The sequence below is a fragment of the Adiantum capillus-veneris genome, chromosome 16 (genome assembly GCF_014529385.1).
Source record: "Adiantum capillus-veneris isolate H3 chromosome 16, ASM1452938v2, whole genome shotgun sequence".
Lineage (NCBI taxonomy): Eukaryota > Viridiplantae > Streptophyta > Polypodiopsida > Polypodiales > Pteridaceae > Adiantum > Adiantum capillus-veneris.
In genome coordinates, this window is record NC_140946.1 from 145,234,507 (window position 1) to 145,522,864 (window position 288,358).

The 288,358-nt window shown below is 44.2% G+C and overlaps 4 protein-coding genes and 3 pseudogenes across 10 annotated transcripts in view; 2 read left to right on the forward strand and 5 right to left on the reverse strand.

Moving 5' to 3' along the window:
- Nucleotides 1–4,154: 4,154 nt before the first annotated feature.
- LOC147440011 (uncharacterized) lies at nt 4,155–4,793 on the reverse strand. The gene has a single exon (XM_086484533.1). It carries the CDS (start codon nt 4,791–4,793, stop codon nt 4,155–4,157), a length of 639 nt encoding a protein of 212 aa, XP_086340659.1.
- Nucleotides 4,794–6,844: 2,051 nt separating this feature from the next.
- Nucleotides 6,845–8,219, reverse strand: LOC147440012 (uncharacterized; annotated as a pseudogene).
- An 80,004-nt stretch (nt 8,220–88,223) lies between these two features.
- Nucleotides 88,224–89,197, reverse strand: LOC147440013 (uncharacterized; annotated as a pseudogene).
- A 1,002-nt stretch (nt 89,198–90,199) lies between these two features.
- LOC147440014 (structural maintenance of chromosomes protein 4-like) lies at nt 90,200–200,175 on the forward strand. Of its 3 annotated transcripts, none has more exons than XM_086485707.1 (20): nt 90,200–90,491; nt 90,639–90,758; nt 90,990–91,093; nt 91,170–91,238; nt 91,325–91,385; nt 91,476–91,639; nt 91,767–91,914; nt 92,028–92,162; nt 92,696–92,962; nt 93,033–93,101; nt 165,112–165,276; nt 165,384–165,589; nt 197,196–197,520; nt 197,666–198,315; nt 198,406–198,502; nt 198,571–198,800; nt 198,882–199,047; nt 199,179–199,290; nt 199,370–199,542; nt 199,623–200,175. In XM_086485707.1, the coding sequence occupies exons 1-20, from the start codon at nt 90,324–90,326 to the stop codon at nt 199,743–199,745; spliced, it is 3,552 nt and encodes a 1,183-aa protein (XP_086341833.1). In that variant the 5' UTR covers nt 90,200–90,323; the 3' UTR covers nt 199,746–200,175. The 3 variants fall into 3 exon arrangements, with proteins under 3 accessions (XP_086341833.1, XP_086341832.1, XP_086341834.1); XM_086485706.1 differs by having other exon boundaries at nt 90,201–90,491; nt 199,361–199,542; XM_086485708.1 differs by lacking the exons at nt 90,990–91,093; nt 91,170–91,238; nt 91,325–91,385; ... (1 more) ...; nt 91,767–91,914; nt 92,028–92,162 and having other exon boundaries at nt 90,202–90,491; nt 199,361–199,542; nt 199,623–200,173.
- Nucleotides 200,176–218,232: 18,057 nt separating this feature from the next.
- LOC147440015 (uncharacterized) lies at nt 218,233–218,574 on the reverse strand. Its single transcript, XM_086484446.1, has one exon. The coding sequence runs from the start codon at nt 218,449–218,451 to the stop codon at nt 218,233–218,235; it is 219 nt and encodes a 72-aa protein (XP_086340572.1). The 5' UTR covers nt 218,452–218,574.
- Nucleotides 218,575–256,349: 37,775 nt separating this feature from the next.
- The window catches only part of LOC147440016 (uncharacterized), a 97,324-nt gene continuing 65,315 nt past the window's right edge, over nt 256,350–288,358 (reverse strand). For all 5 annotated transcript variants that reach the window (XM_086485714.1, XM_086485709.1, XM_086485713.1 and 2 more), the window contains 2 exons: nt 288,285–288,358; nt 256,350–256,874 (listed from right to left, as the gene is read on the reverse strand). The exon at nt 288,285–288,358 is cut by the window's right edge and continues 61 nt beyond it. In XM_086485714.1, coding sequence (XP_086341840.1) covers nt 256,657–256,874; nt 288,285–288,358 — 292 coding nt within the window. In that variant the 3' untranslated portion in view covers nt 256,350–256,656. The remainder of the gene's footprint in view (nt 256,875–288,284) is intronic.
- On the forward strand, nt 258,373–269,141 carry LOC147440017 (uncharacterized; annotated as a pseudogene).

A 288,358-nucleotide genomic window follows, 5' to 3' on the forward strand; every position in this document is an offset into this window, starting at 1 on the left:
AGATTGTTGTGAAGTTAAATGTGAAAAGCCTACGAGGGAAGAGTTTGTGTATGTAGACTATGTAATGCATTGTATGGCCTAAAGAAAAGCTCAAGGCAATGGTACCAAAAATTTGACAAGTACATGCAGTCCCAAGGTTATGTACAGAGCCAGAAAGATCATTGCTTGTATACCCAAAAGTTGAACGATGATTTTCTTATCTTCTTGATACTTTATGTCGATGACATGATCATTGCTGGGAAGTCTAAAGATGAGATTGCTAACTTGAAGAAGTCACTTAGCACACAATTTCTTATGAAGCATTTGGGAGATGCAAGTCAGTTTCTTGATATTGGTATCAAGAGGGATAGAAAAGTGGAATATTGGAATTATCTTAGGAAATGTATATCCACAAGGTCTTGCAAGATTTTAATATGCAAGGGGGAAGTCTACATTGAGTACCCCAATGCAAGCATATGCAAAACTTAGCAAGAATGATGCTCCCAAATCCAATGTTGAGAAAGAGGAAATGACAAAGGTATTCTTCAGCAGTAGGCAGTAGTCTTATGTACCCCATGGTTGCCACCAGACAGACATTGTATTTGCAGCGGGAGTGGTTAGCAGATTTATGGAAAATCTTGGCAGGAAGCACTAGGAAGCAATGAACCACATTTATGGAAAATCTTCGCAGGAAGCACTAGGAAGCAAGGAACCACATTTTGAGATACCTTAAGGGTGTAGCAAGCAAGTGTTTATGCTTTGGGAAGAGTGATGCATCCATAGTGGGTTACACAGATGCATACTATTTGGGTTGTGTAGATAGTTGAAGATCCACATCTGGCTATGTATTCTAGTTTGCTCGCTGCTCGAGCAGCCATGTCATGGAAATCATGTCTCCAAGATTGCACTTTGTCTTGCACCATAGAGGTAGAGTAGCAATTTTTGGTGCTAGTAAGGGTTTGGGAAGAGTGATGCATCCATAGTGGGTTACACGGATGCATACTATTTGGGTTGTGTGGATAGTTGAAGATCCACATCTGGCTATGTATTCTAGTTTGCTGGAGCAGCCATGTCATGGAAATCATATCACCAAGATTGCACTTTGTCTTTCACCAGAGAGGTAGAGTAGAAATTTTTGGTGCTAGTAAGGAAGCTATATGGTTAGCTCCTCGGCTAGTGGGAGACCTTGGAATTTAGTAGACTCTAGTGCTGCATTGTGATAGTCAAAGTGCTATTGCATTAGCAAAGAACCTTGTGTTTCACTCCAAGTCAAAACACATAGAGGTCAGGTATCGTGTGCTACGGGACATACTGGGTAGCAAGCGCATTGAGATAGTCAATGTTCATATGGATGAAAACCCTGCAAATGCTTTCACAAAAAGTCTAGCCTCAGAGCGATTCGCACATTGCATTGAGATGGGGGGTGTAGGGTGAAGCCACTGCAATGCTTCACAATTGTACAAGTTGTAAATACATAGGCCACTTGGGTTACATTGGCCTTCAAGAGGGAGATTGTTGGGGTTCATGCCAATTGGTTTGACGTCCATTACTAACTCATCATTACTAACTCCTTTATTTTTTAGTTGGATATAGAATAATGAGCATGAGATGATAACTCTCATACTAAGCTCCACCTACATTGTGTGCTAGCTCTTCTTTTCCCTCGCAATCCACACGCACCGCACACTCTTCACCCTTCATCAAGTGTGGTTGTGAATGCATTGGAGAAGGGTTGTGCAGAAAGTATCCCATGAGGAAGGTAGAGGCCATAGGGCCTCTGTCCAGATGCAGTCACCTACGCGTGCGTCTCGAAGGCATGTGGCTTTAGATGCCAATATGGGCTTAGAAATTCACTATGATATTGTTGGGTTGTTGCAAAAAATTGTCATTATTGGCCATCACGTGGATAATAAACCAAAAATTGCTACACTATAGAAGTCCACATTAGGCTTACTAGGAATAATCTCACGTAGTATGACACTCGATCAAATTCCCTAGGTTGGAGCGGCAGGAAAATTTGGGGTTCAAGGGAGGACGCTGCCAACAAAGACCGACCGACGGGCGGCCAAGCAAGTGTGGGTACGTGGGCCACCACTATAAAAGTCCGTCAGTGAGGAGCAATCCTTACTTATTCATAGGGTGGGTGGAGAGATGACAACCATCCCTCTATGTTGATGCCCATTGAGGTGTTACATCTTTGTAACATTGGTATGAGAGATTGGTTTTGTTCAGGGTAGCTCAGGCGCATTAAGCGGGCCCGACATACCTTAGAACCACAAGCTTGCATTATCGGATTTGTTTTGGGGGATAACCTTTTTCTCTGTAGGAGTGGATATCATGATAAAGGTGAAGCATAGAGAGCCAAGGAAAGAACCTAGAGCACACACATGCACTCTCTCTCTCTCTCTCTCTCTCTCTCTCTCTCTCTCTCTCTCTCTCTCTCTCTCTCTCTCAAACACACACACACACACACACACACATACGCTTCCACCACCATTGTTGTCGGCAATTCCGCAAGAGGAGAGGGAGATCAAAAGAGTTCTCAACCATATGTGCATAGAAAAGAAGCTTGAAGACCTTCGCAAATTCATTCTAGAGTCCGAGCAAGAAGCAATAGCCAAAAATTGCAAAGAAGAAGAGAGTTTGAGTTGTAAGAGCTACTGGGAGACAAACCAAAAGCTCAACCAATTTTTTTGCAAGAGCCAAATCTGACTATAAAACATGAAAGCTCAAGCTTGCTAAAGGAGAGAGAAGGAGGAGATGAAGCAAGCAAGAGAAGAGGGCAAGCAGCTAGGGAAATTGCAATAGCTCTAGGGTTGCCATCGACCATCGGTGGCACCACCTTGACTTTCCAGCCCTACCACTAGGTCAAGCCCACTCCACCCCTCACTTGGAATCCACAAGCCCTTGCTACCACCCCTTTGACCTATCATCAACGTCATGGTCCCTCGCTGATCTATCTCACGCTTGTCTCTCTCTGCCCCACGATTCAAACCAGAAGATCAAAAACCAAGATAACATATTCAAGGGATTGAGGGTTCACTCTAACCACATATTCCTCATTACAATCCCTAATTCACCATGGGAGAGCATATCCTTCCCTATGTCATCATCATTGCTTTCCTCATTATGCTTGTCCTTGCCTTTGTCCTTTGTAGAGCCTCTGTCTTTGTCTTGGGATTTGCAATCTCTGGCCAAATGACCGCGCTTCACACAATTGTAACAAGGGATTTTCATCTTCTTTTTGGGATCGGAAGCTGCAATTGCTTCACCACCTATATCGGAAATGCAAACTTTGCCTTGAGGTACCAACACGGCTTCCTCTGCAATGAGAAATGACCTGAGATCATCAAATTCCAACTTTTCCTTCGTGATTTGTAGCCGTAGTATCCTAGACACCATCTCGGAAGTATGGCTCTTGGCGCATGTGTATTGACTACCGTGTGCTGAATAAGAATACCATCAAGAACAGGTTTCTTATCCCAAGGATTGATGATATTCTTGATCGCCTAGAGAGTGCGGCGATTTTCAGCAGCATAGATTCGCATTAGGCCAAAGGATGTGCATCAGATTCACATTATGCCAGAGGATGTGCATAAGACTACATTTAGAACAACCTTTGGTCTCTGAGTTCTTAGTGATGCCATTTGGTCTAAGTCCTTGCCTTTATCTACTTTTTTTGACCCCGGTGATGTATCAAGAGCCGCTTTCGTAAAGGGCTTCTTTGCTGAATTTTTCTTAGGTTGGGCCCCTTGAATGTTTCCATGGAACCCACTGTCCTCTCCCTTCAGCAAGGCAAGACTAGTGTTGGCAACTTCCATAAGCTAAGTGAGGGTGGCCACTCTGTTTTTTGTACAGTAATCCCTAAGCCCTTTTGGCAACCCGCAGTAATACTTCTGAATCTGCTCTATTAGTGGCACAAACCTGTAGGAAGTTACTGAGAGCAAAGCTTTGCAGAACTTCCAATTGTATTTCTCTAAACTCCTGCAAGTAGCCGCAGTGAGTTGGTGCCAATCTGTCATGACATCGGCTTCAAATTCATTTGATAGCCACGCAGATGCAAAAATTTTCTTGAAGTAAACCCAAGTGGTGGGGGACAACCCTTAGTTGAAACTGAATACTCCTTTGGTTGCATATTGGTTGTAGGTACAATTGGAATGGCACCAAGATGGCGGCTAGTAGATGGTTGCATGAGGGAGAAGATAACGGTTGAAATCTGCAGCAACCAGAGACGTGAATGCAACTTGATCCTTGGCCGTGGTGAGGAGGCTGATGTAAAGCTGAAGTTCGCGAGAGGTATAGGGCAGCAAATCGACAATAATGAGCCAATGACGCATTCCAGAGCTTGGACGACAGTAGTAGGAGAGCATTGTATAACTCTCAGACACGGTGACATCCCGGAAGAGAGAACTTTCCCCGGATGGCATCGACCTCAAACGCAAACCTTGCCACTTCTGTATCGATTTTGGCTTCGCTGATATCTTGACTTTGACAGATCCGGAGCGGTTTTTGGCTTCGATAACAACCTCTCCAACATTAAGCGTCCTCTTTCGGCATCTCCGACACATGCAACTCCGCTGGCGCATTCTGGAGCTCTGATGACGGATTCCAAAGATCCGATAGCATATTTGCCGCTGCTCTATTGACATAAACCTCATGGCATTTGACTCCTTGCCATCCTCTTGTTGGTCTCTTCGAAGAGTTAACTCTCGTACTGATAGAGGCCTCGACATCTCTGTTGTAAATGGTTTATGAAAGTTGAGATACACATATGACTCCGATGACGCATTATGGAGATTCACCGGCAACAACATGAGAGCATCGAATGGAAAATCCTACTGCCCTTGTTGCAATAGTTAGGGCTGATTTGATGCACCCAATGGTACAGGGCAGCAAATGGATCACCAGTGATGAGCCGACGACGCATTTCGGAGCTTGGACGACAGTAGCATGAGAGAATTGTATAACTCTCGGACACTCCAACATCCGGATAGAGAGGACTTCCCCTAGATGGCATCGACCTCAAACACAAACCTCACCACAAACACTTCCCCCAGCTCTAGTGGCGGGCCAACGGGAAGCGAAGCTTCAGTTTCACCTTGTTCCACTGCTTGCAATAAAAATAACACTGGCGTAAGCGCAAGAAAACTCTAGCACAGACGAGAGTAAGGAGCTATAGAAGGTCCACTCTCTCTCTCTCTCTCTCTCTCTCTCTCTCTCTCTCTCTCTCTCTCTCTCTCTCTCTCTCTCTCTCTCTCTCTCTCTCTCTCTCTGAGTAGGCTATCCTCATACAAGGAGGCCTTGCAAATCGGTACCTGTACCTCACCTTAAGTAGGAGGGCTTGTCACATGCACATGGCTCTGTGTGTCACGTGGACATGCTTCATCGACTGATCAGATTCATTTTTCGTGTCTATTCCTATAGATAGGTGTGTCTAGAGCCTAAGGGATTAGTACCGGCAATTTTGTGAGCCTATTCGTAGGACCTGCATGCCCGGACGAGTCGATTAGATTAGGTTTTTCAGTTTTGGAACCCTCTTGCATAAATGGTTTGTACACACGTTTTGACAGATGTTATTACACTTTGGTGGGCATCTGGCATGACGAGCATGTAGATTAGGGTTAGAGGAACCCGGCGTGCCTGTTCACGCGTCAATCGGATTCCTAAGTCGACAGATGTGCGAGTTTGCACCCAGTTTTTACCCCGTCCAACTTATTAAAATAAATCATTATTTATGAGTTATTTTGTTGGGTTGGTGGACGGATTGCCCAACCCAGACTCTAAAAAGTCCTTACGCAGTATACCCCCGATATAAAAGGAGGAGCTAGGCTCACATTTGGCATCTGCAAGTGGAGGCGCCCAAGAAGCCCAAATCTGCCCAACGTTTTCGGGAGCAGTAGGAGACCCTAGCGTTTTTGCCGGGGTCTCCCCATTGCGGTCCGGTGCGTAGGCAGCCCACCGAGCATCTCCTCGTCCATTCCTTTGGCGACATTGAGTGCCCCCATTGCTGTCCATCATCGGCAACGTCGAGATCTGCGTTTTCAGCCCTTCATTTCCTCTCACATCGAGCACGCCAATTCAGCCCATCCTCGGCCATCGGCAAACTTGAATCGAAAAAGATTCATAGGTGCATCAAATCAGCCTCGGAAGTGCTTCAACTCCGAGAAGTATTGAGGCGACAATCCCATTTGACTTGGTAGAGTTGCATTGAGTTTTGCATTTTGTGTACACTCCATTTACGTAATCAAAAGCAAATACCACATCGGCAATGGTGTGGGGGGCCCTTGAGAGGGTTAGTTGGGACCCCATCGGGTGTCATTCTCCTCTTCTCTCTCTCTCCCTACTCATTCTCTACTCATCTCTCATTCTCTCATCAAGTAGAAGTAAAGGATTTTGTGGAGGTGTGAAATCTAGATCTTGCAAAGCATTTCATTCCACTGCACCTGACATGGGTGCTAGGGAGCCTTGCCCTTATGAGCACCATTGCCACTTTCGTGATATTATATACCCACATGAAGCAGAAGTCCTCGCCCTCAAGTCCTTCCCCAAATTAGCTTCAACAACTAGCACATGAAACTACATATGACCATCGACCGTTTGGACGTGCCATGCTCAGTGTGTTTAGAAGCACTGCTTCTTAAGTTACCACGAATGTGAATATCGTATAGATAGAGGCCTTGACATCTCTATTGTAAATGGTTTATGAAAGTTGAGATACACATATGACTCCGATGACGCATTTTTGGAGCTTTGCCGGCAGTAGCTGGAGAGCATCGGATGGAGAATCCTACTATCCTTGTCACAATGCTTAGGTCTGATTTGATGCACCCAATGTGAGGGCAACTTCTCTCATTCAGCATCAACCTCAAACGCAAACCTCGCCACATATGTATTGATTTTGCCTCCGATGATATTGATTCTTGGACGTGGTGAGGCTAATGCAAAACTGAAGTTCGCAAGAGGTATAGGGCAGCAAATGGATCGCCAATGATGAGCCGATGACGCATTCCGGAGCATGGACGACAGTAGTAGGAGAGCATTGTATAACTCTCACACGGTGACATCCCAATAGAGAGAAATTTCCCCGGATGGCATCGACCTCAAACACAAACCTTGCCACTTCTGTATCGATTTTGGCTTCATTGATATCTTGACTTTGATAGATCTGGAGCGGTTTTTGGCTTCGATGACCACCTCTCCGACATTAAGCATCCTCTTTTGGAAATTCTGACACATGCGACTTCCCTGGCGCATTCTGGAGCTCTGATGGCAGTTTTCAAAGTTCCGATAATGTGTTTGTCACTGCTCTATTGACATAAACCTCATGGCATTTGACTCCTTTCCATCCTCTTGTTGGTCTCTTCGAAGAGTTAACTCCATTACAAAAAGAGGCCTCGACATCTCTGTTGTAAATGGTTTATGAAAGTTGAGATAAACATATGACTCCGATGACGCATTTCGGAGATTCACCAACAGCAACAGGAGAGCATCGAATGGAAAATCCTACTGTCCTTGTTGCAATAGTTAGGGCTGATTTGATATACCCAATGTGAGGGCAACTTCTCCCATACGGCATCAACCTCGAATGCAAACCTCGCCACATCCGTATCAATTTTGCCTCTGATGGCATCCTGACTTCAATGGATCCGGAGCGGTTTTTTGACTTCAACGAGACAACCTCTGTGATATTAGGGATCCTCCTTCGACATCTCTGACACATAGGATTCCGTTGACGCATTCTGGTACCACGCTCGAGAAGCTTGTTTCAGGCCATAGAGGGCCTTCCACAACTTGCAAACCATGTCTGGGAAATCTAGATCTAAGAACCCTGGAGGTTGTTCCACATACACCTCCTCCTCCAAGTCGTCGTTGAGAAAAGCCAAAACAACATCCATCTGAAAGACAGGCCACCCAAAGAAGGTAGCAAGGGCAAAAATTGTACGAATGGTCGCCATCCTTGCGGTCCGGACAAAGGTCTCGTCATAGTCCACACCATGTTTCTAAGAAAAGCCTTTGGCAACGAGTCGTGCCTTGTGCTTGTCCAAAGAACCATCAGATTTGTACTTGGTCTTGTAGACCCATTTGACACCAATCACCTTCCGCTTGGCAGGCCGCGGAACCAACTGATCCCAAGTGTTGTTCTTTTTTATTGAATCAAGTTCTTTCTGCATAGCCAACTTCCGCTTGGGCTGTGGAAGTGCTTCCTCAATTGTCAGAGGATCTCTGTCTTTGATCACCATAGACATCAAAGCATAGTTCACCTCTAATAAGGGCTCAGTCGTCCCAACAAGCCGAATTTGCTGAGAACGCCGAGTGGTACCGGCATCACGCCAGTCTCATGGAAAATATGAAGTCGATGCATCTCACAAGGTCTCCAAGAGCCACTTCTGTAACTTGTCTGTCTTGCCCCTTGTGGAGGGAGCAAATGGTACATTGTTAGCAGCAAGCTAACACAGACACCATTTTTCGGAGTTCTCCTTGTAAAACAATTATTATTTTGATAAATCGAAAATATCGTAATTCCTGTTTTCTTGATAAACTTGTAATTAATGAGCCAGGGCTACAAGCTTCCAGATTGTATCAGCCATTCAATTCCCAACTTTGGTAGAACTCTAGATTATGACTTTTGACCATCCAAAAACCTTGGCTAAGGTATAAAAGACAATTTTTGTAAGTTTTTTTAGAAGTTTTGGATAAGAAATAAACAGTGTGAGCTAACGCCGCTCACTTCTCTTCTTCTCGCGCTTCCTACTCCCTCTCCGGTTGTCACATTGTGAATGCGTTTGTTGCATTCCAACTGCAGGTAAGAGCTCTAGCATTGACATAAGTAGTTCACAGTATTTCGTAGCTTTTGGCGTCGTCGATCCGTGGCCTACTTTCATCATAATTAAGAATTTACACTTTTAAATCGAAAACTAAGCATAGGCGGGATATTGGGGCATCATTGCTAAGCATTTAAATGCATTCTGGGTCGAAAACGGCTAGGTCAAAAATCCACTGCTATTAATAATCGCGATTTTGGAACTTGACCTAAAGTAGGGTTTGAGGCCATAGTCATGTGTGCTTAGGTCTTATAAACTTATCCTAGAAGTTTCGTTACGTTTGGATATCATTTGATGCTGTAACGGATGTGATTTGCTTGCCGATGAGCGATTGGCTTTTGGTGATTTCAGTCACTTGAGTGTAGCTTGAGTTAGATGTTTGTTAGTTGTTTTCCAAGAGATTGACAACCTCTTGTAGCCTCTATGCACTAGTCGAGTCAGCTTCGTCCCATGGTTTGACAAATTAATCGTGGTTCTCGCTAATACTGCAATAAGATAGGATGGTGAGGTTAGACATGTGTCCCACATTTGACGCCGCTGTCGGGGAACGAATAGACCTAAAGTAGAGAAAACACGAGCATCTTGTGTAATTGTCCTTTAACTTCTTTTAGGTTCGCCTAGAGTTCAAAACTCTCTTTTAAAAACCGCATAGCTTAAAATTGTCGTCTTTTGCTGTGTAGAGGTAGCTTGGAAGTAATCGTACTTGCTGAGTACCTTTAGGACTGTAGGATTGTAGATTTAGATTAGGATTTAGAGAATGATTGGTAGACAAAACAAATCTTAAGATCAAGACTCTGAAAAACATAAAAAACACAAGAAAACGAGTGTTTGTGGACACTTTCCACAACCCCATTGCATGCGAAACTAGGAGTAGGGTAAGTAGGATCCGAGGTGGATTTCATAGCATTACTCTCTCTGAAAGAATCAAGTGTGAGTGGCTATGTAAAGTTGTATAATTTCAGGTCTACGGCTAGAAATAGCACGAAAAGACTCAAATTCACTCAATCCAACTGGGCTAAGAGTTGTTCGAACCAGTGGGTAAGCTTAAGGACACTTCGAGGTAAAAATTTCAAGAAAGTTGACCAGAACTCAGACTATTTGGTTTTTTCTTGACTTTTTTAGGCCAAATTAAGTTTTGACTTGATTCATAAGCTTAAAACGCATCATAAAAGGACTGTCCTTGAGAAAATTTCAAAAAAGTGTTCATTTCAAACCTCAAGTTAATAATCACGATTATTAACTTTTTGCTCTAAATCAGCCAAGACTCATATCATTGATTCATTGTATGTGTACAAACAACTTTTGTAAAGGCCCAAAAGATTTGGATCACTAAACTGGGTGAAAACTAAAGTTTGTACTGACTTTTGAATATTGAGTGTGAATTGAGAAAAAATTTATCCAAACTTGTTGAAAATTGATCCATAGGCTTATATTGAGGTGATAAACATGTGTATATGATCAGTTGACCAAAAACTTGCAAAAATTTGACAAAAGTAAAGAATCGCGATTATTTACATCTGCCCTGTTTTTGAACTTTTTTGACCAAGTTGGCATACCACTAGCTTTACCATGTTGTAATAAGTCCATAAACCAAATTTGGTAAGATTTAGATCATTGGGGTGAAAACTATAGCAAAAATTACAAAGTTAGTCTGCGGACAGATAATTGATGACCATTTGACCAAAAATTGTCCAAACTTGATGAAAAGTGGCTAGTGACCTTAACATAAGGTGCTTAATAGATCTGTGTCAAAGTTGGGACAAAAAATTACAAAAAATTATCAAAAGTAGATAATCGCGATTGTTTACATTTGCTTCAAAACTTGGTGATTTTGCAAATTTAAGTATACCACAAAGTCAAGTACATCAATTGGACCCCACAAATCAATTTTGGTGAAATTTGGACCACAAAAGTGAAACGTAAGCCAGATTCTCGAAATCAGAGTTTGCGGACACGGAACAGTGGGTAAACTTGATCAAATTTTGTCCAAACTTGTTGAAACTTTCCCAAGGGCTTTAACAAGTTGTATACTTGCCAACCAATCCAGAAAGTGTAAAAAAGTGACAAAAGTAAATAATCGCGATTATTTACTTTTGCTATCAAGAGACTTCAAATTTGACTTTTGGGCTTATACAATGTTAGACCAGCATAAAATAAGGCCACTGAGAAATTTTGGGTTCAATCAGATCAAGATTGGTACAGATACACTCAGTTTACAGATTGCAGATTAAACCTTTGATTTTGCTAACCTGAATCTGAAAGTCAAAATTTTGACTTCCATAGCACGAATTGAAGTGAAATACCTCTAGAGACCAATCACTGGAGTTCTCAAGAGTTCTACTGTCCTTATAGAAAAATAGCTAATTTGACAAATTTTGTATAGGAATCAGGTTGCAGATGAGGAATCGGTGGGGCTTGACAGAAAGTTGCAATTGAGTCAAGTGGAAATTGACTGCAAGTCAATCTAAGGTGAGTACTCTATCCAGGGCTTCATAAGTCTATATGAACCTTAGATCCGGTCGTGTAATAGAAAATCAAGGCCTATTTGAAGAAAACACCAGTAGAGTATCCACTGAAGAAAGCATAAATCAAGGCAATTCCTTGCACACAATTCCTGAAGAAGTCTCGGATACTTTTTCAGATTCAACATCCAAAATGTCGTCTTACTCGACTTACTCGGAAACCGGAACGACAATGCGCTACAAGCATATACTCTCTTTTTACAAGACTAATCGTCATGGAGCCCAAGTTTACTTGGATCCTAACAAAGAGTATGCTATTCGCATTGATGATCATGGTATTGAGCTCGAAGAAGAAGTTAGGACCAACAAACAAGGAAAAATGTACATGGATCGAAACGGAACTCAATATGTACAAGTTGAAAATCCTAATGTGATAGACAAATGGGGATTAGAAGTAAACACTATAATCCCTGATATGTCAGCAAAAGATGGACCACCAACTTTTGAATCCGAGGGATACGATCAAGTAGACTTGAAGCCTTTGAAACGGCTTAGTACAGATAATCCTAGGATCGGAGTCTATTGTTGGGAAGATAGAAACATAAAAGATCTTTTGTGGACTTCTCATGCTAGACCAGGACAATTAACGGCCATGAAGATCATCTATATCTTCAAAATCAAAGATAAAGGATCTGCGGACCTACCAACTTACTTATTTAGGGATTGTTATAACAACAACTTTATTATGATGACTCTTGAGGAGGTAGAAAAAACCAAATACCAGGGATATTCCATACGGGATTGGATATTGGGTCAAGGACCAATGGGTCAAGGACCAGAAACCACTCCAAGAGATGAACATCGTGAGAAATCATCTGAGAGTAATGTGAAGAAACCAGAAACCACCTCATCACGTAGAAAAATGGGTGACACTAAGACCAGCTCAGGGCTACATGAGTCACTATTTCCGACAGATTGATTTGAAGGACTCGAAACATGACCAACTGCCATAAGACCTGGAGTTGAACCAAATAGACGTGTCAGACCAGCTGATTCAAAAATGGGTTAGAAAATACAGTGGATCAGGGGATCCATATGACTACTTAGCAAGATTCAAGCAAGTGCTAAGAGCAGAGCATATATTCGATTTTCATACTTAATTCGAAGGGTTTGGAATGACATTAGAAGGAATAGCTTTGACATGGTTCCAAAACATTCCACCAAGGTCAATCATGGATTTGAATACATTAGCTCAAGGATTTGTAGCTGCTTGTTCTAAAATGGGGATTAAACAGAATACGGTAGCTCAAATCTACAGCTTTAAACAGAAACATGGTGAGTCTGTTAGGGATTGTGCAACTCGAATGAAACAATACATTGCCAGATGCCCAGAGATGGAGATACCTGCAGAGGAGCGACTTGTTTTATTGTTTCTGGAGGGATTGCTAAACAAAGAACTTCATGCTATACTCTATAGTAAAAAGCATACAACCCTAGAGGCGTGTGTGTCTAATGCTCTCGACCTAGGAGACGATTGTGAGATCTTTAATGAAGAGGATGTCCCTAAGGATAACCAAAGCGAGAAGACTGCATCCACAAAACCAGCACAAGTGGAAATGGCTGTTGTGGCACCACTCTCAGCCATAGAAGATATGTTAAAAAGGATGAATGACATGATGAACAATATGCAAAAAGCACCTACGAGAGGACCAGGACAGGGGATATCCCCACAAGTACAACCAATGAGGCCACAAAAATGGTGTGCAATCGAGGGTAAATGGACCAACCACGAGACCCACGAGTGCTACTTCAGACCAAAGTATGATGGGAATGTTCAGTACGTGCCCATGAGGCCACAAGGACAACCCATGTACAGATATCAGCCTAATATGGCTCAAGTTCAAAGACCACCAATGGGTATGGAGAGACGTCAACCTGTGTTGGGACAATAAACTCCTTATCCAGGACATAATGCGGTGTTGTAAAGTACATGCACTCAGAAGCAGTCATAGATGAACAAGCATTAGTGCTTGTTACACCCTATGCAGAGCCTAGTCCATCTACAGTAATGGTAGAGGGAGATTGGTACAGTCCACACCCACCACCAATGGAGGAAACCATGACTTATGATCCACCAAAGCTTGCACCAATGTATTATGTAGCTAATCAAGGTGTCAGACCTACTATGGGAAGACCCATGATGAAGCCCAGAACAGGAAACTGTCATAACAGCGGTGCTGATGACCATTGGAAGAACGAATGTCCAGAGCCTGACAAAAACCTCAAACCGATTGAAGCCTATTGCATACAATGTTGCAAAAAGGGAGGACACTTCTGGAAGATTTTCCTAAGAATCCTTTGAATAAGGAAAAAATTGTAGTCAACGTAGTCCAAGTGATGCCTAGTAGCTCATCAGAGAGCGAACCGATGGTTCCAATCAAGGTAATCACTAGAGCCCAAGCAAAGAAAAAGAACACAGTTCTTCTGATGATTCGAAGAATACGAAAGTTTCTTCTCAAAGAATCAAAAGGAGCAGAAGCAAAAGATATGAGATGAGAAAACAAAAACAACGGGTTGAAAACGAAGAGAAAGCAAAAATTCTAGCCCAGGACAAGTCGAAAAGAAATTGGCAGTGAATTCAAGGAAACAACCATGAAATCCGGAGGATCCATTCTGGCTGATAAAATTTTTGAACCTATCAACGCCACCTTAGAAGGCTACCAAGCAGGACTTAAAGCGGGCCAAAACATGGAAAACAAATGGAAAAACTATCCATCTCCAGACATGGAAGCAACTAAGCTGGAAGCTTACCAAAATTTGGTAAGAATCACGTAGGAAATGCTGGATAAACAAAAACCCAAGCTTGAAAGTATTGCAAAACCGGAAGAGCTTGCGATAGAAGAAACGAAAGCAAAATCCGATGTGGTGGTAGAACCCCACCTTGAAACAAATGAACTAGAGCTCCTGGTGCCAGACAATGAAGATGCTTTAGACGAAATTCCATTCATAGAAGAAGATTGGCCAGGACACTTATGGAAAAAGATAAGGGAGATCAATGATGGGAGCCTAACTTTAAAGTCAGCTCCTATAGAGGAAGTCTAGTTGGATAACCTACCATCTGATATAAACCTGGATATACAATCCTTATATGGGGATTGCAGATCAGAGGCTTCATGGATATCTAAACCAATGACATTTAAAACATTACCTTCTTACTTGGGAGATAACGAAGATGAGTCTATCATTTGCAAAACCACTCAAGCCAAAAGAGCCAAACAGACCCTAGAAGTAGACAACATTCATTCAATCATGTCTACACCTATCCAATGCACTCTTACTTTGGGGGAACTGTTGAAACTCAGGCCATACTTATGGAATGATTTATAGAAAACCCTAGAAAAGGTGGGAATAACGGGGTTAATCTCTAAGAATCAAGGAAACTTGAAAAATGAAACGGAATACAAAGAGATTTGATCAGTTCCTATGAACAACGTCGAAGAATATTATGAAGGGGAAGAAGGAAACACTACCCTCCCATTGAAATATAATGACATTGAAACCATGGCAATACTGGATAGTGGAGCTGGCATAGCCATAGCCACTAAAGCCGTATGGGAATCCTGGGGACAGCCAGCCATTAGACAAACGCGAATGAAATTGCAGTTGGCTGACGGACACATTGAAAGATCGCTAGGGCTACTAGAAAAAGTGATAGTCAACTCCTGTGGAATTGAATATCAACACACTTTTGCCATAGTAGACTTTGGAAAAAAACTCAACTATGAAATCATATTGGAAAGACCTTTCATGCGACAGGTACAGCTTATCCAAGATTGGGAGACGACTATCTGTACTTGAAGCAGGTGGGATCTATAACAAGAGTCAATCTAAAAGACCACACCTATAGAGATGTCTTGAAGACACCCATCCAAGAGTTTGATTCAGTCTCTTTGGCTGAAATTAAACTTCCATCTTGGCTAAACAAAGACACTCCTATTTGGATGTGCGGAGCTTCAGAAAATGGAATCTTAAGACGAGAGGAATGTATCCTAAAAAGGGACTATTCAGACGAAGCCTACATACCTGAACCCTTTCCAGAGCATTTATTCGAACCATTCGAGTGGACTCAAATTTTAGCGACAATGGTTGTATGTGTGAACACGTCTATGCCTACTCAATTTTGCAATGAGGATGGCTACGACATAATTCCCATCCAAATGATGTCAGTTCTTAACATTGAAATCAAGGATGAGGAAACAAAGGACTTGATGAAATCTCAACAAGTCTTTTCTGACCTCTATTATGATGCAACTGATGAGTTGGATGAACACTCAGCTACCTCCAAAGATTCGGGATCCGAAAAAGAACATACGAGAGCTCAACTACTCTTAAGGGGAAGAAAGAAAAAGTTTTTTGACTTTCCAAACCAGAAATCAAGAAGACAAAAATGGTATAGAAGAAAGAGGGACACTGAAATTGGGAAAGCACGACCTATGCCATCAGTCTCCAATAAAACACAATTTTTGATGCAGATAGATGCTCAAGATTGTGTCAAAGATAAAATAACTGGTAGATATCCTTCGAACGGAAACTCAAAAATGTCTCAGACATCGAGAAAAACAAGGAAGGGTACTCAAGAAGAACATCAAGATAGAAAACCACTCATGACCAGAGTCAAGTGGAAAAAGAAATATCAAGAGTTGAAAAAAGCTCTAAAGGAGATATACACCACCGAAATGGAAACCACGAAAGAGGATGCCAAAGGATGTAATACATGTTCCATCCCATTACAAAAAGTATACTCTCCAAGATCAAAAAATCATAATCAAACAACCTGTTAGGGAACTACGAAAACAAGGCGAGTCTTACAAAGGACCTGAAAACGCCAAAAGGGTAGACTTAGCCCAACCAGGAGAAGAGCTTAGGCTAGCTTACATTGCAAATGACCTAACAGAAGAAGAAGAAAATCTTTTGCTAAGCTTGTTAAAGGAATACCGAGATATCTTTGCTTGGTCTTACAAGGATCTCAATGGTGTTGATTCAAAAATCTGCCAACATACCATACCCATGAGAGATGATGCGAAACCAAGTAGACAGAGACCATACACTTATGACAAAACATTTTCCAGGAAGATCAAAGAAGAGATTGAAAAACTAAAGGAAGCTGAATTCATTTATGAAATTGAGCACACTGATTGGGTGTCCCCAATTGTGGTAGTAGCTAAGAAGAATGGAAAATTACGAGTGTGCGTTAACCTCAAAAAAGTAAATGCATCTACCATTAGAGACAACTTTCTTCTTTCGATAACTGAGCATGTTTTAGAACGAGTGGCAGGAAAAGAAGCTTACAGCTTCCTAGATGGCTTTTCGGGATACAATCAACTTTTGGTTGACCCAAAAGATTAGCATAAAACTGCTTTTACAACAGAATGGGGTATGTTCCAGCCACATTTCAAAGATTGATGAGCCATGCTTTCAAAGAGTATCTTCGGAAATTCTTGGAAGTATACATGGATGATTTATGTGTACATTCGTCAATCTGAGCTGATCATTTTGAACACCTCAAAAAGGTAGTCTGAAAATGTAGACTTTACAGGATTTGCTTAAACCCCAAAAAGTGCACATTCATGGAAGACAAGGGAAAATCCTTGGACACATAGTGTCTAAAAATGGCATAGCTACCGATATTGAAAAGATTCATGTCATTGCTAATTTTCCTAGACCAACAACAGTCAAAGGGGTACAAGCCTTCATAGGACATTGTGGATATTATCAAGGGTTCATCTACATGTATGTTTGCAAAACCCATGTATAGATTGAATACGCACTTTGAACGGACTGAGGCATGTGAAGAATCCTTCATAAAGCTTAAGCAAGCTCTCACCTCAGCTCCAATATGGAAAGCACCTGATTGGGATAAGGTATTTACTGCCTGTTCCGGAAGGACAAACTGGGAAATGAATCTCCATGCTGCTCTATGGGCTTATCAAGTTTCCTTCAAAACGGCTTTAAATGCTACACCCTTTAACCTTGTTTATGGTCTTGATGCCATACTGTCAATAGAATTCCTATTGCCGACTTAAGGGTAGCACAGACTCCTAGAGTGTAGACATGTAGTAGTGTTAGTGTGTATACGCGCTTCACCAGGGGCACTTTTCTCCCACTGGGTTTTTCCCCTTGGACATCTGGTGTGAAAGGACACCTTATCTCTTAGGGTCTCATGTAAGCTTTGTAGCTCTGAGTTTGTAAATACTCTATTATTCTAATACAGAGAGATAGACTACAGAGATCTCGTACACAAGCTCTGTGTCTTCTCCTTCTCCATCTTCCTCCTACTTTGAGTTGCTATCTTCCTTCTGTTTCCTGTTTCATCATCTTCAACAATTGGTATCAGAGCAAGGTGATTTCCAGAGCCTCTACGTGCGTTTTCGCGTCCGCGCACGCAATTGCAGTTTTCAGGTAGTTTTCGGAAAATTTGCTTGTGAGAGCATCCTCGACGTTCCGGGAGTATTCTCAGTAGGTGACCTGGGGTTTTACCCCCCTTTTGAAGCCGTTCGAGCCCTCAGAATTTTGTTCTGAGCAGCGTAGCAGAAGTTAATTTTCGGAGGCATTTAGATGAAGAGGGTGTGCTTTTTGACAGATTTTCTTCAGGTAAACAGTTCTTTTGGGAAGCAGTTTGTCTTAGCTTTGTGCTGAGATTTTGTGTGGAGTTTTGCTTGCATTGGAGAGGAGATTTGTGAATCTCTTGGAGGTTCTTTTGCTCTCTTGTGTGCATCCACAGTATGGCTCAATCTACGGAGAAAGAGATTTTGGTGCGTTTACATCCGAAGACAAATTGGATGGTACCAACTATTCTCTTTGGTCTTTTATGGCCAAAAATGTTTTGGTTGGTAAAGGATTGTGGGATTATGTATCTGGAGATGAAGTTCGTCTAGGTAGCATTGCACCTGCCACGCCTGGTCGTGGTGCAGCTGTTGGTGCACGACCCTCACAAGTCACTCCAGAGCCAAAGAAATGGGATACTCAAGATGCACAAGCTATGGCTGTGATTGCCTTAACCATAAAGAGGACAATCACACCACATATCAGATCTTGCAGAACTTCTGAGGATGCTTGGGACACTCTGCAAGCTATGTTTGGAGGAAGAAACGCTGCCAGAATAGAGTTTTTGAAGAAACAACTTGACAAAATACAAATGGACAAAGGTGACGATATCGTCGAGCATCTTACAAAAATCAAGGATCTTAAAGAGCAATTGCTCAGCATTGATGAAGTGATTCCAGAGAAGGACTTGGGTTCCAAAACACTCAATTCACTACCACCATCTTATTTGACTTTTCAGACTTCTTTGACTCTATCTTTGCGAGCTAATCCTGAGCCTCGTCGTTTTGAAGAGTTAGTGGCTTTGCTATTGCACGAGGATCAATCATGTAAGAACAAGTCTTTACAGGTGGATGGTATGGATCGTGCTCTTGTTGTACAAAACAAAAACAAGGGTAAAGAGAGTGCTCATCACTCCAAGTATGGTGCAGGACAGTCTTCAGAGAAGTCTAAAGGTGATTCCGACAAGTCCAAGAAGAAAGGTAAATGTCACTACTGCAAGAAACCTGGTCACTACATTAGTGAGTGTAAAAAGCGAATTGCTAAAGAAAAGAAGAAAGAGTCAAGTTTGGTTGTTTCAGCTTCTGGTGATTCTTCTATAGCTAAAGAAGCGTCTGCAAACTTTGTGCAGGATTCTTATGCTTTCTTAGTATGTTCAGATTTTTCTGCTTACAGTGTTGATGAGACACAAATGATTTGGTACTTTGATAGTGGTGCATCTAGGCATATTACTTCAAGGAAGGATTTGTTTTGTTCATTGGATGCGGCTCCAAGGTGACATGTGCAAATAATGCTTCTTATCCAATCAAAGGCGTTGGTAAGATTTTGATTACCATTTCAGATGGTTCAGATTTATTCTTGCCAGATGTCTTATATGTTCCAGGGATCAAGAAGAATTTGTTGTCTGTATCCTCTCTTGCAAAAAATGGTATTCGGGTCATTTTTTAGGATGACAAATGTGTTGTACGAGATCGAGAGAATGGTTATTCTCTTATCACTACAGGTACGCTAAAAAATGGACTATTTGTGCTAGATCGTTATGAAAAGCAGATTCAGGTATGTATTGCAGAAACAAAGACTCAAGCCATGCAGGATGCTGAGTTGTGGCATGCTAGATTTGGGCATGTTGGTTATGGCAGTTTGATGACTTTACAACGTCATAATATAGTGCATGATTTGTCTTTATTGGAGATGCCACCAAGACATGTATGTGAAGGTTGCGTTCTTGGAAAGATGCACAGATTTGCATTTTTGCAGGATGGTTCAGTTAGAGGGACACGAAAGTTGCAGCTTGTACACAGTGATGTATGTGGTCCGATGAGGACGCCATCTATGGGAAACAGCCTTTATTTTGTGACCTTCATTGATGACTTTTTCAGGTTTTGTTGGGTGTATCCACTCAAAGCAAAGTCAGATGTGTTTGCAATTTTTCAACATTATGTCGCCATGGTTGAAAATGAAGCAGGTTGCAAAGTACAGACTCTTCGTACCGATCGAGGAGGTGAATACATGTCAGGTGCATTTAAGGATTTTTTGGGAAAGAAAGGCATTAAACACCAATGCACTATGCCATACACACCACAACAGAATGGTGTTGCAGAAAGGAAGAACAGGTCTTTAATGGAGACGGCTAGATGCATGCTCAAGGCTAAGAGTTTGCCTCATAAGCTATGGATGGAGGCAGTTGCTTGTGCAGCACATGTTTTGAACAGGTGTCCTACTCGTGCCTTGAAGACCATTACTCCATATGAAGCTTGGTATGACAGAAAACCTTCAGTCAGTTATCTTCGTGTTTTTGGTTGTCTTGCTTATACTCACATCCCTCAGCAGTTACGTGGGAAGCTTGATGATAAGGCAATCAAATGTATATTTGTGGGGTACAGTAGTGGAAGTAAAGGTTATAGACTTTACAATCTTGCTACAAACAAGATTTTTGAAAGTCGTGATGTAATTTTTGCAGAAACTACTGCTCAACCTATGGTTGCTTTTGATGTACCTCATATGCAAACACATGATGTATTTGAAGGTCTGCTTCCTTCTTTTGTGGAGAATCAAGAATCACAATAGGTTGATAATCTTGATCAATCTTTTGATCAGCATGTGACACCTCATGATGTAGAGGAAATTGTGCGTGAAGAGCAAGAAGTTCTCAAGGAAGAAAGAACCTTGCCTAAATGGGTTCAAAAAACTTTGCAGGATAGCAAGTTGGATGCACCGTTGCCATGAAAAACACGTGCTGGTACTACTTTTGGCAGAGAGGAAGTAGATTTGGCTTGCTTTAGCACTCTTTGTGATGCAGATGAGCCTGATTCATTTGAACAAGCTTTAGAGTGTGTTCAGTGGAAAGATGCTATGCAGCAAGAAATTGATTCTTTTCATAAGAATCATACATGGGATCTAGTGGACTTGCCTACAAGTAAAAAGCCTATTGGTACAAAGTGGGTTTTTAAGGTAAAAAGGAAACAAGATGGTACTGTTGACAGGTACAAAGCAAGGCTTGTGGCAAAAGGCTATGTGCATCAGAAAGGCATAGATTATGATGAAACCTTTGCTCCTACTTCTCGTGCATCCACAATTAGATCACTAGTTGCAATTGCTGCTCATCATGGTTGGAAAGTGCATCAGTTGGATATCAAAACTGCTTTTTTGAATGGTGATTTGCAGGAAGAAGTTTATGTAAGTCAACCAAGTGGTTTTGTCATAAAAGTTCAAGAGCAAAAGGTATGTAGATTGCGTAAAGCTTTGTATGGTCTCAAACAGGCTCCAAGAGCATGGTATGAGAAGATACATACTTATTTGATTGGCCAGGGATTTCAGAATAGTTCAACAGAAAGTACTTTGTATGTCAAAAAGAGAGATAGAGTTCTCATTATGCTAACACTTTATGTGGATGATATGCTTCTTACATGCAATACTGCAGATGAAATTGAAGCGTTTAAAGATGCTTTGAGAAAAACCTTTGAGATGTCTAATCTTGGTTTGCTACATTATTACTTGGGTATTCAGTTTGTGCAATCAGAGGATGGCATATACATGTTGCAGGAAAAATATTTGCATAAAATTTTGGACAAGTTTGGTATGCAAAATTGTAAACCAATCTCTACACCCGTAGAAACTGGATCAAAGTTGAGCATGCACGATGCTGGAGAACCTTTTGATGTACATACTTATGCAGCAGCGGTTGGTTGCTTGATATATTTGGCAGGCAACACTCGTCCAGACATTCAATTTGGGGTTTCACAAGCAAGCAGATTTATGCACAGCCCAGGTATGCATCGTTCGCAGGATGTGAAGCGCATACTTCGTTACCTTTCAAGTACCCCTAATCTTTCCATGTTCTTTCCAAGGGGGGATATGTATGGAAAGCACAGTTCTATGCAGCTTCTTGGTTACAGCGATTCACATTAGGCTAGTGATTTTGACACACGACATTCCACAAGTGGGAATTGTTTTTTCTTGGGAAATGCATGTATATCTTTACGAAGGCGTTATCACAAGAAAAGTTTGAAGCTTTCCAAAAATCTTTGGGCTTACTCTCATACACATGATGATCTGCTACCTTATACGGATTCACACTATCACTACAGGGGGGATTTGTAGACATGTAGTAGTGTTAGTGTGTATACGCGCTTCACCAGGGGCACTTTTCTCCCACTGGGTTTTTTCCCTTGGACATCTGGTGTGAAAGGACACCTTATCTCTTAGGGTCTCATATAAGCTTTGTAGCTCTGAGTTTGTAAATACTCTATTATTCTAATACAGAGAGATAGACTACAGAGATCTCGTACGCAAGCTCTGTGTCTTCTCCTTCTCCATCTTCCTCCTACTCTGAGTTGCTATCTTCCTTCTATTTCCTGTTTCGTCATCTTCAACATTGAGTGGACTGGACATGAATTGTTAGGAAGACTTGAAGATTTGGAAAAGCTAGACGAGCAAAGGCTAACTGCTATAGCTCATATCTATGCACAAAAGAGGAAACAAAAACAATTTTTTGATTCCCACTTAATCACCAAAATTTTCAAGAAAGGGGACTTAGTTATAGTCTATTCCCTTAAGCAACACATTCCCAAGTTTAAGAAAAAGGAAAATGGACCACATATCATTGAAGATGTATCTCTAAGTGGAGCAGTAAAATTGTCAACCATAGATGGTGAACCAATGGCTGATTGAATTAGTGGATGTCGTTTAAAGAATACAATTTGCCTCTAACCAATGAATTGCTAGAGAGAATGCATGCAGCCAAACAAAGGAAGATGAAGCGACAACAGGTTACTGATGAAGCCCAAGAGGAAGCTAGACTTCGGGTGCTCAAGCGTAAAGCTACTCTCAAGAATCAACAGATATCGATTCCCATCAACACTTTGGAACTAGATGATCGACAATGGGAATTACCTAAAGATACAGTTTCAACAGATGACAACTGGTTAGATGGAATGGATCTCCGTATCAAAGTATAGCTCAACAATCATAACACCAATGCTTCAGTAGACACAGAAGCTAGAGTGAATGCAGTCAGTTATTCCACATACAAGAAAGCAAGAAGTCAAGCATTGACAGCAAGAATAACGACAATCAAAGGATGCAACAAGAACCCAACTCCAACATTGGGAGTAGTCAACTTGAACGTGGTAGTACATGGATGCTCATGTCCGCATCAGTTTGTATGCTTGCCAGATGAACACATGAATGAGACAATGACTCTTGGCATTCCTTGGATGCGTACATACAAAGCAGTACCAGATTGGGATACAAATTAGCTAAAGCTATCACTGAAGGGAGGGCAACTCATTGTTCCTATTGCACCTAGCAAAGAGGAATGGAAAAGATGCAATCAGAGTACCAATCCACAAAGTAAATCTTCTCCATCCCCTTGACAAACAAATGCTACAAGTAGCATGCAAGGAGTCAGGCAAATTTGGGTACCAAAGGTACAACTTGTGGATAAACCAAATCAGATCTGGGTGCCTAAAATTTCACCAGAGAAACAGAAGACGGTGCCAAGGATTGAAGCACATGATCGAGCATCTATGAACAAGGAACCTAACATGAAAAAGGTTTGGAAGGAAAAAGAGAACTTATCTTCTCCACACAACGTGAAACCAATCAAACAGTGGCGAGTTAAGTCTCAACAGACTCTCAAGAACCATGCACCAAGCAGACCGAGCTACCAATGGCGAGAAAAAGCTCGAAAACCGTCTAAAGTGCTCCCCACAGCTCAAGCAATCAGCGTTCTTAAACACCCTGATGGTACTATCAAACAGAGAGCACAAAGGCTACAAGATTTTCTCTTTGAAAGACATCAACAGCAAACCTCGACATCGGAAACCCTTGAGTTAATTACTCAAGACCCAACTCTTGCGCCTCATATTGAGTTGAATTGCATTGATCTTCATATCATGGTAGAGCCAATCACGGCTATGCATAGACACAATTGTTCGACCCATGTACGCAGTCGTCCCGGAGAATGCCATCTAGGAGGGGTGGAAGGGTACTACTAAATACTAAGTAATTAAGGGCAATGTTTAAAGAGGAAGGAAAAAGTTTCATGTTAACGTGTGATTTTTGGAAAACTACCTAATAATGCCCTCCGATGAGTGTAAATAGTGTATATACTATCAGAAAATCATCAAAAATGGTCCTTTTTTGTGTATTTTTCATCATTTTTGTTGAAAAGAAGGCTCTAAAAGGAGAAATCCAACAAAAAACAATAAAGCTGTTTTTTTCAAGGGATTTTCTTAATTATTAGATTTTCACTTTGCTTTTTTAGAGCATTTTTCTATTTTCTTTGATTTTTTCAAATAAAAAGGTCAAAAATTAATAATAAATAGCAGGGAACTCATATGGAAAAATGGAAGAACGATGGTGATCAGAAAGACAAGGCGAACAATCACAAAAAATTTCAACGGAATTAGAAGATGGAAGCAGGAAGGCCTAATTAGGCGGCCAAGCCTACTTTTGCAAAATTCTTGCAGAATGAGCAACAGGAATCCGATTTTGGAAAATTTTGATCCTAACGTAGATTTCACGGCCTAATTGGACTAATGGGGGAATCTGAGGAATATTGGTTCGGGAAGTCCAGATATAGATATCCAGCCTATGCTAAAACCACCTCATTTCCACTTGGAGCTTTGCAAAGAGAGCATTTCGACTTCTTTCGCACGTCATTTTTGGAGCCCACAGTTGACCTTTTTCAGCTCCGTCTCATACGAAACATGAGGGGTAAGTTTCTTACTAATCAATGATCCATTTTGTACGGCCGGTGGCTAGTCTAAAGCCCTGGAAAAAACCCTAGAAGCCGAGCAGTGCACGAAGACCTACGACCTAAAAGTGACCATAGCGGCCTGCCAACTTGACCAAATTGGATGGGATTTGAACCATAGCATGCCCTAATATAATAGAACCATTCCATACCATCAGATGATCATTTGGCTGGGGTCAAGGGGGTTCTCAATAGAGGAATTAGGGTTTTTTGGGAAAGGCCAGAATTCCGATCTAGCCCCACAGATGGCTTGCTAATGAGGCTCATATACAATGTATATGATTGGTTTGGAGAAATCCATCAAGTAAAGCCCTCGAAAAACGAAAAATGGCTCGAAGGTTTCAAAGCGTCAAATTCGACATACAAGGCCAAACTGACTCCAAATGAGCCAAAATTTGATAGGTAGCTTCACGACGAGGTGACAGACAAGTCCAAAGCCTCAAAGTTGACCGACCAACCAAACAGACAGAGTAATCACAAAAAATGGTGAATTCAGAGTCGACAGAGCACAAAGTGGTGCCGACATGACCAAAACTTGACCAAATTCAATTGAGGACTTGTATTAGGTGTATGAAACATGTTTAGGTCAAAATTTATGTGAAATGCAAAGTTTTTGTCACTGTAGTAAATAATCACGATTATTTACTTTTGCAACATTTTTGCATGGAAATTGTCAACTCACCTCACCTATTGTGTACACACCTATTACATGCCAAAAATCAAGTATGAGCTAAAATGACCACCCTTTACTTGCAAAATTGCCAAAAAAACGCAAAGAAGTCTGTGAAAGCCAAAATTTGGGTTATGAACAACTTTTCTTGATTCAAATCACCTCATAATTCATACCCAAGGTCTATACCATGCCTAGAACCAGTCTATGCCAAAAAATACCAATTTGGGATGAAAAGTTAATAATCGCGATTATTTACTTTTTGGCCAAAATGGGGCAATTTTGAAAATTTGTCATCATACATCCAAAGTACATGATGTGACAAGCCCACTAGCCAATTTTGAGTCAATTTGGATTTCAAAATCTCAACTTTCCTTTATATCTACTGTTTTAGAGACTTAAAGCCAAAATCTGGTGTCATTTTCACCCTGTACATCCAAATGAGCCCAAATTTCTCTCAGAGCATGTAATTGGCACATACTTCAAGCCTATAAAGCCAAAATTGCAAAGAACTTGAAAATTTTCCCATCTGTAAATAATCGCGATTATTTACTTTGGTTGCAAATTTTTGTTTTGACTATACAATTTTGTTCCTTGCATGATTTTATGTATCTTTGCTTGTTCAAAAATTGATTTGAAGCAATCTGGACCAGATTATTAGCATTTCAGTCTAAAAGGACATTCTGGAGAAAAATCTGACAACTCCGCTAACTTTGCACTCTATTCACTGAATAGGAGCAATGCAAGCCACGGAGAAGGCTAAGAAGAAGTAAACCAAAAGGAGAAACTGCAAGAACTGCCCCCGTATCAACTGGACCTCGAGTCAGTAAGGGCAGCAAAGGCATCTTATCTTTCTAAAGAGCAGTTAGAAGAACACCACACCACGGTCTTCACCGGGCAGATTTAAGAGTGAAGAAAGACATCCGATGGAGTTGCAGCTCTTGCCCAAAGAGGTTTATGATGTCGCAGCAAAGCCAGAAACCAAAGAGGCTAACCGCAGGTTGGGCCTCCGACACTTCTATGAACAAGAGCCCTACGGAGTAGACTTTCAGAAAGCTTACAAGCTTCTGTCCACCATCAAGGAAGACGGAACTATCCAACTCTCAGACAACCAAGGAAATAAGATAGAGGTTGTGATTACAAAGGAAATAGTGGCAGAGGCACTCAGATTGCCCACTGAAGGGATGACCATGCGGGCAAGAGATAGGAAAACAGCGGGCACGTTTACAAAGGAAACAACTGCGACTACATTTTCCGATCTCATCCACAAGCAGGTGGAAGAGCCAGCCCGTCTGTACCATCAACATTTTCATTTGCTGGCGAAAGGCCACCAAGGTACACGACACCAAATCACGCCGTGGCCACAAGTTTTACACAAGTTCTGAAGTCAACCACCAGACAACTTGTGGACCACGCGCAATATGTGAACACAACATTGAAGGCCACCAAGAAGGAGGGAAAGATAACCTACTTGGGCACACCTGAAGTCTTGACCAGAATAGCCTATCATGCCATCGGCATGGCCGACAACCTACCGCCTGCCCCGGATCAGAACACATGGATCTTGGCAACTCCACCCTCTTCAAGATCTACAAGATCTGGTAAGCGATCATTTAAATCAAGTCATCAGTCCGATAATAGTTCATCCGAGTAGCATAGCAGTGAAAGCTCTGACAACAAAGAAAAAAGAGCTAGGAGGAAAGAAATGAAGCGAAAAGTTGTGGCTGCCCACCAAGAGGAGCCAGCTCAAAAGCAAGCGAGCTTTGAAAGAGGAAAACAGGCGTATCAGCACACTAGGCAAGCGCAAGGAAAAGACCCAGAAAAGTGAGTACCCACCGCCTTGATGGCACTTCGAACGAAACATCATTCAAGAAAAGAGGCCGAGGATCCCAAGGATCATTTAGAAAGAATCTACCAAGAGGCAGAGGCATTGAAGCTGAAAGAAGCGGAAGAAGCGGCCAAGAAAGCTGAGGAAGCAGCAACTCAAGAGCAAGGCCAGGCATCTCCCCGACCCACCTCACCGCCATCGGAACAACAGGACCACTCCACCATCACACCGCCAGGCCAAGAAACCACTGAAGAAGCCGAGACTGACAAGGAAAGAGAGTCTGAGTTCACCCACCAAACGAAAGCTACACAACAAGCTGACCACGCCAAACAACATGAAGAAAAGGAAGTTGAACAAGAACCAGAACAGACAGCCAAGGAGACTCACAAGCCGGCAGATGAAACTGATAAAGAAGAAGATAAAGAAAAGGAGCAAACCACTACACATGAGGAAGAAACCGACATTGAGAAAGCAGGAAGGCCTACAACTGAAGAAACTATAAGGGTTGAGACCACACAGCTTGTCTGCACTCAGTCAGAAACTGTCGAGGTTTCAAAACCTCAGGATGGCCAGGAAGCAACCATCTCTATAGAAACACCAGCAATAACAACATAGCAAGAAGCAACACAAGAGACTGCTGACCCATCTCAACTTGCAAGACAAGAAGAATGGCAGTCCAATGATGAAGTCATTGTACAAGTGAATGAGTATGCAAGGCAGATGCAGATCATGACGGAGAAACTCCTCTCAGCAGCCTTTAACCGCAGTACTAAAGCCAAAGAATTAGAAATGGTCATCGATCCTCTTCAAGGAGAGCTCAAAGACAGAATGGCTACGATTACTAATCTCCAAAATCAGGTACAAGAGCTAAAGACTGAAGCAGAACGACATCAGATAGCCAGGGATAGCCAACAGAAGGAAATGGAGGAGTTGGCACTCAGAAATAAAAACAAAATTCATAAAATAAAAAGCCGGGTTTCGGGCTTCAGTACCGTGCCTTGCGGCACATAAAATACTTCGTTTCTTCTTCTTCCCTCTACGCGTGAACCCACCTCTCCCTCTCACTCTCTCTCTTCCCCACACACACACACTCGTAGGCGTCCGTATTGCCACCACTGATAGGCCCTGTCGGTAGTGCTCGAAAATAAAAAACTTGGCAAACCTACTTATGTGAAACAACAGAGGTAAATTGACAAAATTTGAAGGTTTTTTACAACGAATTACACTAGTTTTTCCAAAATTTCGTAGTTTTTCTCACCTTCAAATATAAAATTTCAAGGTAAAATTCAAAATTTGTAAGTGGGATTACACTAAACCTAGGTTTTTATCGAGCACTGCCCAGGTTGTCAGGTCTCTCACCCTCTCTCCCTTGTTCTCTCACTACCCACGCGAGAACCCCCTCATCTCTCTCTCTCTCTCTCTCTCTCTCTCTCTCTCTCTCTCTCTCTCTCTCTCTCTCTCTCTCTCTCTCTCTCTCTCTCTCTCTCGTCAGCGTGAACCCTCTCTCTCTTTTATTTTTGTTTTTTTCAATAGCCTGCAGTGCGCCGCCAGCCTGGCCACACTCCCTCTCTTCTGTTCTCAGCAGAACGCCAATGCCCTCGTGCTCTGCGCCATGGAATCCCTCCATGCGATGCGCGCTCTTGATTGTTCCCGAGTCCCGATTCGGCGCCATTAGTCACCTAGGGTCAACGCCCGCTAGGTAAGGACAGCCTGGCCAGGTAAGTTACAAGGTAGGTAATTTTTTTCAAAAATACAAAATCAATAAAAAATTCATTTAAAAATTTTAAAAAAAAGGAAAAATATATTAAAAAAACAAAAACAACAAAAATTCAATAAAATCGTAAAAATTCAAAACTCCACAGATAATTCAAAAACTGACCAGAAAAACTCATAAAACTTGTAAAAATTTCATAACAACTCACAAAAAATTCTTTAAAAATTAGAAAATTCAAAAAATTAGTAAAAAAACTCGCAAAAAATCAAAATAAATCAAAATATTTAAAAAAATCAAAACTTCCACAAAAAAATCGTAAAAAATCATTAAAATACTAAAATTTTAGAAAATTCAAATTTTCAATAAAAAAGAAAAAAAAAGAAAGTCGCCAAAAGTGCCAGGAAAAGACAGAAAAAACCAGAACAAACCAGAAAGCGTCAAAAAAGCAAAAGAACAGCCCGGAAAATTACAACGCGCAAAGGAAATAGTTCAACCGGAAAAAGCCAGCGGAAAGATTGACTCAAAGCCGTGAGGGGGAGACAAATTTCTAAATTTGTCAAAATCGAGCAAAAAATCGACAGATCAAAATTGTAAACTTATCGAAGCTCAGAATTTCGAGCTAAATTTTGGGATCTCCTTGGAAACTGAGATTGAATTAATTTGGCCAAGAATATTATTGTTCTAGCTAAATTTTGACAGAGTTGCCGTGATTAAATCAAGGAGCTAGAAGTGAACGTGCACGCTAGAAATTGGCAAGTGCAAGCAATTGCATTGACAATTAGCTTCTAATTGGACAAACAAGAGCACAACGCACATGCGATTGCAGATTAGGCTAGTACGAGCAGCAAAAATTCTGCTAATTAATACCAGAATCCGCCAATTGAGAGTTTTTGTGGATTGAGCCGAGATGGACTCAAATCGAGCCGAGAATTCAAGTATAGCGCGACAAGCCAATAGCAGTGGCAGCACAAGTACAACTGCAACCGACTAGATTTTTCAACTTTATGGCTACAATGGAGATAAAGTTTTATATGCAGATTCAGAAGGCCATAGATACTTGATGAGCAGTAAAAGCAACACAGGAGCCAAGATCCTATTGATCAGAGTAAAGCCAGATTCAGAGAACTCCCAAATGTTCACACACTTCAGTGGAGCCAGGTATTGCAAGCTCAAAGACGAAGTGTAGATAGAAGTGCAAAAAATCAACGAAATCTGCACAAGTCCGCAAAACATACATTTGGTGCATATGCAATCAGGATCATTGTCCATGGATTATAGTGGTCAGATCTATAGTCGAGAGCCAGAATTGCAAGATCCAACAGATCAACCAATAGAAGCCAATCTAATTGGAGAACAGAGCCAAAGACGGTACAAAGGTGAAGATGGAGCAGTCTACAGCTTGATGCTCAGTGTTCTGAAAGAAGATGCGGACAACTTGGCAAGCATAGAAACAAAATCTCCTCAGGTAGAGCTTGACATGACAGAGCCAATTGAAATACCACCAGTCATGGCATATTGCTCAAATTGTGGAAGAAAAGGTGGATATTTTGTTGAATATTGTCCAAGAAATCCAGACAACAGGGATACATCAACTGCCGAGCAAGGTACATATCAAATTGGATATGCGAATTTCGATGTAAGTGCATTTAACTCGTCACTTTTAATGCAAACAGATGATTTTGCAATACTATTAGAAGCAGCAGTAATAGCACTGCAAGTTCAAAATGAGCATAAAGATGCACAAGCACCTGAACAACTTAAAATTGAGTCTATGAACAACAAATTCTTGTGCGAATTTAGTAAAGGTGTCGAGATATCACCGAAGGTTGAAAAGATTGCTAGGTTTTCGAATGATTCTACAGCCACTGCCACAAGTGTGCAATCATTCACGAGTCTAAAGGACACATCAAACATAATGATGTTAGCTTTGTATGGCACACATCATTCATATGCACACTATGTAGACCAAAATGGAAAACTGTACAAAAAGAATCAACCTGTGTTTGAACGGCCCACATACCAGCTCATAGATGTACTTCCAGTGATAGATCAGAAAGGATGGTTCATTTCAGAAGAAAGAATCTATTATAGCCCCTCCTCTCTAGAGCTAAAGGATATTACCTGAGTGAACCTAGAAAATTGTTCAGAGCCAAACCCTCCTCCATTGGAAATCAAGCTTCGATGTTGTGACCAAGCGAACATATACTTTGACCAAAACAGTCGTAGATGTAGATGAGAGTCTAGCATCTATGATGCCTTGCGTCCTGAAACCACAAAAGCTCATATCATAGGAGACCCATGGGATAGGCAATATCAGGGCAAAGATGATGCTATCTTATCTACAACTTGACTTGGGGAATAATTTGTCATGTTTCACGGAGATACATAGGAAACTATGCAAAAGGTTTACATATGCCAAATGTCAATAATGCTAACCAAAGTGTACCTTCACAATCCCAAAAGGTGAGACTGAACCAAAGCCAAACAATTTTGAACTCTTATAATGAAGCAAGCTTTAGTGATCACCCTAGGAAGGTGGGAGTTGTAAATCCATCAAGCTTAGCTCATGTACCAGGAAATGCTACACCAGTTAGAAGCCCTAAAGATTCTAGCCTACATACCTCTTCAAAGCAAAAGCCTTGAAAGATCATATGGTTGTTGGAAGTTTCTAGTTGACCCAGATCCCCTTAGAATCTGCAGAAAAATTCTTATATGAAGATCATTAGGGACAAAACTTCAATTGATCTCCACAAATCAAAGTCAAAAGCCAACAAATCCAATAGTGTTCAAACAGTTACATGTGATCAAGCTCACATGGTAACGAATATCATCAAGATCATGACCTTGTACAAACCCCTACAAATGGCCCGATTGAAGTCAAAGACTATGTAAAGATGATGCAAAGCCTCAAGCTGCCAGAACAGGTGATAGAAAAGTCAAAGTCAATGGGAGCTAAAGTCCAGAAAGCTACACAAAGGTCATCACCAAAATCTCCTTCGAAGAGACAAATTCTGCCAGAAAGTACAATGGATCTTCTAAGATCAAAGGTTACTCAGATGCAGGAGGACAATGCTCAAAAATTGCAAAAAAGTACAGTATCACAGTCATACGAGTCAACATCAATTGAAGCAGGTGATCAAAGCAAAGAAAGTGCAGATGAAGTTGAACCAAAGGACACTGCCACAGCAAAAGCAGTCAATTTGGATAAAAATCCTGAGAATATCAAGTGCAACATCATTGGTGAGAACAAAGAAACATTGTCAAGAGAAGTAAAGCTAGATTTTCAATTAGACAAGAACCTCATGTCTTTTCGCACTTGGAAAAGATGTGGCCAACCACAACTAGAAGATGCTCCTGAATTTGTAAGCATATTAGGAAACAAACGAGTAAAAAATGTTGGGGAATCATCTCCACCACCATTGAAGTAAGTTCACAAATCATCACAGCTCAATTCCATGTGATCATAACAAAGGATATGCCAGACGACATCATAATGGTAATGCCAATGGCCCAGGAGATGCTAGAGATACAAAGTTCAAACATGACGGAGTCATCACAGACATCAAAGAATGAAGACCAAGACTCGTCACCCGCGGATGATAGTACAAAGTCCTTAAGCACATTTCAAATGGAAAATCTTATTGAAGATGATTCATCTCCATCAAACAGAATTGCACAAGAGCATAAAGCAAATCAATCAATAGCAAGTGCAGATCAAACAAAGCAAAAAGCAACCACAATATCCATGGAGCAAAGAATGCTACCAAAGCCAGAAGTTAAGAAGAACAGAGTTGCCGACAATCGGGAAGCAATAGGAAGTCCAAAGATGCAGACATTGCCAGCTAAATCAGCTGATGAAAGTCAAATTCGAAAACAGAGTCTTAAGCCACCCTCTATAGAGACACAATTAGATCAAGATGAGACCATGGAAAAATAAAAACAAATACAAAGATCTTCAATAGAGCAAGCAATGAGAATAGCTATAGTCCTCAACAGTACAAAAGGAGCAAGTGTCAGATGCAATGCTCTACTGGACAACGAAGCAAAGTGCAATATGGTTGCAGACAACATCCAGAGTATTCTAGAGATTACTCAAAGCAAGCAAGGTAACAGAGAAATCATGGGTAAGGCTATAAGTCAAGGAGAAATGGTTGCTACCCTTAGCACCCAAAATTATGAAGAGCAGGTAAAGTTTCAGGAGAAGCCTTCAAAGGAAATGCTTGCAGATGTAATCCTTGGACATCAATGGTTGGACCAACACAAGGTCTACAAAGAAGATAAATTGCTAATACTCTCTTTTCTAAGAGGTAGCCAACAACAATTACGGGTGTCGTTAATGCTGGAATCAGAGTTGCAGAAGTCACACGAATCAAAGACAAATCTTGTAGACAAAGGTAAAGCTAAAGTAGAACTTCCACCGATTAGCAAAGAAAATGTGATAGCATATGCCTCTACATCAAATAACCCTCATGAATCAACTTCTTCAAGCAAGTCAGGCTTTCAAAACTTCAAGTCAATTGCTGACCCAACTGAAACCAATAAGGAGCCACCCTGAAAGGCAAAGATATTTCAACCAAAGTACTCAAGAAAGCAAAAGATAGTCAAGCAAGTGTTTGTTGAGAGCAATTTAGTCAAAGTCAATGATCTAGTTTGGATTAAGGGTAGGAAATCAACACATGAAGAGAAACACATGGGATGGATAGCATCACAATGGAGCTTAAAGGAACAACAGTACTATAGAGGTAACAGACAGATATGTTTACCAAAATCGAAAGTAAGAGCATATGAAGTAACATCAAGTCCCTCCCAAGAAAGAAGGCCCACAAGGTATCAACCACGACAATATCCTAGGATACCTAAGAAGCAAGTATACAATAGAACATCATTGAAAGATGCTAAAGTCAATCACAAGTTTCAAGAGGATACAAAACAAAGATGGATCTCAAAAAATCTTCCTCTTGGACAAAGATTCTACACAAGTTATACAAAGATTTGGCTACCAGTCAACCACAAGCCAGTTGCAACTACACCAGACCTGCATGAAGATCTCAAGAATTCAACAAGACCTAGAGTGGAGCAAAGTCAACCAAGTAGATACAAAGGTCTTCAAGAGATTTGGATTCCTAAGTCTTCCAATGCTCCTAGTTAAGAGCCAGATGTCGACAGACAACAAAGGCCTACAACAACATCAAAGACTTCTTACAATAGGCCTAATTGGAGAATCAAACAAATAATAGAGTCTTCAGAGTCAAAGAAGGACAACCCAACCAACATGAATGCAGATTCAAAGATGATAAAACAGGTGTGGAAAAAGAAACCTTAAATGCCAACTTAGTCCTTCAGTAATCCTCTTTTTGAGGATTCAAGCTTACTTTTACCTAAAGAAATGTTTGTAGTAAGCACAAGAATGTAAAAACTCAAGTCGCCAGGGTACAAAAAACACTCTTTGGCATAGCCAGAGTCGGGCTGCTGAGCCATAAAATGAGCAAAGCATGCTTCAAGTCATATTAAACTCTATGCCAGGAGTCGTAGTTATTAGGCTTACGCTCAAGCTGGAAGAGTTGAGCATATCTAAAGTCATGTTGCTCATGCTGGATGAGATGAGCATAAGAGTCTAAGTCTATTAACTTACAATTAGTGGAGTGTCGTAGAGTCCAACACTCACGCACAGTGCACAGTAAGATTAAGAGCACATATCCTCGTCAACAAAAACCATTCTTAAAGGACTGCCAGCTTGAAAATCCATGTCCTATGCTTTTAGCTGCACCATCTTTTTGAATAACCCCTCAAAATCTTTCTTGCATAGCATATTGTTTTTGATGCAGTTTTGAGTATGCATAAATAGGATGTCCTACCATTGTACATATGCATTAGACACTCTTTTTTGCTTCCACCTATGCACCTTGAGTGGACTACAACAAGCAAACCAATGTTCCATCATGCTACACTTTCATATTTGCTGCCTTTTTATTTCCATATCTATCAGCAATTAATCCCTTGAGTACTTTATTAATATTTCCCATGCAAATAAGTACTCCAAGAATGCGCGTATCCCAAAGGCACTTTTTTCCCACTAGGTTTTTTCCCTTTGGTCATCCAGGTTATAGACCCTAATTTAGAACCTCATCATTTTACTTCCCTTGTACATACTTTTCATAAATAAACAACAGCCTCCTCATTATGCTATTATAACAGACAAATGCAACATCATCTCTCACACTTGACATATTCAGACCAATGAAGATGCTGCAACAGATTGAACCCCATCAACAAATTCAACGACAAATGAAGAAAATCAGCCCATCAACAACCAATCAAAACCTTCTCTTGCCTCCACGGACACTTTTCAACAGTGCCCGAGGACGGGCACTAAAATAGGAAGGGGGGAATCTTAACTGAGTCAATGTCAATTAACAGAAGCTGCTAAACACGAAAGACATACGGATGCACATCGAGGATGAATATGAAGAAGCAGTAAAGATTGAAATTCCACGTTTTCTCAAAATGGTCAAGTATTGTAAATTCCCGATTTATTTCAAGCCATTGTAATATTGTTAATGTGTTATGGGCTCAATGGGAGTTTCAAGTTGTAAAGAATAGGTCACTTACTGTGCCTAGGTTGCAGATTCAGTAATAAGTGGTGAGCCCTAAAGGCCTTGGACACCCGGACATTGCATATTTTAACCTAGGTATATAAGGCAGTGTGTAAAAGAAATTAGGATTCTCAAGTCATTTGTTGAGAGCACTCTTTGGTGAAAGCTCTTGAGGTGTGTGGCTATGGAGTCCTTGAGCTTCTCCTTGATCATGAGACTTGATTAACACTAATCAATGATTCATTCTCTCTCACTATGCCTCTCTCTTACTATGATGCTTAGATTAACTAGATCTTAACTAATTAGTGATTAATCCCTCTCTAATCTTGTGTGATTGTCCTCTTTTGCTTGTGTGTGCATGTAGGTTTGATTGGAGTGTGGTGCTTGATAGATCTATGTGTGTGTGCTTGCGATTAGTGTGTTGCATGATAGGATTAGTGTTGTGTGTGTATTGTAATCATAGTGTGTGTGATTGGGTTGATTAGAGGTGAAGAGAAGCGGATATGGAGATTGCCCTTCATTGCGGCTTAGCTCCTCCATAGGCCGAGAAGCTCACCTCATAGAGTTAACCATTTGTGCTGCCACGATTAGCTCACTAACCGTGTGAGTGTTTCCATGCGCTAGCCGGACAGTTCATCCCTCCGGATTGATAATTTTGTTGGTCATTGGAGCTATTGCAACGATGGGACCCCCAACAGCCAACTGCTGGTATTTGAGACCTCAAGTCCCCCAGCTACTTGTAGCAACTATGACAACAACAACAAAGAAAAAAGAAAAAAAAGAAAAGAGAAAGAAAATATCATAAACTTCCTTGTATTTTATGTTGATCGACACACTTAAGTGGTATAAGTGACAAGATCACCAGTCTTTAGACCGGAACGACCATTCCTAGGGTTAACTACTCTTTAGTCGACATTTTTTAATTAACATTGGTCAATCTAGTACTTACTTTAGTCCTATCTCTTGTGTACTTCTCTTTGAGTCAACCTAATAGACCTTAACTCAATTGCATTTTATTCAGGTACTACTCTTGTTCTAGTTGGCAATGTTACAATTCATGATTTTTTTTGCCATTTTCTTGAATATCATGTATGCATCTCACTTATTGCATACCTGCACATGCTACCTTTGAGCTGTCACAATGTTGTTTTTCTTCTGCTACATGTACTCCTATCGTGGATCCCGATGTTGCATTGTTATATTTCGAGGGCGGAATCTACATCAGGAAGGGGATCATGTTACCACCACGCGACCACCTTTTAGGTAGCCATGGACTGGGGGCTTATCGGACCAAGCGAGTAGTATATTATGTTATTGGTCGGGCTTGCCGGTCAGGTAGGAATGGTTAAGAGTGATCTTCGATGAGCGACGCACTCTAAAATTGGAACCTATAATGTTTGGGTAAGATTGGCTAAGTGTGGTCGCCCAAATGTGAACGGACAAGACCATATAAAAGTCAATCTAAACCTAAAATACCTTATTCTCTCATTTATGCAATGCAAGAAGAGTGCTCTTGCTCCATCTCCTTCTTTGTCTCCTTTGTGTACTAGTGTGTGTTGTGTGCTTGAGAGAGAGAGAGAGAGAGAGCATTGCGACAGCACGATGGCGGCGAGGGGATTGAGCGTGGCACAACCGCGGCTCCCTCTTCTTCGCGTGACAAGGCACGGCAACAAGCCTAGAGCGGTGAGTGATATACAATTGTCATCTTTGAGCTTACTAGTTTAGGCTAGTTGAGTGCTTGGATCCATATGTGGATCGCACACAGTGTCAGGCAAGTCCCTTGCTTTGATACGTGCGACAGAAGCCCACAGATGCTAAGGAGTTGGGTAGTACCATACCTCTTGTACATAAACAAGCTTTCAATAAGTCAATAAAGAGCTCTATTTCCGTGTACATGATTTTTGTTAAAGATTCTCAAAATGAACCTAATGCTTTAGCAAAACAAAATATAAACAATCAAAAGGATTTAGAGATATCCAGTTTCCTTAAGGGGTGTTAGCAACAAGCTAACACGAATACCATTTTTCGGAGTTCTCTTTGTAAAACACTTATTATTTTGATAAATCGGGAATATTGTAACTCCTATTTTCTCGGATAAACTCTGTAATTAATGAGCCGGGGCTACAAGCTTCCAGACTGTATCAACCTGTCATTACCCAGCTTTGGTAGAACTCTAGATTATTAGTTTTGGCCACCCAAAAACCTTGGCTAAAGTATAAAAGCCAATTTTTGTAAGTTTTTGGATAAGAAATACACAGCGTGAGCTAACGACGCTCACTCCTCTCCTTCTCGTGCTTCCTACTCCCTCCCCGGTTATCACATTGCAGTCGCGTTAGTTGCATTGCAATCGCAGGTAAGATCTCTACGCATTGACGTAAGCAGTTCATGGTATTTTGTAGATTTTGGCGTCGCTGACCTATGGCCTAATTTCATCATAACTAGGAATTTACACTTTCAAATAGACAACTAAGCATAGGCGGGGTATTGGAGCATCATTGCTAAGCATTTAGATGCATTCTAGGTCAAAAACGACTAGGTCAAAAATCCACTTCTGTTAATAATCACGATTTTGGAACTTCACCTAAAGTGGCGTTTGAGACCATAGGCATGTGTGCTTAGATCTTATAAACATGTTCTAGAAGTTTCGTTACGTTTGGATGTCATTTGATACTATAACGGATGTGATTTGTTTGCTGATGAGCGATTCGCTTTTGGTAATTTCAGTCACTTGAGTGTAGCTTGAGTTAGATGCGAGTTGTTAGTTGTTTTTTGAGAGATTGACACCCTCTTGTAGCCTCTATGCACTAGTCGAGTCAGCTTTATCCCATGGATTGACAAATCAATTGTGGTTCTTGCTAATACTGCAATAAGATAGGATGGTGTGGTTAGACACGCGTCCCACATTTGGCACCGTTGTCGGGGATCGAAGAGACCTAAACTAGGGAAAAACACGGGCGTCTTGTGAAGTTATCCTTTAACTTCCTCTAGGTTCACCTAGAGTTCAAAACTTTCTTTTAGAAACCGCATGACTTAAGATTGTCGTCTTTTGCTGTGTAGAGGTAGTTTGGAAGTAATCGTACTTGCTGAGTGCATTTAGGATAATAGGATTGTAAAAATAGATTAGAATTTTGAGAATGATTGGTAGACGAGACAAGTATTAAGATCAGTGCTCAAAAAAACATAAAGACAAGAAAACGAGTATTTGTGGACACTTTTCACAATCCCATTGCATGAGAATCTAAGAGTAGGGTAAGTAGGATCCGAGGTGGATTTCAGAACATTGCTCTCTCTGAAAGAATCAAGTGTGAGTTGTTAATGGAAGTTGCAGAATTTCAGGTCTACGGCTAGAAATAGCTTTGAAAGACTCGAAACCACTCAATCCGACTGGAGAGTAAGCTTAAAAGTTATATGAACCAGTTGATAAGCTCAAAGATAGTTCGAGGTAAAAATTTCAAGAGTTGGCCAAAACTCAGATTATTTACTTTTTCTTGGCATTTTAGGCCAAATTAAGTTTTGACTTGATTCATAAGCTTAGAATAGCTCATATAAAAACTGTCTTTGAAAAAATTACAAAAAAGTGTTCATTTCAAGCCTAAAGTTAATAATCGCATTATTAACTTTCTGCTCCAAATTGACCAAGACTCATTGCATGAGTACAAACAACTTTTGTAAAGGCACAAAAGATTTGGATCACCAATCTGGCAAAAAACTGGGTAAAAACTTAAGTTTTGTACTGACTTTTTGAATCTTGAGTGTAAATTGGAGAAACATTGTCCAAACTTGATGAAAGTTGATTCATAGGCTTATATTGATGTGATAAACATGTGTATATGCTCAGTTGACCAGAAAGATGCAAAAAGTTGTCAGTTGTAAATAATCATGATTATTTATATCTGCTCCATTTTTCAAGTTTTTTGACCAAGTCAGCATACCACTAGTTTTAACATGTTGTAATAAGCCCACAAACTAAATTTGGTAAGACTTGGATCACTGGATTGAAAATTGTGACCAAAGTTGCAAAGTTAATCTGTTGACAGATAATTGATGACCATTTGACAAAAAATTGTCCAAACTTGATGAAACTTGGCTAGTGACCTTAACTTGAGGTGCTTAACAGATCTATGTCAAATTTGGGACAAAAAGTTACAAAAATATAGCTGGAGTAAATAATCGCGATAACTTATATCTGCTTCAAAACTTGAGAAATTTGCACATTTGAGTATACCACAAGGTCAAGCATATCAAGTAGACCCCACAAATCAATTTTGGTAAAATTTGGATCACAAAAGTAAGACTTAAGCCAGATTCTTGAAATTAGAGTCTACGGACACAAAAGAATTGATAAACTTGATCAGATTTTGTTCAAACTTGTTGAAACTTGTCCAGGGACTTTAACAAGTTGTATACTTGCCAAAACAATAAGAAAAGTACAAAAAATTAGCAAAAGCAAATAATCGCGATTATTTACTACTGCTATCCAGAGACATCAATTTTGACTTTTGAACTTATACAATGTTAGACTAACATAATATAAAGCCACTGGGCAATTTTGGGTTCAATTGGATCAAAATGGTACATGTTCACTCAACTTCAAGGTTGCAGATTAAACCTTTGATTTTTTGCTAAAGTCGAATTTGAAAGTCAAATTTTGACTCCCATAGCTCGATTTGAAGTGATACACATAGACCAATCACGAGAGTTAGCAAAAACTCTACTGTCTCTATAGAAGAATAACTAAATTGATCAAAATTATAAAGGAATCAGGTTGCAGACGAGGAATCAGTGGCTTGACAGAAAGTTGCAATCGAATCAAGTGGAAACTGACGATAAGTCAATCCAGAGGTGAGTACTCTATCTAGGGCTTCATAAGTCCATATGAACCTTAGATCTGGTCGTGTACTAGGAAATCAGGGCATACTCGGAGAAACCTCCAGTAGAGTATCCACAAAAGAAAGCGTAAATCAAGGCAATTCCTTGCACACAATTTCTGAAGAAGTCTCAGACACTTTTTCAGATTCAACATCCGAAATGTCTTCTTACTCAACTCACTCGAAAACCGGAACGACAATGCGCTATAAGCATATACTCTCTTTTTACAAGACTAACCGTCATGGAGCCCAGGTTTACTTGGATCCTAACGAGGAGTATGCTATTCGCATTGATGACCATGGTATTGAGTTCGAAGAAGAGATTAGGGCAACCACACAAGGACAAATGTACATGGACAGAAACGGAACTCAGTATGTACAAGTCAAAAACCCCAATGTGGTAGACAAATGGGGGTTAGAAGTAAACACCATAATCCCAGATATGTTAGCAAAAGAAGGACCACAACTTTAAAATTCGAGGGATACGATCAAGTAGATTTGAAGCCTTTGAAACGGCTTAGTACGGATAATCCTAGGATCAGAGTCTATTGTTGGGAAGACAGAAACATAAAACATCTTTTGTGGACTTTGCATGCCAAACCAGAACAACTAACGGCCATGAAGATCATCTATATCTTCAAGATCAAAGATAAGGGATCAACAGACCTACCAACCTACCTGTTTAGGGATTGTTATAACAACAACTTTGTTATGATGACTCCTAAGGAGGTAGAACAAACCAAAAATATCAAGGGTATTCCATAAGGGATTGGATATTGGGACAAGGACCAGAAACAATTCCAAGAGATGAACACCGTGAGAGATCATCTGAGAGTAATGTGAAGAAACCAGAAACCACCTCAGCACGTAGAAATCCGGGTGACACTAAGGCCAGTCCAGGGTTACATGAGTCACTATTTCCAACAGACTGGTTTGAAGGACTTGGAATAGGACCAACTGCCAGGAGACCGGAAGTTGAACCAAACAGACGCGTCAGACTAGCTGATTCTCAAAAATGGGTTAGAAAATACAGTGGATCAAGGGATCCATACGACCTCTTAGCAAGCTTTAAGCAAGTGCTAAGAGCAGAACGTATATTTTATTTCCATACTTAATTCGAGGGGTTTGGAATGACATTAGAAGGAAAGCTTTGACATGGTTCCAAAACATTCCACCAAGGTCAATCATGAACTTGCACACCTTAGCTCAAGGATTTGTAGCTGCTTGTTCCAAAACGGGAATCAAACATAATACGGTAGCTCAAATCTACAGCTTTAAACAGAAACATGGTGAATCTGTTAGGGATTGTGAAACTCAAATGATACAATACATTGCCAGATGCCCGGGGCTAGAGATACCCGCAGAAGAACAACTTGGACTTCTAAACAAAGAACTTCATGCTATACTCTATAGTCAAAAGCATACAACCCTAGAAAAGTGTGTGCTAGATGCTATTGACTTAGGAGATAATTGTGATATTTTTTAACAAAGAAGATGTCCCTAAGGATAATCAAAGTGAGAAAACAATATCTACTAAACCAGCACGTGGTAACAATTGCTGCAACACCACTCTCAGCCATAGAAGATATGCTTAAAAGGATGAATGAACTGATGAACAACATGCAAAAAGCACCTATGAGGGGACCATGACAAGGGATACCTCAACAGGGACAACCAATTAGGCCACAAAAATGGTGTGCAATCAAGGATAAATGGACCAACCATGAGACCCACGAGTGTTACTTCAGACCAAAGTATTGTGGGAATGTTCACTACGTGCCCATGAGGCCACAAGGACAACCCATGTACAAATATCAGCCTAATATGGCCCAAGCTCAAAGACCACCAATGGGTATGGAAAGACCTCAACCTATGTTGGGACAACAACCTCCGTATCCAAGACATAATGCAGTGCCTGTAAAGTACATGCACTCCGAAGGAGTCATAGATGAACAAGCATTATTGCCTGTTACACCCTATGCTTAGTCTAGTCCATCTACAATAATGGTAGAAGGAGATTGGTACAATTCACATCCACCACCAATGGAAGAAACCGTGACTTATGATCCACCAGAGCTCGCACCAATGTATTATGTAGCTAATCAAGGTGTCAGACATCCCATGGTAAGACCCATGATTAAGCCAAGAACGGGAAACTGTCATAAGTGTGGTGCAGATGATCATTGGAAGAATGAATTCCCAGAGCCTGACAAAAACCTCAAACCAATTGAAGCTTATTGCGTACAATGTTGCAAAAAGGGAGGACACTTCCCAGAAGATTGTCCAAAAAATCCTTTAAACAAGGGTAAAACCGTAGTAAACATAGTCCAAGTGATATCTAGTAGCTCATCAGAGAGTGAATCGATTGTTCCAATCAAGGTAACCACTAGAGTCCAAGCCAAGAAAAAGAAACACAACTCTTTCGATGATTCAGAAAATACAAAATTTTCCTCTCAAAGAATCAAAAGGAGCAAAAGCAAAAGATATGAGATGAGAAAACAAAAACAACGAGATGAAATCGAGAAGAAAGCAAAACAGCTATCCTAGGAAAAGTTGAAAGATCCTGGGAGCGAAAACAAAGAAACAACCGTGAAATCTGGAGGATCCATTCTGGTTGATAATATTTTTGAGCCTATTAATGCTGCCTTGGAAGCTTACCAAGCAGGACTTCAAGCAGGCCAAAAAATGGAAAACAAACGGAACAACTATCCTTCTCCATACATGGAAGCAGCTAAGCTGGAAGCTTATCAAAATTTGGTAAGAATCACGCAAGAAATGCTGGAAAATAAAAACCAAGCTTGAAAGTATCGCAAAACTTGAAGAGCTTGTGGTAAGGAAAACGAAAGAAAAATCCAATGTGGTGGCATAACCCCACCTTGAAACAAAAGAACCAGAGCTAATAGTGCTTGACAACAAAGATGCTTTAGACGGAATTCCATTCGTAGAGGAAGACTGGCAAGGACACTTATGGGAAAAAGTGAGAGAGATCAATGATGGGAGCCTAACTCTAAAGTCAGTTCCTATAAAGGAAGTCTCGTTGGATAACCTACTTTCTGATGTGAACATGGATGTACAATCCTTGTACGGGGATTGCGGATCTGAAGCTTCAGTAATGTCAAAACCATTGACCTTGAAAACATTACCTTATTACTTGGGAGATAACGAAGATGAATCCATAGTGTGTAAGATCACTTAAGTAAAAAGCGCTGAACAGACCCCAGAAGTAGACAACATTCATTCAATCATGTCTACACCCATCCAATGCACTCCTACCTTGGGAGAACTGTTAAAACTCAGACCATACTTATGGAATGATCTACAAAAAACCTTAGAGAAGGTGGGGATAACGGGACTAAACTTGAAAAATTTGGAAAAATTTAAAAATGAAATGGACAACAAAGAGATTCGATCTGTTCCCATGAACAAAGTCGGAGAATATTACGAAGGTGAAGAAGGAAACACCACCCTCCCAGTGAAATATAATGACATTGAAACCATGGCAATACTGGATAGTGGAGCAGGCATAGCCATAGCCACTAAAGCAGTATGGGAATCCTTGGGACAGCCAACCATTAGACAAACTCGAAAGAAGTTGCAATTGGCTAACGGACACATTGAGAGACCATTAGGGATGCTTGAAAAAGTGATAGTTAATTCCTGTGGAATTAAATATCAACACACTTTTGCCATAGTCGACTTTGGGAAAAAACTCAACTATGAAATCATATTTGGAAGACCTTTCATGCGACAGGTACAGCTTATCCAAGATCGGGGAAACAATTACTGTACTTGAAGCAAGTGGGATCTATAACAAGAGTAAATATAAAAGATCACACTTATAGAGATGTCTTGAAAACACCCATACAAGAGTTTGATTCAGTCTCTTCTGCTGAAACTAAGCTTCCATCTTGGTTAAACAAAGACACTCCTATTTGGATGTGTGGAGCTTCAGAAAATGGAAGTTTAAAACGAGAAGAATGTACCTTAGAAAGGGATTGCACAGACGAAGCCTATGTACATGAACCCTTTCCAGAGCATTTGTTTGAGCCATTCGAATGGACTCAAATTTTAGCGACCATGGATGTACGTGTGAATGCGTCTATGCCTACTCAATTTTGCAATGAGAATGGCTACGACATAATTTCCATCCAAATGATTTCAATCCTCAACATTGAAGACGAAAATGAGGAACCCAAGGACTTAATGAAAGCTCAACAAGTCTTTTCAAACCTCTACTATGGTGCAACTGATGAGTTAGATGAACACTCAGCTACTTCAGAAGGTTCAGGGTCAGAAAAAGAACATATGAGAGCTAAGCTACTCTTAAAAGGAGGGGAGGAAAAGTTTTTTGACTTTCAAAACCAGAAATCGAGAAAACAAAAATGGTATAGACGAAAAAGAGACACCAGAATTGTGAAAACACGACCTATGCCATCAGTCTCCAGTAGAACACAATTCCTAATGCAAATAGATGCAAATGATTGTGTCAATGACAAAATCACTGGTAGATATCCCTCTAAAAAAAATTCAAAAATGTCTCAAACATCAAGAAAAACAAGGAAGCGTACTCAAGCAAACCCACAAGATAAAAAAACACTCATGACCCGAGTCGAGCGGAATAGGAAATATTAAGAGTTGAAAAAAGCATGACCGAAATGGAAACCACGGAAGAGGATGGTAAGGATGTAATGAGTGTTCCATCCCATTACAAAAAGTAACTCTCCAAGATTGAAAAATCATAGTCGAACAACCTGTTAGGGAACTACAAAAACAAGGTGAGTCTTACAAAGAGCCTGAAAGCGCTAAAAAGATAGACTTGGTTGAACTATGAGAAGAGCCTAGAACTGCTTACATTGCGAATGACCTAACATAAGAAGAAGAAGAGCTTTTGCTAAGCTTGTAAAGGAATAAAGAGATATCTTTGCTTAGTCTTACAAGGATCTCAAGGGTGTTGATCCATAAATCTATCAACACACCATACCCATGAGAGATAATGTGAAACCAAGTAGACAAAGTCCATACACGTATAATGAAACATTTGCCAGGAAGATAAAAGAAGAGATTGAAAAACTACAGGAAGCCGAATTCATTTATGAAATTGAACACACAAATTGGGTGTCTCCAATTGTGATAGTACCCAAGAAGAATGAAAAATTACGAGTGTGTGTTAATCTCGAAAAGGTGAATGCAGCTACTATTAGAGACAACTTTGCTCTTCCAATCACTGATCATGTTTTAGAACGAGTTGCAGGAAAAGAAGCTTATAGCTTCTTAGACGACTTCTCAGGATACAATCAACTTTTGGTTGACCCAAAAGATCAGCATAAAACTGCTTTTGCAACATGTATTTTTGCCTATCGGGTTATGCCGTTTGGGTTAACTAATGCTCCAGCCACATTTCAAAGGTTAATGAGCCATGCTTTTAAAGAATATCTTAGGAAATTATTAGAAGTATATATGGATGATCTTTGTGTACATTCATCAATCCGAGCTGATCATTTTGAAACCTCAAAAAGGTATTCGAAAAATGTAGACATTATAGGATTTGCTTAAATCCTGAAAAGTGCACATTCATGGGTAGACAAGGAAAACTTCTTGGACATATAGTGTCTAAAAATGGCATAGCTATTGATATTGAGAAGATTCATGTCATTGCTGATTTGCCTATATCAACAATCAAGGGGGTACAAGCCTTCACGGGGAATTGTGGATATTATCGACGGTTCATCTACATGTACACTATTATTGCAAAACCCATGTATAGCTTGATTACACACTTTGAATGGACCAAGGCATGTGAAGAATCCTTCATGAAGCTTAAGCAAGCTCTCACCTCAGCTCCAATATTGAAAGCACCATATTGGAATAAGATATTCCACATACATGTAGATGCTTTCAATTTTGCTATCGGTTGTATACTAGCTCAACAAGGAGACGGAAAATTTGACTTTCCTATTTCTTATGCTAGCCGACAATTGAACATGGTGGAAAAGAATTACACCACCACTGAAAGGGAAGGATTAGGAATGATCTATGCCGTTAAAAAGTATAGACATTACCTATTAGCCAACAAGTTTGTGCTCTTTGTGGACCACCAAGCTTTGGTGTATTTGGTCAACAAGCCATGCAGCACAGGGAGGATAGTGAGATGGTTCATCATTCTTCTCAAATTTGATTTCACTGTGGTTGTAAAAAAGGGCACTAGTGACACATCAAGAGCAGATCATTTGTGAAGGATTGTTTCAAGAGAATCATATAAAGGGGTAGACGATGATTTACCAGATGCCTATTTGTTCTCCATGGAAATGATACCTCGATGGTCGGAAAACATTGTGTCATTGATGACAATAGCCCAAGTGGATTCACAAATACCACTTTCTATTACAATCATATTAATCGAGCAATCGGCTATGTATCAATTACTAATTGGTAGGCTATACAAAAGAAATCGAGACGGGATATTGCTCTTATGCATTAATCCTGGAGGAAAAGAATAGTACCTAAGTCAAGTACATGTTACCATAGTGGGACTTCACTTTGCGGAAGACCAAACTATGCAACGAATCTTGAGACTTGGAGTATTTTGGCTGACCATGAGAAGCGATGTTCGATCTTTTGTAAAGAATTACCTTCAATGTCAAAAACAAACACCCATACCTCATGTAACATTGTTTCAAATGTCACATGTGCCTAAGTGGAGTAACTATCTAGTTACTTACTTATCAAGCCGAACATTTCCTGAGGATATGAGTAAACACCGTCAAGGAGCAATTGAAACTGAAGCAAGAGACTATGATCTTATTAAAAACCAATTGTATCGGAGAGGTAAATATCAACATTTGCGTCTTTGTGCAAATGAAGACGAGTATATTCCAATTATAGAACAAGCACATGCTGGATTAGCTGGAGGTCACTTTTCTAGTGAGACCACTGCAAGAGCAATCTTGATGGCAGGCATTTGGTGGCCAACACATTTTGCAGATGCCAAAGAATATGTTCGAAGGTGTGATGCTTGTCAAAGAGCAAAAATGCCAACATGTATAGATAACATGCCCTTAAGACCAATGACGGGGGCTAGAGCTTTTGCAAAAGGGGTATAGATTTTGTTGGACCAATACAACCGCCTGCTTATAGAACCCAAGCTCAATATATCATTGTAGCTACGGACTATTTGACCAAGTGGGCCGAGGCTAAAGCAACTCAAAAGAATGATGCCAGAACCACTGCTGCATTCTTATACGAGTATGTATTTATGGGATATGTATTGCCAATAGAAATGGTCAGTGGATCGGAGAACTCATTTCCTCAATGAGGTAATCGAGTATTTGCTTAATGAGTTTATGGTCATCCATAACAAATCAGCTCCCTATCACCCACAAGCAAACGAACAAGCTGAACATACGAATAAAATTCTTAGCTCGGTGCTGACTAAAGTGGTTAGTTCAGGAAGGACCAAACTAGAAAATGAATCTCCATGCTCCTCTATGGGCTTATCGAGTTTCATTCAAAACAGCTTTAAATGCTACACCCTTTAACCTTGTTTATGGTCTTGATGCCATACTTCCAATAGAATTTCTATTGCCGACATTAAGGGCAGCACAGAATCTTGAGTGGACTGGACATGAATTGTCAGAAAGACTTGAAGATTTGGAAAAGCTAGATGAGCAAAAACAAAAACAGTTTTTGGATTCCCACTTAATCACAAAAATATTCAAGAAAGGGGACTTAGTTTTAGTCTATTCCCTTAAGCTACACATTCCCAAGTTTAAAAAAAAGGAAAACGGACCGTTTATCATTGAAGATGTATCTCCAAGCGGGACAGTAAAATTGTTCACCCTAGATGGTGAACCAATGGCTAATTGGATTAGTGGATGTCGTTTAAACAAATACAATTTGCCGCTAACCAATGAATTGCTAGAAAGAATGCATGCAGCCAAGCAAAGAAAGATTAAACGATAGCAGGTTATTGATGAAGCCCAAGAGGAAGCTCGACTTTGGGTACTCAAAGGAAAGCTACTCTCAAGAATCAACAGATACCGATTCCCATCAACACTCGGAAAATAGATGACCGACAATGGGAATTACCTAAAGACGTAGTTTCAACAGATGATAACTGGTTAGACGGAATGGACCTGTGCATCAAAGTACAACTCAACAATCATAGCACCAATGCTTTGGTCGACACAGGAGCTAGAGTAAATGCAGTCAGTTATTCCACATACAAGAAGGCAACAAGTCAAGCATTGACAGCAGGAAGAGTGACAATTAAAGGATGCAACAAGAACCCAACCCCAACATTGGGAGTAGTCAACTTGAACGTGATAGTACATGGATGTTCATGTCCTCATCAGTTTGTATGCTTACCAGATGAACACATGAATGAGATGATGATTCTTGGAATTCCCTGGATGCGGACATACAAAGCAGTACCAGATTGGGATTCAAATCAGCTAAAGCTATCACCTAAAGGTGGGCAACTCATTGTTCCAATTGCACCAAGCAAGGAGGAATGGAAAGGAAGCAATCAACATACCAAACTACGAAGTAATCAATCTTCTCCATCCCCTTGACAGGCAAATGCTACAAGTAGCATGCAAGGAGTCATGCAAATTTGGGTACCAAAAGCACAGCTTAAGGACAAGCCGATTCAGATATGGGTGCCTAAAACTTCACCGACAAAACAAAAGAAGGTTCCAAGGGCTAAAACATAGAGACGAGCATCTCCGAGCAAGGAACCTAGCATGAAATTGGTTTGGAAGAAAAAGGAGCACTTATCTTCTCCATAAACCGTAAAATCAATTAAGCAATGGCGAGTTAAGTCTCAAAAGATTCCACCGCATCATACAACAACAAGCAGACCAAGCTACCAATGGAGGGAAAAAGCTCGACAACAAACAAAAGTGCTACCAACAGATCAAGCAATCAGCGTGCTGAAGAATCCTGATGGTACAATCAAATAGAGAGCACACAAGCTACAAGATTTTCTCTTTGGAAGACATCAGCAGCAAACCTCGACATTAGAAACCCTTGAGTTAATTACTCAAGACCTAGCTCTTGAGTTAATTACTCAAGACCTAGCTCTTGCACAACATAGTGGTTTGAATTGCATTGATCTTCAAAGCATGGTAGAGCCAACCACGGCTATGCATAGACACGATTGCTCAACCCATGCACACAGTCATCCCGGAGTACGCCATCTAGGAGGGGTGGAAGGGCACTAAGTACCAAGTAATTAAGGGCAATGTTTGAAAAGGGAGGAAAAAAGTTCGATGCTAATGTGTGATTTTTTGCAAAACTACCTAATAATGCCCTTATAATTCATCATTAAGGAAAATTCACTGATAATATCTTTTCGATGAGTGTAACTAGTGTATGTACTATCAAAAAATAGTTCTTTTTAGGTATTTTTCATCATTTCTATTGATAATGAGATTTAAAAATAGAAAAATCCAACAAAAAACAATAAAGCTATGTGTTTCAATGGATTTTCTTAATTATTGGATTTTCACTTTACTTTTTTAGAGCATTTTGCTATTTTCTTTGATTTTTTTAGATAAACAGATCAAAATTAATAATAAATAGCAGGGAATCTCAGATGGAAAAACGAAAGACACAATTGTGATCAGAAAGACAAGGCGGACAAGCACAAAAATTTTCAATGAAATCAAAAGATGGAAGTGGGAAGCCTAAATTAGGCGGCCAGGCCTACTTTTGCAAAATTCTTGCAGAATGAGCTACAGGAATCCGATCAGGGAAATTTTTGAGTCTAACATAGATTTCATGGGCTAGTAGGATTAACAGGGGAATCTGGAGAAAATTGGTTCGAAAATTTCGGGTATAGATATCCAAGGTAGGCTAAAACCACCTCATTTCCACTTGCAGCCTTTGTAGAGAGAGCTTTCGACCCCTTTTTCGGAGTCCACAATTGACCGTTTACAGCGCCGTCTCACATGAGACAGGAGGGGTAAGTTCTTTACTCATCAATGATCCATTTGGTACGGCCGGTAGCTAGTCTAAACCCCTAGAAAAAACCCTAGAAATCGAGCAATGCATGAAAACCTACAACCAAAAACTGACCATAGCGGCCTGTCGGCTCGACCAAATCAGATGGGATTTGAACTATAGCATGCCCTAACATAATAGAACGTGTCTATACCATCAGTTGACCATTTGGCAAGGGTCGAGGGGGTCCCCAGTAGAAAAGCTAGGTTTTTGGCAAATGCCAGAATTCCAAAGCCACCATAAACCTACTTGAAAAACTTTCTTTGTTGTAATGTCACCTAAAAAATGTCCACCTGCATCACCTGCATGTGCTTCATCCAAGATCAATTTCTGTTCAAACTTTTGAACACACCTTCTTAAAACCTCGTATATTCCCCTTTTATAAAGAACACCCATAATCACTGTAAATATTCTACTTCTCCATGCCAATTTTCTCCTTTTGACTACTGACAATTCTTTTGGAAAAATTCCATGCATTAAAAAATATAACATATCCTCATACCAAGAATCCTCAACATCCATAAGTCTAGTGGAAACAAATTTTCATCAAGACATTCATCTATTATTTCAGTAGGTGCTTCCCAATAGCTAACCTGCTCAAATAGTCAGTTTATCACCAATTCCTGACCTGGCTGGGTATAACCGAATAACCAAACTCGTGCATCAACATTACCCATCTAGCCAACCTTCCTGAAAGATGAGGTCTATTGACTAGATACACTAGGGCTTGATGATCCACATGAATCACTACTTTATTTTCCAACAAGTAATGTCTAAATTTTTGCAATCTAAAAATCATCCCAAGACATTCTCTCTCAATAAATGTGTAATTCTTTTCTGAATGTGCTAGCACTCTACTAGCATAGTAAATTGGTTTGAACCAACCTTTCTCCACTTCTTGCATTAGAACTACTCCCACTGGTTTAGTAGATGCATCCACAAATATATAAAAAGGCAACTTCCAATCAGCAAGTATCAGGATAGGTGCAGTCACCAACATCTTTTTCAACACGTTAAATGCAGTCTCTTGCTCTTCCTTCCACAAAAAATATGCATTCTTCTTTGTAAAATTTGTAAGTGGCAAGCAAACATGTGCTAAATACCTCAAAAATCTACTATGCCACTTAACCTTACCTATAAACCTCATCAGTTGTTTGAGGTTTTTTGGAGGTAAGGCTTTCAAGATTGCTTCCACCTTCTTTGGGTCAATGGCTATACCCGCCTTACTAATTATGTAGCCCAACAAAATTCCACTTTTGACATCAAAGGCACATTTGCAGGATTAAGGCACAATCTGGATTCCCTACACTTTTCAAAGCATAACTTCAAAGGCTTGAGATGATCCTTTTTGTCTCCTGAAACACTAAATCCAAAAACACCTTCATAAATGTGGTAAACGAAGGACCAAACACCTCCATAACCCACTTCTGAAAAGTAGGTGGTGCATTCTTCAGTCCAAAGTTCATCAATGGAGAAACATATACTCCCCATTTAGTGATGAAAGCTATTTTGTCCATGTCCTTCAAAGCCATTCTAATCTTATTGTATCCACTAAAGCCATCTAAAAAGTTTTACATCTCCTCTCCTAATACTGCATCCAGGATTGTATCACAATATGGTAGAGGAAATGGACCAGTAATTGTGGCAGCATTTAGTTTCTTGTAATCTACACAAACCTTGATTTTCCCATTTTTCTTTGGGACAACCACAATTGGTGACAACCACGTAACTTTATCTACTGGGTAGAGAAAACCAACTTCCTTTAGTTTATCGATCTCTTCCTTCACTTGTTTTGCATAATTTGGATTCATCTAGTATCCTTGTTGCTTCACTGGCACTGCATTTGTTTTCATATTTATAGTGTGTTGACATACAGTTGGATCTACTCCCTTCATATCAGTATATGACCAAGAAAATACATCCCTAAATTCCAATAGCAAACTCTTCAATGCTTTCTTGAACTCACTATCCAGTTCAGTGGATACCTTCACCATCTTTGGGTCATTTTTAGTTCCCAAAATCATATCTTCCAGTTCATCTTCTTTGACTCTTGAACCGTTAGACATTTGTTCTTCAAACATCTTCTCTGCATATTTGATTGCCTCAATTGCTTCCTTTTCCTCCTCCAATCTCTACTCTTTGGCTTTTTTACCTGTATGCTTCCCACTTTCTTTCAATTCCAATTCAGGTAATTGTTTCTATTTTTCAACTACGTCTATAATCTTGTACACATCAACCTCAAAAATTGGGACTACTGTTGTATTTCTTTGAAGTAACTCTTCTTCTTCATCTTCCTTAATAGCTTGACCCATATCGATACCTTCTGCATACAAAGGTCTGAACCCAGGTGGAATAGTCTTCTTTGGCACCATCTACATCCTCAATTTTTCCTTCTTACGTTTGATCTCAATTGTCTCTGCTCCCCATAACTGCTTTACTTTAGCTGCCCTGAGCCATGGCCTTCCCAAAATCATTCGGTAAGAGCATGTTGATTCTTCCAACTTCAGGACAACAAAATTGACCACAAAGGGTAGTTATGCTACCCTTATTGTCTAAGTTTTGAGAATCCCCAAAGGTTTTACTCACCTTTGGTCAGCCATTTTAACTTGAAAAGGTGTTGGTTCCCACTTTAGGAGATTCAACTTCTTGCAAACTAATTCAAGGAGAAATATTCACTCCTGAACCTCCATCCACCAACACATCAAAAAGGTACATCTTCCCAATGCTAATATTTATCACAAGCACTTTGTAATCCACATCTATCAGAGCTATCTCTCCACCATCAATCTGCACTAAGTCAATTAGACTGTTTTCCCCCTTCTTCTTCTCCTCCTTATCTTTGATTGATTTGACAATGACTAAAATCAGGGACTAACTTCATTAATTGCCCCACCTTCAATGAAATGGGTGCTTCCAACAAGGCATCAAAAAGATCATCTGATAGCCCCTTCTCAAGTACATCCTTGGACTTGACTGCCCCTGCTTCAAAATCTGAACTTTTGGGTTCTGACGGTCTCATGCCTAGGTTTTCCCATGTACCTGCATCTTCCGTACTGGCCATGAATTTGGAACTTCATCTGTTTTCTAATTTAACTAAATTTTTTGAGCACCCCTAACTCGATCTTGTCATGGGCCTTCCAATCATTAGGTCCTTTAGCTTCATTCCCTTGCTCTTCTTGATTTTATTTTAGCTTTCCTTTTGACTTAGTGATGACTAGGCTTTCCACTTCCAAAGGTTTCTCCAATACCAGTTCATTTTAATACATGTAGGGCAATCACATTGAAAACAATGCAAAGTATCACCTTCTATTTTTGTCAATTTTGCATGTGGTTGCTCAATATATTGCTGCAAATTTCTACCTATTTCTTGATTATCGTGATGGTCAACTGAATAAAGCATTTCTTCCAAAAGCATTGCATTCACCTAAGTTGGTGCCTTCATCCTCCCATCATTGGACGAGCTTGATCTTGCATTGGCGGGGGTGTAATTCACAATTTGAATTCCTCGCTCATTCATGTGCTTACACCAAAGTTCACATGCATGTCCCTGCCTATGTCCCAAGGTGCCACAATAAGTGCATGGCTGCATTGGATTATTTGATTGTTGGTATCTTTGCACATTTTACCATTTCCTTGTTGTAATAGCCTTGGTTGAATTGAATTCTAAAATATGGTCCTGAAGGGTTGTGGTGCCACCACATTTGCCCCTAATTCCATCTTTGCAAGAATATGTGATGGTCTTTTGAAGTTAGGGTTATAATAACAATTTTCATAATCATGTCTAGGCGTTTGGCATACCTGACAAAATGGTTGTTTTGAAGGATTTGCAAATGGTGAAGATTGAATCTCCTTCAACTTCTCCAAAAATAGTTTGTTGATACTAGTACATCATCAAAATCTGATTCACCATTCTTTTTCTTTCCTTTTCCCTTTGTCTTCTTTGAATTAGCATCCTTCTTCTTCTCTAGTCTTTTTTTCTTCTTTGCACTCCAAGTGTCCTCTTCATTCTCATCAGTGTCTAATTCTTGATCTGAATCCGAATCTTCATCTGAATTTGAATCTTCCTCTTGTGAATCTGAATCTTGCTTGGATTTCTTCTTCAGCTGCTCACTTGTCCCATACCTTCTTTCAGCCCTCAGTGCCGCCGCATCTACTAATCATGTGGTTGGGTGAGAGGTGCATGCCTTGCAACAACATTTTTTAGTTTCTTCCTCAAACCTCTACATAAGTAATCACCCAATTGCTCCCATGATGGTCTTTGATTTTCTTGCAATCTATTCATCAAGTTCCTAAAGTGTTGTGCATAATCTTCTACCAATAGATCCTTTTGCTTGATTTTCATGAATACATCTTCAGGGGTTTTTTCTGCCCTACATCTTGCCAAAAATCTTGTCTTCAAATTATCATAATATCAAAATGTTGCAATACCATAGTGCATGAACCATGTCATTGCTTTCCCCTGAAGTGTTTTTGCAAAGTGCTCTTTCTTTATTGCATCATTATAGAGCACATCATAGCCACTTGCAGGCCACCTAGTCTCAAAATGTCCCACATGGCTATCAGCATCTTGGGAATCTTTCCCACTGAATTTCGATGCCCCTACTTTAGGGTTGGGTGGTGGTTGAGCCATTATTGATGGTTGGGGTGGTGGTGGACCTCCCAAGGGATTAAACCTACTGGTGGTAACTGAAGTGGGGGTACCTGGAACCTTAATTGCCTTCTTGCTCTCAAAAACTGATGGATTGTTTGAACTCCAACCAAGTGATGGATAACCTTTTCATGAGATTTTGGGATTCTTCCCTGCCCTCTTTGCTTAGGTGAAGAACTCTCCCCTTCTTCATGTTCTTGGTCACCACTTGAAGTGTTGAAATCATGTGACTCTGTCCTCTCAATAATTGGTGGCATAAGCATGTAATCACCCCTACTTTAGGAATATCATCCCTTGAATTACCACCTGATCTCTAAATTTGAGATTCCAACCAAGAATCCCATCTTCTCCTCTGAAATCTGGTGCCATAAGTAAGGTTTCGTGGTTGCTCCCCTAAGTCACTCATACATCTCTCCTTCCTCTTCTAATTCTTCTTTGAGACCTTAGATATTGAATAACCTGACTTTTACAATAGAATGACAGGTATTCTAGAGCATTGCAGGCACCAAATGGTACCCTACTGACTCTCTACTGATGGATCCTCAATGCTAAAAAGCTTATGTCATCAAGTAATGAATCAAAGTAAGTATCCAAAAAAGCTTTGTTATATTCTTCAATCTCCTCCTCCTCAGTAACCCAATTAGAAACCTTCAGGAACTCCTCGCAATCTCCATGAGCCCCAACCAGTCCCATTACCCAATTCGCCCATTGAATACTTTCCACAATCAGCACGGATCATCAAGTGTTATTGGGGATCTCGGAGAGTACCAACACAGGCATATGCTTCTATTTTAAGTGTATCATCCATTAGGACTGACAACAAACTACTTAAAACTACCATGAGAACACAGTGCGCGGGGCTCATGTGTACAAATGGTGTCCCCATCTCCTCATTCCACATTTTCTTCCAATTGCTTGCTTTCCATTGTCGTTCCACTTGTCGGCCAATATGCATGAATCTTTGTGTAGTCCATGCCCATGGACTTCAAAAGCTTCTTAGTGTCCCCACGTGTCGAAGGCATGTCATTTCCATCTTGCAAAATTTGATCTTTCAAAAACGTGCATGCCAAGGATTTGCATCTGAAATAGCCTTAGAATCCACAACTTCATTTGCAAAATTCTACCACCACTTGTCGTACAAAGTGAGCTTATACAGCCCACGACATAAAATGCCAGATGCAACAATTTCATCACTGAAACTGAGATCATGAACTGTACATCTATCATCCACAAATTTGACAACAAGACCAAGTCTAGCAAGTCCAGATATAGACAAAAGGTTCTTTTTTATCCCAGGTACATACAAGTATGAAAGAACTTCCATTTGTAGGAGTAAGCACAATCTTTCATGCTCGCTTTATCGAATAAGAGGCATTGTTAGAACAAGTGATTGAATTCCCATGAGGGACATCCTCGAGAGACGTAAACAAGTCACGATGAATGTGATTTGTAGAACCACTATCAAAGTACCACACTTGAGCACTACAATAATTGACAAACATGTATAATGGATAGAAGCATCATAAGTGCACTTTGCACTAAAATCCCACTCTTCATCAACATCAGCATCATAGTCTCCTTTCACAGAAGACTCAACAATAGCTGCATTTTTAGTGGAACCAGCCTCTTTGGCCTTCAGCTTAGGACATTGCTTGATCAAGTGATCATTAGCTTTGCAATAATGGCAATGCATCTTCTTTTTGTCCTTATCACCAAAATTCCCATACGAATTTCTACCAGTAGAAGCATTAGGAATAGGTGATTTACCACTTGTAGAAGAACCATGAGAAGTGGCTACATTGTTGTTACCACCTTTTCTTTATGCAGCAATAAAGGCGTGTTCAATTGCATAGCATCGACGTGGCTATAGACTATAAACTTGTCAGTAAACCGCCTTATCTTATGAGTTATTCTGAAGCTGCTCAGGTGGAATGTCAGCTTGCTGACTACCTTAGCAGAGGGTATATACAACCCAATTCTTCATGTTTTAGGGCATAACTACTCCCCTGTTCATGCTCGCAAGTACAACACAGACAACATACTTATCATCCGATGACACGACTAACCTGTAGATGCACGTAGGCAATCTCGTTAGCTTGTCAGGCTGAGACCGATCTACACATACGCACTTTCATGATGCATCAATCACTAACCCTGGTAGAATGCAACCCACTCTATCCCTAAACTCTCACAACACCGTTTACACTTCCAATGAACTCAGAATTGCATCAAACTTACTAGGCACCATCCTCTCCATAGGATATACTTACCTATAAGTTTAATCTCACCAGATTTGAACCCGAGTTATCTCCATTACAGTCGCGATAGACTCACGGGTCATAATCCAAAAGTGGGCGAAACCTAAGTCTATGAATATCTATGTGTAGCTAATCTCTTTCTCTTTCCATAGAGCACTTGATTGTTGAAAACAGACACTGTTTGTGTTACTTACAAGCAAAACAAGCTCGATGAAGGATCAATCGCGAACAGCTCAAAAATATGAATGCGTGGCGTGGCCGTGTAGCTCTCGGAGAGACTACCACGATGATGTGGTCACTTCATGAATCCGGTGAGGGAGAAATGCGTAGCGAAGAGGATAAGACTCTCTCTCTCTCTCTCTCTCTCTCTCTCTCTCTCTCTCTCTCTCAGACTCGTACGACACAGGATTAATAATCAAAAAATGTTATCCTCCAAATGGTTCTAAGGTGACCTTTATACTTGAGTCACCTTAGCTCAAAAATGTACATGGGTTCTCTTCCTCATAATTACAAAGTGGGAACAAATATGGGTCCTGACTAACTGATTAATCTTTACATAACCCAAACAAGTGGATCAAAATGATAAGACGTCTTTGACATAAAAATGGGAATTTGATATGCTTTACAAGATGGGCTCATTACAATAGTTGGACAAATGGGGCTCCAACACTCCCCCCCTCCTAATTCATGTCTACCACGACATGATCGTCTTTGTCTTCAGTATCGTTGTCGTCCTTCTTGGTTGATTTGATGTAGAAACGCATCATATCGCATAGACTCGCTTGCCATTAATGGGCCAAAAATTTTGGACTTGTACATGAAGAAGCCTGTGTAAAATGCTTCTTCGAAGGTTTGGAGATGGTAGCTTGGAAGAAACATTAGCCGTCTGAAATAGGCATACAATACTGGCTCTGTAGGTGGCCCACTTAGATCGTATGACAGCTCTGAGATGCTTCTTTCGGTATTCATATACTCTGAAGTCCAGCTTTCTGAGAAGACTGTGAGACAAGCCAAAAAGGTTCGAGCTATTTTACATAGCATCTTGCAGGATAGGTCTGGAGAGCCTCCAAATTCTACGATGGCGCCCTGAAGGGTTTTCACCATGTAAGAACCGAATATTCTCTCTCCCTCTGCAGGCCCTGGCAATACTGGATAATTTAGCCATGTCGGATTTCTGCTTTGTAGTGCTTTATGTTGGCTGTAGGTGTATGTTCGGGGAGTTGGGCAAAAAGTTCTGTCATTCCTCAGCTCAGGCGGTGCGTTGACTAAGTGGATCAGGTTATTAGGGTGATCCAAAAGCCATTGACGCCTCCACTTTGGCTGGCTGTCTACTATCCTGTTTCCCGATCCTGTAATTCTCCTTCAAACACTGGCACTTGTTCTTCTTTTGCGAGCTGCCGTTGATGTATCAGAGTTTCGTATTTCAGCAGAGCATAGGGTAACATAGGGGCATTCCATTCCTCCCGTAGCTCTGCTGTTGTTTTGCCTGATCTGGAGAGCCCTTGTAGCATCTCCTTTTCTAGTTGCATTGCCTTGTACCATATCATCTCTGTTTGTTTTTCCATTTGCTCGGCCAGCCTATGCTCTTCCAATCTCGTGACTGAATCTTCGTCTATTTCTTGGTCTTTTGAGCCAGTTTGATCAGTCTGTGTATCTGGGGCCTCATGATCATCTGATTCTTCCTCGTAGTCATCTTGACCCCCATATACTTCGGCGAGTCCAGCCAAATCCATGGCTGCTTGCTCCAGGTGCACTCGTACCTGTCCTTGGTGTTGCCTTACAGTTTGGAGACTTGCGATTTGTGTAGCCATTGTTCTACTATTGATTTGGAGAGCTTGAAATTCCATTTCTTTTTGAGCTGCAGACTCCTCTAACTCTTTTACCCTGATGTGCAAATTTTCATTTTCTTCCCTAAGTGATTTGGAAACAATGCTTTCTATTTCACTGTCAAGAGCTAGTCCTTGTTGTTGTTCACTTTGTAAGTCCGAAATTTGCCTTTGTAGTTGATCCTCTGCTCTTAGTGCACTTTCGGCTATCATTAAGCAATGTTTTCTTTCCAACTCCAGCTCCCTCTTCCGTGCAGCCACTTCTTCTTGCGGGTGGACTACCGGTGTTGTTGGTAGCGACCTTTTTTGTTTCTTAGCTCGTTTTATTTCCCTTGCTTGTATATCTGTTACTGCTCTCAAATCTTTGACTTCAATTTGTAAGTCATCGATGACGACTTGCAAACTTTTGAGTGTCTCCAACGCATCTTGCTTTTCTTTTTCCAACTTATGGATGTGTTCATCTTTGTCACTGACATCTTCAAGGAATACGTTGATTGTATCTTCACAAATGGCATTGAAATCTTCAGACTCCTGTAAATTGTCTTTGAGGAGATTTACCGTGCTTTTGAGCCCCAAGATCTCAGCATCTCTGATGCTGATCAGTTTTAGAGTGTCATCTCTTTGCTCCTACAGTATCATAACTTCTTGATGGGTTTTTTTTAACTTCGTTTTGTTGGACCTGTTCTGATCAGTTAACCATTGACTGTGCAGTCTTGTTCGGTTAGTAGTGTCTCCATTGACTGCAAATCTTCAACTATAGTAGCTTCCAGCTCAATTTCTTGAGAGGAGGAAGCTTTATCTTTTGTCTGATCCACCTCCTTTTTCTTTCCTTTATCAATTTGTGATATGGTTCCAGTGTTTGGGTGACCATCTGTTCTTACTTCTTCTTCTTCTTCTTCTTCATTGGGTGGTGTATGAACTCTCTCATCACGATGTGAGTTTTCTGAATGCGAAGGAGAGTCAGCAGGTGGGGTTGATTGCCTCTCACTTGTCTCTGGCCTTGGAGATGGCGGTGGTGTTTCCTGATCTCGTGAAGGTGGCCTCAACTGATCTCTCAAAGTTTGGAGATCCTCCTCTTCTAGTAGCAATTCTGGTTCGTCCCTAGCATTTCTTTCTTGGATGTACCTCTTAGAACCAGTCCAACTCAAAAGCTGGGTTGTTTTTATTCTTCGTTCTCAGTGTGTAAGTGCTACTAGAAGGTTTCCAAGTGGCGCCTACATCGCCTCGTAGAGATCTCTCGAGAACAAATCCTTCTAGCGTTCTTTCCATTTTTGCTACCTTCTGCAACCTGGTGTTGTTTTCCATTTCCGCTTTCCGCTTCTTTAGTCGGACATCTTCCTCTTCAGTTCTTCTTTCTTCTTCCATCTTTTCTTGTGTACTTCTTGTTACTCTTTCCAGCCTGCGTCCTCCAATGGTGTTAATAGAGGCCGGTACTTTCCTTTGTGATCTGTCTTCGATATTCTCTCTTAATACCAACCAGTCGTTCTGATGAGGAGCAGGTGGCAACTGATCTGCCGCGCCTATGGCCTGGTATATTACTCTGGTTAGGACTTCTCCTCCTGCAATGTAATTTGGTATGTCCTGCCGTAGCTTTGTCACTTCTTCAAACAGATATGATGCGTGATCTATATAGAACTCATGTGTCATTCCCATAGCCCATTTCAGTGTGGTTGAGATGCTTGCGTGTGGTGTAGTGTATATTGGCGGTCTTTTGCTGTAGCTCAACAAACACTGACTGTAGATCTGTGTCAGTTCTCTTACTTCCGGGTTTCATATGAGTTTGAAAGAAGGTAGTTTGGACTTTTGCAAGTAGACTGTGAGGTTTTTCCTTCTTTCTCTCATGTTGGCTCCTTGATCAGACAATTTCAATGCCTCCTTGATGATCTCTTTGATGATCTGGATCTCCATCACTTCATTATCCATGCCTGCCAATCTGCAAGTTCCATCTTCTTGGATAGTCTCAATTAGGTATTGTACCCTCTTGAAATCTATCCCTACTGGTGGTAGTGATACAAAGTTCCACAAGCCAACATTTTTGAGCCATGACTTTTGCGGTGATCTTTTCAAGTAATTTTCTGCCGCCTTGCGGATCATCACTGTATCCACTAAATTTCTTTTGTCATCCACATATGAATCTTGATAGATCTGAAAGGCTGCTGCCAGTTGCACGTCTACAGGTATCCAGGTGGCCACTGGCTTTAGTGAATTGGGTAGAAGTGCATAGGGTATTGCACCTTCCGTTGCCAGGTTCTTGCCTTTTCTTTTTCCCGGAGAAGCATCCATGGATCCTGTATTCACAATTAACAGTTAATGTACAAACATAGTACTTCTCTTCTAAATTGATTACCACTTAATCATGCATCTAGATGAGACTTTTTTAATCCCAAGATGAGTTAAGGTAAAATGTTAGCAGATAGACAAGCTCTTCCATTGTGCGACTCTGACGGCTTCAAATTAATGTTGTTGGTGAAGGAGAACAAGTCCAAATGCCTTGAAATTTTGTGTGGTGTATATTCACAGGGTATGTAAGGTCACTCTATAATCCCAAATTGAAAATCAGTTCATTTGCAACTTTTGCCCAGTCTATCGCGATAGACTGTCCATCTTTTGACAAGGGTCCTATTTTGCAGTTGTGCCTCCACCAATTGGTTTCTCATACCTTGCACATGATCTGATCCCAATTCCACCTCAAATGAATGTCAAGTGACCCCTTTTTGGATCAACTCCCATTTTTCCCGATTCCTTCCAAGAGATGTTGGTCTATCTCCTTCATTTTGTGTTGTTTTGGGCTCAAACTTAGTGGGTAGTCTTCTTGCATCGTGCTGAAGCCAACTGTTAATTCAAATTTTTGGTTAGATGGCCTAGTATCACTCTGCTTAGTCTATCGCGATAGACTGTAACTTAGTGTCATTTTGTCATCTTTTGGATCTGCGATCCTCTGTCTGCCTTCTCCTAGTTGATGTAAGGTTGCCTGACCTCTCACATGTGAATTTTAACTGTCTGCCCTTGAGATGTCCTGTTCTGACTCTGAGTTGTCGTCATGTCTTTCTCGGCTTGCCATATGAGTCCATCCTGTCACCAAATTTGGTGTACTGCCTTCATGTGCTTCCCCAAGTCTATCTTGTGAAAATTTTGAAAAGTCTTTCCCCCAAATATTGTAGTAGCAAGTCTATCGTGATATACTAGGTTATTTGGCCAAAAGAGATCCCTTTTGCACTTTGATTTGATAATGGTGGTCAATATTCCTTGTTAGCACCCCTCATGAAGCCAAAATCAAAATTTTACTTGTCTAATTGTAATAGCAAGTCTATCGCGATAGACTGAGTACTTAGTCATTTTTACAAGTTTTTTTTATGTTAGTTGACCACAATGGTGTTAATAGGCTCTCCTAGACACACACATCAAGTTTTAATCAATTTAGAAGAGTGTACTCCCTGTTTGCAGCACTTAGCTGGTCCTGGAGTCGAAGTAGACCACTTAGGTGATGGTCGCCGTTCCTTTTGGTCATTGTATGACTCCGGCTGTCTTTTATTTCCTTTTGACCTTCCATCAAAGCAGTTAGTTGTTGTTTTGGTGTTTACATCACCAAGAACGACCATTTGGACATCTTTCTGGCCTATTGCTAGCATTTGCCCTAGTGGAAGAGCTTTTTCTTGAGTGGACACATTCCATCTCGTAGTTGACCTCTTTTGGATGTACCTTGTTAAATTTGGTGTCATTTTGTCACTTGGTCGGCCCGTTAGAGTATCGTGACGCTTTGTGCAGTTTTCGTCAGATAGGGACTTTAGGCTCCGTTTTGACGAACTTTTTCATGGTCTAACCCTTTAGTCGGTTTGTCGAGGTTATTGGCTTGCTGTCTATGAGTTTTGGCTCATTTCCGATCACCTTGGTTCAGTTGCCCTTTTGCAGGTCCTATGAAATTAGGGTTTTCTGGGCGGCTTCCTTCGCGCTTTCCGAGGTCATAGGCTTGATCCCTAAGCTATAGGCATTGTGCCTTTCAATTTTGGTTCCATTTGGTGGCCTCTAGGTCTCCCTAACAACCGGTCTATCGTATGTGTGCACAGGTTGTGATTGTGATGCTGGCGAGGTTTTGCGACTAACTGAAGTAAACAACACTTAGAGTCAGTGTTGACGAGCGTACCTCTCATATCTGATGTCGATCTGGTGACCGTGCGCGATGGATGAGCTTCTGGAAGTCTCAACTGCTGTAGGGAGCTCTCTCTCTCTCACAATGGAAAATGACTCAAATGAGAGATTTCTAGCCTAGCCTCTCTATATGTAATCGAGACTCCGACACAAAATTTTCCCATCTTTTACCTGTGGCCATAACTTTTTGCGAGATGCGGTTTAGGCTCGCAAATTTCCTGATTTGGACCTCGGTTGCTCCAGTTCTACAACTTTTGTAGATTTCTCCTGTTGGAGGTCCCTTCATGACGGTGGTCATTTTGCCCTGTCACCTTTGCAGTCCCTATTTTTTCTGTGTCTTCTTTACCTTGCTCCGATCAGGCTTCTCTTCTTTTGTGTTTCCATCTGGATTACGGATTTTTTTCTATAATTTTTGCTAGAAAATGGCTAAAATAAAGCAAATAAATCCCAAAATAACCCAAAAATAGCAATTCTAACCTATAAAAATACCAATGAAAAGCATCTTACCATATACATGTGGTAGTGATGTGTGTGAACACACTAGGACCGCCGGGGTATTTTTTCCCTCTTTAGGAGTTTTTTTCCCCCGTGCATTGTATATACGCCCATCACTCTAGGGCTATCTATCTTTCCATTGCACACTAAGTAACACACTCTCAATTGTGTGCCTTAAGCTTCCTTCATCTTCTCCAAGCTGTGTGTGTTTCTCTGCAACCCTAATTCCAACAATTGGTATCAGAGCAGGTCACGTGTTCCCGAGCTTAGTCGCCAGCTGCTCCAGCACACGCCTGCTCACTTTCTCCGATTTCAGTGAGCTTTCGCGAGCGTTTGCAGGTCGACGAATATTTTGGGATTGCTCGAAGAGCTCGGTCTGCTCAGAATTTTGATTTGGGCTCATTTCGGCCTCCGTTTCCACTACAGGCAGTACTGCACATGCTATTTCGTCACTTTGTGCAGAATTTCTGTCAGTACCGTTTTCTGCATAACATGTGCCTTATAGTCTTCTACGGTTTGTGCTATATAGAACAGGTTGTTCCCGCTCCGTTTCTCCTATTTTCGGGCAGTTTTCATATCAGGTGCAGCATTTACCATGGCAGACAACAACAACACAGATGTGTTCAAGATGTTTGCTGCTGAGGACAGGTTGGATGGGGACAACTACCCTATGTGGGCTTATATGATGCAACATGTTCTTGTGTCAAAAGGTGCCTGGAACATTGTGCAGGGCATTGATGTACGTCCTGGTTCTGAGGATGTAGGCGATGTTGAGGATGTTGCAGGTCTTGTTGCAAGGATTGCAGCTGTTAGAGTTGTTTTGCCTACAGCAGAACAAGCTCGTTGGGATGTTAAGGATGCGCAGGCTCATGCATTGATTGCGTTGTCTGTGAAGCGCACCATTGTTCCTCACATCCGTTCAGCAAAATCTGCAAAACAGGCTTGGGATATTTTAGCAGGTCTTTATGCAAGCCGCAATGAGGCTAAAATTGCTTTGCTGCGTAAAGAGCTGGAGTCGAAGATTATGCATGAGGAAGATGATATGGACACTTTCCTTGCTAGTGTCAAGGATATCAATGAGCAGCTTATTTCTGCAGGTGAAGTCATTTCAGACAGTTCCCTTGTGCAGACTGTTCTTGATGCCTTACCAGATTCCTACCAGACTTTTGCTAGTACTTGGAGACTGATGACCCAAGGAAATCCAGAAGTTGTTAAGTTTGATGCATTATGCACATTGCTGTTGCAAGAGTCACTGTCCAGAAAAAACAAGACTAGACAGCGTGCAGTTGAACAGTCTTTTATTGCTTCTCAAAGAAAGGGTGGTAACAGCAATGCAGCCACTTCTTATGGTTCTGCTGCGAGTGGCAAAAATTATGTTCCTAATGCTTCTGCTGGCAGTACTTCATCTGGCAATTCTGGTGATAAGGGCAAAAAGAAGATGCGTTGCCATTATTGTAAAGCCAATGATCACTTGATCAAGTCGTGTCCTAAGTTGAAGGCCAAAGAGGCTAAGAAGAAAGAGGGTGGTTCCACTGCAAATGCTGGTTCCACTACAAATGCAGCCATTGTTGAGTCTTCTGTGAAAGGAGACTGTAATGCTAATGTTGATGCAGAATGGGCGTTTAGCGCAGAGTGCACTTACAATCCTATTGTCCATGATGCATGCTTTTCAATTGCTGCAGATTCACATGTGTGGTATTTTGACAGTGGTGCTACAAAGCACATTACCTCACATCGTGAATTGTTTACCTCTCTCGAGTCTGTCCCTCATGGGAATTCTGTCACTTGTGCCAACAACGCCTCTTATCCAGTTCAGGGAGTTGGAAAGATTGTGCTTACTACTGCTAATGGCAGTTCTTTCACACTTGTTGATGCACTTTATGTACCTGGGATCAAGAAGAATCTCTTGTCTGTATCCGCACTTGCTAGACTTGGACTTGTAGTCAAATTTGTGGATGACAGATGTACAGTTCATGATCTCAGTTTTGGTGATGAAATTGTTGCATCTGGGCTTTTGTGCCGTGGGCTATATAAGCTCACTTTGTATGACAAGTGTGGACAAAATTTTGCAAATGCTGTTGCAGATTCAAGGGCTATTTCAGATGCAAAACTTTGGCATGCACGTTTTGGTCATCTGAATTTTGCCAGTTTGCTGCGTTTGCAGAAATCTGACATGGTTGTTTCTTTGCCACCTCTTGAAGCACCTGTCAAACATGTTTGTGAAGGCTGTATTTTGGGTAAGATGCAGCGTTCTAAGTTTCCAAAGGATGGTTCAGTTAGGGCCACATGCAAGTTGCAGCCTCTTTTCAGTGGTGGAAATACGAATGTAAGTTCCAATGAGGCAAATGTACAACCTATGGGGGTTTCTGAAAATGTTTTAGATCAGCCTATTACTGATGCAGATGTACATGATGTACTTGATGTACTTGATGAGGAAAGGGCTGAAAATGAGCAGGCTAGAGGTATGCCAAAATGCCTGGTGCACACTTTGCGTGACAGTAAATTGGATGCACCTTTGTCTAGTCGTACTCGTTCAGGCTCTCGCCATGCATCTTATGCATCAGATTGTTATGCTTTGGCTGTGTCTAGTTTACATGATGTTGAGGAGCCTCTGTCTTTTGATGAAGCACAGAATTCAGAAAATTGGATGGCTGCCATGCAATCAGAATATGATGCACTTATAGAGAATGACACATGGACTTTATGTGATTTGCCTCTTGGCAAAAAGGCCATTGGTACGAAGTGGGTTTACAAGTTGAAACGCAAGCCGGATGGTGAGATTGATCGCCATAAGGCTCGACTTGTTGCAAAGGGTTATGCACAGCAAAAAGGCATAGATTATGAAGAAACTTTTGCTCCCACTTGTCGTATGACTACTATGCGTTTTCTATGTGCATTGGCAGCTCATTTTGGTTGGGATGTACGTCAATCAGACATTGTTACTGCTTTCTTGAATGGTGACATATTTGAGGAAGTTTATGTAACGCAGCCTCGCGGTTTTGTCATAAAAGGACAAGAGGACAAAGTGTGAAAATGTAACAAGGCTTTGTATGGGTTGAAGCAATCTCCTTGTGCTTGGTATGAGAAAGCTGACACTCATTTGGTCAAAGAAGGCTTTCGTAACAGTCCAACAGAAAGCACATTGTATGTAAAGCGTGAGGGTGATGTATTTCTCATCGTGGTTCTTTATGTTGATTATTTGCTGATCATTGGACCAAATGAGAGACATATTGCTGAATTTAAGGCTGATTTGAATGCTACTTTCAAGATCAAAGATTTGGGGCTGTTGCATCATTACTTGGGTATACAGTTTAAGCAGTGTGATGGTGGTATTGCCTTGTGTCAGAAAAGTTACATAGAGACATTGCTATGTAAGTTTGGACTTGAGGATTGCAAACCTATTGCCACTCCCATGGAAACAGGTTTGAAGTTGAGTCTACATGATGCTGGCGATCCTGCTGATGTCACTCTTTACCAAACTGTTGTTGGCTGCCTCATTTATGTATGCAACACGAGGCCGGATATTCAGTTTGCAGTCTCACAAGTCAGCAGATTTATGCATAGCCCAGGTTCTAAGCATTGGCAGGCTGTCAAGAGGATTTTCCGCTACCTTAGTGGCACTTTACATCTTGGCTTGTTTTATCCCAAGGGGGGATCATTGACGCCAGACTTACATGCTTTTTCGGACTCAGATTGGGCTGGTTGTTTTGACACGCGAGTGTCCACAAGTGGTTTTTGTTTCATGCTTGGCAGTTAATGTATATCATGGTTGAGCAAGAAGCAACCTACTGTGGCTACTTCGAGTTGTGAGGCTGAGTACAGGGCAGTCTTCACAGCTACGGTTGAGTGTGTATGGCTCAGACGCCTTATGGCTGATTTGGGTGTTGGACAGGACACTGCCAACACTATCTACACTGACAATCAGAGCGCATTGGCAGTTGCGAGGAACCCAATTTTTCATGCTCGCACAAAGCACATTGAGGTGCATTACCACTATGTCAGGGAGAGGCTCTCAGCAGGAGAGATCAGCTTGGCTTATGTGCCAACACAGGACAACCTTGCAGATCTTTTCACAAAGGCATTGTCTCGTGAGAAGCTTGAAGCTTTCCGCGAATCTTTGGGCTTACTCCCCTTTGTGGACTGATCTTGTCCTCAAGGCATGGAACTTCCCATTACTCATGTGCCAGCTCTCGTTCACCGCGTCACTCCAGGGGGGATTTGTTACCATATACATGTGGTAGTGATGTGTGTGAACACACTAGGACCGCCGGGGCATTTTTTCCCTCTTTAGGAGGTTTTTTCCACCGTGCATTGTATATACGCCCATCACTCTAGGGCTATCTATCTTTCCATTGCACACTAAGTAACACACTCTCAATTGTGTGCCTTAAGCTTCCTTCGTCTTCTCCAAGCTGTGTGTGTTTCTCTGCAACCCTAATTCCAACAAAGCAAAACACTTTGTAGCTCACTTTTCTCTCGTCTATGTACATTCTCGCTCATAATCGTCAACCTTGGCCTATTTTTTGCTATTTTTAGACATTTTTTTGCCAGATTTGACTCTCTTTATAGTCTATACACATCCCTAGGGGCTCATGTATGATGATTTGGTCCCCAATTCTGATTAATTACGAGGGCATATTCTTTTTCCCAAAATCACACAATAAAACGCAAAAATGGTTGAAAAATTGCTCACAAACATTGCCCTCTAATATATGACATGAGTCCGCATTTGGAATGCCTCCTCCCCTCCTAGTTGGAGTCCTCCCGGACGACAGGGTATCGTCAAGGGTATGTGTTGTGCATGGGTGTGAACTCGTGCTAATGCAGGCCTTGTAATATAGCCCTATATGCATGTGCAGTCAATGCATGTAGAAAGAATTTATGCGGTGTAAGAGGAAGGTATAAGCGATTCGCTTATTGGCATTTGTCGTTGAGGTTTCCTGTGGTAGCTTGAGTTGGCTGTCAGATTTTCTTTACAAGAAGAAGTTGTAAATCTGCCGCTCTTTGTTTGATTGTTTTCCACTGGTTTTGAATTGGCGTATGTGGATCCTTTGAGGTCGATATTGTCGTATATTTTGTTGCATTTTCTGGTGGAACATTCTTTCTTTCCCCTTTGATGACTTGGGTCTTATAGATCCTTGTAGTTTTTGTTGTTGATTCTGCTTGTTTCATGGTGTTGTTTGCATGATGTGGCTTGACATTGACAGTTATAGATAACTGCTCGATGGTCATCTTTGGCCTCCCTACTTGTGTTGTTGGCCCGTTCTGAATTGGTAATTTTGGCCGCCATACCAATATAGTCCGTTGCGTATTCGACCGATTGACTATGGTTCTTTGAAGTTTTGTTGGCTTTTGGTGTTTTGTATGTTCTTCTGTCCCCTTTTTTATAGGAATTAGGCTGTCTTGCCTTATCCAAACTTTGTATTTCCTCTTTTGATGTAATTGTGCCTCGGTCAGATCTGTACGCCGTACCCAAACTTGCATGGTTCCCTGCATGGTTGTTGATTTTTGATAAGACGTTGTTGGACTTGTAAACTCTGTTTGTTGTTGGTCATATCCTTGCGGTTGTATTGATTCCTGTTTCCTCCTTTACATGTATTGGTTATATGATAAGAAGGGTTCTGAAAAGTTTTCATTTCGGAACAGTGCTTCATTATTATCCAAATCAATGAATACCCTGTTAGCTTTCATCCATGACACTGCTAAGATACACGGCGTTGCTGATCTACTTGGTGGTAGTACATGGAATTTTGTAGTGTACGGGTGTGCCTGCACTGTGATTGGTAATATAATAGACCACAACGTGGTCACCTCATCACCCGATGCTACTTTCAACCGGTGTGTCTCTGGGATCATCCTCATTGGTCCAAGTTTCTGAAAGAGCTCAAAGCTGATGACGCTCATTTTTGCTCCAGTGTCAAGCAATGCATAGATTTCAACTTGTTTTGTGCCTGCATAAGCTTTTATGTAAGGACTACACCACGTATTTTCCAAGTCGTCAATGATGCTATCGTCCTGAGCCCTAAAGTCTGTCATGGTCTTTTCTAATTCGTCATTTTGTATATCCGTTTCTATTGTTCGGAACGTCGGAAGAGGATATTCGTCAGTCATCATTGGGGTGACCATGTTTATTGTCCTCAGAAACTGCTTTCGTTTAGCAATGCGTTGCTTGGCTTCTTGTTGTGCCTGGTCCTGAATTCTTTGTTGTTCCTGTCTATAGGCCTTTCCATAATGCAATTGAAACAACATTTTCGGTGTTAAAGGTAGATGATATTTTTTTAAACGACATCCACTAATCCAGTTCGGCATTTCTTTTCCATCTAGAGTCGACAGTTTTACTGCTCCGCTGGACGATATTTCTTGGACTAAATAAGGCCCCATTCCCCTTTTTTTTTAGCTTTTTGGCATGCTGTTTAAGTGTGTATACTAAGACATAGTCGCCCGTTTTAAAGTCCTTGTTCTTGACATGTTTGTCAGAAACCTCTTTCTGTTGTCTTTTTTTTGCATATATGGTTGCTACAGCATTGAGTCGTAACTCATCTAATTTTTCAAGGTCCTCTAACCGTTCTGACAGTTCATGCCCTGTCCAGTCCAATTGTGTGGCTACCCTTAGTGTGGGAATCAAAAAGTGAATAGGCAATATTGCATTTAACCCATATACCATATTAAATGGTGTAGCATTGAGTGTTGTTTTATATGCAACTCGATAAGCCCACAATGCCGAATAGAGCATCTGATCCCAATCTGTTCTTGTTTCACTAACTAGTTTCGTAAGAACTGTGCACAATATTTTGTTGGTCGCTTCCGCTTGGCCATTGGCTTGTGGATGATAGGGTGCAGATTTGCGATGAATTACCATAAACTCATTTAAGAGATGTTGGATAACTTCATTTACAAAGTGTGTCCCTCTATCACTCACCAACTCGATTGGAAGGCCATAACGTGTAAACACATATTCATATAAGAATTGTGTTGTGGTTCTAGCGTCTGCTTTCGTTGTGGCTTTTGCTTCCACCCATTTGATCATGTAATCCGTGGCCACTATGATATATTGTGCTTTTGAACTATACGCTGGTGGAGTGATAGGACCAACAAAGTCCAATCCCCATTTAGCAAATGCTCGAGCACTCATCATTGGTCTTAAAGGCATTTCGTCTCTTTTAATTGGTACCTTAGTGCGTTGACATTCATCACACCTTTTTACGAATTCTGCTGCATCTTGAATCATAGTCGGCCACCATATACCTGCAACTATAATGATTTTTACAGTTCTCTCTGCTGAAAAATAACCTCCTGCTATGCCTGCATGAGCTTGTTCCAATAATGGAAAGTAGTCATTTTCATGAGGAACTAACCTCAGCTGGTCATCAGTTCCTCTTTTATACAATCGATCACTAATGAGGGTATACCTATTCTCTTCGATTTGTAAAGCCTTTTGTCTGGCTTTAGACCAGTCTCCTGGCACCTCCTTATTAGTCAAATATTCCACAATAGCATGACTCCATGCGGGTGTTTTGGTATAATGTGGCATAATCCACAGTAGTATTGGATGTGCAAAAGTTGCATTTCTTGATGTAATTAGCTACATCGCCTGCCATTCCTGGCCAATACACTCCAAGTCTTCTTAATTGTTCATACATCATTTGATTTCCTCTATGTAATCCTCGTGTTTGTGTATGGGCCTCCTCTAGATACGCTTTGTACTCCTCTAGGCCTATACACAACCTTAGAATCCCATCGTTTCCATGATGGTATATTCTTTCCGCAAGCATTGTGTAATTTCGTGCTTGTCTAACGTCTTCTACCGTGTTTTTGTCGTCAAGATTCATTCCATATGTCAGCAACGGAATAATTTGCTCTGACCATTTCGATACCATCTCTATATTAAACAGGTATGCGTCTGGGAGATCATCATCTACCCCACTAGCTTTTTCACCATGTAGTAATCGAGAAAGGTGTTCTACTCTTTGATGAGTTTTTCCTTTCTTAACTACTACCGTAAAATCAAACTCCAGCAACACAATGAACCATCTTACAATTCGTCCCGTGTTACAAGGTTTGTTTACTAAGTACAAGAGTGCCTGATGATCCACAAAGAATGTGAATTTGTTCGCGAGTAAGTAATGCTGAAATTTCTTTACCGCATATATCATACCCAATCCTTCTCTTTCAGTGGTAGTATAATTCTTTTATGCATTGTTGAGTTGTCTACTAGCATAACTAACTGGAAAGTCCGTATTACCCTCCCCTGGTTGTGCTAATATACAGCCTATTGCAAATGCCGAAGCATCTACATGTACATGGAAGATCTTTGACCAATCTGGTGCTTTTAGAATTGGTACAGATACCAGTGCATCTTTTAGTTTCTGGAATGACTTCTCACATTCATTGGTCCAAATGAAGAGCGTGATTAGACTATACAAGGGTTTTGCTATTACAGCGTACATGTAGATAAAACGTCGGTAGTATCCACAATGTCCCATAAATGATTGTACCTCTCGTACAGTGTTTGGTCTTGGCAATTCTATGATCACCTTTACCTTGTCTTCATCAGTGGTAATTCCATTAGCCGATACGATGTGGCTTAAGATTTTACCTTGTCGTACCATGAATACACACTTTTCTGGGTTGAGGCAAATCCTATACGTTCTGCATTTTTTGAATACCTTTCTAAGATGATCTATATGGTCTTGTCTCAATAGAGAATAGACACACAAGTCATCCATGTAAATATCCAAGAATATTCGCAAGTATTCTTTAAAAGCATGTGTCATTAATCTCTGAAATGTGGCTGGAGCATTGGTCAAGCCAAATGGCATTACCCTAAACGCATATATGCCCCATTCTGTTGCAAACGCTGTTTTGTATTGATCTTCTAGTTTGCAATTGGTTATAACCAGAGAATTCGTCCATAAAGCTATAGGCTTGCTTGCCTGCTACTCGTTCCAGGACGTGTTCAGTGATAGGAAGAGGGTAGTTGTCCCTTATTGTTGCTGCGTTTACCTTCTTGAGATTCACACACACTCGTAATTTCCCGTTTTTCTTGGGTACCACCACTATCGGGGACACCCAGTCCGTGTGCTCTATCTCATAAATAAATTCAGCCTCCATAAGTTTGTCTATCTCTTCTTTTATCCTTTTGGCGAATGTCTCATTATACGTGTATGGATGTTGTTTGCTTGGCTTTGCATCAGACTTCAGAGGGATTGAATGTTCACAAATGTTAGGATCCACCCCCTTCAAATCTTTGTACGACCATGCAAATACATCTCGAAATTCCTTAAGTGTTTTGATCAGTAAGTCCTCTTCTTCCCGACCTAGATCTGTGGCAATGTAAACAGGTCGAGGGCTTTCTCCTGGCTCTGCTAAGTCTATTTTCTTGGCGTTCTCTGGCCCATCGTAGGACTCGTTTGATTTAGGCTCCCTCATTGGTTGTTGAACCACCAATCTTCTTTCCTGAATGGTGTACTTACAATAGTGAGGAGGTACATCTATCTTTTTACTCCCATCACTAGCGTTCGTTCCATCGCTACTTTCCATTTCAGTTGTCCATACATTTTTAATTTTTTGTTTCAACTCATTGTATCTCGTTTTCCGTTCAATTCTCGTCATAATTGGACCACCAGAGACATTCAGTTTTTCTGTTGCAACTCTTTTTTTTGCTTTGCTGGTTTTCTTAGGTTTCAACAGTCTGGACTTAAATCCTGAGTCTTCAACAACCTTAAGAAATCTTCCTGACACTTTATCCTTAGCACAATCAACAGCATGAATGTTCATAAGGAAATGTGTCTTACCCCTAAACTTCGGCATGGGTCTCAGCCTGGTTGGTAGACTGATATGGTGTCGTTTACTCTTGTATCTTTTTTGGCGTCTCTCACTTTGGTTTGGGAAATTGTAGAAGACGTCATTGTCTTGATCTTGATTGTCGTCTCCCTCCGTATTTTTCGACTTCTCGTCATCCGCATTATCCTTGTTTTCACTTTGATTAGAAGAATCATAAAATTCTTCTCCCTCCTGCTTGATTTCTTTAGTGGGATGTCCACATAGCCCACTATCTTAATCTCAAGTTTCGTTTCTGTTTTATTGATCCTCATATTCTCAGTATCTCCATCGTTCTCGTCCTCCTCCACAATTTTGCTCAACATGTAGTATGGTATGATATCGTAGCCATTCTCATCACAAAATTTGGTGGGAGTGACTTCATTGATGCATACATCCAATGTAGCCAAAATTTGAGACCATTCTAGGGATTCGAGCTTCTCTTCAGGAAAAGGTTCTCGTATATATGCATCGTCTTCCAAGACCCTCTCTAGTGTCCTTTCATTGTGGTCAAATTCACTACATTGAGATGCCCCGCACATCCATATCTCCTTTTTCTTACAGAGCCACGCTTGGACTTCTGATCCACTAATGGTGGCTGAGTCAAATTCTTCCACAGGGGTTCTCGTGACATCATGGTAGCTATGATTTTTCATGTTTACTCGTGTAGTAGTTTCAGCATGTCTTAGATACAAATATCATACCTCCAGTCCTACACCATTTTGAGTTGCCTCATGAACGGCCTACCAAGGATAATTTCATAGTTGTTCTTCTTGCTGAAATCTACTATGGCAAAGGTATGTTCGTACTCTATGCCACAGGAAGATACCACAATTGCCTCAAGCAATCCTATAGGCCTTTCTATGTGCCCATCCGCCAGTTGCAATTTCATTCTAGTTGTTCGTATTACTGGTTTTCCCCATTTTTCCCATAGCATTTTGGTCGCAATGGCAATGCCAACTCCGCTATCAAGTATTGCCTTAGTCTCTATGCCGTTATACTCAACTGGTAGGGTTGTGTTGTCGTCTTCACCCTCACAATACTCTCCTACCTTGTTGAGTGGCATTGGTCTAGTGTTGACTTTCTTCGGTTCTGTGTCAAAGAACTTAAGAGGCGTCCTTATACCAAATTTTTCAAGACATTTGCCCACTTTCGTCCACATGCTTGGCCTAATTTCTAACAATTATGCCAATGTGATTGTACACTTGACCGGAGTGGTCAACAAGTCTGTCAGAATTTTAGTGTCCAATTGATTTGACCCGCCTATTCTTTGAGAAGGTACTCTTCGAATTTCTGACCTTGCCTCATAGTCCCCCATATATGATGGCAAAGTTCTGAGTGATGCTGGTCTGCTATCTTCGGATGCAACTAAACCATTATCCCCTTGAAATGATTTAACGTCTAAATCCCATGGAGGCTTATTCAAGTTCAACTCCGAGAAAGGCGCCGACTCGACTGTTTTTGTCTCATATTTTTCTTGAGCTTTTCTCACCGTTTCCCATAGCTCTTCAGGCCAATTTTCTTCCACAATAGGGGTATATGGTGGAAAATCTTTCAGTGATTCATCAGTGCTATTAGGCACGTCTCTTGCATCCTCTACATCCGGCAAGGATTTAACGTTTTCTATCTTGTCAGGTATCCTTTGTTCGGTTTTGTGAGGTGTTTCATTGTTTGGTGGTTTGATTACTCTATCTCCCACTTCCATAGGTGGAGGCTCCAGTAAAACTTGTGTAGTTTCAATCAGTTGTTTGCACATCTCTAGTCTCTATTTTTCTATCTCTGGATATGGATATGTCATCCACCTTTGCTCTAGAGTCTGTCTGTTCTTCAATCTTGCTTCATATGCTTGCAAGATTGCATCTAAGGGTTCATTGATCTTATCTACCAATACCGACCCTCCTGAGCTTGCACTTCTTGGTCCCTCCGTTGATTTTAGAGAGTCGGACTCTCTTTGCTGTTTAAGTTGCTCTCGAGCTATCGTTAGCTCAGCTTCTACATCTTTTTGTTTTCGCTCACGTCTAGCTTTCATTTTCGCTCTTCGTTCTTTCCAAGGATTATCACGACTGACGCTAGACTTGTCAGTCTTGATTTCTTCTTGATTTTCATCGTTACTCTTGGGCTGATTGTCATTTTTCCTTGCTTGGGCTCTCGTCAAGACCTTAACAGGAATCGGAGTTTCATTTTCTGACCCTCCACTAGAAGGCAGCGCTCCCAGCATATTCAAGGTAGTTTTTGCTCCTTTGCTCGGGTTTTTAAGGAAATCAGGGATCAAGTGAGTAATTCCACACTCGGTGCAATATGCGTTGACCCTAATGATTTCGTCATGAGGGCAGTCCCTCAGCCAATGGTCTCCACTACACTTGTAGCATGGTCCTTTAGGCTGTTGAGGTGCTCCTGGAGCTCCTCTTTGTTGGTGTGCAATTCTTTGCCCGCTCATGCCTCCGTTGGCTATGAACAATTGGCTATGAACAACAGTGTTCTTTCATCCAAGCTATATCTTCCTTCCCCCGCTGCCTGTGCAGCAATTGGTGGTCATGTATTTCCTATCATGCTCCATGGTTCTGGTGTAGAGGGTTCTTCCGGTGGATAATAGATAGAGTTCACCGCATATCCATTGGGCTCGTCGTAGTATGCATGCATAGGTACCAAAGCTTTCTCATCCGACTCAGTTACTGTGGGTGTGTATCTTATGCCGACTGGTCGTAATCCTGGTAGGGGTGGTTGTTGTTCCAACACTGGTTGTGGTCTTTCTACACCTACAGGTCCTAGTAGGTTGCGTGTCTGATATCTAGGCATCGGTGGGACTTGAGGGGATGTCGCCTGAGCTTGAGGAGCATATGGTCATTCTCTCACATATCCCTTGTTATAATAACACTCCTCCGTCCCATGGTTTGTCCATTTTTGTTCAATCGCACACCATTTTGGTTGTTTAGCTTGTGGTTTGGAATACAAGTTAATCTTTTTAAGCACTTCCTCTACAAGCTGCTCTTGGCTTACCGCTACTTCTACTTTCGGTGTTGTCTTAGCAGACTTGCTTCCGCTTTGTTGCGAGGAAGAATCATCGTCAAGATCCTTGAACTCACCCTCTTTGTAGACCGCACAATTGTCCACAAGGTATAGAGCCTCCTTGGTTAAATCATTCAACGTCGTGCTCCTTTTCATATGTAAGTCCTTCTGGAGATCTGCATTCCTTAGTCCTTGGATAAATATAAGCATAAGTCTGGACTGAGTTGGCAGTTCTTCCACGGGGCAGAACTTAACATATCTTTTTAATCGGAGGGCTGCCTTTCGCACAGACTCTCCATCTTTCTGTTTGAATTTATGGATTTGTGAGCCTGTATTATGAGCTATTCCCCTTTGTGAGAATTCTTTGATAAACTCGTCAAACACTTCCTCCATAGACTCAAAGTCTCTTCGCTCCACTGAGTCAAACCATGTAGCAGCATCATCCTCTAAGGTTAAACCAAATCCTGCAAATTGGGTAGGAAATTCTAACACCTCTTCAGCTCTAATTACACGCACAAAGGCTGCTACATGATCTCTCGGATCCCTACTTCCCGTATATTTCTTGTTTACCCATTTTTGCACTTGAGAAGGTCTAATTCTACGATGGTCTACAAATCTCATCATGGGATCTCCCCGTCCTAGTCGATATACCTCCTCTGGTCTTCTGTAGTGGCCAGGTTCCTCTCCCAATGGTGCTCCTAAGCCATAATTTCTAACAGTTCTCGTGAGAGATGGTTCATCTCTCCGAACTCGTTCTAGGGGTGGTCTTCCAGGCTCAGTTGACCCCTGAGTCTTTGGCTTACTCTCTCCTTGATACTGTGCATAGAGTGGTGGTTCTTGTAAATCCCTTAGCCCTCGTGCGGTTTGATAATCCTCTCGGGTTTGGTCTTGTTCTAATGTAGCACTCTGTCGAAGCCATGCCTGCAATGATGGCTAAGTAGCTGGTTGGTCCTGGTAGTTGGACGTCGGTTGTTGGGTAGAATGTGAGGTAGCATTATACTCTTCTAAAAAGGGATTTGTCGACTTGCTAGGGGTGTAGTTGGCTCTTGGTACTTCGTCGGGGCCATAGGTTGATGCTCCCGAAACTGTTGCCATTTCAACCTCCTCTGGGAGAATACGTTTGTATTCTCGCCCGTACCTGTCAACAAAAACAATATCCTTCCCCATAGCAGTTTCATAAGAGAACAAGAAAAGAACCTTGTCTTTGCTTAATTCATTTGGGTAGGGTTCCTTGCATCGAAAGTAAGAGATTATTCCCTCGCTTTCATGCTTATAAATCCCCGCATTCTCATTATAGGTTGGGATCCTGGTGGTTTTCTTATCATACATAAAGAGCACTCCAGGTCGATCAATGTTAGGAGGCGGTTCTTGGGTTTCTGAAACCATTTTTCCTTTTGCCACGTTATCTCCATATCTGTTGTAATCCTCAGGGTTACTAACTATCAGATAGTGGTTCCCCTTTTCGTCTCAGAATCTGTCTCCATCATCATAGACTCGAATTATCTCTAGTCTCTGAGCCGGTCTCTCTTCAATACAAATACACTTGCATCCTCGATAGTCATAATAAACTAAGGCTCCCCTCGAGTTAGTTCCTTCCAAGAAGATTATAGTGAACTTGGTTTCGTTTAAAGGATGTAGGGAGGTGCTCCCCCCTGGCATTGGTCCTTCACCGTTGAACCCTCCTAGTTGTCGACTCCCTATCATGAAGAAGGACTTTTCCGACGAAGTGTCAGTATCACTACCCTCTTCAATGATCGGTGCTAATGGGTCTCGTCTGAGTTACACTCTCTTCGGTGGACGTGGTGCTTACTTGACTTTTGACACTTTTAGCTCCTGACTTAACAAAGGCTCCTGACCTTAAATACATAAGAATGAAAGTTGGGTTGCAAACTTAAATCTTACCTAGACTCTTGTGCGGCTTTGTGATGATCTCCTTCTGGGATCTACACAAGTATGGTTAGTCTGTTCACAAGGGTTTTCCCTGAATCACCAAAAAATCTTTCAAGTATGTACATCAACCACTTAGTCAGCCTTCTGGTGGTCCAATTTCAAATATGAAATGATGGCTAGGATCGATATGGAGAGTATGTCCTAGCAGTATAGTCACAAATTGCAAAATATGTTTGAATCACTACTTTCTTAGTCTATCGCGATAGACTGACAATTTGCTCAGCACAAGTCAATTCAAAATTGTGACTTCACCCTTGAGTTCCAGTTACCCTCTATAGCCTATCCCTCAAGTTTTATGAAGTTTGGACACTTGGATTGGGTTTTGGTGTGTATGCTATATAGGCTCTGATAAAGCTCTCCCTCTGGAAAATTTGAAAGAAAAGGTCCCCAACAACAGTTTCCCTGGTCTATTGCGATAGACTTGGCATTTTCTCCATTGTTAGCATTTTTCTCAAGTTTTCTCCACAGCTGGTTCAGCCTCCCCTTGTGTAGTGCATTGACAATTTTTGGCACTGTTTGGACATTTGGTCAAAGCCTTCTTGCCCTTGTCTCTGAATTCAAACTCAAACACTAGTTTTGAAGTTTTGTGATCAAGATGGTGTTCAGTTTCACTCAATTTTATTATTATTATTTTTTTGAAGTTTTTTTTTTTTGAGTACCCTTGTGTTGATGTGTTAAACCTGTGATATAAAGGGTTTTTTTTTTCTGTTGTTAGTCAATCACCAACTTCATCAGTCTATCGCGATAGACTAGGCAGAGAGCAATGGAGATTTCATTTTTGTCTGTTTTTGGATAGTTGTGTTCCCTGTGCCCATATAAGTCTATCCCCCAAGTTTTATGAAGTTTGGACTTATTTTGACCTTAGACTCAAGCACTTCACAAATTTCACTTTTCTCTGGCAATTCACAACTCAATTGCACTTGAAGTGATCCAAATTTGATGACACTTCATCTTAAACTTGTGAACATCAGTCGTACCTCATGACACAATCAGTTTACCCTAGGCTAATGGTTATATCTCTTCTTGGCCTTGTTAGGGTCACTTAGTGTTTTCTTATGAGAATCATCTGTTTCTTTTTGTTGGTTTTGGTAGCAATTTTTATGTTTTCTCGAGTGTTGGATCATAAATTTCAATGTCTACTCTTTTCACCCCCTTCAAGGGTATATGGTGTGGGTTTTGCTTTCAAGGCAAGCAAACAGCCTTATTGTTTCTTCTTTTTGTTTGTTTTTGCGTTTTTACGGCGTTTTTCTACTCTATTTCTACACAAGTATAACAAGCACTCAAAACCAAAAACCATTACTCCACATTATCCTACTTAACTAAATCTAATTATTCATAGACCCTCGGCAAGACACAGGCTTCCTGGCTATCCACTAGACCTCGGGATACTCTATCTTGGATCTTGTTCTTAAAGTTTAAGCTCTCTCTAGTCGAAATTAAAGTAAGCTAACCATCACATGAGTGACGTAGATCTCCCTACTTAAGGTCTTGTGTCCCAGGCAGCGGCGCCAATGTTTTAGGGCATAACTACTCCCCTGGTCATGCTCGCAAGCACAACACAGACAACATACTTATCATCCGATGACACGACTAACCCATAGGTGCACGTAGGCAATCTCGTTAGCTTGTCAGGCTGAGACCGATCTACACATACGCACTTTCATGATGCATCAATCACTAACCCTGGTAGAATGCAACCCACTCTATCCATAAACTCTCACAACACCGTTTACACTTCCAATGAACTCGGAATCGCATCAAACTTACTAGGCACCATCCTCTCCATAGGATATACTTACCTATAAGTTTAATCTCACCAAATTTGAACCCGAGTTATCTCCATTACAGTCGCGATAGACTCACAGGTCATAATCCAAAAGTGGGTGAAACCTAAGTCTATGAATATCTATGTGTAGCTAATCTCTTTCTCTTTCCATAGAGCACTTGATTGTTGAAAACAGACACTGTTTGTGTTACTTACAAGCAAAACAAGCTCGATGAAGGATCAATCGCGAATAGCTCGAAAATATGAATGCGTGGAGTGGGCGTGTAGCTCTCGGAGAGACTACCGCGATGATGTGGTCACGTCGTGAATCCGGTGAGGAAGAAACGCATAGCGAAGAGGATAAGACACACTCACTCTCTCTCTCTCTCTCTCTCTCTCTCTCTCAGACTCGTACGACAGAGGATTAATAACCAAAAAATGTTATCCTCCAAATGGTTCTAAGGTGATCTTTATACTTGAGTCACCTTAGCTCAAAAATGTACATGGGTTCTCTTCCTCATAATTACAAAGTGGGAACAAATATGGGTCCTGACTGACTGATTAATCTTTACATAACCCAAACAAGTGGATCAAAATGATAAGACGTCTTTGACATAAAAATGGGAATTTGATATGCTTTACAAGATGGGCTCATTACAACAGTTGGACAAATGGGGCTCCAACACTTCACCATGGGCCTCTCCTATCCTATTAGTGAAGAAAAAAGACAGCAGTAGCGCATGTGCATAGACTACCGTGGCTTAAATGCGGTTACGGTTAAGAACAAATACCCATTGCCCCAGGTAGATGAGTTGTTTGATAAACTCACTCATGCTCGCATTTTTATGAAAATAGACTTGCGGTCAAGATATCACCAAGTCCATATTTGACTTGCCGATATACCCAAAACTGCATTCCGAACACGGTTTGGACACTACGAGTTCTTGGTGATGCCCTTTGGGTTAACCAATGCACCCGCAACATTCATGACACTTATGGATAGTGCCTTGAAGCCGTACTTGGGCAAATTTGTCATTGTTTTTCTCGATGACATTCTAATATACAGTGCTTCTGAAGAAGAACACTTACAACATCTCAGGCAGGTGTTTGAGTTGTTACAAACAAACAAATTATATGCTAAGGAATCTAAGTGTGATTTTCTAAAAGACAAAATTCACTATTTAGGGCATGTTATTTCAGCTAATGGGCTATATATTTATCAATCCAAAGTGGATACCATCTGGAAATGGCCTTCTCCTAAAAATCTGGAAGAGTTACATATTTTTTTGGGATTTGCATGTTTTTACCGAAGGTTCGTTAAAACTATGCTAATATTGTTGTTCCCATGACGGATCAACTAAAAGGCAAAGGCAAAGCTTTTCAGTAGGGATCCGCTCAACATCACAGTTTTGATACGCTCTAGGATGCATTAGCTACAGCTCCCATACTGGCTATTGTAGATCCTTTGAAACCATTCATTTTGGAAATGAATGCCAGTGACCGTGCTATTGGAGCAGTCATGTTACAAGACGGGCGGCCAATTGCATTTGAAAGCAAGAAGCTTGATGCAACACAGCAGAACTACTCTACTTATGAATGCGAACTCTATGCAATAGTGTCTGCCTTAAAAACATAGCGACATTATTTGTATGGTGCTCAGTTTGAGATTGTGTTTGACCATGAAAGAATCAAATGGTTTACACAACAAATTGATTTGAAGGGTTGGAAAGCCAAGTGGGCTGAGATTCTTCAGGAATATGATGCCAAGCTCCGGTATCGTAAAGGATGATACAATGTGGTGGCTGACGCTCTAAGTCGTATGCTGGAGATCAATTCTCTCTTGTTCACGGAACTTCGTAGTGAATTTTTGGATTCTCTAAAGGGCAAATATGAGCATGATGACACATATTTCAAAGTGTGGAGCCATGTACAAATGAGGGATCCTTCTCACTCTAATGATGGTAGTGTAGCGTTAACCTCCACACATAGTTCTCCTCTATCGAGTGATGAACTACAACGATGGAAGCTTTTCACCATCGACAATGGGTACCTACTCCATAAGGGGAGAGTTTGTGTACTGATGGACACATAAATTTGGCGCCAAATTCTTTATGAATGTCATGATAGTCCAAGTGCAAGGCACCCGGGTATTAGAAAGACTTATGCTCTCGTACGACTACAGTTTTACTGACCAGGTTTACATGGCTTTGTTCAAGCTTATGTCTTGCATTGCCAAAAATATCAAGTTAACAAAGCAGAGCGCCTGAAAGCAGGAGGACTCTTACATCCTTTGGAGATTCCCAATGGAAAATGGGAAAGTATCTCTATGGACTTTATTGTGGGGTTACCAACCACTGTACGAGGTCATGACTCGGTATGGGTGGTCGTAGACCGCCGGTTGACTAAACTATGTAAGTTTATTCCAACCAAATCAACGGTTAAGACTCCAGAACTAGCCAAGTTATTTGTGAACAACCTATACAAGTTGTATGGTTTGCCAAGTAACATTGTCAGTGATCGTGATCCCAAGTTTAATAGTCATTTTTTGAGGATTGTGTTTAAACGATTGGGTACACAACTGAACCTCAGTACAACCGATCATCCAGAAACAGATGGTCAGACTGAACGAGTTAACCAGGTGCTAGAGGATATGCTAAGAGCATATATCAACAAAAAACAGTCAGAATGGGAAGAATACTTACCAATTCTCGAGTTTGCCTACAATAGTGCTAAGCATGTCACAACTGGATTTACTCCTTTCATGCTCATGTATGGGTTTCAACCTAGGTCACCAGTTACGGTGGGGTTGGCAATCGAAAAACTCCAACAGGTTAAGGATTTTCTCCAAGACCACATGGATATGCTGAAACTCGCTCGTCAGAATGTCTGACAAGCATAGGATCGGTATAAGAAGTATGCTGATTAGAAATGTCGGCAAGTTACCTTCGAAGAAGGGGAGGAAGTATTTTCACGTGTGCCAGAACATTCAGAAAGTCTGAAAACTGGGCCAACACCTAAATTATCTCCCCGATATTGTGGGCCTTTCAAAATACTCAAGCGAGTAGGTGATCATGCCTACAAACTATTGCTACCTTCACATTATCGTATTCATCAAGTGTTTCATGTAAGCCGTTTACATAAGTGGCTACATGGGGACGACAATGTCATTGACCAACAGATTTTGGTTGATTTCATTGAACCTCCTACCTTACCACATGAACCTGAATGTGTTCTCGATTATCATGAGTTGCATACACGTCATCATGTACATCAACAAGCCTTAATCAAGTGGAAAGTCTGACCTGAGGAAGGTGCCACTTGGGAAAACATTAGTGTTCTTAAGAAGAAGTTCCCCACTTTTGTTTTCGAGGACGAAAAATCTTCTTAAGGGAGGAGTAATATCAGGACACCGGCAAGGCTGGACTAGACAAGGGCAAGGCCGGGCTAGGCAATGTGGAAAGGGAGTCCAACTAGGGCAAAGGGCCAAGGGCTATGCTATATATAGTGGGTAGTTGGGTGGTGGACTCCTAGGTTCTAATTCCCCTTGTCTAACACTATTCAACTGCATGCTCTTTAGCCCTTTTTTTTTGGGAAACTGATTCTTGCAACAACAATGTGCATGATTCATCAAACTTAACAACTTCAGGATTTCCTTGGGTCATAAGTCTCCAAGGACTAGCAAAAGTCTGGTAAGAGTCTGGAAAAGCATCAAGAACAGTCTTCACAGGGGAACTGTTAGAAATGACTTTGCCTACGAAAATAGGTTGCTCATTTATATCCTTGACACCAACAAGGAAAGTGTCCATTTTATCTTCCTCGTGCATACTCTTCGACTCTAGCTCTTTACGCAACAATGCAATTTTTGCCTCATTGCGACTTGCATAAAAACTAGCCAGAATATCCCAAGCTTGTTTTGCACATTTTGTTGAATGAATGTGAGGAGTAATAGTGCGCTTCACAGACAATATAATCAATGCATGAGCCCGCGCATCTCTTACATCCCAACAAGCTTGCTCAGCCGTAGGAAAAAAGGTTCTAACAGTAGTAATCCTTGCAGCAAAACCTGCAACATCCTCGAAATTGCCTACGTTGATGTATATCAATGCCCTGCACAATATTCCAAACACCCTTTAACACAAGAACATGTTGCATCGTATAAGCCCACATAGAGTAATTGTCCCCATCCTCAGCAGTAAACATCTTAAACACATCTGTGTTGTTGTTAGCCACGACAAATGTTGCACCTGATGTAAAAACTACCCGAAAAGAGGAAAAGCAAAGCGAGAACAACATGTGCTATATAGCACAAACTGTAGAAGATTGTAAGGGACCTGTTATGCAAAAAACAACACTGATAGAAATCCTGCACAAAATGATGAAATACCTTGCGCATTACTGCTTGTAGTGGAGATGGAGGCCAAAATGAGCGCGAATCAGAAACCTGAGTAGACCAAGCTCTATGAGCCCACCCAAAGTATTTGTTGACAAAATGATGCTTGACAAAGCTCACAAAAATCAGAGAAAGTGAGCAAGCGTGTGCTGGAGCTACTAGTGACTAAAAGCCAGGGAGGACCCAACTTGCTATGGTATCAATTGTTGGAATTAGGGTTGCAAGGAAACACACACAGCTTGGAGAGGACGAAGGAAGCTCAAGGCTCACAATAGAGAGTGTATTACTTTGAGTGTAATGGAAATATTAGATAGCCCTAGAGTGATGGGGCATATGTACAATGCATGGGGGGAAAACCTCCTAGTGAGGGAAAAAATGCCCCGACGATCCTAAGTGTGTTCACACACATCACTACCACATGTATATGGTAGCAAAGAGAACTCTTAAGGTTGGACCTCCATCTCAAGAGCTTATGGTATCTATGCCTCCTCCCATACACTGGACGGAGTCTCAACTAGATGTATTTTTACTCTCTCTCTCTCTCTCTCTCTCTCTCTCTCTATATATATATATATATATATATATATATATATATATATATATATATATATATATATATATATATATTCTATGCTTGTGAGATGGTGCTTTTTTGGAAATGGAGTTCATCATTCTCTCTTCTCTCGTTTTGAATGCATGCTTGATAAGTTGCATGGTCTGTTGAAGTATGTGAATAAAGTGCTTAATCTCTAAGCTTGATTCTTAAGTTGTCATATTGCATGCATTGAGTGTGTGCTTAGTTGAAAACTTGAGTGATTAAAGTACAAGATTAGTCGAGAAGCATCTCATTTCTTATGTGGGTGCTACATCACCATGCTCAAGGAGTGATTGAAGGTTCTACCACACTTCTCATACGTGGCATTGGTGGGATCAAATAGATAGAGGAGGAGTGATGAGTTTTGAAGGACATTGTGATGAACCAATTACTTACCATTTTCTCTTATGAAGAAGAGTGGACTTGACATAGCTATTCCTATGGTCGTGAGCCTCAGATATCAAAATCTAAGAATTTGGGTGAGATTCACTGAAGCTACACTACATTAGTGGCAACCTCCCAACGCTGAACACACTGCTTTTGAGTACCTTGTTTCATACAAGTGTGATGCTACTATGTGCCTGTAGTGCCAAATTTTGATATGGCTATCTCGTCAACTCCATTTCTCCATCTTCTTTTGTGGGGGTACACATGGATGGGGGTTGTAATTTAGAGAAAACCCTTGTAGCTTCTATGATGGTAAAAGTTGTGATTGTGTGCTCGACTTTCACGCACAAACATACCCCAAGCCCCTGAGAATGTTGTAACTATGCCCAAATGAGCAACTTTGGAGTGGCATCCACGTTAACCCTACATGTCCATGTAAAGCCTTCCCAATGCCCACACACCCTTGGAGGTCAAGTTCCCCATGTGAAAAATGTTTCTTAAATGACAATCGTTTTATCATAAACATACCATTATCATAAACATACCAATTAGCAATGCACAAGTTGAACCTATTGTTCTGCTTGACCTCGATGGCACCCTAAGCACTAAAGGACACACAACTTTAATGATTAAGAAAGTCAAAAATAGATATTGAGGGTAGCTAGTGGGTCAAAAAATGTTACATATTGAATAGCCCTCTCCATCAGTCAAATTGTTTAGTCTGTAGAGGTGTGTGCACAAAAGCAAGCCTTGATGCTAATGACCATGCATTTTTTGTGTCTCGAGTCATTGATCAAGGTGAAGGAGCGGGTGGGGAACTTGAGGTGCTTTAAGGGAAAAATAACTAACCCGCTTTGAAGTCCCCCCCCCCCCCCCCCCCCCCCCCCCCCCCCCCCAACAAAGAAAAACACTATTTGAATGCTCTCACCATGTGCTCAAAGTGGGCTTTCATGGCCCCTTAGAGGCAGGTCGCACTCGGGGTGAGTAGGGTTATGGATTACTAATTTATGACAAGGCCATTGTTTCTCCAAAAATTTAGAAGCTTTGGGTAAGTGCTGCTAGCACTTGCAAAATACTAGGGGATAAGCTATATTCACTTGGAAAAAGAATTTACTTAGTTTCAAGCCTCTCTTCTCCAATCAAATGCCAAACATGTTCTCCTTGAATTCTGCAAACCAATTCACCTCCCAATCCGTGCTTTGGGTGCAACCCTATTCAACCTTTTTCCAACCTTGCCCCTGCTCGCACTTGGTGCGACTCAGTTCTAAGGACACACCTCGATCGAATTTGGTGTTCCCATTGTTCACACCACAATCACCTCCTATATCCCACCCTCTCATGAAATAAACAAGTGATAAAATCACGAGGCCTGCCTAATGGTAATGATAATGGAGTGGTAGAGACAAAAGATAAAATTTGAAGAGCTTCAAAATATGTTGCACTTGAAATAATGTTATCTCAAAAGGTTAATCGATCACATGCATTGTGCTAGTCTTGAACTCATGACCTGCTCTATGTTTGAACAAATGATGTCTTTAAATTCTATATTGTTTGAACCAATTGACTATGATCACGGTTGTGGGCTAGTCATTGCCGTTGCCTTGCTTATAGACTTACAATAAGATGTTTGAACAAATGATGTCTTTAAACATTATATTGTTTGAACCAATTGAGTACAATCACAACTGGGTTGGTCATTGTCACTGCCTTGTTTATAGACTTACAATTAAGATGTAGATAACATCATTAGTCTCTCATATTTATGCTAAAAAGTTTACATGGCTGGTAACTCATCACTAGGAGCACCACTCTATTAATACCATTGCTTCCATCCATTGTTCTAGTTCAAATATCACACTTTTAGGTATTGCCTTCAGTTGCTTAGCTATACATTTATAGCACTTGCTCATCTGCATCAAAATTATCACAACCTTCAGGATGAATCTTGCCACCTAGGAAGTTGCTCGCAAGAGCACTATAACGTTGTAGTTTGTCAGGCCCTATCTATAAATAACCTATCTTTTTTTGGTCCATGAAATATGAACGTTGCATTGTAGTCTCCTTTAATAGACACCCTATAATCCTATTATGACATAAGTAAAGAATGCAACTTCTTATAGAACCTCTCTATGTTTAGGGAATACTCAATATTTTGTTGGACCTTTCTGGTAGCCATACACTCAACAACAGTCCCATTAGGTTCATTCTCTAGTATTTCCATCTCTACCTTTACTACATGCTAATTCCGATCTGCAATTAGCAGGTATTGCCTTCAATTGCTTAACTATATATATATATATAGCACCTGCTCGTCTGCATCAAAATCATCACAACCTTCAAGACGAATCTTGCCACCTAGGAAGTTGCTTACAAGAGCACTAGAATGTTGTAGTTTGCCAGGCCCTATCTGTAATAACCTATCTTTTTCTAGTCCATGAAACATGAATGTTTTGCGTTGTAGTCTCCTTTAATAGACACCCTTTAATCCTATTATGACATAAGAAATGAATGCAGCTTCTTAGAGAACCTCTCTATGTCTAGGGAATACTTTGTTGGACCTTTCTAGTAGCCATGCACTCAACAACAATCCCATCAGGTTTAGTCTCTAGTATTTCCGTCTCTACCTTTACTACATGCTGATTACGTTGTGCAATTAGCCATGCTTGTACAAATGCACTCTCCTACAATTTCTTTTCAATGCCCAGAGAGGGAAATCATAGAGTTCCGAGACAACACTTTGCAAAATAGTAGCATGAACATTCAAGGTAGCATCAATCTCTGCATTCACTCTCTCAGCTCTCTTGCCCTTTTTAGGTTATACATCTCACTTGCCTCTTGCATTTTGATGCTGTCAATATTAGACTTCATTTTTGCTTTATCAATTGTACTATTGATCGTTTGAATTTCCTCCTTCACATGCCCCATGAATTTTTCAAAGCATAAATGCAGTGGATTGAGTCAATCAACAATCCCTTAAGCTCATCAATGCGAGGCTACTTTCCGAAGGACGGTAATGTAACTCTTTACCTTGGAGATTGCATACCTTTAACAAGTTCACATCATCCAATGTTTCTATATCAATGTATGGTGTTGAAAATTCTCTCTAAAGAGCCGATTTCTCTGTAGGCAGAGCTTTGCTTAGTTGAGCGAGACCTCCATCATTCTTGATCAAAAGTCCGGCTGAAAATTGATAACATGCAAGGATCTTTCAAGCGATGCATCTTTCCTTACCTTACTCACAAGTTTCTCAAACTTCTTGTCAACAACATCCATCCTTAAATGGATTATATATCTAAAGGATAAAGGAGAAATTGTCTTGCAATTAGCTTCCCATTGTCAACAACTTTCCCACCTCGTCAATAACACAAGTGAGAAAGTTCCTCAGACAAGCAAAAGCTTTAAGAGTAGCTACCATAGCACATGAGGGCACTGTCAGAATAAGTTAAAGTGCCGTTAGGGTTAGTGGATCAAAGAGTATGACTATATAAACTTGAACTTCTAACAACTGATGCCATCTTCGACAACATTTCGGGTACCCATCCTTCACAAGAAGGTAGATATATCTTTGACATTCCCACCCTACGTTTGAGCAATTCAAAACCATTCTTAACCATGCGTGTATAATGTCACAATTGAAGTCTCAATTATCAAATTAATGTCAAAAAAGTCCTCATTGTGCATTAAACTCTAGGGCATACACTCTTCGATAGACTAATCCTTTTGTGCTTCTACAAATTCTTCAACAAATCTCTCTCAGAATGTATCTTCTCTTGAGAGAGAGCCTGACATCATGTCTTGTTGGGAGTACCTTCAAAGACCTCATAGCCATCTACCTTCTCCATCTACAGGCAAAAGAAGGTTGGTCCCCACTGCTCTCTCTACCTGCACACTGCCTCACATGGTTGGGTGTACACATAGCATTTAGTGTCTGGTTCATTTAGTATCTAGCACATGAGAGAGAGAGAGAGAGAGAGAGAGAGAGAGAGGGAGAGAGAGACCTTTTACCGTTTTACATATCCAAAACCTTGCTGCGGCAAACAGCTGGGCAAAGCATGCTAAGGGGAAGAGGAACAATGGTCCATGGTACTAGGTAGAGTGCACACAAAGAAAGCCACCACATAGACAATGTAGAGCTAGAGCACCGAGGATGAACTTTGTGGAATAATTATTAGGTAGAGTAGAGGCATTGTCAAAAAAATAATCTCTCCCTTCTCATTAGCAAAAAAAGGGAGGCATCACTAACCTCAACACTAAAGGGCACGGGAAATTAAATGAAGCCCAAGCGGTGGGATCTACGACAAGGGAACTAGGACGCACAGATCGAGATGCGCGCAACAGTAGGATGACCCAGAAGTAAACCAAGACACGAAAAGTAAACTTGGACAAGCAGAGAGCCTGTCCGCATTTACTTATGATGCATATCTTTCCCATCATGGATAACATATGCCTATGGGAGGCTTGGATAGGCGACAAACCTTGTATGGTTCCCTCCCCGATTCAAATCCCGCGTGTGACACTGAACGCCCATTTTTTTGAGCCCTTAAACCTCCTTGAGATTCGTGTGCACGACCCCCACCTTCGATCCCACCGCTTTTTCCCGTGGGGTTTAGTGTGGAGGCATCACCAAGGCATCACCAAGGCCTCACTCCCTTCGTTTCCAAAAAACCGTTGTTCGGGAAAACTAAGGTTGAGTTTTATGTGCTACATAGGCCTAGAACTACTGGCGTAGCAGCAGCAACTATGGCGGAGGGAGGTCAGGTGACAGCTCCAGCAGCGCAAACGCAAACGCCGTGTGTCTTTGTGAAGTATATTTCTGTTAAAGGGTTCAAAAGCTTCAAGTTGAAAGCTAAGATTGGTCCCCTCTCTCATTTCTCCTGCATCGTCGGGCCTAACGGTGCTGGAAAGAGCGTAAGTCTCCTCTTTCTTCAATCTCTCCTCATTTTGAATGCTGCATGTACTGCAAGTGCAAGCTTCCTTTGCCCCTTCGCAAGGTCCTTTTTTACTCAGTCTGCAAAACAATGGAACTGCCAGATGATGTGTCTCGAAACTTTTCAGGTTATTGGAGAAGCCCTCGCTTTTGTTCTTGGAGGCTCCGCCAAGACAATGAGAGCAAATTGCTTGTCATCTCTCCTGAATGAGGACTTAAGAAACTGTGGAGGGAAACTGTTTGCCAAGGTAATCTGTTTCGTTGGATAAGAGCGAGCTCCATTTGCTACAACCTCATAAACCAGGGGCCGTTTAAATCTTTGCCACTTGAACTGCCTGTCTTTCGTCTCTCAATTCAAAGCAACCACGGCGATTTTCTATGAGGATGTCTGATTTCTTAACATGAGTTGTCGCATGCGATTCTGTATCAAGAAAGCAGTGACTGTAGTTGAACTGACAGTCATCTTGCAAAATTCAAAGGTATCTGTTACGTTAGAGGTTTCAGAGAGTCACCAAGTCAAAGTCTCAAGAACTATCACCGGATCCACCAGCAGCTACATCTGGAGCTCAAATGGGATGAAGCGGTGAGAAGATTTTCAAGTTAGTGTTTGAACGATGAGATTGCCTTGAGTCGGAGTCCAAGAGCGGTTTCTGTTGCAGACCTGTTTCTTTTGGGGACATGAGGCAGGAACTCCTACATTTTGGAGTTGCAACAGATATCTCTGAGAGGTGTTGTGCATCTACTGTACCTGCTGGGATTCCTACCAGCTTTTGAAATTTGTAACGTGATATAAGCCTTGTTAGATTTCCTTCAGGTTTATTGTGATGCAGAGCAGACAAGCTGTCAAAGCAAAGGAACCGCTGGATCTATGTGAGGTGATGCACCTACTTTAGATGATTCTTTTTATTGAACATTCATTTGAAGAATGTCACTTAAACTGGTACCTGGACATTCCCTCCTTGTAGTACCTTGAAGTCATTTTTGGAGTTGGCCATCTTAAAGGCATGATAATGGAGACAGAGAAAGAGATCTGTGACAAGAGCAATGGAGCGATCTTGTTACAGGAAAATCTCAATGATGTACAATCAAAATTAGAGAAACTCCGGCCTGAGGTTGAGAAATGGCAGGGGTAAGTGTTGTTAATAATCAATTCACTACAGATGGCAGCTATAAAGGAAGGTCTTGTTTTTCAGTTTCGGTGGGCATCTTCAGTTGTAAGATAAACGTTCTTTTTGACATGTGTCTTATTGGAACAGCTTTGACCATCAGTGGCATGATTTTCAGTCCAGAAAGGTCTCTTACCTCCATTCCCAAGAGAATGCTTTAAAATGCAAGTTGCAACAAAATGCAGTGGAGCGAGACAAGAAGCTTGCTGCTTATCATGATGTTGTAGAGAGAAAAAATGTACTGCTATTGTAACCATCAAATTTGTTAGAATTTACTCGGCAGTATTGCTCAGTCAACCAGATGGCTGATGGGTACCAATGATTTCCTGCTTTTTTTAAAATGCAAAGTAGGCTCTTCAAAGTTTGCAAAGACAAATAAACACAGAGATTTGTACTCAGAAAGCACTCTTGCAACAGAGGACAAGGGCTTTAGCAGCACTTGAAAAGAAAATCTCAGATTTGCGGACAAGAATGGTTAAGGCACAGGTTGGCTTTTGAACCAATTTTTCGGAAAAAGAATTAAATATGAAGATGCTGTACCTACTAGTAGAGCACACCCACGTCTAGAGATACACATTGTGATAAAAATCTGGATCTCATAGTTGGAATATCTGCCTTTAAATCTGAAATTTCAATGACCCTCAATGAACATTGCTTTGTTTTGCTCTTTCATACATTAATACTTTAATAGAACAATGGAGCAGTATGCTTGCTTCTTTTTTAAGAGATATGAATCCAAAGAGTGACTAGAATCACAAGGAATTTATGAACGCTTAATTGAACTTTGAAGCAAGATTCCAATTGTTGACTAATGGCTGACGCCATGAGTCATATCTTTCCATTTTCCTCCTGTGTCCTACAAAAGACAATGATGGGAGTCTTCCACACATTACATGAGCACTTACTATCGGCCTGTTAAGAGTGCAGCTGTGTTCACAAGGTTGAATCGGACATTTGTCCTGATTTTTAGAGATAGCTAGCATATATTTATTTCTCATATAACCTCGAATGTTTAACAGGTACGGCTTGATTTAGCTAAAAGAGATGCAGAGAGTAACAGGCAAGAACATTCCAAAATGCAACAGAAGCAGGATAATTTGAGGAAAGAAGTGACAGCTTTATCTCTAAAAGTAAATGAGATGAAAGATCGAAGCTGGAAATTAAGCCAACACAGAGAAGTTTTGAAAGAAGAGAAGCCTAAAATGATTCTGCAACAAACGCTATCAGGGACCAATGGTCCCAGAGAAGGCATTGAGGAAATCTTTGACAGAATTTCAACGTCTCAGGTAGAATATTTTTCAGAGTTGCTTTTCATCGGATGCAAAGCTCTCAAAGAGTACATCTATGAACATGTAGGAAGCTTTGGCGGTGATCGAAAGTGAATTGGGAGGTCGTAAAGTGGAATTTGCAAATCTTACCAGTGAGGTAATCATTGCTGCATTAATTTGTCCCTGTAGGTGTGAGATAAGGGTGTTTTTCGAGCACTATTCTTCGTATGATGTAGAGCATTAATTTCATGAAATAATATGTACTTAAGGAAATTTAGGAAAGGTCTCTTTGACTCTCCTGGATCATGAGAACTTTGTGTGTCGGGACTTTTTTCTTTAAGTGACTATAGAGGTTAGAGTACTCGACCATGGAGGATATTGATGAGATTCGGCAGCGACCGATGAGGGATCTCATATGATGACTTGTATCTCATTTGATCCATCTTTGTGTCAGGTTTGTATCAGCTAACCCATTATATCAGCCCTCACCCCATCACCCCTCCCCACCTATTTCGTCTCAGTTTCAGTTTTTCAGTTCTCTGGACTTTTTGTACTCCGACACTGCATCAGATTCACCAACTGTAACTTTTGGTCTCATAGGTCACTTTGGCCTCTTGAAGACGTTAATATAACTTTTCATTTCATTTTCTCTCTCTCTCTCTCTCTCTCTCTCTCTCTCTCTCTCTCTCTCTCTCTCTCTCTCTCTCACCCAAGGGTGGTAGATTGGTTATGCCATTTCCCTCTTGAATAACAGATCTTGAGTTCAACTCTCCTCATTGGATAGATCTTTCAGGTCTCTTGGGTTAGTTTTCTACGACTTTAAAACTCTCTTCTTCTTCTTCTTCTCTCTCTCTCTCTCTTTCTCTCTCTCTCTCATAGGCAGCAAGACGGAGGTGCACCCAAAGAGCACTTGTAATAGAGAGTTTGTAGTACTTGCATCAATGTTTGCTTCACTTCTGTATGATTATTCTCCTCTATACAATCGATCTCGCTCTCCCTTGCTTTACGATAACATGTAGTAAGTTGGGAGCTTTTCATGTGTGCATGGAGAGATCGTCATTTATGGAGTTGTATAGTAGTTGTCTGAGCATTTTTATTGGCTCTGCTGAAGGCATTGCTAATGCATCAATTTGATTTCTTTTACAAAAATGTGGCCAACTCTAACCACACGAGAGCATCAACTTCCAACAAAAACCACCAAAGGTACATCTGCAATGAAAGTGCAGCTAAGATTAAATCTTCACATTTGAAACCTCTTCATTCTGACTACAATCTCATTTAAAGTGAATTGCTCAAAGCATTTCACGAAAGGACTGATTGAAAAAAAAAAGTAAAGGTATGTCTGTTTGGTACCATCCGTATGCACAAATAACTGTACAGTACGGATATACTATTTGAAAAAAAGATCCATCTATATGCACAAATCCAACCTTGGTGTACATTTCCAATAACGATTGTAATTTACTGGTTTACTTTTCAGATTCATTCTACTGAAGCAAGTAGAGCCCTGTAATTTGTCGAGTATTGGAAACTTGCTCTTGATGGTGATCTTATTGAAAGCCTGTCGTCTATCCAATTCTCCAAGATTTGTTCTTGTGAACAAGAAGCATTGGTGAATAGAAAGGAGATGAACTTGGTTGAATCAAACCCTTCGTCAGAATTTAATTCACATGGCTCATGATTTCTTCTGGCTGTGCTGGGCTAACTCTATAGGGAGGTAAACTCCTTGGAATCAAATTGGTGGCGTGATCTTCTGAATCCCTCTCATTACAAAGACCATGTAAGAAGAAATGTGCGACTTTATTAATTTAGAAATGGTAGACGTTGATACAAGAGGAACAAATTTCCCTTAAAATGTTACATCTTGCCGACACCTCAATATAAGTGCCTCTTGATCTCGTACTTTGCGCCACGCTTTGTAGAGCTTTGAAGACTCGTTATCTTCTTTTATCCCCATATTTGACACAAGCCGTGCATTCGTCTTTGCTTTTTTTGCCTTCCGTTGCTCAGCTGCTTTAGATGTCTTTTGGCTTATTTGCTTTATTTTTCTCCTTTGTCGGACACTTGGCTGAAATGTGGCCTTGTTCCACACACCTGTAGCAATTTTCTTGCTTGAACCATGTTATCTTCTACTTAGTTGTCAATTTTGACTCGCTACTCCTTTGACCTTGCACATGAAAGTTAGCCGATGAACACAGTGATTAGATAGTGGAGGGGATGAACCCTCAGCTAAAAGCAAAAGGGAAGATAAAGCGTCAAGCAACAAGAAGGGACACTACTGGCACGGAGGACAACACACTTTTGTGACATAATGTGTGTGATCAGTTGACTCCAATAAAGATGCAAAAGAAGGGGGGCAAAATATAGAGTTTCATACTTTTTCGAGGCCACAAGACAAGAAAAAAGTGATTACTATTATTCAACTGTTTGATACTACCTTCTTGAAGGGTAACTTCACTAAAGCCTCCGAGAACAAGAAAGCAGTGGTCAACTTTATTGGTGCATGGATGCGGATGGGATTCAGACAATGGTTTGCTTCCTTATGTTTGACACCAGAATGTGAGACATAGATTTTGACAGCTTGGAACTGTTAGAGTTTAGGCATCTTTCAATCTTGGATCTCTTCATCTTCACATATTTGTCATCAATCATAAGCTTGCGTAAACCTTGCATGCATCTCTCATCCACAAGATTGGCCAACATAATAAAGTACTACGCAAATCGAGTGGCTGACGGCTTAACCAAGTCCTTGCTAAGTTGCCGAAACAATGCCAACACAGTAGACTCTCTTGTCACAAGTGTGACAACCTTTGTTGCATCCTCAAGCACTTTTGCAACCCAAGCAATCTTGCCAATGTCCTCGAATAGGAGGTCCAAGCAATGGCAAGCACATCTGGTAAAAAAAATGTGTTTCGACTCCCTTTCAATCATCTCCCAAGGACCAACACAATTGGTTGCATTGCCCATGCATACCTGTACAACATTTGTTGGGCCAACCTCTTTGATAACTTGTTTGAGATGATTAAAAATGAATTTCGATGTCTTTGTTTCCGCAAATGTGTCTACAACTTTCAAAAACATTGCCCATGAATAGAGTTTGCAAGAAAGTTAATGATAGGCCTGCGCCTAGTATAAGACCATCCATCACACACAATAGAGCATCCATGTCTTTTCCATTTCTCGCGCACACCCATGATCTTAGTCTTTACGCATTTGATCTCCTCATTCAATTCTGTGGTGCGCAAAGCATGGTGTAGCGCGGATAGTGTGTCGTGCTCTCTACAGTGGGTGCTCCTCAATGCAATGTGCATGACAATCTCACTCGAAACAGATTGAAAACAAAGGAACAATAGATAACAACTGAGCTCACAGAGACACAACAGCAGACTAGAACATATGACTCGACTATCTCAAAGAACCGATACAGACTCTAGCATGGCAGCACACTCAGCTCCAGGCCGCCTAGGACTCACAGGTACAATGGGGGTGTCGAGGCTCAGATATGTAGGGATGGTGAAGACGTGCTGTGTGTATAGACTCGCTACTCTAGACGACGACGTGAAGATCCCGATGACCCAACCGCTACTACTCATATGTACCACCATAAAGAGCCACCAACGGCTCATAAATATCAGCCATCTAAGTCTATCTCCAGATTGAGTGAAGGTGGTGACCTGGCCACGATGTCCACTAGACCACCGTTCGTATCCCTGCCACGTGTCACTGCCTAGCCCAGAGAGTCCGTCTAGGGTGAACCATATCAAACCAACTGTACTAACTGTGTGTCCTGTGAAAGTGACAATGTAGCCTGCTACAGGTTGCTCGCCACAAGCCACTCATCGTCTCGGTGAGAGGAATACTGAAAAACTGTGAAAGAAAACCACTAGGGATTGCATCTGTACATCTTTCTTGAAGCAGGTGCTAGGCCCAACCATGACCTTACATGCCTCAAAAGTGGAGTTAAAAACACTGCACTGCTTGCAAACACCTTAAGCCATTAAATAGGCAGGAACCCAGTATGATTGCATAGTCCAAGAATCCCAATTGGCAAATCAGAATGAGGCTCTACAGCAAAGAGAAGCTCAGTTTGATTCCAACGCATCTTTATCCTCCATAACTATAGTGAGAGGAAAATGACCTAGTCCATGCTTGCAACACTTTTTGCAACAACACTCTTCTCGAAAAGAGGGATGATTGTCACAAATTGCTGACGTGTCAAAGCCCTGAAGAAGGGAGCCGACTTGCAGATGCCGGCCGAGGGGCCTAAATCCTAAGAAGAACAAGTAACAGAAGAAGAAGTCCTACCAACTTATGGGGACCTGTAACAAACTTGGACACTCCAAGTCAAGAATCAACCGCGACAGCACCAAATAACCACTTCAAAACAATTCACAGATCACAATAGATTTGCATTGGCCCGGCGGAGCTCCGTGCCTAGAGATATTGGCCCCAAAGACTGGCGCCCCTTTCGGTATTTCTTTTTGTATTAATCAATCATCAAAGTACAAGAGAGCGGTTAGGGTTTCACTCTCAGACTCTGCGTCCAGATGCCCTGAGAAGTGAGGCCCTCACCACTAATTTAAAGGTTACAAGGGATGCCCAAAAGCAGAGCCCCAAAAGCTTCAAATCAAAAGCATCAGTTCTCTCTCTCTCTTAGAGAGTCTTTTCTTTTTTTTTAATAAAAAAAAAGCAAAAGCAAAATTCGCGTCGCTCATCATTTCCCCAAATTTTTTTTTTTTAATAATCCGCCTCCGCGATTTCTGGAATTTAGGGTTTTTGGCAAAAATTAGGGTTTGCAGGAATTTTAGGGTTTCTGCTCTCCGCCACGTCATCACTTTGTGACATACCCCCCTCTTGAAAGCATTGTAATCGACCGCGATTACGCCTGCAAAACCGACAAAAGCCATAAACCGTCTTAGCAGACACTGATTGTTAGTACCTACGTACTAGGAACGCACATCTAGCACATGTACAAAATCGACAGTCACATCACACGACATCACAGGACATCACCAGACATCACATGACATTCAACATTCATTCGGATCTTAGACCATGATTTATCGGCAATGTAGCTAGCAATCACATCTAGGTCCAATCGGGACCTCATCGATGTCCGATTGACTAACCCCTATTGCAACCATGTCTATTCGAGATCAAGTAGACCAAAATGCTGCAGTCATTTCGTCTACCAGTTCCTGCACTCACAAGAAGTCAAGAACAAATCAGTATCATAATCAGGAATTCCATTTCATAAAGTCATCTAGCAGAATACTGTCAGCTCTCAGTATCCCTGAAGCTCAAAGAGACATCAGTGACTTTAGTATCAAAATCGAGGCATCTGTTGACAAAGGAGCGAAGTAACTCCCCTCTTGTGCATCCCACTGCACCAGATCTTCGGCCAAGCTGATTTTCTGGGTTCCGTTTGGAGTAGACTATGCTAAACCAAAACATCGAGATAAAGTTTCACAATCCGAGGAGTATCTGCTAGGTCCTCCTCCTCCATCCACTTCGCATCAAGTGCAGGATAATTCTTGAACTTAACCAAGAACCGCCTTCGGACTTTACCTTTCTTCGTATCATTATGTGCCAAAATCTGTTCAGGAACAAGGATCTCCTCGTTTTCTTCCACTTTGGGTTGCTCATCAGGCTCCCCATCATCAGGCACATCACCCTTAACAGGTTTCAAGAGACTCACATGCAATGCATTATGAATCCTCCAAGGATCTGGCAGTTCCAATCGGAAGGAGACATCATTTATCTTGTCAGTGATCTGGAAAGGTCCGTAGTATCACATACTAAGCTTTGGAAAAAGCCTCTCCTTTCCCTTTTTCTTTCTTAGGTGTGCCTTCTCAAAAGTAAGAGCACCCAATCATCCTCCTTCAGTTTCCAGTCGTGACGATGGTGATCCGCTGCCTTTTTCTGTCGTTCTTGAGACTTCTGTAAAGTCTCGCGAACCTTGGCAAAAGCCGTATCCAAATCTCGCAAATATTCATCCACTTCAAATTTCTAATCTTTCGTGGTTAGGAAGGATGGAACCTTCGCAGCAGTTTCAACAATCTCTCATGGCGTCTTCCCCGTCGAAGAGTGTATCGTGTTATTGTAGGCAAATTCCACCAAAGGTAAGTTCTTTTCCCATTGAGTCTTCTGATGCGAGATACAAGACTTCAATAAATCTAAAATCACTGAATTGGCAATCTCAAATTGCCCGTCAGTCTGCAAGTGGAACGATGACGAGAACTGCAACTACGTGCCAATGTTCTCCCAAATTGCCTTCCAAAACAAACTCATAAATCTGGGGTCTATGTCGGAGAGAATCGTCTCAGACGTGCCATGTAATCGGAAAATCATCGTGATCATTCTGTATTCTCGGGAGATCAAAAAAAATGAAATCCATTTCAATATTTTCTTAGGGGCGGGTGGGTATGGGTAAAGGCTGTAACAATCCCTGTGCCTTATGCCTGTCAAACTTGACCTTCTGGCATACCAAGCAACTGCGCACAAACTCTTCCACATCCTTCTTCAGTCTCCGCCAAAAGAAATCTCTCTCTACCCCTTTCATGGTGGTAGCAATGTCGCGGTGACCCGTAAAAGGTGGACAGTGGCAATCAGTCATAACCTTTTCCCTCAACGGCCGTGTAACGCACAACATAGTCTTTTTCATCAAGTAGCCTTCCCGAAGGGAGTATCCAGCTATTGTCTCCCCATCCCGTCTCCGTGTGAAAATATCTGCAAAATCTGTATCTGTGGCACACTGATCGACCATATCCTCGAAGCTCCTATGATGTATCGCGGAAATAGCCAGAACCAACGGTTTCCGAGACAAAGCATCTGCCACCACATTCTTCTGACCCTGCACATGGACAATCTGGAAGTGGAACTGTGACAAGATGTTCACCCACCACATCTGCTTTTCTGAAAGCTGCTTCTGTGACAAGAAGTAGCGCAAACTCTGATGGTCTGTAAAGACAGTAAAATCCGCTCCGAGTAGGTAATGCCGCCACTGAGTAAGAGCGTGGATAACCGCCAAAAGCTCTTTCCCATAGATCTGTGCTGTCATCTCCGGCCTAGAGAACAAACGGCTCTCGTAAGCTATGACATGGCCTTCTTGCAGCAAGACCGCACCCAAACTACGACCACAAGCATCACAATATACTTCAAATGACTTCTGCAATTTCGGCAAAGTCAAAATAGGTCTCGTAGTCAATTTCTCTTTCAATGTCCGAAAGGCAGTCACCTCTGTGGGTCCCCACGAAAAAGGTACTCCTTTCTGTGTCAAGGTATGCAACGGGGAAGCAACCTCTACAAACTTTCGTATGAACCGCCTGTAGTACGAACACAGTCCCAAGAAGCTTCTAACTTCATGGACATTCCTCAAATCGGGCCAATCACGGATAGTCTCTATCTTGGCCGGGTCCATTCGCACTCCTGCTGCTGACACAATGTGTCCCAAAAAGTGTATCTCTAGTAGGAAAAATTCACTTTTCTTTGTATTAATCACTAACGTGTGATCTCGTAATGCCTGAAAGACTTGAAGCAGATGATCTCTGTGTTCTGCCTCATTCTTGGAGAAAACAATGATGTCGTCAAAGAAAGTGCCAACAAATAGTCTGTACTCTCGAAAAATCCTGTCCATCATCCGGTTAAATGTCGCAGGAGCATTGGTTAAGCCAAAAGGCATCACCAAAAACTCAAATAACCCAAAAGTCGTCCGAAAAGCTGTCTTGTAGACATCTCCTGGTGCTATCCTGATCTGATGATATCCACTCTTCAAGTCAATCCTGCTAAAGCACGAGGATCCCTGTAACCTGTCGAGTATATCATCGATCCTAGGAATCGGAAATCTGTTCTTGATGGCGATTTCGTTGAGAGTGCTATAATCGATGCACATTCTCCAAGATCCGTCTTTCTTCAAAACCAACAACACTGGAGAGCAATACGGTGAAGTACTAGGCTGGACAAGACCCTTTTCCAAGAGGTCTTTCACTGAGTTCATAATCTTTTCATTTTGTACTCGGCTCACACGATAAGGTGGCCGATTCGGTGGCGTGCTTCTAGATATCAGATCAATGGTATGATCTTCAGGCCCTCTCAAAAGCAATCGGCATGAGCGTGCATAAAAAAAATCTTGGCGTTCTTTTCTTCAGGTCAAAACATATTCAACCTTTATCCATCGTTCAGTTCTCCCAAAAGAATGAGTAAGAAAACTGAAGTTCATCAAGTACAATCTCTAAACCCTTCATTTATCAAAGTCGCTTTCTCGGCCCGGTAGTCAACCACGGCGTAGTTCTTGTGGTACCAAGGGATCCCGAGTAGAACGTCACTCACGTGCCCTGAACACCCCTGTCATTGCAAACGAAGTTTGCCAATGCTCGGTGTAATGGCAACATCCCATCCGGGTGCCAGTCGAACTACCTCCGCCTGTGGCGTCAGTCTGTCGGGCATAGTTCCAAATCGAGCCGCCAATTCCAAGTGAAAAGAAGTTGGCCTTGGCTCCTTCAAAAGAGCTTCCTGATCCTTCGCTTTGCCCCGAAAGCGGCAAAGTTTGTACTTTCATTCATTAGATTCGGTGCAGGTTCCACGCCATGTGGTACCAGTTCTGCTTTTCTATCTGCCTTTTCTGCCACATTCCTCAACTGCTCTCGAACTCTCAGACCTGTCGTCGTTTTTATCATGCTGTTCTTTCTGTGCCGTATCAGGGCACTTCGCGGAAATATGTCCATGTTCCCCGCATCCAAAGCACTTCCCCTCTCTGATGAAGCAAGCTCTCTCCTCAGGAGTAAGCTTGGGTCGTGCATCCTTTTTTTTTTCTCTGGGTTGCTCTTTTTCATTCTACTTTCATTCCCAGAAGTCTGTTCGGCTCGTTGTGTCATGGCCTCATCTGTGGGGTAGGTCAGACTACCAGAGTGAATGGCAAAGCCCCGCTTCGCATGACTCATCAACTCCTGAATAGAAGCCGACTTCTGTTCCAAGCAGTGATCTCGGATCTCTGTAGGTAGACCCAAGGTAAACCGCTCAATCTGTTCTCTGAACGAGATCTTCTTGAATGAAGAGGCGGGTAGAAAAGAGCTCCAGAATCTTTCACAATAAGAATTCACTGTATCGCTCTTGGTCATCCGGAGATGGTTCCAAGCAGCTCGTATATCTCGCTCAAACTCTTGAGTCAACCAAGAAGAAATAAAAAGCCTCTTGAATTTCAGCCATGTAACTGGCACAGTCTTGCTTAATAGAAGCGTGGACCACCAAGTACGAGCATTCCCCTTAAAGTAAGAGGCAGCTCTCCGAATCTTGGAGTGCTCTGAATAGCGTCCTCCCGCGAAAGCGATGTCAAACTGCTGTATAAAAGACAAAGCCTTCGAAGCATCTGAGTATCCTGAAAAGTATCAAACTTGATCGAGTGGCCACCTTCCTTAAACTCTCGGACTTTCTTGCTTTTATCTTCGAGAAAGTCATACTGGTTGGCTTTGTAAAAATTCTTCTTGTTCGCATAAAACTTTCCGTCATCGGAATCTGAGCTGGCTGTAGACGAGTCCTCAGTAGAACTGTCAGTCTCTGGGCGAGATGTAGCCTTCTTTGCCTTTTTCTTGCCCTTTCCGAAGCTTTGTTCCTTGCTTCGCTTTTTGCTTTCTCTGTCTTCTTCGCTCGAATCCGAGGAGCTAGAAGAACTGTCAGAAGAAGAAGAAGAAGAACTGGGTAGGTCTTCAAACTTGACGCGCTTCTTCAATTTCTTTGCCTTGTCAAATGTCGACCGACGACCCAAATATCCCGGGAAGTCAGTGCCTTTCTTCTGCCTTTTGCCGTGCTTTTTGGCTTTCTTTTGCGTGTCAAAAAGCTGAGCAATCCGTGCATCAACCACGTTCTCCAGTTCCTTCTCCGTATATTTCTTGGAGGCAGAAGGTTTCTTGAGAGCGGGTTTCGGGAGTGATGTTGTGGTTCTCTGCCACTCCATCTGTACCTCTTCCAAAGAGGTCTGGTTCATATATTTTGCCATCTTCGGGTCCTTGGCAAAATTGAGCATCATCTTTGTTGCATCGCCAATCAACTGGCAACGCTCTATCTCTCGCCGCTCCGCCTAAGTAGGCCAAGGCGGGCCATACTCTCTGCCTGAATCTTCGTTGTGATCTGATACCACTGTAACTTACTTGGACACTCCAAGTCAAGAATCAACCGCGACAGCACCAAATAACCACTTCAAAACTATTCACAGATCACAATAGATTTGCACTGGCCTGGCGGAGTTCCGTGCCTAGAGATATTGGCCCCAAAGACTGGCGCCCCTTTCGGTATTTCTTTTTGTATTAATCAATCATCAAAGTACAAGAGAGCGGTTAGGGTTTCACTCTCAGACTCTGCGTCCAGATGCCCTGAGAAGTGAGGCCCTCACCACTAATTTAAAGGTTACAAGGGATGCCCAAAAGCAGAGCCCCAAAAGCTTCAAATCAAAAGCATCAGTTCTCTCTCTCTCTTAGAGAGTCTTTTCTTTTTTTTTTATAAAAAAAAAGCAAAAGCAAAATTCGCGTCGCTCATCATTTTCCAATTTTTTTTTTTAAAAAAATAAAAAATAATAATCCGCCTCTGCGATTTCTGGAATTTAGGGTTTTTGGCAAAAATTAGGGTTTGCAGGAATTTTAGGGTTTCTGGCAGAAATTAGGGTTTCTGCTCTCCGCCACGTCATCACTTTGTGACAGGACCCCATCCGATGGGGCCCCAAGTGACATCAAGGAATTAAAATAAAGCAAGACCCACAAAGGCTGGCAGAGCAACTGATGACGTGGCAGCTGTACGGAGATTTTCGGAAATTGTGTTGACTGTTGACGTGGCAGAACTGTACGGATTTCCACTTTTCACGTTGGCGGTGCTGACGTGGCAGGACTATACGGATTTTCGTAAATTGAGCTGGCAGCTTTTTGGCTTTGCTTTTGGACCAGATGCTTTTGAGTTTGAAGGCTTTTTACTGTAAACTGCTTTTGGGGCCTAGGGTCTTTAAATATGAGGTTAGGGCTCATTCTCTAGCATGCTTCCTGGAGAAGGTGCAGAGTGTGGAGTACCGGCTTGTACTGTGTTGATGCAATATAAAGAAATTGTGTTGATGCAATATAAAGAAATACCGAAAGGGGCGCCAAGGTTTGGGGCCAATACTCTCTGGGGTGGAATTCCGCCACTCCGTGTCGCGTGTCGTCTCTCTCTTTCAATTCAGTTGTTATTGAAGTACTAAAAGTTTATTCAGTTTGTTCTTTTCTATTGGCACGTGGTGCCCGTCTTGTGACAGTGGTATCAGAGCATCAGGCATGTGCTTTTTTGAAAGCATACCGGTCCTACAAAAGAGCAGACAGAGCTATTGGAATTTGATTTGAGGTATCTTCGGCCTCCGATCCCGTACTTATTAGCCACTCCCACCCTTCATCGTGCATCGGGCGCACTCCCGTCCACCGCTCATGTCTTACAGGGCATAAGCCATTAAGATCACTTGCAAGAGAAGGATCCAAGATTTGTTTCGAGCTGTTGTTTTTCTCAGAGAAAGTACCATGTAGATGTCTATAGCTACCAAAAGGACTTGGCAAGCTTTCAAGAAAAAAAAAAATTGTCCGAAGTTATATGGTTTCTGACATCTTTCTTCGGAGTGCAACTTCTGGTAGAGTGGGGTATCCTGAAATGTTTGCCATGAAACCCTAGCAGATTATATCTTGAAATTTCTCGACATCTCTCAGTCGATGTCTCTTCTCGAGTTGATAACCTTGGAGGTCCAGTGGATTGCTATCTTGGGACTACCATCGCCGCCAACAAAAACACTCTGTCCAAGATCTGATGAAACATGTTGTGCTCGACTACGACCTCATGGAAGGAACCTAACCCTAATTTTTGGTGCAGGTTTCAGGATGGAAAGTCAGTCGACTTTTCGAGCTCGGTTGATGTCGACATTGCCTTTTAAAAATTTGAATTTTGTCTGAGAATCTGTTTGAGAACTTGTTTGGTGATCCTGTTTGGAATTTGTTTGAAATGGATGGTATCTGTTTTGAACCTGTTTTGGTGCCGATTTGAAGATTCTTGTTTGATACTGGTTTCAATGATTGATGATTTTACTCTCGGGTGGAGAAGTGAGAAATACTGTTTTGGTATTGTTTGAACCTCGGAACGACGCAGGCCGATGCCTGCGGAGCGTTTCGTTGTATGTTTGAAAACCTCCGAACGACGCAGACTGATGTTTGGGGAGCGTTTGGTTGTATGCTTGTAAAATAATTGTTGTTGTGACTCCCGGCCCGGACCTGGATGGTTATGCGAGAGGAGTATTAAGAAGTCTGAGCAGTAGTTACTCTCAGCACCTCCAAACGACACAGGCTGCGGTCTGGGTGGCGTTTGGTTGTAAAAGGTCTCTATATCTCCCGGCCCGGACCTTTTTAGGTTATGCGGGAGGAGTGATGAGGGAGTCGAATATCTCCTGACCCGGACCTTCTTAGGTTATGCGGGAGGAGTGTTCATCGGCAACTTTATGTTTCTATGTCTTGTAACATGCATATGTAAGCATTTGTGTTGCATTGTGATGTGCCAACCACTGAATATTCCTAATTGGATGAGATTGCTTCGGTATGTAATTTTAGTGCATCAAGACACCCATGGAAGATCCGTGCGATTTGGGTGTGATGGCTAATTTTACTACACCGGAATATCAAGAGTTCCGATCTGGACGAAAGGAGAAGCTAACTCCTTGATCAAAAGAGCCGAAAGGAGAAGCTAACTCCTTGATAAAAAGAGCCGAAAGGAGAAGCTAACTCCTTAACAAAAAAGAGCAAACTGATTGTCCCTCGGAATGTCCCTCGGAATGACCCTCAGAAATTTTTGAGCTAACTTGAGTTGTTTTGCAGATATGCTGTAATCGCGGACGATTACTCTCTTTCAAGAAGGGGAGATGTCACAAATTGCTGACGTGTCAAAGCCCTGAAGAAGGGAGCCGACTTGCAGATGCTGGCCAAGGGGCCTAAACCCTAAGAAGAACAAGTAACAGAAGAAGAAGTCGTACCAACTTATGGGGACCCCGTTCGATGGGGCCCCAAGCGATATCAAGGAATTAAAATAAAGCAGGACCCACAAAGGCTGGCAGAGCAACTAATTACGTGGCAGCTGTATGGAGATTTTCGGAAATTGCGTTGATTGCTGACGTGACAGAACTATACGGATTTCCACTTTTTATGCTGGTGGTGCTGATGTGGTAGGACTGTACGGATTTTCGTAAATTGCGCTCGCAGCTTTTTGGCTTTGCTTTTGGACCAGATGCTTTTGAGTTTGAAGGCTTTTTATTGTAAACTGCTTTTGGGGCCTAGGGCCTTTAAATATGAGGTTAGGGCTAATTCTCTGGCATGCTTCCTGGAGAAGGTGCAGAGTCTAGAGTATCGGCTTGTACTGTGTTGATGCAATATAAAGAAATACGGAAAGGGGCGCCAAGGTTTGGGGCTGATACTCTCTGGGGTGGAATTCTGCCACTCCGTGTCGCGTATCGTCTCTCTCTTTCAGTTCATTTGTTATTGAAGCACTAAAAGTCTGTTTAGTCTGTTCTTTTCTATTGGCACGTGGTGCCGGTCTTGTGACAATGACCATAAGCCCGAGTAACACCGCAAATAAGGTTAAGCTCCATCATGATGGCATAACGGAAAGCCTTCACAGCAATAGGATGGCAACCAGGTGAATGCTTGAAAGCCACAAGGAAACAACCAAAAGGCTTATCAACAACCAAATCAAAAGGCGTCTGAAGTGCAGGGGAGTCGATTGAGGAATAGGAGGGGATTGGTATGATTATGCAGCTTGCTAAGGGGCTGATCAGCGGGAATGGGGAAAAACTGGCCGAGGCTGAGAGGGGTGGGGGGGGCGCATGGGTGTGATTAAAGCTCTGAGAGGGAAAAGTGCTCTGCGTACCTTGCATAGGAGGGGTTGACAATAAAGGTGGCATGTGGTGTGGATGGCCACAGGGAGAGACCATGTTGGATGCAGGTGCTAGCCCTTGTTGGAGAGAAGGACCTAGACTTTGTTGTATTTGCCGCAATCCCTTGATATAGTAGCAATCCTTGTCTTCATGCCAGACTTTTCGTAGAAGGGGCAATAAGCGCGAAGGGGACATTCCTGTGGAGGGTGTCCTGGAGAGCGACACGAGCTGCACCATACCATAGCTTTAGTCTCCCGCTGAGACCGAAGCTCTTCTAGCTCTCTTGATTTGATCCAAAGCCTCGAGATGTGGTGGTTTCTCCTATCTAAGAGAGATTGATTTCTCCTCTTGAAGAGCACGTTGTAGTTTTAGGGCTTCAAGTTCCCTACGTAAAGAAGTCAATGGATTAGCAGGACTTTCCGAAAACACAGAGGGGGTCTCTATGTGAGGGGAGTTGGTGAACAGCTTCCTAGCCCCCTCTATCCTAGTAGCAATCGCGACAAACTTCTCCAAGGTGGCATCAGGTCGGAGATTCTCTCTCAGTTTTTGCTGAGGAGTCTTTGGAAGCGCCTTCTCTACCCATTTCTTGACCATGAACTCACCTGTTGGTTGAGGAAGCTTGGCGACCAGAGACTTGGTTTTAGTCATGAGTTCTGCAAAAGTCTCCTTTGGCTGGAGCACCATGTTGGCCAACTCATCCAAAACCTTTTCCTGGTAGTCACCTTGCCTGAATGCTAAACATAACTGTTGTCTGTAAGCTGCCCAAGTTGCAAAATGGTTCTCTGCAAACTGACTGTACCATTTGTCTGCTAAGCCACCCAAGGTAGATGGAAAGAGTACCAAATAAGCATCTTCTCTATTAAGACCACGACCCCTACAGAGAGATACAAACCTCCTTGCATGGTCGTCTGCATCTTCTGAAGAGAGTCCCTTGAAGGTAGGAAACTTGATGTTTACCTTGGCCAAAACACTGGCCAACGCCTCCATGGCCTCTTGCTCAGGAGCCCGTTGCTCAATAGCCTGCTGTAACAAAACAGGAGAGCGCTTTACTGGGGAAGGTGACCTGGAAGATGTGGAACCGGATGGAGGAATGGATGATGCCGTATGTGGAGGTATGGGTGATGAGGTTGATCGACTTTTACTAGGTACCAAGGGTCGTCTTCTGTTTTAGTACTTCAGAGGACTCAATAGTGCGCTTTGACGCTCTAATGACCGCCTTGTATGTATCATGCAGCGACCACACATCCAACCAAGCTTTGGGCAAGAAGACCTTTAACTGCTTTAACTGGCTGAAGACAGGTCTAGACTCTACTAGACCAGGCAAGTGACTAGACCCGAGGCTTGACCAGGGACGAGGAGGGACTAGACCAGGGGCGAGGAAGGACTAGACCAAGGACGAGGAAGGCCTAGACCAGGACGAGAGCTGGTTGGACTAGGGCGAGAGAGGACCAGCAGACCAGCAGACTACACAGTGCAAGGCAAAGTAGGCGAAGCTAGGTAAAAACCAACTAGCTTCACGATTTGTACCTCAACAGAGAGTGAGACCTCAGTCGAGGTCCCATCGTGATCGCCAAAATGAGAGCACCTGTAGTGCGGATAGTTTGTCGTGCTCTCTACAGTGGGTGCTCCTCCTGCAATGTGCGTGACAATCTCACTCAAAACAGACTGAAAACAAAGGAACAATAGATAACAACTGAGCTCACAGAGACACAACAGCAAACCAGAACATATGACTCGACTGTCTCAAAGAACCGATACAGACTCTAGCGTGGCAGCACACTCAGCTCCAAGCCAAGGACTCACAGGTACAATGGGGGTGTCGAGGCTCAGATGTGTAGGGATGGTGAAGACGTGCTGTGTGTATAGACTCGCTACTCTAGACAACGACGTGAAGAAGACCCAGATGACCCAACCGCTACTACTCATATGTACCACCATAAAGAGCCACCAACGGCTCATAAATGTCAGCCATCTAAGTCTATCTCCAGACTGAGTGAAGGTGGTGACCTGGCCACGATGTCCACTAGACCACCGTCCGTATCCCTGCCATGTGTCACTGCCCAGCCCAGAGAGTCCGTCTAGTGTGAACCATAGCAGACCAACTGTACTAACTGTACTAACTGTGTGTCCTGTGAAAGTGACACTGTAGCCTGCTACACATGGTAAGAGGGGAAACATACAAAGGATTTGCTTGTCTTATCGCTTTCACCATATGCAAAAAGTAAGGGCTCCTTACTTTCCATGTAGGAACATCCTCAACATAAAAAAGCCTGCGCAAGGCTTGGTCTGCTTGCTTCTGTGCTTGCAAGCCAAATGCACTTGCCAAACCCCCTTGCGCAACCTTCCTCTTCTTGCTTGAGGACCCACATTGGACTTGGAAGAGCCACTTACATGATTCCTTCCCTGAGCATGCGTACTCACTGAAGCACCTCCTTGGGCTTGAGAGGCATCTCCGTCTAAATCATTGACCAATGCATCTACAAAAGCAGCTTTGTCTTCTCCCTCTGGCCTTGCATCTGCATGCAATCTTCTGACAACCTCTACAACATCGGTTGGGGCCTCAACACATGGACCTCCCACACCATGGCCAGCAATGCCCAGTATATGTGCACAGATACGCAAAGAACCACCGTCCCACGAATGTCCACAAAAAAATACATTTGCAAGTCCATTTTACGTTTGGAAGACCCTTCACTTGCTGCACATATTGCCACTCTAGGCGCTTGGTTCGGTCCATCTGCTCAATATCTTCGCTCTCGCGAGAAAGAGTCACGCCACGCAATGCTTTAGGTCAAGAGAAGCTGAAGAACCAAGGTGAGCAAGAGAGGGCGAGACCCGAGACTCGAGAGGATGGGCTTACCGTCAAATCTCACGCTCCTTGAGTCCCTGCAATGCTTGCATACAATATACAGAGAGGCGCAACCAAACTCTGTACGCTCGCGCGGCCAAAAAATTGGAGTTGACTAAATTTTGCCCCAATTTTTTTTTTTCCGCTGGTTGATTGTATGGAAAAGGATTTTGTACTCCTTCCGTACTCAGACCCGTACGGACAGGCGGCTGATGAATCGGACGCGTACGAAAAAAACTACGATCTCAACTAGCATCTCTCAATGTAAAAACCTACTTGCCGTGTTCATCTTGGTAGCTTTCCTACGTAAATTCTCTTTCCCTTCTTCTTCTTCTTCTTCTTCCATCAATGAGGTTTCCTTCTTCTTCTTCCCATCGCTCTGATAGCAGGCGTTGTCTCTCAATTTTGCACACTACATTTGAGAGTTGCAGCAACTCTGTAAGTATTCGTTCTTCGCCCTCTGTATGTTAGGTGCAGCGGAATGAATGTTTGCGCTTTGCTCAAGATGAGTGATCCATATTTGCTCAAGGTTCCTTTTAGTTCTTATGGAAGGGAGAGCCTTCCGTTCTTAATGGAGAGTGCTATGATCACAAACAAAGTGAGTGGACACTGTGCGAAGTGTATGAGACTGAGAGAAAGAGAGAAGAGAGATACGACACCAGAGACGTAAAACCCTCCTCCGAAGGCCCTACTCTCGTCAGCGAGAACGGTCTATGATTGATTGCACAAAGTGGTACAATGACGATGCATGGAAACTGATGCAACTTGAGACTATGTCGGTGACGACTTCAAGGCTGAAATTGGTAATCTTCTATCTGCTGAAAATCTGCCAATCTTGGGGCTGTTTTTGGGGCGACTGAAAAATGCTGTTTTGGCTGCGTTTCTGAGGGCTGAAAATGGGGATCTTCTGCATACATTTAGGGCTGAATCTGCAGTTTTCCTAATGGCTGAAAACGCTGGATCATCTGCTGTAATTGAGGCTGAAAATAAAAAACGCTGATGTCCTTGTAGCGTTAGTGGAAACGCTGGGTACTTGGAAGTGTTGGCGATGAGAAGAACTGAAAACGCTGGCGTATGAGAACGATGGCGATGAAGCAAAGCTGCACACGCCAGGGTCTAGGGGACAGTGGTTGATGATCAAAATGCCAAGGCTGAGTGTGGGCGATGAGGTATGACCAAAAACGCCAATGGGTGCTGAGGGGTTCTTGATGGTTCCTGCTGAGAAGGTGCCTGTTGAGCGGGGAGCTCCTGCTGCCTCTTCTGCCATTTAGTGCTAACTTGGGTTTGCTTATATATTAACTTACCCAATTTGCCCTACTCAGTTCCCAACCAAAGTCACTTAATAATAAGTGAAAAATGTCAAAAATAGGGAAAATAGGCTAGAGTCACTGGAAAAATCCCCAAACTGACTCTGATGGAATCTGATGGAAGTGCTTATGCTCATGCTGTGTGCAACCAGAGGATATGCATCTACACTAAGTAATTGGGCATGCACGGTCTACGAATAGACTCACAAAAGTGCCAGATCACTTCTAATCTAGACTGACTGGACTTGACGGAAACCCTGTTATGGTGTAGCTTGTCCACGGACACAAAGGGTTGGATGTGTTATGTGACATCCCCTTCTTTTTAAAGTGAGGTACTGATACCGAGCTCTATGGCGTCGAGGGAGATGCCAATAGCATCCGGAATCTTGGAAGGGACTCTTCACCGGCCCACTCTGATGTGTGGGTCGTGCGGTACTTGAACTTCATAAATGTTTGTAAAGCCTTCTTCTTTGGGCCGTGCCGAAAGCGACACAAAGTCTTTTGTGGTTCCTTCGATGCTTCAACTTCGTGTAGAGTCCTGCTTCTTTCGTCTTTAAGAATCTCCATGGCTGAAAATTCCTGAAACCAATTCCAACACAAAAACATGAACATACCTATTCCATGTAAAGTGACTGGAAACAATCTTGTCTTCCTAAAATACTGTGCATGCAATGTAGATGAACAAATATACGGATTGCCAAACCGTTCATCCCATACACGCAAACAATGAGATCCAATCTTCCTTTCCTGATCTAAATCAATCAAATGTGGCAATTCATAATGGAAATGCCTATGCTTGGTGCTCATACTTGTATGTGCTCTTTCTGCAACTGTGTCGTGCCAAGGAAGAGACATGGAACGTGACTTCCTGACATGCATACTTTTCAGTTTTTCATGAAAAATCTGCATACATTCGTGCTTATTCATGATGAAAACGTGCTCAACGTACAATATGTCATGCCTAAACAAAAGGGATCACATAAAGACGTCGACTAAAATACAGGAACGATCACGAATGAAACACTCGATCATTGCGTACGAATCAATCATGCGAACACATAATACTTCGTGTAAAGGTTCTTTGGACCTAGGCTCCATGGCCAAGATCGGTTCTTCCTGAATGATCGAATCGTCCTGTGGGGGTTCTTTGGACCTCGACTCTAAAGCCAAGATCGGTTCTTCGTGATTGATTGAATCTACAACGAGGTTAGCTTCGCTAGAAAAAGCATCCACTAACACATCATCCTTGTGAACAATCACATCATCTTCATGCAACTCATCATGCTCATGAGAAATCACATCTTGATCATGCAAATCATAGTCAATCAAATCTTCATGCTTGTCACAATCATGCAAATCCTGTGTGTCATGCTTTGGAGAAAAAGAGATTGAGAGAGTCTCCTTCTCATGAATCCGTTCAATCTTGTCCTGCATATTAGCAATGAGAGATGGAGAATGAACAATGTCCTCTCCCTGAATGACAATAGGAGAATCACTTTTGGCATTGAGAGTTAGTGTTAGCCTCCCAATCAATGAGAGGGTTAGCATCACGAAACCATCGAATACCCAAAATCATATCACATCCTGAAAGAGGAGAGAGAACAAATCTTCTAGTGAAGGCAGCTTTTTGAATTGCAAACAACACATCAAGGCACTCTTCCGTGATGAGAGCGTCCATACCGGGAAGAAAGCCAGAGACCTCGATAGGAGATCTCTGACTAACTTCGAGGCGGGCTCTCTCAACAAGAGAGGGGCTGATCACATCATGCATACTGCCTGGGTCAAACAATATGACAAAACGTTGCCCCGACATACGACCATAACATTTAATGAGAGAATCATCAATGGGAGGGTCGTGAGAAACTTGGGACACACTCTTATTATCACTAGTTGCATTGACAGAGGAAGTGGGTTCTGTGGATTCTTTAGATTCATTCGATTCAAGCTTAGGACATGTTCTTTTTATGTGACCCTTAATGTGACAATGAAAACAACGACCTTCTTTAGAATAAGTGCTTTGCTCTTCTGACGTGATGTATCCTCCTACAATTCCTTGTGCTACCTTTTCATATGGAGTAAGCTTAGGTTTAGCAATTGTGTTAGCCTTACCCTTAGATTCATTGGAAGAATTTTTTTCTGAGAGACTGTTGGAAGAGTGGTTAGAAGAGTTACCATTCTTACCGTTCTTACCGTTTTGAAGGTTCTGAGAAGTCTGCGAGGTACTTGTGGACGTCTTGTTCTCCTTAGGCTTCCCTTTGTTGTGCTTCATCTCTTGTGCGAGAGCAATCGCTACCGCCTTGTTGAGATCGATTGGATCGAGTACCTCGACATCGTACTTGATATACTCGTCCAATCCATAAAGGAATGCCTCTTTGTGCTCAGTATCTCACTTACGTAAGTGAGTACCTAGTTGCAAAACACGATTAGAGAAGGACATAACCGGCATACCATTTTGCTTGAGAGCGTGCCAATCGTCCTTCAATCTCGCTAGGTACTGAGGTGGCATAAACCGCGCCTTGAGCTTGTCTTGGAAATCAGCCCAACTAAAAGAGAGGGGCGTGAATTCGTCGGCTTCCTCTAGGTGCGCGGCTAGCTGTGCCTTTTGCCATGCGTGGTACCAATTTATGGCATCACCGGCAAGGTACATAGTTGCTGTCAAAACCTTGCTATTTCCTGTTTTCTTAGTTGTCGCAAAGTAAGTATTGAATTGATGCAACCAAGAATGAATAACCGTAGCATCCATCTTACCATCATACTTACTGAAAGTCAACTTCTCTGTGACCGGGTTGTTGGAATCCGTATCGTGGCTTGCGCCACTTGATGAACTCCCACGATCCTTGGGTGGTTCGGATTTTGAGGCGAGTACCTGTCGAACCAATTCTTGAGTTCGTAGTTCTCTTTGAGCCTCTCGCTCGATCTCTAAGGCCGTGCTTCGTGCTGCCGTTTCCTCCTTTCTTAGTTCTTTTCTTTCTTTCCGTGCGTCGCGTTCGCGTTCTAAAGCAAGGCGATTTTCTTCTTGTTGTGCGGCAAGTCTTACGTTTCTTCGTCGCGCTCATGGTACTTAGCTGCTTGTTCTGCGGCAAGTCTTGCGTTTCTTTCGTCGTGCTCATGGTCCTTAGCTTCTTGTTGTTCTGCTTTGCTTGCGAGTTGTGCCAATGCAACTCAATTCTTTTCTTGTTGTTGTGCCATCATGTCCAACATCGACTTGACCATTGCTTCCATAGACATGGGTCCAACTCGTGGCGTAGATGGCGAAGGGGGGGGGGTTGGAAAAATCTCCTGGTGGGGAGAATCCTTCGTCGCCTCTCTCATGCTCATCACTTGTATGCGAAGCATTCATTCCGCTTCGGGTGACGACCATGCACTATGATCTTTGGTTCTTAAGTTCACGAGGAACTTGGGGTCTTGAGGGTCTTGAGGTTCTTGAGGTTTTCTTTTGCTTGCAAATTGCGTTTGAGAAGGATCTTCTCTTCACCCGAGTTCTACTCTTTTCCGCAGGCGCACCCCTTGGCGGCCTTGCAGTCACACCAAGGTTGCTTTTTCCCACCTCACGTCGATTGGCCGGCCGCTAAGTGCACGGTCCGCTCTCAATGAGTGAAAAGAGACACAAGGGGAGGCTGGACAAGCCCTTCTTGCTTGGGATTCCTGTCACTCTTTAAAAAACACGATTAGGAATTGACACACCCAAGCGGACTTGGGTTCGTGCGGCCTCAATAAGCAAAAAAATTCTTGTGATTCTTGTGGTTCTTTCCTTGAGTGATACTGAACATTGCCAAAGCTCTGATACCAATGTTAGGTGTAGCGGAATGAATGTTTGCGCTTTGCTCAAGATGAGTGATCCATATTTGCTCAAGGTTCCTTTTAGTTCTTATGGAAGGGAGAGCCTTCCGTTCTTAATGGAGAGTGCTATGATCACAAACAAAGTGAGTGGACACTGTGCGTGCAAGTGTATGAGACTGAGAGAAAGAGAGAAGAGAGATACGACACCAGAGACGTTGTGAAACCCTCCTCCGAAGGCCCCACTCTCCTCGGCGAGAGTGGTCTATGATTGATTGCACAAAGTGGTACAATGACGATGCATGGAAACTGATGCAACTTGAGACTATGTCGGTGACGACTTCAGGGCTGAAATCGGTAATCTTCTATCTGCTGAAAATCTGCCAATCTTGGGGCTGTTTTGGGGCGACTGAAAAACGATGTTTTGGCTGCGTTTTTGAGGGCTGAAAATGGGGATCTTCTGCATACATTTAGGGCTGAATCTGCAGTTTTCCTAATGGCTGAAAACACTGGATCATCTGCTGTAATTGAGGCTGAAAATAAAAAACGCTGATGTCCTTGTAGCGTTAGTGGAAACGTTGGGTACTTGGAAGTGTTGGCGATGAGAAGAACTGAAAACGCTGGCGTGTGGGAATGATGGCGATGAAGTAAAGCTGCAAACGCGAGGGTCTGGGAGACAGTGGTTGATGATCAAAACGCAAGGCTGAGTGTGGGCGATGAGGTATGACCAAAAACGCCAAGGGGTGCTGAGGGGTTCTTGATGGTTCCTGCTGAGAAGGTGCTTGTTGAGCGGGGAGCTCCTGCTGCCTCCTCTGCCATTTAGTGCTAACTTGGGTTTGCTTATATATTAACTTACCCAATTTGCCCTACTCAGTTCCCAACCAAAGTCACTTAATAAATAAGTGAAAAATGTCAAAAATAGGGAAAATAGGCTAAAGTCACTGAAAAATCCCCAAACTGACTTTGATGGAATCTGATGGAAATGCTTATGCTCATGCTGTGTGCAACCAGAGGATATGCATCTACACTAAGTGATTGGGCATGCACGGTCTACGAATAGACTCACAAAAGTGCCAGATCACTTCTAATCTAGGCTGACTAGTGATCTAATCTAGGCTGACTGGACTTGACGGAAACCCTCTTATGGTGTAGCTTGTCCACGGACACATAGGGTTGGATGTGTCACGTGACACTGTAAGTATTCGAACTTCTACTATTTTTCTCTGCGCTTTTTACCCTCTTTAATTGCCCCCAGCTCCTCGAACCTCTCTACTCTACGCTCGCACCTACCCTCTCCCATCGCCCCTCTCCACCTCTCATCCCTATCTCCCTACCTCTCGCCCCTCTCTACCCCTTGCCCCTACCCACCCCCTCTCGCCCCTCAATACCCCCTCGCCCTCTCGCCCCTCTTTAACTAACCTCGCCCCTCCCCCTCAACCCCTCGCCCATACCTACCTACCCTCTCCTCGTCCCTCACCAACCCCCCCTCGCCCCTACCCACCCCTCCCTCTCTCGTCCCTACCCACCCTCTCCCCTCATCCCTCACCACCTCCTCGCCCCTAACCAGTCCCCTCACCCCTCGTCCCTCACCACCTCCTTGCCCCTAATCAGTCCCCTCACCCCTTGCCCCTCTTCTCCAAAAGATTACCTATCCAGCGGCCCTGCCGTTCGGCCGTCTACGGCTCCTCCTCAGCTAAGTTAGCAACTGTGTTCCAGGGCTCTGCCTCTGAAGTACTCAAGAATTTCTTCGGCTTCAACACTTCGTTCGCTTGGCAGTAATCCACAGTCATGTCTATACAGGTTTGTACAGATACACAATCACAGAATATCTACAAGGTTGTGTATGCTACTATGGAATATTCAGTTCTGTTGAATGTAAGCTTTTGAGGGTACAGTGAGCAGACGGAGTACTTGAAAGTTACACAGTTACAGAGACTCGAGTGTGACACAATGCATTTGTATCACTATGGCTGGTAGTAGATTACGAAGAAAGATCTTGCATTAGAAGCCGGCCTTGTCTGATAGATCTGGGAGTTCTGCTGAGAAAGACACTGAACACAGTAGCCATGGCCTCACAGATCTGTCTTCAAGTGATCACAGTGATGAAAGTTATAGAGTATCTCAAGAGGCCTCGGATTTAGACTCTAGCTTTGAATCAGACCCTTCTGGCGACCGGGACGAACATCCTAAAGACAAATTGAAGGCCAACACTCAGGTGCTTAGCCATCAGATCAGCAGGCGTGCAACATCGAAAAGTCAAGCCAAGTTTACCTTGAATTTTCACCTTCAACTGACTATCCCGAGATCAACTACAAACGCTAGGTCTTACGACATTGGCGGATGCAGATCTACCTATTGATGTTCCTGTGGATATGGTCCATGAGGTGCTGCAGCTTTCCCAAAGGTACGGGGTCACACACTTATTGCTACCTGCATTGGTCATGCCTTGGGAATGACAAGCTTTCCCTCTTTGAAACCGGTTACTAGAACCTACTCACAACTTTCAAAAGACGCGACCATTTAGGGATGCCAAGAGCTCCGACTATGCAAGGAATAAAAAGCTTTTGGCTATCTGCAAATATTACTTTCTGCTCACAGATGCTAAAGAATGTAAGGGAGGATGTGATGTGCCTACGATGTTCTCTCACTGCAATGGCCTCAACTGCTGATACACACTATACCATGTGGATTTCATCAAATTCTCTATATCTCCCTACAGTCTCGGGCCAAATGATTTAGAGCACATGTGCAATCTGTACAATCGAGCTTTCGGTGTTTTGCAGCTCCTATGTTGGCTTGGGCTTATAAATATACATGTTAGCCCTGTGGATGTGGATGCAGGTATGCAACGCGTGCACTCAAAATCGAAAAAGAAATCCATTGCCCATGTGGCGAATCCCACCCTAGAAAAGAAAAAGGAGAGGAAAAAAGTGGTGAAAGGCACTGTCAAGTCACTACTTTCGTTACCACTATCAAAGAGTCAACAGACTAGGGCGACGCACCTTGCACAACGCTCATTGTCGACTTCCGCTCCTTCTACGGAGCCGGTGCTCTGCTCTGGTCTTTCAGATCGCACTCTTCATATCCCAACTGCGGCTTCTCCATTGTGTGCTACTCTCCCTACCTCTCCCATCTTCACTTCTACCACAATGACTACAATCCATCATAGTCACAAGGGACGCATTCCGGGATGGGGAACGGGGGACGGGGCTCAAATGGACTTTTAGGGCATCCTACTAGTTCACCAATTGTGCCACCTGCAAGCCCTGTCCTACCAGACACCGCTCTATAGGATCCTCAGCAGTGGCGGACTCTACCTCGCTCTTTTGACTATCTGAGGAGATATTGATGGAGTTCAAACAAGCTATTGCTACCATTGAGCTTGGCGCAAAGAGATTAGCTGCTACTCACCAGCGACACTCACCCACATATGCAGCTATGGAAGGGTCTCTATGTGGTGCCAAGAGTGCAATCGCGGATAGAGATGCCACTATTTTTTCTTTGCGACACGCATTGAAAGAGAAGTCTCAAATCATTGATGACCTCTGAGCTCAGGTACAGGGATTTCGTGAAATGCGATGCTAGTACACGGAGATATGCGGGTTCAGACTCTAGACCCTCTCCGCAGACTCCCGTAGGATATGCTCAGTCTCAACAATTTCCATACCATCCTCAGGGGTTTCAACAGCAAGTGTCCATGCCACAGATGCAGCGGACACAGAGAGTTCCTTGCGATGGTTTTGTTGGTGCACACCGCCATGGCTGTGTCAGTAGGCGGCCTCGGTACACTTCAAGACATGTGTCTCTATCCGCTGAGCAGCAGGTGTGTGCTCCCTTCACAAGGAGTTTTTTGAGAGCAAAGTCCAGTAGCCTTTCGTCCAGCATTAGACTCCCACCATCGATTTGATGGCTCCCCCTCCGGAGGTAGACACTCCAGGTACAACAATGGCAACGACTCTCTCTCTTGGGTGACAGGACCCGGCTGCTCTGTTGCTCAGCTTTCTCCTGTATATATGCAGTAGTATTTCCTTTTAGCTATTTCAGTATCCGAGTGGTTTCTTTTGTAGTTCAGTGTTCCTCTCACTGCGACGGTGAGTGGTCTTGTGGCGGGGAACCTGTAGCAGGGCTACAGTGTCACTGGTTTGGGACAGACAGTTAGTTATAGTTGGATTGGAGACTAGAGTTCACACTCGACAGACTCTCGCCTGGGCAATGACACATGGCGAGGATACTGGTGATAGTCTAGCCGACACAGGGACAGTTTGGAGATAGACCTAGCTGGATTGGATATTTTGTGAGTCGTTGGTGGCTCTTTATGGTTGTATATATCCGTAGTTGTTTGGAGTCATTGGGATCATTATTTACTTTGTATGATCAAGCGTCTTGCGTTTCGAGTCTGGAGTTCATGCACAGTACGTCTGCACAATCCCTGCACATTTGAGCCTCGACACCCCATTGTACCCATGAGTTCTGGGCATGGAGCTGAGTGTGCTGCCATGCCAAAGTCTGTACAGGTTTGTTTGAGTTAGTCGAGTCCCATGTTGTTTAGGTTCTAGTGTTGAGTCGTTGTGTTGCTTTGTTATTCATTGTTTTTAGTGTTTTCATTCTGTTGGAGTGAGATTTCACGCACATTGCATTGAGGAGCACCCACTATAGAGAGCGCGACACATTATCTCCGCTACACCGATGCCGAGAGGAGAACTTGCAGACGTCGGCTGTAAACTATCTTCCGTTGCCCATATGGAGGTTCTGAGAGCATAAACGGCTTCGAAAGAGGGGTAAAACCCAAGGATGGCCAATTAAAAAACTTCTCGCACGATGAAGAAGCTGCAGCAATAACCGAAACTGAAATCCGACCTGAAATTGCGCACGCACGAACACGAATTTCAGCTCTCTCTCTCTCTCTCTCTCTCTGTCTCTCTCTGTCACACACCTACTTCACTACTGTGTGTTGGATTCAAGCTCTGAAGCTCCTTTGTTTAAGCTTTTGCACAGTTTGCAAAAGCTCTGCACAGTGTTCGATATTTGTTGTGTCCTTCACCTAAGGCTGCAAGCCTTAGCTCTTGCACGCGCGAGGAAGAAAGATACCACCATAGCTTTGATACCACTTGTAGAGGGCGCGGTGCATGCAGAGTGCGACGGAGAAGAAGAGCATACACAGAGTGTTGGTGGAGGTCAATGTGAGGATTAACCCCTCACCTCTCCTTATTGTTCTATATGATCAAAAGAGTAGATAAGGTTAGTATGATCAGTGTGATGGGTGTTTGGCCAGTTGGTCTAAATCTTAATAGATGAAAAAATAGATACTCTTTATTTGTACAACCAAAGGTTTCTTTGAGAATGGTCAACATTGAGGAGGAAATGGAGAGGGAGGTTGCCTCTTGAGTTGTAGAGGTATAGCGTAGATAGTGTCTCGTGCTCTCTACAATGGGTGCTCCTCAATGCAATGTGCGTGACATCTCACTCAAAACAGAATGAAAACATAGGAAACAACAGATAACAACAAATCAACACAGAGACATAGCAGGCTGCAGCAAACCAGAAGATATGGACTCGACTATCTCAAAGGAACCAGTACAGACTCTGGCGTGGCAGCACACTCAACTCCAGCCTAGAACTCACGGGTACAATGGGGCTGTCGAGGCTCAGATGTGCACGGATGGTGCAGACGTGCTGTGTGTATGGACTCACTACTCTAGACAACGACGTTGGACCATATATGAAGAAGATGATAATCATGACCCAACAGCTACTACTGACATGTACCACCATAAAGAGCCACCAACGGCTCATAAATGTCAGCCATCTAAGTCTATCCCCAAGATGAGTGGTGGTGGTGACCTGGCCACGATGTCCACTAGACCACCGTCCGTATCCCTTCCTTGCCATGTGTCACTGCCCAACCCAGAGAGTCAGTAAACCAGACCAATTGTACTAACTGTGTGTCCTGTGAAAGTGACACTGTAGAGGTTGCCCGCCACAAGACCTCTCACCGTCTCGGTGAGAGGAATACTGAACAACTATGAAAGAAAACCACTAGGTACTGCATTTGTACAATGGTGAGCTTCTGATTCTACGGAGTACTCAACAATTTCAGCCTCAACTGCAAAAGGGATGTAGTCACCACACCCTCGCCCTTACGTGTTCACAAATCGAATGATGAAATTACGGTAGTTATGTCCAAGGACTCAGCTCCCTTGCTCACTAATACACAGAATTCAAATTCTTTAAAGAAAAACCAAAGTGCCAAAACAGTATATTCGCAGAAACTGGAATTGGAGGAGAAAGGTCGCAATCAGCAAAGTGTATTGCAAGGTACGCAAAAGGCAGACTCCGATGGCTCAAGTGTGTAGAAAATGGAGAAAGATAAGCTTGTGCAACCGATGGAGAAGATGTTCTAAAGAGATGCACCGAGACCCCATAGCTAGGATTGTTGTTGCTCCTGCAATTGGCAATAATAAGGAGGACAAGGAGATGCTTCTTGCGAGGGTGAGGGGTGGGTAGGGGGCGAGGGCTGGTGAGGGGAAGGACTAGGGGCGAGGTGTGTGAGGGGGAGGGTAGGGGCGAGGGGTGGGTAGGGGGGGCGAGGGCTGGTGGGGGGGCGGGGGGGGGGGGGGTGGGACGAGGGTGAGGGACTATGGGCGAGGGCTGGTGAGGGGGGCGAGGGGAAGGACTAGGTGTGTGAGGGGGTGTGAGTGGGAGGGTAGGGGCGAGGGGTGGGTAGGGGGCGAGGGTGAGTGGGCAGGGGGCGGAGGGGGGACTAGGGGTGGGTAGGGGCGAGGGTGAGTGGGTAGGGGGACGAGGGGTAGGTAGGGGGGCAAGAGTGAGTGGGGTTGGGTAGGGTGAAGGGGGAGAAGGGTGGGTAGGGGAGGGGGGAAAATGGTGGTTAGGGGCGAGTGAGTGTGAGGGGGTGGGTAGAGGTACTGTGAAGGTTGTACATAGAGCATAGAGCAGTTGGTGGAGAAGCGAAAGCTGATTTTGTCCAGCTTGTGAAAGAAACACTTCTGGTGGTATACCAATGCCAGACTGAGTAGAAGAAATACCGAGTAAAAGATAGCCGTACACACATTGATCTTCCTTGAAGTTTGACACCCCGCGCTTTCAAAACCATTTGCTAAAGAGTCTAATCTTATCCGCTGTGACACAGACCGTAGCAAATGTGATTGATCACTTTGCATATGGTCTAGCAGTGCCGGTGGGGCTTCAACAACTACAAAGTTTGGTCCCTTGTAGCAGGGCTACAGTGTCACTTCACAGGACAGGCAGTTGGACAGTTAGCTACAGTTGGTCTGGTTCACACTGGACGGACCCTTTGGGCTGGGAGTGACACGTGGTAGGGTACCTACGGTGGTCTAGTGGACATCGTGGCCAAGTCACCACCACCACTCAGTTTGGAGATAGACTTAGCTGGCTGGACATTTATGGGCCGTTGGTGGCTCTTATGGTTGTACATATGAGTAGTCGTGTTTGGGGCAGTTCTATCTTATCTTGCACGTAGTCGTCTAGAGGAAGTCTTACACAGAGCACTGCTTCACCATCCCTGCACATCTGAGCCTCGACACCCCATTTGTACCTGTGAGTCTTGGGCTGGAGCTGAGTGTGCTGCCACGCCAGAGTCTGTACATGGTTCTTTGAGCTAGTCGAGTCCACATGTTCTGGTCCACTGTTGTGTCTCTGTTGTTATCCATTGTTTCTGTGTTGTTATCCGTTGTTTCTGTGTTTCATTCTGTTTGAGAGAGTTTTCATTTGTTTGAGTGAGATTGTCACGCACATTGCACTGAGGGGCACCCACACTGTAGAGAGCATGACACATTATCCGCGCTACAGGTGCTCTCATTTTGGCGATCACGGTGGGACCTCAACTGAAGTCTCACTCTGCTGAGTAGCTGGTTTCTTCGCTTCGCCTGTGCAGTCTCTCGCCTTGCTGGTCTGGTCCCCTCTCGTCCTGGTCCAACTTGCCCTCGTCTCTGGTCTAGACCCCCTCGACCCTGGTCTAGCTGGTCTAGTCACTTGTCTGGTCTAGACCCTGGTCTAGTCCTCCTCGTCCTTGGTCCAGCTGGTCTAGACACTCGTCTGGTCTAGTAGAGTCTAGACCAGTCTTCAGCTAGTTCAAGGTTTTCTTGCCCAAAGCTTGGTTGGTTTGGAGGTCACTGCATGACACATACAAGGAGGTCAGTTGAGCGTCAAAGCCCACTACTGAGCCCTCTGAAGTGCTATCACAGAAGACGACCTTTGACACCTTGTAGAAATCCTTCAACCTCATCACCTATACCTCCACATATCACATCACCCATTCCTTCATCAGGTTTCCCATCTTTCCGATCACCTTCTCCAGAAAAGCTCTCACCCGTTCCTTCGTCATCAGGTTCCCCGTCTTCGCGATCACCTTCTCCAGAAAAGCTCTCTCCTATTCTGCTACAGCAAGCTATTGTGCAACAGACTCAGCAAGGAATCATGGAGCCACTAGCTAGTGTTTTGGCCAAGGTGAACATCAAGTTCCCTACCTTCAAAGGGCTGTCTTCAGAAGATGTTGACGACCATGCAAGAAGATTTGTATCTCTCTGTAGGGGACGTGGGCTGAACAGAGAAGATGCTTACTTGGTACTATTTCCATCCACCCTGGATGGCCTAGCAGATAAATGGTACAGCCAATTTGCAGAGAACCATTTTGCAACTTGGGCAGCCTTAAGACAGCAGTTCTGTGCAGCTTTCAGGCCGGGTGACTACCAGGAGAAGGTGTTGGATGAGTTGGCCAACATGGTGCTCAAGCTTGAGGAGACTTTTGCGGAGCTTATGACGAAAACTAAGTCGCTGGTGGCCAAGCTTCCCCAACAACCCGGTGAATTCATGGTTAAAAAGTGGGTGGAGAAGGCGCTTCCCAAAACTTCTAAGCAAAAACTCCGAGAGAGTCTCCGACGCGACGCCACTCTCGACGAGTTCATCGCAGCTGCTACTAGAATAGAGGGAGCTAGGAAGCTCTTCAACAACTCTCCTCAAATAGATACTCCCTCTGTGTTCTCGGAAGGTAGTCCTACTGATCCTTTAACTTCTTTACGTAGGGAACTGGAAGCCCTAAAGCTACAACGAGCTCTTCAAGAGGAGAGGTCCTTCTCTCTTAGACAAGAGAAGCCTACACATAATGAGGCATTGGAACAGATTAAGCGCGAGTTAGAAGAGCTCAAGTGTCAGCAAGAGACTAAGGCTATGGTTTGGTGTAGCTCATGCCGCTCTCCAGGGCACCCACCACAGGAATGCCCCCTTCGGGTTTACTGCCACTTCTGTGAAAAATCTGGACATGAGGATAAGGATTGTTACTACCTCAAGGGATTGCGTCAAATACAGCAAAATCTTGGTCCTTCTCTCCAACAAGGGCTAGCACCTGCATCCAACATGGTCTCACCCTACGGCCATCAAAACCAGTTGCCTCCTCTGCTGACAACACCCCCTATGCAGCAAGGTATGCACAACAACTTTGCACCCCACAGTTTTTATCATGCCAGTACTCCCTCAGTTCCCCAAAGTTTCTACACCTCTGCCTCGAATTCCATGCAGCAACCACCTCGTCCCCCGTTTCGTCCTTCCAATCGGCCCATACTCTGCTACAGATGCGGAGAATATGGGCATTATCAGAGCAAGTGTCCTTTACCCGAGGGGTCCCCTCCTTGTCGTCATTGCCTTGATTCGAAGGATCACTACAGTAAAGATTGTCCCAAGCAAAGGGCATCCACGTCTTCAGGCTCGACTCAGAACCAGTCCGAATTCACCTTTCCGAAGATAAATTTGATTACTGTGAACACCGTGCCTCAACCTTCACATGCTACTCATGTGGTTAAGCCTCTGCAAGTGGAGGAGCCTGTTGGTGTCCTTACTCGGGCACAAAGAGCAGCTCTTGGTCTCAGTCTACCCACAGGTCCACCTCACCAGTCTCCACTTCCTCACTCTGGTCTACCTGACCCAAAGGACAAGTCCTTCCAAATTGCTCAGAGCAAACCAACTTCCTTGTTATCTGACATTGATGGAGCCTTCTTAGAAGCAGTGGCTGACTTGGAACAGATTAAGGTCACAAAAGGAGCCCAGTTCGAAGGCGCCAAGCCCATAGCAAAAGCCATCTTGAAAAATGCTTTTCAGCAGGTGTCACTATACGACATGCTAAGGCTCGATGCAACACTTAGAAGTGACACCCTGTCAGTCATTCAGTCTCTGTACCCGGGGGCTGGGCCTAGTGGCGGGCACCTCCCTGTACAGCCCTCAAAGTCCTATTTGATTTCCTATCCATTTGCTCCCCTCACCGATTATAAAAGTCCTCGCCTCATTGTATCTATTCTTGGGCACCAGATATCCGGCGTCATCGTTGATGGAGGATCTGGAATCAATTTGATGCCCGAATTCACTATGATGGCCTTAGGTCTAAAGCCTACCCGACCTGCTCCTTTCACTGTTACATTGGCTGATCAGAGAACAGTCTACCCAGTGGGCATAGTCGACAAGGTGCCTCTGAAGGTACAAGATTTCACTTTTAACTTGGATTTTGTGGTAGTTAATCTTCCCCAGGTAGAGAGAGGTTATCCCTTGCTGATTGGTAGGCCATGGCTGCGACATACGAAAGCACTTCACGACTGGGGAATCGACGCCATGTGGATACATACTCCTGGCTCTCCAATGCAACAAATTCGTCTCGAAGGAGGTATGGATCCGGTCGTTCAGCATAGCTCTTTGTCAGTAGAGTCCAACCCTGACTTGGAGCAGCCGGTCCCTCCCGATGGGTCCGATGAAGACTTACTCCAGTGGTTAGAAGCCACCTCTTCGATGCCATGCTATGTAGTCTCTCTTCAACCTTTGCCAACAGATTCACCCTCTCCCCCTGATCCTACATCTGAAGCTACACCTGAGACCAGGAAGCCCAGTCAGCCAAGTGAGCCAGAACCAAGTGGACCAGTCTCTGGTGCCCATCCTTCAGAGGGTCCCTTGATGGAAACCGTCGGCCTGGGTGAGCCTATAACCCACCATAGAAGGGGAAAAAAGTCTCCCTTGCAAGAGTTGGCCAACACCCCAGCTCCCTCCTTAGCCTCTACTCCATCTGACTCTCCACCCATGCCGGAGCACTTTGAGGTATCTGAGGATTTACCATTTGCAGAGCTTCCATCAGGTTGGTTGCAGGAAGAGTATGCTGATTTCAACATTGATCAGACGCCAGCTCATAATGTCCAAAGGCTAACAGAGGCGGCACAGTCTTCTCCCCCTGACGCAGCCTCGACCACTGCACCGCCTGACCCAATCAGAGAGGTCAACCTAGGCGGCCCTGACAACCATCAGCCCATCTTATTAGCCACTTGGTTATGGGATCACCCCGCTCTACTCGACCTGGTAATCTCCTTCGTGCGCTCTTTCAAAGATGTGTTTGCCTGGTCTTACCACGATTTAGAAGGAATCCCAGCAGAGCTAGGAGTCCACACAATTCCTCTGGTTGAGGGGGCTAAGCCGGTCAGAGGACGGGCTTAGAAACTGAATCCCAAGTATGCAGAAGCAGTCAAAATCGAGTTGGAAAAAATGCAAGAAGCAGGTATTATTGTACCAGTAGAGCACTCAGAATGGTTGTCTCCTATGGTTATTGCCCCAAAGAAGCAGTCCAACAAAATTTGAGTTTGTGTCGACTATCGGGCTCTGAATAAGGTCACAATCCTAGATGGATTTCTGACACCTTTCACTGAGAGAGTCCTCGAAGATGTCGCTGGCCATGTACTGTATAGTTTTATGGACGGGTTCAGCGGCTACAATCAGTTAGGAATACATCCTGACGACCAAATCAAAACAGCTTTTGTGACTCCCTGGGGTATTTTCATCTACACTAGAATGTCTTTTGGGCTTAAAAATTCACCGCCTTCTTTCAATCGCATAGTATATCTCATCTTTTGTCCTCTGCTTACTGATCACCTTCGCATATTCATGGATGACTTTTCCACCTTCTCGGGTGCTCAATGTTCGACCCCAGTAGAAAATCTAAAGGAGCATCTTGCTCAGCTCTCTGCAGTCTTCCTCAGGTGCAGAGAGGCACGTTTGAAGCTCAATCCGAACAAATGTCATTTTTTGGTCACAGAGGGCACACTGTTGGGCCATGTGGTGTCTGCTCAAGGTTTGGCACCTGACCCAGAGAAGATAGTGGCCATCTTGAAGTTACCTCCTCCCATAAATCCCAAAGGTGTTCAGAGCTTTGTGGGCCACACCGGCTATCATCGCAGGTTTATACGTATGTATGCACAGGTGGCTCAACCATTGACCCGGCTCACCAGTGCTGCTGTTCCCTTATGGTGGTCAACACCTTAGGCCGAAGCATTTGCATACCTCAAAAAACGTCTCACTGAAGCGCCTATTCTAGTTGCCCTGGATTGGGCCCTACCTTTTCATGTGCGTACAGATGCCAGTCTGCTGGCTGTGGGTGCTGTGCTGACTCAGCCTAGCAAAGAGTTCAACTTAGATCGCCCTGTACATTATGCAAGTCGCCTGCTCACCAAAGCAGAGCGAAACTATAGCACCACAGAGAGGGAAGGATTGGCTATAGTGTATGCTCTACACAAATTTCGTCACTATTTGCTAGGAGTCCACTTCACAGTTATCACTGATCACCATGCCTAGCGCTATCTGCTTAATAAGTCACAGGTTGCAGGTCGAGTATGGCGATGGCTCCTCCTATTCCAGGAGTTTGATTTTGATGTGGTACTCCGTCCTGGTAAGCATCATGTAATGGCTGACCACCTCTCTCGCATTTAAACAGGCGAAGAAGCTACCGGGATTGCGGATGACTTTCCAGATAGCAGTCTTTTTAAAATAGATACAACACCGGAATGGTACGGCGAGGTCCTACATTTTCTATCTACTGGGCTGTACCCAGAGAGGGCATCCCCACTGCAAAAGAGGAGATTGCTGTTGAAGTCCAGGCCTTTCACTCTGATTGGGGGCCAGCTCTACAAAGCGGGACCAGATGGTGTTCTGAAGCGTTGTGTCTCGTCTCATGAGGTGGAGCATATTTTGGAGGATGCCCACAATGGTCCCACTGGTGGCCATTACCCTGGTCACATCACTGCTCAGAAGATTCTACAGAGTGGTTTGTGGTGGCCCTACATTTTTAAGGATGCAATAGCATATTCTAAGGTTTGTGATGTGTGCCAGAGATGTGGGCCGAAGCCGAGTAAGCAATCCAACCGTCCTTTGCAGGTCTCGATGGCGTGGCTACCTTTTGAGAGATGGGGTTTGGACTTTGTGGGACCAGTATATCCCCCGGCTCAACCAGGTAATCGCAAATATCTGCTAGTGGCTACAGACTATGCAAAAAGTGGGCAGAGGTACTAGCGACAGTAGATTGCACTGGCAATACAGTGGCCAAATTTTTATATGAAAATATTTTATGCAGATTTGGATGTCCCTTAGAGATCACCAGTGATAGAGGCAGTCATTTTGTCAATGACATGATCTCAAATTTGCTGGCCAATTACAAGATTTTTCATCGCAAGTCGTGCTCTTATTACCCTAGAGCCAATGGATAGGCCGAGAGCACCAACAAGGTTCTGATCGCCCTACTGAGGAAAGCATGTCATCTCCATCCAGCATCGTGGGCTCAGGCTGTGCACGACACTCTTTGGGCATACCGCACATCTTTCAAAGCAACAACGAATCAAATGCCTTTTCAACTCGCTTTTGGTTTGGAAGCCATAGCTCCATTTGAGTTCAACTCCGGTTCCCCTAGGGTGGGCAGTCTGCGTGCAAGTTGGGGCATGGAATCTGCCTCTATCTCCCGTCTCACCTTATTGGATGAAAGCCGCCTTTTAGCTTCTCGTGCTCTGCAAGCGGAACAACTTCGTCGCAAAGCGTGGCATGATCGCCACCTCAGAAAGCCAAAAATAACGCAAGGCACATTGGTGCTACTCTATCAGGCAAAATATTTGAAAAAAGCAAAGAAGCTGGTTCCAGCTTGGCAAGGGCCCTTTAGAGTACAGGAGGTTTTGCCACAGGGGGCTGTCCAGTTAGTCACTTTGGAAGGCGTTCCTTTGCCACTGGTAAATGGCTCGAGAATCAAGTGCTATTACTCCTCTGAGTAAAGGGTCTGCAACTATCCCGCCATCTGTAGGTTCTATGTCCCATCTCTCTCCTCCCCACTATCTTTCCATCAGAACGGGTGTTCTGTTACTGTCTCAGTTATGCTCTCCTCACGACTAGCTTTCCACCAGAATGGATGCTCTGTTACTGTCTCAATTTCTGCTATGTCTGTAAGTTTCCGCCTTTCCTCTAAGATATCTTTCTCCACTAAGTCCTGGTAATTGGGTATTATCGGGAACTTCTACAATCCAGTCACTCCTCCTCTAATCAGTCACTCCTCTAATTGTTTCTATTCTCAGTGTTATTTGCAGTTAAGTATTAAGGTCCTTCTAGTTAAGCTTTCAGTCAAGCTTCTCGTCGGAGCGGTTTTGTTCAGTTTGACAAGTGGAATCTGCTTGGGGACTCTTGGGGACTCTGCTTAGATGGCAATTGGGATAATGAACAAGGTGTAATCAAGGACTTGACTTGATGAGACTCCCAATGCCATACTGTCTATGGGAAGAATATGGTAGAGTTTATGTCAAAGAACTTTGATTCCAATAGCAGCAAAAAGCTTTGGTGCCATTAAACTTTCAGCTTTGCTGTAGGAACCTTAATCTCCTAATGAGTCAAAATTACCCTCCCTTTTATTTGCTCGAAATTTGTAGCTGCTCAAAAATTAGCACTTTGTACCTTCTCTTTGCTTCTGCTATCACTTTTATCACTTTGTACCGAGTGTGATCGTTGCGCCCTACCTATCCCAACCCCAACCCCAACCCCATCGCCACTACCTACACATCCACACCCTCGCCCCTAACCTCTCCACAAACACACTCACCCCTACTCTATACCAACCCCTCGCCCCTACCCTCCCTTACTCCCCTCGCCCTTACCTGCCCTCAACCCCCTAGCCCCTACCCACTATCTCCCCCCTCGCCCCTATCCACTTATTCCCCCTCGCCCTTACCTACCCTGAACCCCCTCGCCCCTATCCACTTATTCCCCCTCGCCCCTACCCACCCTCATCACCCTCGCCCATACCCACTCTCTCCCCCCTCGCCCCTATCCACTATTTTCCCCCTCGCCTCTACCCACCCTCAACCCCCTCGCCCATACCCACTCTCTCCCCCCTCGCCCCTATCCACTATTTCCCCCTCGCCCCTACCCACCCTCTCCCCTCGCCCTTATCCTCTAAATATCCCTCGACCCTACCTCCCTTACTCCCTCGCCCCTATCCTCTACGCATCCCCTCGCCCTTAACCTACCTAAACCCCTCACCCAATTCCGCCTGCATCCATCGATTAGCAATCAGAACCCATCGTTTTTTTCAATCCATCGCGTGCTTTAAAACAGCCATAGCTTTTTTAACTCATCATCCACTGCCTCCATCGCTTTGAAAGGACAAGCTATTCGTTTCTTGCGTATTCAAGCTTTTTCAGAGTTCGCACTGCACACTGCAGATTGACACAACCAGGAAGTTCTCTTTACAATGGCTGGTACAAGCAAGCAAGTAAGGAAAAAAAAATCTCTCTCTCCAGAGAGGCCAACTGAGACATCCCAAAGTTCTGCAGAGGAAGAGGATGTGGATACATCCAGCCATGGCCTCACTGATGTGTCCTCCACTGATCATAGTGATGAAAATTACAAGGAGTCCGAATCAAGCTCTGCTTCCGACTTAGAGTCTTCGAGCAACGAGGAAGAGGAAGAGGATGAAGAAGAAGAAGCTGTAAAGAACCAAAAGAAGAGAAAAGCCATCTTGCAGGTACTGGGTCATCCAATTCCTCGGCCTCCTTCTTCCAAGACCCAAACCAAGTTCACATTGAACTTCCATCTGCAGCAGCCTCATCCGTCGCTTCGAGAAGTCCTATCAAAAGACCAGCTACACAAGCTAGGATTGTCAGCATTAGCAGACATCGATCTGCCTTCGGATATTCCCATGGATATGGTGCATGCACTCCTCAAGTTTTTTCCCAAAGTCAGAGGACACCCACTGACTGCTACACGAATAGGTAACGCCTTGGGGATGACAACTTTTCCTGCAGTGAAACCGGCTACGCGCACCTATTCCCAACTTTCGAAAGATGCGACAATCGAGGCATGCAAAGAACTACTCAGTACGAATCATGCTGACTATGCAAGGAATAAACAGCTCTGGTCCATTTTCAAGTGTTACTTTTTGGTCAGAGATCCTAAAGTCGGCAAGGGCAAGGGCAAGGCCAGATGTGACGTGCCTACTATATTCTCGCACTGCGAAGGCCTATACTGCCTCATCCACACCATCCCATGTGGCTTTCATCAAATTTTATTTACCTCTTTACAGTCTCGGGCTAAAAGATTCAGAGCTCAGGTGCAATCTGTGCAATCTAGCTTTCAATGCTTCGCAGCTCCGATGTTGGCCTGGGTGATTAATATACCTGTTAGTCCTATGGATGTGGATGCGGCGATGCAACGTAAAAGCTCTAAGGGAAAAGGGAAAGATATTGAACAAACAAAGGATCTATCTGAAAAGCCAAAGAAAAAGAGGGCAAAGGTAGTGAAGGACACAGTAGCATCTTTAGTATCCCTGCTAGTCTCCGAAAGCCAACAGCTTCGAGTGAAGCAACCAGTTCGACGTTCCTCGCATACGATCACTACTGATTCGATGGTAAGTTCAGGTGGTCCAGATCACACTATGCATGTCACAACTGTGACTTCTACAGTGTGTGTTCCTCTCTCTACTGCTGCTATTTTTACACCTACCACAGTGACTAGCTCCCATGTCCCAGTGGCAATTGCCTCCTATGCCTAGTCCTGCGGCAACCACTCCTACCATCTCTACTTCGACAGAGAGGCATGCGCCTAGTCCAGAGAGGCATGCTCCTAGTCCACCGCGAGCAGTGCCACTTGTCACACCAGTCCCACCAGCAGTCCCACCAGCTGTACCACTCTCCAGCTCTCTTCACCTTGACACTATTACAGGACCTTCTACAGGATTGGACTCTACATCATTTTTTCTGCTATCGGAGGATATATTGCAGGAGTCTAGGCAAGCCATTGCCACCATTGAGCTGGGAGCAGAGCGTTTAGCAGCCACACACCAACGTCACGCAGCTACTTACGCAGCTATGGAGGGAGCTCTGAAGGTTGCTGAGAGCGCCATCGCGGATAGGGATGCCACTATTTTCGCACTCCAGCAGGCCCTGAAGTTAAAGTCTCAAGTGATTAGTGACCTTCAGAATCAACTACAAGGATTTAGAGAATTGCTGTTACAGGAAAATAGGGCAACGCAGCCTACGATGATGGGTATGGGATATGGGTGGACTGGAGTAGGTACACCAGTGCACCATGCAGCAACGGGTCCTTCTCAACAGTTTATGGGACTTTACTCACAGAATCCAGTTCCCGTTCAGTACTACAACCAACAACAACAGTATCCTCCTCCTCAGGGGTTTCAGTCTTCACCATTGCCTCAGATGCAAAATATGACTTGTTGTGATGGAGTTGCTGGAGCACATCGGCATGGCTGTGTTACTCGACGTCCTCAGTACACTACAGGACAGGTGCTACCATCGGCTCAGCAGCAGGTGGCTGGTCATTTCTCCGGAAACACACTAACTGACAGGAGAGCTCGCATACAGCAAGGCCCCACAATCGATTTGATGGCCCCACCTCCAGAGGCTGATTCTTCGGATGCAGCAGTGGCCACCACTCTATCTCTTGGATGACAGATCCAGGAACTCACCATTGTACATACTAGTAGTTTTCTTTCAAAGTTTCAGCCTTCCTCTCACCGAGACGGTGAGCGGTCTTGTGGCGGGCAACCTGTAGCAGGGCTACAGTGTCACTTCACAGGACAGGCAGTTGGACAGCTAGCTACAGTTGGTCTGGTTCACACTGGACGGACCCTTTGGGCTGGGAGTGACACGTGGTAGGGTACCTACGGTGGTCTAGTGGACATCGTGGCGAGGTCACCACCACCACTCAGTTTGGAGATAGACTTAGCTGGCTGGACATTTATGGGCCGTTGGTGGCTCTTATGGTTGTACATATGAGTAGTCGTGTTTGGGGCAGTTCTATCTTATCTTGCACGTAGTCGTCTAGAGGAAGTCTTACACAGAGCACTGCTTCACCATCCCTGCACATCTGAGCCTCGACACCCCATTTGTACCTGTGAGTCCTGGGCTGGAGCTGAGTGTGCTGCCACGCCAGAGTCTGTACATGGTTCTTTGAGCTAGTCGAGTCCACATGTTCTGGTCCACTGTTGTGTCTCTGTTGTTATCCATTGTTTCTGTGTTGTTATCCGTTGTTTCTGTGTTTCATTCTGTTTGAGAGAGTTTTCATTTGTTTGAGTGAGATTGTCACGCACATTGCACTGAGGGGCACCCACACTGTAGAGAGCACGACACATTATCCGCGCTACATCCCTTTTATGGGGTCTTGAGTAGGCATTGCTAAAGATTGCACTGTAGGTGAAGAATTTGCAGCGTCTAGTAGTAGAAAAGAGACATCATGAGCTGGAGTGGCATCCACTTTGAAAGTGACATCTCTGTGTTGTAACTCGCCTTGAAGAAGCTTGGTGGGGGGTAGTATAGCAGACACAGAGGATAACTTTGGTTTGGTTGGAGAGTCAGACATAGACATGGATGGGGTTGAGTTTGAGGTGTGTCGGAACTCCTGTAGGTCTTCGACAATGGTTGTTGGCTTAGGCGGCTCGTCGGGCTCATCTTTATCTGAAAATGTGGAGGAGTTTGTATCCTCGGGCAAAGACAAAGGTATAGAGACTCCATAACAAGGCATAGATTTGGTAGCATCCAACCACTCCAACAGATCCTCATATGACCCGTCAGGTGGAGTAGGTTGTTCCAATTCAAGGCTGGTCGCTAGGGACAAAGAACTATGTTGCACGACGGGATCCATGCCTCCTTCTAGGCGAATGGGTTGCATCGGGGAGCGAGGAGTATGTATCCACATGGCATCGTTTCCCCAATCATGAAGTGCTTTAGTGTGTCGCAACCATGGTCTACCGATGAGCAAGGGAAATTCTCCCTCAACCTGGGGAAGACGAACCACAACAAAATCCAAGTTAAAAGTAAAGTCCTGTACCTGCAAAGGCACATTGTCCACTATGCCAACTGGGTAGACTGTCTGCTGGTCGGCCAATGTAACTGTGAAGGGAGCAGGGTGAGTCGGTTGTACACCTAGAGCTAACATTGTGAACTCGGGCATCAAGTTGATGCCAGATCCACCATCCACTATCACTCCTGAGAATTGCCGACCCAAAACGGACACTGTCAGACAAGGGCTTCTATAATCAGTGAGCGGAGCAGCGGGATTGGATATCATATAGGACTCTGATGGTCGCACTGGGAGGTGCCCGCCACTAGGACCTGCTCTGGGATAAAGGGATTGAATAACTGCAAGGGTGTCACTTCTGAAACTCGCATCTAGCTGCAGCATGTCATAGAGGGACACTTGTTGGAAGGCGTTCTTCAAGACTGTCTCTGCTGTAAGCTTTTCTTGTTCTACCAGTGGTTTCTTTGGTACCTTGATCTTCTGTAGATCGAAAATTGCTTCCAAGAAAGCTTCATCAATATCGGAGAGCAAAGATTTGGATTCTTTCTTGGCACTGGGGGATGGCTTGTCAACAGTTGAAGGCAGGGTATCCACTTTTGTGAGAATGTGTGGGGGAGTTGAACTTGCTGGAATGCTAAGACCGAGAGCGGCTCTTTGGGCCCGAGTGAGGACACCCGATGGCTCCTCTACCAACTGCAACTTATTTTGAGGGGCAACCACGTGGGTAGAAAGGGGCGGCTGAGGAACGGTGCTAACTGCTATCAGATTGAGCTTGGGAAAGGTAAACTCATTCTGGCTTTGACTTGGGTTCGAAGCCGTGGATGTACGAATTTTAGGGCAATCCTTACTGTAGTGATCCTTCGTTTCAGGGCAATGATGGCAGGGAGGGGACCACCCTTCGGGCAGAGGGCATTTGCTTTGGTAATGACTATATTCCCCGCATCTGTAGCACAAAATGGGCTGATTCAATGGGCGAGTTGAAGGGCGAGGTGGTCCTTGCTCCTCGTGCATGGAGTTGGAGGTGGAGGCATAGAAGCTTTGAGGCGATGAGGGAGCATGGGTATGATAAAAGCTCTGAGACGGAAAAGTACTTTGCATACCTTGCATAGGAGGGTCTGTCAATAAAGGTGGCATATGGTGTGGATGGCCGCAGGGAGAAACCATGTTGGATGCAGTTGCTGGCCCTTGTTGAAGAGTAGGACCAATACTTTGCTGTATTTGTCGCAATCCCTTGAGATAGTAGCAGTCCTTGTCCTCATGTCCAGACTTTTCACAGAAGTGGCGGTCAACCCGAAGGGGGCATTCATGTGGAGGGTGCCCTGGAGAGCGGCATGAGCTACACCAAATCATAGCCTTAGTCTCCTGCTGAGACTTGAGCTCTTCTAGCTCGCGCTTGATCTGTTCCAATGCCTCGTGATGTGGAGGCTTCTCTTGTCTAAGAGAGAAGGACCTCGTCTCTTGAGGAGCTTGCTGTAACTCTAGGGCTTCCAGTTCCCTGCGTAAAGAAGTTAGTGGATCAGAAGGACTTTCCGAAAACACTGAGGGGGTCTCTACCTCAGGGGAGTTGGTGAACAGCTTCCTAGCTCCCTCTATCCTAGTAGTAGCTGCGACAAACTCCTCCAGAGTGGCGTCAGGTCGGAGACTCTCTCGGAGTTTTTGTTGAGACGTTTTGGAAAGAGCCTTCTCCACCCACTTCTTAAACATAAATTCACCCGGCTGCTGAGGAAGCTTGGCCACCAGAGACTTTGTTCTGGTCATGAGCTCTGCAAAAGTCTCATTTGGCTGGAGCATCAGGCTTGCCAACTCATCCAGGACCTTCTCCTGAAAGTCCCTAGGTCTAAAAGCTTCACAAAACTGTTGTCGTAAAGTGGCCTAAGTTGCAAAGTGGTTCTCTGCAAATTGACTGTACCACTTGTCTGCTAAACCATCCAAGGTAGATGGAAAGAGTACCAAATAAGCATCTTCTCTATCAAGACCACGACCTCTACACAGAGATACAAACCTCCTTGGATGGTTGTTTGCATCTTCTGAGGAGAGTCCCTTGAAAGTAGGAAACTTGATGTTTACCTTGGCCAAAACACTGGTCAACGCCTCCATGGACTCTTGCTCAAGAGCCCGTTGCTCAATAGCTTGCTGTAACAAAATGGGAGAGAGCTTTACTGGGGAACGTGACCTGGAAGATGTAGAACCGGATGGAGGAATGGATGATGCTGTATGTGGAGGTATGGGTGATGGGGTTGGTGGACTTCTACTAGGTACCAAGGGTTGAGGCCTTCTGTGGTAGTACATCATAGGACTCAGTAGTGCGCTTTGACGCTCTAATGACCGCCTTGTATGTGTCATGCAGTAACCACAAACCCAACCAAGCTTTGGGCAAGCAGACCTTTAACTGGCTGAACACAGGTCTAGACTCTACTAGACCAGGGCAAATGACTAGACCACCTGGCTGGACCAGGGACGAGGAAGGACTAGACCAGGATGAGAGCTTGGTTGGACCAAGGCGAGACAGACAAGTAGGGCGAGAGACTAGGTCAGCGAGCGTAAGCTGTCTAGGGTGAAATTGGACCAGACCAGCAGGCTGCACTGGGAGCTCCTCGATTTGTACCTCAAGAGAGAGAGAGAGACTTGAGTTGAGGTCCCACCGGGCGTGCCAAAAATGAGAGCACCTGTAGCGTGGATAGTGTGTTGTGCTCTCTACAGTGGGTGCTCCTCAGTGCAATGTGCGTGACATCTCACTCAAAACAGAATGAAAACACAGGAAACAATAGATAACAACAAATCAACACAGAGACACAGCAACAGACCAGAACATATGCACTCGACTATCTCAAAGGAACCAGTACAGACTCTGGCATGTCAGCACACTCAGCTCCAGCCCAGAACTCACGGGTACAATGGGGGTGTCGAGGCTCAGATGTGCAGGGATGGTGCAGACGTGCTGTGTGTATGGACTCACTACTTTAGACGACGACGCTGGCATATACGAAGAAGATGATAATCATGACCCAACAGCTACTACTCACATGTACCACCATAAAGAGCCACCAACTATCTCATAAATGTCGGCCATCTAAGTCTATCCCCAATATGAGTGGTGGTGGTGACCTGGCCACGATGTCCACTAGACCACCGTCCGTATCCCTTCCTTGCCACGTGTCATTGCCAGCCCAGAGAGTCCGTCCAGTGTGAACCAGACCAGACCAACTGTACTAACTGTGTGTCCTGTGAAAGTGACTGTAGCCTGCTACAAGAGGTATTGGCTAAAGCAAAAGGTTTTCAATATATAGGGGATAACGACCCATGCACAAGATGGCTATGCTTTGCTTACAAGGTCCTTGACGCTCAAGGAGTGGTCAATGAAAAGTCCTTGGGCAAGGATCAAAAACAGGTAAAAAGAAGACGGAGAGATTTGTTAAGAGCAAGAAAAGTATTCATGAGGTTGTTTACTTTGGCTTCTCAAGCTTTGTCCACATTAACGGGATTGTGTTGTGCCTTAGACTGCTCTGCTTTGTGTCACAAAATGATAACGTGGCAGAGAGTACGGCTCTTCGCATATCGTGTTGATAGGCAGCTAATGCGGCAGTACCTTAGTGACATAAAAACGCGTTTCTGCCCTCCGAAACCCCGAAACGACGAAACGGGCGAACACTTTCAGTGAAACGAGTGATTTTTTTTTTGCTTCCTTTTGACCAGTTGACCTCAAACTACCTGTTTGGGGATGTTTCAAGCCATGTACAAAGGTTGCCTCAAAAAATTGCATGACTGAAGTCTCACATCTAGATTTTGGTATTTCACATGTCTTGACAGGTGAATTAACCTCGAAACGCACGAAACCCTGAAACGTTTTATTTCACACCGGGCTGCATTTCAGACTTCCGCAAAATGCGCTGTTGACATGGCAGATTGTATGGATTTCTGTGTATTGCGTTGGTTGCTTTTTTGGCAGTTTTTGGGATTAGTTGCTTTTGGAAGTGTTTGCTTTTGAGTTTATAAGCTTTTGGGGCTTTGCTTTTGGCATCCCTTGTAAGAATAAAAGAAGCCCAAGGGGCCTCACTCTTCAGAGCATCTGGACGCAGAGTCTGAGGCAGAGGACCCCTTCGGGAGTTGTACTTTGTTCAAGGATTAATATAAAAGAAATATCGAAAGGGGCGCCAGTCTTTGGGGCCAATCTCTTTGGGCACGAAACTACGCCGGGCCGTGCCGACCAAAATTGAATTGTGATTTTAAGTGATTTTCTCGTGTGTCGTGTTGGAGTCTCGTTTTGGAGCTGACCAAAACTGTGACAATGGTATCAGACCACGATCGATTTCTCTTCTATTGAGAATTCCAATCCTCTTACTGCGACACACATGGGTTCAAACGACGAATCCCGCAAGAATCAAACGAACTCTCTTGATATTTCTGAAATGGGAGGCGTACGGAAAATTCGAATGGATTAGCAGATCACGAATACGGGCCACCTTGGCCTACGTAGAATCAACTAATGGAGATGCAACATCAACAAATAGTTGATGAGTGCGCAAAGCAGATGCTCAAATTTGCAAAGGATCCTCAATATGCCAAATTTTTGACGCGGCATCAGATTGACGAGGTGCACACTCATTGGTAGAAAGCCATCGATTTCCCGATCAAGTTAGCCCTTAAGCAACCTCCTGTTCCACGGATGTTTAAAGGGATTGATTTCCTTGGTTACTTGGGCCAAAAATCCTCTTTTGAAAACGCCAGAAAAGAGAAGCGAAGAATTGTCCAGTTCGTTCTCATCTTCTTTTGATACCTCGAACATCTCATCTTCTTTTGACTCGAGTGATTAGGACCGAAAGGGCAAGAAACGACGGAAAGATCATATGTTTTGTGCAAAAAGGAAGCATTTTTACAGAGCCAATCAATATGATTTCCTCGACGACAAGCGCAAAAAGACCAAAGAATTCAAAGAGGGAGGACAGGCAATAAAGATTGAGTACTTTTTAGGGTTTCGAGATGCTCCCAAGGCTTCAATCTTTATCCAATAGTTTGATATAGCATTTTCTAGAGGCCGCTATACAAAGCACTCCAAGATCAGACGGGTAGCAGCTTTTCTGAAAGGCAATGCACGGACATGGTGGTCCACTCTTTTGTTATGGAAACAAGCACCGACAAAGTGGTTGAGATTTAAGAAACTCGTTATTTCTTCATGGCTCACACAAGAATATGAACGAGACGTGATTACTGACTCGAATCATATTCAGATGGTCAAGACAGAATCTTTGGATTCTTACTGTGAGAGATTTTGGGATGTCTGCGTACCTGCTTCATCCTCCAAAAAGATCAGTTTTAAGGAACAGATTGAATGGTTCTGTTGTGGACTTCCTAAAGAGATCCGAGACTTACTGTCTTGAAAAGAAGTCGGAGTCCATACAACAGTTGATGGGACATGTGGAGCGGGGATTTGCTATACATTCGGGTAACTTGACTTACCCACCAAATGAACCTTCAAAAAGTCAGAACAGAAACAGACAACAAAGAGATACACGATCTTGATTGACCGAAGAACAGAGATCGACAGAAGAACAGAGAGAGAAATATTTCAAAGCAAGAGAATATTTTGAATCTGGAGAATAAGGACATATCGTTGCACGGTGCCCCAAGAAGGCACAAGAATGAAAATGGTTGACAGATCGGAAATAGAACGGGGCGAGGAGATACTCGTTCGAGAACATCTATTAGAAAATTATGGATGAACTAGCATTATTTTGCTTTGTGAATAACATAGAACATTTTAAAGATGATTTTGATTTAAGTATGAAACTAATGTAGCATAAGGTGGGGCATGACTTGTTGATAAAAAGCGCTTGCTACTGCTGTACGTGCACCCCTCCCCCCCCCATCGCTGATTCCCCCTTCTCCCTCGCGCTTTTGCTTCCTTGCACGTTGGTGTGCCAGCTCTCGCGCGCAGGCAGCCCCCCGCCCCCAACTCGCTCAACCTCCCTCGCGCGCCAGCCCCCCTCCCCCCGCTCACTCGCCGTTTTGCACCTGCCCCCTCCCGCCCCCAGCTCGCTTCCTTCATCTTCCCCGCCCCGTTTTTCCATTGCGCAGCTCCCCCCCCCCCCTCTTTTTTTTTGCCGTTGGTTCCTCCTTGCGCCTCGACCCTAAGGGCCTGTCCTTCACAATTGAAGTTTCTCGGCAATCGTCCGACTTTTTTCATTCGCCATAGCAGTAGACACAGATGGAGGCTCATGCTTTGCCCCAGAGGGACTCTTCAGAAGCCCCTGGCCCGACCGTGCAGAGCCCACCATCCGACTTGCTCTCTCGGTGACAGAGCAAGCAATCCTAGCCGCAGAGGTGGAACGCCTCCAAGCGACTTCCATCATCTGCAAGATTATCGGCACCCGACCTAGCTGAGGAGAGGTGTGTGATCTTCTTCAGGTCCTCCTTTTAGCAGAGGTGGGCAAGATTCTCGATGTTCAGTTTCTCGGGCGTGGCTACTGCCAGATAGAGGTTGAGACTCCCGAGATGGTGTCCAAGGTCATTGTGATGAGCCCTTGGCCATCCGAGCAGTTCGGACACATTTTCGACAGTGGCGTCATGGTTTCGACCCTGCTACCGACGTTCTTGTCGAGGAGGCAGACCTGCCCATTTGAGTCTGCTTCCTCGGCCTGAGGAGGGAGTACCTTCCGTTCCTCTCCAGGATAGACTTAGAGATTGGGACTGTCCTGGAGACAACCCCGCACGACAGCCTCTGTAGCTGCCAAGGAGGCCGGCATTCCCACAATTCGTGTTTTTGTTTGGGACACCCACACTCTTCCGAAGGTCATCCTACTACCTCGGGTGAGTGGTGGTTGATTTCGTCAGAGGGTGGAGTATTCGGGCATCCCGAATAAGTGTTTTATTTGTCATCAGATGGGCCTTCTTGCAAAGGCTTGTCCTCGGAGTAGACAGAATCACAGGGTACGCAGGTAGAGCCACCCTCCGAGCCTGGGGCTCAAGCACAGGAGGGCTGGCAGTCGATTCGTGGTGGTCGGTGTCGATAGGGGCCATCACGCCAGCTTGGCACTGAGAGTGGCCCCCAAGCTCCAGTCTAGCAGCAGTGGGTTCCCATAGGGAACCGTTTCGACCCTCTTCAGCAGGAAGAGGGTTCGGCTCCACCCTCCACCTCAGCCTCCCCCCCCGACAGCCCCTCCCCCCCTCCCCCCGAGTTCCCCTCGGTCCCTCCCCCTCCCCCTCCCCCTCCCCCTCTGCCTCCTCCCCTTCTCGCCCTTCTTCCTCTACCGCTCCCCGACCCCCCACTCCTTCTCCAACTACCCCCCCTGCTTTTACCTCTCCTCCTACTCCTGCCTCGCAGCCGCCCCAGGGGACAGGACCATCCTTGGCTGCTAGGAGATCTCTTGGCAGCGCCTTTGCCACGAGTCGCTTGGCGAGAGAGGGACAACCTTTCTTGCGAACCCCCCTTTTGGTACAGACGTTCCCCTTTGCAACAGTCCCTCGTGGACTGACGAGCTTCGACATTCGTCGTCGTCGGGATTTCTTTGCCTACGACTTTACACGGTTTATCGGTGACCCCTCACCAGACTTTGAGGCAGCTTGCTTCAGAGTTCATGTACCGTTCCTTGCAGTTAGAGGGATAGAGGCCCTGGACTCAACGGTTGGCTTCTCTTTTCCCCTATGCGACAGGGACCAACCTCAGAGGACTTTAGACTCAGTGTTGGAATGGCTGCAGGCACAGGCCCTGGCTTTCTCTCATCACATGGGAGACCTAGGGGTTACAGACTTGGTTCAGACTCTGTGGCCGTTGGCCAAGTTTTCAGTGACACCTCCAGACTCAGCAGGATGTAGACACATTGTGGTTCACTTCTTTGCTGACACGCAGAGCCCGCCATGCTATGTACACATACATGAGGACTCCTGGACAGAGGAGGTTGCCTTGCGCACGGCTCGTTCTTCTTGGGCCTTTGCAGTCACGCCTATCTCGAGGACACTTGGATGTGTATTACTCCCCATTGCTGCAGCATCAGTTCTCTATCGTTTCCCATGAGGATCGTCTCATGGAGTGTGCAGGGATTAGGTGGGCCCCAGTTTTAGAGCCAAAGGGGCCGACTGCGTCAAAAGCTTCAGCGATGCCTTGTCGGAGGAGAGATTGACCTTCTTATGCTATAGGAGCATCATTTGTGTGAGAGCCGCATTGGACGCTGTGGTCAGCTTTTGGGTGGGCGGTATGAGACATTCTGGTCAGCTGCATTTGGACCTGGTGGCATCCAAGGAGGGGTATGTATGACTATTGCGGACTCTTGGCAGCAGGCCATTGTGGACAAAGGGATTATTGTGCCTGGTAGGGCTCAATGGATTACTATGTAGGTTCAGGGTTGCCTCTTAGGCTTCTTGAACATCTATGTGCCCAATGTGGCGAGTGCATGTACAGAGTTTTGATCTCACATTGTAGAGTCTCTGCCGCAGGCAGAGCAATGGTGCATTGGGGGTGACGTCAACGTGTTGGAGGACCCCTCTGACAGGATTGGAGGTAGCCATACTACTGTGCATGGAGTTGAGTTGGAAGCTTGGGAGAGGTTATGTATGACTCTGCAGGTTTCAGATGTGTGGCAACATTCTAGCTTTGTGAGGCCCCCAGACAACCTGGCCTTCTCTCGTTCGGACCGCAGAGTGAGAGGAGTGAATCTATCTTGAATAGATGGCTTCTACACTAGTGACCACTTCTGTGACTTGGGTGGGACAAGTTGCATTCTGGCTGGGACTTCTTCTTCTGACCATGCACGAGTGATCCTCATAGTGACAGATAGACAGAGGAGGGGGAGCACGATGCTTCGCATCCCTGAGAGGGTCTTGCTGGACTTTGCGCTCAGAGAGCGAGTGGTGGCTCTTTGGACAGAGGGCTTAGACATGTAGGACTCTCCTGCTATAGAGTGGCCTCTGGACTTGCTCAGGTTAGTCGGCTATTTCTTAAGGAGTCTACGGCCCGCCTGGCTGCAGCGAGAGAGGACTCAGGAGGAGCGGCGTCTCGGACGGGGCAATGCTTCCTTGCAGAGGATGCAAGAGCAACATCCAGACAGTCCCTGGTTGAAGGAGCAGTTGTAGCAGGCTCGCCAGGAGCTTGCTAGCACAGAGGAGAGGCGCCATGAGTCTGCTTTCCATCGACAAGCATCTTAGTGGACCCAGGTGGGTGACAGAGTGATAGGGCTTTCTTTGAGACAGTGGACCCCGACATGCACATGCCAGGGTCAGCTAGTTGAGGAGGCATGACGGGTTAGTTGCTTCAGAGCCAGAGGACATGCGTGCAGTTGCTACTGACTTTTAATGTGACCTGCTGTCAGCACAGACTCAGTCAGAGCGTCAGGATCATGCGAAGAGCAGGTTTGGGCACAGATGCCTTGTCTTGTGACTGAGGAGATGCGCCAGAGGCTTGTGTTGCCTCTTCAGCTAAAGGAGCTCCACGCGGCCCTCAAAGCACTTCCCCGTGGTAGCTGTCCAGGTGAGGATGGTTTGACTCCCAGCTTTTTCTTAGAGTACTGGGACTTGCTTGGCTCAGATCTCTGCCTCATCTAGCTCATTCTCGAGGAGGGTGGCTCCTTGGATGAGATTCGACAGTGGCGGCCCATCACCATCCTCAACTCAGTCTACAAAATTCTTGCCAAGGCTTTGAGTTTGAGGATTCAGCCGCTTCTAGAGAACATTATACATGGGACACAGACAGGTTTTGTCATGGAGCGTAGTATCCTTGACAACATCTTTACTTTTTGGGAGGCATTTACCCTCGCGCACCTCCGTGATGAGGATCTGGTGATACTTCTTCTCGATTTTGAGAAGGCCTAGGATAGGTTGAATGGGACTTTTTGGAGGGCACTCTATGTAGGATGGGCTTCTCAGATGCCTAGATCAGAGGTGTGTCTGCTCTTTATAGACGGGCACACAATCACGTACTTTTGGCAGGTGGTAGAGGAGCTCGTTTCATGCTCACACCTTCGGTCAGACAGGGCTGCCCTCTTGCCCCCTTCTTTCTATTCTATGTTGAGGCGATGAGCAGATTTTTGGTTTCACAGCAGGTTGGTCTACGTGGCTTAGCGCTCCCTATTTGGGGCGACGAGCTATTGGATGCTGAGTTTGCAGACGACTCAGCTTTGTACTTGGAAGGCCAGGAGGCCAACCTTCACAGGTGTGAGGAGGCTCTTGAGACCTTTTATTGTGCACCAGGCGCACTGATCAACTGGAGGAAGATAGTGGCTTTCTCGGTTGGCAGTGCCTCTACGCCTGATTGGCTGCCAGGTGAGGGTTTCAGATGGATTCCCCCAGGGATTGTAGTTCGATACTTGGGCTGTCAAGTTGGCTTGGACTTGTCTCTTGAGCAGCAGATTGCCTCCTCCTTGTGTCCATCAGGAGGATGCTGAGTTTGCAGACGACTCAGCTTTGTACTTGGAAGTCCAGGAGGCAAACCTTCACAGGTGTGAGCAGGCTCTTGAGACCTTTTGTTGTGCATCAGGCGCACTGATCAACTGGAGGAAGATAGTGGCTTTCTCGATCGGCAGTGCCCCTACGCTTGATTGGCTGCCAGGTGAGGGTCTCAGATGGATTCCCCCAGGGATTACAGTTTGATACTTGGGGTGTCAGGTTGGCTTGGACTTGTCTCTTGCGTAGCAAATCGCTTCCCTCCTCCTGTCCATCAGGAGGAAGCTGCTACATTGGAGCTCCGCACGACTTTCTTTGGCAGATAGAGTTGTAGTGGCCGACCAGGTGTTGTTGGCTATTATGTGGTACATCACTTCTTGTTGGATCTTTTCGAGTTCCTGCATCAGCCAGGTAGAGAGGCTGATTAGGAATTTCCTTTGGTCAGGGCGCGACACTCAGATAACCCGGGCCAAAGTGGCCTGGCAGGTCATCACTCTACCTTGTTCTCAAGGGGGCCTGGGGATCATAGACCCAACACAGCAGAGCAGAGCCCTCCTTGGGAAGTTTGTTGTCAGAGAATTGCTTCCAGGAGAGGAGCCCTGGAAGGAGTTTTTTGCTTCGGCGACTTAGTGCTAGAGTGCCTCAGGCTGGAGGCCCTTGGAGACCTTCGACCATATGGATTTTCACAGAGATGTGCAGAGTTGGCCTGAGCAGGAGACTGGAGGACCGCTTTGCTGTGAGTCTGCTCCGCTCTTGGGAGCAGTTGTGGAGAGGCCTTGAACAGCACCAGCCTACTTGCACGGAGGAGCGACTGAGATAGCCCCTTGTTTGGAACCCCATGGTTAGCACTTAGAGAGGTCACTTGGTTGGTAGTAGGCCTCACGTTTCTTGGGGTCCCATGGCAGAGGGTCCAACACGCACTTTAGGTGACTAGCTACAGCTCTCAGGCTTGTCAGAGGAGCTTTAAAGAATCCAGCTATAGGGCATAAGAGGGGTGTCGAGCATGTGTCAAGACATCACAAAGGGAGTACCAGCTGAGTGGCACACTCCTCTCGAGTCAGCAACGCCAAGATGGATGGGGGCCTTCACGCGGTTGGAGGTCCTCCTCACAGTCCGGGCTTGCTCAGGGACTGTACCCTCCCTGTTTTTCGAGCTACAGGGTGAGGGTCGTTTACACCGAGTTTTAGTAGAGGCTTCACAGGTTGCCGAGTGCTGTTTTCAGAGGATCCGAGTTGTGGGCATCTGTGGGAGGACTTGTGTCATAGATCTCGACCTAGCAGCTCTTGAGACTGGCCATTGGAGGCTGTGGGCTTGGGAGAGCTGCCCACTGGCACGAGTGCAGTGGGATCCTGGAGAGTGGTTTTGGAGGGACCCATTCGCCTTAGCTGACCATCCAGATGTCCCTTTTTTTCAGTACACTGTTCGATTGGGACGTCACATACTTGCAGCATGGAGAGAGGCCCGTCCTGCTGCATCACCTCATTGGCAGGAAGAGGGTCTCACAGCTGAGTTCTTGTCAGCTTTTTGGGCGAGGTTGTGGGACGCCAGACAGGCGCGGGGAGTCACTTTGTTCCAGTGGCTGGTTGCACATAGAGCTATAGCAGTGGGGAGCTGGCTTGTACATAGTGGTCTCTCGGCAGCATGCGCAACTTGTGACCATCCTGTGAAGAGTCTGCGTCATTGTCTTTGGGACTGTCCTATGGCACAGCAGGTTTGGCTTTGTGTCCTTCGGCTGATGCCAACTCTTTCCACAGCACGATAGTACACTTGGAGGACAGCTGCTTGGTCCACTCACGGGCCCGGCACTAGAGTTTGAGCTATCCTCCATCAACAGGATGATAATGATACAGGGGGGTCGACCTACACTCCAGCCTGTACAGAGCTTACTCCACAAGAGTGGTGCAGTGAGAGAGAGGCGTGTTGGGAGCTCTGACACTCTGGTGCATCTGGCGGGCCCGCTGCTTCAACATCTTTGAGGCTCGCCCTGTACCACCAGCAGAGATAGTTCAAGATCTTTGGCTAGAGTTGATCCATACTCTCAGGGGACAGTTCGAGAGACTCCAAGGAAGCTCTGACCGCATGCGGGAGCGTAGAGAGGCTTTCCTTCGACTCTGGCGCCCTGGGCCTTTCTTCACCATTGTCCAGGGTGTGCTCAGATGGCACTAAAGCCCATCTGTGTGGCTTTTCCCTCCTCCCATCTCCTGATTTAGCCTCGTTGTACATATGATGTTTTTTCATTGGGAGAGTCTCCCATTATGATTGTTGTAGCCCTCTCTAGTAGAGGTGGTTGTAGCCCTATGGGCAGTTTCATTAACTAATAGAAGGATCTTTTTCTCGGAAAAAGATCCTGTATGTACTATTGTTTTATGAAAGATCCTGCTATCTGTGAACAGATAACAGGATTAAGAATGAGACGATGATGCGTAGTTTTCGGATCGGTACCGGAACTTGCAAATAGCGTCATTGCAAGGTTCTCCCGTTGTTAAGCCTTGCAATGGGCTGAAAACAGAGAAAAAAAAAACAGCACCAAAATAGTGTCTGAAAATGCCAATATCTTGTAGATACCGAGGGTCCAAGGCAAAAGATGTGACCAAGCAATGTATTCCTGCTCTCGTAGTGCCAAAACAATGCCCGAAACCTGAAAACACTGCCCCCAAGTGCCTCTGATTTGAGAACGTTGGTGCCCTTCTTCCTTGCCAAAAGAAAATGCTGCAAATGCAGCCTTGCTACCTGCCCAAAACACAGCTTTTCTGCCCTTGGAAGGGTGGCGCCACCAAAAAAGAACACTGCCTTGAAGTCCCACTCCTCAGCGCAACCAAAACGCTAGGGTAAGGGGGGGGGGGGGGGGGGGGGGGTTGGCGCTGGAAACGCAGGTGTAGGGGAGGTAGGAAATGGCGTTAGCACAAGAAGAGGGAGTGCGGGCTGAACTTCGGCTCTGATATCGTGTGAGAGTGCACGTGTGCGAGAGAGAGAGAGAGAGAGAGAGAGAGAGAGAGAGAGAGAGAGAGAGAGAGAGAGAGAGAGAGAGAGAGAGAGAGAGAGAGAGAGAGAGAGAGAGAGAGAGAGAGAGAGAAATGTTATATTAACGTCTTCAAGAGGCCAAAGTGACCTATGAGACCGGAAAGTTACAATGTGGTGGATCTGGTACAAAGTCAGAGTAACAAGATGACAAAATGACAGAAATGACAAAATGACAAAATAAAATACTATGGAATCCTGAACTGCTAGGTGTGAACTAAGCAGCTAGACAGCTAGCTGGGATAGCTAGATCACAGGAGATCCAACATCGGTCCCTGGCGGATCTCATCAATCTCCTCCATGGTCAGTAGTCTGACCGGGCGTCGTGCATGTCGAGCAAAAGTGATCTGAATCCTCTGATGCAGCCTCCGTCGATGCTGTGTAGTCCTCCGCAGTCGTGGGCGTTTGGATCTCCCCAGCTCAGTCACATAACGTTGGAGTAGGGAAAGAGGGGGCGATCAACCCCCTTGACTACCAGAGCACGAAAGACCTGTCAATACAATGTCAGTCTATATGAAATGGGTACCCCCTAGCCCCATATATATGAGTGCGAAGGGGGGTCGAGCAACCCATTCTAGGTGGGCGGCCGGACAAGAGTGCAACCTATACATGGGTGCCCAGCCCGGAGACATACTAGCCGTCAAGTATGCCGTAGACCTCTTTGAAGCAATAGAGTGGTGTAAATTTAACAAAACCGTAGCAGATTACAACTTGAATTTTTTTGACATGTCTCAGTAGAGGTCTCTTCTTAAACCCATATCCTTGGAAGTCCAGTGTGATTGCTATATCTTGGGCCTATCATCACTGCCATAGGAACATTGTCTGTCGAGGCCTGTTTCGACTATTCAAGAGCTTATGGACCATGCTGCGGTTGGCTACAAAATTCTGGAAGAAATCTAACCCTAATTTTGGTGCAGGTTTTAGGACGGAAGCCTAGTCGACTTTCAAGTGCGACTAATGTCGAGAATGCTTTTTCAGTTTGATTGAGTAGTTTTTTGAATTTTGTTTGAGAGCTTGTTCGGTGATCTTGTTTAGAATCTTGCTTATCTCTCTTTTTTTTTTTTCCGAGAAAACGATCCTTCTATTAGTTACTGAAACTACCTATAGGGCTACAACCACCTCTTCAAGAGAGGGCTACAACAACCATGGTGGGAGACTCTCCCAATGAAAAAACCAGCATATGTACAATGGGGCTAAATCAAGAAATGGGGGGAGGGAAAAGCCACACAGGTGGTCGATAGTGCCAACGGAGTACACCCTGGACCATGGTGTAGAAAGGCCCAGGACGCCAGAGTCGAAGGAAAGCCTCTCTGCGCTCCTGCATGTGGTCGGAGCTGCCCTGTAGTCCCTCGAGCTGTCCTTTGAGAGTGTGGATCAGCTTTAGCCAAAAATCGCGAACAGTCTTTGCTGGTGGCACAGGGCGAGCCTCAAAGATGCGGAAGCAACGGGCCCGCCAGATGAACCAGAGTGTCAGGCCACTAATGAGCTCCCAACACTCCTCTCTCTCGCTGCAGCACTCTTGTGGAGTAAGCTCTGTAGCAGGCTGGAGTGTAGGTCGTCCCTCCTGCATCACTATCATCCTGCTGGTGGAAGATAGCTCAAACTTAAGTGCCTGGCCCGTGAGGGTGGACCAAGCCGTTGCTCTTCAAGTGTAATGCCGAGCCGTGGAGAGAGCAGGCATCGGCCGAAGAACTCGGAGCAACACCTGCTGGGCTGAGAGACAGTCCCAAAGACAGTGACGTTGACTCTCCACAAGATGGTCACAAGCTGCACATGCGGCCGAGAGACCACTATGCACTAGCCAGCTCCCAACTGCTGTAGCTCTGTGTGCGACCAGCCACTGAAACAAGGTGACTCGTCTCGGCTGTCTGGAGTCCCACAACCGCTCCCAAAATGCTGCCAAGAACTCAGTTGTGAGACCCTTCTCCTACCAATGAGGTGCTGCAGCGGGGCATGCCTCTCTCTGTGCTGCTAGTATATGACGTCCCAGTTGAACAGTGTACTGAAAGAACGGGACTCGTGGGTGGTCTGTAGAAGATAAGGGGTCCCTCCATAGCCACTCACCAGGATCCCACTATACTCGTGCCAGTGGACAACACTCCCAAGCCCACAACCTCCAGTGTCCAGTCTCAAGAGCTGCTGGGTCAGGATCTATGACACAAGTCCTCCTACAGATGCCCACTACTCGGATCCTCTGAAAACAGCACTCTGCCACCTGCGGGGCCTCTACTGCAACTCGCTGAAGGCGTCCCCCACCCTGAAGCTCGAAAAAAAGGGATGGAACAGACTCTGAGCAGGCCCTGACTAAGATGAGAACCTCCAGTCGTGTGAAGGCTCCCATCCACCTGGGTGCTACTGGCTCCAGAGGCGTGAGCCACTCAGTTGGAACTGACTCTGAGATGTCCTAGCACATGCTCTGCACCCCTCTCATGCCCTGTGCTGGAAACCCTGCACCTCCTCTGACAAACCTGTGAACTCTAACCAGTCACCTAAAGAGCGCGCTGGGCCCGTTGCCATGGGACCCAGGAAACATGAGGCCGACTACCAACCAAGTGGCCTCTCTGAGTGCTAACCATGGGGTTCCAGACAAGGGGCTGCCGTAGGCGCTCCTCCGTGCCGTAGCTCCCACATAGTCGCCAACAACACCTGGTTGGCCACTACTACTCTGCCAGCCAAAGAAAGTCGGGCTGAGCTCCAATGTAACAACTTCCTTCTGATAGACAGGAGAAGGGGAGCAATCTGCTGCTCGGGAGACAAGTCCAAACCAACTTGGCAACCCAAGTACCGAACTGCAGTCCGTGGGGGGATCCACCTAAAACCCTCTCCTGGCATCCAATCGGGCAGAGGAGCACTACCAACCGAGAAAGCCATTGTCTTTTCCAGTTGATCAGTGCGCTTGATGCACAACAGAAGGTCTCGAGAGCCCGCTCACACCTATGAAGGTTGGCCTCCTGGCCATCTAAGTACAAGGCTGAGTCGTCGGCAAACTCAGCGTCCAGCAGCCCATCTCCCCGAATAGGGAGTGCTAAGCCCCGTAGACCAACCTGCTGTGACACCAAAAACCTGCTCATCGCCTCCGCATAGAACAAAAAGAGGAAGGGGGCAAGAGGACAGTCCTGTCTGACCGAACGTGTGAGCATGAAGCGATCACCTCTACCTCTTGCCAAAAGCACCTGACTGTGAGCCTGCCTGTACAAAGCTGACACCCCTCTGATCCAAGCATCTGAGAAGCCCATCCTGCGTAAAGTGCCCTCTAGAAAGTCCCATTCAAGTCTATCGTATGCCTTCTCAAAATGGAGAAGAAGAATCACTAGGTACTCACCACGGAGCCGTGCTAGGGCAGAAGCCTCCCAAAAAGTAAAGATGTTGTCAAGGATATTGCGTTCCTTGACAAAACTTGTTTGAGTCCCATGTATAAGGCTCTCTAGAAGTGGTTGAATCCTCAAACTCAGAGCCTTGGCAAGAATTTTGTAAGCTGAGTTGAGGATGGTGATGGGGTGCCATTGTCGAATCTCATCCAAGGATCCACCCTCCTTGGGAATGAGGTAGATCAGGCCCTCACTCATGCTGTCAGGCATCACTCCTGTGTGCAAAATGTACTGAAAAGCACTACAGAGATCTGGGCCAAGCAGGTCCCAGTACTCCAAGAAAAAACTTGGAGTCAGCCCATCCTCACCTGGACAGCTACCACAGGGGAGGGCCCTAAGAGCCATGTGCAACTCCTCAAGCTGAAGTGGCAGCTCAAGCCTCTGACGCATCTCCTCAGTCACAAGACAAGGCATCTGTGCCCAAACCTGCTCCTTGCATGCATCCTGACGCTCTGACTGGGGCTCTGCAGCCAGTAACTCATGGTAAAAGTTAGTAGCAACTGCACGCATATCCTCGGGCTCAGAAGCAACTAATCCGTCGGGCCTCCGCAGCTGACTGACCTTGGCATGCGAATGTCGAGGTCCCATTGCCTCAAAGAAAGCACGAGTCACTCGTCTCCCACCTGGGTACACTGAGATGCCTGTCGGTGGAAAGCAAACTTATGTTGCCTCTCCTCTGTGCTAACAAGCTCCTGTCGAGCCTGCTGTAGCTGTTCCTCCAGCCAGGGACTATCTGGATGCTGCTCCTGCATCCTCTGTAACGAAGCAATGCCCCGTCTGACACTGCTCCTCGTCTCTCGCTGCAGCCCTGCGAGCCAAACACTCCTGGAGAAAGAAAAGGCTAATCTGAACTAATCCTGAGGCCGCACTGTCAGTAGGAGAGTCCTGCCTATCCAAGCTCGCTGTCCATAGAGCCTCTACTCGCTCTTTGAGTGCAGAGTCCAACAAGACTCTCTCTTGGATGCGAAGCATTGTGCTCCAACTCCTCTGTGTGTCTGCCACTGTGAGGATCATTGGTGCATGGTCTGAGAAAAAAGTCCCTGCCAGAATGCCAACTGTCCCTCCAAAGTCACTGAAGTGGTCACTAGTGTAGAAGCGATCTATCTGCGATAGATTCACTCCTCCCACTGTGCGGTCCGAACAAGAGAAGGCAAGGCTGTCTGGGAGCCTCACAAAACTAGAGTGCTGCCAAACATCCGAGACCCTCAAGAGTCGTACAAAACCTCTCCCAAGCTGCCAACTCAACTCCATGCACAGTAGCATGGATGCCACCAATCCTGTCAGAAGGGGCCTCCAACATGTTGAAGTCTCCTCCTATGCACCAGTGTTCTGCCTGCGGCAAAGACTCAACAATGTGTGACCAAAACTCTACTCGAGCACTCGCCACATTGGGGGCATAGATGTTCAGGAAGCCCACAAGGCAACCCTGAACCTGCATAGTAATCCACTGAGCCTTGCTTGGCACAATAATCCCTCTGCCCACAATGGCCTGCTGGAAAGAGTGCGCAATAGTCATACATACCCCACCTTGGATGCCTCCAGGTCCAAAAGCAGCTGACCAAAAAGTATCATATCGTCCACGCAAGAGCTGACCACAACGTCTAATGCGGCTCTCACAGAGATGGTGCTCTTGAAGCATAAGGATATGAATCTCTCCTCCCACAAGGCAGCGCTGAAGCTCCTGACGTAGTCGGCCCCGCTCACGCTGAAACTGGGGCCCACCTAGTTCTTGCACGTTCCATGAGACGATCCCGATGGGGAGCGAGAGAGAACAGATGCTGCTGTAGCAGCTAAGCGGGCTATCTTCGAGGCTGGCTTGGATGGGGAGTAATCTGCATCCGAACGTCCTCTAGATAGGCGTGACTGCAACGAGTGCCGGGCCCAAGCCCAAGCAGTGCGGGCCGTACGTAAAGCAACCTCCTCTGTCCAGGAGTCCTCATGAATGTATACATAGCATGGCAAGCACTGTGTATCGGCAAAGAAGTAAACCACAATGTGTTTACATCCTACTGTATTTGGAGGTGTCACCGCAAACTTGGCCAATGGCCACAAAGTCTGAAGCATATCTGTAACTCCTAGTTTGCCCATGTGATGAGAGAACTCTAGGACCTGTGTGTGTAGCCATCCCAACACTGAGTCGAGAGTCTACTTAGTCTGGTCTCTGCCGCAAAGGGGAAAGGAGAAGCCAACTATTGAGTCCAAGGCCTCTGTCCCCCTAGCTGCAAGGAACAGAACATGGACCCTAAAGCAGGCTGCCTCATGGTCTGCTGAGGGGTCGCCGAGAAAATGGGTAAAGTCGTAGTCGAAAAAGTCCCATCGGCGTTGGATGTCAATGCTCGTGAGACCACGAGGAAGAGCTGCAAGGGGAGACGTTTGTACCCGCAGAGGGGCCGCAAAAATGACAGGCACTCTCTCGCCAAGCGACTCATGGCAAAGGCGCTGCCAAGAGATCTCCTAGCAGCCGGAGAAGGCCCTGCCCCCTAGGTCGACTGTGGAACTGAAGCGGGAGGGGAGGGGGGGAAGGAGCAGGGGGAAGAGGTGGTGAAGAGGGGCGGGGGGGAGCAGCAAAGGTAGAAGGGCGGGGGGAAGAGGCGGCGGGAGCAGGAGGTGGGGGGGAGGATGATGAGGAGGGGGGGAACTTTGGGGGGGGGGGGGGGGGGGGGGGAGGTGCTGTTGAAGGTGAAGCTGAGGTGGGGGCTGGAGCAGGGACCTCATCCTGCTCAAGAGGACCAAACCGGTTCCTCGTGGGAACCCACTGCTGCTGAGTAAGCGCCTGAGGACCACTCTGAGTGCCAGGCTGTCGCTGTGGCCCCTGTCGTCGTCGACCACGGGCCTACTGCCATCCCTCCTCTGCTACAGCCCCAGGCTTAGAGGGTGGCTCTGCATGAGTGCGCTGTGCCTCTATCTGTGTCTGTTGGCCAGCCCTTGCCGGCTGGGGCTGAGTCTGTGGTGTAGGTCGAGGCCTCCTCCGTGGACAGGCCTTCTCTAGATGGCCCATGTGTCGACAAATGAAGCATTGGTTCGGGAGGCCCGAATACTCCACACTCTTGTCTAAACCAACCCCCACTCACCCTAGGCATAAGAATAACCTTCGGGAGCGTGTGAGTGTCTCTGACCAAAATGCGAACTGAAAGAATGCCAGCCGCCTTGGCAGCTACTGAGGCTGCCGTGCGAGGTGTCTCCAGGACCGTCCCTATGGCTGAGCCGATCCTAGACAAAAGTGGTAAGTACTCCCTCCGCAAACCCGGAAAGCAGACGGAGATGGGGATGTCTGCCTCCTCTACTAAAACATCCGAAACAGGGTCGAAACCATGTCTCCATTGTCGAAAGTGGGCTCGTGCTCCTCGGATGGTCAAAGGACTCATGGCGATGACCTTGGACGCCATCTCGGAGGTCTCAAACTCGATCGATAGTAACCTCATCCGAGTATTTGTACGTCCAAGATCTTGCCCACCTCTGCGAGAAGGCGAGCCTGGAGAAGGTCACGCAGCTCTCCTTTGCTGGGTCGGGTGCCGAGAATCTTGCAGATGACCGAGGTTGCCTGCAAACGCTCTACCTCTGCGGCTAGGCTCGCTTGCTCTGTCGGTGAAAGAGCAAGTCGAATGGTGGGCTCAGCGGAGTTGGGCGAGGGGGCTTCGGAGGAGTCCCTCTGGGGCGGAGCATGAGCCTCCATTAGTGTCTGCTGTTCTGTAGGAGAAGGGAGGACGAGAAGGCTAACGCTTGAGAGCTTGGCAAGAAGAATCCAACTGAGAATCCACTGCCAGGCAGTTCAAGCGACGCCTTCGAAGCGGGGGGGGGGGGGATGCGCAAAGGGTGGGGGTGGGGGGGGGGGGGTGTGAGGATAAGGGGGACTGGAGAGGCATGGGCAGCGAACGAAAGGGGGGCAGCGGGCGGGGATGCACGCTTCCTGGGCTGCGCGCTCAACAGCGCTCGCGGGCAGACAGCGCGTAGGCAGGCTGGGTAAGCGGGGGGCAGCGCGCAGCAGGGGCGCGAGGGCGAAGGGGGGGAGTTGAGAGCGATGGCGAGGGGGGGAGCAGGAGCAGGCGGGCCGGGGGGGGGGGAGGGGGAGCGCGGGAGCAGCAGCCACCTGTCGGATGGTATCTCTTTTAAACATGTCTTGGTGCCGATTTGAATCGTTTGACTCTGGTTTTAATATTAGTTTTAATGCTTGGTGATTTACTCCCGGGTGGAGTAGTGGAAAATGATGTTTTGGTATTGTCTGTACCTCGGAACGACGCAGACAGGACGTTTGGGCAGCGTTTTGTTCTATGTTGGAAAACCTCCGAACGACGTAACGGGATGCCTGGGGAGCGTTTGGTTGTATGCTTGAAACCTCCAAGCGACGCAAACTGCGGTCTGGGAAGCGTGTGGTTGTATCAATCCTCTGAGCTCATGGCCCAGACCTTTTTAGGTTATTTGCGGGGGGAGTGACGGGGTAGTTGTTGAGTGGCTTCATACCACAGACGGGGGAGTGCTTAGCGGCCTTGTTCGTTGTGTCTTGTAACATGCATATGTGAGCATTTGTGTTGCATTGTAATGTGCCAACCATTGAATATTCCTTATTGGATGAGATTTTCTAGGAAGCCAATGACCAAGGATATCAAGAGCTCCGATTTGGAATGAGAAAGCTGATTGTCCCTTAGAATGTCCCTCGGAATAACCCTCGGAAAATTGTGAGCTAACTCGAGTTGTTTTGTAGATGTACGGTAATTGCAGACGATTACTCTCTTTCAAGAAGGGGGGATGTCACGAACTATTGACACGTCAAGCGACTGAAGAACGGAGCCAACTTGTAGATCGCGACCAAGGGGCCTAAACCCTAGAAGCAACATAAGAACCAGAAGCAGCAAAAGAAGCAGAAGTAGGAGAATAAGTTCTACCAACTTGCAAAGTCTTGTCGAGTGGCCTATTTTTAAAGAGGAGTTCCCACCAACTTATGGGACCAGTTCGATGGGGCCCAATTGACCTAAAGACATTAAAATAAAGCAAGAACTTCACGCATAAAATTGCCTTGCGTAAAATCTGATGACGTCGTAGCTGTACGGACGTTCCATGTTTTGCGTCGACTAATGACGTGGCAGATGTACGGATTTTTGCAAATCACTTTGGCAGCTTTGGGTGTCAACTTTTAGACCAGGTGCTTTTAGGATTGTAAGATTTTCATGTAAAGTATTTTTGAAGAGCCAAGGGCCTTTAAATATGTGAAGAGGGGTCATACTCTGGCACTCTTCGGGGTGAAGGTGTAGAGTGCGAGTATCAGCATTGTACTGAGTTCAAGTAATATAAAGAAATATTGAAAGGGGCGGGGCCAGTGCTCTCTTGGGGTGGAACTCTGCCACTCCCCTTCTCGTGTGTCGTACATCTCTTTCAGTTCAATGTTATTTGAAGTGCTTGAAGGTGTTCGGTGTGTTCTTTATCCTTAATTTTTTTTTCAACTTCTTCTTGCACGTACTTGTACTCCTCTTCTTCTTAATGATTAGGAGGTTCTGATTTTATAGTCGGTTGTTGCAGATTAGCATTAGACTCTTCCAAGGAATAGTGCGACAATACCAAAACTTATGGGAAACATCAAACTTGAACTGAAAGAGAACACTTGAGGTGAGATGCAATAGGACGGAGTTGTCCACTATGAGATATTGGACAATCAAATAGGTGCTTCTTGTAGCACTTTTTATGTTATGCAAACTTTTTGTTACAACTGCTCATTGAAATTTGAGGGACAGGAGAGCAGGTTTAGGGAATGAGGGACAAGAGGTTAGGGTACTAGGTGTGAGGGGAGGGGTAGGGGTACGAGGTATAGCGATAAGGGGCGAGGGGAAGGGTTTGGGGTAATAGGATGGGGTAGGGTTACAAGAGAGAGAGGTGAGCCTTGAGGGATAGGGGTACTAGTAGGGCTTGGGATTAGTAGTCTAAAGGTTGTAGTAGTGTACCATTTCCTAAGGTCGATGTTGAACTGTTACGAACACGATAAAACAAAAGATAAAAGACTTACGACTTAAGAATGGATGAAGACCTCTAGAAGATTCAGCATACCCTGATAGTGTTGGTGAAAAGAGAGAGTACCATGGGTGGTTAGAAGAAATGAGATCATAATTAAGGCCAGGCTCATATGAGCCTGGGACGCTTGTCTTATGCCTCCGCTCTCCGTGCTCAAAAGGTGTGGAAGAAGGTCTCGATAGTTGCATCCAATTGGTAAAGATGTGTGAAGATGCTCGCCACTAGAGTATGCTCCAGAATACAAGGATTAAATGAGAGCAAGTGTATCGCTCTTGAAGGTGGAATCAAGGCAGAGCATGTCATAGAGAGAGACTTGTTGAATGTGTTCTTAAGGATTTTTAGCAATAAGCTTGTCCATCGTTGCTTTGTCTTGCATGTTGAACTCTTGTAGGTCTACCACGGCGCCTCTAAAAGGTCACCATTAATATTAGGGGCTAAAGATGGTGTGGCTACCTTGTTGATAGTACATGGCTTTGAAGGTTTTGGGTTTGGAGTAGTATCGAGGATAGATACTCCTAGAGCTTAAGATGGTGTGGCTACCTTGTTGATAGTATATGGCTTTGAAGGTTTTGGGTTTGGAGTAGTATCGAGGATAGACACGTCTAGAGCTTAAGATGGTGTGGCTACCTTGTTGATAGTATATGGCTTTGAAGGTTTTGGGTTTGGAGTAGTATCGAGGATAGACACGTCTAGAGCTTTTCTTTGGGCTCTTGTGAGGATCCCATATTGTTCTTTCACTTGTGGTAGGGTGTCGTGAAGGGAGACCACATGAGTGGAGGGTGGACGCTAAGGGTTTGAGATGACATATGTGTTGCTACCTTATTGATAGTATATGGATTTGAAGGTTTTGGGTTTGGAGTAGTATCGAGGATAGACACGTCTAGAGCTTTTCTTTGGGCTCTTGTGAGGATCCCATATTGTTCTCTCACTTGTGGCAGGGTGTCTTGAAGGGAGACTACATGAGTGGAGGGTGGAGGCTAAGGGTTTGAGATGACAGCTATCAATTTAATTGGAAAGATGAAGTCAGATTGGCTTGATGTAAAAGCATGTTCCTTGGGCAGCCCTTGAAATAAATGTTCTAATGAAGGCAATGATGACATGGAGGGGAGCCTTTGACATTGTAATGTAGAATGAGACGGTCGGCCGAAGGAGAGGGTGGAAGAGATGGTCGAGATCCGTGATCGACATTCTTGGAGATGGGAGTTGTATAAAATGCTTTGTGGTGCCATGGCAGTTTAGCATTAGCCTTGTAGAAACTCTGTGCAAATGGTAGTTGTATAGAAGCTTTGTGGTGCCATGGGCGGTTTAGCATTAGCGTTGTAGAAACTCTGTGCAGATGGAATATGTCACAAATGGGAGCGCATAGCCATATAAAATATATTTGGATAAATAGAATTTATCACTTAATACTGAAGCCAGAGGATATATAGAGAGAGCGAGAGAGATAGAGAGTGAGAAGATCGACACAGTACTGGGACCAGAAGATGGGCCGCGCCCCCCCCCCCCCCCCCTCCCCCTACTAGTATCTTTATTACCGAGGAGAAGTCTATACAAGCACTTGAACCGAACGTATTACCACGTTCGTTCTAGAATAAGACTTGATGGTTCTCGGAAGCCTCAGCTTCCATCCTTAGGGCAAAGCCCCATTCCTAGGAACTTCCATTCCTTATTATGAATCCTCGAGAATCTAAGTTCTCGCGTGTGGATCTCACCTTCTAGACTAGGGGCATGGCAGAGTCCTCTTCTTGCAGAACAACTCTGCTTTCTCGGACACGAAGTCCTTCCTTGGGAATCTCAAGTTCCTGATCTCGAGAGTCTGTCACTCTCAGATTCGTGAATCTACTTCCCAATCTTGGGCACGAAACCCTTGGGCTGATCTGGCTCTAGTTCCTCAGAGCGCTTTTCTCCTTCAGAGGCTCATGCCTTCCTCTGCTCCTTCTCCCTCGCGAAGAGGAAGTACACCTGCAAACAAACACTCAGAGATCATAACATGAAAACCTTACCTTCAAAGTCTCGACGCTCCAAACACAACTCGGTTCTCGAAAAGAAATTCCCCGGAAGAGATCTCTGCACAAAGAAACATATCTTCCAATCCTACATACAGAAGAGGTGTGTTCTCGGGTTCCTTCTCGTAAATCAGCCCCGTCAGCGTCGTTTATGGGCTGAAAACAGAGAAAAACAGCAACTTGTCGCGATAGAAACTCTCTCTGTAGGCACTTCTTCGCGAGGGAACTCGCGCATTGGGTTTTGGCGACATCCGGTACACTCGGGCAGCCATGGACAACACCGACGGCATGGTCTTTGGGGCTGAAAATCTGCAGCAGCATCTCCTTGTAGCTAGCGCTGACCTTTTTCTTCTCTAGCGCTGGCTGTTTTTCTTGCTGCGCTGGCTGCTTTTCCACTCCCCAGAGAGAGGGAGAGAAATGCGCTTTTAAAGCTCCTGGCAGCCGACAGGAATAGGGAGTTCCTCTTGCGTTTCTCAACAGGAATAGGGTAGGTGGGGCGCCTCAATCAGGGAGAGGGAGAGATCACTTTTTCTTCTGCCAGAAAGAGAGGGAAAGAGAAAGCGCTGGCTGATGTGCTGCTTTATTAGTCAGAGGCGGCCCATTTATTAAGTGGGCGGCTGGTCACTTTTAAAAAATGGTATGAACCTGCCCGAAAACTTAATAAAACCTTATAAGTTGAAAACAATGCTTATACAACACTTCCCAGGCGTCCTTGGATGCAATCACATGCACAGTTGCAATGCAGACATAGACTTCCTTGTGGGAAAGCATCTGCTTTCCTAAAAAGCAACCCGCTTTCTCAGAAATCATCCGTTTTTCCTCAAAGTTTCCTCCGAACCCATCTTCATTCAAGTGCTTGCTCATCCTTGTGCACAATTCTAACACAGTTCAGAATTTCCTTCCGACTATGGAATATTCCCTTTTCAATGCCCCCGTTACCCACCTTGTGACGCATCAGGAATACCCTCACCCAGTCCTTTCCTACCGAACTTACGGTACAATCTCCTTCAAGATGCTCTGTGTCACCCATCCTATGACGCATCAAAGATGTCCATTCCCGGATGGTCGGATACTTCTTCCCGATGCTCCCTGTCACCCATCCGATGTGACGCATCAGAAGTACCCGTTCCTGGTGGCCTTACAGATATTCCCGTTCACAGTGCTCCCGTCATTACTCTAAATGACGCACTAGAAATACTCTGTACTTAGATGTCTGTAGTGAGAAAAACCCTCTCACTTAAAATTTCAATAATTCACTTAGAATTATTTTTCTGTCAGATAAAGCCAATTTAGCAGTAGAATAGGGAGAAGAGCGAATAAGAGGATCGACACAGGATTGGGGACCAGAAGATGGGTTGGTCCCCCCTCCCCCCCTTTTTAAGAGTATTTTTGTTTATAAGGAGAATCTTATACAAGCATTAGAATCGGAGAAACGCTCCCTTCGAGGTCTTAGGCCCGATGGTACTTCCTTTTCAAGAACTCGAGAGATAGGTCTCTCTACCCAGTGATCCTCCAGTTTGATCTCAAAGCATAACCGCTTGGCAAACCGTCTTGGATTCCGTTTCGGGAATCCCTCGAGCATAGGCATAGGTCTCCTCGCTCATAACTCGAAGATAGAAAACTTGCAAAACACAAACACATTTGCAAACTTTGCAAAACGCTCATACAACACATCATCTATTGCTTCCGGTATGGAAAGCGACCTTCGAGTGAAAACTCACCTGATTCTCGCGATAGAATCTCCACGTGCTCTCACAACAGGGGCGCCTTGCAAACTGATGCAGATCTGGGGCACCGACGTGTGCTTTTATAGGCACTGGTGGCTGGCAGGAATAGGGGGACTGATTTGTGGGCACCTAGATTTGTTGGTTGCCAGAATAGAGGTTGACTTTCTTTTTGCAACTAAAAAAAGAGAGGACGATTTCCTATGCATAAATAGCAGAACAAAGGGGTGCTCAGTTTTTGATGAGTTTAAAACACAGTGACTACCCACTAATTATTTGGGCGGCTGGACACCTTTAAGAATGGTATGAACCTTCAAAACTCATAAGCTGAATTATGCTTAAGCATACACAACGCAGGCGTCCCTGGATGCAATCTCATGCACATATGCAATGCTGACATAGACTGCTTTATGGGAAAGCATCTGCTTTTCCTAAAAGCACTCAAAATGCAACTTGCTTTTTCATAAAGCAACTGCATTTCTTCAAAGCTACCCAGAACCCATCTTCATCCTCAGTCCGGATTTCCTACTCAAATCATGGAATATTCCCTTATTGATGCTCCTGTCACTCGTCATGTGACTGATTGGAAACTTCTATTACTCAATCTCTCATCCTTAGAATCTACAGAACAACTTCTTAGCGATGCTCTCTGTCACCCATCGAATGATGCATCAGAGATGCCCGTCCTTGACAGCTCATTCATTCTCATAGATCTACATTTCTAAGTTAACAGTTCTAATGTGCACAAATGCAAATATTCCTAATTTTATTAATTTGAAATTACTTGGAAAAATAAGAAATTAGCCATTTTGGCAACATCCCACTTTGAAGTACAAGGTTCTCCAACTCATCTAAAGCTTTTCTTGATAGTCTCCAAGGACAAAAGGAAGCACACAAAGCCCTCTATAGCATGTCATAGTCTGCAAAATGGTTCTTTGTGTAATGGATGTACCGCTTGTTTGCCATGGTGTCCAAGCTAGATGGGAATAGAACTAATTATGCATCTTCTTAGTTAAGACCCTGGCCTTTGCACAAGGACACCCCTATTTAGCATGTTATTGCATATAATGGAATGGATCAGAAGAATATTAAGAGCAAGGGATGAGTTTCGACAAGGGCAAGAAAGATAAACAATTCACAGAGTCTTCACTCTCAATCATTGAGAAGTATATGTTAAGAACACACATTGATCTTGCTTGTCATATGTCATGATGCACATAAGTTGGGATGGGTGCATCTTGTTCAAATGTCATCAAAGTCACCCGTGGACTCCACATGATGGTACATAATTCAGAAGGTTACCCAGATAATCTTGCTTTTCAAATTATTAACTTGGAACCAATGATACTAGTTCTCAAGAAGTTAGTTACCACACTCCCAAACATTTTTTAAGGAGAAGCTACCAAAATATTTTACTTAAATTTGAAAAGGAGCCAAAAGGTTTTTTGCCGTGAACACTACGTGCCTAACTCTTCTCTAATTACTTTCTTGAGGTATAGAACATGTGAATTGTCACAAACTGCTGACGTGTCGAAGTCTTGAAGAATGGAGCCAACTTACAGATGCCGGACGAGGGGCCTAAATCCTAAGAAGGACAAGTAACAGAAGACGAAGTCCTACCAACTTATGGGATCCCGTCCGATGGGGCCCCAAGTGCATAAAGGATTAAAATAAAGCAGGACCCACACACACAGAGATAGTAGTGTAGGAATTGATGACGTGGTGGATTTTCAAAAATTCCACCGACTGCTGACGTGGAATTGTACGGATTTTCGCTTTTCACGTTGGTAGTGCTAACATGGCAGGACTGTACGGATTTCTGTAAATTATGCTGTCAGCTTTTTGGCATTGCTTTTGGACCAGAAGCTTTTGAGTTTCAAGGCTTTTCATGTAAACTGCTTTTGGGGCCTAGGGCCTTTAAAGATGAGGCCATGGGCTCATTCTTGGGCATGCTTCTTGGAGAAGGTGCAGAGTCTGGTGTACCGGCTTGTACTGTGTTGATGCAATATAAAGAAATACCAAAAGGGGCGCCAAGGTTTGGGGCCAATACTCTTTGGGGTGGAATTCCGCCACTCTGTGTAGCGTGTCGTCTCTCTCTCTCTCTCTCTCTCTCTCAGTTCAGTTGTTATTGAAGTGCTAAAAGTCTGTGCTTTTCTATTGGCACGTGTTGCTCGTCTTGTGACAGTGGTATTAGAGCATCAGGCGTGTGCTTTTCTGAAAGCATACCGGTCCTACAAAAGAGCAGACAGAGCTATTGGAATTTGATTTGAGGTATCTTCGGCCTCCGATCCCGTACTTATTAGCCACTCCCACCCTTACTTCATTGCGCATCGGGCGCACTCCCGTCTTCACCGCTCATGTCGTACAGGGCATAAGCCATTAAGATCACTTGCAAGACAAGGATCCAAGATTTGTTTCGAGCTGTTGTTTTTCTCAGAGATAGTACCATGCAGATGTCTATAGCTACCAATCCGCACACTTCCAAGGACTTGGCAAGCTTTCAAGAAAAAAAATAATTTGTCCGAAGTTATATGGTTTCTAACATCTTCCTTCGGAGTGCAACTTCTGGTAGAGTGGGGTATCCTGAAATGCTTGCCATGGAAACCCTAGTAGATTATATCTTGAAATTTCTTGACATCTCTTAGTACATGTCTCTTCTCGAGTTGATAACCTTGGAGGCTAGGTGCGATTGCTATCTTGGGACTACCATCGCCGCCAAAGAAACACTGTCTGTCCAAGCTCTGATGGACCATACTGTGCTCGGCTACGACCTTATGGAATGAATCTAACCCTAATTTTTGGTGCAGGTTCTAGGATGGAAAGTCACCTGACTTTTTGAGCTCGGCTAATGTCGAGATTGCTTTTTAAGGTTGAATTTTGTTTGAGAACTTGTTTGGTGATCTTGTTTGAAATGGATGGTATCTGTTTTGAACCTGTTTTGGTGCCGATTTGAAATGTTTGACTTTGGTTTTAATACTGGTTTCAATGATTGGCGATTTTACTCCCGGGTGGAGGGTGAGAAATGATGTTTGAGAATGCTTGTTCATACTCATGGCCCGGACCCTTGTGGTTATTTGCGGGGGGAGTATCGAATGATTGAAAAGTGTTGTTTTTACTCATGGCCCACACCCTTGTGGTTATTTACGGGGGGAGTATTGTTGTTGTTACTCATGGCCCTGACCTGCATGGTTATTTATGGGGGGAGTATTAAGAAGTCTGAGCAGTGGTGACTCTCAGCATCTCCAAACGACGCAGGCTGCTGTCTGGGAGGCGTTTAGTTGTAAAAGGCCTCTATATCTCATGGCCCAGACCTTTTTAGGTTATTTGCGGGAGGAATGATGAGGGAGTCGTTGAACAGCTCATGGCTTGGACCTGGATGGTTATTTGCGGGGGGAGTGCGGCGGCTTTATGTTTCTATGTCTTGTAACATGCATATGTGAGCATTTGTGTTGCATTGTGATATGCCACCACTTAATATTCCTAATTGGATGAGATTGCCTGGGTATGTAATTTTGGTGCATCAAGACACCTGTGGAAGATCAGTGCGGTTTGGGTGTGATGGCTAATTTTACTACGTCGGAATATCAAGAGTTCCGATCTGGACGAAAGGAGAAGCCAACTACTTGATCAAACGAGCCGAAAGGAGAAGCTAACTCCTTAACAAAAAGAGCAAATTGATTGTCCCTCGGAATGACCCTCGGACATTTTTGAGCTAACTTGAGTTGTTTTGCAGATATGCTGTAATCGCGGATGATTACTCTTTCAAGAAGGGGAGATGTCACAAACTGTTGACGTGTCGAAGCCCTGAAGAATGGAGCCAACTTACAGATGCCGGCCGAGGGGCCTAAACCCTAAGAAGAACAAGTAACAAAAGAAGAAGTCGTAACAACTTATGGGGACCCCGTCCGATGGGGCCCCAAGTGACATAAAGGATTAAAATAAAGCAGGACCCACACACACACAGAGAAAAAAGCGTAGGAATTGATGGCATGGCAGATTTTTGGAAATTCCACTGACTGCTGACGTGGCAGAACTGTACGGATTTTCGCTTTTCATGTTGGCAGTGCTGATGTGGCAGGATTGTACGGATTTTCGTAAATTATGCTGACAGCTTTTTGGCATTGCTTTTGGACCAGAAGCTTTTGAGTTTGAAGGCTTTTCATGTAAACTGCTTTTGGGGCCTAGGGCCTTTTAATATGAGGCCATGGGCTCATTCTCGGGCATGCTTCCTGGAGAAGGTGCAGAGTCTGGAGTACCGGCTTGTACTGTGTTGATACATTATAAAGAAATACCGAAAGGGGCGCCAAGGTTTGGGGCCAATACTCTCTGGGGTGGAATTCCGCCACTCCGTGTCGCGTGTCGTCTCTCTCTCTCTCTCTCTCTCTCTCTCTCTCTCTCTCTCTCTCTCTGTCTCAGTTCGGTTGATATTGAAGTGCTAAAAGTCTCTTCTTTTCTACTGGCACGTGGTGCCCGTCTTGTGATAGAATACACACTCTTGCAAGGTGTCTGTCGCTTATACATGAATCCTATGTTTGCAGTCACGTTTGTAAAGATCGGTTGTAGAATTTTTCATTGAACGTAGAGACAAGGCCTTTCTCATTAAATGTAGAATTTTGATGAAATTAAAAATTCATTTATTCTTGATCTTTTCTCTAGTATATTATTCTTGATGCAAGTGTTTGCCTCAATCTGCTACCCTTTTATAATCTCAGCTCTTCTGTAGGTTCAATTGATGGAGAAGAATTATATTGAGACGATGGAAGCAAGAAAAAAGCAAGAATCGAAGGAGCTAGCCGTTCAAGAGGCGCTACATGCTACTCTTCAGGAATTAGAGAAAGTTTCTTCCCTTGTTCTTCCTCCTCTAAAAGAAACATTGAAGCAAAATGAGGTATGAGATTGAAGTTGACTTGTGCCACTTTTCATAACCACCCTCTAGGTTTGACATATGCTTTTCTGTTCTTTTTCTTTTCCATTTTTTGTTGTTTCTGCTGACAGTTTGAAATATACAACCTAAAGAGAAAACTTGTTCGTTTTGAAAAAAGAGCTCACAAAAATTCTAGGGAAGACAATGCGGTGGAGTTTCTGAAAGCAAAGCTGAAGGGAAAATTCTTTGGTCGTGTTATAGACCTTGCCATAATTAAAGGCAGCATGACAGTAGCAGTTAACTCCGTCATTTCTCATCTCATGAATACTTCAAAAACGTATGATTGAGACAGCGAATTTTTAAACTTCCTGCTTTTCGTAGTTCCTCTTGTTGTCAATGGAAGTTTGACGTATGAAATTGGAGGTAATACTTATTAGTTTTGGGACAAAAAGTTTCAAAAAAAGTAGAGGAGGCAGGAAAGAAAGGGCTACTTGAGAATTTGACAACAAATCTGAATGAAATGTTCTTGGTCGTGTTATAGACCTTGCCATGATTAAAGGCAGCATGGCAGTAGCAGTTAATGTTGTCAAGTATTACATAATGAATACTTTTATATGTATGATGTGCAACTACTTTTTGATATGTCCTCTGTCTCCTTGCAAAGTAGAAGCCCACCAAAATTTTATGGATACAGTATGACAAAGTCTAACCAGGTAATGAACTGTCTTTGGAAGGAGTAGCCAAATAAGTTGCATGCCACATATATTGCGCCAATTATTGTCCTTGAAGAGTAAGTTCAAACCCAGTTGTCTCTAATTGCCCTCCATCCTCGGAAGTTCATATGTGCTGAGCTTGCCAATAAGCCAGGTAGTCAATTCACAGCTGCAGCTCTTGGTCACATCTGCTTAATGGCATTTCATAGGAAAAACTAGAGGATTTCTTTGATGCACACTGGTATCAATGTATGGTTGTCCTCCTCATTGCTAATGGTACGCTGGATACGGTTGTTGTCATGAGACAATCATGTAGGGAAAGTCTGTTGTGCTCACTTGACAGTCCAAGGTGCGAGACTCCCTTTCAAATTAACAAGTATTGATTGGTTGTCACAAATCAGCCAAGTGAGGTGCATGACACAAATCAACCCTAGAAAGTGGGGTGCGCTTCTTTTTATAAGCCAAGGGATTGGACAAATGAAAAGCCAAAGCCATTTCTTGAAGACGACAAAGGCTTGAGTCTTGTGAAGATCAAGAAGGCTTTGAGCACTTGTGATGACGACTTGTATCGGCCATTCTTTTGCAATATAAACGAAATATTGCTCGTCTTTAGGGCCAACTCTTCTACAGAAGGAATTTCGCCTTCCTGTGCCACTAGATGAACTCACTCAGATACTAACAGAGACGCTCCATGATGCAGCATCAGAGGCATACCCCCACAACCAGCCTACACAGAGACGATTTGGGAGCATGCCCCAGAACAGTTGGTATGATGAGGAGTGTAGAGAGACGAGGATCAAATTACGGAGGAAGTGCTCATGGGTATTACCACACATAGACAGTCACGGATTATCTTTCGCCACCTAGTGCGACGAAAGAAAAGGGCTTATCTATCTCAGCTAGAGCGGGATCTGTATCCGCTATTTATAAGTCAGGACTTAGGTGAAGAATGGAGGCTATTCCACAAGCATTCACCACCACCAGCGGTCACCTCCACTGAGACATGGGGGGAATATGCCACATCTCTCTACACAGCATCAAGGCAACCACCTTTGCCGGACCCACTAGAGACATGCCCGGAGACATGTTCTTTCGTTACTGCCCAGAGGGTAAGGAAAGCCATTGACAGGATGAAGACAAGGAGAGCACATGATCATGATGGTCTGGTAGCAGAGCACTTTATCCATGCTAGAGATATGCTTGCAGAGCTCGTGGCTATGATGTTTAATCGAGCCATGTATGAAGGCTTCCCTGAGACTTGGAGGATGTCTACGATTGTGCCTATTTTCAAGTCAGGAGATCCCATGATTCGCGGGAATTATCACACCATTATGGTTGGTCACACATTAGCTAGGCTGTATGCATCCGTTCTTGAGCAGGAGATAAGTAGATGGGAAGAGCGAGAGGGCATAAGAGCACCAGGGCAAGCAGGTTTCAGGAGAGGTTTCTCCACTCTTGACCAGATTCTGACACTCAGAGCTATTATTGAGGAGGGTAGACACCATGGCAAGAGGATCTATTGTATCTTTGTGGATTTCCACAAAGCTTTTGACACAATGCCGAGAGCCAGACTTATACGCAGACTACAGGACATGGGTGTGCCTACATAGCTGATATGGGGTATTCTGGCTCTATACTGGACAATGATGGGGCGGGTACGCACCACTGAGGGAATGTCTGACATGGTCCACTTCACTACTGGAGTAAAGCAACGATGCCCCCTATCCCCGACTCTCTTTGGGATGTATGTGGATGAGTTTTTGGACTATGTAGAGCATCAGGGAGACGGTGGGGCTCAACTATCAGGGAAATGGATTCCGTTGTTACTATATGCTGATGATATTGTGCTGATTTCTGACTCTCCAGAGGGGATGCAGCGTGATTTGGATGCTTTGCATACATTTGCTCGTGACTGTGGATTGTCTGCTAACCTGGGGAAAACCAAGGTTATGGTGTTTAACACCACACCACAATGGGTCAGGAGGTCAGCACCCACATTTACGTATGGCCAGCAGGAGACTGTGGAGTACACAGATGCATATACTTATCTTGGGGTAGTCTTCGATGGACCGATATTTTCACTAAGGAGAGCATTAGAGACTAGACTGACGAGAGCATATGCAGCTTTGGGAGGATTGGAGAGGATGTGTTCGCAGGTTCAGTTTCAGGAACCGCGAACAAAGCTTTGCCTTTTTGACACTCTAGTGACTCCAGCTATGCTCTATGGAGTTCAGGTATGGGGACCCTCAGTAGACCACCATGGGAGATCTGGCAACACGGATGGATGGAGAGGTATGGAGAGGCCTTTGGTCTCTATGATCGCTCGGATGATTCGGGCTAAGGTCTCAGTGCCGCATGAGATTATCCGAGCCGAGCTAGCCCCCCCTGTGGTGGAGGCATTGACTAGATCAATATCCTTTATGCATGGTCTATGGGATCTTCCGAGGGACAGCTATGCTCGGCTTGCCCTGGAGTCATCTCGACAACTAGCTCTACAAGGCGATACAACATGTTGGTATGGGCAGATGACAACATGGTTTCAGTCGCATGGTTTCAACGTGGATAGATTGCCTCCGTTTCAATACTCCCTGGATACACCCTCCCTGTCTCTCACACGGACAGAGATCACCAGACTCATACGCTAGGATCTGATTCAGCTAGATACTAGGAGCACATCTGATTCAGCTAGATACTAGGAGCACATGGATACAGCCGACACAGGAGTTGGACACGAAGATGGCCTTCTACAGAGAGCATCTTCTTTAACTCACGGAGGACGGCTTTGTGACTAGGCTTGCATACATGGGTACACACTTATCTCATGGGATAAGATGCACTATCGAGCAAATACGCACATCCTCACATCAACTCAAGATCGAGACTTGCCGATTTTGAGGGGTGCCAGTAGGGGCCAGGATGTGTTACCTATGTAACTTAGAGCCAGAGACAGAGCTGGACTACACGAGTCATTGCCCGGCGTACTATGAGATACGCGGCCGCTTCCACTGCCTGTTTAGAGAAGGTTTCAGACCTTTTTCTAGAGTCATGAGAAACAAGGATCAGAGATGTCTCGGATTGTTCCTGCTAGAGCTGCGTAGACTTAGGGAGAGCTTGCTGAGGACATCAGGGGAAAGCGAGTCTCAGAGACGAATCACAGATTTCTTTACACCAGCCAGGGGAGAGCCAGAGGAGCAGTCATTACAGCAGATCTCAGAGCCCACACATACTAGAGGTACGCTACTGGACCGAGCCACTGAGCTAGGCAGATCTGTACGAGAGGGGTTGATGAGATCCGATAGCAACCGATGAGAGATTTCATCTGAAACCCCCCCCCCCGTATCTCGTCTCAATCCCGAATCAACCTCAGATTTACTTCCTTTCTCCTTAGTGTTTTAGTGTTCTAGTGTTAGTTCTTTGTACTTTGTAATTTCCGTACTCATACATGATATCAGATTCACCAATTGTAATTGTTTGGTCTCATAGGTCATTTTGGCCTTTCGAAGACATTAATACAACATTTCATTTCATTCATTTCTCTCTCTCTATTTTCAAGTAGAAGTGTTTGCTATTGTGATTCACCTTTTGTGCTTAATGTACATAAAGGTTTATCACAGCCAAGTTGATTGTTCTTTTACGAACAATCCGATCCATCCCACAGTAGCAAAGCACGATGGTTTCAGAGTCTACCTCTAACGAAAAAGATCTTGATGCGGCGATAAGGGAGTGGAAGGCAAACGAGCCACAATTTTGGCAAGGGCAACTCAAGAAAGATTGCCTGTAGCAGCAGAACGTTGAAGACAGAATGCCCGACTCAAGATGGGGTCAGACAGATTTATGAGAAGAAACTTCTTGCAGTAACTCATGCATTATCTACTTGGAAACATTACCTTCTTGGAGCTGATTTCATAGTTCATACTGATCATCAGAGTTTTAGATATTTCTTGTCACAACCGAAGCTGTCAAACAAGATGAGATGGGCAAATTTTTTGTCTCTCTTTCATTTTCAGATTGTTTATGTAGAGCAGAAGAAGAATGTGGTTGCAGATGCCTTATCTCGCAAACCACAAATTTCAGCATTCATTGCTATTTACCATCATGAGTTGGATGACATGCGACAACAATATGCTAGAGATCCCGATTTTCAGAGCATTTATGATAGCTTGGAGGATGGTGAGGCTGTTCCAAGTTATGCTCCTAAAGAAGGATTTTTTACGAAGACAACTAAGTTGTAATGTGTTACACGACAACTTAGACAGAAAGTGTTGATTGAATGTCATAGTCCACCTTTTTCAAGGCATTGTGGGATTGAGGCTACATTAAAAGTAGTAGATACTTACTTCTTTTGGCCTCAACTCTGGTAGATGTGGACACTTTTGTGCGTACATGCTTGGTATGGTAAAAAGTGACGTATGACAGACATAAAACACCAGGACTACTGCTATCTTTTCCGATTCCAGATCGAACATGGGAGAGTATTGCTATGGACTTTATTTTTTATCTTCCAAAGACACAGGGTGGGCATGATGGCATATGGGCTGTTGTAGACAGGTTCGGTAAGCAAGCTCATTTTATCCCTGTAAAGAAGACAATGAAAGCAGATATATGACAAAGTTGTTAATTACTCATATCTTTAGATACCATGGGATGCCTTCTTCTATTGTTTCAGATAAAGATCCTAGGATGACCAATCTGTTTTGGCGAGCTTTATGTGAGAATTTGGGAAGAAGTCTCAAGAAAAACATGAAAAGGCAGCCAATAAGCATCGCAGAGACATGCAGCTTAAAGAAAATGATTGGGTGCTACTCAAGTTTGAGAAAGCACGCCTCGGAAAGAAAAAGAGCAAAGAGAGGCTTTATCCAAAGCTGAGTATGAGATACTATGGTCCTTTCCAAATCAGTGAGCAAATCAATGATGTTGCTTTCAGATTGAAGCTGCCAGATCATTGGAAGATTCACAATGCTTTTCATGTGAGTCTTCTTTGTCCTTTTAAAGGACAAGTGCCAGAGGATATGACTGCTGACGAGCAATTTGAAGTTGAGGAAACATAGGAAATCCTTCAACCTGAACAGATATTGGCACACAAGGAAAGAAAGATTAAAGGAAAGCTAATCCGGAAATATTTGGTCAAGTTTTGGAATTAGCCAACCTTGGATGCCAAATGGATGGAGGAGGAGCATCCAATTATACTCATCAAATAATAAGAAATTAGAGTAAATCATTCTTGTTGCAACTTACATCAAAATACGTAGTGATGGCAGAGTGCTGTCAGCTCTACACCCTTGAAAGGATAACAACCAGTTAGTAAAAACCACTATCAATCATTTATGTTGATCTGTGACAAGAGAGTGGGGGAGCTCTCCTCTATGTAGCAGGTCCTACACCAGACTCAACGGTTGAATCATCCTGAACTCTTGGTGGCAAAGTAGGAGCCAATCCAAAATCCTGAAGGTAAAGCTCTAATAATTGAAGAGTATCTGCCAAGTTGAATGATTGCAGCATTCTATCTTGATGATGTACTAATTCATCACAACCATCCGTAAAGTTCGAGTTAGAACTGGATGTGATGATTAGTATGGATAAGTCTAGTGCATCAAAAGTTCCAAATTTTTGTTCCGAGAAAAAGATCCTTCTATTAGTTACTGAAACTGCCCATAGGGCTACAACCACCTCTTCAAGAGAGGGCTACAACAACCATGATGGGAGACTCTTCCAATGAAGAAACCAGCATATGTACAATGGGGCTAAATCAAGAAATGGGGGGAGGGAAAAGCCACACAGGTGGTCGGTAGTGCCATCAGAGTACACCCTGGACCATGGTGTAGAAAGGCCCAGGACGCCAAAGTGGAAGGAAAGCCTCCCTGCGCTCCCGCATGCGGTCGGAGCTGCCCTGTAGTCCCTCAAGCTGTCCTCTAAGAGTATGGATCAGCTCTAGCCAAAAATCGTGAACAATCTCTGGTGGTGCCACAGGGCGAGCCTCAAAGATGCGGAAGCAACGGGCCCGCCAGATGAACCAGAGTGTCAGGCCATTGATGAGCTCCCAACACTCCTCTCTCTCGCTGCACCACTCCTGTGGAGTAAGCTCTGTAGCAGGCTGGAGTGTAGGTCGCCCCTCCTGCATCACTATCATCCTGCTGGCGGAAGATAGCTCAAACTGAAGTGCCGGGCCCGTGAGGGTGGACCAAGCCGCTGCTCCCCAAGTGTATTGTCGAGCCGTGGAGAGAGCAGGCATCAGCCGAAGAACACGTAGCCACACCTGCTAGGCCGAGGGACAGACCCAAAGACAGTGACACTGACTCTCCACAAGATGGTCACAAGCTGCACATGTGGCCGAGAGACCACCATGCACTAGCTAGCTCCCAACTGCTGTAGCTCTATGTGCGACCAGCCAGTGAAATAAGGTGACTCGCCTTGGCTGTCTGGAGTCCCACAACCTCTCCTAGAAGGCTGCCAAGAACTCTGCTGTGAGACCCTCCTCCTGCCAATGAGGTGCTGCAGTGGGGCGGGCCTCTCTGTGTGCTGCTAGTATATGACGTCCCAGTCGAATAGTGTACTGAAAGAACGGGACACCTGGGTGGCCTGTAGAAGAGAAGGGGTCCCTCCAGAGCCACTCACCAGGATCCCACTGTACTCGTGCCAGTGGAAAACACTCCCAAGCCCACAACCTGCAGTGTCCAGTCTCAAGAGCTGCTTGGTCAGGATCTATGACACAAGTCCTTCCACAAATGCCCACTACTCGGATCCTCTGAAAACAACACTCTGCCACCTGCGGTAGGCGTCCCCCACCCTGAAGCTCGAAGAAAAGGGATGGAACAGACTCTGAGCAGGCCCTGACTGAGATGAGAACCTCCAGTCGTGTGAAGGCTCCCATCCACCTGGGTGCTACTGGCTCGAGAGGCGTCAGCCACTCAGTTGGAACTGCCTTTGAGATGTCCTGGCACATGCTCTGCACCCCTCTCATGCCCTGTAGCTGGAACCCCTGCATCTCCTCTGACAAGCCTGTGAACTCTTAACCAATCACCTAGAGAGCGCGCTGGACCTGCTGCCATGGGACCCCAGGAAACATGAGGCCGACTACCAACCACGTGGCCTCTCTGAGTGCTAACCATGGGGTTCCAAACAAGGGACTTCCGTAAGCGCTCCTCGGTACAAGTAGGTTGTCTCTGCTCCAGGCCTCGCCGCAAGAGCTCCGAAGATCGAAGCAAACTCATAGCGAAGCGGTCCTCCAGTCTCCTGCTCAAACCAACTCTGCGCATCTCTGTGAAGATCCATTTGGTCGAAGGTTGCTAGGGGCCTCCTGCCTGAGGCACCTTAGCATGAAGCCGTTGTAGCAAGAACTCCTTCCAGGGCTCCTCACCTGGAAGAAGTCCTCTGACGATCAACTTCCCAAGAAGGGCTCTGCTCTGCTGTGCTGGGTCAATGATCCCGAGCCCTCCCTCTGAACAAGAAAGAGTGATGACTTGAGCCACTTTGGCTCGGGCTATCTGAGTGTCACGTCCTGACCAAAGGAAGTTTCTGATCAGCCGCTCTACCTGGCTGATACAAGAACTCGAGAAGATCCAACAAGAAGTGATGTACCACATAGTCGCCAACGGGACCTGGTTGGCCACTACTACTCTGCCAGCCAAAAAAAGTCGTGCTGAGCTCCAATGTAACAGCTTTCTCCTGATAGACAGGAGAAGGGGAGCAATCTGCTGCTCGGGAGACAAGAACCAACCTGACAGCCCAAGTACCGAACTGCAGTCCCTGGGGAATCCACCTAAAACCCTTGCCTGGCATCCAATCGGGCACAGGAGCACTACCAACCGAGAAAGCCACTGTCTTTCTCCAGTTGATCAGTGCGCCGGATGCACAACAGAAGGTCTCTAGAGCCTGCTCACACCTGTGAAGGTTGGCCTCCTGGCCATCTAAGTACAAGGCTGAGTCGTCGGCAAACTCAGCGTCCAGTAGCTTATCTCCCCGGATAGTGAGTGCTAAGCCCCGTAGAACAACCTGCTGCGACACCAAAAACCTGCTCATCGCCTTCGCATAGAACAGAAAGAGGAAGGGGGCAAGAGGACAGCCCTGTCTGACCGAACGTGTGAGCATGAAGCGATCACCTCTAGCTCCTGCCAAAAGTACCTGACTGTGAGCCTATCTGTACAAGCTGACACCCCTCTGATCTAAGCATCTGAGAAGCCCATCCTGCATAGAGTCGTATGCCTTCTCAAAATCAAGAAGAAGAATCACTAGGTCCTCACCACGGAGCTCTGCTAGGGCAGAAGCCTCCCAAAAAGTAAAGATGTTGTCAAGGATACTGCGTTCCTTGACAAAACTTGTCTGAGTCCCATGTATAAGGCTCTCTAGGAGTGGTTGAATCCTCAAACTCAGAGCCTTGGCAAGAATTTTGCAGGCTGAGTTGAGGATGGTGATGGGGTGCCACTGTCGAATCTCATGCAAGGAGCCACCCTCCTTGGGAATGAGGTAGATCAGGCCCTCACTCATGCTTGTAGGCATCACTCCTGTGTGCAAAATGTACTGAAAAGCACTACAGTCATCTGGGCCAAGCAGGTCCCAGTACTCCAAGAAAAAACTTGGAGTCAGCCCATCTTCACCTGGACAGCTACCACGGGGGAGGGCCCTAAGAGCTGTGTGCAGCTCCTCAAGCTGAAGTGGTAGCTGAAGCCTCTGACGCATCTCCTCAGTCACAAGACAAGGCATCTGTGCCCAAACCTGCTCCCTGCATGCATCCTGACGCTCTGACTGGGGCTCTACAACCAGTAGCTCACGATAAAAGTCAGTAGCAACTGCACGCATATCCTCGGGGTCAGAAGCAATTGACCCGTCGGGCCTCCTCAACTGACTGACCTTGGCATGCGAATGCCGACGTCCCACTGCCTCAAAGAAAGCACCAATCACTCTGTCGCCCACTTGGGCCCACTGAGATGCCTGTGAGTGGGTGGAAAGCAAACTCATGCCGCCTCTCCGCTATGCTAACAACCTCCTGTCGAGCCTGCTGTAGCTCCTCCTCCAGCCAAGGACTCTCTGGATGCTGCTCCTGCATCCTCTATAAGGAAGCAAGGCCCCGTCTGAGACGCTACTCCTCCTCTCTCGCTGCAGCCCGGCGAGCCAGAGAGTCTTGGAGAAAGAAACGACTAATCTGAGCTAGGCCTGAGGCCACTCTGTCAGCAGGAGAATCCTGCCTATCCAAGCTCTCTATCCAGAGAGCCTCTACCCGCTCTCTGAGTGCTGAGTCCAACAAGACCCTCTCTGGGATGCGAAGTATCGTGCTCCCACTCCTTTGCCTGTCTGCCACTGTGAGGATCACTGGTGCATGTTCCGAGAAGGAAGTCCCTGCCAAAATGCCCACTGTCCCTCCCAAGTCACTGAAATCGTCACTAGTGTAGAAGCGATCTATCCGCAATAGATTCACTCCTCCCACTCTGTGGTCCGAACGAGAGAAGGCAAGGCTGTCTGGGGACCTCACAAAACTAGAGTGCTGCCAAACATCCGAGACCCTCAGACTCATACAAAACCTCTCCCAAGCTGCCAGCTCAACTCCATGCATAGTAGCATGGCTTCCACCAATCCTGTCAGAAGGGTCCTCCAACATGTTGAAGTCCCCTCCTATGCACCAGTGTTCTGCTTGCGGCAGAGACTCAACTATTTGTGACCAAAACTCTGCTCGAGCACTCGCCACATTGGACGCATAGATGTTCAGGAAGCCCACTTGGAAACCTTGAACCTACATAGTAATCCACTGAGCCCTGCCTAGCACAAAAATCCCTCTGCCCACAATGGCCTGCTGCAAAGAGTGCGCAATAGTCATACATACCCCACCTTGGATGCCTCCAGGTCCAAAAGCAGCTGACCAAAAAGTATCATATCGTCCACGCAAGAGCTGACCACAACGTCTAATGCGGCTCTCACAGAGATGGTGCTCTTGAAGCATAAGGAGATCAATCTCTCCTTCCACAAGGCAGCGCTGAAGCCCCTGACGCAGTCGGCCCCGCTGACGCTGAAACTAGGGCCCACCTAGTCCCTGCACTTTCCATGAGACGATCCTCATGGGGAGCGAGAGAGAACAGATGCTGCTGCAGCAGCTAGACGGGCTATCTTCGAGGCCGGCTTGGATGGGGAGTAATCTGCATCCGAACGTCCTCTAGATAGGCGTGACTGCAACGAGTGCCCGGCCCAAGCCCAAGCAGAGCGAGCCGTATGTAAAGCAACATTCTCTGTCCAGGAGTCCTCATGAATGTATACATAGCATGGCAAGCACTGTGTATCGGCAAAGAAGTAAACCACAATGTCTCTACATCCTGCTGAATCTGGAGGTGTCACCGCAAACTTGGCCAATGGCCACAAAGTCTGAAGCATGTCTGTAACTCCTAGTTCTCCCATGTGGTGGGAGAACTCTAGGACCTGTGTGTGTAACCATCCCAACACTGAGTCGAGAGTCCACTCTGTTTGGTCCCTGCCGCAAAGGGGAAATGAGAAGCCAACTGCTAAGTCCAAGGCCTCTGTCCCCCTAGCTGCAAGGAACAAAACATGGACCCCTGAAGCAGGCTGCCTCATGGTCTGCTAAGAGGTCGCCGAGAAAACGAGTGAAGTCGTAGTCGAAGAAGTCCCATCGGCACCGGATGTCAATGCTCGTCAGACCACGAGGGATAGTTGCAAGGGGACACGTTTGTACCTGTAGAGGGGGTCGCAAAAAAAGACAGGCCCTCTCTCGCCAAGCGACTCGTGGCAAAGGCGTTGCCAAGAGATCTCCTAGCAGCCGGAGAAGGCCCTGCCCTTTGGGTCGACTGTGGAACTGAAGCGGGAGGGGAGGGAGCGGTGGAGAAGAGGGGCGGGGGGGGAGCGACAGAGGTAAAGGGGCAGGGGGAAGAGGTGGTGGGAGCAGGAGGCGGGGGGGGGGGATGAGGAAGAGGGGGGGAACTCTGGGGGGGGGAGGGGCTGTCGAGGGTGCAGTTGGGTTGCTTGTTGGAGCAGGGACCTCATCCTGCTCAAGAGGACCAAACCGGTTCCCCGTGGGAACCCACTGTTGCTGAGTACGCGCCTGAGGACCACTCTGAGTGCCAGGCTGTCGCTGTGGCCCCTGTCGTCGTCAACCACGGACCTGCTGCCATCCCTCCTCCACTGGAGCCCCAGGCTCAGAAGGTGGCTCTGCATGTGTGCGCTGTCTTTGTCTGTGTCTGCTGGCCAGCCCTTGCAGGCTGGGGCTGAGGCTGTGGTGTAGGTCGAGGCCTCCTTCGTGGAAAACAGACCTTCGCTAGATGACTCATCTGTCGACAAATGAAGCACTGGTCCGGGAGGCCCGAATACCCCACACTCTGTCTAAACCAACCCCCACTCACCCGAGGCAGAAGAATAACCTTCGGGAGCGTGTGAGTGTCTCTGACCAAAACGCAAACTGAAAGAATGCCAGCCGCCTTGGCAGCTACTGAGGCTGTCGTGCGAGGTGTCTCCACGACCGTCCCTATGGCTGAGCCGATCCTGGACAATAGTGGTAAGTACTCCCTCCGCAAACTTGGAAAGCAGACGGAGATGGGATGTCTGCCTCCTCTATTAGAACATTCGAAGCAGGGTCGAAACCATGTCTCCATTGTCGAAAGTGGGCTCGTGCTGCACGGATGGTCAACGGACTCATGGCGATGACCTTGGACGCCATCTGTACGTCCAAGATCTTGCCCACCTCTGCGAGAAGGCGGGCCTGGAGAAGGTCACGTAGCACTCCTCTGCTAGGTCAGGTGCCGAGAATCTTGCAGATGACAGAAGTCGCCTGCAAGCGCTCTACCTCTGCGGCTAGGCTTGCTTGCTCTGTCGACGAAAGAGCAAGTCGAATGGTGGGCTTAGCGGGGTCGCGAGGGGGCTTCGGACGAGTCCCTCTGTGGCGGAGTTGGAGCTTCCATCTGTGTCTACTGCTGTGGCGAGGAGGCGGACGGTGAAGAGACTCTGCAACCGAGCGCGTCGAGCACATCCAAAGAAGAAGTGCTGCTAGAGCCAAATGCAAGAATCTTTGGGAAAGAAGAAGACGCGGGGGGGCGGGGGGAGAGCGGATAAGGAGGGCAAAGTGTGGGATCACAAAATGCAGCGGGCGGGGGGGAAGGCGGCATGAAAGGGGGGCAGCAGGCGGCCTGGGGGACGGCGCGAGCAAGGGGCAGCGGGCTGGAACGCGCAGCAGGGGGGCGGGCGGGCTGGGCTGCCGCACGCAAGGGCAGGCTGGGGCGGGAGGCAGCGTGAGGGCAGGCGGGAGCTGGGGGCAGCGTGAGTGCAACGAGAGAAGGGGGGGGGGGGGGGGGGGGGGGGGGGGGGCGTTCAGCAGTAGTGAGCAGCGTCGGTCTCAATCTCAAAAGTTTCAATTTGGATGAGATAAACTGGGTATGTGCTTTTAGTGCATCAAGACATCCGTCAAAGATCGGTGAGATCTGGATGTGATGGCTAATATTGCTACTCTAGGATGTCAATGGTTCTAATGAGGATGAGATGGTTGGATAGAAATCTGATTGATTCTAGTGCATCAAAGACATACGTGGAGTTCAAGATAAGAACTAGATGTGATGACTAGTCTGATTGATTCTATTGCATATGGAGTATGTGAGAGTTCGAGAATGAACTAGATAGTTATGCCTAGATACATGTGATGCATGCCATGTGGTTTGTACCATTCATGCATGTACATGATTGATTGACTAATTAATAAATATTATTGTGCTACCCTTGTTCTGTTTTGCAGATGTAATCAAGGACGATTACTATTTTTTTCAACAGGGGGTATGTCACAAATCAGCCAAGTGAGGTGCATAACACAAATCAACCCTAGAAAGTGGGGTGCCCTTCTTTTTTTTAAGCCAAGGGATTGGACAAATGAAAAGCCAAAGGTTAGACAAATGAAAAGCCAAAGGTTAGACAAATGAAAAGCCAAAGGTCGGATAAATGAAAAGCCAAAGGTCGGACAATTGAAAAGCCAAGGGTCAAAGGCATACAAAAGGCTAGGCTTTTACCTATATAAAGACCTCTTGAGGGAATTTGTGGGGATCATTAGTTTTTGGGCGATCTCTCTCTTTGAGCATTTCTTGAAGACGACAAAGGCTTGAGTCTTGTGAAGATAAAGAAGGCTTTGAGTACTTGTGACAACAACTTGTATTGGTCATTTTTTGCAATATAAAAGAAATAACCTTCGGGGGCGCTCGTTTTCTAGGGAAGGAATTTCCCCTTCTTGTGTCTCATATTTGGTCTCTTGGGATAGCTTCCTACGACGTTAAGACAATCTTCTTCTTCTTCTTCTCTCTCTCTCTCTCTCTCTCTCTCTCTCTCTCTCTCTCTCTCTCTCTCTTCAAGTAGAAGTGTTTGCTATTGTGATTCACCTTCTGTGCTTAACGTACGTAAAGGTTTCATGGTCGTTGTCAAACCCTTACTGACTGACCATTGTATTAGTTTCGTTGATCATGCAAGTTGTAGCAGAAATATGTATGTGCGCTCTTGAGTGTCGTGGGTTGCTTCTGTGCAGTATGCAAGACGCCTCACTTGACAAAACCTAAATGATATTTATCACATAGATACAAGATGAACAACAAGATTAACAAGTATAACAATGAATAGCTCACTGGTACAAATAAAGACAAACAACATACCTGATATCAAATAGATTAGTGCCTGGTTGGCAGCACACTCAGCTCGGTAGAAGTGCAATTCTGATTGTGTAAAACTAGACTTAAGAATTTGTTCTTTTAGAAGTTGTTGTGTGACGTTTGATTTCTAGGATCAAGTTTTTAAGATGTCTTATCCTTTCTTGTTTAAAATAGAGTACTTGTTTTAAGTTTTAACCAATTAAGCTGCGTCAACTTCTTTTACGCATGCCTTTTCTAAAAACATTTTTAAGTTAATAATGTTTTGTTTTATCTAGCTTTGTTTCGTAGCAAATAAAGTGTATTAGTTTTTTCTTTTTTTCTTTTCTTGTGTCCCTTGCTTTTATGGTTTTATGAGTGCTTTATTCCCTCTTATAATTTGTGAGTCCAAACTATTTTGAACTTATGAAGTTATATATACAGACTCTTGTCTTGACTAGACCGTGTAGATCGGGTAGATTGTCTAGGCTACATCTCCCCTAACATGAGGCTACACTGTACAAAAAGAGGGAGACTCTCCCAACATGGGTGATCGATGTGAAGGATCTTTACAACCGTTCATAGTAATGGGGTCCAAGCTAGCAAATCGTATTTATTCCATACTTCCTTACTCAAACGTAAGGAAAAAACTATGCTACTATGTGCTAGCCAAAACTACCACTGTCACTTTTTTGCGATGGAGTTCAAAAATCCGAGAGGAATTGAGTTAAGAGCCCTTGATGTGACATTGTCGCCAATGCTGCCGTTGCCGGTTCTATCCATCCATCAAGATTGGCTGCCCAAGCTGCACAATGTATTTGGAAAAAGGAACCCCAGGTGGTCGAGAGGGGTAGTAGGATCCCTATACAGCCATTTTCTTTCATCCCACTGTACTAGAGCTCATAGCCATGGAGTTTTGAAACAGGATTTTTCAAAGCGGGTTTTGGGGGTTTCAATCCATGTCTAAACGCCATCCGAGAGGTTTTGTAAAACAACTCAAGTTAAATGCGGACATATATACATGAACGCTCAATGTTTATGTGCATTGCACAACATGTCAAAGTAGGATATATTTTAGGTGTGATGTGCTGGAGTACTAATGGCTTACTTGAAACTTAAAAACTTCAATTAGAATAGATGGGAACCACACAAATGAACATCTTTGTCTACAAAGAAACGCAAAGTTTTAGAACCGATTTCCCAAGACCTTTTGTGGAAGAAACGGATCCTAGGCAACTATGGTTGAGCTAGAGGCCGAGCCCTGAAAAGGCCCATAAAAAACCTCCAGTCCCCTTTGACTCCTACCTCTAGATTAAGAATCCACTGACGATGTGCTGTTGCCAAAACTCTGATCCTCTGGAACATGCACTTCATTTCTCCAAACGCGAGAGAGCCGTCCCTTCTGCACCTCAAAGTAAAAGCACTTACCTCGTGTGTACATGCTTTGACTGCAATCAACTGTAGTGTGGATAGTGTGTCGTGCTCTCTACAGTGGGTGCTGCTCAATGCACTGTGCGTGACATCTCACTCAAACAGAATGAAAACACAGAAAACAATAGATAACAACAAATTAACACAGAGACACAGCAGCAGACCAGAACATATGGACTCGACTATCTCAAAGGAACCAATACAAACTCTGGCGTGGTAGCACACGCAGCTCCAGTCCAGAACTCACGGGTACAATGGGGGTGTCAAGGCTCAGATGTGCAGGTTGACGACGTTGGACCATATATGAAGAAGATGATCGTGATGACTCAGCTGCTACCACTCATATGTACCAACATAAAGAGCCACCAACGTCTCATAAATGTCAGCAATCTAAGTCTATCCCCAATATGAGTGGTGATGGTGACTTGGCCATGATGTCCACTAGACCATCGTCCGTATCCCTTCCCTGCCACGGGTCACTACCAGCCTAGAGAGTCTGTCCAGTGTGCACCAGACTAGACCAACTGTACTAATTGTGTGTCCTGTGAAAGTGACACTATAGCCTGCTACAGGTTGTTTGCTCGCCACAAGACCGCTCACCGTCTTGGTGAGAGGAATACTGGAAAACTGTGAAAGAAAACCACTAGGTACTGCATCTGTACAATGGTGAGCTCCTGATTCTGTCATCCAAGAGATAAGAGTTGTGGCCACTGCTACACCCAAAGTATCAGACTCTGGAGGTGGAGCCATCAGATCGATGAGAAAACTGTGGACTCTATAAGTGCTCTCCACAAACAGACTCTCAGTGAAAGGAGCAGCCACCTGCTGCTCGGTGGATGGGAGTACCTGGCCTGAAGTGTACTGAGGCCGTCGACTCGCACACCCATGTCGATGTGCGCTTGCAAAGCCGTCACAAGGAGCCGTCTGTGAGGATGACATGTGTGGTAAGGAGCCAAAGGTGCCAGGCTGCTGAAATCCGTGAGGGTAGTAGTCAAATTGCTGCTGTGATGGAGCACCTCCCCAAAACTGTCGATGGCTGTGCTCTCCATATCCCATGGGCGTCTGTACTGATCTAGCGGGACGAGCGCACCCATATCCCATGGTAGCCTGAGGCTGCTGCTGAAACCCCATGCCCCCCTAGACTAGCATGTCCCGAAATCCTTGCATTTGAGCTTTGAGGTCATCAATTATCTGGGACTTTACATGCAAAGCCTGACGCAGGGCGAAAATGGTAGCATCTCTATCAGCAATGGCACTCTCTGCAACTCGCAAGCAGCCTTCCATGGCCGCATATGTGGCTGAGTGCTTTTGGTGGGTAGCTGCTAATTTCTCGGCACCAAGTTCAATTATTGCAATAGCATTTTTTGACTCCTGCACGTTCTCTTCAGAGATTCTAAACAATGAGGTAGAGTCTCTTCCACTGGAAGAAAAATCAGTACCACCTGGAGGTGTAGAGTGCCCAAGAGGCACTGCAGTTGAGGTCGGGGTGATAGTAGGAGTAGGGTGCCCAAGAGGCACTGCAGTGGATGTTGGGGTGATAGTGGTAGCAGGTTCAATGGGTGAGCTGGAGATGAGAGAGAATGACGAGGGTACCACAGGTGCTGAGAAGGGTGTGGTAACAGTGGCAGGAGTATAGACGGGAGCAGTAGGGAGAGGTACCTGGGGGAGAGAGATCGCCTCAGTAACAGGAGTGGGTGTACCAAGAACAGCGGAGCTCCCGACGGCCTCCGGCACTGTAGAGACGGGGACGGAGGTAGAAGAAGGACGTCGTGGAGGATGCGTCATCCGAGTCTGGCTCTCTGAAAATGGCAAAGGTCGTAGTGTCTTTGCCGTATCTTTTACCACTTTGACTCTTTTCTTTTGTTTCCTATCATCTGTGCCAAGAGACTTTCTTTTTGCTTGCAATGGCAATGCTGCATCCTCATCCACTTCAAGAGGGTTGATGTGGATGTTTATCACCCAAGCCAACAGTGGCGCGGCAAAATATTGGAAGCTAGATTGAGGTGATTGCACTTGTGCTCTAAAACTTTTCGCCCTAGTCTGCAATGATGTAAAGAGGATCTGATGAAACCCGCAAGGTATGTTCTTGATTAAACACTAAAGACCATCACATTGTGGGAATGTGGTAGATACTTCGCATTTCCCCTTTGGTCCTTGAGCATCTCTCACTAAAAAATAATATCTGAATACTGCTAAGAGAGCTTTGTGATGCTGTAGATTCGGATGATCCGGTTTGAACAATACCTTGCATGCCTGCATGGTAGCAGCTTTAGAGAGCTTTGAATATGACCTAGTACTCGACTGCAAGGAGGGAAAGTTGGTCATCCCCATTGCATATCCTAGACGCGCCGCTGTCAAAGTGTGTTCTCTGACTTTGGGAAATTTTTCTAGCATTTCGTGAATCATGCCGACAAGTATGTCATCAGGAAGGACAGCTTCAGCTAGCAATGTTACATCCAAGTTGTCCAATTGGTCATGTGAGAGAACATCTGTAAGAGATGGCTTGGGCTGCTGCATGTGAAAATTGAGGAAAAATTTTGTTTTGTGTTCTGTTTTGTCAGGCCTGTCAATTTCATGACTGAGCAGGTGACTCATTGCTTTTCTTTTCCCTTTTGGATCCTTCTCCTGTGCACTTGAGCTACCACTGTTTGAGCCTGAGCTGGAATCTTCATCTGATGCCGAGGCCTTGTAACTTTCGTCAGATGGAGCATTGGACGTCATATCTGTGACCCCATGGCTGCTAGGATATGATTCCGCTTCAGTTTCATAATTGGCCTGCCTGTGTGGTTGAGGCCTTTTCCTCAGCAACAGTTTTTTGCCTCCTACCATAGCCACCTGATTGACGACTATCTGTAAACACTACAACAGTATTTTCTCGAAACCCAAAAGCTTATAGCAGTGAGCACACTACACACTAGATTCTGTAAGGCCCACAAGAGCATACATAAAAACATCCCCAGGATCATACATACATCAGTACATCACCGTATGCTCGATGCAGCAATCGCAATTTTGTATACAACATAATCCCGATTTCTGTGCTGCTGAAAGTTGAAAGCTGGTATCTTGAAAATCTGACTGAGAGCAGGTGAATTTCGATGGCGAGGACGCGAGCGCAGTATGGACGGATTGTGTGCAGAGAGGTGCAGAGAGCCGAGTTGATTGTGCAAACACTGCGAGCGGGGCTGAGGATGTAGATTAATGTGCAGGTAGACTCGTTTACGGTTTGGTCGAGGGGTGATGGTTGGATAGGGCGAGAGGGAGAGGTGAAGGTGGGTAGGGGCCGAAGGGTGAATAGGGGCGAGGGCTGGGTATAGGGGATGAGGGGCGAGGGGGCCAGAGGTAGATAGGGGGGCAAGAGGTAGATAGGGGCGAGCAGAGGCGAGGGCTGGTGAGGGGGGTAGGGGGGGAGGGCTAGTTAGGGGGGCGAGTGCAACAGGTAGGGGCAAGTATAACCGGCCTATACAACGTAGAGGGCGGTACTATTTCAATTACCTGTTAACTTTACACAGAGCACTGAGAAGGAAAGAGAACACAGTTGTGTCCAGCGACTAGAATGTCACTGCGCACACGAGACCGACACCTTGTAGGCCCCAAAGACTGGCACCCCTTTCGGTATTTCTTTATTCAATTTAAGGTAGACGATCCGACCACTTAATACAAGCTTTCACAAAGCTGTCCAAACCTGGCGAGGGCTGAAAACGCAGGTTTTCGACTTGATTTCGGCAGCATAACGGTGCAAAAACCCCTGTAGGTCAAAAGTACCTGTCTAGGGCGGATTCCCTCGCTATCTGGAAGCTTTCTGGTGAGCTGTCACAGAAATTCAGCGGGCTGTAATTCTCTGCTTTTCACTGCCGGGTGCCCAAAATCTTGTACACGTATCCCAAGGCTCTCACGAGGCTCCCCTGGTGTTCCCTTGCAGTTTAGGTGCGAAACCCTAAACCTGCAGAAAAACACAGCAGGCTGTAATTCCCTGTTTCTGATCGTTTTTAGCGGAGCGAACACGCCTACGCGTGTCCCAAGGGCTCCCGCACGCAATGGGACAGTTCCCCTGTGAATTGGACGAGTTTTCATGCAAGAAAACTCTCCAAACTCGCAATCTTTCGCGATGGAACTGTGCGTACCTGTGGGCGATTAGCAATTAGCTAATCCGGTTCCTGTTCAGAAGGCTCTTGCCTTGGCAAACGCGCATAAACCCCCAGAACTGTACATGTTCATCTCAGTAGCCCAACTAGTGGGACATTACCATATGTGCCAAAGGGGAGAGAGAGATGCATGAGAGCAAATCATCGCGCTACATGAGACAGAGGAGAAGGCAAGCTTTCCATAAAAGCTGTAGACTTGCACCCACTACTCACACACACATTGTAGGTCTCTTATGAGTGAAAAATTAGTCCCCCTCTCTCTCTTGGGCACCTCTAGACTGACCGACCCAGACTCTAGATGTGAGAAACCTATTCGGCCACAGCCGTTTCACACTGGCCATGCAATGTCCACTTGCACCTTTTCAAGGGTTCCGAGGAAAACAAGTAGAAATAAGAATAAATAAAAATAAATAAAAATATCTAGTACTTATTTACGAAAGGCAACAGGAAAAATACACCTCCTGGTGACACACCCCACCCTTGAAATACTGCAAGCGACCTCGCTTGCATGCCAATAATACATGCGGTATCTCTTGATATCACATATATTCTATGATGGGAATCTAGGATATACATGCTTCCAGAAATGTAGCGTTGGACGATTAAACAATCCCACCAACCTGGCTACGACACATATATCAAGCATAGAAGTCTTCTAGTGTACTCTTGAGCACAAACTTCTCTAGCTAAATTCTGTATGGAAAGAGTAGATACAATTGCTTAACTACTCTGTTGAGCATCATGAACCATGCTCTTGCCTTGCTCCAAAAAGGTTACATCAAGTCACTGTGGGTTCCATCTGAAAGGCTTCAAGATACAATTGCAATAGCTGAGGTGAATCAAGCAATTTAGACTCTTCCACCCATTTGGCATCCAACGATGGATAGTTCTTGAACTTCACCAAATAGCGTCTTGCAACCTTTCCTCTAACCTTTCTTTCTTTATGTGCCAATATCTGTTCAAGAACAAGGATCTCATCCAATTCTTCCACTTCGGGTTGTTCCTCATCAAGCATATTCTTTGGTGCATCGCCAACAAAGGGTCTTAGAAGGCTGACATGAAAAGCATTATGTATTTTCCAACCTTCAGGTAGCTTCAACCTGTAAGCTACATTACTGATTTTTTCCAAAATCTGAAAAGGACCATAATATCACATACTGAGCTTAGGAAACAAACGTTCCTTGCCTTTCCTTTTCCTTAACCTGGCCTTTTCAAAGCGCAAAAGCACCCAATCACCAAGTGAAAATACAAGTTCACGACGGTGACGATCAACAGCTTTCTTTTGCTTAGTCTGAGTCTTCTCAAGAGCAATATTTATCTTCCTGTATGCTTCATCCGCATCTTGTACATGCTTGTCTGCCTCAAATATCTTGTCCTTAGTCTGCAAAATGGGCGGGACTTTCTTCCTCCTTCCACTATCTCAAGTGGTGCCTTACCTATTGAGTATGCACAGTGTTATTGTAAGCATATTCAACCAATGGGAGATGGCGTTCCCAAGTTGCTTTGTGCTCTGACACATAACATTTGAACTGATCCAAGACAATAGAATTTGCCTCTTCTGACTGTCCATCAGTTTGCGGATGAAACGAAGATGAGAACTTTAGCGTAGTGCCCATATTCTCAAACAATGCCTTCCAGAAAAGACTCGTCATACGTGGATCCCTGTCACTGACAATTGATTGAGGCATCCCGTGATATTTAAAGATATCGCTCATGAATATCTTGACCATGTGTTTTGGCTTTATCTTCTTCCTCACAGGAATGAAATGGGCGTGCTTACTGAACCTACAAATGATAGTCCAAATCCCATCATTGCCTATTTGCATCCTTGGAAGATCAAAGATAAAGTCCATTTCTATGCTTTCCCATGGCCTATCAGGGATCGGGAATGGCTGCAACAATCCCGGTTGCTTTTGCCTATCAAATTTGACTTTTTGGCAAACCAAGCATGATCTTACAAATGTGTCAACATCTTGACGCAAAGCTGGCCAATAGAAGAATGCCTCAACCCCTTTCACTGTCGCATCAATTCCACGATGTCTAGCATAAGGTGGAGCATGACGTTCCATCAAAACCTTTGGCCGTAATTGTTTAGTAACGCATAACTTTCCATGCATCATGAGAAAGTCATTCTTAAGCATATAGTGCTCATGATGTTGGCCATCAACAAGCTGGTCATAGATCCTTGCAAAATCTGAATCTTCAGCATATTGTGTCTTCATTTCGTCTAGTTCACAATTGTACAGAATTGACATTGCTGAAATTTGGGGCTTTCATGACAACGCATCAGCCACCACGTTCTTTTTCCCTTGCACATGCACGATCTGAAAATGGAACATTGACAAGATGTTTGCTCATCGCATGTGCTTCTCAGACGACTTCGCCTGTGTGAGAAAATATCGCAAGGTTTGATGATCCGTTTGGACAAGAAAATCAGCCCCTAGCAGATCGTGTTTCCAACTAGTGAGAGCATGAATTACTGCCAACAATTCTTTTACAAATGAAATAGCAGAAGCAGAAACAAGTGGAACAGACTCGCTTTTAAGCTTTACATCAAGGACATGAGTCTTTCCTCTATGTACAAGGGTAATCTTTTTGTTGTAAGTATCCACCATAGCATGCAACCTGTAACACCATGGGATACAAGTAACACATCACAATCCTCAAGTGGCATAATATGAAATTCTTCCGCATCGACATAGCTTTGAACGTGCATACGAAGCTTCCCAAGAATGGGAGTAACAGGCTCTGAATGACCTGGGCATGCCAAACCTGCTTCCCCTGTCATACCCATCTTCTCGGTACGAATGCCCAACTTTGATGCCAATTCTGGTGATATGAAATTTGCACGGGCTCCTGGATCAAAGAAAACCAGCACTGTATGGTCTCTAACTTTGCCCCAAGCTCTGCACAGCTCCGTGGCATCTGTGTTTGGTTGGTCTCCAACCAAATCTGGGACAAGTCTTGCACTCGGCTTTGGCTTCTTGCCTTTATGGTCTGACTTGTCATCCTTATCCTGTGACTTCTTCTGTGGGCGTTCATTTGCAAAATGTCGTTCCTGTTCACAAATGTAGCATTTCTTGGCCTCTCTAAGAGCTTTCCTTTCTTCAAAGGTTTTGCCAGAAAAATGTCTTTTTTGTCCTTGTCCTCGTCCTGAAGGAGATTTAGACTGCTTTTTGGACGTATCAGTTTCTTCATTAGAGGGCTTCTTTGTGGGAGGCTCAGAAGGCTTTGCTGCAACATTGCCCTTGGCTGAAAACTGTTTGCCTTGGGACCCTTTCTTGTGGCTATTAAATCCATCGGAATCTCCCTTCGACAGATTGCTGGCCATTCTTGCATTCTCTATCAAGTGAAACATATTCATGACGGTAGTCTTTGTGCAGTAGTCCCTGATTTTCTTGGGCAATCCGCAACAGTACTTCTCAATCTGTTCTGACAATGGCACAAACCTGTAAGAGGTGACTGGCAACAGTGCGGCCCAAAACTGTTTATTGTACTCTTCCAGATTCGCACACTGTTTAGCATTCAACTCGTGCCATTCTGTCATCACATCCACTTCAAAAGTGTTTGTCAACCATGCAGGTGCAAAAAGCTGTTTGAATTGGACCCACGTTGTTGGGGCTTGACCCTGGTTCAACAATGCGGTCCACCATTGAAGCGCATTCCCTTTCAAGAAAGTGGCAGCCTTGTGTATATTTGAAGATTCCGTGAAGTTGCCTCCAGCATAAGCTGCATCGAATTGTTGTATGAAGGTCAAAGCCTTCAATTGGTCCTCAGTTCCTATGAAAGTTTGAAACTTCACTTCCTGCCCACCTTCCTTGTAATCCTTAGGCTGACTCAAAGGAGCCACATTTTCATAAACAGGTGCCTGTAACAGTGGTGCTCCATGATTGTTCATTCCAACACTCGCATCAACTGTTTTACCTGTCGTATCTGCATTTTGTACGTATGGCTGCGAAAAACCAGCCATACCAAATTGTGTTCCAGGCACTCGAAATTGGCCATAGGCACCCTAGAAACCTGGTTGAACACCCATGTTCGCGTACATAGGGTTACCCATGCCTGTTTGCATTGTCCTGAACACATTCCTTGGCATATAACCTGTGGATGGTCCAGCCATAGCGTGAAACACTGAACCACCTCCAAAATAACCAGGATAAGTATTAGGTAATGGAAGGTCTGATGCATAGCCTGTTCATTATTCCCTTGACCATTCACAAACGGTTCCTGTCCAGCTAAAGCAAGTTTCTTTGGATCATTGGACACCGCTAGTTGCTCAACCACATGGGATTTCCCTCGAGCATCATGAGTCCTCTACGCATTGGAAATCTCCTTTTCCTGCAACGGCTCAGTCATGCCCTGTGTAGGAGGCTGAAAACCCTGTGTCGAAGCCTGTAAGAACTCCTGCATCCTTGGGTTGTTAGCCAATTGCTGAAACATGTCCATGCAACAACGCAGTTGAGCTCTAAACAACCTGTCCTCTTCTTGAAGAGTTGAAGGAACTTTCTCTGTACCATGTGAGGAAGATCCCTCTTCAGGTACTTGGTCTCTCTTCTCTGCCATAATGACAAGCTCTGTGTTTTGCTTTCACCCACAACAATCCACGCTGCACTTTCTGAAGAAAAAGTGACTATCCCGTCGATGGAACCATATAACCGGCCTGTACAACGTAGAGGGCGGTACTATTTCAATTACCTGTTAACTTTACACAGAGCACTGAAAAGGAAAGAGAACACAGTTGCGTCCAGCGACTAGAATGTCACTGCGCACATGAGACCGACACCTAGTAGGCCCCAAAGACTGACGCCCCTTTTGGTATTTCTTTATTCAATTTAAGATAGACGATCCGACCACTTAATACAAGCTTTCACAAAACTGTCCAAACCTGGCGAGGGCTGAAAACGCAGGTTTTCGACCTGATTTCAGCAGCATAACGGCGCAAAAACCCTTGTAGGTCAAAAGTACTTGTCTAGGGCGGATTCCCTCGCTATCTGGAAGCTTTTTGGTGAGCTGTCACAGAAATTCAGCAGGCTGTAATTCTCTGTTTTTCATTGCCAGGTGCCCAAAATCCTGCACACGCATCCCAAGGCTCTCACGAGGCTCCCCTGGTGTTCCCTTGCAGTTTAGGTGCGAAACCCTAAACCTGCAGAAAAACACAGCTGGCTGTAATTCCCTGTTTCGGATCGTTTTTAGCGGAGCGAACACACCTACGCGTGTCCCAAGGGCTCCCGCACGCAATGGGACAGTTCCCCTGTGAATTGGACGAGTTTTCACGCGAGAAAACTCTCCAAACTCACAATCTTTCGCGATGGAACTGTGCGTACCTGTGGGGGATTAGCAAGTAGCTAATCCGGTTTCAGTTGAGAAGGCTCTTGCCTTGGCAAATGCGCATAAACCCTTATAACTGTACATGTCATCAGAGTAGCCCAACTAGTAGGGCATTACCATATGTGCCAAAGGAGAGAAAGAGATGCACGAGAGAAAATCATCGCGCTACATGAGACAGAGGAGAAGGCAAGCTTTCCATTAAAGCTGTAGACCTGCACCCCTACTCACACACACACTATAGGTCTCTTATGAGTGAAAAATCAGTCCCCCTCTCTCTGTTGGGCGCCTCCTCTTGCTGAGGTGTCCTGCAGGTAGCTCTCCTCCTGCCAAGTGTTCAGTTTGCCCCTTTGAGTTAATTCCCTAGTTCCCACTGACTTATAAAGTTATAAGTGACTTTCCGAGTGGCCCATACTTCGTTTGGCGCACACAAGCTTCCATACTCGTCAGAATTCAGTGCTAATTGGCCTGACGAGTCCCAGACTGACCGACGCAGACTCCCGATGTGAGAAACCTATTCGGCCACAGCCGTTTCACACTGGCCATGCAATGTCCACTTGCACCTTTTCAAGGGTTCCGGGGAAAACAAGTAGAAATAAAAATATCTAGTACTTATTTATTGAAGGCAACAGGAAAAATACACCTCCTGGTGACAACGAGCAGATAGGATAGGGGGGTAGGGTTAGGCTGAGTAGGTTTTAACGTCCTAGGAACAATACCAAGAAAAATCAAAGATGTATCCGACGAGAGTTGAACCTCGGACGTTGAACAAATCCACAAGGACAGAGAGGCAGTAGAGATAGAGAGACAGAGAGATAGAGATACAGATAGAGACACAGAGATAGAAACGGAGGATGACAATCCAATTTATGACTGAATTCAAATAATTAAAAAGAACAATCTGGATCATAGTAGGACTCCAAAAACCAAATTATATCAATGAGATAAGAGCAAAATGGACGCACGCAGTAAAGGTAGGAGAATTTTAGCGATAACACTGATTACAACGGAGATGAGAATCGACATGAGGAAGATTTGAGAAGAGGGAAAAATGGAAAGCTGGAGAGAGTGAGGAGGGGACAATCGTATGGTTGTTGGTGGGAGGGATAACATCACCAGATTTTTGAAGAGTCAAGGCGAGTGATAGCACTTGATTCTGGATCCATTTAACAGCGGCAAGGGAACACCTTCCAAAGTGACCAACTGGACAGTCCCCTGTGGCAAAATCTCTTGTACCATGAATGGCCCTTGCCATGTTGGGACCAACTTCTTAGCTTTTTATAGATATTTAGCTTGATAGAGTAGCACCAGTGTTCCTTGCATTATTTTCGGCTTTCTGAGATGGCGATCATGCCACGCTTTGCGATGAAGTTGCTGGGCTTGCAGAGCATGTGAAGCTAACATCCTGCTTTCTTCTAACTTCGAGAGACGAGAGAGGTTTGCGGAAGCAATACCCGCTGTGACGCGAATGCTTCCCACTCTTGCTGAGCCTGAGTTGAACTCGTATGGTACAAGTGTTTCTAAACCGAAAGCTAGCTGGAATGGGGTGTGGTTAGTGGTTGCTTTGAAGGGGGTGCGATAAGCCCAGACTATGCCGAGGATAGCTTGAGCCCAAGAAGTTGGATGTAGGTGACAAGTTAGTGCTCTCGGCTTGCCCATTTTCTCTGGGATAGTAAGAGAAAGATTTGCGAATGAAAATTCTTATAGTTCGTGAGGAGTGTGGAGATCAGGTCGTTGACGAAATGACTACCTCGATCACTTGTGATTTCTAGAGGGCACCCAAACCTGCAAAAAATATTTTCATACAAAAATTTTACGACAGTTCTTGCTGTACAGTCGATGGTAGCCACTACCTCGGCCCACTTGGTTGCGTAATCCGTCGCTACTAGGAGATACTTACGATTGCCGGGTTGAGCAGGTGGAGCAATTGGACCAACAAAGTCCAAGCCCCATCGCTCAAAGGGCAACCACACCATAGATACCTACAGAGGGCGATTGGATTGCTTGCTAGGCTTGGGCGCACATCATTGACAAACATCACAAATCTTGACATGAGCAATAGCATCTCTGAATAGATAGGGCCACCATAAGCCTGTTTGCAAGATTTTTGCACCGTGATGTGACCAGGGTAATGGCCACCTGTAGGACCACTGTGTGCATCTTCCAGAATGTGGTCCACTTCATGAGGGGAGACGCACCTGCGCAGCACACCATCTGGCCCAGATTTGTAGAGTTGTCTGCCAATCAAAGAGAAGGGTCTAGACTTCAGCAAGAGTCTTCAAGCATTCTCAGGATATAGGCCAGTAGAGAGCAGATGTAACACATCTCCATACCATTCCGGGGTCGTGTCGACCTTAAAGAGATGACTATCCGGAAAGTCATCATCAACCCCAGTATCTGGCTCACCTGTGTGTATGCGAGAGAGGTGGTCGGCCATGACGTGGCGCTTGCCTGGACGGAGAACTACGTCGAAATCAAATTCTTGGAATATCAATAGCCACCTCCAGACTCTTCCTGCAACTTGGGGTTGAATCAAAAGATAGTGTAGCGCATGATGATTCGTGATGATAGTGAAGTGAACCCCTAACAAGTAATGATGAACTTTTGTAAAGAATACACCATAGCCAAACCTTCCCTTTCTGTGGTGGTGTAGTTGCGCTCAACCTTTGTGAGCAAGCGACTGGCATAGTGGACTGGGTGATCTAGGTTGAACTCCTTGCTAAGCTGAGTCAAGACCGCGTCGACCACAAATTGACTAGCATCCGTATGGACATGAAAAGGAGTGGACCAATCAGGAGCAACTAAAATAGGTGCCAGTTAGGCGCTTTTTGAGATAGGCAAAAGCTTGGGATTCAATTGTGGACCACTAAAAGGGTATAGCAGCACTAGTCACGCGAGTCAAGGGTTGGGCAACCTCTGCATACCTGCGAATGAACTGCCGATGATAGCCTGCATGGCCTACAAAGCTTTGAACACCTTTGGGATTAAGTGGAGGGGGCAATCTTAAAATGGCCACTATTTTCTCAGGGTTAGGTGTGCTAAACCTTCAACAGATGTAGCACCTTCAGCAGACACGATATAACCTAAAAGCATACCTTGAGTCACCAAAAAGTGGCACTTGTTTGGATTGAGCTTAAGGGGTGCCTCGCGACACTTCGAGAAGACTGCAGAGAGTTGAGCCTGGTGCTCCTCCAAGTTTTCCATCGGGGTGGAACATTGGGCGCCAAAGAAGGTGGAAAAATCATCCATGAAGATTCTGAGATTGTCGTTGCGCAAGGGACAAAATATGATGTAGACAATACGATTGAATGAAGGAGGAGTGTTTTTTAGCCCAAAGGACATCCTTTTGTAGATAAACATTCCCCATGGAGTGACAAAATCTGTCTTTACCTGGTCGTCAAGATGTATTCCTAACTGATTGTAGCTGCTGAACCCGTCCATGAAACTGTACAGTACATGCCCAACAACATCTTCGAGGACTCTCTCAGTGAAAGGGGTCGGAAATCCATCCGGGATTGTCACCTTATTCAGAGCCCGATAGTCGACGAAAACTCGAATTTTGTTGGATTGTTTCTTGGGAGCGATAACCATAGGGGACAACCATTCTAAGTGCTCCACTGGCACAATAATATCTGCTTCTTGCATTTTTTCTAACTCGACTTTGACTGCTTCTGCATACTTGGGGTTGAGCTTGTAAGCCCGTCCTCTGACCGGCTTAGCCCCCTCAACCAGAGGGATTGTGTGGACTCCTAACTCTGCTGGGATCCCTTCCAAATCATGGTAAGACCAAGCAAACACATCCTTGAAGCCGCCCACTAATGCCAAACCCACCTCCATGCTATTTGATATTGATGGGGCTTTCTGGAAGAAATGGCTGACTTGCAGTAGATCTAGGTACAAGAGAAAGCCCTAAACAAAAGAGAAAAGCTTACAGTAGAGACAATCTTTTCCAACAAGTGTCGCTCTACGACATGTTACGGATAGATGCAAGTTTTTGAAGTGACACCCTTGTAGTTATTGAGTCACTTTACCTCGGAGCAGGTCCTAGTGGCGGGCACCTCCCAATGCAACTATCAGAGTCCTATATGATATCCTATCCCGCTGCTCCCCCCACTGATTATAGAAGCCCTTGTCTCACCGTGTCCATCTTGGGGCTGTAATTCTCAGGACTAATAGTGGATGGTGGATCTGGCATCAACCTGATGCCTGAGTTCACTATGGTGGCTTAAGGTTTGCAGCCTACACGATGTGCTTCCTTCACAATTACAGTGGCCAACCAGAGGACAGTCTACCCATTGGGCATAGTGGACAAGGTGCCTCTGTAGGTACAAGACTTCACCTTTACCTTGGATTTTGTTGTTGTTCATCTTTCCCAGGTTGAGGGAGGATTTCCTTTGCTCATTGGTAGACTATGGTTGTAGCACACTAAAGCACTGCATGATTGGGGAAATGATGCAATGTGGATACATATTCTTGGCTCTCAATGAAACCCATCCGACTTGAAGGAGGCATGGATCCAGTAGTTCAACATAGTTCTTTGTCAATGGAATCCAACCCTGAATTGGAACGGTCTACTCCACCTCACAGGTTAGAAGATCTGTTGGAGTGGTTGGAAGCTACCAAGCTATGCCTTGTTATAGGGTCTCTATTCAATCTCTGCCTCATGATACACCCTCTTCCAATGTTTCTACAATAACTGAGCCCAGTGAGGAACCTGAGCCAGTCACCACCCCACCTCGCCCCTCACCATCCCCTTCCCTCCTCCTTGGCCCTACTCTCCTCTCCTCGCCCCTCACCACCCCCCCCCTCCTCCTTGCCCTTACCCACCCCTCCCCTCTCCCCTCATCCCTCACCACTCCCTCCCCTCCTCGCCCCTACCCACCCCTCCCCTCCCCCCTATCCTCCCCCTTGTCCCTCACCACCCCACCTCGTCCCTCACTACCTTCCTCTCTCCTCGCCTCTACCCACCCCCCTTTCCCTCTCGCCCCTCACCACCCCCCACCTTATCCCTAACCACCCTCCTCACCCACTCTCGCCCCTCACCTCCCCCCACCTCGCCCCTACCCACCCCCCTTCCCCTCTCTCCCCTCACCAGCCCCCACCTCGTCCCTACCCACCCCCTCCTCTCTCCCTCGCCCTACCATCCACCCCCTAGCCCCTATCTATTTTTTGCACATTTGGGGAATTTCTCATGTGTGAAGACCATTCGTGGTACCAACTCCTCGTCCTTTTGGCTGCATTTCCACTAGCTTTGTGACTTGCTGGGATTTTGCCGTACTTCTTCAGTTTCTGCTTTCTATACAGCCTCTCTCACTGTGGCATCATATTCTGCAAATACCTACATTTCATCATTTCTTCTCCATACAACTTCTTTCAGTCAAGTTGCTTGCATTCTTCCTGCTAGTTTCAATGTTGTTTGCTAGTTTAAGTGTTCTCTCTCACTGGGACGGTGAGTGGTATTGTGGTGGGAAACCTGTAGCAGGGCTACAGTGTCAATGGTACAGGACGGGCAGTTAGTTACAGTTGATATGGAGTTCACACTAGGCGGTCACCTGGCTAGCCTGGGCAGTGACACGTGGCGGATGATACGGATGGTGATTTAGTGGACACTGTGACCAGATCACCACCACCTCAGATTGGAGATAGGCTTAGTTGGATTGGGATATTTTGCTAGCCGTTGGTGGCTCTTTATGGGATACATATGTGTGGTTGGCTCCAGTGGTCGGATACATCATCATCATCCACTTGTATGGTGGAGCGTCATGAGTCTCTTGAGTTCATGCACCGCACGTCTACACCGTCCCTGCACATTGGAGCCTCAATACCTCCATTGTACCCTCGAGTCCTGGGCTTGGAGCTGAGTGTGCTGCCAGCCAGAGTCTGTATGGTTCTATGAGTTTGTCGAGTTCCACTGAGTTCTGAGTCTGTTGTGCTTTGAATTGTTCCATATCAGTGTGATGTTTTCTTTCTACGGAGTGAGGTTTCTTGCATACTGCACTGAGGAGCACCCACTGTAGAGAGCACGACACACTTTCCCTGCTACACTCATGTGATGGTACTTACAGTGGCAGCCCATTGAGGGGATCTGGCTTTGGGAGATTTGCTACCAACTGTCTTGATTACGTTTTTGCACTTGTTACCTTGTCTTTTGTGCTTTTTGTTTGGATATTGGATCATATGACGATGATGTATTTTGTTGGACCCAAAGTTCTTTTAGGCGTTTTGCACACAGTAATAACCATTTCATTCCTGCCCTAGATAGATTCAAAAAATAAATAGAAAAATAAGTGAGCCCAGTTTCAGGATTTTGGTCCTGGGTGTGCCATGTATACCATCTAGGGTTTCTCACATCATGTCCATAGTCAGCTACCTGAAAAATTATTACCTTGAATGCCGGCTCTCATAGGAAACCCTAAATTTCTTTTACAGATCATCTTGACCAAACATGGCTTTTTTCAAATCAGTCAGTGTCAACTGCAGAGAAAATGGCAAATATGCCACCACAATGGTTTGCTGAAGGATGGAGCCTTTCAAAAAACTTGGGCAAGACTTGGACAAAAACTTTTAGAAGCTAAAACAACATAACAAGGCAACAAAATTACTGAATGTAGCTATTTGCTGATCCTGAGAATGTAGCCCTTTGAAGAATAAGAGATGTTTATGAGAATCTTTTTGAATATTGGCCTCTCTCTTGTAACAAGTTTCAGATATGGTTCTGCTGTTAGTAACATGTGTTTTTGTGACAGTTTTGTGACAGAGGACCGCAAGACAGCAAATGAAGTGATTTTGTACTTTCAAGAGCATAAAATTGGTGTAGTGACATGTGAAATTTTGTCAGAATTGGCTAGGCTATATAAGCATGGGGACAACGCACCAAAACGTTGTGCGCAAGGGAAACCTGTCATGGAATACATTGATTGTGACAACATGTACAAGGCTGTCTTTTGGAAGTACATGAGAAATTGGTATATTGTGGATGATCGAAATGCTGCACTTGGTTTTCTTAATGGAGGAAAAGACACCAGCTCACACGAAAACATTGTTACAGTTAAGGGTGACATTTTTAAGCAGGTAATTTTGCTCAATTGAGATGATAGTATGGATGAAAAGTGCCAATTTGAACTTCCGCTCATTGGTCTCTTGTGCGAATTTGAGGTGGTTGCATGGATGAAAAGCGCCAATTTGAATTTCTGATGATGGTCACTTGTGCCATTAGGACGGTGAAGTCATATCAGCAACCATGCATGCTTCTGGAGATTATTTGCTGCGAAGTTGCTATGAGGATGACCGAGATGGCAGGCGTGGCGCAATTTCTCCTACAGAGATAAATGAATGTAAAGAAAGGGTTACTTACATGTCTGAGAGACAATCAGTGCTTAAAGAAGAAATTATTGACCATGAGGTGAAGGCTGCAGCACTACAAACACAGGTTGGAGAGCTACAGACACAGTTACGGAACCTTCAAGGGGGCACTCATGCTGACACCTTAAGCTCGTTAGGTTCCTGGCTGGCAGAGAAAAGGCGGCTACTAACCAATCTGCGATGCAAAATTCAGAACCTTGAGATGGAAGCATCACAGATGAGAAACAGCATTATAGAATTGCAAGACCTACAAGACAGGACTATTTCTCCTGAAATGGCAGCCTGGAGGAAAAAAATTGAAACTCTTGATGCCGAGATAAAAAACTGTGACCTGGAAATACAGAAGAAGAGTTCCGGTATGAAAAGCAAAATGAGCAAGCTTAATGGGATTGATTTTATAGCCACTGAGTTACAAGGCAAAGATGCACAGCCGGCTGAAGCAGAAGAATTCTATGCACAGGCTAAGAGTCAAGTTGATGCTGAGAGATTACAGAGGGACACATTGTAAGTAACTTAATCTCCTTACATCCTTTCAATAACCATTGTTATACTGAAACTTATTGACCAGGGTTAGTTTGTGGATTATTTCCTCAGATCATCAGAAGCAGACAATCTCTCTCAGAGTTTGGTCTCATCCAGCCAACTTGCAGAAAAATACAAAAAGAAGATAGGGGCATTGCACAAGAAGGAAGTACGTGTTGGTCTGGCATGTAGCAAGATTCATACAGATGTCAACAATAATATTTTGCATGCTTGCAGACCGAGCTGAAGACACAGCTTGAGAAACTATCGGAGTCAGATTTAGATCTCAAGGAAAAGATCGATAAAATTCTCAAAGCACTGCCAGAGTGTTCAAAGGACCTGCCATTGAAAAGGATGCTTCACGACTTTACTGATTTTATTGATGCCAACCACCTCAGAGGAGATGAAGAAGATGTGGAAGGTGTAGTTCTTGCAGAAGAAGAATTGTCATTGAAGAACCTTCACAAGTAAAAAATCATTGCTTTAACCCACCTCACATCATTTGAAATTTTGATCAATGATCTTGAGATGAGGCATTGTGATGTCAGGACAATCAACCCGTGCACATTGGATGAGGATCTGTCCTACAGGAAGGAAGAATTACAGATTGCAGAGAAATTGGAAGATATAGGAAAGGCTTTGGATACTTTGAAGCGGAAGAAGGAGACTTTTGAAAATGAAAGATACAACGTGTTCATGAAATCTGTAAAGGATGTCAGTAATCATCCTAACTTTTCGATTTTCTTGTTTGATATGGGTGCTTTCCTTGAAGTCTATATAGGCCCTCATAAGAACTTGAAACCAAAATGCATGAAAGTATTACTGATAATTTAGGTGTTGGCCAGGTTAATGATACTCTTTCACGAGTTTATGGTAGCTTCACCAAACATGGAGATGCCTACCTTTCATTTACTGAAGAAAAAACTCTTTTATTTACTGAGGGAGTGAACTTTCAAGGTATTACAATTAAATGCACTTTTTGAGTGGAGGGTCTGCACACTTCACGATCTTCATTTCTTGTTTGTAGTCCGGCCAGGTCGACATAAATGGTGTAGCTTTAGCATACTGTCTGGTGGACAGCAAGCTTTAGCAGCTCTTGCTTTATCTTTTAGCCTGCAGCATCAATTTCCTTCACCATTCTATTTTTTCGACGAGATTGATGCAGCTCTGGATACTAAAAACACTCAACTTGTGGCCAGCTATGTGATGGTACATTTTCTCTTTTATTTTATTTGATTTGCAAGGTTTGGGTACTGTAGTTTTAATTGTTGTGGTTGTGCTTTTAACAGAAACAAAGATGTACTCAATACATCATTGTCTCACATCGACCTCAGCTTTATGAAGAAGCTTCAACTATAGCAGGGATATATCATTCTTGTGGAAGCTCAAGATCCATAACTGCTCAGACTTGATTGATCTACAAGTTTTATCATGTGAAGCTATGGCTTCAATTTTTTTCTTTGCAGTGTTTAAGTGTATACTAACTTCATTGACTACTAGTTTTATTCGTGTTGAAAATTAGCTCTCACTGGACATAGGTTCCTACTTCACTGGCTAAAATTGACCTGCCTAGGGGGCCTTGGAGACCTCCTTTGAAAGTAAGTTAAGACATAAGTGAATGTTCTGTCTTTACAAGCACCATGCATCTCCCCTAGGGCCCAACTCACATGATAGCAGTAAGCCAAATAAACCCACTTCATAGCAAGTCTAAACCGACAATTGGAAATTTATGTGCCAACTCCTCTCTCACTTGGGGTGAACATGATAGACTGTTCCCTGTTTGGTTCGCATGGCTTTTGTGCCATGAAGGGTTTGTATATCTCTATGTATAACCTAGTGGATTGCCTTATGGACCTCATTCTAAATTCCATCAGGTCCCATCGATGCCGACCACACATACCCGATTATCTCACTAGTTGGCGTACCACTAACACACACACCTCATATACAGGTCCCACACATTACCATTTACTTCACGTATGACATGGTTGACTTATACACCAGGACAGTAAATGATGAACTCCTACTGATGCACCCATTGGCACCTATGGAGACTATCACCGCGCAGCTAGCCTCATTGCTACATACAGCCACAATGCCCCTTCTGAGAAGGTTGCTAGATCTGGAACTATGATCCAGAACAGATGGTATGACGATGAGGATATAACCCTATACTCATGCCTCTCCATATAGACAGCTTTGGAAAATGTTAGAGAGAAGAAGGAGAGGATTTTAACGTCATAGGAAACTATCCCAAGAGATCTCAAAGATGTATCCGATGAGAGTTGAACTCAAGACCTCTTATTCAAGAGGGAAATGGCATAACCAATCTACCACACTTGGGTGATAGAAAGTTTATAGCATTTCCTCTTTTTATTAACACACTCACACACCCACACCCACACCCCCACACACACACACCCACCCAAGAAGAAGAGGATTTTAACATCGTAGGAAACTATCCCAAGAGACCTCAAAGATCTATCCAACAAGAGTTGAACGCAAGACTTGTTATTCAAGAGGGAAATGGCATAACCAATCTACGATACTTGGGTGATAGAAAGGAGAGGAGAGAGACCGAGAGAGAGAGAGAGAGAGAGAGAGAGAGAGAGAGAGAGAGAGAGAGATGGGGAGACTCACTTGCCGTAAAGGTGGACTTTTTCAAAGACAAGGGAGCCAGAGCCAAAGATGTACCACTTCTTGATAAGAGTGGCTCCATCTCACGGCAGAGCTTCAAGGAGCCACGGACCTAGGCACCCATCACCAACCTATATACTTGACATATATATGTTGGGGGATTGTACCAGCCACCCATACCACAGCCACATAAGTCTTGGCCCACTACCACGAGCTTCTTTACCCATGGACTTACAAGGAGAACATCTTTATCTATGTTGCGAACATACTTGCCCCTTTCATTTCAAAGATGTTCAACAAGGCATTAGAATAGGGTTTGCATGCTAAGTGGACGATGCACATCATTCTGCCGATCCAGAAAGGAGGGGATATGCTTGAGCTAAGCAACTATAGGAAGATCATGGTGGCCACATGTTGGCTGAATTGTATGGAGCAGTGCTGGAGCAGAAGATCAGTTATATCATGAGTGAAGGGCTTAATTAAGATCACTAGGATAGACAGGGTTTAGGAGAGCTTTCTCTACCATTTACAATGTATTGACTTTCAAGTGTTTGATCGATCGAACCAGGGTGATGAAGGGAAAGCTGTAGTGCTACTTTTTGGATTTCCGCAAAGCCTTTGATATAGTGCCAACAAACAAATTTTCTAGCGCTTAACAGTCATTTGGTATACCATCAGATATGGCCAACAGTATTGGTGTTAAGCATGGATACCTACACTGTTTGGATTATACATGCCGTGGAGACGATGGGATCGACTTGACAAATGCTCTAGTCATAGTATAATGTATGTTGGTGATGTTATATTAGGCTTCAAGAGGAACATCTCGTGAGACAGGGCAAGAGTTGGGCTACATTCACTCTTGTAGGTGTTTAGGTGAGGTGGTCAATTCATGAGTATACCTTCGGGTCGCTTCTTTTGTGGCCGCCACATGAGTCACTTTGGGATGAGTAGCCTTCTCAATAGGCTTGAGATCTTATGTACTCAGTTTGTGTCCCAACCAAACTCGATTGGAGAATGAAGACAAGGTTGTTGTATTGCTAAGTGCCTTGTTAGAGAAGTATGACAAGATTACCACTGTGCCCAAGGAGAAAGACCCATGTCAAATCTTAGAAGAAGTCACTAATTCATTGCATGAAGAAGAGAGCATAGGATAAGGTATGGTAATTAGTCAATTGTAATTTCAAAGTCTAACGTCAGGAAAAGTTGCATGCATTATTGGAGAACTAACCTTAAAGGTAAGATAGTTGTCAAGTGAAGCCATGCCCTCATTGTGGAAGTAATAATCATCCATGTCATAAATGCTGATTAATGAGTAAATGTGAAGCTTCAAATCAAGCCAAGAACGAAAGGTCCTTGTGGCATGTCATGTTTTCCCTTGTCACATTGTCCAAAAAATAGCATACTTAAAAAGTAGTGCTCTAAATCTAGGGTTTTCATTGGTTGGAAGCTAGGGAGGTTTTCATTACATGCCGTGGAGATGATAGGGTCAACCACTAACCAAGGGAAATTGACGTGGTTTTATGGTGATTGATCAAATTGCTAGGACACATATTTTCCCTAAGCTAGAGAGGTTTTCATTAGTGGAAGCTTGAGCTCATTTGGCATGTGGTGTTGGGACAAACTTTGCATAAGAAAGAGGTGTGTAATCAACATACCAAAGAGGAAGAGCCACATTGGTTTAAATAGGACTAATTGTTTTAAGTAAGAAAAAATCATCAAAATATTCTTGAAATTTGTAGAATTTTCCAAAACACCCCTCAAAGTTCAAAAAACGCCCAATATAATACCCTTGTATCATTTTGCAATGACCCAAATTTTGCATACTCTAATCCTTATGACAATGGAAATCCATCTTTAAGTGTCGTAGAAAAAACTATTAACGAATGAGCTACAAATAGATGCATCTTTGTTAAGAAATGATGATCGATTTCAACTTAAGAGCCCATAGTACCATCTAAACTCTCGATTCTATCATCTTCTATTGATGGACAACCAATCCTCCTATGAAGAGTTGCAAAAAAATTAAAGAGATGTTTGTAAAGTTAATTAGGTGTCCTTTGGGGATTTTGGAGAAATTGAAGGGCATTTTGTATATTTTTTGGCCAAATAGGAGGGATATCTTGGGATTTGAGGGGTATTTTGAGCATTTCCACAAATTATAGGAGTAATTTGTTAATTTTCCTTCAATTAATAAAAGGCTCTAATATTGCCAAGCTAATATGGATATTAGAAACAACTTGAAAACCCTAATCAACTATGAGAATAGACACCATAAGCTTTCATATTAGTTGGTAACAATATTATCATTCTCATAGGAAGTGACTTCAAAAGTAGAGCAATTGCAATATCTTCATCAACTTTATATGATATACTATTGGAGTGGTAAAAATCTACATATGGTTGAGGTGAATTGCCATAGAAGTAGGAGGCTTCATCTCAAGCTTGAAGATGTTGATCTCATACTTGGAACACTTTGCGGGGACATCTGATAGTTTGTTTTTTGTTTGGTTACCCTTATGACACACATCCTTTAAATTACTAATCCTAGGAGCATGTTATTCGGGTAGGTCATGGAAACGTCTCACAAATGTGATAGAGCTACTTGATTGGAATGGAAAGATGATATACATAGGAAAGGAGAAACTAATGGAAGGTGTCATGACAAGGCATTCTCCTACTTTCTTTGAGCATCTACTCTCAACTTTTCACACACACAAATTAGCTACCCAAACTTGATAATTATCTGCACACACATTCTCTCTCTGTGCGCATGGACACACATATGGAATAGCTTAAATAGCAATAACAAGCAAGCATGCACATCAACTTTGCTCCACACACACACACACTTTTTTTGTAAATCTGTCTTTTACTAGTGGGAAACCTCAAAGCGAGGAAAACCCACAAAATGAAAGGGATACAAAAAGCGGAGCACTATGAGGCTCTGACCCAGGTGAAGAACACCACAAACTGAGATTGCGGTGACTGGAGCACCCCAAAAAGCCAAAAGCGTCTGTGAAAAGAGCCGGAAGGAAAACGCAGTCGAAGAGCAGTCGACACTCGCCAAATGGCGACAATGCCACAGTAATTGTGCACGGTCTCCTCAGCTTCAAGGCATTTGGGGCAGCGGCAAGGTGCAATATGTCGAGCATGTAACACACTGCCAATCGGTAGAGCTCCCACCAAGCAATGCCACAAGAAAACACGTTCCTTCAAAGGTAGATGACTGCCAAATGCGAGACAATGTGTGCTGCCACCAAAGGATGACTCGGAAAGCAACCAAAGCTGATTATCGTGATGCACAATCCATACAACAGATTGAAGGATGACATAGACAGTGCCAGCTGAGATGCAGTCCAATCTAGTAGTGGCTAGATTCCAATCAGAGAAAGCAGTCCACATCCAAAGGAGGAATGGGTGAGTGATCAGCAAGCATCCTTTGAATTTCCCGCCAGAGAGGAGAATAGTGAGGACCCAACCGAAAGCGGGGCACTGCATCAGCGAAGGAAAGAACATAACCAAGTCATCAAGCACCTGATGCAACTGACAGATTCCTTTTTGGGAAAGAAAATACGCTTGGCGAAGAGATCGTTGAACCAAAGTGAACCAAAGTCAAAGCGAAGGCCCTGCTCTAATGCAGACTCTCCAAACAAAGAGAGTTACCCACAGAGGATTGTCGACCATTCCAGGCCAAATGCGAAGTGACAACCTTCCAATCAACAACGAGAGAAGAAGTAAAGGGACATCCAGGAACGTTTCCTTCAAGCTTCCCAACAAGTCGGTTTCCAATGAACAAAAGATGGGGTGACAATGTGGGTACACAAATGTGTGACCATGAGAGCACAGGGTTGCTGCTGCTCCACCAAAACTGGCAACAACATAGCTTTTCGAGCCAAAAGATGACGTCGCAAGTCCAAAATATTTAACCCTCCAAGCTGCTTGGAAGAACACAGCTTGTCCATAAATAGAAGCCGAAGACCCTTCTTGCTAGACGAGGTCCGCCAAAAATGCTCTAAAATATTGGACATGAGGGATTACAAGCGCAACCGAGACCAGGATAACAGAGGCAAGTAAAATTGCACATAAGCCACCACAAGGATGCATTGGACAATCCTAAGACGCACATGAAGTGGCCACGTGGGTAGTTTCCAATAATTTAACTTGGAATCTAGACGTTGGAGCACCCAATCCAGTTTCTGCATAGCAAATACATTCCAAAACATGTGGAGGAACAATCTCCCCAGGCCACAATATCTTATGCTAGTCACACTCTTTCAGAGGCAATAGCTTGGATCTACAAAAGTTAACTTTGAGACATGTTGCAATCCAAACAACTGAAGAGTATGCATAATTTGTTGTACATAATCATAGTGATCGCGAGGCATAAACAAAGAGTCATTCGCATAGACCTGACGAGCAAACTGCCGTTCGGAAGGTAAAGTCGGGCCATGTAGCGTACCAGTGGAAGTCAAGGAATCCAAATACATAAACAAGGGGTGAGTAGTGATCACATAAAGCAAAGCATTTAGAGGGCAGCCCTGCCTTACCGACTGTCCCAAAGGTCAAGATTCTGTAAGAGATCCACCCAACAAGCAACAAGCCTGTAGAAGTATTGTGTGCATACAAGAAAAGCAGGACTCGGGATAGCCTAGGCCCAACCCAAGTGTTGCACGGTATCCGCAATATAAACCCAAAGAACAGTATCAAACTGCCTTTTCAATGTCAACATGCATGACCAAGACATCCTGTCGAGTATATTTTGCATATTCCATACCAATGAAGACATTCGCGAGGTTATCAGTAATTTGTGTTACCATATACATGTGGTAGTGATGTGTGTGAACACACTAGGACCGCCGGGGTATTTTTTCCCTCTTTAGGAGGTTTTTTCCCCCGTGCATTGTATATACGCCCATCACTCTAGGGCTATCTATCTTTCCATTGCACACTAAGTAACACACTCTCAATTGTGTGCCTTAAGCTTCCTTCGTCTTCTCCAAGCTGTGTGTGTTTCTCTGCAACCCTAATTCCAACAATTGGTATCAGAGCAGGTCACGTGTTCCCGAGCTTAGTCGCCAGCTGCTCCAGCACACGCCTGCTCACTTTCTCCGATTTCAGTGAGCTTTGGCGAGCGTTCGCAGGTCGACAAATATTTTGGGATTCCTCGAAGAGCTCGGTCTGCTCAGAATTTTGATTTGGGTTCATTTCGGCCTCCGTTTCCACTACAGGCAGTACTGCACAGGCTATTTTGTCATTTTGTGCAGAATTTATGTCAGTGCCGTTTTCTGCATAACAGGTGCCTTATAGTCTTCTACGGTTTGTGCTATATAGAACAGGTTGTTCCCGCTCCGTTTCTCCTCTTTTCGGGCAGTTTTCATATCAGGTGCAGCATTTACCATGGCTGACAACAACAACACAGATGTGTTCAAGATGTTTGCTGCTGAGGACAGGTTGGATGGGGACAACTACCCTATGTGGGCTTCTATGATGCAACATGTTCTTGTGTCAAAAGGTGCCTGGAACATTGTGCAGGGCATTGATGTACGTCCTGGTTCTGAGGATGTAGGCGATGTTGAGGATGTTGCAGGTCTTGCTGCAAGGATTGCAGCTGTTAGAGTTGTTTTGCCTACGGCAGAACAAGCTCGTTGGGATGTTAAGGATGCGCATGCTCATGCATTGATTGCGTTGTCTGTGAAGCGCACCATTGTTCCTCACATCCGTTCAGCAAAATCTGCAAAACAGGCTTGGGATATTTTAGCAGGTCTATGCAAGCCGCAATGAGGCTAAAATTGCTTTGCTGCGTAAAGAGCTGGAGTCGAAGATTATGCATGAGGAAGATGATATGGACACTTTCCTTGCTAGTGTCAAGGATATCAATGAGCAGCTTATTTCTGCAGGTAAAGTCATTTCAGACAGTTCCCTTGTGCAGACTGTTCTTGATGCCTTACCAGATTCCTACCAGACTTTTGCTAGTACTTGGAGACTGATGACCCAAGGAAATCCAGAAGTTGTTAAGTTTGATGCATTATGCACATTGCTGTTGCAAGAGTCACTGTCCAAAAAAAACAAGACTAGACAACGTGCAGTTGAACAGGCTTTTATTGCTTCTCAAAGAAAGGGTGGTAACAGCAATGCAGCCACTTCTTATGGTTTTGCTGTGAGTGGCAAAAATTATGTTCCTAATGCTTCTGCTGGCAGTACTTCATCTGGCAATTCTGGTGATAAGGGCAAAAAGAAGATGCGTTGCCATTATTGTAAAGCCAATGATCACTTGATCAAGTCGTGTCCTAAGTTGAAGGCCAAAGAGGCTAAGAAGAAAGAGGGTGGTTCCACTGCAAATGGTGGTTCCACTACAAATGCAGCCATTGTTGAGTCTTCTGTGAAAGGAGACTGTAATGCTGATGTTGATGCAGAATGGGCGTTTAGCGCAGAGTGCACTTACAATCCTGCTGTCCATGATGCATGCTTGTCAGTTGCTGCAGATTCACATGTGTGGTATTTTGACAGTGGTGCTACAAAGCACATTACCTCACATCGTGAATTGTTTACATCTCTCGAGTCTGTCCCTCATGGGAATTCTGTCACTTGTGCCAACAACGCCTCTTATCCAGTTAAGGGAGTTGGAAAGATTGTGCTTACTGCTGCTAATGGCAGTTCTTTCACACTTGTTGATGCACTTTATGTACCTGGGATCAAGAAGAATCTCTTGTCTATATCCGCACTTGCTAGACTTGGACTTGTAGTCAAATTTGTGGATGACAGATGTACAGTTCATGATCTCAGTTTTGGTGATGAAATTGTTGCATCTGGGCTTTTGTGCCGTGGGCTGTATAAGCTCACTTTGTATGACAAGTGTGGACAAAATTTTGCAAATGCTGTTGCAGATTCAAGGGCTATTTCAGATGCAAAACTTTGGCATGCACGTTTTGGTCATCTGAATTTTGCCAGTTTGCTGCGTTTGCAGAAATCTGACATGGTTGCTTCTTTGCCACCTCTTGAAGCACTTGTCAAACATGTTTGTGAAGGCTGTATTTTGGGTAAGATGCAGTGTTCTAAGTTTCGAAAGGATGGTTCAGTTCGGGCCACATGCAGGTTGCAGCTTGTGCATAGTGATGTTTGTGGGCCCATGCAAACTCCGTCCTGGGGCAATTACCTGTACTTCGTGACTTTCATTGATGATTACTCCAGACATGCATGGGTATTTCCACTTAAAGCGAAGTCCGAAGTTTTTATGTGCTTCAAACAATTTCTTGCTATGGCTGAAAATGTCTCGAAATGTACTATGGGCACCCTCTGTTCCGATCGAGGGGGGGAGTATATGTCTCATGAATTTAATGCATTTCTGGCTAGTCGTGGGATAAAACACCAATGTACAGTGCCTTATACACCTCAGCAAAATGGTGTTGCTGAGAGGAAAAACAGGTCACTGACAGAAATGACACGATGTATGGTCAAAAGTCAAGCTTTGCCGCATTCTTTTGGCTTGAGGCCATCATGTGTGCCACTTATGTACTTAACAGGTGCCCTACGAAAGCTTTGCAGTCTATTACTCCATATGAAGCATGGCATGATAGAAAGCCTTCTATTGAGCACATGCGTGTTTTTGGCTGTTTGGCATATGCTTTGGTGCCACAAGTGCAGCGTAGAAAATTGGATGATAAGGCTGTCAAATGTATTTTTGTTGGTTATAGTGCTGAAAGCAAAGGTTACAGGTTGTATCATCCGCAAACAAAACGTATTCTGGTTTCACGGGATGTAGTGTTTGTGGAAGATTCTGTTCAGCCCTTGCTGTCATGTACTAGAGACAGTAATGTAAGCTCACAGGACATTTATGACACTTTGTTGCCTCTTTTCAGTGGTGGAAATACGAATGTAAGTTCCAATGAGGCAAATGTACAGCCTATGGGGGTTTCTGAAAATGTTTTAGATCAGCCTATTACTGATGCAGATGTACATGATGTACTTGATGTACTTGATGAGGAAAGGGCTGAAAATGAGCAGGCTAGAGGTATGCCAAAATGCCTGGTGCACACTTTGCGTGACAGTAAATTGGATGCACCTTTGTCTAGTCGTACTCGTTCAGGCTCTCGCCATGCATCTTATGCATCAGATTGTTATGCTTTGGCTGTGTCTAGTTTACATGATGTTGAGGAGCCTCTGTCTTTTGATGAAGCACAGAATTCAGAAAATTGGATGGCTGCCATGCAATCAGAATATGATGCACTTATAGAGAATGACACATGGACTTTATGTGATTTGCCTCCTGGCAAAAAGGCCATTGGTACGAAGTGGGTTTACAAGTTGAAACGCAAGCCGGATGGTGAGATTGATCGCCATAAGGCTCGACTTGTTGCAAAGGGTTATGCACAGCAAAAAGGCATAGACTATGAAGAAACTTTTGCTCCCACTTGTCGTATGACTACTGTGCGTTTTCTATGTGCATTGGCAGCTCATTTTGGTTGGGATGTACATCAATCAGACATTGTTACTGCTTTCTTGAATGGTGACATATTTGAGAAAGTTTATGTAACGCAGCCTAGCGGTTTTGTCATAAAAGGACAAGAGGACAAAGTGTGAAAATGTAACAAGGCTTTGTATGGGTTGAAGCAATCTCCTTGTGCTTGGTATGAGAAAGCTGACACTCATTTGGTCAAACAAGGCTTTCGTAACAGTCCAACAGAAAGCACATTGTATGTAAAGCGTGAGGGTGATGTATTTCTCATCGTGGTTCTTTATGTTGATGATTTGCTGATCATTGGACCAAATGAGAGACATATTGCTGAATTTAAGGCTGATTTGAATGCTACTTTCAAGATGAAAGATTTGGGGCTGTTGCATCATTACTTGGGTATACAGTTTAAGCAGTGTGATGGTGGTATTGCCTTGTGTCAGAAAAGTTACATAGAGACATTGCTATGTAAGTTTGGACTTGAGGATTGCAAACCTATTGCCACTCCCATGGAAACAGGTTTGAAGTTGAGTCTACATGATGCTGGCGATCCTGCTGATGTCACTCTTTACCAAACTGTTGTTGGCTGCCTCATTTATGTATGCAACACGAGGCCGGATATTCAGTTTGCAGTCTCACAGGTCAGCAGATTTATGCATAGCCCAGGTTCTAAGCATTGGCAGGCTGTCAAGAGGATTTTCCGCTACCTTAGTGGCACTTTACATCTTGGCTTGTTTTATCCCAAGGGGGGATTATTGCCGCCAGACTTACATGCTTTTTCGGACTCAGATTGGGCTGGTTGTTTTGACACGCGAGTGTCCACAAGTGGTTTTTGTTTCATGCTTGGCAGTTAATGTATATCATGGTTGAGCAAGAAGCAACCTACTGTGGCTACTTCGAGTTGTGAGGCTGAGTACAGGGCAGTCTTCACAGCTACGGTTGAGTGTATATGGCTCAGACACCTTATGGCTGATTTGGGTGTTGGACAGGACACTGCCAACACTATCTACACTGACAATCAGAGCGCATTGGCAGTTGCGAGGAACCCAATTTTTCATGCTCGCACAAAGCACATTGAGGTGCATTACCACTATGTCAGGGAGAGGCTCTCAGCAGGAGAGATCAGCTTGGCTTACGTGCCAACACAGGACAACCTTGCAGATCTTTTCACAAAGGCATTGTCTCGTGAGAAGCTTGAAGCTTTCCGCAAATCTTTGGGCTTACTCCCCTTTGTGAACTGATCCTTTCCTCAGGGCATGGCACTTCCCATTACTCATGTGCCAGCTCTCGTTCACCGCATCACTCCAGGGGGGATTTGTTACCATATACATGTGGTAGTGATGTGTGTGGACACACTAGGACCGCCGGGGCATTTTCTCCCTCTTTAGGAGGTTTTTTCCCCCGTGCATTGTATATACGCCCATCACTCTAGGGCTATCTATCTTTCCATTGCACACTAAGTAACACACTCTCAATTGTGTGCCTTAAGCTTCCTTCGTCTTCTCCAAGCTGTGTGTGTTTCTCTGCAACTCTAATTCCAACAATTTGACATCGTGGAATGAAGCCGTATTGAGATTAATGCGAGCCTTCATGCAGAAAGCACCTGAGTCGGTTAGCTAGCATTTTTGCCATTAATTTATATACCACATACATGAGTGTAATAGGCCACCAATGAGAGAATTCTTCACACAATGCATGCTTAGGTATCAGCTTGAGCAAACCTTCTTTCCAAGAGGAGGGTAGTCCCTGTTGTTCCCAAGTTGTATTCATCATGAACAATAGAGGCAACTTCAAATAATCCCAGAAAGACAAGAAAATTCCACGAGAGACCATCCCAACCACGAGCTCTCCATCGACCCAAATCAAGCAAGCTGGCATACAATTCAGACTCAGTGAAAACAGATTCCAAGTCTTGAGCTTGCCGCATCGAAAGAATGGGAGTAAATGCGATAGAAACATGCATGCATGGAAATGAGTGCGTGTATGCTCCTTCGCTGATTGAGTAGCTTAATAAATTAATTTTTTAATGTGTGTTCATTTTCTTGGGGATCCTTAATTTGACTTTCTTGAGTCTCTTGCTCCTATTGGGTTGCTCTTATTTATATTCGTTAGTGTCCTAGATTCCTCCTAGGAATCCGAATCTAGGAATCGCCCTTGCCAAGGTGAAGGGCCTTCAACCTCCAAAAGGAGGATTCGATCCTCGGCACATTAGAAGAACGCCTCACCTTGGCCACCCTACACCACATGAACTCACATGCCAATCTGATACATATGCACATTTTTTTCTTAAAGAAAAAATGATTTTGCCACCCTCCACTCCTTGCTTGCATGACGTATCAGATCGTCTCTCGACGACTCTACATCCATTCCACCCTTGCCTCTGTCCCCACCTCTTCCGCCCTGCTTGCACGACATCAATCCCACCCTTGCCTTTGTACCCACCTCTTCCACCTTTTGCAGCTTGCACGGCCTGCGCCCAGCATCAATGAGGATTCCCAGTAATAAAATATTCAAAAAGATTGGGTACCCCTACTTGTTGCACTTACAACATAAGGATTAGCGTGTTCTTCCATAGATGAAAGTGGGGAGGTTAGATGTGCACCATTGTGCTCCACCTTTGATGTTTCGCCTGAGCCAGCAGTGTATCGTGGTGATAAGTCTTAGAATCACTTCCATTTTCGTCCTTGTATTTGTAAGTGAACTTCGCCACACACGAGTAACTGCATACTAGGGTATGCTTTGATGCTTCATCCTCTCTAGGAATCTAGCAATTTTTAGGCAAGAGAAGCTGAAAGTAATTTCCTTGATCATCATCACTGTATATGCACAAATTCTTATCAAATGAAGCAACGCTAGGCAATTGGGCAATTTTAGATCACGGGCTTAAAGGATGCAATTCTAGCTTAGGAGGAGATTTGCTTGGACAAACCGATACCTTTACACCCCTCTTCCCAACTTGTTCTATAACTAGCTGAATTGATAGAATCCCTCTTATGATTCCAATGAATCCACTCTTTGGAAAATCTCCCTCTTCCCTATTCCTAATTTTTGGAATAGAAAGAAGACCTCTTGAACAAAGTTGGTGCACACAGTCTACCCAATTCTTTTTTGCAAGTGCGATGAGCATAGATAGGAAGAACTCCAAACCATAAGCACACACGTAAGACACTCACTCATATTGGGTCTATAAAGCCAAGATGAGCTCTTCCTTATTCATCATACACAAAGTGACATATCACAACGCAATGTCCTCACTTTTGATCATGGAGTGTAAGTTTAGAAGCACAAACACTCACACATTGAAAAGTAGCATAACATGCTTTGGTAGAGTGAGAGACCTACGTGATTTCATCATTTTCACCCGTGTTTTAAGAAATGCCAAACAAAGAAGTTTTCTTCTAGAAGCTCTTCCCATTTTGGAGGTAAGTCATACTCAAACTCATCATTGATCTCTCTCCACTCCAACATGTCATTTTCTTACCCATATTGTTGGTCGTGTCATGGTTTTTTCAAGGATACAGTGAAAGTGCATCGATGATACATGCATGTTTTTCGCTTTATAAATAAAATCATTCATTTGGTTTTAAAAAAGAAACTAAAAGCAATTTTTTCCTTATATAAAAAAGCAATAAGAACACATTGTGAACTTTTGGCTTTTAGTTTGAAAATGAAAATATTGATTATGAATTGTCTGATCAACTTACAAAATTATTAGCTCTATTCTTACTTAGAAATTTCAAGTATTATAAAAAATCATTATATTGAACATGGAAATTAGAAAAAAACAATTATTACCAAAAACTTGACAAACATTATGCTTTGCATACTTATAATGAAAATTGCAAACATAAAATAAATTACTAAAACAATTTTCCAATCAAAAGATCTTGCAAAAAAAAAAGAGTGTGTGTGTGTGTGTGTGTGAGTGTGTGTGTGTGTGTGTGTGTGTGTGTGTGTGAGAGAGAGAGAGAGAGAGAGAGAGAGAGAGAGAGAGAGAGATTGTGTGTGCATGTGTGAGTGTGTGTGCTTGAGCCAAGAACTTCAAGGGACGCAATTGAAAGCTCACGCAAATAAGTAGGAACCTTTTTGAATTACAACAATAAATGTGGTGCTAGGAAAATCCAAATGTTCGTTGTACGACAAATGTTGATTGAGTCTTTGACTATTGATCGCAAGGAAATTGGAAAAGCACCAGAGAAACAACTTTTTTGAAGAGCTAATTCCACATGTGTAAAATCAAAGGTACCATCTACCTTTGTAATTTTAGGATCTAGAAAGTCTTCATTGCAAGACCTAATATAAGTTTAAATTTTAATCTAAATTTAGAAGCATTGGTGATCTGAGAAAAGGAGCAACAATGTACTTATGAGAGATGGTTATGATACTAGTTTACAGGATAAGAAACAATACATGTTTCCTTTCTTTCATAATATAGATTTGTTTTAAAGTGTACACACCAACTAGCTTGTTGGAGAAGGCAACACGAGAAAGATATCACTTTTTGATGCTTGTGACATAGCTTTCATCATTGCATACATGCAATGTGTGCAAACTACTTGGGATTTGAAACTGGGAGGTATATGAGCTCAATCCTGACATGGAGGAACGTTTATATAGGGGGTCAAATAGAAGAACCCCTTCCCCCCCCGATGGTCGAAAATGTGATGCAAACAGCTATTTCAGGAAGTCCTTTTTTGGAACAGCTAGTCATGAGTGGAGATAAAGAGATTGTTTCTTGCAAGAAACGTGAAAACATTGCAACGAGTACCAAAGTTATCCCTATGCATGTTGCCATGCTTTTGTCTTAATCTCAAGCACTGACTCTAGCTTGATCATTCTATCTACTTGCCAAGAATCATTAATCAATGGTGTTTAAAAAATAATAAAAAAAACCTATCTTCTAAGAGCCCATTCCCATCAATGACCATTTTGAAGAAAAACGAAGATACTCCCTACATGTTAGGGAAAGGGGTGTAGCTAAGTGAAGATTAGAGTGTTTTACTTAATGGAGAGAGATAATTTTCACACAGAAGAGAGATAATAGAGAGAGAGAGAGAGAGAGAGAGAGAGAGAGAGAGCACACAATATACGTGGTTCACCTAATGTGGGTTATGTCTGAGGGAAAGCAGCCACCCAATGGCTTTTGTACTTCAAACTAGAAGTAGCTTACGAAGGGACTATACCTTTAATGAAACTCCCGCCTTGCTTCACTCTCACCACTTCACACACACCTTTGCTTCATCAACTTCACAATGTATTTTTTGTGTAGAAGAGGCCTCCTTTTATAGGCCAAAAGGGTTGTCTCTCATGAGAGACAACCGTGTGTAGCCGTCCTTGTGTAGACAAGTCCAAGTTGAACTCTTCCATATGCCCATATGTGGTTGTCCTTGTGAAGACAAGTCCACCTAGAAATCGTCCATTCGCACATATGTAGCCATAGACAGGTTCGCTTGAAACTCATCCACTAGCCATTGAATTCGGCCATTGGCGAAAGACTTCCAACCATCTGCCATTGTCCATTGACTATTGACCATCAGTCAACCGAACGGTCATTTTTTCGTCAGTTTTTTATCGCCATCTGGCCATAATATTTCAGTGAAAGGAATTATTCCAACGAACTTGGGAGTGAATTTTTGGTTTTTTGACGAATGATTTTTCTCATGCACGATGGCTTCTCTCATAATGGAGGCCTTACAAATGTGCGATTTTGAAATTAAAAATTACAAGGGTGAATCACGCTCCATACTTAACAATCTTCGACTTGGAGACTGATCTCCATGCCAAACTCGTGATTGCTTTCCATCCTGGCTTCTTATCCTTGAATGGAAATTGAAGATGAGCAAAAGCTCAACTTTTCCTTATTGACCACCTTTGTAAACATGTCTACAAGATTCTCACTTGTGTGCACCTTTCTTAGCTTTAGTTGTCCCTCTTCCAAAAGAGTATATATGAAGTGATATCTTGCCTCGATGTGCTTTGTCCTTGAGTAAAAGGATGAATTCTTTGCAAGATGAATGGTGCTTTGACTATCACTGTAGAAGACACAATCTTGCTTGTATCCAAGCTCCTCCAAGAATCTATGAAGCCATTGAATCTCTTTGCTTGCCTCCATGAGAGCTACATATTCTGCTTCCGCGGTAGAAAGTGAGACCGCTTTTTACAGCTTTGAAGCCCAACTTACTGTTGTACCTCCAATCGTAAAGACATAGCCAGTAATGCTCCTTTGAGTATCGTTGTCACCTGCCATAATTGCTTCAACATACCCTTGCAAGAAAATGTCAGTGTGCCTCCAAAATACAAAGCATTCGTTGGTGTTCCCTTTAGATACCTAAGTATCCACTTCACAGCTTGTTAGTGCTCTTTACTTGGATTGTCTTGCATCTACTATTTTGATGCTTGGTTTAGACCGTATAAGCTCTTCTTTAATCTGCAAACCATGTGCTTACCCTTTACTTCATACCCCTTTGATTGAAGCATGTAAATTTCCTTCTCCAAGTCACTGTGAGGGAACACCGTATTTAGATCCATTTGCTCAAGATTTAAGTCAGAGCAACCACAAGGCTTAAGACAAGCTTAATTGAGTTTATTTTTACAACATGAGAAAATATTTCATTAAAGTGAATACCTTTCTTTTGAGAAAACCCTTTTACCAAAACCTGGACTTGTACCTTTTCTTGTTATCTTGAGACTGAGACACCTTCTTCTTCTTGGACCAACAATCCTTCTTGACGTGGCCCTTCTTGCCGCAGTTCCACAACATTTGAGAACTGACTTTGTTTATGACTTGCTCCACCTTGAGCGATCATGACCCTTTTGATTTTTGAATCTCTTGTTTCCATTTAAAGTGTAGCACTTGATGATTCACTTGTGGTTCTCCTTCGCATTTTCTTGCTTAGAAGAACACCCACAACATCATCAAACTTAAGAGTGTTTGTGCCAAAGACAAAGTTACTTACAGTCATCACAAGGCTGTCCCAACTATCCGATAAAGATGATAGTATAAGGAGATCTCGCATTTCGTCATAAAAGTTGGTCTTCATCGATCGAAGTTGACTTATGTTGGTGTTAAAGTCATTTAGCTGTTTTGCAACTGAACCACTCTCTACCATTTTTTAGATTGATGAACAAGTGCTTCATGAAAAATACTTTATTGGATGCTGATTGTTTCTCCTAAAGGTGGTCAAGTGACTTCATCAAGTCCTTTGCAGTCTTCATCTCTGTAACTTTAAAGGCCATTGTTGAAGTTAAGCATAGCCGGATAGTTCCTAATGCTTTCGGTCAATGATAATCTATGCTTTATCTGCCATCATTGTGAGCTTCTTTGCAAGACAGCCTAATGACAAATAGAGATCCTTTTGGTAGAGGTAGTCTTCAATGTGCATCTTCCAGTATTGGTAGTTTTTGTCATTGAACTTCTCGACCTTGAGCTTACCTTTCTCCGTCATTACTCCCACACAATTCAAGGAATACTTTACTTGAAATACTTTAGCTACGAGCAAACCTTGTTCTGATACTTACGAAAAGAGATGTAGCTAAGTAGAGATTAGAGTGTTTTACTTGATGGAGAGAGATAATTTTCACACACAAGAAAGATAATAGAGTAGGTAGAGAGAGAGAGAGAGAGAGAGAGAGAGAGAGAGAGAGAGAGAGAGAGAGAGAGAGAGCACGATATACATGGGTTCACCCAATGTGGGCTGCGTCCACGCGAAAGCAGCCACTCAATGGATTTTATACTTCAAACTAGAAGTAGGTTACAAAGGGACTATACCCTTAATGAAACTCGCGCCTTGCTTCACTCTCACCACCTCACACACACCTTGCTTTATCAACTTCACAATGTATTTTGTGTAGAGAAGAGGCCTCCTTTTAGGCCAAAAGGGTTGCCCTCTCTCATGAGAGGCAACTGTGTGTAACTACCCTTGTGTAGACATGTCCAAGCTGAACTCTTCCATGCACCTATGTGTGGCCGCACTTGAGAAGACAAGTCCACCTAGAAATTGGCCATTCACCCATGTGTAGCCATAGACAAGTCTGCTTGAAACTTGTCCACCGGCCATTGAATTTATTCATCGACCGAAGACTTCCAACCACCGGCCACTGGCCATTGACTACCGGCCACCGACCGACCAACCAACCAACCATTTTTTGATCACTTTTCGACTGCCATCTGACCATAATATTCCACTGAAAGGAAATATTTCGAAAAACCTGGACGTGAATTTTTTGTTTTTTGACGAGTGATTTTTCTCACGCATGATGGCTTCTCCTCATAATAGGGACCTAACAAATGTGCGATTTTGAAACTAAAAATTACAAGGAGTAAATCAGGCTCCATACTTAACACTACGTAATAATGAAAAACAAGCCTTGCCATTAGAAAGGGAATGGGGTATAGGAGGGCCTCTTTATTTGGCAGTTTAAGGAAATATTTAAAACTTAATCAAGCTTTGACCAAGGGCTAGAATGGTGGGGTAAATAGCGTAGACATGCCTTTATAAAAACCCTTTTGCTTATTTTCTTGGAGAATATATGCAGATTTTACTAGATCTGGTTGGAGTTACTCTCCCCCCAAAAGCACCTTTTCAATTTTCAAATATTAAAAGTTTCCCTCTCTTGTCCCCTCTTTGTCTTCTCTCTCTTCTTATTTCTCTCCCTCTAAAAGTTTCCCAAGCTCTCTTTCTCTCCCCTCAGCTGCCCAAAAGTGAAGATCTGCAATCTTTATCCCCACTCTCTCTCTAAAATGCCATGGCATCTCTCTCTCCTCCTCTTCTCATGCTAGGGCATCTTTTTGTAATGTAGCCTATCACACATCATTCTACCTTTGTAACATCTCCTTCTAGATTTGCAACCTCTTCCTTCATAGCTACAACATCTCCTTCTAAACCTGCAACCTCTTCCTCCATAGCTACAACATCTCCTTGTAAACATGCAACCTCTTTCTCCATAGCTACAACATCTCCTTCTAGATCAGCAACCTCTTTCTCCATCGCTACAACATTTCCTTCCAAATCTACAACCTCTTTCTCCATAGCTTCAGTAGCTTCTTTTCCAGATCTGCAACCTCTTTCTCCATAGATCCAATAGCTTCTATTCTAGATCTGCAACCTCTTTCTCCATAGCTCCAACATCTCATTCTAGATCTGCAACTTCTATCTCCATAGCTCCAACTTCTAGGTTCCCAGTCCACTTTCGCTCTCTTCCCAAGCTTGCATCTCTCTTTCGAGTTCCATAACCTCTTTCTTGATGTGCAACATCAACTTTCCTACTCTAGCTCCCTATCTCCTTTCAAAATCCTTTTCACATTTGTTGCAATATCTCTTTACTGTGTGTATATGTGTGTGTGAACTCTGCACCATGCAAGTAATTTCTAGCAAGAGTGTACTTGCTCATAGCTACCCGGTAAAGGATTACAATGCAGTAGAGATCTACTATACATGGTGCCAATGTAGCAGAATGCAAGGGGTGTATGTAAGGCTTATGAAGGGTCACAAGTTTTCAATGTTGGAAAAGGATCCTAAGGTAAGTGTCAGTTCCTGCAAAGCATGTGTGGTTAGTGTATTTTTTCCATGAACAACTTATTAGAGCTCTTAATTGGAAGAATTCTTTATTAATCATCTCTTGTTTTAGCAGATTCTCCTATATTCGACATCATTGAAAACTGGTACGAGTGCCTCCAAAAGATTTATTTGAAAGCTGTTGTCAATGGTTGGAAAATTTGATCTCCAATGTATTTCAGCAATGTAGGCCACAATACTAAATTCAACAATGTTCAAATACTTGCTCTTGGAAGAGGTAAAGTTTTGAATATTTATATTGCAATCAAATTCACCTATGGATTAAGAAACTCACATTGTAATTAGATTTTGATATTGTAGATCCATGAGTTCACTTTTGATCTGCATAAGGTGTAGCGCAAAAGTTAATAATGTGAAATTTTATGCCTACAATATTTGAAAAGTCAAGCCCTAGCGAGATATAATCAGTCACTTTGTGGCTCAATTGCAGACCAAGAACCAACCAAGCCAAGATGGATATTCAAGTGTGGAACCAAATCTCAACAACCAAGAATCGGTTGAAAGTGTCTGCAAAACTTACAGTTGCAAAGAAAGGTGTTGCAAATGGAAGGCAAGACAAAGGGGCCAAAAGACGGAGCAATAGAGTGGTAGTGAGAGAGAGAGCCTAGCTCTGTTTCCCATGTACGGAACATTTAAGTACACCACTCATATGCTAAGCGAGTGGACTCATGTAATTGATTAAGGCAATACAATTTTTACTATCTTATTGTGTCATCTCTTTACTTACACTAAACTTTGTCATTGTTTTGAAGTTACTTTATGTTGTCATTCAAATAGTGATTAACTATGTGCACTTGTCTTGAAATACTATTGTTTCTCTCATTTTTTAGGCCCCACAAAAATTTATGTTGAGAATCAAGCTAGCCAATAACTTTTGTAGTTGATACATTCTTGTACATAATTGGATATCAATAGCGGCTGGTGAAAGGATGGTCAAAAGGCACCATAAAACAAAGGAAAGATCATTATTCATATTTCTAAATAAAGGGTATCTAAATCTAAAATGTGAACATGAAACATATAGCTCCTAATAGTACAGTCAACCTTTATAGAAGTTAGTGGCTTATACCACACAGGTCATGGTAGATTTTAATAATCTCACCATAACTTATGTATACAATATGAAATATTCATGGAAGTATAGTAAGTACTTAAAACTTAATGAATCTTTGACCAAATTTCAAAATGGTGGGGGAGGTGGTGGACTTTAGGACATATGCACAAAAGTTCCTTGGATCAAGTTAGTAGCTTAGACCACGCAGGTCATGGTAGATTTTGGTATTAATCTTACCATAACTTATGTATACAATATGAAATCTTCATGGAAGTATAGTTTTAATATATTAAAAACATGATAAGACTCATATTTGATTTTAAAGGACCCAAAAAAATTATTTTGAAAAAATAGAAGTTTATGCAATAGTTGCAGTTTATTGCTGAGCTTAAATGAGTATTGAATTCCATCAATCTTTATTGACATATCTTAGAAGCGTCACATTTGTACTACATACCTAAAAATGGTATTTAAAAATAAAATTAAGCCAACTTAAGAAATACCTGACCTATATTCATGACTTAGTGAAAAATCTTGCGATTTAACTAATTATTCCATTAAAGATGAACATGGGAATGCATTAAATATGGACCTTGATTTATCCTTGTAATTTTTATTTTTGAAAATCACATTTGTAAGACCCCATAATGAGGAGAAGCCATCGTACACGAGAAAAATCACTCACCGGAAAACTAAAATAACTCGTCAAAAAACCAAAAGGCTTACTTAAATATTCCCATTTGTAAGAATATATTTGTTGGATTGTGGCTGAAAGAACGAAACTTTCCATGCGAGGTCATGGTCCCGTGATAGATTACGGCCAAATCACGCCTAGTTTGTACCAGAGAACCCGGTCGGTGGGTTTTCGAGACTCGAGGGGCCTGGATCTAGCCCCGTGCACCACGACGCAAAAATGGCCTGTTTGACCAGGCCGGTCAGGTTCTTTGATGCAAACTAGACGTGATTTGGCTGTAATCTACCTCGAGAGCATGACCTCGCATATAAAGTTCCATTCTTTTTTCCTATACTACTAAAGTCCAACAGTCTTTGGAGTGTCATTGACAAAAAAGAAATTGATGACCCTTTATCACCATTGCATACAAAGTGAGTAGATGAAAGTGTGGAACCTCCTCCATCACCTCTCTTGATCCGTCAGGTTAGAGTCATGTAGGAGCGCAAGCTTCATTGAGGCCTCTTCATGCTCACTTATATCTTCAACCTCCCTATCTCTCTTCATGCTCTTTCCTTTGTTCTTATTTCTCTCTGTGTCCTCAAGCACTAGCAAAGCTAGGTCTGTGTCCCAATTAGGAAATTGGATACCTATACACCTCATGCCCAAGTCGATGAGGCCATTGTGATCATCTACCTTGCACTCCCTTTAAATTTCAACATGCAATATAAACAATTCATGTGAGATTTGTACATATGCTTTAGAAAATCAATCGATAATTATATGGTGTAAGCCCTTTAAAATGATTCATATTCACACATGTGTGCCTCCATGTAGTACTAATTAAAATTCACTTAATTACTAAAAATTGACTTTAAAAATATTTTTTTGTGAAGAAGATAAATAGAGAACTAAACTTGTGTACTTGCACAATAATACAAATCTTGGATGTCATTGACTTAATTACTTTTAAAGTTGAAACACCTAGAACTTGAAAAATTCATGAAATACCAAAATAATCACACCTAAATTGAATTAAAGATTAAAAGAATTTAAATTAAACTTTACAATCAATAGTTATGCACAGAGTTGGGATGTAATACAAGTTTTCATTAAGATAATGCCCTGTGGTTGAGCTTGTTCAATGAGACGTCCTTACAAGTACAACCCTTCTCTTCTCCTGACCTTACAGTTTTTCTATTCACACAAAAAGAGTACTTTTCAAGGACTGAGGTACTTGCAAAAATTGTAAAGATGTGAGTCATCATTGACACAACTATTGGGCACAATATTAGTATGGGGGAATATTTGAAGGTCCACAAGCTCTTCAAAAACACTATTGGAGTTGAGCGCCTCCCATTGTTCGCTTTCATCGTCAGTATGGAAATTTCATTGACAAGCCTTGATTTACAAATTGGTATCTGCATACCAATTTTTGCCAATAATAGAGCATTCGATGTGGCATAAGCATGTCCATATAAGAATCTCTTGTGAGGGAATTTCTCAACGTAAACACTCTGCATATAAAAACTTACCAACACCAGATTCAAAGTCGCATGCAAAAGATTCCATTGGCTCCCACTCTGCAAAGTTAGATGGAAGATATATGAAGGAAAAACACACCAATTTCATATATTGAAGCACCTAAGAGGAAAAAGAATAAATTGTACAATCCAAAACATTTAAATAGAAGCAGAACATGTGCACTTTTCAAGAACCTAAGTTGAGGGAAAGACATGTCAAGCACCAACAAAGAAGCTATATACACATGTTGTACTTTTGTAGACACTTGCCATCTTGAGTTTGCTTGAAACACACCCCTTCCAATGATGTGTCTGAGAAGCCATATATTTTCTTTACACCTTGTGTAAACTCCATGAACTTGGCTGCATTTTCACCCACATAAATCATTTGTAGTCATGATAGCAAGCAAAGAACCGCTATTGTCTTGCATATTGCTGCAACTTATTGAGTCAATAAAACTCCCACATTGATGAGCACCTAAAGAATCCATGAAAGCGATGTAACACACGCTGTGACAAAAATAAAAATTAGTTTATATACACGATTTTTATTAGTGCAAGGTAACGAGAAATGCTAAGATATATACAAAGACAGACAATGAAACTGCCACAAATCTCTACATGAAAGATGGAAACAGAAACCAATATGGTGAGTGAGCAAAGATACAAGAACATTGAAAATAGGAATGAAGCTCACTGTTCTTACCAACACATATGATGAAGAAGCCTAGCAATCTTACCCAACAATGCTTCTATGCAAAATATCCAAAAGATGTGGATGAGTGAGGGAAGATCATTTCGGATCTAGATGAGGAACAAGGACCGAGGAAGGTGTTGATGAAGATACTCAAGAAGCAGCTACTCCTTTAGATCTATACTTTCATGTCGAGGTTTGAAGGTGAGATTGAGTGATTAACCTCACCTTCACACCTAGATGAGGAAGAAGGATCAAAGAAGGTGTCGATGAGGATACTCCAAAAGCAGTTGTGTTGCATATCTGCAGCTTTCTATAGAGGTGTGAAGGTGAGGTAAGTGATCAATGGAGAAGGGAGGTGTTGACGAAGATATCATAGAAGTATCCAATGTTGTAGATCTACAGCTTTCATTAGAGGTGTGAGGGTGAGGCTGAGTGATCAATGGAGAAGGGAGGTTTCAAACCTCTGCTGCAAAAGGTATTTAGAGGGAAAAGTGGGCTTGAAGAGGGAGATGGAGGTCTCATAGCTAGAGGGGAGAGAGAGTAGATGTAACAGCTTTAGAGAGAGTAAATAGGAGAGAGAGAATGTCAGCACGTTTTTTGAAAGACCCCCTTTTAGGGAGGAAGGTGGGGGGAGTCAATAGCCTCTAGAGAGTTAAAGAGTGGTTTTTACCCCAGCTTTATAAAAAAAGGTTCAAATTTTCTTATTTTCTTATTTTATTAGTAAAGAAAAGACCCCTCCACCTTTAGGCCTATAAGTTTGACCACTCACTTTTAGAACCTGCCACACCCACCATTTCAGTCCACATGACAGTCCCCCATTTGCTCATTCCTTAATCTTATTTTTATTCCCATGGCAAATAAAGAGGCCCTCTTACACACCATTCCCTTCCTAGTGCGTGTATTTTCAATGGGGATTAAAATAAAAAAATGATTTTAACACAGAGATTTTTAGAGCTTATAGATCTTTTTTTCACACATCAGAGAGTTTATTTAACTTTGCTTGTGGAAATAGAGGTTTTTCAATTTTCTACAAGGATGTTGCCAAGATTATTCAAGACCTATGTTGGTAATAAGGATTCTCAATTTTATATTGCATGCATCAAATGTTGGAGGGCGAAACCATTACATGCAAGAATAGTACCCAAAATTGATTAATAAAATATCATATTTTAGAAAGAAATCTAAATAAGCTCAAAAAAGATAGACGTATAATGCCAATCCAATCAAGAAAAATGAAGTAGCCAAAAGTAAAGTTCAAATCTCCCATCTTGAAGGGCAAGATGAAGTAGCCAGAATTATAGTTTATATCTCCCATGGTGAAGAGACAGCGCTCATATACCTAACTCAAAGAAGAGAACCCTTCCAAAAAAAATGATCAAAGTACTCATCTTGCTTGAGTGTTACCTCCTTCCTTAAGAATGATCCTCACAATCATCCAAACTAAATCTAGAAAAAACAAATTCATAGTACTTGTGTGCTATTTTTTGCTCTAATAGTTCCCTCTTGATCTTAGATGAAGTAATCGGTGTTGTCCCGATATGAACTAGACATCTCAAGATTGTAAAGTTGGATGGTGCATGCTCATGTGCTGATGTTGGTGAAAGACCAAATATTTGAATGTATACAAATGCTTGCATGCCAAAAATGGCTTGTTTTTTGCCTCCCTCTTTTGGAAATTAGGATAAGTGTAAAAGAGCTCACTTTTAATTTCCACTTCATAGTGTCTCTTTGATAGCAAGTGAAAATTGACATGTTGGTTAGACACTACACATGTCTCTTCAAGAAATATAGAATTTAAGTGCTTTGGCTATTTTCCTTTCAGCTTCTTTTGATATTCCATGTCTCCAATTTTTGGACCTTTTTTTAATTGAGGGGGGTTGGACCTCAACGGCATTGGAAACTTCTCGATGTTAAGTAAGAAACTCGATGTTAAGTAATTTAGTGGCTCTAATTCACAGCATCTTCATAAAAACACATCTAAAATGAATCTAATCAAAAGAGAATCTAGGTCTTCTTCTAGGTTTATCTAAACACCCATTGTTTTGTAGAAATATTGTACTTTAGCAAGGCTCTACTCACTATCTTCAAACTAGAGTGCTTCGTCAGCCTGCATAATCGGAAGTGGTAGAAGCATCGAAGCATTGAAGAAGAGTATACATTAGTAAAAAGAACATAGAAGTGAAAGCTGAGAGAGAGAGAGAGAGAGAGAGAGAGAGAGAGAGAGAGAGAGAGAGAGCGCTTTTTTTTCGACAAATCTTGTTAGCGCAAGGGAGTAGAAGTCACTCATACATACAAGAATGTATATACTGTTTTCTTCTCATGCAAGCATTGAACAAGAGTATACATCCGTAAAGAAGAATGAAGAAATGAAAGGTGAGAGAGAGAGAGAGAGAGAGAGAGAGAGAGAGAGAGAGAGAGAGAGAGAAAGAGAGATAGAGATAGAGATAGAGATAGAGAGCGCTTATTATTGGCAAGAGTATACATCCGTAAAGAAGAATGAAGAAATGAAAGGTGAGAGAGAGAGAGAGAGAGAGATAGAGATAGATAGATAGAGAGAGAGAGAGAGAGAGAGAGAGAGAGAGAGAGAGAGAGAGAGAGAGCTTATTATTTGTTTTGCACAAATCTTGTTATGCTAAGTGAGTGTAAGTCACTGAAACGATTTGATGTAAATAGTATGGCAAAAAGTTAATGAATTAAGAACGGAACTAAGCAAACGAGAGTTGGGAAGACTTTGATGTAGCATGCAATGACTTCTTTACAATGAAATGGACAAAACTCTGTGGAGAAGAGGAGAAGGATTAGGTAACAACACATATCAGTGGGAGTTTTTATGCAGATAGAAAGGGCTATATCGGTAAGATGCTCTTCAAAGTTGCGCGTGTGGGTAACTAGTTGACAGAAAAATAGCGCGAAACGAATTGTTTAGCTGACTCAAGGTGGTAGGGGACCACGTTAGAGTAATTTAATTCTATAGTCTCAGAGTAGGCCGAGCACGTCCGCAATCTGCACGAACAACATACAATGGTGTTTTGTGGAGCAAACCAGCCAGCACGGCGATGTCGATGGTGATTTGTCGATCGAGTGTATTCCAAGTGATGTAATGTGGATGCCATGGGGTAGGTGGCTGAACTGGTCATGGAATGAACTCACTCCATTTATGCATGTAGTGTCTGAGCACCCGCTCTTGCAAATGTGGGTAAAGACAGTATTGCAACTTATACATTGCAGTCTCAAATTCTGGCTGCTGTTCAATCAGATTAGCTGGAATCGGCCTACCCATTCTAAACTGAAAAGAAAAAGCATTTAAATCAAAGAAGTTGATGAGTTGTCATGTCTGTCATAGTTTGAATGGGAAAAAAAAAGACATTGTTACAGCCAATGATCAACCCTATATGACAAAGACAGTGAACAAAACAATGAAATGAAGATGACAGAAGTTCCTAGCTATATATATATATTTTTTTTCAAAAATTAATATTTTCTCAACCTTGGTGGATGTCCAGAACAAACGTTATAACCTAATGCAGTTGTTGTTTTGTGTTGTTTAATATAGAAATGTTCTAAGTTTCTAGCTATTTGTATATTGGTACCAGTTGCTAAAGTGGTAATTTCCAAATTGTCCTCGAAAGGACTATGTGCCTGCACGTCCACTCGCATTCTCTTCAAAGGATTGCGCTTGTGCTGGCTAACGCGTTTATGGATGTTATTTGTAACTCTGATATATCTCCTATCGTTTTTCATGCAGCATATATTGTAGACTATGTATTCTTTCCGCATTGTTGCTTTTTCTGGGGTGGAAGGCCGATGCTTGTCTCTGGTTGTTGATGAGTGTCTAAATCTGCAGCCCATACAATTGGTAAGGTCAATAAAAAAAAGACGGTGTTACGGAGGAATGAATAGAAGCTAGTGATACTTGTTATCCATACTTGCCTTGGTCTATTGCAACTGGCTCGTATGGAGAGGCTGGTTGGCCATAATTTACTGCCTTGTGTTCGTTGTAGTGCCATGCTACCTTATGGATTGTGATAGGTGGATTAGTTGCGTCGTGCGTGTGGTTTGCTGAAGTCATGAAATTTGTCAAGATAGCGGCACAGTTTTCTTGAGTAGCTTTCGAAAGTTCAGCTAAATCAATGTTGTAACCAAACCGCAGCTGCTCCATCGTGTACAATGTAATTCCTTCAGTTTTTGTGTCGAGGAGTTGTTGTGCTTCAACATTACGCGACATACTCTCATCATCCTCGTACTGGATATCAAGCTCTTCAAGTATTTGATTCATGAGACCTGCAGGATGTAGGAGCAAGCTGGTTAGCGTAACAGACAGAAGGTATTATATTTTTCTTTTCTAATAGTACCTGTTGTCATTCTATCTGTGTTTGGTGTGGCCATCATTTGGTTTAGAGCTTTATATCTTGCGTCACACTTATTCATGAAGTTGCGACACTCTTGGAAAGTATGGAACCCCTCAATATACGCATGGGGTTTCTCGCCTGTTGAGTTAGCCAACCTCATCTTCTTAGTCGTGAGGTAAAACTCTTAGGTTGTATCATTGGTTGCGTTTTCTTTGCATTGTTCGTGTATTGCTTGAAGAGCTGCATAGTAAGATGAGTGATTGATTCGCATGTGTATACATATGTAGATGCAAGATCAGACAAGCGTGCAAAATAATCCGTGTTGTGATCCATTGTTTGATTCAGTTTCCTGCACGTAAAAATAATTATTTTGATGATCTCTTAAAGTATTTATGAAGCATAAGATCCGACAAACGTTTAAACACAAATGAATGAAGTGAAAAAGGGAAGAGCAGTAAATTTACAAAAGGTGGATCAAAGTGAGCAGGGGTGATATGGAAGATGTCTCAGCAATGCAACATATTGAACATGACAAGTCGACAAAAGAGAAGATAAGCAGGTGAACTAAAATTTCTGCTTTATATACATGGCAGTTAAAAGGCGATTCAATCAGTTTAATAGAAAGAGGAATTGATACTGAAGAGAGAGTAGGAAACATTCACGTTTAGAAGGTCAAAAATCTAGATGGTGTGAACATCTCTGGCGTAGGGAGCTGTAGTAAATGTAGCCGGGTTCGCTCAGTGACGCGTGATAGCATCACGTATAGAAGGCCAGGGGGTGAAAACTTCTTTTACAATGAGCAAGACGTTGGTGTTGATTGTTTCTCCTTGGGACTTGTGTCCAGTCATAGCATAAGCGAGAGCTATTGAGAATGTGGATTTATGGTACCAGTGCCCATTGAATGTCCGCCTGCTATGCTTTGACCGTCGAAGTATAAGTTCCTGTTTGGATGTGTCCAGTGTGACTTTGATTGCTTTGACGCCTCCTTCTTCATCTTGGAGGATTTCGTCTACGCGACATATTGATCCATTGGCTACTCCAATTGTTAAGTCTATGTTCTCTGTTATCAGTGCCTTTGCTCCTTTTGCTATTCTGTCAATTGCGTGGAAGTCGAGATCTTCAAGCCATGCTTGAAGCTCAGGGACGTTGTGTGCATTTGTCTTGAGGCCGATTTGGATGATGTGACTATGCTGATGGAAGCGTTCCAAGAGAAGGTTATTATAATATTGAACGTCACTCTTGTGTGTGCAAATGATTGTCATATTCCTATCCATGTGTTACTCTATTTGATCCTGCTTTACGATGTGATCACCGAGCGCATCGTGGATCTCTTTCTTTGTGGGGAGCCTAACTCTTATTGTATTGAGGAACTCTATGAAAGAGATATCTTTTGCATGGCGCACTGAGCAAGACATAATGTGCGTAGTAGCAGTGGACCAGTAAGTGGAGCTTGTGATGTGGCATGAGTAGCACTGATCACTTTGATTCCTGCATACTGGCAGGAGCTGTGCCAAATCACCGAACAAGAAGACCTTTTATCTTTGAATGGGTCTAGCAGTGTGTCGTTGGTGACATTCACAATTTGTCGTACTATGAGATCAAAAGTTTGCTTTGTCAACATGGAAATCTCGTCTATGATAATCGTGTCTGCTTCTTTAATACTGATGTATCTGTCATCAGTTTCGGAGATTGACAGGGGATATTGTTGTGTGCGCACTAGTATCTTGAATTGGTAATGGACAGTTGTTGCGATGCTGCTTAACCTCGTGGCTGCTGCACCAATCGAAGCAGCGAGTGTGACAGTTTTCCTTTGCATTATGAGTTGGCTTGTGATATATCTTATGAGAAAGCTTTTGCCACTCCCAGGAGTGCCTGTGATCACATGTAGTCCACCCTTTGCTGTTGTGAGCTTCTTGTAGATCTCTACTTGTTCAGATGTCAGTGACGCATTTTGGAGGTTTTGAAGCTCGTTTAGAAGGGCAGAGATACGAGATGACGTGTCCTGTTGCTCGTAGTCTGTTTACACATCTGGAGATTGAAATGAGGCAGCCTTTGTTGAGGATGTCTTCTGTAGTATCATGTTATGAAATTGGTGTGTTTGATCTGTTGTGAGCATATTTCGTTGTGTGTACTCTGTGATGTACATCTCAAGGTCCTCATCTGTCAGTATCAAATTTCTAAGTTTGCACTCAAGATAGTATGACCTGGACGTGTTCTCCGGTGAGAGAAGTTGGGATTCATTTCTGAAAGTGATGCTCTTTAGCAGCACGTTGTAAAAGAAAGCCTCCGGATGATGCCCTAGTGAAAGTCTGTGAAACGGACCAATCGGTGTTGCCGCTGCAGTGATTGGCCGTAGGTATTGTCCTCTGAAATATTTTTTTTCCTTTCTTTTCCCTTCGTCACTGTGTAATTCTTGTGGAAGTCGTAGAATGTAAGTTTGTGGTCGTGCGCAATACAGATCAACAGGATTCAACACGACATCATTGTTGTGAGAAATTATTCTTTGTCGTAGTGCCGGGGGTGATGAGTAGATGTATTGGACGCTATCACTCTTTGAAATGATTAGGATTTGCAAACAATTTAATACCACTTCTGTTGCTGAGATAGGTTTCGACAGTAAAGAGGCTGAGATCAACTTCAATTTTACAGTGTGAAGGCCACCTAGGCCTAAGCGCTCTGCATCTTCTGAGCGGATGTTGAGATGGCCCATTGGTTCAGCTTTGAGTGCATACTTCAAGAGGTAGTAGGACAACGATGAATTGGTGACCCGCTGTATATTCATATGTGCACCCTATAGCAAAAGCAGTGTAGGGTGGTACGGTACGACATTTTTGTCTTCATGTCGAGGCCTGAAGTATTTCCATCTGTGATTTTGTTCGTTGAAGACTGGGTTTGGATTTGGCTGTGCATGAAATGAAAACCCGTGTTTACATACTCCATCTCTTTGATCGTGGTAACAACTTGTAAGGCACTTGTGAAGTTGTTTCCTGAGTACGAGTTCTCAGAGCTGGCTTACTTCTGGCAAAACCATAGAGCTAGTTTCTGTCGGAATGTATGCAGCTATTTCAACAGATAGTTGCTCTTTGTCTTCTTCATGCATCCACAGTATGACATGAGCATACAATGATCCTCTATTTTGGACCTCATATCTAACCAAGTGGTGTTGCACACGGCCCAACACACCTTTCGCAAGTATATATTTGGACATAAGTATTTGGAACTTAGAGTGGAAGGTGAAGGCGCATTCGACTGGGCAGTCTGTCCAAGTGAAGGAGGCGTTCAACTGACGTGCAATTAGCTCGATCGTGTCAATCTCAAGCCATCTTGTGTCTGTGACCTCATCGGCAGTGAAAGTCAAGAAGAAATTAGGCATTCCCCATTTGCCCACCATTGCTATCAAGTCCTTTAGGTTCTTGCGGTGCCACGAGCAGGAACCTGGCATGCTGAAAGGGGTGTTGTACCCGAAACACATGTCTCACAGTATCTTCGTCAGTTGCTGTACGATTGGCCCTCTTGTAGTTGTCAATGTCCCTTTGCAACAAGCTCGTGTGTGTAATGTTAGCCAACATAAGTGCCTGCTTTAGTTGGTACATTATGAGCAGGTATGGCTTGTACAGGGTGTAAACGGAGAACAGAGTTGATGCACGTATCTTTACATATATACTGAAGTTGATTTTACCATCATACTGGCCTTTCCCAAAAGGGAACATGAATGAAAAGGCTGTTGTCTCTATTGTGATGTCGTTCACAGAGCTTGCTGCGGCAGGCATGCCGTTGGGCTTGAAAGTAGTTGTTCTCTCAAGCAATTGTTGACGGCCACGGAGCCGCACAGAAGCAAATTCGTAAGTATCGCTAGCGGTGAATGCTCTTCTCCTGGCTGGTTCAACGATGTTATCAATGATACCAAACATCAAACTTATGTCAAGCTGCGCCATCAGTGCAAACGGTGCGTTGTCTTGTTGTTGTTGAATGATCTTGCTCACACTATCTTGACTTAGTATGCAGAGGCCAAGCTTCTTATTCGGTTGTTCAGCCATCGACATGTACTTCTGTAGTACGAAGTTGTTCTCAAGATTGAATGCAAGTATGTCTGTCACTTGTGATTTAGCTAGATCTTGCTCTGTGAAGGTTGTTCTATGCTCTTTACTCCATGATAGCAGAGGGTTATCAAATATTGAACGTCTGTCTAGTGTATCTCGTGCAATTGTTGTCACTGTTGAGATGGCATTGATAGATATGTCAATGACGCTCAGTAGCTGTATGTGAAGCTGATTTCCGTTCAATATTCTTCTTGTGTAGTCTGGAAGTAAGGGCACACAATAACTGCGACGTGCACTTGAGTTCTCACAAGAGGAGCACTTCACCCATTGTGTTTCTATTTGTGTAGCCTCTTAGCTGGATACCAATAGACTGCTAGCAAACATTGCAATCAATGTCTAGTCTGGAGCTCGAGTACAATCAAAAGAGGTACTTCTTTGGATGAAAACTACACCATAAACAAAGCATATGCTTAAAGGTTTGAATATCGCTGCAACGTCTAAACTCCATCGGTATACTAAATTGAGGATATCAATCCATGATTGTAAGCATGGTAGAAATCTAGCCTTCTTCTTGATTGAAGTGTGATGTCTCGCTTTCGATCTGATGAGGTGTATCTTATGCTTTCGGTGATGGTCCATGGAAGGCTTAAGTCGGACTCAATCTTAATGATTCAATACGATGAGAACCTTGTGATATTTACTTACTAGTCACGTCTAAGCAACGAACAGTTCAAGCGTTTGAAACAACCATGTACCTTGTGCTGGATTGTGTTGTTGTGGGGTTTCAAACTGGGAAGAGGCAAGCGATAACTGATTTCCTGAATGTCCCTTGCAAAGAATAAGTACGAAGCGTTAGAAAAGTAATAGCACAATGTTGAAGGTTCTAAGAGTAATCTCATTATTTGTATGTGTTCTTTACTTCTTATGTTATAGAAAAAAAAGAAAACGTGCTGGCGTCCCTTGCACGGGGGAGTTTGCACAGTCCTCCCCAATTTTTATAATACGAGGGAATGTGCCATTCCCACGGCAACATGCAATTTTTGATGTGTTCCTTTTATTGTATCCTCATTGTTCAAGATTAAAATGTGGCACTTCTTATTCACTGCACGCTGGAATATGTCGTTGTTGCAAATGTAGAGAAGATGTGTCCAAGTTTCTCTTGATCCGTTTGCAATGAAACACAGTAGAGTTAGGCCATAAGTAGTTGCGCCTGTAGAAACGAGCTGGGTAAGGTAGTTGAAGGTGGACATACACACAAAGCTGCTATGATTGCTACGTCGGAAGGTGCAGAGGCTTTACTGCAGATGAAGGTCAATTCGAATATGGCGACGAGGCAAACAGTAACATTGTCGACCTTCTACTGCTGGAATGAATAGGGAGGAGCTTGGCCAGAATCTATGATATTGAAGAATGCTCTCGCTATGTCGACGAGGTAGGCTTTTTTTCTACGAGCGAGAAGGCCTAGTTATTGTCGTGAACACTACTGCCATTCCTTCTAGTGAGACCCCTTTATCCTCAGCATGGACACCCCCTGCATAATAACTCTTCCCTCCTAGACGTTGCACAAGGTGGACATGGTCTCAAAACATCAAATAAGTTATCCAGGCAAAATGCACTAGCAAGTAATGAAGATCTACAGGACAATTGGCAGCATTGTGAAATAAGTAATCACCAAGCAAACAATTAGAGCTGATAAGAGGGATTTGCTAATAGTGTTGTGTGCTGTGACTAGCCCTGGTCTGCTAACGCCATCTGTGTACTCCATGGCCTGCTAACGCCATATGTGTACTCCATGGCCCTCGAGGTCCTCCAACTACTCCTACCGATAGTATGCAGTAGATTGTATTGCATCAACGCTAGTACCACACCGTGCATCATCGCCACGAACCCTAGAGTAATGAATTTTTGAGAGATGTATAGTGCAAAGTGGGAGAACAAATTGCGCAAGAGCTGATTGGAAAAGCCTTGTGACCGATTGATTGGAAAGTCTTGAATGCAACCACATGGCTTTGCGTCCCACGAGAGTACTGCTCTCTGTCGAGTTGCAAGCCCGAACCAAGGAAATACATGGAAAATAGTTTAATTTTGTAAAAATACTCGCTAGTATTGTTAAAATTTCGGTTCAGATTTATCTTGGAGGGATTTTTGTATGTTTGTGAAAATGAATTTTCCCGACCACTGGTGTAGATGAGTTGTGTCATGAGGTGCTTGTGTGTGTGTGTGTGTGTGTGTGTCTCACAAGCATTTTTTTTGGACCAAGAAGTCGCACAGAAGGGCCGGCTTAAGGTGCAGGTGGTCATTGACATAAACAAGTTCAAATATCTTGATTACTTCGTTACCTCACAGCGTTTTTCCGTGTGCGGGCGAGTTGGGAGAGAGAGAGAGAGAGAGAGAGAGAGAGAGAGAGAGAGAGACCTGCGAATTGTTTGCTCCAATCGAGGGAACGTCCTGTGAACTGCTTGCTCCAATGAGAGAACCTGCGAACTGCTTGCTGTTGCTGCTGTTTTTGAGCCATGTGGGTTGTTGAGGGGCCGAGATTCAAATATGCCCACTAGGCTAACGAAGTAAAGAAGATATGCTCTAAGGAAACCAATTGAGATTCCAACGGAATTTACAATTCTGGAAACAAAAGGGGTGCCTTGTCCCCATGAGTGGCTCTGCACAACCGCTTTGTCGCCATATCACCATCTCCATCGCCCCCTGCGTGCTTTGCTTCCATTTCTCTATCGTAGCAGGCTCCTCTTACTCCCTCTGCTCTGTAGACGATGGCACCACTCTCTCTCTTCTTGACTATAACACCGTTGCAGAATTCTGAAACTCTCTCTGTCTCTCTCTCTCTCTCTTCTCATATTGCACTGTCGCTGTTGCTGCCTGCCACAAAATGGCCAATGGAATCTTTCAGCTTGTAGCCTTGTCTACAAACGCCCAAGAGAGAGAGACACAAAGAGACCTTCAAAGGGATAGCTCTCACGCTCAAGCCGCCTGCAAAATCTGAGGCAAAGAAATGAACGGAGAGAGAGAGAGAGAGAGAAAGAGAGAGAGACGATCAAATGTTTGGCATGTCGTGACGTCACGCCTGCCAAAGCGAGGGAGGGACGGAGGAACGGGGGGCGAGGTAGATATTTTTTGGGTCGTCCTCTGTCTCTCCGTCGTTTGCAAAGAGAAGACGGAAAGGTGGGGCTACAGAGTCAGAGGGGACACCACCACCAGAGAGCTCGGTTCCCACCCATACACACATCAGCGGTACTCTCATTGATCGAGCTATAGTGTTAGGGAGATCGAGACGACCGCGACTGAGAAGGGGAGCCACGCAACACCGGTGGAGATTGCGGCAGAGGATCCACAGGATTCTAGCATGCCACCCAGAATGTCGATCGGGATAGGCTTCATGCTATTGCTATATTGTATCATGGTGACACTTATCCCCACTTTGTACCTTTATGGCATGATACCATTGCTCAGCCTACCAGCCACCCATAGGAGTCGGTAGCACTCCTATCAGTTCTTTGTTTGTAGTTTTCTTGTTTGTACCCAGACTTGGTACTGGACTCATCATTGTAATCAGTTGGTCTCATAGGTCATTTTGGCCTCTTGTAGACGTTAATATATCATTTCATTTCATTTCATTTCTCTCTCTCTCTCCACGTTCTCAAACATGCAAGAGCATCTGGCAGATTCTGGTTAATGAAGTAGCTGAAAAAAGATTGAGCTCACTTACTCTTGGCCTGTCTTGTTGGTTCTTTATGTCCTTTCTCAATGCTATGAAACTAGGAAGGAATGTAAATTGATTTTTTGTGTGTTTCTTTTTTTTTTTAAATTTAACCATAAACGCAGAGAATCATATTAGACAAGCAAAAGGTTTACAAGGAGCCATCTTGGCAGATATAGATCATATACAAAAGAGGACTGACCACTAAGATACTGATCTTGTTCACTAGGAGACCGATCCTGTTCATAGCATACAATTAGCAAAAAGGGATCCTTGAACCTGCATATAGCAGAGCCTATCGCCCTAGCTATCAACCTCATCAATCACCGCCTGAAGTCTTTCCAAGTAAAAATGCCCTTCTTGGATACGAGATTCCAGAAGAACAATGTCAATATCCAGCTTCTTCTCCCATTCATCCCTAGTGAGTTCCTTGTTCTCCAGGAAGACTCTACTTGAGCCCCCAGCCTTCAGATGGTTGTAATACTGTTGGGAATCTTTCAGAATGTCCTTCTTTGTTCTGTATATGGTCACCTTATCATTAGCAATCTTCATATCGTGCACATTCCTAGAGGAGAAAAGGTTTCTCAGACTTGAAGTCTGGTAAGACACTTCAAACATAATACAATTCTGCAGCCACCAGATGAGCCAGAGAAACTTTGCCCTAGATTTGTTCCAGAATATGCTGATGACTCCTACATAATCCCCTAATAAGACTTGCTTCCATGACAGAGTGAATCCCAGAGTTTTGACCAGAGGGGCAAGAAGGGTTTTGTTTGTTGGACATGCCAGAAACAAATGACCAATATCTTCCACTGACTGTTTGCATCTACCACAAATTCCTGGTCCCAGATTGGCTTGAAGCACTCGCTTACCTGTCCAGAGAGCTTTGTGGAGAATTAACCAAAGAAGAAGCGATTTTTTTGGTTCAATGGACAATGACCAAATGGATTTGAATTTCAACTCCCATTGTTTGGGGGAGTAGTTCACCTTCCAACGCTTATTGAGGACCAGGTGAAGGGAAGTAGAAGGAGAGGAAACATTCCAAACTGGATTTTGGAGCTTAAACCTACACGGCCATGTAAAGGCTCTGATATCCAAGGGCGGGGGGGATTGGAGGACCCAAGTGAGCTCAAGAGATTAATCCGTGCTCTGATCAATTAGACATCCCAGGGTTTGACTTTGAATTTGAGAGATAATTCGATGTTACTAATCCAATCTTGGGACCCCGGGTCCCAAAGATGAGACCAAATCTTCAACCCCTTTTTGTGAAGAATGAGGGCTTTCCCCTGAGATTGAGGAGGTATGGCAGGAATGTCCATAGAAGGCCACCAAACAGAATCATGTGGAGGGACTGAGAATCTGTGTTTAGAAGAGTGGCTGATGATAATCTTGCTTCTATGCTTGTTCCAAGCATGAAAGATAGATCTGAGCAAATCCAAGCCTGCGGCGGATAGGATTTTGTTTTTGCCAAAAAAAATGACTGTGATTGGGAGGTGAGTCCATCCTTTCAAATCAGCCAGTTTGAATTTGAGAACTTTCCTAAGCAAAAGCCTTGCCCATTCTTCCTCGGGTTCATAAGAGTGCTGAGACTAGGAGCTTGAGTTCCATTTTGTCTGCAATATGATTTAAGTCCTGTATTCCTAGACCACCTTTGTCTTTGGGAAGTGTACAAACATTCCAGGCCACCTTGGCACCCCTGTGAACAAAGGGATCACCTGGCCATAGAAAATTTCTGTAGATTTTAGAGATTCTGAGGAGGTAACAATCTGCACGCCTCCAACATCCGAAAAAGAAAAGTACATAGGCATTGTGTCACGTGACACATCCAATCCATGTGTCTGTGGACAAGCTACATCATGATCAGGGTTCAGTCAGTCCAGTCAGTCTAGATTTAGAAGTGATCTGGCAATTTTGTGAGTCTATTCGTAGACCGTGCATGCCCAGTCACTTAGCATAGATGCATATCCTTTGGTTGCACACAGCATGATCATCAGTATTCCCATCAGAATCCATTAGGATCAGTTAGGGGATTTTTCCAGTGCATTTAGCCTATTTTCCCTATTTTTGACATTTTCACTTATTAATTTAAGTGACTTTCCAACAAAAGTAGGTAGGTCAATTTTGCTAAGTTTGTATATAAGGAAACTAGAGCTAGCACTATTTGGCAGAAGAGGCATCAGGAGCCAAGCTTAGCAGGCAACTTCTCAGCAGAACCTTGGTGGATTTCCTCCAAGCAAGATCCCAAGCCTTGGCGTTTTCTCCGAGCAGCAGATTCCTTTCCCTAGCGTTTTCTCCAAGCACCATCACCTAGCATTTTTTCCAACATCCTCAGCCTTGCGTTTTGCATCAGATTGCATCGCCAACAGAACCGTGCACCTAGCGTTTTTTCAAGGCATCAGCTAGCGTTTTTGGAACACAACAGCTAGCATTTCTGACATCAGTAAGCTTGCGTTTTCAGCCTCAGCCACAGCGATTCAGCAGCAGATCAAGACCAATCAGATTCCCCTAAAGTGTAACAGATTCAGCCCGGTAAAGACCTCAGTTTTCAGCCCTAAACCTGCAGATTTACAGCGTCAAAGACCCACAAAAAAGAGCTCCCAAATCAGCATTTTTGGCTCAGTCGCAAATTTCAGCCTAGAGCGTTTTTGGACAACAGTAGAAAGATTGCATATTTTAGCCCTTAGGTCGACTTTGTCTTCATCGTCGTCGTCATCGTCATCGCCGACATAGCTTAGACTTTCATCAGTCCCATGCATAATGATTTGTACCAGATTGTGCAATCATAAGTAGACGACTCTCACCAATGAGAGTGGGGCCTTCGGAGGAGGGTTTTACAATGTCTCTGGTGTCGTATCTCTCTTCTCTCTCTATCTCTCAGTCTCATACACTTGCACGCACAATGTCCATTCACTTTTTGTGATCATAGCATTCTCTCATTAAGAACGGAAGGCTCTACCTTCCATAAGAACAAAAGGAACCTTGAGCACAGTTCGAAGCACTCATCTTCAGCAAAGCCCAAACATTCATTCCGCTGCACCTAACATTGGTATCGGAGCTTTGGCAGTGTTCTGTATCACTCAAGGAAAGAACCACAAGAATCACAAGATTTTTTTTGCTTGTTGAGGTCGCACGAACCCAAGTTCGCTTGGTCGTGTCAATTCCTAATCGTGTTTTTGAAGAGTGACAGGAATCCCAAGAAAGAAGGGCTTGTCTAGCCTCCCCTTGTGCCTCTTTTCACTCATTGAGAGCGGACCGTGCACTTAGCGGCCGGCCAGTCGACGTGAGGTGGGAAAAAGCAACCTTCGTGTGACTGCAAGGCTGCCAAGGGGTGCGCCTGCAGAAAAGAGCAGAACTCGGGTGAAGAGAAGATTCTTCTCTAACACAGATTGCAAGCGAAAGAAAACTCTCAAAAACCTCAAGACCCGCAAGAACCTCAAGGCCCTCAAGAACCTCAAGAACTCAAGACCCCCAAGAACCCAAGAACCCAAGTTCCTCGTGAACTTAAGAACCCAAGACCACAAGAATCCACAAGAACCCACGACTTCAGTGAATGGTCATCACTCTAAGCGGAATGGATACTTCGCTTGGAGGTGATGAGCATGGGAGAGGTGAAGAAGAATTTTCACCACCAGGAGGTTTTTCCGACCCTCCCCCTTCCCCATCTATATCAAGGATTGCACTAACTCCTATGGAGGCTTTGGCCCATATGTTTCTGGAAAGGAAGTTAGAACATGAAGCAAGACAAGAACAGAGTGACCGACACATGAAAGAGGTCTTGCGATCCGTTTCTCAAGTTCAGGCACAGATGCAAGAGAATCAAGAAAAGGAGACTCTCTCAGTCTCTTCTTCTCCAAAGCATGACACACATGATTTGCATGATGATTTGAATGACAATGATTTGCATTATGATGATTTGAATGATGATGATAAGCATGATGATTTGGATGATAATGATGAGCATGATGATTTGCATGATCAAGATGTAATTTCTCACAAGCATGATGATTTGCATGATCAAGATGTGATTTCTCACAAGCATGATGATTTGTATAAAGATGATGTGATTGTTCACAAGGATGATGTGCGAAGCTAACCTCGTTGCAGATTCGATCAATCACGAAGGATCGATCTTGGCTCTCGAGCCTAGGTCCAAAGGACCCTCATAGGAAGTATTGTGTGTTCGCATAATTGATACGCACGCATTGTTCGAGTGTTTCATTCGTCCATGTTTCCTGTATTTTAGTCAGCGTCTTTATGTGATCCCTTTTCCTAGGCATGACATATTGTTCGTTGAGCACGTTTCTCACATGAATGAGCATGGATGTATGCGGATTTTTCATGAAAAGCTAAAAGGTATGTATGTAAAGAAATCACATTCCATGTCTCTTCCTTGGCATGACACAGTTTTTGAACGAGCATGAAAGTATGAGCACCAAGCGTGGGAGTTTCCATTGTGTTTTGCCACAGTTGATTGCTCTAGATCATAAGAGAAAGATTCGATCTCATTGTTTGTGTGTATGTGGTGAACGGTTTGGCATTCCGTCTATTGGTTCATCTACATTGCATGCATAGTTTTTGAGGAAGACAATATTTTTTCCCCTCACTTTACATGGAATAGGTATGTTCATGGTTTTGTGTTGGAAATGATTTCAGGAATTTTCAAACATGGAGATTCTTGAAGAAGAAAGAAGCAGGCCTCTATACGAAGTTGAAGCATCGAAGGAGCCACAGACGACTTTGTGTCGCTTTCGGCGTGGCCCAAAGACGCAAGCGTTGCAGACCTTTATGAAGTTCAAGTACCCCACGACCCACACATCAGAGTGGGCCGGCGAAGAGTCCCTTCCAGGATTCCGGATGCTATTGGCAGAAGAGGCAACATGAGCCAAGCTCAGCAGACAACTTCTCAGTAGAACCTTGGTGGATTCCCTCCAAGCAAGATTCCAAGCCTTGGCGTTTTCTCCAAGCAGCAGATTCCTTTCCCTAGCGTTTTCTCCAAGCACCATCACCTAGCGTTTTGCCAACATCCTCAGCCTGACGTTTTGCATCAGATTGCATTGCCAACAGAACCGTGCACCTAGTGTTTTTTCAAGGAATCAGCTAGCGTTTTGGAAACATAGCAGCTTGCGTTTCTAACATCAGCAAGCTTGCATTTTCAGCCTCAGCCACAGCGATTCAACAGCAGATCAAGACCAGCCAGATTCCCCTAAAGTGTAGCAGATTCAGCCCGATAAAGACCTCAGTTTTCAGCCATAAAAAACCTCATTTTTCAGCAGATTCAGCCCGGTAAAGACCTCAGTTTTCAGCCATAAAAAACCTCAGTTTTGAGCATGGTCAGAGGTCTCCAATTAGATAGGTAATTTTTGACTCCTCTCTTGTGCAGTAACTTGATAACTCCTGTGTTGATAGAGCAGGGGAGAGATTTATGGGCTAGCGATTCCTCCCATATTGCTAGTAGGAAGGGAGCAAGAAGATCTTTGAATTGCTGAAAGAACTCAGCAAGAAGGCCATCTAATCCTGGAGTCTTTTGAGGCTTAAGATTCTCGATGGCCTGGTATAGGTCAGAAATAGAAAGCGGGGACTCAGCAACTGACGCTTCTTGAGGAGGAATGACTCTTACTCTGCAAGACAAGGTTTTGATTCGAGCTTCCACTGCCTTCAGGCTTCAGGGACAGCTTTTCATGGGTGCTGAAAAGAGAGACAAAATGGCTTCTTACCAGCTCTAGATTTTGAGCATCGATGTCAATAGGCGTAGGGGCACATAAAAAATGGGTCTCTTTCTCTAGCATTCTTTTTGCGAAGAGAATTGAACATCTCTTTGGAGGGCCTATCGACCTTTCCAGCCCACCATTTCTTGAAGAAGGCCGAAGACTGATTCAGGATGATTTCCTCTTCATGTCTGAGTTTAAGCCGTAAAGCTGAGACTTTGTTCTGAATTTCCATAGAAGGGGAAGCGGCTTCCAGGTTGGCAAGATTCTCATAGAGCTTGTCTCTGCGTTTTCTTCGTATCAAGGATACTTCCTTTCTAATATGAATTAGCTGGCTTTGCGTCTCTTGAACAACTCTGCTCCAGGCACGGGCTGGAGAAGAGCATTGACTAAAGGCTTGGGACCAAATGTGGGTAATAGACTCTTGGACCAGAGGTAACTTAAAAAGAGCAAGGTCCGTATGAAACCAATTATTTCTAACTTTGGAGTCCTTGTCATCTATGGTGGTGCTAAAGGGTAGTGATATGAGATACACGTATTGTACCTAGGCTTGGCCTTTACTCTTGTAAAAAAATTAATCAGGGAGATATCCATATAACAACGATCTAGCTTGGCCTTCCTCGCTAAGTTGCTTGCCCCATAGTTTTGCCATGTGAATTCTCCTGGGTTCCCACGTCCCAGAGTTCAAACTTCTGCTTGAGAGATTACCACGATGTGAGTTCGGCCCCTCGAACCACATGACCCAAAGCCAAAAACCTGTCCTCAAGGGACTCAACCATGTTAAAATTGCCAATTAAAATAACAGGCCCTTGAAGCAAGGACAGGTCTGACCATAAATTGGTTCTATCTGCTACCGAATCTCTTGCATAGAAGCAAATCAACCTAGCATTGAAAGGTTGAGGGAGAGCAACAGAGCACCATTTGTGCCCTATCGGAACTGAGAAATCAATGTTTTTTTAACTCCTCAGGACTCCAATAGCACAACCTCATGAACCATGGTTGTGAGTGTCGTGTACCCACGTATGACTCTTAGAGGCCTTCCAAGGCTTTGGAGAGTTCCTTGCCAGACGTCTTAACTTCCTGAATGACTAAGAAAACAAAGCCAGGGATTTAATATTTACGTAATTACCAAAAAAATTGTGTGATCACAAGGTCTTGTTGACATATTTACATAATCACAGTTAACATGATCACAAACAAGCCGGTTCATAACAACCTGAAAACCCACAAAAAGCTCGCCGAGCTTTTACGTTTTTTCGTCGGGCCCCGCCAGGCTTTTGCATTTTCCCTACGGGCCCGCCAGGAAAACCCTAAAGCCCGGCGGGCTGCAGCTTAATATCATAGAGGACCCTAATCGGGCACGTTGGGTGAATTTTGTTGAGCCACATACACACACACACACACACACACACACACACATACACACACACATAGAGAGAGAGGGAGAGAGAGAGAGAGAGAGAGAGAGAGAGAGAGAGAGAGAGATCAATGAGTATCTTTGTTGTGAAGCTACGTAATGTCGCCACAATTATAATGACTACTTGCACGCAAAAAACAGACATCATTTGATACACTTACAACCACAAATAGCTCGTAGATACGTTAGCACATGTGTGAGTCTGGTTTGCAAGGAATGCTTGGCATTGTTGTGTAGCTCTCTCCGAGCCAATTGTGATGGTGCAATTGAATCTCCAATGCGATGAGGAGGCAAGAAGTAGCGTTAGGATAAAGCTCACACTCTCTCTCTTTTTCTCTCACACACGGTCAATGACAGCTTAAAACTTTGATTATGATTAAGTTCTCTTTACAAAATGACCTAGGTACCTTATATACTAAGGCTACCATAGGTTAAATCAAAATAGAGTTCAAGGGGTCAAATGGCTTTGTATTTACAATATGGAAGTGCCATTGCACCCTGGCTTCTACAACTAGAATAACTACTCCACATCATATCATAACTATCAAAAAATAAGACTTTGATATGGAAATTGAGTTATGTCGTGTTATTGACCCATGGGTCAACACTCCCCCCCTCCGAATTCATGTCCTTTCGGACATGACCTCATTGTTAATGTCGGTGCGGTCTTTGTTGTTGTTTTGCTTTCTTGTGATTTATGTCCTTCACATCCAAACCCCGAGTTGCAACATCTATTGTTGTCATTATAGGACTATTGCTAGATCTAAATTAAAAAAGAAGCCAATTTCGTTTAGCTTAACTCTTATCATCATGGATAGATAAAGCTGAAAATTCATTCATTGGAAGTTGTTTAGTAACTTGATCACAACCTCTTTTTATTTCCATAAATATAATCAATTTACTTCCATCCATCATTCGCTTCAATAAATCTGACAATTTTGACTATTTCTCATTCTCAAAAACAACTTCTACAATCTTTTTGATTTGAGATTCAAAACCCATGTTTGTTAGGGGCTTTTTAATTCTTTGCCTTCTTCGTATCACTTGTGCCGATATTTTTCTCCATTGCTTTCAATTTAATAATACAGACATAAGAACTAAATGTTTAGTTAAAATTAAAAAAAAACTTTTCAATATATATTAGAAAAACAATCACTAAAAAAGCAATCAAATCTACACAATATGAGATTTGAAATGCACTCTAGTCAATTCCACATATCGACCATATATGTTCTGAGAGAACATACACATTGCAATGCACTCTCTACATGACATTATGAATACAAAAATAATATGAAATTGTCAATGCAATTATAAATATAATGACTAGTTATATATCCTCTGCGATCTAAAAACAATAAGACACAACTATTTTCACATGCTACAAAGAATTATGAACAGTTACATTGAAATGATGATAATTATTTGCAAAAGACACATGAAAGAAATCATGTCGATGATTGACCATCTCATGCACTAAAAATCTTTTAATTATAATACATAATTCACTCCTTATATAAACCAATGCATAAAACTAAGTAATGAAATCTTCAATACAATTACACAATTTTTCGGACTACTTATACCCAATCAACATTGTAGCCCTCTTATGCATCCAATTCAATATATAAAAGATAATTTCACCCGCTTAAGGATTATAGCTCTCATACTGTGCAGTGAAAATGTATATCAATTCAAATCTATGATGATGAAAAATGCAAAACTTCAAAGATTTTTATATACCCGGTACATTAGTACGGGGCATCCGATCCTTGACTATCAACTCGTTAATTAAATATGCTCATCTTCTAAAACCAAGTACAACCCTTTTATAAACCAATGGTTACGTCACAATGAGCATGACTCTCCAAATTCTCAATTGTTTTGGTTTAGTACTTTTATATTCGAAGAGAAAGGATCTAAATATTTTTAGAAGTGGTTACTAAATTGAGAATCACATTCTGTGCAAAAAAAGACCTGTGACTCTGTAACCTTAGGTCAATTCACAAGGAGATGACTATACCCAACGCTCGGATATACTCCTCAGGGATTTACTTAGTTAAAATGCCAAAGTAAAAAGAAGTTTACTATATATAGTCGGGTGAACCGGGCTTTTTCATTTTCCCGACGAGCCCGTCAGGAAAACCCTATAGCCCGAAGGATCCCACCGAGAAAATGAGGAAGCCCGCCGGGAAAATAAAAAAACCCGACGAGCCTACCGGCTCAATTGGTTTTTCCAGGTCACCATCAAGATCACGTTAACAATTAACGTGATCACGTGATTTTCTTGTATAAATATTAGAGTTATTAATACAATCACACGATCGTGATTACGTCAATGATATCCCTGATCAAAGCGGTTGTTTTTTAGCCAGCTAGAGACTTTCTTCACTTTAGTAGGGTCAGAGAGACCCTTTACATTCCAAGAGAGGAGCTTCATTTAGCAACTCTTTTGCCTTTTTTATTCCCGGATTGGGTCTAGGTGGAGTTTGAGCCACACTGGCATGGTTCCGTTTATTGTCTTTGAGCACTTCCATGGAAGCGGGGCCATTAGAAGTTTGGGCCAGAGATTGCTCTCTCAAAGGAATATTCTCCTTGTTCAAGTCTGGAAGGACCTAATTATCTAGGGCGTTGACTTCCTCTTCAAGCTTAGAGGCATGTTCATCCAATCTAGATGAGATGGGGATTTTTTTATCTTTAGTGGGGGGAATATACTCATGTGCATCCTCTGAATCAGAATCTACATAATCCTAGATACGACCCAGAATAGAGAATCTATTGTGTTGAGCGGCCTTGCCCTTGGGCTCATGTTTCTTGGCGTTGCCTTGCTTGCTGTGAGACTGGTTAGGCTTGCCTTTTCCTTTATTATGGCTGTTGCTGGGAGAAGCCTCCTCCGGGTCAGTGGAGACCGGAGAGGGAATGGTTAGGCTACGGAGCCTTGGGAGAGGGTTTTAACGGGAAATCCCTCACATGGTGCCCTTACTTTCCACACATGAAACAAGTATCAGGAAGGTACTTGTACTCTATAGGCTGGTCCAACACCTCTCCATCGTCTATCATGATTTCAATGGAGGACGGGAGATTGTTAGGGTGAGAGATGTCCATCTCAACCAAGACCTGAGGGTGCCAGGCAAGATTATAGAAGTCTTGTCTTTGTCTTCCCCCCTGTACCTTACGCAGCTTACTAGCTATCGGCCCCATATGATGATACAGATGCAACGGGAGATTAGGGAACTCCACCCAAACTGGGTAACCTTGGGACGCGGACTCTTCGGGGTTGAATGTTTTACTCCATCTGAACAGGTAGACAGGGAGTTTTTGATGACCCACTGACCATAGCTAAGAGCTTAACAGGCCATAGCCGACTCTCTGAACACGAATAGGAAATGGTTTTGAGGCAAACATTGGACAGACTCCACCTCGATACCTCCTGAGGACCACTGTTGCTTGAGCCAGGTTTTCAATATTTCAACTGGAAGCAGAGCCCGACTTTCGAAATCTTTCTCTACTTTGCTGACTTGAGCGGAGGCTAAATTGATTGAAGGCCTACCTTCCGTAGGTGGACGCTCGCCTTGATTAGCAGACTTTTGGATGTCGCCTTGCTGAAGCTTGGGGGCGGGGAGACACAGGCGAACACTGGCAGCTCCAGAAGCAGCAAGAGGACTTGCGATTGGCGGCGGTAGGACCACATCAGGGCCGATGCTTCTGAGCTTGGTTTTGAAGTAGCTGGCATCGTGCTGAGAGGGCTTGGAGAAGCTTATCAGAAAACTCCGGTGGAAGGACCTTAGCAATGAGAGGGTCTGAGGGGGATAAGATAGGCAGGGGCCCTGCTGATGGCGATTGATTAAAAGGGACGTTTGGAAGCAGGAGGGACATGCGGTGAGGGAGAGAGTTGGCGGCAACGAGGTCGCATGAGGGAGTACAGGGGGAGGTCCAGGGAATGAAGATGCGAATATCCTGCACTGCACAGGGAAGGTACGGCAGAATCAGGCGAGTTACACCATCGCTACACAAGGGGGACGCGATCTCATCGCCATCAGATTCTATCTCCATTTTTTTATTTTTTATTTTTTTGTGTTTAATGCACTCATGATGTGACCTTTTGAATTACCCATGTTCTTTTCAAGAAAGTCCTTGTCATCATGAAATTTAAAATGTACCTTCCTACTTCAAAATAACCACATAAAGTGTGCCTCACCGGGAACCTCAAGGAACCTATATGCAACTTCTAAGGGATACTCCTCCTTGTGTTAGAGAAGGATACAATTGAAGCATGATAGTTTCTCTTGGTTCTCATGAAACCTAAGTAGAGAGTGCACCATTCATGCATCTCTAGCAAGTTTGTTTTGATCATTTTGAGATTTCTTTTTTTCAAGTTAGCGATTTCAATTTACTTGACTGCGAACTTTGTGCCCCTCGTTTCAAACATATACTACAAGATTAGAAGTAGGCATGATGGGTGTTGTTGAAGCTTCATCTTGGATTTGTTTAGGGGGGTTCCACATACCTATAGCACGTGCATTAGAGAGTTATTTATAATTTAAGACCTTTACACACAAAGTTCACCATAAATCAAAATATCCTTTTTCTTTCATAAGTCTATTACTTTTTTTTTAATTTCATTTTTTAACCCCTCTTGTATATGTATCTATGTAACTCTTTGAAATAGAAAAATTCCCTCCATGTAAACTCACGCGTTACACTTATATGTTTTGAGGTGGACCCCAGTGAGCCTTATATTCCTTGTTTAAGCCTTAAATGAACCTCTCTCTCTCTCTCTCTCTCTCTCTCTCTCTCTCGTGCATGAGGACATTGGATGAGTGGTGCAAGTGCAATGTGTGCTATATGTGGAGAACAGAGAACATATGTGGGTGGAGCAAACTCTCAGAATGTGATTGTGAGAAAGCGCCTTATTTCTTTTATAAATAAAGAATTAAGGGATTTAAGAGTGCTCTAATACAAGTTGAAGAACATGCGGTCATGTAGAATGTGTGTTGAGTGTGGAGAAGAGAGAAACAATATGGGTGGAGGAGACTCTTATAATGTGATTCCAAGAGAGTTTCTTTGTATAGATAAAGAACCTTCCACTTAAAGACAAGTGTGCCGATAAGTGGACCACTAGCTAACTAGTAGTATATACAATGATAGGGAGAGATTGACTCTCAACCTACATCCATTGTCTCTCTCAAAATACATGCATGTTGTCGTGCAGGCTCTAGTGATAGGTAAGCGTTCCTATCGTTGCTAGAGTCAGCATGCATATCCCACAAAAGTATCATGTAATGACCTGCATAGCTCCACGGTGCATCAAGCTAGTGTCAATCATTGCAAGAATCACAACCCCGTCTACAAATGCTCCCAATATAGCTAGATTGAGTCTTGACACTAAGAGTTCCTACATGAGACTCCTCAAAACTGACTATAGTTGCATAATCTAAGCTAACCTAGCCACCTCAATGCTATTTGCAGCATATGTATAACTACCATCAAGACTAATTACGTATGAATGTGTCAATTGTGACTTCACCTCCCCTCATCCATAGGGATTGGATTTACATGTCCTGGCATAACCATGTCGGCATCTAGTATGAGCATATCAAAGAACTCCACATCCGTTATCTCTAACTCAACATGTTGTAACTAGTTTGTGACATGTCTCATCTTGGAGCTAGTTTGTGAAAGACACATGTACCATCTTTCTAAATAACCGTAAAGTGATAGAGATGCTATAGTTTCATATATGAGAAACGTGTTAAGGGTAAACTATGCCACTCCTGGAACCTTTTTCAATCACTAGAAAATCCTTATGCATCTAAAAGTACTGCTTAATAAATAATTACGGGTAGCCACTATCTTGCAAACTATCTCATTGAGATCAAACTCTGTCTCAACTTAGGAAGTAATGCACATGACAAAGCGTGCAATATGGACCCCTAGGCAATGACAAACATATATCTTTTGTAAAAACGATGTCATATGTTGAACCATAAGCAAGATGCACACAATCAAATCTTCCACTATAAAAACTATCAAACCACTCACAACATAATGTGACATGAAAAACATCATCATCATCTTGCAACAAATGTGGAGAGTGTGCGCATAAAGTAGATAGCAAGTAAACTAGAGGTAAAGGTTCCATCACCATCACTGGTGTACTCAGCCACTGCAAGTATCTCACTAATCGGCATCACTACCATATCTACATCACGCATGTGTCTCTTGTGTTGCCTCATGCTTGTGAAATAATTCCATTGAATATGTTGAGCATGATCACAATACCAATGTGGCCGCTGATGATGTTGGGTTCGTCAAACTGATCTCAACGGAACGTCTTTGCTTCCCTACCCATCAGTCCGTTGCATAGTCCGTGCTACAACTTGTCCAAGAAGCAATACATAAGGTTGCAGCTGGCATATTTGCATTCTACAAGTGCAAGGATGGGCAGGAGATGCCGCATTCCATTGCCGCTAAAGGTCACCAAGTCGAGATGATTCATTTATCCTGGAAAATGGCTGCAGACCCTAGTTCATTAGCTTCCTCTCAATTAGTTTTTCCCACTTTTCATCATGTTCCGTTTGACATATTTTCTTAACAGTAGATTGTGTTGAATAAAGCATCAAATCAAGCCACCAAACCCCTTATGGAAATGGATGAATGTCGCCAAAATAGCGTACCCATACCTTAGTTTGTCCTTCCTCGTCTTGTCCATTTCATTGGGATAGCGACCTAATGTTTGCATAACGAGAGATACGAGTTCCATGTCTTGATGATGATTAGCATGATGTCAATTCTAGCCACCAAATTCAGTCCCTAGCCCCCAAGCTGTTGTATGATCACTCCCGCCAGATGAGGCGTTGGAGTTGATGTAGTCCTTTCAGTCATGTCTAGTCCCTCTTCAGTCCAAATATGCAAAAAGATATGCATCTTTTTCTCCCTAAGGGGGGAGGCGTGGTGTGTGGTCGTGTAGGTAGAGTTCGGCCACCTAGTGTGGTCGGACATATTATGGTTGTAACCAACTCTCTAGCATAAATAAGGAGGTGCTTGCTCTAGGCAAGGCACACTCATTTGGGGTTTTACTCTTGTCCACATGTGAGCACACTACAGAAGCAATCAATACTGCATAATTGTATGCATAACCATACACATCCCATAGGAAATCTTACACGTTGTATCTATGTCCAAAATGCCTATAGAAAATGCAAACCACAATCCAATTTGGGGCTAAATGCAAAACCTATAGAGACGAACTTACAAGCCAATCAAGCTTATGTCATTAGAGAATGTGAATACATAATTTTGTGGTTGCATCCTTAAAACAAAATTTGTGATGACTAATCGACTTTTTGTCGTCAGATAAAGGTATCTTCAAATAATGAGAGTACGTACTTTTGTGGTTGCATTCTGAAAAATATGTCTTTTATTAAAAGAAAGAGACTTTCTATAATAAGATGAAGAGGTCATCAAAGAATGCAAGTACACAATGTTGTGATTGCATCCTGAGAATATCTTGCATCAACATCTTGAATGCTAAAAGGTTTTTTCCAATCCAAAAATACCATAACTAAACAAAAAATTGTTACAAATGGAGTGACATAAGACGATAAAGATGTTTGTACTAAAATCCAACTTGTTTTCAGATTAAGTACAAAGGAGATAAACTAAAATCTTATTAAGAGGTGATCTTTATCTATAGTTGAATATTTTTAATATTCTTTTGAGAAGCAACCATCCACACACACACACACGCGCGCGCGTGCATCCTCACTTGCATTCATACAACAAAAGAAAAATATTCATTAGTCCTTTATGAATTTTGCAGGCCTCAACACACTCTCTACTTGTTATCCATGCCACCCACATTCAAAAAATTCCATCTGTTTTGAAAAAAGCATGTAAAATACATTTAAGATTGCTTCCTCTTCTTGTTAAGTTTGTTTGTATCCTTCAAAAGACGAAAATCTTTAACACTAGTTTGGTACCAAAAAGTATACTTTAGTGTCCTTTTTTCACGAATTTAAATAAAATGGTACATGAAATCTAGAACACATCTCAAAAAATGCTTTTGCAAACTTATAAAATGTTATTCAAAGTACTCAAAAGAAATTATAATTCCTCACTTTTGATCATAACCTCAATAGTAACTACACTCATGAAAAGAACCTACGGAAAACACCATTCAATGTTTCATTAAAACTCGTACTCTAGCATAAGAAAAAAATGAGCAAGGTGCATGCAATAATCTGTGGTAACTACTTATATATGTGCTTGATATTTTTGCAATTTTCATGTGAGAAAAAATTCCATTGTGACCAGAATTAAATATAGAAAGTCCTGTGGGTCAAATATGCACAAATTCAAGTAATGATCACAAAAAACATTTAGTTCATCTAAATTTACAATGTCTTATGATGCATATATACTAGATCTATGACTCCATTACATAAGGTGATAATTTCTAATGGTTATGCAAGCCACACTTGGTGATTTATGGTGTATCCAAAAAACTGCGCATGTTGTAATTATGATTTTTTATTTATCAAAGATAAGCCTTAAAATAAAGTCCACTTTTGGATTTTTCCATTCATCTCACTTATTTGTATTCAAATACCTCATATGGACACAATTGGGAGATTTATATACACACTTTCATTAGTTTTTCATAGCTATGGTTTTTTTGCAAGAAATTATGCACTACAATTTTTTAAAAATGAGCTTAAATTACAAGATTTCTATGAGTTTGAACCCTTGAGAAATGCTTAGTTGATGGGTATTGACCTATAGATACATTATACACCTTAGGTTTTGTCCCATAACCTCATCATGTTAATGAAAGAGACCTTGAAAGACCAAAATTTTCCCCTTTGTCAGCATTTTCAAGATTTTGGTCTTTTGATTATAACAAAACTCTAGTCCCACAACTAAATTATGAAGCTCAATTTCTTGCTATAATAAGTTTTTTCCTATCCATACACCTTGAAATCTATGCAAAATCTTATTTTGATGAGAAGTTATATTCAATTTATGAAAATTTTGTTAAAACAACACTAAATTTCTATGATTTTTCATCTTAAAACTTATCATTATAATCTTAATTTGGTATTAATTTTGGCAGAAGTAAAATTTGGCTATGTTCTTCACTTCATAGTTGACATAAGATATGAACGTGACCTATGAATGTTTTTTCTAAATTCACCAAATAATTATGACAAGTTGCTGGAAAAACAGGACACTTTAGTGTCTCAAGCCATTTGAGTGTCCGATAACTAGTGTTAATAGGGTTTTTGGAGTAGTTCCTCTAGACTTAGGAATGTTTTCCCATCTTCTCTCTATGGTCAAATGAATTCAGAGCAAAAGGATCCCAAGTGCACAATTCCAAGATAATATTATCATCTCTACTCCTCCAAAGTAGAGTCCTAAACAATATCTTCTGAAGCACACCAAAAATAGTATGTGTTCGAAAGAGTCCATCCAAGGGCTCAATAATGCCATATAGTTTCAAGTTACTTTAGCCAAATTTATTCCGTGTTTGCTAGGCTTTATAAACCATTATTAACCAACGACATCAAATAAAAAGGGTCCACTTTTAAAAAATCTTCCTTCATAGAGCAATGATAGACCTATTGATAGAAAGACTACAAGTGAAACTTAGCCAGAAACCTCTTGCTTCATAGAGCAATGATAGACTTGTTGACAGAAAGACTACAACTGAACCTGCTTCATCATCACACGACATGCACAAAGCGGCTCGCCATGCCTTCTCTCTCTCTCTCTCTCTCTCTCTCTCTCTCTCTCTCTCTCTCTCTCTCTCTCTCTCTCTCTCTCTCGCCTCGTCGAATAGATCTTTAAGGTCTCTTGGGATAGTTTCCTACAACGTTAAAATACCCATTGCATCATAGTACTGCCCTTTCCAAGGAAAAGTGAAAGCCAAGGGCGGCGCCCCAAAGAGGGCCCCTTTCCTATGCAAGAAGGATCTTTATTGCCAAAAAGACTCCCAATAGGGCTTAGGAATCTCATCAAAAAAAAATTCGGTGCATACAATGATATGCGTGTGCGTGAGAAAACAAAACATGCTCTTTAAGCACAATTACAAAGTTCATAAGAAAGCCAAATGCAACCTGAGTCTTCTTTAAAATAAAATTTAAAAACCAAGTTTCTTAGATTGCATGTAATTTCCCAAAGTGTTCAAGCATCAAAGGATACACATGGACATCCCATAACTGGCAATTTCTAAAGCAAGCCAAATCCCAAGATCTTAAAGCCAAGGACAAAGTCCTTACCTAAATATAGAGGGTACGGCTAGGGATGTTTTGGGATACTAGGACCTAGCTTGGAGAAGAGAAGGGGAGGATGCCTAACTATTTGCATCACCTCCCATGTCAAAAAGTACAACCAATGAATCAAATAAAAGTCGCACCATGTAATAGGAAGCAAGCGTTTTAGAATCTATCAAAATTGGAAAGACAACATCAAGGCAAAATGTGTAGCTAAGCAAACATCCCCACTTTTTTAAAACCACTTATACTTGTCCAATTCTTGAGCCAGAGTAGGGCAAAAAAGGAACTAGAATAACAAAAAACAAATGTCAAATGTCATCAGTTCATTCATAAGTTCCATTCCCATTAAAACATACCAAACTAATCAAAGGGTTTAGTCAAAAAATAAAAGCAACCCACATACCATAAGAGTCCTTCATTAGGTTTTAAGACCAAAAGTACAGTAGATAAAAAGAACTCTTAGTTACAAAAAAGACCATGTTCAAAAGACATTGGGCTCCAGACAATAAGAAAGTATATGAACAAAAACATTTATGTGTTCAAAGCATATACAGTGTAGTCAAAATGAATACATAGGTCTATAGGTGAATTAGGTCCTCATCTTCAAGATTGAATTGTAGCAAAAACTAAACACCTTTAAACAAAAATGAACTCTCAATACATCTATATAAACAAGACAACAGATTTTGCAAGCTTTGGATATGTATTATAGGTGTCAAAGAGCTTATCAATTGTTGACATGTCAACATTTAAACATAATCACATTAAGAACTATCTTATTTAGTACAAAATTTAAGATTTTGGTGTATAAAAATAAAAAAATTAATTGACAAAGTGGTGTGTGTGTGTGTGTTTTAAGCCAAAGATTGACTATCACATGTACAAGTGTGTGTGCACGCACTCAAGCTATGTGAGCGCCTACCCTCTCTCAAGCACCATACTCAATGAGGTAGTCCCATTGAGTATGGGCCACTGTCTCATCAATAAAATGAGTATGTAAGCCTAATATTATGCTAGTGCTTAGTGAGACTATTCTTTAGTCTCTCTCGAAATGTGTACAAAGAGTAACAATGATCATGTGACCATCATATTCCAGAATGAGTTTTATGGATTTGTGAGCAAGTCTTAGACAATGTTTGTACAAACACTATACTCCGATAAGACGCTTAAGACTCTGTGAGCGAGTATGAAACAGAGTTTTGGTAAACATTTTAGTTCGTATACTCCGGTAAGAGGCTTAAGGCTCTGTGAGCGAGTATTAAACAAAGTTTTGGTAAACATCTTAGTTCGTAAATATAGTCTTTCCCTCAAAAAACATCAAGTTTAGCAAAAATTCTATGAAGTAAGAGTGAAATTGGTAGTTCATATATCCTAAAACTAGCCAAGTTAAAGAACTACAATGACTATGAATAAGAATCATGTTTAAGGTCTTTGTCCAAGCCGCTTAACACCTGTTAACCTAACCAAAAATTACCAACAAAGGGTCTGTCCAAAGACCATTAAAATATACTCTGTGGCCAGTGTCTCGGTCCACCAAGTTACCCAGGAAGGCCTTGTGTAGACTATGCGCATGTTGCTATTTTAAACAGACTACTTAGATACAAAAGAACACCATGTTCAAAAGACATCTGGTTGCAGACAACAAGAATATGCACACAAACATTTTTTTATTCGAAGCATATTCGTCAATACTCATTCCAATTATTCAATACATCAAAATAACAAGTAGGTCTATAGATGAAGTAGATCATCATCTTTAAAGCTAGATCGTAGCAAACCTTAACATCGTCACACAAAGATAGAACTCTCACCGACATCCATATAAACAAGACAACATATTTTGTTTACCTTACATATGTATTACAAGTGTCAAAGAGCCTATCAGTTGTACCCCCCCCCCCCCCCCCCCCGCTCCCACCCGCCCAACCTTCCCTCCCATGTGTTGTTTAAATATGGCTGCTTAGAACCGAGGTTAAACTCTAGATACAATTGCACGGGTTCACATTGCGAGTGTTGTGTGGGGAGATGTGGCATCTAGTGTTCAATCAATCAATCATTCAAAATTTTGATCGTTTAAACATTCCTATCATGCTCCCTCCCTCCCTCCTCCCAAAAAAAAGAAAAAAAAAAGAGTCCGCCAATGGCTACGCACTTGTCGATGGTAAAAGGTCTCCCTCAAAGGCTACTTACTCCACATTAAGAACGCTTCACTGAGCACGAGAAAAGGCTACAATGCTTTGTGGATTTCTACAAAGCTCCCAACAGAGTTCCACAAGACAAGGCTCTTCCACAGCCTTTAGACCCTCTCTATTCCACGAGAGATTTTATGGGGCATATACACCCTCCCTGAGTAGGTGACCCACCAAGAACAACGTCTAAGAGCCATGTGAGCCCATTGCTAGCACCATTGATGTGAGGAAAGCGTGTCCACTCTCCCCAACTCTAATTAGTCTCTGAATTTATGAGATAGCTAAGTATCTCTCTCACTATGGAGGCTAGGCCGAGCATATAGCAAGTACTCTTGTCCACACAATGTTTTACTACGATGATATCACTTTCGTGTCAAAGTTAGACCCATAGCAACATCTTTGGGCCTTCAATGAATTATGTATGTTGAGGGGCCTCGCAATGAACCTTTGGTAAAGTAAAGGTCACGATCGTCCACAACTCCCAACACATCAAGAGTAGAGCTCTGTTTACACTAGCAAGGGGGTAAGTTTGGGTTGTCGATTCCTATGTGTAGGCAAGTTTTTGCATCCATGGCTATGCAGGTGTGATTCACGTCTCTCTAATCTAGAGCTGCTAGAGATCTTGTTGAAGGACTTGGCTGTTCTTGTTGTGTGAGAGATGAATGCAGTTTCAATCAAAGTCATTCTGGAAGGGTGGTAGTTCATCATATCTATGCCATGTGCTTTGAACCTCTTTGTGACTTGTGCATACCGTGATGTACACTTTGTTAGCTATCTTGAAGCCTCGAAAGCTTTATATAAGTATCTCCTTTGTTCTTTGAATGAAACAAAGCCCGGAAAAAAGCCTCCACTAATATGGGAGGCTTGGCTAGCTCGCCTTTAATATTTGCATGTGGAATCGAGGGTTGCTACGAGAGCATTGTAACTTGTCGGTTGTTTCCCAAGTCCACAGTGAGGCTCTCAAGTTAAGTGCCCAAGCGTACCCTCTAGTGTTCTGTCTGTGGCTGCACTTGCCATGTAGAAGCAATAAAAGCAACCATCAACAGAGTGCCAAAGTGGCAACATGCACCCCTAAAGCAGAGAAGACATGCAAAGTATGAGCACCAGGGGTGCAACCTGAGGAGCATTATATACATAGATGCACAGATTATGAGAGCATACAAAGCCGATACATTGTTCTGTTCTAAGGGCAGCTCACAAGCTGACCGAGTGGGGAGGCGCGACACAATTGGGCCTCTTTCTATGAGATAAATGCACTGGAGAGCCAATCCTCCAATCACCCACTCGTACTCCCTTGAGCATGCAGTGTCATACCCATAGATTGAGAACTCCATGCAGTACCAAACTAGGGTGTAGGGAGAGTCCTACACCCCTAGTTTGGTACTGCATGGAACCAGCTAGATACAAGCATGTCATAATTGTACTCCCTGGGCATGTAGTGTCATACCCACAGATTGAGAGCTCCATCCCTCCATCACCCACACAAATGGCCAGAGGACACTCGTATAAATCGATTCGTCTCATAGGCCAATCTGGCCAGAGAGAAATGAAATGAAATGTTAAATTATCATCTTCAAAAGGCCAAAATGACCTATGAGACCAAACTGTTACAAAATTCTGAATCTGATACCATGTCTGGGTACAAAAAAACTAGAACAAAAATACTACTACTACTACTACTAGAGAGAGAGAGAGAGAGAGAGAGAGAGAGAGAGAGAGAGAGACACTCTTCCTGGGTGTCCGACCGCAGGCACCCTGTAGATATAAAATGTATCGACCCATGATAGCAATCGCAAGACAACTCCATCGACCTTTAACAATTCTTCTCCGTAAGTGCAACAGGCAAGCTTCTTCACTTGCATTGTTAGGACAATATTTCCATTTTGTTCAGAATACAAGCCGAGTGCATCAATCAAGAAATCCCTCTTTTCATGTTCAGTTACACCTTTGAGTAAGCAATCACGTAAAAGGTAAGAGGAATCCAACTTGACCATGTCCTAATACTTGACTGCTACATGATAGCAGCTATCTAATATGGCCAGTGACCAGCAGGCCCACCAGCCCGATGATGGGTTCGCATCGGCCCTACCCCTCCCTGCTGCATCATGTGCTGCGAGTGCCCTTGATGAGGAGCACCCTGCTCCCTAGTTTGCACCTCCACTTTAATTCGTCTTCCCAAGATAAACATACCAGTAACAGCAACAGCTGCTGCCTCGGCAGCTTGTGCATTCTCCATGGTAACTATACCTGCACTCAATCAAGTTGAATGAAACATTTTTGACAAGGTCCAAATTCAAAAGCTCAACTTCTAAGTCAGTAACACCAGCATACATATTCTCAAAGCTCAACAATGTGCGACCATAACTTCATTGTCCAAACAGGAAGCAAATATCACCACCTCTCACGAGTCATGTACAGATTAAACAAAAGATGCGATATCTGCATACCCACATCATCAGTGCAGGTTTTGTGTGGAAAATTCAATTTCTGAAACCAGTGACCTTAGTTTCTACCACACCACATTATGTGATCAGTAATGTCAGCTGTAATAAATATTATAATAAATAGTGGCACTTGCAAAGATATTCTTCACCCAAAAAATAGCATTCTTATCTCTACCAGCTAAAATCTCTGCATGAATGGGACTAGGCGCACTGCTCCTCAAACAAGAAGCTACGAGAGGGTTACCAAACGATGCAGTTTAAACGTGACAAAACTTCTGTCAAAGACATGCAAATAAGTTCAGCATAGAAGAAAAGTTCGAGCATTTGGAGCCAACGAAAAGTAGAAACAGCTATGTTTAGTACCTCCTTCGAGAGAGCTGAATGCATCGCAACTGAAAACTGGCATCCAGGGTAGAAGACAACATTTGAGTCTCCTTGGGCACTCTCACTACAACTGCCATAGCCACAATCAAGCAGGATGGTTTGAAACATTCTTTCCAAACATCTATGGAGGGGCTTCTTGTTAGAGTCATGGCATCTCTCTGGATTCATCCACTCAGTCCCAATTTCTTCTAGGAACAGGTGTTAGGAGTGAGGGCTGTTTGGTGGCTGTGCCCAGTAAATGTGAGGAGGTTTTCTATTGTCGGGATGTGTTTAGCCATGTCCAGCCTTGGGTTTTTGCTCTGTTCCATGGCCTCATAGCTCCCTGCAGACTTTTGGTTTGTTTCCGCAGCAGGCTTCTGCCTTCCCAGGGTTCCGCGGGTGCTTCTGCTCTTGTTTCTCCCAGTCTCCTTATTTTAGGGATTTTATTCCCTGGTCGTAGGGGCTGATGAGTGGGTCGGCAGGTTTGGGCTGAGCCTGTATACGGGCACCTTGGGGAGCACCTTCAGTTACTGCATTTAGCACTGGTGGGGGGTGCCCCAGTAGGCAGAAGTTGGAGACCGAAGGTAGGCAGCCCTAGCATTTTTCCCAGCAGCCCCAACAGTTTTGCTTGGCAGCCATAGTGGGGTTTGCAGGCGGTGACAGGCATCTTATGGAGGCGGTCCTTTGCTAGGAGAGATGAGCTGCAGCCATCCACTGACTAGAGCACCACCAATCATCAGATCATACAGATCTACAGAGTGAGCACCTCATTTATGCAATCGCCACGACAGCCCTATTGATCGCACATGCATTCAACCGGGCTATAGGAGAGGGTTCCCAGAGGAGTGGACCAGGCACACCATTGTGCCGATCCACAAGTCTGGAGACACCTTGAACCCAAGGAATTACAATACTGGACTATCATGATTGGCCATACAATGGCCAAACTATATGGGGTAGTTCTTGAGGCGGAGCACACTTCTTACGCAGAGGCCGAGGATCTACGGGCTCCTGGCAGGTAGGGTTCAGGCGGACCTTCTCCACTATCGACCACATCTTCGTTCTGTGCTGCATCATTGATGGGGCAAAGGTGCGGAAGAAGAGGCTATATTGTTGCTTTGTGGATTTTTGCAAACTGTTTGACACCGTCCCACGGGAGAGGCTCTTTCCACGACTTCAGAGTTTGGGATACCTTCGGAGATGATATGGGCCATCTATGCTCTCTATGAGAGAGTGACTGGGAGAGTTCGTTGTCCAGGCGGTATGTCAGAGTCTATTGCCAGAACCACTGGTGTTAAGCAAGGATGCCCCCTCTCCCCAAACTTTCTTCAGACTCTACATCGACGAGATCTCCGACTACATCCTACGAGCGGGAGGGACAGGAGCAAACCTAGCACGTACCACAATCCACGTTATGCTATATGCTGACGACATTGTACTGATTTCAGAGTCACCAGAGGGCCTACAGAGCCATGTAAGAGCTTTAGATAAGCTTGTACAGACAGAGGACTCACAGTGAATCTTGCAAAAACCAAGATCATGATCTTCCACGCCTCCAGCAGTCCAACGGGCAGCCACATTTAAAGCAACAGGAGGACCACTAGAGGTGGTCACCTCCTACATCTACTTGGGAGTCACATCCACCAGCAGACAGGGACCGTTCTCCATGGCACAGGCCGCCATTGATAGACTCACCAAAGGATATTCAGCATTGGCCATGCTAGGGCGGAGATGTCATCAGACACACTTTCAAGAGCCCCGCACAAAGGGGTGGCTATTCGACACATTAGTCACTCCAGCTCTGATGTATACAGCAGCCGTGTGGGTACCCTGATTGACAGATAGCCAGTGGGTACAGATTGACGGACCTCAGATCTATATGATTTTTCGCCTGTTTCAAAGCAAGCATACAGTGCTACCGGACATCATGAGGGCAGAGCTCCCCCCCCCCCCCCCCCCCCCCCCCAAACGTAATGCCGTTTCTTGCCCCAAGAAACGGAACGGAGTTCCTTGGGAGTTTCGGACCAAAAGAAACGGAGTTTCTTGAGTGAAAAAAAAAAAAAAAAACCCCAAAAAAAGTTGAGGGCAAATGTCTAATGTTCCAGGACTCAAATTCTTGAGCATCAATAGTTCCATTAGATAACTATGTTAGGCTTGGCTCAATGGATTTCTTATCTTTATGTTTATGAACCCTATCTTTTTATATTGCGGTGATTTATAGGTTTGGAGTTTGGACATGTTATGGCTCTTGACTCTTCACTTATGACTCAGTCACATTTTGTTTAGTTTCTTGACATTGAGTAGTATCATGTACGACTGTCTTTTTATGACATTGAAAACTGTCTTTGAATGGAATGTGAGTTTAAGTTTGTGTTGGGTTAAAAGCCCAACGCCCCCTTTTATGTACATTTTGAAAGGTAACTAACCTTTGGCCAAGTTCACATTGAACTTGGCCACTAACTTAAAAATGGTCCTATACTTTTAATACAGGGTATGTGAGCCCATTTGCTCACTCGCTTATTCCCCTCTACAAATCGAGTAGCGCTCTCTCTCTCTCTGCAACTTCGTTCCCTAGTGCCCCCTTCTCTGCAGGCCATAGCCACCTCTCCAAGCACAACTCCTGCACATCTCCTCGTGCTCTATCACTTGCACACACTGCTACGCGCTCATCAACTGGTATCAGAGCCAAATTAGGGTTTGCTTCCAAACCTGCATACGCTGATTTTCAGCCAAGGAGGTCAACTTTCACGCAAAATTTTACAATTTTATCGCCAAAGTACTCATCCCCTGACACTAGAGGGCTCTTGGCAAGTCAAATTGACCTAGAACAGGCTGAAATTAGGTCAAAATCAATAAATTACAAGTTATGACAACAAAATACAGGTTTTGCAAATCATGTATTAAGGTGTGGGAACATCTTTACTAGGTCCCTGCTACCCGAAAACAAAGAAATTGCCGTCCCAAAACACGTGTTTTCAACAAATTTTAGATTTACGCAGGTTTTTGCAAGTGTATTTTGATGCATCTACATTGAGGAAAGTGCAAATTGATGCAATCTATGCACATTGGACAAGTTTTGGCTATGTATGATCATTCGTGGCTCAATTTACTGCAATTTGATGCTACAAATTGGGGCTTTTGCTTATACATGCTTCTAAAGGCTGTGCATTAGCCTTAAGTATGTTCTGTGAGGCTAAAAACAACTAAAATTGTTGTTTTTGAGCACAAATTCACTCGTTGAAATTTCTTGCGCATAAATTTCAGAAATTGTTTTTTGTGCCTAAATCGGCCCATCTTGCCCCAAATTGCTCTAGTGCACACTTCTGTGAGGTTATACTCCGGTTTTGGCCCATTTTGCCCCAAAATTCAGGGTACTAGCTCTCTTACTCGTGCAACTATGGCCTCATCTTCTTCAGATGTGAAGAATCTCTTCGAGATTAGGAGGTTCGATGGAACAGGTTTTGACCTTTGGAAAGACAGGATCCAGGGAATCCTATTTCTTAAGGATTGTAAAGGGGCACTTGAACAGGTAAAGCCATAGAATATATTGGATGAAGCATGGGTTAGCCTGAACAAGAAGACAGTTACATACATTAAAATGGCCATGACCGATGAAACAGTCATTGATTTGAAAGGTCTCACAAATGCTTTTGATGTGTGGGAGAAGTTAAAGGCGATGTATGAGAATACAACGCATGTCAACCAAGTGCATTTGATGCGAAAACTTGTTGGCATGCAGCTAGATGAGTCCAAGAGCGCTGCAGAGCACTTGTCGTTGTTTACAGGTACTTTGTCGCAGTTACAGGATTCAGGTTTGCCTCCTTTTGATGATAAGCTGAAAGCTATCTTCTTGCTTATGACCTTACCTGATTCATGGGAAACGTTGGTGGTTTCATTGTCGGATAACCCCAATTTGACCTTTGATGGAGTCACGGGTTCTATCTTGAATGAGGAAATCAAGAGGAAAGCAGGTGGTGAGGGAGGCAGCTCTGCCAACATGGTTAGAGGCAGGACATAGAAGAAGAATGTCTATGCACAAAGGAGTAAGAGTAGAGTAAGGAAAGGGGAAATGCCAGCAACGGCAAGGGTGATGTGACTTGCTATCAGTGTGGCAAGAAAGGTCACAAGAAACCCAATTGCAGGTCCTACAAAGGCGAGTTAGAACGGAAAAAGAATGGTGGAAACAAAAAGAAAGAGAAGGAAGTCAAGATAGATGCACAGGATAGCTCAAAGGACAAAGAGAAGGCCAACGTGGCTTCTAGTGTTGTGATTGAGGAGCTGTCAGATGTAGAGGACATCTTGTGTGCCACTTTGTCAGATGATGATGCTCATGACCTTGATGCCTCTCTTAATGTTCATACACAGGACATGCAGATCACCAAGAGTGATCTTATTGATGTTTTGTTGACTGTCAATGATGCATTATCCGAGACTTGGATAGATGATTCCGGTGCTTCATTTCATGTGACTCCTATCAAAGAGTGTTTCTCTACTTTTGATGCAGGCAAGCATGGCCATGTATACCTTGGAAACAATCATGCATGTTCCATTGAGGGTATTGGCACTGTGCATCTCTCCATAGATGGCGCAAATGAGCTTGTCTTGCATGAAGTTAGATATGTGCCGGGAATCAAGAAGAGTCTGCTTTCTGTTGGTCAGATGGATATGCATGGTTACAGCATCTTGTTTGAGAAAGAATCATGGAAAATGACTAAAGGCTCAAGGCTGATTGTAAAGGGCACAAAGAAAGGGACACTTTACTGCATGCATGGAAAGGCCCTGTTGGGCAAGTTTATTGCATTGGCTGAAATTAACTCTCACATGGAGTTCTGGCACAAGAGGCTTGGCTATATGAGCCAAAAGGGCCTTTCTAAGCTTTGTACTTTGAACAAGCTTGATGCTAAAGGCACAAAGCTTGACTTTTGTAATGAATGTCAATATGGCAAGCAAGAAAAGCGTTCTTATTACTCCGGTGTCTCTCGTAATCTTGTGTGCTTGATCTTGTACATTCTGATGTATATAGCATGCCTACTAAGTCTATGGGAGATGCATGCTATTTTGTCTCCTTTGTTGATGATCATTCTAGGTAAATTTGGGTTTATTTGCTTAAATCTAAGGATGAAGCCTTTGCTGCGTTTAAGAAATTTCATGCATTTGTGGCCACCAAACAGGTAGAAAGCTGAAATGCTTGCGTACGGACAATGGGGGGGAGTTCACAAGTGCTGAATTTAACAAATTTTGTGAAAATTTGGGCATTAAGAGGGAGCTTACTGTGCCATACAGCCCCTCTTCTAATGGTGTGGCTGAAAGATTCAATAGGACACTTTGTGAGAGGGTGAGATGCATGCTATCCTCAGCTAACCTCTCTCATGGATTTTGTGAAGAGGCTTTGAAAACTGGAGTCCATATATGCAATCGATCCCCTCACATGTCTTTGAAAGGTGACATCCCTGAAGAGGTTTGGTCTGGCAAGCCTGCTTCATATGATCACTTACGCATTTTTGGTTGCGAAGCCTCCAAAGTTGAATTCTCTTGCCAGCTGCAATCATTTCTTGGATGGGTGGGCCAAGCACCTGCTTGAAGAAAGATGTACATGCAGTACCTATTGGTTTTATTTCACATTTTTTCAGGATCTCCTAGTTTTTCAATATTTCCTCTCACCGAGACGGTGAGCGGTCTTGTGGCGGGCAACCTGTAGCAGGCTACAATGTCACTTTCATAGGACACTCAGTTAGTACGGTTGGTCTGGCCTGGTTCACACTAGTCAGACTCTGGACGGACTCTCTGGGCTGGGCTGGGCTGGGACACGTGGCAGGATACGGACGGTGGTCTAGTGGACGTCGTGGCCAAGTCACCACCACCACTCACTTTGGAGATTGGCTTAGGTGGCTGACATTTATGAGCCGTTGGGTCATTATCATCATCGTCTTCACCTTTGGTCCAGCATCGTCCTCTAGAGCAATGAGTCTATACACAGAGCACGTCTTCACCATCCCGGCACATCTGAGCCTCGACACCCCATTGTACCTGTGAGTCCTGGGCTGGAGCTGAGTGTGCTGCACGCCAGAGTCTGTATTGGTGCTTTGAGATAGTCGAGTCACTTGTTGTGGTCTACTCTACTGCTGCTGTTGTGTCTCTGTGAGCTAGGGTGTGTCTATTATTTCCTGTTTTCAGTCTGTTTGAGTGAGATTGTCTCGCACATTGCACTGAGGACCACCCACTGTAGAGAGCACGACACATTATCCGCGCTACAGGCTCGCAATGGCTGGTCATTCCGGACAGCCTGGCCAAACCGGGATGGGGCTTCCGAAACGACTGGGCAGCAATCAAAAATGGGTAAAATCTTCAGCTCCCTCTTATAAAATACAAACACCCCCCCCCAAGCCCTTGCTCCCCATCCTCCCATGTATAACATTTTACATCCCCATTAGCACAGGATGGAGCTACATGGTTGTACTACCCTAAGCATATAGATGGGCACACATCCCTAGTTGTAGAGCTCCACCAAGCCCTTTCCTTTTATTATGTACCAGTTTGAACTATTTTGTCTTTTCCGATAGATGGAGGACACACACATGTATACTTGATCTGTCTCATAGGTTGACTTCTGCCCCACATAGACGTTAAAAAGCTCTCTCTCTCTCTCTCTCTCTCTCTCTCTCTCTCTCTCTCTCTCTCTCTCTCTCTGCCCCCGCTCACTGCCCTGCTCCCGCCGCCCTGCCCCCTGCTCTGCACGGGTGCCCCTGCGCCCTCTCTCTCTCTCTCTCTCTCTCTCTCTCTCTCTCTCTCTCTCTCTCTCTCTCTGGCCCCTCGCGCTCCCCTGCTACCCCCGCTACCTCTTTGCCCCCGCCGTTTGAAGACCGCCCCGCTCCCTCTCTCTATCGCGATGCCCCCCCCTCTCCCCGTCTATCGCTCCCCCTCCCCCCTCCTCTGCCTGTCGCGCTACCCCCCCCCCCCCGTCCCCTCTTTGTCTATCGCGCCCCCCCTACTCAGTCTATCGCCCCCCCCTCCCTTTTTTAATTTAATTTAATTTAATTTAGTTTAAATTTTTCAACCTATCTCTCCTCCCCCCCCCCCTTCTGTCTATCGCGTCCCGCCTCCTCGGTCTATCCCCCCCCCCCCCCCCCCCCCCCTCCTTTTTTTGTCTATCGCACCCCCCACCCCTCCACTATCTATCACGAGAACCCCCCCCCCTCTCTCTCTCTCTCTCTCTCTCTCTCTCTCTCTCTCTCTCTCTCTCTCTCTCTCTCTCTCTCTCTCTCTCTCTCTCTCTCTGTGATTCTTTGGGCCTCACCGTAATGGATCAACGTCAAGGCCATGAATGCTCAATGGGTGTTGCACAAACTGTCACACTTGAAGAAGACTCTGCACAGGACACGGAAGCCGCCAATGTCTCACCTGTTTGCAAGCCACGAGCAAAGGCAACCTTCATGCTCACGAATAAGCGAATGGCGCAGATGGAGAGGGAAATGAAGGAGTGGAAATCAGAGATGGAAGGATGGTGGAAGGAGAAGGCCAACCTCCTTCAGATGGTCTTCAATGAAGGCGCACAGTGGAAGAAGGAGAAAGAGAGCCTTAACGCAAAAATACAGACACTCAAAGAAGAAGTCTCAGCCCTCAAACAGGAGAACCCAAACGCCGAGATACGGGTACTCAAAAAAGAAGTCTCAGCCCTTAAACAAGATCTTGCTGATAGAGTAAGCAATGGACTAGAGGAGGGCGAATTTCAACCCTCGGTAATAGATGAAATCAAGGAAATTAAGGAACAGGTAAGGATGATCACAGAGGAAGAGAAATTGAGTGTGGCAAAGACATCTTCATGGGCGGAGATGATAACAAGGACACAGAAAAAGGCGGACGAGGCTGAAAAATGGATTGAGGTCGCTAAGAAAGGGAAAGGTCAAGAAACTCCTTGTATACCGATGCTTATCAACATGACTCTCGAAGAGGAACAAAGAAGGCGGATGCGAGCACTGCATGTGAGAGTGACTGGTCTCAAGGACATAAACAATGTGGAGAAAGAGGTCACAAGCCTTACATCCATGATGGGGATGGAGAAGCCTTTGCACACAAAGGCATGGAGGGTAGGTAAGAAAAGTGATGGCACGGGAGAGTCTTCAAAGGGGAGAGCTCTCATACTATGCTTCCCCTCGTTGGAAGAGAAGAAGGAATTCTTGAGGAAGAGGCCTACTCTCAAAAAGACAGGTATTTTCCTCGGTGATGACCTGACTCTCTCACAACTCGCACATATGAGAGAGGTAATGCCAGAGATTACAGCGGCAAGGGAGAAGGGAAAGATAGCCTTCTACAGAGATGGACGGGTGGTGATTTTAGAGTGGCGTACTACATGACGGTGCGAGACCTATGGGACCACACTGAAGATGGCTACCTGGAATTGTAATGGGTCTATGAGGTTGGACGTGGGTGCATTTGAGGAGAGTTTCAAAGACAAGGATATTGTGTTCTTCTCAGAGACTCATCAGGCCCCTGGACAGGTAATGCCACATGTGGTGGGATACAGATGGGAAACAGCTCACAGGACAAATGCGAGATCTGAGCATGGGAGTAGAGGTTCAGGAGGAGTAGCAGTGCTATTCAGAGAGGAACTACAACCATTACTACATATTGTACGAAGAGATGATCATGCTAGATATATGTGGGTGAGACTGAGACCTGACACAGCTCGATTCTTATATATTGCCATATGTTACTTCCTCCCAGTACATCAATGTATGTCGCATCCAGAGGGCAAGCGCCTTTCTCTATCCTAGATGATGACATTTGGGAATTTTCTAGGGATGGTGATATCATTCTCCTAGGGGACTTCAATGCCCGAACGGGCAACTCGCAGACAGTCTTCTACGACACTTCAGATGAGGTGCTTAGAGAGCTGGATGTGGGTGAGTTGGGACTTGACAGATGCTCAGATGATAGAGAGCAGATGGAGTATGGGAGATACCTCATGGAAATGACGACTACAGATGGATTAGCTATACTTAATGGCTTACAACGATTTCCTGGAGCACCCGGTTTCACATGCTTTCCACACAGACATGGGGCCAGTACAATGGATTATGTTATGACACAACCGAGCTTTATCCCCTACATTCAGGATTTCACAGTGGGAGCCAGGCCAGTGGGCATAGCAATAGATCATGCTCTCTTGACACTGTCCGTTAAATTTCAATATAGTACAACCCAGACATCAAGAGGCAAGTCACACACCCGCTATACATTCACTCCAAAGACTGATTTCGTTTATACAGAGGAGATCTGGGACCGTCTATTGGAAGGCACAGCTAGTACAAATGGTACAGGCCTCTCAGTGGAGGAGTGCACCACTTTACTGACTGAGACACTGCATGGGGCTGCATCAGTGGCATACCCACACACTCAGCCGGGCAAGAGATGACATTCTGGGAGCATGCCCCATAATAGTTGGTATGATGAGGAATGCAGAGAGATGAGAACTCAGCTTCAGAGGGATCTTCTTTTAGGAGTCATCACTTACAGACAGTCTCCGATTGCTTTCCGACGCCTTGTGCGACGGAAGAAGCGAGCTTACCTAGCTCAGATGGAACGAGACTTATATCAGATGTTCTTGAGTAGGGACTCGGGAGAGGCATGGCGACTCTTCCATGAGCACTCCCCTCGCCCAGTGATTACTTCACCTGATGTGTGGGGCCAATATGCGACATCATTATATACGGTTCCTGGACAGGAACCCCTTCCAGACCCTACCAAGCCTTGCCCAGCTGCGAGCACTTTCTTTACACCTGAGATGGTACAAAGAGCCATCGACAGGATGAGCACCAGGAAGGCATATGATCATGACGGTCTAGTAGCGGAGCACTTTATACATGCCAGGGATATGCTGATGGAGGTTCTCGCAGTGTTTTTCAATCGTGCCATGTGTGAGGGGTTACCTGAGACTTGGAGGCTGTCTAATATTGTGCCCATCTTCAAGGCTGGGGACCCCACAGAGCCTGGGAACTACCGCACTATTATGGTGGGACACACATTGGCAAGGTTGTATGCATCTATTCTGGAGCAACACTTGAGTAATTGGGCAGAGGGCGAGGGTGTACGAGCAAGGGGTCAAGCCGGCTTCAAGAGGGGTTTCTCCACTCTTGATCATATTCTGACACTCAGGGCCATCATTGAGGAGGGCAGAGCACATGGGAGACGGATCTATTGTAGCTTTGTGAATTTTCGCAAAGCATTTGACATGGTACCAAGAACCCGATTGATGTGTAGATTGCAGGAGATGGGGGTGCCCATAGAGGTGATTTGGGGGATTATGGCTTTGTACAGATCAGTGGTAGGACATGTACGCACTCCGGAAGGGGTATCTGATTTAGTTCACTCTACTATTGGAGTGAAACAGGGCTGCCCATTGTCTCCTACTCTATTTGGTATGTATGTTGATGAGGTGTCTGAGTACATTGACAGAGAGGGTGACAGGGGTGTCAAGCTGGCAGGGACGTGGATCCCATTGTATACAGATGCATACACTTACCTGGGGGTAGTCTTTACTGGACCGAGATTTTCTTTGAGAAGAGCAGCAGAGACTAGACTAACTAGAGCTGGTGTGGCTCTGGGAGGAATGGAGAGGATGTGTTCGCAGGTTCAGTTCCAGGAACCTAGGACAAACTTATGGCTCTTTGATACTTTGGTTGCTTCTACTATGTTATATGGGGTGCAGGTTTGGGGACCTTCTATAGGCCAAGATGGCTGGAGGCATATGGAGAAGCCCCTGGTACCTATGATCTCTCGGCTGATTAGAGCCAAGGCTTCCGTACCGCATGATATCATTCGAGCGGAATTACCTACCCCCCCTATGGAGATTGAGGCGCTTACCAGATCAGTCTCCTTCGTACACAGTCTGTGGGATACTACCAGAGACAGATATGCCAGGGCGGCTCTAGAGTCCTCCAGACAATTAGCTCTTAATGGGGATACATCATGCTGGTTTGCACAGATGGCATCATGGTTTCAGACACATAGTTTCACCATGGACAGGTTGCCTCCTTTTCAATACTCTCTACAGGCACCCTTGAGGTCTCTGACACGGGTAGAGATTAATAGACTTATTCGTCAAGATCTGATCCAGTTGAACACGAGGAGGACATGGATAGAGCCGTTACAGGAGTTGGGCACAAAGATGGCTTTCTATAGAGAGCATCTTCTCCACCTCACGGGGGATGGGTTTGTGATTCGACCTAGCTATATGGACACGCATCTTTCTCATGGTTTGCGTTGTGCCATTGGCCAGATACGCACGTCCTCACATCAGCTCGAGATTGAGACTGGCAGATTCAGAGGGACACCAACAGATAGCAGAATATGCCGCTTATGCTATCTAGAGCAAGAGACAGAAGCACATTACATATGTCATTGCACAGTGTACTATGAGATACGAGGCCGTTCTCATTGTCTATTCAGAGAAGGTTTTGGGCCTCTATCTAGGGTCATGAGTTATGAGGATCAAAGATGTCTTGGGCTATATCTACTTGAGTTACACAGGCATAAAAGAAACTTTACTGAGGAGAGCTGAAGAGCGACAACCCCAGAGACAAATCACAGATTTCTTTACAATAGATATTGCACACCCAGAAGAACAGACAGAGGAGCAACCAACAGTGGAGAGGTCTACCTGCACTACTGGCATTCTCATAGACCGAGCATTGGAGCTAGGGAGATCTAGACGACCCCGATGGAGAAGAGGAGCTACACAGTTTCGAAGGAGGCTACAGCAAAGGATTCGAGCCATACTCTTTCGTCGTCCACAGTGCAGATGAAGATGGATCCCTATAAAGATGGATCTCTACTCCCCTCCCATATTGCCTTCACATTGTGCTGCTTAGTTTAGGATCCCACAGTATTTATATTTTGTCCCAAGCAGCCCAATCAATGTGAGTCCTCTCTCCAAGCTGACGGGGTGGATTAACCGAAGAATCAAGAATTGCAGCATTCCAAATGAGAGGCTCGCACTCAATCTGCTCACGACATGAGGGAGGTGAGCGTATGATAGCCCGTCGCATGGAAACCCAAATCTGAAGGAGCGATCGGATGAAGGGTGAGAGGGTGGTGGTGGACAGGGGGGCATCCGTAAAGAGAAAACGATACCCTGTATGCCAAGTATGACCGTCTCTAGTGCCGAGTCGTGGAGTCACTGTGCAAAGAGCCGCCTGAAGAAGCATCTTCCAAGGTTCTTGACCGGGAAAAAGACCCCGAACAATAAGCTTGGTAAGAAGGGCGCGGCTCTGTAACTCTGGATCAATAATGCCAAGGCCTCCCTCTGACCTAGGACGAATAATCGTGGACCAGCGAACTAGAGTACGAGTATCAGTAGTCCCATCTGTACCACTACATAAAAAGTTCCGCACTAGTCGGCGGAGCTGAGCTATCACACCGGAATGTAACATCCAACAAGAGGCCGTATACCATACTGTAGCCAGAATGACCTTGTTGGCGACCAATGCACGGCCAGCCAACGACAGATGACGTGAAGACCAATGGCATAGCTTCCTGCGAATAGACTGTAGTACGGGTGCAAACTGCTGCTGTGAGGAAACATCAAATCCAACCTGAAAGCCCAGATATCTGCATGTCTGACTCGACTGCAACCATGTGAAACCATCAGCTACCCCCCAAGTAGGTATGTCATCACTGCCAACCAGTAACCCATAGGATTTATGCCAGTTAATGCGTGCACCACAGGCAATGCAAAAAACATGTAGGGCCTCCCGCATGGCGTCAAGAGAAACTAGCAAACAGCGCAACATGAGCATAGTGTCATCAGCAAACTCCTGATCGATAAGGTCAGGAGCTGTAGGTACTGGCATGGTCAAGCCACGAAATGCATGACTCTGAGCACGAAGAAAGTCGGACATAGTCTCTCCCACAAACAGATACAGATATGTTGCTAAAGGACATCCCTGACGGACAGATCGAGAAAGCTCAAAACTGCGACTGACACGGCCACCAATAGTAATAGCACTGCTGGCAGTTCTGAAGAGAGCGGAAATGCCTGAGATCCATCTCGAAGGGAAACCCATCCTGGCTAAAGATCCTTCGAGAAAATCCCACTCAACACAATCGTATGCTTTCTCGAAGTCAAGGATGATAAAAGCGAGAGGTTTAGAAGATGATCTGGCCCACTCTACTGCCTCATAAAAAGTGAAGATATTATCCAGGATGCATCGATCCATGACAAAGCCTATCTGAGAAGTATGAATAATATCTGGTAAGAATGGCCGCAAGCGATGGCTGATCAGTAATGCTAATATCTTATAGACCGAAGGGAGTAGGGTAATAGGTCTCCATTGTCAGAGCTGAGTGGTGTCACCCCCCTTCGGAATAAGAGATATGAGACCTGAACAAAGATCCGGATGCATATATCCTGATGCAAAGATTTCCTGACAACCGCGAAGTAGTGGTATATGCAATACATCCCAATATATCAAAAAGAAAGCTCTAGTGAGGCCATCCTCTCCTGGATAGGAGGATGGATCAAGACTCTCTATAGCAGCATGGAGTTCTGCAAGTGTGAAGGGTGCCAACAAGATCTCTGTCATAGTGTCTGTACAACGGTGTCGAGTGTGCTGCGAGATCTGCTCACGGGCAAGTAAAACCTCAGTAGTGCATAAATCAGCAGTGAACAATGTCTCAAAATAATCTGCAGACATATCAAGAATAACATCAGGATGCATATGTAGTGTCCCCTGAGCATCGCACAAAGTCCGAAGGGTGGTGCCAGGAGGGCGCTCTTTATGCGCAGCGAAGAAGTCTTTATTCATTCGATCAGCTTTACCTATCCAATGAGATACTGAAGCATGATGAGTGAACTCAGACCTAGCCTCCTGTACGCGACGAATCTCTTCTGTGAGCTCTGTCTGTCTAGCAGCGAGATAAGCATCCCGAGGCCACTCCTCAAGCAAGCGCTGAGTGGAACCAAGAGGGATGTTAAGATCAGACTCGCGTACTCTCAACTGACGATGAATAATAGCAGTCTGGTCACGGCAGTAAATACTAGACTGAGTAATGCAATGAGCAAGAAACTCTCCAAGGGGTCCACAATAAGAAGCATCCGCGGACCATAAGTCACGAATCTGCTGCTGCAATACTTAAGTGGTGGAGAACACTGTCAGGGATGCGACAGCCTCGTCTCTGTGCAGAGGATCTAGTGAAGGAGATAAACAATGAGATGGGTAAATGATCTGAGAGGCTGGTATCTCTCCATATAGTAGTAAATCCGCCTAGAGCTACTGCCCAAGGGCCAATGTAAAAACGATCAAGTCGCTCTAATAATCTCCCCTGCTGTCTCTGAAACCCCCAAGAGTAATGAAGTGTAGCAGGGTGGTGACCAAAAGAGGGTATGTGCCAGGCGTCAACACCTTGAATAGCTAGAAGAAATCGATCCCAAGCTAGCTGCTCATCGGGAGAAATGGATGATAGAACTTGAGGTGTGATGACTCGCCAATCAGAGTCGCTCTCAACGTTGTTGAAGTCACCCCCAACAACCCAAGAGTCTACAGCAGGTAGAACAACAACCAAGGAGGACCAAAAAGTAGCCCTTTCCCGAGGGGTAGTGCGTGCATAGACTGACATAAAACCAATGATAGATTCCCGAATCCGAATAGAAACATAAAATGCTCTGCCAGCGACAAGTGTGCCATGCTGCTGAACCAAGGCCAAGTAACGTGGCCCCACTGAAATGCATACACCGCAACTCTCTCCATGAAGGCCTAGAGCAGGCTCCCAAAAAGTGCGGGCGCCCGAGGGCATGAGATTGCCAAAAGGAGTGGCAATCTTATGCTCCTGTACTAGTAATATATCCATAGTGCCCACTACATGAGCGTGTAAATCTCTGCGAAGTAAAAGCTTACGGGAACCTTTTACCCGAGAAGTCTGTAAACCATTAGCATTCCAAGAAACTACATGTAAATCCATAGACAGCATGAAAGAGTTTGTATAGCATCTGACTAACTGCGCATCTTCTTGGAGGCAGCTGGGCCATCCAAGGGGTGAGCTTCAGGCGTAGGAAAGGAACCCGCAAGCCCTCTCTAAGATATGGTGTCTCATTGCACCAACTGCGCACCTCAGCTTGTTTACATTGCATTACCGATGCTGCAGCTTTGACACCCCAAATGCGCATAGACATAGGAAGCACCACATCTGAGGATACATGAATGACCATAGGCAATGAATAGCAAGCATAAACATCACTCCACTCCATAGCACCAATACATGAAGGGTAGTGAGGAGACAAAACATCAGGAGCGGAAGTAGACAACCATAAATGAAGCTGAGCCATAGTCTGTGCGTGCACAAAATGTAGAACCTGATCCTCGGACCATTCCTGAGCAGCGTGGAATGGAAGGAAAAAGGAATGGGTAGGCTGAGAGCTAATGCCTATTAAAGAGGGAACACAACCTCTCTTGTGATGCATAAGGTAGAGTTGCACCCGCAATTGCCCTTCTGAGTCACCGCACATCTCAGCCCGGTGAGTGCCCCAGGAAAGAGGGCAAGAGCTGAGAAAACTCCGTGGGACGTAAGTATGAGCTGCTGAGGGAGGGGGAGGACCAGAAGGTGGAGGGGGGAGAGTAAGGGCGAGAGGAAGAGGAGGAGAAGGGAGAGGTAGTAGCGGTGAATGATCCATCTGCATGGGAACAGGGACCTCGGGAAGAGGGGAAGGAGCGGGCGGGGGAACTGCAGGTGAAGGAGGTGCTGGTAAGAGAGGTAAGTGATCCTGTGGAGAAGAAGAAGAATGGCGAGGAGATGCAGGGGGTAAGGGGGTGGTGGAAACTTGAGAGGGAGCAGGAGAGGTAACACTGGGGGCTGGCTGCGTTGTTGATTGCTGATGAGGACGGAAGGAATGATTACGACCCACTGTCTGCCATGCTGCCTCAGTGGGAGCTGAAGCAAAGGGAGGAACATGGAGGGTCGGAGCTCGAGGAGCGCCTGTAGGCTGTTGAGGTGCTTTACTAGTAGAAGGAGGAACCGGCTGTTGACGCTGACCACGTGGCTGAGCATGGTTGCCACGAGCCGATTGTTGTTGCCGCCGATGACGTGGCAGGGTGGGGCAATCTCGAGCCAAGTGTCCCATCTCGTGACAGCGTAAGCACTGTCCTGGGCGGCCAGTGACTACCATTCGGAGAGAGTAGTCTCGATCGCGCACAGCCACAATAACTGTATCTGGTAATGAAGTATCCCCAAACACCAAGACCTGAATGCAAGGTGGGCCAGATGAGAAGATGCAGGATCCTGGAACTACCGTGCCAAAATGAGCAGCAATCATCTGAAGGAGATGCTCATCAATAAAATGGAGAGGCATATCTGGGAAGGAGAGCGTCAGAGGGAATCTGGGAATAAGGTGTCGACTGTCAAACTCCTCAGTGGAAAACTCGGGATACCACCTCGTCAAGTATATCATCCTGCGATCAGAGAGTATCGGAGAGCGAGCCAGGAGAGCTGAGGCAGTGGCGGGATCTGAAAGACATACCATGAAGATGCCCCTGCTACGGAATGTAAGCTCCGAGATTCGTCCCTGAGTAGTGCCCGATGCAGTCTGACACCAATCACGTATAGAAGATCGAGGTGGAGACTGTCCAATCATCCGGCCAACCAAGGCATGCTGAGCCAAGTGTTGTACTTTGGAGTCGATGCGTGTCAACAGGTCGCCAGTGCAGTCCACGCAACAGGCAAGTGGTGATGGAGCGCCGTGCGTAGCACTCGAGACCGGAAAAGCCGCTATGAAGAATGGGCGAGACTGGCAAACTGTAAAAGCAAGACCCGAAGTGAAGCTTGGACTCTCTCTCTCTCTCTCTCTCTCTCTCTCTCTCTCTCTCTCTCTCTCTCCCCCCTGCGCCACTGCTGCTGCTCCTGCGCGCGCCACTGCTGCTGCCCCCTGTGCGCGCCACTGTTGCTGCTGTTTCACCCCCTGCGCACGCCACTGCTGCTGCTGTTGAACCCGTTGTAGCTGACTTGTTGCGACTGCACGCTGCCAAGGCTGTAGCACTTGCCGCTGCCTCACTGTGGCAGCATTACCAAGTGCACCAGGCCCGCTGCCCCCAATCTCTCACACACGGATACATACCCACACACACACTACACACATACACACATACACACAAGTACTCCCTCTCTTCCCCTTCTCCCCTCTTCTTCACAATATGAAGAGAGGGTAGTTACGAAGACAGCCATGTCTTCCCCCATCATCAAGACGCCGGCATCGACAATGAAGACAACGTTCATGCTCACGAACAAGAGGCTTGCACAATTGGAGAAGGACATGAAAGAATGGCGGATGGAGAGAGAGATATGGGAGGAGGAGAAAGCCGCCCTCATCAAGCTATGGAACGAAGAGAAGGAGGACATGAGAGCGGAAATACAAAATCTCAAAGAGGAGAAGGAGAGAAGGGAACGGGAGAACGGGAAGGAGAGGGAGAGATGGAGGAAAGAGCAAGAAGAGATGAAGGCACAAATCGATCTCCTTCATGCTTCCATCACATCCCTCACCCCCGAAGAAGGAGAGATTAAAGAGGAGGCTAAGGAAGCCCTCAAGGAGGAGATCACCAAAGCCCTCACCGCAAGCATTGAGGACAAATTAGAGGCCACCAAAGAAGGATGGGTCGAAGTGGTCAAAAAGAACATCAAGAAGGTTGCAAGAGAGGAAGCCCAAAAAGATGAGGTACTCATCGTACACACAACCATCGAGGAGGAGAAGATGCGACAAGCTCGCCGTCTCAATGTGCGAGTGACCGGCATCAAAGAAGAAGAAGGGTCTACACCCGAGAACGATGGGAAAGCTTTATGCAAGAAAGTGGGATACAAGGAAGAAGAAATCCCTTTCTCCAAAGTTTGGAGAGCCGGCAAAGATCCAAAGAAGAGAGCTCTCATCCTCCAATTCGCCTCCGAGGAGTCTCGAACTTCTTTCCTCCGAAAGAGGGTCATCTTGAGAGGGCTAGAAGGCCCCCCGATTTATCTTGATGATGACCTCACAAAGATGCAACAAGATCACCGTCGCGCGTGCATGCCTAGAGTCCACCAAGCCCGCAAAGAAGGGAAGAAGGCAGTATATCGAGATGGTAGGGTTATCATTGATGGCAAGACCATCGCATAGGGACTCGCGGCCTGTGGGACACACGAGGAGATTCATGTCACGGTTTGGAATTGCAATGGAGACCTATGGACACACCCAGAGAGACTTGAGGAGGTGATGAGAGGTCGAGACATCATTCTACTTACAGAGACACACGAGAGCCCAGAGAGAGGGCTACCACGGATACATGGATTCCAGTGGGAGTCTCTACATCGGGGATGTATGCGCCAGCACACCACTCGTGGCTCAGGAAGAGTGGCCATACTCTTTAGACAGGGGCTTCACAGTAGACTACAGATTGTTGCCCGGGACCCACAGGCCCGCTACATGTGGATTCGCCTCGAGCTCTCACGAGACAGGATCGTCTACATTGCCCTTTGCTACTTTGCTCCCACAGGCTCCAGATTCGCCCCTATTGAGCAGGAGTCACCATACGCATGCCTCACGGAGGAGATTATGGAGTACTCCACACTGGGTGAAGTCTTCCTTATGGGAGACTTCAATGCTCGTACGCGCAGTGAGCAGTGTGAGGCATATGACCACGAGGACCCAGAGGCACTACACACTCTAGATGAGGAGGCTACTATGAGAGATACAGCAGACAGAGCTCCAGTCATAGCCTACGGACGACATCTACTTCGACTTGGCTCCCAGCACCGTCTCGTTATTTATAACGGGATGGTCCAGTGGCCCACCTCAGGGGGCCTGACTTGTATGCCACATGGAGTTGCAGAGGGAGGGGGGAGTACGGTCGACTATATTCTGGGACCCAGGGAGGCTACACACCTTATCACATCCTTCACCATTCCACCCATACCCATCGGAGCCGACCACACATACCTCTGTTTCTCCATCACCGGAGATACCATCCCACACAGCTCCACAGCACACACTCCACACACCACCATCCATTTCACACATGAGCTAGCCTCTCTTTACTCAGCCATGCATGGCCTATGCCTCCTCCACCTATCCACACCACTCTCAGTTCTCACATCACATATCTCTTCCGTTCTCCACACTTCAGCTATTAGCTCCTTTCCACACACCACTCACACAGGACGCACTCCCCCCCCCGGGACTATGCCTCAGAACCGCTGGTATGATGATGAGTGCAGAGAGCTATACCGACGCCTCCGCGCACAGCGAGCCTTAGGAGAGATCACAGAGAGAGAGGCCAGACGGCATATGAAGACGGTGACACGCCAAGAGCGGCGAGCATTCGAAGAGGCACATGAGCTTGAGCTATACCGCCTATTCATGAGCATGGATAGCGCGACAGCATGGCGCACCCTGCGCGAGCCACGTCCGACTACAGCTATTGAGGATCCACAGATATGGCATGATTATGCAGAGCGACTTTACGAGGTGCCAGGACAGCCTCCTATCCCACAGCCACACGAGCCACGCCCCACGTGCTCCTCCTTCTTTACAGCACAGATGGTAGAGAGGGCCATACGCCGCATGCAGCACAGACGATCAGCTGACCATACTGGATTACAGAGTGAGCACATCATTTATGCGGCCTCCACTATAGCCCCGTTGATTGCACATGTCTTCAACCGGGCTATAGGGGAGGGCTTCCCAGAGGAGTGGACACAGCACACCATAGTGCCTATCCACAAATCTGGCGACACCCTGGATCCAGGGAACTACAGGACTATCATGATTGGCCACACGATGGCCAAGCTATATGGAGCAGTACTTGAGGCACAGCTCAGCTACTACGCAGAGATCGAGGGTTTACGAGCTCCAGGCCAGGCACGTTTCAGACGAGCTTTCTCCACCACTGATCACATCTTCGTTCTACGCTGCCTCATTGATGGGGCAAAGGCGCGGAAGAAGAGGCTTTACTGCTGCTTTGTGGATTTCCGCAAGGCCTTTGACACAGTCCCACGCGAGAGACTCTTCCAGCGCCTTCACAGCATTGGGGTACCAACACAGATGATTTGGGCCATATATGCTCTCTACGAGAAGGTGACGGGTCGAGTTCGTTGCCCAGGCGGTTTTTCAGAGACCATTGCTAGCACCATTGGTGTTAAGCAAGGATGCCCACTCTCCCCGACACTCTTTGGGCTCTACATCGACGAGATCTCCGACTACATACTGCGAGCAGGGGGAGGGGGGAGCGACTTGGCAGGTACTCCGGTCCACATCATGTTATATGCTGATGATATTGTGTTGATTTCAGAGTCACCCGAGGGCTTGCAACGCCATCTTGAGGCCTTGGACGAATTCAGCACACACAGGGGGTTGACTGTGAACCTTGGCAAAACCAAGGTTATGATCTTTCACACATCCAGTGCAGTGAGGAGCGCTGCCACCTTCACAGCAGCAGGAGGACAGGTTGATGTAGTCACCTCCTATGTCTACCTTGGCATCACATTCACCAGCCTACCAGGACCCTTCACTATGAGGCAGGCTGCTGCTGACAGGCTCACCCGAGGATATGCAGCTCTGGCCATGCTAGAGCGGAGATGCCACCAGGCACACTTTCAGGAACCCCGCACGAAGGGGTGGCTTTTCAACACCTTAGTCACCCCGGCCTTGATGTACTCGGCGGCAGTATGGGCACCAGGATTGACAGCTGACCAGTGGACACAGCTTGAGAGGCCACAGATATGTATGATCTCACGCTTGCTCCGCAGCAAGAAGACAGTGCCACATGACATTATTAGAGCCGAGCTCGCCACACCACCCATGGTGGTAGAGGCACTATTCCAGACAGTCTGCTTCATCCAGAGGATGAGAGAGCTACCTCCTGACAGACTTACTCGTAGAGCATTTGAGGCAGCTATAAAGCTATCAGAGAGTGGGCATGAGAGAGCATGGTACTCACAGGTCAGAGCATGGTTTGAGGGACACGGTCTTGACATGGAGAGCCTACCACCATTCCAATACAACCCCCACTCACCATATGTTCACCTCTCTCGCAGTGAGAGGAACTTGGTACTGAGACAGGATCTGTGGCAGCTATACACTAGGAGAGTCTGGGAGTCACCTGGCTTGGGGACGAGGATGTCAGATTACAGAGACCAGTTTCTCACCATATTGTCCGGGGGGTTCATATAGAGACCACGCTACATGGACACATATATGCCACATAGCTCACGGGTGGCGATTGGTCAGCTGAGAGTGGCTTCACACAGGTTAGAGATTGAGATCGGGAGACATACTGGTGTTCCCAGGGAGGAGCGCGTCTGCAGAGCCTGCACAGAGGAGGTGGAGAGTGAGGAGCACTTTGTATGTAGATGCAGAGCGTACACTGAGATCAGAGGCAGGTATGAGGCCCTATTCAGAGGACAGCCCACTCTCCGAGAGATCATGGACTCTCGAGATCAGAGACAGCTCGGACGGTTCTTACTAGAGATACAGAGCCATCGGGACACACTACTACAGCCACACACAGCTACACAGACAGAGGGGAGACAGTCGCAGCTCACAGACTTCTTTCAGAGGATTACCGCCCCTCCCCCACCAGACACTCAGAGGGGAGTGACACTCCCACAGGCGGAGGTGAGCCGAGCTAGACGACGACCACGAGTCACAGGCTACAGGGGCGCGAGCTCCCACCACCGACAGATCGAGGAGATCCGAGCCCGGGAGCGCCGTGCCACTGAGGAGCGAGTGGCCCGGATGAGGGCCGACCCGACAGCTTTCATCCGGGCAGCCTTGGCACCAGACCCGCCCATGTACCACACCTTACATCCCCCCATTAGTACAGGATGGAGCTAGATAGCTTGATGCATTCTCATGATTGTACTACCTTGAGCATATAGACATGCATATACCCCTAGAGATAGAGCTCCATCCCTCCTCAGATACCCCACTACCTACACTCAGTTTAGTTTTGTATTAGTTTTTGTTTCATTTGTCTTTCCGATAGACGGATGACATACACACCATGTACATTTGATTTGTCTCATAGGCCGATTTCGGCCTGACATAGACGTTAAAAATCTTTCTTTCTTCTTTCTTTCTTTCTTTCTCTCTTTGTCATTTTCTCTTTCTCTCTCTCTCTCAAACACGCTCAGAGCACAGAGGGCGGGGCTCGGGACGAGTGGCAGTGTTATTTAGAGAGGATCTGCAGCCACTGATACATATAGCCCGCAGGGACCAGCAGGCTAGGTACATGTGGGTGAGACTGAAAGCAGAGACACGCAGATACCTCTATCTAGCTATTTGTTACTTTCCCCCGAGTACATCAGTTTATGCACCACCCAAAGGACAGTCCCCTTTCTCTATTTTGGATGATGACATATGGGAGTTCTCTAGGGACGGTGACATTATCATCCTCGAGGACTTCAATGCTAGGACTACCCATCACCAGGCAGTGTTTTATGATACTTCAGAGGAGATGCTAAGAGAGATAGATGTGGCAGAGACGGGCCTTTCCAGACTATCACACGATATGGAATATAATGAGTATGGGCGACACCTGATAGACATGGGCACTGCACATGGATTGGCCATCTTGAACGGCCCACAGAGATTTCTTACTGCGGGAGGCTTTACATGCTTCCCACACACACATGGAGCCAGCAAGGTGGACTATGTCATGGCACAACTGAATCTCATCTCTAGTATCGAGGATCTCACAGTTGGGCCCAGACCGGTGGGGGTGGGGGTGGCGGTGGATCATGCTCTGGTGTCGATGACCATCTCCTTCCATTTCAGTGCAGCACACAAGCCACGAGTAGCAGTCCCTACTCGCTACACATTCACAAGGGAGACGGACTCTGTATACATGGATGGAATCTACAGACGCCTATGCACTGAGAACCCGGGGCGACCTCTGGAGGAGCTAACTACTATACTGACACAGACATTACATGAGGAAGCAGCTGAAGCATACACACACACCCAGCCTGAGCAGAGCCGCTGATTTGGAAGCATGCCTCAAAATAGCTGGTACAATGAGGAGTGCCGCCAGACTAGAGCCAGACTTCAGAGGGAGGTGTTGTTGGGGGACGTCACTCACAGACAGTCACAGATGGACTTCCAACGCCTGATGGGGTAGAAGAAGAGGGCTTTTCTGGCTAGACTCGAACAGGATCTATATCAGCTATCCTTGAGTCAAGACTCGCGTGAGGCGTGGCGGCTCTTTCATGAGCAGTCCCCCCCCCCCCCCCCCCCCCCTGCTATTTCCTCCACAGAGACCTGGGGTTTGTACGCATCATCTTTGTACACAGTACCTGGACAGCCGCCCCTACCCAACCCCCCAGACCCATGCCCACATACATGTGTCTTTTTCACTGCTGAGATGGTGAAGAAAGCCATTGACAGGATGAAGACTGGGAGAGCATATGATCATGAGGGCCTAGTAGCTGAGCATTTCATGCATGCCAAAGACCTACTAGCAGAGCTTCTAGCAGTTATGTTTAACCGTGCCATGTGTGAGGGCCTACCGGACACTTGGAGCCTATCTACGATCGTACCTATCGTCAAATCAGGAGACCCCATGGAGCCTGGGAATTATCGCACTATTATGATTGGGCACACACTGGCACGGTTGTATGCATCCATTCTTGAGCAACAGCTGAGTAGATGGGCACAGAGGGAAGGAATACGTGCAACTGGGCAAGCAAGATTCAGGAGAGGCTTCTTTTTTACTCTTGACCATATCCTAACACTCAGGGCCATCATCGAGGAAGGCAGATCTCATGGGAGACGGATCTATTGTAGCTTTGTGGACTTCCGCAAAGCTTTCGACACGGTACCCAGAGCTAGACTGATGCGCAGATTACAGGAAATGGGAGTACCCACAGAACTCATTTGGGGGATCATGGCATTGTACAGATCAGTAGTAGGGCATGTACGCACCCCGGAGGGACTTTCTACACCGGTTCACTCCACTATTGGGGTGAAGCAGGGCTGCCCGCTCTCTCTCACTCTTTTCGGTATGTATGTGGATGAGATTTCTGACTACATTGACAACGATGGGGATAAAGGTGCTCAGTTGGCAGGGACATGGATTCCACTTTTGTTATATGCTGATGACATAGTGTTGATCTCCGAATCCCCAGAGGGAATGCAACGTCAATTGGATGCTCTGCATACGTTTGCCCATTAAAGTGGTTTGTCTCTCAACCTCGGTAAAACCAAGGTTATGGTGTTTAATACCACCCCACAGTGGATCAGGAGGTCAGCACCTACACTCACATACGGCCAGGAGACTCTGGATTACACAGACGCTTATAGTTACCTTGGAGTGGTTTTTAGTGGACCTACATTCTCACTCAAAAGAGCAGCAGAAACCAGACTTACTAGAGCCCACGCACCATTAGGTAGATTGGAGAGGATGTGTTCGCAGGTTCAGTTTCAGGAGCCCCGGACGAAGCTCTAGCTCTTTGACACCTTGGTGGCTTCAGCATTGCTCTATGGAACCGAGATATGGGGACCTTCACTGGATCACCACGAGAGGACGGGTCGCTCAGACGGATAGGGGAACATGGAGAAACCTCTCGTCTCTATGATCTCGCGGCTCATTAGAGCCAAGGCATCAGTACCACGGGCTATTGTCCGAGCAGAGCTAGCGGCCCCCCCACTTGTGGTGGAGGCGCTCACCAGATCAGTCTCCTTCATAAACCGCACATGGGCACTTCTTAGAGACAGATATGCTCGCATAGCACTTGAATCCTCTCGTCAGTTAGCCATACAAGGAGATACAACATGCTGGTATGGGGAGATGACATCATGGTTTCAGGCACATGGGTTCAGCATAGACCGGCTGCCACCATTCCATTACTCACTGGATGCACCATCTCTCACCCTTACACAGTCAGAGATCACCAAGCTCATACGCCAAGACATGACCCAGCTAGACACCAGAAGGACATGGATACAACCAGCACAAGAATTGGGCACGAAGATGGCTTTTTACAAAGACCATCTTCTCTAGCTTACGGAAGATGGTTTTGTGGCGAGACCCAGATATATGGATACCCACTTGTCTCATGGGATACGATGTGCTATTGGCCAGTTACGCACATCTTCTCACCAGTTGTGGATTGAGACGGGGAGATACAGGGGAGTAGCAGCAGAGGACAGGACATGCTCCTTGTGTAACATGGAACCTGAGACAGAGCTACACTTTACATGTCGCTACCCCGTCTACTACGAGATACGAGGCCGCTTCCATTGCTTATTCAGAGAAGGTTTTGGACCACTCTCAAGAGTCATCGGATATGAAGATCAGAGATGTCTGGGTTTGTTCTTGCTCGAGCTGCGCAGACACAGAGATAGCCTGATGAATGGCGAGGCTAGCCAGTCTCAAAGATGGAACACAGACTTCTTCAGAGCAGGCACGGGACCGCAAGAGCCACTCTCACAGCAGAGCTCCCCCTCGTCTCACACCAGAGGCACATTGATTGACCGAGCGATTGAACTGGGGAAATCCAGACGCCCGCGACAACGAAGAACTACACAGCATCGACGGAGACTATGACAGAAAATTCGGAGCACGCTAGCCAGGCATGCACGACGCCCGGTCAAACTACTAACCATGGAGGAAATTGATGAGATTCGCCAACGACCGATGCTAGATCTCTTGTGATTCAGCTATCCCAACAAGCCGCCCATTTTTTGCTTAGTCTTTTGCTTGGTTCACATCGATCAACTTAGGACCCCATAGTATATATCTTTGTTTTGTACTGTTGTTAGGTTATTTTGTTATTTTGTTACTCTGACTTTGTATCAGATCCACCACTTGGTAACTTTCGGGTCTCATAGGTCATTATGGCCTTTTGAAGACGTTAATATAACATTTCATTTCATTCTCTCTCTCTCTCTCTCTCTCTCTCTCTCTCTCTCTCTCTCTCTCTCTCTCTCTCTCTCTCTCTCTCTCTCTCTCTCTCTCTAGCAAAGGTCAGGACATCTCCCAAATGTCACATGGAGCCTGAGACAAAGTTGCACTACCCATGCCACTGCCTAGTTTACTATGAGATACGAGGCCGCTTTCACTGTCTGTTTAGAGAAGACAACTCTCTAGAGTCATGGGTATGAGGACCAAAGATGTCTGGGACTGTTTTCACTACTTTGACCACCCCCCCCCCCCCCCCCCACCCCCCCCCCCCCCCCCCCCCCCCCCATATCCTACACAATTCCATTTCAATACCTTTACTTTAATTTTTCGTACTCAGACATTGTATCAGATTCACTGCGTTTTAAGTGTTGGTCTCATGAGTCATTTTGGCCTTTTGAAGACGCTAATATAACATTTCATCTCTCTCTCTCTCTCTCTCTCTCTCTCTCTCTCTCTCTCTCTCTCTCTCTCTCTCTCTCGCTTACCAATGACTCCGATGTGATACTTCTTGTCGAAACATGGGAGCATGATGCGCAACGAATTTTTGGATTTGACAAATACGATGTGCATTCTTTGATGTGGGCCAAAAATGCAAAGCAACGAAGAGGCCAAGGAGGCGTAGCATGTATGACCAAAAAGGGTTTGAAAGATGTTTCCATTGTCAAAGAAGATAAGTATAAACGCTACTTATGGCTGAAAATCAGCCCACCAAATGGTCAAGTCATGTTTGTGGCCGGTTGCTACATTCCTCACTATGACTCCAACTTTTATGCTTGCTTGAATATGGATAGAGATCAGCCCTTTATTGAACTAGAGGAAGACATTGCTCATTACAAAGATCAAGGTGAAGTCATTGTTTTTGGAGACATGAATGCTCGCACAAATATGCTACAACACGACACACAACAAGTAGACATGCCGCATGTCTCAAGAAGAATGGATAACTCATACATGTATAATCGAAGTTCTAATGATGCAAAAGAAGTGGATCACTATGGAAAGTCACTTCTACATATGTGCAATAGTACCGGAATGCTCATTGCAAATGGTGTATCTCTATGGCAAGGCACCAATGACTTTACATGTAGAAAGCACAACGGTGCTAGCGTGATTGACTATATGTTGTTCTTGGAAGCCACTCTAGAATGCATACAAAGCTTTACACTTGGTGAATGGAATCCGGAATCGGATCATAGAATGTTATGTATTGACCTCAAGTGTGGTAAACGGCCCGAGCATGTAGCCTCCAATCATGATGTGAATCATTTGTACCTACGTCTAGACTTCAAACGAGCACTTATATATGCTGATATGGTGGACCAAATGTTAAGCATGATAGAGCATCAAGAGAGCCCAACATTAGAATGCAAGTGGAAAGTTTTCAAAGAAGTAATTTTCTCTTGTGCGAAGGAATGCTTTTCGGTGAAACACATGTCTTGCAAAAGGTCTAAGAAGGGTAGCACCGAGAAGAAATGGTTTGACATGGAATGTAGTCAAGCCCGAAAACACTTGCTAAGATTGGATGCAATCAAAGACAAGGAAGTTTACTTGGAATGTTCACACACATACAAAGCACTTGTTCAAAAGAAGAGGAGAAGGTGGGAAGTCGAAAAACAACTTCTTTTAGCACAAGAGAAAGCACATGCATGTGGCAAGTTTTGGCAAAATCTAAAAGGCAAGCGCGTTGAGAGCTTTGGTGACTTGACTCTTGAAGATATGTATATGCATTGTAAGAATCTCTATGAGCAACCCAATGTTGATAAGATGGAGTGTTGTAGCTCCCTTCCGTTTATGTCTCCCTTCTTTACCATTGAAGATGTATGCCGTGCGCTTGAGAAACTTGCTACTCGCAAGGCAGGTGACCTTCAAGGTGTCAAGGCTGAAATGATTAAATGGACAAGCAAGAAAACACGATATTGGATATGCGATATGTTTAACCTTGCACTTCAGTATGGCATGCCTCATGATTGGATTGCAAATTGGATCAAACCTTTGCACAAAGGAGGAGATGTAAACAATGTGAACAACTATCGCACTATAAAGGTTGGTTCTTTAATGGCAAAGTTATTTGGATGTATCATGGAGATGAAGATAAGTGAATGGGCTGAAAAGAATGGCAAACGTGCACTTGGCCAAGCAAGTTTTCGAAAGCATCATAGCACTATTGATCACCTTGTCACTCTCCGAGTTCTTATGGAAGCGTCTCGATTGAAAGGAAAAAAGTTGTATTGTTGCTTTGTGGATTTCAAGAAAGCTTTTGACATGGTACCGCGAGGAAATCTTTGGAGACGTATGCAAAGCCTTCAAGTGCCGAGAGAATTTATGCATGCAGTCTTTCGCATCTACCAAAAAGTGATATGTCGATTACGTATGGAAGATGGAATTTCAGAATTTTTTGCAAGCACTATTGGTGTCAAACAAGGATGCCCACTTTCCCCAACCCTCTTTGGGCTACTCATTGATGAATTGGAATGCATGGTTCTTGACTTTATGCAACAAGAAGGCATAGAAGAGGTTAAGATTGGAAATGCGGTGATCATGCTTTTGCTTTATGCTGATGATGTAGTGCTCTTGGCACATATCTTAGAAGATGCACAAAAGCTTATGAGTGTCTTGGAACGCTTTTGCCTACATAGCGGGCTGATCGTGAATGGATCCAAAACCAAGGTTATGCTTGTAAAGACCCTCAATGATGAAAATCCATGCATTGTATATAACAATGAGAAACTTGAAGTGGTAGATCACTTCAAGTACCTTGGCCTTGAGGTTCCATCCAATCATAAATGGAAGGATTGTGCAATGCATCGCTTGGAAGCCGGAAAGAGGGCCTATTATGCATTTGAGAACATGTGCAATGCAGGAGAGATCAAGTGTTGGGCTCTCAAAAAGTACCTCTTTGACACATTGGTGACACCGGTGCTTCTTTATGGAGTGGAGGTGTGGGGTGGAAGCATCGGGAAGTCTACTTGGAAAGAGTTTGAGAATGTCCAAAAGCGTTTTCTCACCAACTTTCTCCAAGTCAAGACACAAACACCCTACATGCTCTTACTTCTCGAGTCCGGATTGCTTCCCATTGAGGTCTTGGGCATGCAAAGGGTTGTGGAGTACATGCGTAAGACACAACGTAGCCCTTTGCATCGACTTCCTAGAATCGCATATGAAGCAAGTCAAATGGTTCAAAAGACATGCAAGAGCAAAATACTAACTTCGGGGTGGATGCTTGATATCAAGAAATGGTTTGGAAGATGGGATGCATGTCACTTGGTCAAGGATGCGTCGATCGACTCCCAAGTTAATGAGGCCTTCTTACAACGCCAATGTATCACGGCTTGGGAGAAATCCGGAGGTTCTCGCTTCAGCCATTACACCACACACGTTGCCCCAAACTACAAATCTCTCTTCTTCTCGGAACAAGGTAACCAAACCCATTCCTACATCCTTGAGCCCATCCCGTTGAGTGCGATCCGCACCATTGCCTCCATTCGTCTTAGCTCCCATTCTCTACGCTGCGAGACAGAGCGTTGGGGCACTGGCGAGGAGTGTCATCGACTTTGCACCTTATGCCCTCGTCAAGTGCGAGAGAGTGAGTACCACACACTACTTGAGTGCTCAGCTTTTAACCACATTAGGTCCTCTTTTTCCCATATATTCAGCCATGATCTCTCCCTACATACCTTCCTCTCCCAACCACGATGTGGACTCTCTATTGCGACGCTCATTTCAGCCATTTTTGAGCATCGAGAGTCACTTATGAACTCCACTCACACCACGTGACATGTTCATTTGGTCCCATAGGTCATATTTGACCTCCCAGGACGATAATAGAACTATCTATCTATCTATCTCCCCCCCCCCCCCCCCCCGATGTCCGTCTCTTTCTACCTCAGTAATCTCTCTTCTCCACAAGTACCTTGTTCATGTATGTGGCATTGCAGGTGCTCTAGATTGGAGTCGAGGTGTCCACCGGATCGCAAGCCAATTCTTGCCTTCATTGCATCTTCTGCTGCCTACTTTGACACTTCTAGTGGATACAAAGGGGATACATTACCTAATGTCTTGAATTTTGCTAAATTTGGTGGACTGATTTTTTAGAAAACGTGCAAACGTCCCAATTTCTCGAACTGGTACAAACTACTGTTCAAGTGTGTTAGCCAACTTCAAACAGAATTCAAGATATGAGGTAGTGTGCCCCCTTTGTATCCACTAGGTCATGAATGGTATGAAGAAACTCAGCCAAATCTTTGAGGAATGATGCCATTGATTATATATATAAACTGGGGAATTTTGGGAAACTTTTACAATGGCCAGACATACACTGCTGTATCTATCCTGTTGGAGAGTAGGGCAGACATGCACAAAGATTATCGGCACTAATATACAAGTACGTCAGGCATGCTATATACTTGGTGCTAACTAGTTTTCCTACTACCAACCTGTGCCACTCACTTCAATGGTGGAAAGCTAAGTGCAGTTCAAAGACTTGGTTGACAAGCTCTACCTTTGGTGACATTCACAATAGTAGACCTAATGAAATGGGCTGCCAGAGCGGCCACTACGTAAAACTGCTAGACTTTTCTAGGCAATTCTAGGCACAATCGTTAGTCTCTTGTATCTCAGCCCAATAACTTAACATGACCAGAATCAGACATGTGAGTCTCCTTAGATGTTACCCCAGTGTGATGACTGAGAAGCCTACAGCACAACAATCCAATTGATACACGAAGTGTGTTCAACAAAACAAAGGTTTGTCAATATATGGCAGCCACTCCTTAAGCGCCCGTATTGCTAATCTGAGTTTATAAAGCTGACAACTAAAACTTCTTTGGTGTCTGTAAGATCCAAACATCTCTTGACCTCTTTGAATAGCCATATGCTTAGTAACATATCTGCAACAAAAAACTATGGTACCTTGCATTGATAAAGTTAAGAGGAAACATTACCATAAAATTGATGCTGTGCAGACTTGGCATCCAGCATTACTTTTGCATAGAGAATTGCACCATACGGATGAAAT

Bases quoted from the DNA above. Each gene is read 5' to 3' on its own strand.
- LOC147440011 (XM_086484533.1), bottom strand. From the start codon at position 4,793: ATGTTGTTGCCGGTGAATCTCCATAATGCGTCATCGGAGTCATATGTG.
- LOC147440015 (XM_086484446.1), bottom strand. From the start codon at position 218,451: ATGGAGAAAGAGGTTGTAGATTTGGAAGGAAATGTTGTAGCGATGGAG.
- LOC147440014 (XM_086485706.1), top strand. From the start codon at position 90,324: ATGGCGGAGGGAGGTCAGGTGACAGCTCCAGCAGCGCAAACGCAAACG. The intron at 91,640-91,766 runs GTAAGTGTTGTT...TTATTGGAACAG, and splicing joins GAGGTTGAGAAATGGCAGGG to CTTTGACCATCAGTGGCATG. The intron at 93,102-165,111 runs GTAATCATTGCT...GCTCTTCTGTAG, and splicing joins TTGCAAATCTTACCAGTGAG to GTTCAATTGATGGAGAAGAA.